This window comes from Ovis aries, chromosome 24, assembly GCF_016772045.2.
Source record: "Ovis aries strain OAR_USU_Benz2616 breed Rambouillet chromosome 24, ARS-UI_Ramb_v3.0, whole genome shotgun sequence".
In the NCBI taxonomy this organism is placed as follows: Eukaryota; Metazoa; Chordata; class Mammalia; order Artiodactyla; family Bovidae; genus Ovis; species Ovis aries.
Window position 1 is genome coordinate 8,034,681 of NC_056077.1, and position 282,992 is coordinate 8,317,672.

At 50.7% G+C, this 282,992-nt stretch overlaps 7 protein-coding genes and 1 non-coding gene across 26 annotated transcripts in view; 4 read left to right on the forward strand and 4 right to left on the reverse strand.

Moving 5' to 3' along the window:
- The first annotated feature begins 31,099 nt into the window (after positions 1–31,099).
- METTL22 (methyltransferase 22, Kin17 lysine) lies at positions 31,100–59,634 on the forward strand. 12 transcript variants are annotated; one of them, XM_060406068.1, is made up of 13 exons: positions 31,100–31,185; positions 33,796–33,857; positions 34,362–34,419; positions 35,476–35,642; positions 37,183–37,527; positions 41,045–41,085; positions 41,175–41,319; positions 45,082–45,153; positions 46,542–46,835; positions 47,217–47,297; positions 47,482–47,584; positions 48,684–48,852; positions 50,011–50,121. In XM_060406068.1, the coding sequence occupies exons 4-13, from the start codon at positions 35,537–35,539 to the stop codon at positions 50,086–50,088; spliced, it is 1,434 nt and encodes a 477-aa protein (XP_060262051.1). In that variant the 5' UTR covers positions 31,100–31,185; positions 33,796–33,857; positions 34,362–34,419; positions 35,476–35,536; the 3' UTR covers positions 50,089–50,121. The 12 variants fall into 12 exon arrangements, with proteins under 12 accessions (XP_060262051.1, XP_060262050.1, XP_060262052.1 ...); XM_060406067.1 differs by lacking the exon at positions 33,796–33,857 and adding an exon at positions 33,911–33,982; XM_060406069.1 differs by lacking the exons at positions 33,796–33,857; positions 34,362–34,419 and adding an exon at positions 33,911–33,982.
- On the reverse strand, positions 38,974–39,045 carry TRNAC-ACA (transfer RNA cysteine (anticodon ACA)). The gene has a single exon. It is a non-coding gene; the product is annotated as a tRNA-Cys (tRNA).
- Positions 59,635–66,093: 6,459 nt separating the features above from the next.
- On the forward strand, positions 66,094–151,812 carry ABAT (4-aminobutyrate aminotransferase). 2 transcript variants are annotated; one of them, XM_004020759.6, is made up of 16 exons: positions 66,094–66,217; positions 111,872–111,986; positions 118,886–118,983; positions 121,213–121,242; positions 123,484–123,601; positions 126,571–126,620; positions 133,788–133,868; positions 134,479–134,571; positions 135,073–135,135; positions 136,117–136,180; positions 137,187–137,335; positions 139,868–140,005; positions 141,492–141,659; positions 143,118–143,264; positions 146,734–146,845; positions 148,656–151,812. In XM_004020759.6, exons 2-16 carry the CDS (start codon positions 111,917–111,919, stop codon positions 148,775–148,777), a joined length of 1,503 nt encoding a protein of 500 aa, XP_004020808.1. In that variant the 5' UTR covers positions 66,094–66,217; positions 111,872–111,916; the 3' UTR covers positions 148,778–151,812. The 2 variants fall into 2 exon arrangements, with proteins under 2 accessions (XP_004020808.1, XP_042095835.1); XM_042239901.1 differs by lacking the exon at positions 66,094–66,217 and adding an exon at positions 94,510–95,280.
- A 6,932-nt stretch (positions 151,813–158,744) lies between these two features.
- On the reverse strand, positions 158,745–165,056 carry TMEM186 (transmembrane protein 186). The gene is made up of 2 exons (XM_027961455.3): positions 165,029–165,056; positions 158,745–163,831 (listed from the first exon to the last, which is right to left on the reverse strand). The coding sequence occupies exons 1-2, from the start codon at positions 165,029–165,031 to the stop codon at positions 163,196–163,198; spliced, it is 639 nt and encodes a 212-aa protein (XP_027817256.2). The 5' UTR covers positions 165,032–165,056; the 3' UTR covers positions 158,745–163,195.
- Positions 165,057–165,231: 175 nt separating this feature from the next.
- On the forward strand, positions 165,232–190,781 carry PMM2 (phosphomannomutase 2). Of its 6 annotated transcripts, none has more exons than XM_004020760.5 (8): positions 165,232–165,361; positions 171,047–171,158; positions 173,564–173,640; positions 174,311–174,402; positions 177,543–177,642; positions 177,755–177,830; positions 179,901–180,016; positions 189,389–190,781. In XM_004020760.5, exons 1-8 carry the CDS (start codon positions 165,296–165,298, stop codon positions 189,488–189,490), a joined length of 741 nt encoding a protein of 246 aa, XP_004020809.1. In that variant the 5' UTR covers positions 165,232–165,295; the 3' UTR covers positions 189,491–190,781. The 6 variants fall into 6 exon arrangements, with proteins under 6 accessions (XP_004020809.1, XP_027817648.1, XP_060262056.1 ...); XM_027961847.3 differs by lacking the exon at positions 189,389–190,781 and adding an exon at positions 185,025–185,737; XM_060406073.1 differs by lacking the exons at positions 179,901–180,016; positions 189,389–190,781 and adding exons at positions 167,156–167,183; positions 170,532–170,616 and having other exon boundaries at positions 177,755–179,540.
- Positions 190,782–192,755: 1,974 nt separating this feature from the next.
- On the reverse strand, positions 192,756–205,895 carry CARHSP1 (calcium regulated heat stable protein 1). Its single transcript, XM_004020761.5, has 4 exons — positions 205,857–205,895; positions 197,762–197,926; positions 196,984–197,106; positions 192,756–194,927 (listed from the first exon to the last, which is right to left on the reverse strand). The coding sequence occupies exons 2-4, from the start codon at positions 197,917–197,919 to the stop codon at positions 194,765–194,767; spliced, it is 444 nt and encodes a 147-aa protein (XP_004020810.1). The 5' UTR covers positions 197,920–197,926; positions 205,857–205,895; the 3' UTR covers positions 192,756–194,764.
- Positions 205,896–217,650: 11,755 nt separating this feature from the next.
- Positions 217,651–221,677, forward strand: LITAFD (LITAF domain containing). The gene is made up of 4 exons (XM_027961961.1): positions 217,651–217,782; positions 218,012–218,093; positions 221,225–221,366; positions 221,569–221,677. The coding sequence occupies exons 1-4, from the start codon at positions 217,651–217,653 to the stop codon at positions 221,675–221,677; spliced, it is 465 nt and encodes a 154-aa protein (XP_027817762.1).
- Positions 221,678–230,198: 8,521 nt separating this feature from the next.
- Positions 230,199–282,992, reverse strand: part of USP7 (ubiquitin specific peptidase 7) — a 54,289-nt gene continuing 1,495 nt past the window's right edge. The window contains exons 2-31 of one of the 2 annotated variants that reach the window (XM_027961774.3): positions 258,018–258,122; positions 252,983–253,181; positions 251,441–251,579; positions 250,687–250,775; positions 248,743–248,851; positions 247,808–247,938; positions 247,320–247,374; positions 246,381–246,461; positions 246,189–246,279; positions 243,921–244,003; positions 242,123–242,232; positions 240,554–240,710; positions 239,692–239,836; positions 239,338–239,468; positions 238,554–238,688; positions 238,187–238,288; positions 237,948–238,053; positions 237,112–237,204; positions 236,955–237,022; positions 236,564–236,664; positions 235,539–235,692; positions 234,929–234,996; positions 234,374–234,482; positions 234,209–234,286; positions 233,162–233,262; positions 232,281–232,380; positions 231,518–231,637; positions 231,319–231,390; positions 231,099–231,189; positions 230,199–230,773 (exon numbers count right to left, since the gene is read on the reverse strand). In XM_027961774.3, coding sequence (XP_027817575.1) covers positions 230,667–230,773; positions 231,099–231,189; positions 231,319–231,390; positions 231,518–231,637; positions 232,281–232,380; positions 233,162–233,262; positions 234,209–234,286; positions 234,374–234,482; positions 234,929–234,996; positions 235,539–235,692; positions 236,564–236,664; positions 236,955–237,022; positions 237,112–237,204; positions 237,948–238,053; positions 238,187–238,288; positions 238,554–238,688; positions 239,338–239,468; positions 239,692–239,836; positions 240,554–240,710; positions 242,123–242,232; positions 243,921–244,003; positions 246,189–246,279; positions 246,381–246,461; positions 247,320–247,374; positions 247,808–247,938; positions 248,743–248,851; positions 250,687–250,775; positions 251,441–251,579; positions 252,983–253,181; positions 258,018–258,122 — 3,230 coding nt within the window. In that variant the 3' untranslated portion in view covers positions 230,199–230,666. Of the gene's footprint in view, positions 231,190–231,318; positions 231,391–231,517; positions 231,638–232,280; positions 232,381–233,161; positions 233,263–234,208; positions 234,287–234,373; positions 234,483–234,928; positions 234,997–235,538; positions 235,693–236,563; positions 236,665–236,954; positions 237,023–237,111; positions 237,205–237,947; positions 238,054–238,186; positions 238,289–238,553; positions 238,689–239,337; positions 239,469–239,691; positions 239,837–240,553; positions 240,711–242,122; positions 242,233–243,920; positions 244,004–246,188; positions 246,280–246,380; positions 246,462–247,319; positions 247,375–247,807; positions 247,939–248,742; positions 248,852–250,686; positions 250,776–251,440; positions 251,580–252,982; positions 253,182–258,017; positions 258,123–282,992 lie in introns of both variants that reach the window. The other variant, XM_060405742.1, reaches the window with a different exon arrangement.

Here is a 282,992-nt window from a genome sequence, read left to right on the forward strand (position 1 = left end):
CACAGCAACGAAGACGCAGCGAAGCCACTAATTAATTATTTAAGAAAGAAAATAAAACTGTTGTTGCTGTTTAATCTGAAGTTCAAACTTTACTGAGTATCCTGTCTTTTCTCTGGCAAATGTAGCTGACTCCCCAGGGGACAGTGAAAATCACTCAGTCGTGTCCAACTCTTTGCGACCCCATGGACTACACAGTCCATGGAATTCTCCAAGCCAGAATACTGGAGTGTCCCCAAAGGACAACCAAGGCACTATGACCTCAGCCAGGAGAAGGGGCGGTGGCAGGGTGGATGAGACCCCCTCCACCCGGTACAGGCACTTTCCTTCACTGGGTCCCATGTCCCTCGTCTCCATAAGGAGAACTTCTTCCACGCCTCATTGCAAAGGCAGCCTTGTAGGCTTTGATCATTCTATTTTTTCCTGAGGATTTTGATAGAATCTACCTGAATCATGCTCAGTCACTGTAAAATGAACAGAAAGTAATGTTTTTCAATGACGCTGGGGCCGGGGGAGGGGGAGGTGCACATCAAACCCGGGATGCTCTGACTACTCAGCCGGTCAACTGAAGACGCAGGATAAAATCGGAAGGCTTCCAAGGCAGGAACCAAACAAAGCGCCACCTCTAGGAGTAAAGCCACATGCTGAACCCCAAGCTGGTAGAGAAGGGCTTTGCACAGGGGTTCAGGAGGCTGGTCTTGAGTCTTAAATCAGCATCTGTGTGAGCCCTGAGAAGCTGCCTCTCTGAGCTTCAGTTTTGTTTTTTTCTTTCCCAGCTGCAAAAAGTGGGTAATCGTACCCACCAGTCCCAGCAGGGCACTATAAGGGTATCACACTATAAGGTGTGAAAATACTCTGTGACCAGGTTTCCAGTTAAGAATCTGCCTGCCAACTCAGGGGACACAGGTTCAATGCCTGGTCTGGGAAGATCTCACCTGCCTTGGGGCAACTAACACAACTACTAGAGCCCGTGCTCCCTAGAGCCCGTGCTCCCTAGAGGCCATGCTCCTCAATGAGAGAAGCCACAGCAATGAAAAGCATGCACACCGCAGCTAGAGGGTAGCCCCCCCCACCGCAACTAGAGAAAGCCCACGAAGCAACGAAAACCCAGTGTGGCCAGAAGTGAATGAGCGAGAGAAAGAAAGTCTGTTTAAAAAAAAAAAAAAGTACTTGTGACTTAGGCAGAGTCATACCAATATTATTACTAGAAGATGTGAGAGACACTTTGAGAAGCGGGGAGGAGTGCATTTCAGAGATGCAAGGAACAAATATTTGAAAGAAAGAGAAGGGCAGAAGGGAAGGAGGGAGAAGTCAGGATGCTGGAAAGAAGGGTTTCCTTTCATTATGAAGCGTCGAGTGTCATGGGAAAGCCGATATTTTTTAAATCAGTAAGCTCTGGATTTGTGTGCGTGTGTAGCCCTGAGGCCCTGCCAGCCTCGCCAGCCTCACACACCTGGACCTCGAACACATGAAGTTCGTTGCTGCCTCTGAGGCTTTGCACATGCTGTTCCCTTTAACTGAAATACTCTTATCCCCAATTTTTTAAAAATATCTCAACTTAAAAATTACCTCTTTGGAAGTGAAAGTGTTAGTCGCTCAGCTGTGTCCAACTCTTTGCCACCCCATGGATTGTAGCCCGCCAGGCTTCTCTGTCCATGGAAATCCCCAGGCAAGAGTACTGGAGTGCACTGCCGTTCCCTTCTCCAGGGGATCTTCCCGACCCAGGGACTGAACCCAAGTCTCCTGCATTGCAGGCAGATTCTTTACCATCTGAGCCACGGGGGAAAACTCCTCTTTGGAAAGGGCTTACCTAATCCCCAACTTCGGTTAAAAGCTCTCGGGATATGATGATTTATGATGATTCAGGTAGAGTTAATGCCCATCATAGCTCCTTAGGCTCCCAACCACTTAGTGCATTTCTGCAGCATCCACTACACACACCTGTGTCTTTCCATGTATGGACTCCTCTCCCCAGGTGAGAAGGCTCCCAGAACACCAAGCGTGAAATAAGTTGGAGGATAAACATTCTCAGCTATCTCCCTCCTTCAGGGAGGGAAAAGCTCTGAGGCCTGTTCTACTCCATCCCCCAGAGTTTCCCAGTGGGAGTGAACCCCAGCCGCCCACAGCAGCGAACTCTTCAACTGATAGCCTTCCTTCTTCATTTTAATTTCCTACTCTTGTACCACTGTGTCCTAGGATCACCCGCCCCAGTAAAATCGCTAGTCTTAAATCCTTATCTCAGAGTCTACTTCCAAAGAAACCCACACTAAAACACAGGATATCTTGGCAACCACACTGTCCCCATAGTAATTAACGGTTTTTGAGCAATGAAGTTGTTTTCTACCGTCTGCTCCTTTGGACATTCAGGCAGGATGGTACATACTAGAGGATGGTTCATCCAACAGCAATCTCCCCCCTCACTTTTGAAGGTACCTTTTAGCCAGTGGTGGCCACGTGACAGACATAATCCTAACCAATGACTTAGAAGCAGAGTCTGTTGGGAAACAAACAAACAAAAAAAGACCAGGCCCTGGGAGAAGAAGGCTTTTGATCCACTGGGGATAAAGACAAAATGTCTGGAATCACAACAGCCATCTTGCAACCATGAGGCTAAACCTCCTGCTGCTAAGTCACTTCAGTCATGTCAGACTCTCTGCAACCCCATAGATGGCAGCCCACCAGGCTCCCCCATCCCTGGAATTCTCCAGGCAAGAACACCGGAGTGGGTTGCCATTTCCTTCTCCAACACGTGAAGGTGAAAAGTGAAAGTGAAGTTGCTCAGTCGTGTCCAACTCTTAGCAACCCCATGGACTGCAGCCCACCAGGTTCCTCCGTCCATGGGATTTTCCAGGCGAGAGTACTGGAGTGGAGTGCCATCGTCTTCTCAGAAACCTCCTAGTGAGTGGCAAAAACAAAAGATACAGAGTCTGAGGCTCTGATAGCATCACTGAACAGCTGCCCCATCCTTGAATTGCCTACCTCAGGAATTCTTTTTAGAAGATAAAACTAAGCCCCCATTTGTTTAAGCCACCCTCTCAGGATTGTCTGTGTTTGCAGATGAATTCCTTGTGAACCTCTGCAGACACAGACTGTGTTGGTCCTATCCCAAGTACATCACTGGCTTTTAGGTCCTATCCCAAGTACATCACTGGCTTTTAGGTTAGTGCATGATACACAGTAGATGTGTAATAAAGATTTGTGGATTCAATAAATGAAAAGTCTTCCCAAAAGTCTCTTCTTGCAAGCACAGAGCTTATTTTGTGTGGCAAACTCATAAGGAACCAACTCAAAGTTATAGACATATAGCCAAGATATTGGTACGGTTATTAAGATCACCACACTAGAAGGAAATGGCCTCTGTCTATTAAGTCTCATGAGGTCATGATGTTGTTAGGAGTCATTTGACGCCATGGACCTGACCTGTGCATAACCGTTTAAGTGTAAAGCCTCCATCTGTCCACTAGAAACTTCTGGAGGGGCTCACTGCCACTCTTCAAATCCTATATGATGTAATTAACTTTGAATGAAAAGGGATCGGTAATGCACTGGTCTAACTTTCCCATCACATGTCTGCCAAGAGATGAAGGCTAAGCAGCCCTTTTTTCATTTCAGGGAATCTCTTCCCAAATTGGAATAAAAATCCCTCAGCCAGAGAGAAACCACTTCTGGGAGCAACATGGTAGGGAAAGAGCTAGGACCATAAGCCAGTGCACCTGGATTCCAGCACCACCACGAGCCTGCTGAGAGATCTGGACTAGTTGCTTGCCCTCTCTGAGCCTCAGTTTCCTCATCTGTAAAAGGGGCTAGCACAAGCGCTATTCTGGGAATCTATTCCTGCAACAGTTTATATGCTGCATTGCTACAGTGTGGAAGGCATCACCGTGCACCCAGGCATGTTTTGCGCTTGCTCAGTCATGTCTGACTCTTCGCAACCCCATGGACTGTAGCCTACCAGGCTCCTCTGTCCATGAGACTTCCCAGGCAAGAATACTAGAGTGGGTTAACATTTCCTTCTCCAGGGGACCTTCCTGACCCGGGGACCGAACCCACATCCCTTGCATCTTCTGCACTGGCAAGTGGATTATTTACCATTGTGCTACCTGGGAAGCCTACGTATATAAGCAACCTTCTCCAGTATTCTTGCTGGGAAATCCCATGGACAGAGAAGCCTGACAGGTTATAATCCATGGGGCTGCAAAGAGTTAGGCATGACTTAGCAACTAAACCACAAGTAGATATACAAATTTGTAAAAGCCTAGGCCGGACTCGCCCAGGCTTGAACAAAAGGAATTTTCCAGGCAATAATACATTTTAGGCATTCTAAGGCTGAACTGCAGGACACCTGGCTTTACTTTCCACCCTGTTCCCCAGACCAACACCTACACATGTGACGTGGGGAGAAGAAACTGGGTAACTGATGTCCACAGGCACACCAGGCCACTTGCCCCTGCAGTTCCTCATCACTGAGACAGAAATAGTAGGTTAGCTAGAAGCTTCAACAGTTCAACTGATGGGACTTCCCTAGCAGCCCAGGACTTTGCCATCCAATGCAGGGGGCGCACGTCCCGATTCCCTGGTCCAGAAGCTAAGATTCCCACGTGCCTCGTGGCCAAAAAAAACCTCAAACCATAAAACAGAAGCAATATTGTAACAAATTCAATAAAGACTTGACTGAAGATCCTGTGTGACTCAACTAAGACCCAGTGCAACCTAATAAACAACTATTTCCAAAAAGAAAGGAAGCAGGAGACGTCCCTGGTGGTAACTCAGCTGGTAAAGAATCCACCTATTCAATAAAGACAATGATCCACACACAAAAAAAAAATCTTAAAAAAAATAATAATAATAAAGTGAGCACATTCAGAGACTTCCCTGGTGGTCCATCGGCTAAGACTCCACATTCCCAATACAGGGTTACATCCCTGTTCAGACGACTAGACCTTACATGCTGTGACGAAGACCGAAGATCCCATGTGACTCAACTAAGACCAGTGCAACCTAATAAATAAATATTTCAAAAAAAAAAAAAAAAAAGTAAGCAGGGGTCTTCCCTGGTGGTAGCTCAGCTGGTAAAGAATCCACTTGCAATGCAGGAGACCCCAGTTCGATTCCTGGGCCAGGAAGAGCCACTGGAGAAGGGATAGGCTACCCACTCCAGTATTCTTGGGCTTCCCTTGTGGCTCAGCTGGTAAAGAATCTGCCTGCAATGCGGGAGATCTGGGTTCAATCCCTGGGTTGGGAAGATCCCCTGGAGAAGGGAAAGGCTACCCATTGCAGTGTTCTGGCCTAGAGAATTCCATGGACTGCATACTGAGCGACTTTCACTTTCCCAGGTGGTAGAGTGGATAAGAATCCACCTTGCAATGCCGTGGACACAGGTTTGAGCCCTCATTCGGAAAGATCTCACATGGCACCGAGCAGCTAAAGTCCATGGGCCACAACTACTGAGCCTGCGCTGTAGACAGCCCACCAGCCACAACTACTGGGACCACGTGCTGCCAACTGCTGAAGCCCACGGGCCAAGAGACTGTGTCCTGTGGCAAACGGAGCCCCTGCAATGAGAAGCTGCGCACAGCAAAGAGCAGCCCCCTTGCTCCCCGCAGCTGAAGCAAGTCCGTGCACAGGAATGAAGACCTGGCAGAAACAAAATTAATTTTTTTTTTAGGTAAGCGCAATTCTCTTTTCTCCCTCCCTCCTTCCATTCTTCCCCCTGGCCCTGGGGTTTTGTTCAGAAACACCTTTCCAATGTTAAGAAATCTCTCTTTTCTACAACAACCGAGGGAAATGAGGTGTCTAGACACAGGCCAGACGAGCCTGGCCTTATCCAACCGCAGCCACGACTTAAAGTCTGAATAGAATCCCCCAGAGAATGTGTAGGCAGGGACTCCTGGGATGGGCTGGACCGGGAAGGTGTGGAAATGTTCAATATAAAAACCGTGTGTAACTTTTTTTTCTTCTTGGGGAAAAGGGGGGAAATTAAAATGGTATATTATCCAAGAGCTGGAGAAACCTCTATGAACCTGCCATGTACGTTTCTGATTTTTTTTTTCTATGAATAAAATCATGATAGTAGCATTGATTAAGCTTTCTCCGGGGGCAGGGCCCTGCTCTAAGAGTTTTACATTCTTTGCCCCAGTTGTCACGGAGGTTCTATGAGGTAGGTGCTGTACCATCCACCGTTAACAGACAGGAAAATCCAGACAGAGAGAGGTGAAGCAATAAAATGATAAACAGAGCCAGGATGGTGGACAAAAGCACAAGCTTTCACCGCCAGGAGTTCTTTTCTTTTTCTCTAACTTTATGTATTCTTTGTGCAGGTAACATCGACACAAGTTGTGAAATACACAGGTTTTAAAATGCAAAAGGTATAGGGACTTCCCTGGCGGTCCAGTGGCTAAGACTCCACACTCACAATGCCGGGGGCTTGGGTTCGATCCCTGGTCAGAGAACTAGATCCCACATGCATGCATGCATCCCTAAATTGTGTCTGACTCTCTGCAACCCTACGGACTGTAGCCCGCAAGGCTCCCATCCCTGGCCTGGGATTTTCCAGGCAAGGACACCGAAGTGGGTGGCCATTTCCTTCGCCAGGGGATCTTCCCCACCCAGGGCCGGCAGATTCTTTACCACTGAGCCACCTGGGCTTCCCCTAGTGCCCATAAGCCTCACCTGAGAGTTTGCATGCTGCAACTAAGGATCCCACATGCCACAATGAAGATCAACGATTTGAGTGCCACGGTAAGACCTGGGCAGCTTTTAATTCAAATGTTATAGAATGCCATATGCGAAAAATCTCCTTCCCTCTCCTCATTCCAATCACCAGGTTCCCTTCCCCGGAGGGAACCACACTTAGCAATTTCTTCGTATGTTCCCAGAGATGTACTGTGCAAGCAAATACGGTTTTGAACACATGTTTACATGTGTGTGTCTCTGCACGCCATTTCATTTTGCACAAACTGGCAGTCTTCGCTATACCTTGCTTTGTCAGTTTAACCAGTTATCTCACAGGTCATGCATCAGTCAAGGGTGGGTTCTGACTTAATCCATGCATAGCTCTGAGAAGATATTTAACTAGTTCTCCCTGAAACAACACAGGTAAAAACATTTAGCTGGAGCCTTACCCATAGTAAGCACTCATGACATGTGAGATCTAATTATTGGACTTTTAATCATGCTACGTGCAGAGTTTTCTCTTCAACTGTCATTACACCATTCAGTTGGACATCATTTGCAAACATAAAGCTCAATCTGCACCCTGCACTAGATAGAAAAATTAATTCCAAAGGGCTCACAGGCCTGAGTGCAAAAACTAAAGCTATGAAACTACTGGGGGCTTCCCTGGTGGTCCAGTGGTTGAGAATCCACCTTCCAATGCAGGGGAGGTGGGTTTGACCCCTGGTTGGGGAACTAAGATCTCACACGCCACAGGGCAACTACTGAACCCAGGTCCTGCGACGAGGGTCTTGAGTGCTGCAACTGAGCCCCGACACAGCCAAAAATAAATAAATATTTAAAAAAAAAATAGGGGAGGACATAGGAAGAAATCCTGTGGCCTTGGAATCAGAAAGATTTCCTAGGCAAACACAAAGAACACAATTCACAAAAGAAAGAAGTGATGGTCCCCAGTGAGCCCACCTTCATGTAATTCCCCTCTTTGTGACTGTGAGTGAGACATGGGACTTGTGTCTAACCAGCAGAATGCAGCAAAGGCGGCAGGATGTCATTTCTGTGGTTATGAGAGACTGTGATGATCTTGCTGGCATGCTTTCTGCGTTTGCCTTCTCAACCTACACTTGATGTTGCAAAGGCCAGCATGGCCAGCAGCTATACATGGCCCTCCAGCTAGTGAGGAAATGAGACCCTTAGCAAACAGCTCTGGAGGAATTCAGTCCTGCCAACAACCCGAGTGAGCTTGGAATCAGATCCTATCTCAGTGGAGCTTTCAAATAAGACCCCAGCCGCAGCCAATAGCTTGACTGTAGGCTTACGAAAGACTGAAGCAGGACTTCCCTGGTGGTCCAGTGGTTGAGAAGCCACCTGTCAATGCAGCGGACACGGGTTTGAACCCTGGCCTGGGAAGATGCCACATGCCACAGGGCAACTAAACCCATGCATGACATTTACTGAGCCCAAGCTCCAGAGCCCATGTGCCCTGGAACCCTGAACGAAGAGGAGCCAGCGCAATAAGAAGCCTGCACCCTGCAGCTAGAGAGCAGCCCTCACTCTGCAACTAGAGCAAGCCCGAGTGCAGCAGCAAAGACCTAGCACAGCTAAAATAAATTAGAATAAATTTTTTTAAAAAGACTAAAGCAGAGGCCCTAACCTATCTACACCTGGGCTCCTGATCCACAGAAATGGTAAGCTAATAGAGATGTGCTCTTTAAGCCACTAAATTGGTGGTGATTTGTTACATGGCAACAGATAACTAATACAATTGGCATGTTTCTGAAGAGCAGTCAGGGGCTGCGTGTTGAGGACCTTAACAAGGGCACACTCTTGATCCTGAAATTCCACTTTGAGAAACAGAGAAGCAATTGCTCAGAAAGGTACATTCAAAGATGCTCATCACAGAGTTCCCTAGTCTGAGAAAAGTATCTGATGTCTCATGAGGACCTGCTGTTACAGAGTCCAGGCTCGCTCTGCTTGCCACATGACAGGCCAGTTAACCAAGAGACAAGGTGTTGAGGCAAGGAAAACGACTTTATTCGGAAAGCCTGCTGACCAAGAAGATGGAAGACTAATGTCTCAAAATAACCATCTTACAGGGGCTGGATGCCATTAATCTTGCAAATGTCTCCTAGAATGGCCAGTCTCAGGGAGGGGATGTGTTCATTTCTTCCTTCCTGTAGCCATCCACAGATGGACAGGGTCCCAAACAAAGGCATTTTGGTTTAACCTTCAGGCAGAAGGGCAGGGATCCCTGAGGCAGGCTGTTATGTATGGACAGTATACTTTTAGTGAACTGAAGCAAAGGTTAAAGTAAGAGAGACAGATCCAACATGGAGTCAGTTCTTCCCTGTAACACTACTACGATATGCCAGGTGCTCTGTATGTTTTACTTACTTAAGTCTCCCAACAATCTTATTCTTACAACATTACGCCTACTTTGAAAGTGAAAGTGTTAGTCACTCAGTTGTGTCCGACTCTTTGTGACCCCATGGACTGTAGCCTGTCAGGCTCCTCTGTCCATGGAATTCTCCAGGCAAGACTACTGGAGTGGGTAGCCATTCCCTTCTCCAGAAGATCTTCCCAACCTAAGGATCAAACCTGGGTCTCCTGCACTGCAGGCAGATTCCTTACTGTCTGAGTCACCAAGTCAGAACACACCTACTTTACATACTAGCAAATGAAGTACTCGCCGGAAACGAATTAGATAATGTTCATCAAACTCTTAGCACTGTGTCTGGCCAAAGGGTAAGTGCTCAATAAATCCCACACTGTTTATCCTCATTTAGTTTCAAGTTGCAGAAACCTATCTCAAAGGAGTCTAAGCTCAGGGACTTTCCTGGTGGTCCAGTGGCTAAGACTCCAAGCTCCCAATGCAGGGGAACTGGGTGTAACCCCTGGTTGGGGAACTAAATCCCATTTGCTGCAACTAAGACCTGGCACAGCCAAATTAATTAAAATAAATCTTAAAAAATATTTTTTTAAAATAAGAGTCTAAGCTCAAAAGAGCTCATATAATTGGGGAGGTCTGGGTGGTTGGCTCCAGGCATGGTTGTATCCAGGAGCTGGAAGGATCTCTATCAGCAGGACCCTGTCTTTACCAATCTATGAGCTCTGCTTGCTTCTGTTTTTCAGGCTCTGCCCACATGCTTCCTCCTGGCCTAGCAACCCTAGGAGAACAAAAGCATCCATCTCCCCAAATCCACAGGCTAATCTGAAAGGAGAATCTGATTGGCCTGATTACATCACCAGGAGGTTGGCACTTTATGACTGGCCATCCGGGGTCACATGACCATCTTCCAGGCATGGGAGTGTCATGATTAACAGTTCCAACCCAGAACCCAGGTCCACGGAGTGATTTAAGGAAGGCATGTTGGGGACAGAGTGAGCATAGCTACTTCCATTTAGCAATTATGACTCCGGCATGGACATTGAGGGAAGATGGGTCAGAACACCACCACCCTGCTTTGGGCCTCACGTTCTTTCCATTATGTACACCTCATCTCCCACCTCCCCACTTTAACCTTTTCACACTTCACACTGTCAGCTGGCCTGAAAAACACCTCCTCTGCCTGACAGTGTGCAGCGAAGAAGCGGCTCATAAAAGAGCCTTGCTGAAGAGAAGTTGACTGGACACAAAGGTCAGATGGGGTTGACTTGCCCACTGGTCCTTGCACATCGGGGCTCCAGGGCTACCAGCACTGTCAGCGAGCTCAGGAGAGGGTCTCTAGAAGGGTCTTCTCCGTGTCCCTGCTGTTATTGTTTAGTCACTGCGACCACATGGACAGCAGCCCCACAGGCTGCTCTCTCCCTGGGATTTTCCAGGCAAGAATACTGGAGTTGGTAGCCATTTCCTTCTCCAGGGGATCTTCCAGACCCAGGGATCAAACTCAAGTCTTTTGGGTCTCCTGCATTGGCAGATAGATTATTGACTGTTGAGCCACCAGAGAAGCCGTTTCCATGTCCCTACCCAGATGATTTACAAAACTATCACAAATCAGCAAACATTTACTGAGTGCTTGCTGTGTCCTTGGCCCTGTGAGAAATACTGTACCCACACTGACTCCATCCTCGCAAAAACCCTATGAGGAACATGCTAGCATTATTTCCACTTTACAGATAGAGAAACTGAGGCACACAGAGGAAGCGATGTAATTTGCCCAGAACCAACACTCCTAACCCTTCAATCCTGATGCAAAGAGAAGTGAGGTGTCCAGAGCCCACTAGAAAGACCACCATATCCCCCGGAAAGCTCTACTTTAAGTCAGGAATATTTTCATAGGCATTACCAATGATGCCCTTTTCTGACTCATGATGGGGGGCCAAGGGGAGGGGGTTCCCTGTCTGACCCTGGACACCATGTCCTAACACATGATTGTAGGTAAGGAAGATGCTGAATGGGATGCTTACTCCTTGGAAGAAAAGCTATGACAAACCAAGACCGTGAATTAAAATGCAGAAACATCACTTTGCTGACAAAAGCCTGCACAGTCAAAGCCATGGTTTTTCCAGTAATATGGATGTGAGAGTTGGACCATAAAGAAGGCTGAGCACCGAAGGACTGATGCTTTCGAATTGGAGTGTTGGGAAAGGCTCTTGAGAGTCCCTTGGACAGCAAGGAGATCAGACCACTCAATCCTGAAGGAAATCAGCTCTGAATATTCACCGGAAGGACTGATGCTGATGCTGAAGCTCTGGCCACCTGATGTGGAAAGACAACTCAATGGAAAATATCCTGACATTGGAAAAGATTGAGGGCAGGAGGAGAAGGGGGCAACAGAGAATGGGATGATTGGATGGCATCACCAACTCAACAGACATGAGTTTGAGCAAACTCTGGGAGATAGTGAAGGACAGGGAAGCCTGGCGTGCATCCATGGGGTCGCAAAAAGTCAGACACGACTGAGCAACTGAGCAACAAAATCTGCACTAAACTCAAAGGCACCCTGCTCTCTGCTCGCCAAGACGCTTCACAGCAGAAGGGCTTCTGGGGCCGTGACGAGAGTTCCTTGGTGGAGATCTGGATGAGAACGTTGTAGAAAAAAACAGAAACGAGTGAACAGCCTTTGGCATATGCCAGCCAAACAGGCCTGCACAAGCTAAACACCGTTGCTGCTGCTGCTGCTCAGTGGGTTCAGTCGTGTAGTCTTTAGCTATCACTACTAATGAACGCTTACAGCTAGACTTGTCCTTCACAAAGCTAAACAAAGCTAATTACTCTCAGACACCGTGTGAATTGTACTCTGCACCTGGCATTGTTCACCTCCTACACTCTCTGGTAGCAGTCTGCCTTTCAAAAAGAAGGTCAAGGGCCGATAACTTCAGGGACACTGGACCCAGCTGCTCAGCCACCTGATGCCAGCTTTGGCAGTACATTTGCAGAAGAAAAGAAATGCAAGGCCTTCACTTCCCGAAGCCCCGGATAAAAAACCTCTCCCTGCTTCCCACAGAGAGAGGCACAGTTCTTGAGGCACTAGCCTCTAGTCCCTCTGCCTGGCAAAGAATAAAGCTACTCTTTGCTCGTTCCCCTGAACCTCTGCCTCCCTTTTGCTTTCGGGCATCAGTGCACAGTGAGCCAAGATTTTGGCAGCAAAGCCTGCTATTGTTGTATCATGTGAGAAGCCACAAACGTAAACGAGCGGGCCTGGCTGTTTGCCAATAAAACGTTATTCACAAAAGCCAGGCTGGATTTGGCCTGAGACCAGAGTTCTGTGTGAACTGTTCAGGGACTGCAGAGAGACAAGTGTATTGATTGAGCAAACGTTATAAACCATGGACCAAACTGGGCTGTTCCCTTTAGTCCCTGGAACCATTCTGTCATGTGGGGGCGCTACTTAACCCCATTTTACAGATGGAAGAAACTGAGGCTCTCAGACATCAATAACTTGCCCACATTCACATAGCTTGTTACCAAAAGAGGACTTGAACCCAAGACTTCAAAGCCTAGGCCTGGGGTCCACGTGGCACTGCCTCCCCTGGGGATGGCTGTTGATTCTGAAACCATGCACAAACCCCTGTGTCCTTGTCTTTTGAAGTGAAATGCTGACTCGAGAGGTAATGACTGGGAAACGTGAAGAGGTAAGAAACGAGGACTAGCTGTTGGGGCTGGAGAACTGGCAACAATTTAGACTATAATGCTGCCCCTTAGCTGAATCACAGAACCCCCAGTTCCCTGGAAGCTACAGATAAAGGCCTGACACGCTTTCCTGAGTTGCTTTTGCAGGAAGCCGACCCCCTCCAGACGGAACTGCTGACCACAAGAACACAGACCCTAGCGTGGTTGCAACCAGAAGGCCAGTGATGCTTGAAGCTTCACCTCGATGCCAACCAGTCTGAGAAATGTCCACAGGCTGATCACGCCCTGCTCCTTGAATGCTATAAAACTCCTCACTCCCCACTCCAGGGTAGGTCACTCAGTCTTCAGTGCATCAGCCCACTGTGGCCCCCTTTGCCAGCCAAACCAATGAAAGCTACTCTTTCTACTACATCCAAAATTCTTGTCTCCACATTTATTTTTTTTTAACTATTGTTTATTTCTGACTGTGCTGGGTCTTCATTGCTGCGTATGAGCTTTCTCTAGTTGCAGTGAATGAGGGCTACTTTTCATTGCAACGCACAGGCTTCTCACTGCGGTGACTTCCCTTGTTGTGGAGCATGGGCTCTGGGGCACGCGGACTCTTGAGGCTGTTAGGATTTATATCATGGGCTCTGCAGTTGTGGCTTAGGGGCTCAGCTGCCCCAAAGTATGTGGAACCTTCCCGGACCAGGAATCGAACCCTTGTCTCCTGCACTGGCAGGTGAATTCTTTACCACTGAGCCACCAGGAAAGTCCCTGTCTCCGAGTTTCTATTTGGCACCAGGGAACAGAGGCCAAGTTTGGGCAACAGTTCCCATACCCAGTTCCAGGTCCCTTGTGGGTGCCCCCCTTCCCACAGCATCCCAGCCTCTGGATCCAACTTAATCCCAGACAATATGAAGCACCTCCTGCTTGCCTTCCTGCCAGCCCACCTTCCCAGAACCGCCCCCGCCTCCCTGACTCTCTTGTTCTTTCCTTCTCCACAGAGCTCACTGCTGCCCTGAACTGCAACACATTTTCCCAACTGGGAACGAAGAAATCGAAATTTTCGTTTTTGCACAGAAGCTGCCCTTTTCAACCGTGGCTAAAATTCCCCCACAGAACAGGAAGAATAGACACGGTCACACCAAACATCAATACTTATTGAGTTGGCACCACAGCCAGAAGCTGGCTGGAGAGAGGAGGGGCAGACCACAGCGCAGCCACCTCCAGGAGCTGCCAGAAGGAAGCCCAGGGCCCCCTGCGGGAGCACAGAGTCCCCTTAACTCAGCCCGGCTAGGGGATGGGGAGGGATGGAGAGCTCCAAGGATGAGGAGGTACTATTTAACGGCCAAGGCACAAGGGAAGGCGTTCTGGGTACCCAGAGTAAGAGCGTGGTCTTTGCAAAACCACCAGCACCCTGATATGCCTGGCACACCTGGAGTGGAAAGGGACTCTAGGTGGGCATCTGGGGTTTACAGCTGCCCAGCACCCTTCTCCTTCAGGCAATGGTATCCTAGTTTTTCTTAGGGGAACTAACTGCTCCGTTGCGCAGTCTTAGGGGACTGCCAAATAAGGTCCCCTGTTCACTCATGGCAAGGTAGACCAATTAGATGCTCCTGTTTCCGAAATCTGCATTGTGAAAAGAGAACTCGATGAAGGAAAGTGCTTGAGGCTACAATTACCCCATTTCTAATGTAACACCTTGAGCCAGGACCCTTTTCTTCAGTTCTAAATTTCCCAAGCTCTCTGGATCCTGTCCCTCTGAAGGGCTGGCTTTCCCAGCTTTTCCATTTGTTTGATGCTAGAGTCCCCAAGCACATGGTCACACTTTTTAGTGTATTTTTGTCATTGCTGGTTTCCAGGGCTTCCAATCAAGCCATCAAAAGTGGTATAGGGCTGGGACTTCCCTGGTGGTCCAGAGGTTAAGACTCCATGCTTCCAATGCAGGAGGGTTGGGGGGGTATGGGTATGATCCTTGTTCAGGGAATTGGGATTTCCCATTCTGTGTGGCACAGCCCAAAATTTTAAAAATAAAAAAGAAGAGGTACAGGAATATGGGCTTCCCAAGTGGCTCAGTGGTAAAGAATCCGCCTGTCAAGGCAGGAGATGCGGGTTTGATCCCTAGGTTGGGAAGATCCCTTGGGGAAGGAAATGGCAACCCACTCCAATATTCTTGCCTGGAGGATCCCATGGACAAAAGAGCCTGGTGGGCAAGAGTCCACGGGGCTGCAAAGAGTCGCACATAACCAAGCACATGCACACACGCGCAAGGCTGTGCAGGGTCAGATGCTCTAGGAAAGCAGCAGAGTGGATTAGACATTAGAGGAGTGAGTCTGTCGTCAGAAGATCATCTTGGATTATCTCTTAGGGCCCTAGATCCAAAGGTTCTTATAAGAAGAAGAGAAGATATAGACACAGTAGAGATGGCCACGCAAAGATGGAGGCAGGGACTGGAGTCTACAAGGCAAGGAACGCCCAGGGCTGTCAGCTGGAAGACAAGCTTGGGGTAGACCTTTCCCAGCGGCCTTCAGCAGGAGCCTGGCCCTGCCAACACCTTGCTTCTGGACTTCTAGCCTTTGGAACTGAGAAAGAGAGAGACAGAGCGTGTGTATGTGTGTATATGTGTGTGCATGTGTTTAGCTAATAAGTCATGTATGACTCTTGCAACCCCATGGACTATAGCCCACCAGGCTCCTCTGTCCATGGGATTTCCCAGGCAAGAATACTAGAGTGGGTTGACATTTCCTCCTCCAGGGGATCTTCCTGACCCAGGGATCGAACCCGGGTCTCCTTCATTGACAGGCGGGTTCTTTACTGCTGACCCACTGGGGAAGCCCAGTCATGAGAGAAACTCCTGTTGTTCTAAGCCACCTAGTCTGTGCTCCTTTCTTACAACGGCCCTAGGAAACTCCTGCGGAGAAGGCAATGGCAGCCCACTCCAGTACTCTTGCCTGGCAAATCCCATGGACAGAGGAGCTGGGTGGGCTGCAGTCCATGGGGTCGCTAGGAGTCGGACATGACTGAGCGACTTCACTTTCACTTTTCACTTTCAGGCATTGGAGAAGGAAATGGCAACCCACTCCAGTGTTCTTGCCTGGAGAATCCCAGGGACGGGGGAGCCTGGTGGGCTGCCGTGTCTGGGGTCACACAGAGTCAGACACGACTGAAGCGGCGTAGCAGCAGCAGCAATGCAGAAAACTCCTGCACTTGCCTCAAGGCGAGAGAAAGACTGTGCCGCGACCTCTGCCCTATGGCTCCCTGTGGGATGGGGCTGAGGCTGGCCTTCCGCCTGACCTTTCTCTCCTGCTGGTATTCTCGCCTTCCCTGTCCTGGCTCCCTCACTCCCTTCCCAGTTTCTCCCGGAAACACTTCCTTGATAAATCTCTTGCCCGTGAATTCTCATCTCTGGGGCTGCTTCTGGGAGAACCAGATCTAAGAGGGGGAGGAGGGGCAAGGACAAGATTGCCCTGCGGCTGCCTGACTCCAGAAAGTTGGAAGCACATCTTAGAAGATTCCCTTGACTTTTCCAAACCACTTTTCAGGGTCAGACTGAAATGGAGCAGGACCCTCTGGTCCTTGCCCCGCCCCCTCCCATACCATGCCCTCTGCCTGCCTTCTGTCTGTGGAAAAACTTCAATCAAAGAATAAGTTTAATCAGAGAAGTAAGAAATGCAGAAAAAAGGGAAACAATCAAAATAAAAAAAGGAAACCAAATAATAATGATATAGTCATTAAACATAGTCAAAGACCTTTAGTTCTTTCTCAAGGGCTATTGATAATATTCTGAGCCACATTCTGCGAGCTGTCTTATAGATACTAAAACACCAGGTGGAGAAGTTAGCAACACGGAGACCAGACTGTACCCAGGACATGAAATGCCACAATTCCGAGAACTGACCGCAAAGAAATGCGAACAAATGGACTCTGGAACTGAAGATTAACTGTACCTAAAACAACCAAGATGATGCCGGTCAGATCACCGATGACCAGTCTGAAGATGACTGTCAGATTCTGCATGTAGTCCCCCAGCGCCGACTTCTGTCTATAAAAGCTCATGCCCCGCTGGTTTCCAGGGGAGGGAAAGTCAGCCTGTGGACAGATGTCCACCACCCTCGGCACCCTCAACCGATGGCCGGCATCTGAAATAAAGCCTTTCCACCAACCTGGCCTGTTTATTGGCTTTTGAACGGTAAGCAGCCAGACTCCACACACTTTTCGGTAATAAGACACATCTGGGCCAGCCCCCTAGGAATTCAGTGACTGTGCATCTCTGAGCCTCAGTTTGCTGGTCTGCAAAATGGGGCCAGTCTTGGTGTCTCCCTCTTAAGGCAGCTTGGAGAATAGGAGATGACCCGTGTAAGCATGGAGCAAGCCTCCGAGCCAGGGTGCTGTGTTCTGCACTGCTTCGTGGGTCCAGGGTGGGTGCAGCCAGCCGAGCGTGAGTTCCCAGGTGAGGGCACCACCATCCGAGGCAGGGCTTTTGAAGGAGGCCCTGGAAGACGTGGACCTTCCACGAGCCGTCTGCCACTCTGTATTGATTAGATCTGGTTTGCCAAATGTTTCTGAGATAAAAGAATCTGATGATGGTGAGCCATATGATCAAAGCAGCTCTGTGAGATCTAAAGGCTCACGGAGTGTCATCAGCTGAAAAAGAGAAATTTCGAGTTGGAGAAAGGTGGGGAGGGGGGGGGAGATGACAAAGGCTGGGAACAGAATCAAAGGGGCCCATCTGCAACCTGACTCTCCAACAACTCTCCACTCCTATTCTGGGGGCAGGGGTGCTTATGTGAGGGTGGCGGGGGGGAGCACTGCAGGGGAGAAGGCATTACATCAGCCTGTTCTGGTCCACCCAGAAGGAAGCCAACGCTCAGGGTGGTCACCCGAATTCTCACAGGTGGGGGCCAAAGTCTCATAGGTCTACTAGAGTCCAGAGCCCAGAATCTCAACCCCTGCCTCCCTTAAGCTGCCTGAGACCCCTCCTGACCCCAATTCTGTGCTTTTCCTCCTCCCCCAGCCTATTCCCTATCCTCCAAGTCCAGCATTTCAAACCACAACATATTCTAGGAAGTCGTTACTCAATACAGCTACAACCCCCAGAGGACTCTCAGACAAGAGAGATTTCCCTGGTGGTCCAGTGAGTAAGACTTCGCCTTCCAATGCAGGAGGTGCTTGTTCAATACCAGGTTAGGAGTCTAAGAACTCACATGCCTCCAGGCCAAAAAACCAAAATGTAACACAAAAGTAACATTGCTACAAATTCAATAAAGACTTTTAAATGGTCCACTTTAAAAAAAAAATTTTTTTTTAAAACAAACAAAGAAGAGAGCCTCGCTATGAGAGGAGTCATGGGCATCCATCAAAGTTACCTGAATGTTGAGACCATGACTGCCCACCTGTGCGTCAGATTTCAAGGCACTGGGAGAAAAAGGAGCTACAGCTCAGATGGAGAGGTCCCTGGGGCTATGGACTGGGGGTAGAGGGAGCAGTTTGCAGGGGACACATTGAAGCTAAATCTCTGTAACTTTCCATTCAATTTTGCTGTGAACTGCTCCCCAAAAAATAACATTTATTAATATTCTTCATGTTTTAAGAAAAGAAGGATGGAAAGGAGGGGAAAATAAGGAAAGGAATGGATGCTAGGCCCATGACTTAACCCCTCTGACCTCTTTGTTAAATGGAAACAATACTTCTCTCATAGAGCTGTTGTGAGAATTAAAAGCAATTAAAAAAAAAAAAAGTGAGATGCCTGGCACAGCCTCTGTTGGTTCGGGAATTACTAACCAGAACACGGCTTCGAGTTCCAGATTTGCTGCCCCTAACACAGCTAGCAAAGATCAATTCCTGCCCAAACTTGAAGGAAATAGATATATGTAAAATAAGGTGAAATAGGTACCAGAGAGGACACCCACCAAAAGAGGCTGTTGGGGCAGAGACAGTTGAAAAGCAGCTCTAGGGTCTCCCTGGTGGTCCAGCGGTTAAGAGTCCACCTGCCAGTGCAGGGGACACAGGTTTGATCCCTAGCCCGGCAAGATCCCACGAGCCGTGCAGCAACTAAGCCTGTGTGCCCTAACTGCTGAGCCTGAGCTCCAAGAGCCTGCGCTCTAAAACAAGAGAAGCTACTGCGAGGAGAAGCGCGATTACCAGAACAAGAAAGTAGCCCCCCGTGCGCTGCAGCTCGAGAAAGCCCACGTGCAGCAATGAAGACCCAGTGCAGATGAAAATGAGTAAATAAAATGTTAAAATTATAAGAAAAAGAAAAGCAGCTACAAGATAACTTTTTTAAAGGGAGGAAGGAAGAAAGGAAAGAAAGAAGTTAATCCTTCCCTGGGTGGGGGGATGGTACATTAGTTTCCCCCATCCCCCAATACTGCCCCCGCTTTTCGGAGGATGTACCCCACTAACTAGACACTACTGATTCCACTGCTTTGCTACCTACAATAAGGGCCAAGATACAGCGAACAGATACCTTGTGAGGAGATGGCCATAATCAGAAGAGGGAGGGAGCCTTGCAGGGAAGAGAAGGTGCCATTCAGGGTCTTCCCCCAACATCCTGGGTCCTGGGGTAATCTGGGGAAAAAAGGAAACAGAGCAGGCGCATGACACTTGGAAGTATTCATTACTCTTAAAAATATTCATTACTCTCCCGAAGCCAGACACGGGAAGAGAACAGGGTGCCTTCTTAAGCTGATCTCAAAAAGAGAACATTTTGATCCACTCCGACCGGGATTTTCTTTTCCCTGCCACGCACAGAGTCACTGGGGTGTCAGAGGGCAGCTTCTCTGAAGCTACATCCTCCCCATGACACGCGGGTGCAACAGAGCCTCCAGAGGCGCTCCGAAGGTCTCCAGCCTCTCCTTCATCCTGCAAAGAGCCCCTTATTGCACCCCAGGTGCTCAGGATAAGAGTGAGGCAGGCAAGCCTGGCCCTGCTGTCTCGCATCTTACATTCTAGTGCAAGAGACAGATGACAAACAAGAAGAAATTAAACAGCAGGTCATTCTGGAGCGCCACAGGCTTAGGGAGAAAATAAAACAGGTGTGCAATAGAGATACTTGAGTGGATGGTTGGTGGCGTTTAGCTGCTCAGTCGTGTCCAACTCTTTGCAACCCCATGGACTCTAGCCCACCAGGGCTGTCAGAGGACCCCACGGCTGTCCTCTGTCCATGGGATTTCCCAGGCAAGAATACTGGAGTGGGTTGCCATTTCCTCCTCCAGAGGATCTTCCTGACCCAGCGACTGAGCCCACATCTCCTGAGTCTCTTGCATCGGCAGGTGGATTCCTTCCTACTGAGCCACCTGGGAATACAGAACTGAAGGTTAATTATACTTAAAACGATCGAGATGATGCTGGTCAGACCACCACAGAACCAATTTCAAGATGACTGTCAGAGCTCACTGCTGTTTCTACAAGCACCCCCTCCTCTGTCTATAAAAGCTCTTGCCCACTGGTTGTTGGGGGTGTTGTGGCGGGGGCGGGGGGGGAGTCAGCCTTTGGACAGGTGTCTGCCCTCCTCCCGGTTGCTGCTGCTGCTGCTAAGTCACTTCAGTCGTGTCCAACTCTGTGCGACCCCATAGACGGCAGCCCACCAGGCTCCCACGTCCCTGGGATTCTCCAGGCAAGGGTACTGGAGTGGGGTGCCATCGCCTTCTCCCAGTTGCTAGTATCCAAAATAAAGCAAACTTTCCTTTCCACCAACCTGGCCTCTTTATTAGCTGTTGAGTGGCGAGCCGCCAGCCCCCACTTTTGGTTACAGGAGGGCACTGATGGGCTCAGGGTTTGTTTGAGGGTGATGATCCTATTCTGGAATTAGACAGTGGTGCTGGCTGTGCAATGTGAACGTGAATACACAAAGTCCACCCATTTTTACACTTTAAAATAGTGACTTTGATGGTATATAAGTTATCTCTTGGGCTTCCCAGGTGACTCAGCGGTAAAGAATCTGCCTGCCAACCAAGCAGGAGACACAGGTTCAATCCCCAGGTCGGGAAGATTCCCTGGAGCAGGAGGTGGCAACCCACTCCAATACTCTTGCCTGGAGAATTGATGGACAGAAGAGCCTGTTGGGCTACGGTCCATGGGGTCACAGAGCTGGACACGACTGAGCGACTGAGCAGCAGAAGCAGCAGGCTGTTATATCCTGGTTCATTCCAGCTGCGATCACAGCACACTTCAGCCTGGGCAGCTTATAAACAACAGGAATTTCCTCCTCACTGCTCTGGAGGCTGCAAGTCTGAGATCAGGTCAGCGTGGACTGCGTGTCTATCTTATCTCTCAACTGTCTTTTCCCCAAGAGAACATCCACTGATGGCCCTCCTCTGGATCAGTCATGATGAAGGTGACTTTTAAGAGTGATTTTCCATCACTATTCACCCTTCCGTCCAGTTTCTCGCTGAAGCTTTCCATCCATGCCTTCCCTCTTAAAAAGTCTTTGAGGTAATCATATGGCTTTTATTTTTCAATTTGTTAATGTGGTGAATTACATTGATTGATTTGCGGATATTGAAGAATCCTTGCATCCCTAGGATAAAGCCCACTTGGTCATGGTGTATGATCTTTTTAATGTGTTGTTGGATTCTGATTGCTAGAATTTTGTTAAGGATTTTTGCATCTATATTCATCAGTGATATTGGCCTGTAGTTTTCTTTTTTTGTGGCACCTTTGTCAGGTTTTGGTATTAGGGTGATGGTGGCCGCATAGAATGAGTTTGGAAGTTTACCTTCCTCTGCAATTTCTGGAAGAGTTTGAGTAGGATAGGTGTTAGCTCATCTCTTTAACAAGTGGTGCTGGGAAAACTGGTCAACCAGAATAAAACTAGAACACTTTCTAACACCGCACACAAAAATAAACTCAAAATGGATTAAAGATCTAAATGTAAGACCAGAAACTATAAAACTCCTAGAGGAGAACATAGGCAAAACACTCTCCGACATAAATCACAGCAGGATCCTCTATGACCCACCTCCCAGAATGCTGGAAATAAAAGCAAAAATAAACAAATGGGATATAGTTAAAATTAAAAGCCTCTGCACAACAAAGGAAACTATAAGCAAGGTGAAAAGACGGCATTCAGAATGGGAGAAAATAATAGCAAATGAAGCAACTGACAAACAACTAATCTCAAAAATATACAAGCAACTCATGCAGCTCAATTCCAGAAAAATAAATGACCCAATCAAAAAAATGGGCCCAAGAACTAAATAGACATTTCTCCAAAGAAGACACACAGATGGCTAACAAACACATGAAAAGATGCTCAACATCACTCATTATCAGAGAAATGCAAATCAAGACCACAATGAGGTACCACTTCACACCAGTCAGAATGGCTGCGATCCAAAAGTCTACAAGCAATAAATGCTGGAGAGGGTGTGGAGAAAAGGGAACCCTCTCACACTGTTGGTGGGAATGCAAACTAGTACAGCCACTATGAAGAACAATGTGGAGATTCCTTAAAAACTGGAAACAGAACTGCCATATGACCCAGCAATCCCACTGTTGGGCATACACACTGAGGAAACCAGAATGTAAAGAGACATGTGTACCCCAAAGTTCATCGCAGCACTGTTTATAATAGCCAGGACATGGAAGCAACTTAGATGTCCATCGGCAGACAAATGGATAAGCAAGCTGTGGTACATATACACAATGGAGTATTACTCAGCCATTAAAAAGAATACATTTGATGAAACTGGAGCCGATTATACAGAGTGAAGTAAGCCAAAAAGAAAAATACCAATACAGTATACTAACACATATGTATGGAATTTAGAAAGATGGTAACGATAACCTTGTATGCGAGACAGCAAAAGAGACATAGATGTATAGAACAGATTTTGGACCCTGTGGGAGAGGGAGAGGGTGGGATGATTTGGGAGAATGGCATTGAAACATGTATAATATCATATAAGAAACAAATTGCCAGTCTAGGTTTGATGCAGGATACAGGATGCTTGGGGCTAGTGCACTGGGATGACCCAGAGAGATGGTATGGGGAGGGAGGTGGGAGGGGGGTTCAGGATTGGGAACACGTGTACATCTGTGGCGGATTCATGTTGATCTATGGAAAAACCAATGCAGTATTGTAAAGTAAAATAAAGTAAAATTTTTTTAAAAAAAAAAGAGAGAGAGATAAAAAGGAAAAAAAAAGTCTTTGAGGACTTCCCTGGTGGCTCAGAGGGTAAAGCGTCTGCCTTCAATATGGGAGACCTGGGTTCGATCCCTGGGTGGGGAAGATCTCCTGGAGAAGGAAATGGCAACCCACTCCAGTACTCTTGCCTGGAAAACCCCATGGATGGAGAAGCCTGGTGAGCTACAGTCCATGGAGTCATAAAGAGTCGGACACGACTGAGCAACTTCACTTTAGCTATTTATTGTATAGTATCCAGGTTTTAAAAATAATAATAATAAATTTTTTAAAATAAAATGTCTTTTAGTTTCATTATGAATTTGTGGATTTTTAAAAATATTTATTTATTTTGGTTGTGCTGGGTCCTAATTGTGGCATGCAGGATCTTTAGTTGCAGCACAAGGGATCTTTTTTCTTTTTTTTTTCAGTTTCAGCATACAAACTCTCAGTTGTGACATGTGGAAACTAGTTTCCTGACCAGGGATAAAACCTGGGCCCCCTGCATTGGGATCAAGGAGTCTTAGCCACTGGACCACTAGGGAAGTTCATTCATGGATTCTTTTTTTTTTACTAAAGTAAAACTCATATAAAATACATCATTCTAAAATGTACAGTTTAGGGACTTATCTGAACCCTGGCCCAGTGATTTAAGGATCTGCTTTGCAATGCAGGGGACGAAAGTTTGATCCCTGCTCCAGGAACTGACATCCCACGTGCCTCGGAGTTACTACGCCGGAGAGCCACCACTACTGAGACCGCATGCTACAACTAGCAAGTCTGTGCCCCAACAACAAAAGATCGCACGTGCCGCAACTAAGACCTGAGGCAGCCAAATAAATTTAAAAAAAAATAAAGTGTACAGTTCAGTGCCATTTTGTACACCTACAATGTTGTACAGTCACTCTGCCTGGTTTCAAGCCATTTTCAGCACTCCCAAAGGAGTGACCCTTCAAGCAGTCTCTCTCCACTTTTTCCCGCTCCCCTGTCCCTGGTGGCCACCAGTCTGCCTCTTGTCTCTGCGGATTTGCCTTTTCTGGATGTTTCATTACACTGGAATTGTACAGTGTGTGTGCCGTCTTTTGTGTCTGCCACAGTTCACTGAGGGTCACCGTCCATCCACATCATAACACGTATCAACACTTCCACTTTCAGGCTGGATAATTCCCCACTATCAGGAGAGACCACATTTTATTTTTCCATTTTTCAGTCGATGGACACGTAGGTTGTTTCTTTTTGCTACTATGAATAGCGACTTACCAACACTTGTGTCCAAGCATTGGCCAAAATGTATCACACCAGGAGGGCCTTCACCACAATCATGCTGGCACCCTGATCTCAGACTGCCAGCCTCCAGAGTGGCCATTGTTTATACACCACCCAGTGTATGGTCTGCTGTTATGCAGTTTCAACAGACTGAGACACATTTGTTTGAGTACCTATTTACATGGATTGCTTTTATTCAGTGCGTCATATTTTTTTCTCACCAACATATATTCAGAGGCTCCCATGGTCGGTCGCTTAGTCGTGTCTGTTTCCACGTTCTATTTCACTCCTTCTCACAGCAGTGCTTCAAGGTAAGTGGTATTATCATCAGACTTAAGAACTTAGAAACTTAAGTTTCAACGAAGTAACTTCCCTGAGTGCCTAGCATGTGCAAAGCTCTCCACCATCAGGCATCAGATGAGTGTCTAGGATTACTCAGTGGCCCAGCTGGGATTTGAATCCAGCTCATTGCACACCAAGGTCAGCTAGGTGCCTCTCTACACAGAGCCAGGAACCAGAGAGGCATTCACTGTGCCTGTGTAGCAACTGCTGCCAGAAGCTGGTGGGAGGTGGAGTGGGGTTGGGGACAGAATTATAATCACCTGTTCTCAGCAGATCCAGGGGAAGAGCTGTCTCTCCAGGAGGACAAAATCTAGGGCGGAAATGCATCAAGCGTTTGGTAAATGCATGACCTCTGCAAACGTGGCGACTCTGAATACCCAGGCTAATAATGATCACCTAATAGCGATTTCCTGCAAGCTGGTTTCTTTCCACATATCTGGCAGTCAGTCCGCTTTCCTCCGTTGCATACATGATCTGTCATTAGCCAAGGCAGCGCGGGTGATGTGCGCTCCAGGATAAGGGAGCACAGTAACCCTTGCATCGCCAAGCCTAGAGGAGCCTCTCAAAGGAAAAGACGTGCCTGGGAAAGGAAAAGCCCAGAAAGGGCTTTTCACTCTAAGGCTCCACCCAACAGACTCACAGGCTTGTTTCGAAGACCTGAGTCTGCACCCCAGCTCTGCCATTCAGTGACCGGCACTTTGAGCAAGGCACCTCACCTGTCCGAGCTTCAGAGGTGTTTGTTTGTGTAACTGAGACTCAGGTGCCTGGGGGGCCACCTCTCCCTAACCTGCAAAGCTCTATAAAGAAGGGCAGTGTTTCCTTCCCCTCTGTTCTGAGCATCTGTGGTTGTGTTACAAGTGAAAGTAAAAGTGTTAGTCGCTCAGTGATGTCTGACTCTTTGCTCTCGTATGAACTGTAGCCCACCAGGCTCCTCTGTCCATGGGATTTTCCAGGCAAGAATACTGGAGTGGGTTGCCGGTCTCTTCTCCAGTGGATCTTTCCAACCCAGGGACTGAACCCCAGTCTCCTGCATTACTGGCAGATTCTTTACCATCTGAGCCAAGGGAAGTGTTATGTTGCAAACTACCCCCAAATATAGTGGCATGATGCCACCAGGGGTCCCCAACCTCTGGGATCTAATCCCTGACACTCTGAGATGGAGTTGATATAATAATAATAGACATAAATTCATAATAAATATCATGTGCTTGAATCATCCCAAAACCATCCTCCCAGTCCATGGGAAAATTCTCTTCCATGAAACCAGTCCCTGGTGCCAAAAACGTTAAGGACCACACAGACCATAAGAACATTTCTGCTATGTTTACGGATTCTGTGGGTCAGGATTTGGACAGAGCAACATGGGGCTGGCTTTTCCCTGCCCTGCGATGTCTAGCAAGAGGATCCTGGTAGCTGAGGTGACTCACAGCTGGGAGCTGAAAAACAAGGTCTTCAAGCATCCTTTCTAAGACATTTCCCACTGGGAGTCAAATTATGTCCCCCCTGCTCAAAGATATGTTCAAGTCCTAGCCCCAAACCTGTGAATGTGATCATATTTGTTAATAGGGTCTTTGAAAGGTGAGCAAGTAATTATGAGGTCATACTGAATTTCGTTGTTGTTGTTGTTTAGTTGCTCAGGCCTGTCGGACTCTTTGTGACCCCATGGATGGTAGCCCGCCAGGCTCCTCTATCCATGGGATTCTCCAGGCAGGAATAGTGGAGTGGGTTGCCATTTCCTTCTCCAGGGGATCGTCCCTACCCAGAGACTGAACCCATGTCTCCTGCATTGATAGGCAGGTTCTTTGCCACAGAGCCACCAGGGAAGCCCCGTAATGAATTAGGAGGCCCTGATCCAACAAGTGGTGTCCTCAGAGAAGAGACGTGGAACAGACACATGGGGAATATGGCCATGTGAAGATGAAAGAAACTGTGTCATTGAATCTAGAAGTCAGAGGTCACCAGAGTCACCAGAAGCTGGGAGAGAGGCAAGAAAGGCATTATGGACTAAATGGGTCCCCACAGATTCATATGTGGAAGCCCTAACCCCCAATGTGGCTATATTTGGAGATGGGGCCTCTAAGGAGGTAATTAAGGGTAAATGAGGTCATAAGGATGGGCCCTGATTTCATAGGATTGGTGTTCTTATAAGAAGAGATAGCAGGGCTTCCCCGGTGGTCCACTGGTGAAGACGTCACCTTCCAAAGCATGGGGTGGTGGGTTCGATCCTCGGTTTGGGAGCTGAGATAACACATGCCTTGCAGCCAAAAACCCCAAACAAAACAGATAAAAATGGCCCACATCAGAGGAAAAAAAAAAAAACAGAAGAAGAGAGATACCAGGGAGCATTCTCCCTTTCTCTCTCCTCACACACTCAAGAGAAGAAGTCACAAGAGGACACGGTGGGCTGTCTGCAGCCCAAGGGGAGATTCCGCACCAGAACCCAGCCATGCTGGCACCTTCATCCTGGACTTCCAGCCTCCAGAGCTGTTAGGAAACAGATTTCTGTTGTTTAAGCCACTCAGTCTATGGCATTTTGTTACTGCAGTTCAAGCTGATACAGGAGGATTCTTCCCGAAAGCCTTCAGGGAGAACTCAGCCCTAATGACACCTTGATTTTGGACTTCTGGCCCCCAGGACTGTGAGAAAATAAACGCATTTTGTTTTAAGCCATGAAATTGGTGAAAATTTGTTACAGCAGCCATAAATATTAATACATTTCCATTTGCAGGGCCTGGCCGGATGGTGAACAATCAATCAAGCTGAACCTATTCACCAAACGGTCTCACCCGCCCCTCTAACATGTCTGGTGTTAGGCAGAATGAACTACATACATATAAGAACTAATATAGTAGACCTTCGAACAATGCAGGGGTTGGGGGGGCACCGATTCTCTGCACAATCAAAAATTCAAATATAACTTTACAGTCTGCAGATTCAAACAACCATAGATTGTGTCATACCACAGTACTTATTTAGTGAAAAAAAAAATGCTTCTATAAGTTGACATATGATGCCCAGTTCAAACCCATGTTCAAGGATCAACTGTAATAGTCTAAAAGTACTGTGGCTATATCTTGAGTGCTCATAGCGTGCAAAGGACGATGTTAACTGTTTTACAAGCATCATCCAATTTTTCCCTTGCAGATATGGACAAATTTGGTATGAGCTGCTGATGAAAACTAGCAGCTGCTCCTGCCTCCAAGGCACTCACAACCTGGTAGAGGAGTCACAAGCACTCTGATGGGGAGAGCGGAGAGGACTGGGCAGGCCCACAGACCCATCAACATGAACTGGCAGAGGAGGAATCAGGGAAGGCTGCCAGAAAGAGGTGACCCGCAAGCAGGGTTGCCACTCTGCCAAAACTTAGTGTAGGGAGGGCCCTCAGGGCAGATCTGTTTTGGGCTTCAAGAATGAGGACGGGACAAAGTATCAGGGATCAAGGACTCCCCAGCCTCCTTCTCAAGAAGGGGTCCCAGAAACTTCTCTATAACACTCCTCTTACATTCCACTGCCTTAATCCCATTCGTTTAACCCCATGACTTCACTCTACTGCAAGGGAGGCTGGGAAATAGTTTTTAATTTAGAGGACTTTCCTGGTGGTGCTAGTGGTTAAGACTCCATGTTTCCACTGCAAGGGGCACAGGTTCAATCCCTGGTTGGGGGACTAAGGTTCCACATGTGGCCTGGTGTGGTCAAAAAAAAAAAAAAAAAAAAAAGGATGAGAAGAAAAAAATATCACAACAAAAAAAAACTGAGGGAGAGGCATGTGCCCAGCAAAATATTATACAACTATGGGAAAAGATGAGAATGGATACTGTCCATGCCTCAGGGAACAAAGGTTAACGGGGTCCAGATAGAAGAGTTTGAACTTGACCCTGAGGATTGTTAGGAATCCTGCAATGACGGGAATTCCCTCAACATCACAGTGAGGGACCCAGACCCCCAGTGGGTCTCCAGCTCCCTAACACATCCCATCCCTCTCTCTTTCCCTCTTTCATTCGACAAATTGAACTTTCTGAGCAGTTCCCATGTACCAAGAGTGCCTGGGTGGGGAGAGACAATTATTTTAAATAGGATGGTCAGGGAAGATCTCTCTGAGAAGAGGATGCCTGATCACAAGCCCAAAGGAGGTGAGGGAATGGGGCAGGGCAGATGGGTGTCCTGGGGAGATGTACCCTCAGTGAGCAGAACAGTCAGTGCAAAGCACGTGAAGGGGAACACAACTGATCAGGGTGGCTGGAAGGGAGCAGAGTTGGGTGTGAGATGGGAATCGGATGCCTTCGAGAACCCTGGCTTCCCTTTCTGCCCAAGGTAGGGATTTGAACAGAGGACAGATGTGATCTGACTTTTGTTTTTAGAAGATGACTCTGCCTGCTTAGGGGGCTTCCTGGTGACTCAGGCGGTAAAGAATCTACCTGCAATGCAGGAGACCCGGGTTCAATCCCTCAGTCAGGAAGATCCCCTGAAGAAGGCAATAGCAACCCACTCCAGCTTTCTTGCCTGGAGAATCCCCATGGACAGAGAAGTCTGGTAGGCTACACAGTCCACGGGGTCACACAGAGTGAACACGACTGAGTGGCTAACACTTCCACTTTCTGCCTGCTCTATTCTCACAAGTTTTTAAATAAAACAACTCCAGAGGTGTCTATGCCATCTTCCCCAATGACCTTCCCTCTTTGATTCAGCAAATTGAACTTTTTGAGCAGCTCCGATGTGCCAGGAGTGCCTGAGTGCCTTCCACTCAGACACTGCCTGAGAACAACCCAATCAAGACTAGAATGAGGTCTCAAGATACACAGACAACTCTCCGTGTACTGTTCTGGGCAGTTCAGGAAACAATCTGTTTCCTTTGAGAATATTTATGTTGTTTGGTCACCCTATTAACGCCGCGCCAGTTTCATCCATAAAACTTACGTTAATGCTCCGTAAGTGAAGTAAAACTGTTAGTCGCTCAGTCGTGTCTGACTCTTTGCAACTGCATGGACTGTAGCCCGCCAGACTCCTCTCTCCGTGGGATTTCCCAAGCAAGAATACTGGGGTGGGTTGCCATGCCCTGTTTCAGGAGATCTTCCCCACCAGGGATGGAACCCAGGTCTCCTGCATTGCAGGCAGATTCTTTACCGTCTGAGACATGGGGGAAGCCCAAGAATTACACATGCATGCACTCTTTACATCTGTGGTCCTATGTGTTTGGAAATTTACTCAATGTGCAACAGCTGTATCGGATTTCATTTCCTACTAGATGCCAATTAACACGGAGGTTCTTCATTCATCATGTTGGAGACTTGATGAGTGGATGAATGAATGAAGCAAGTACCAGCTATTATATTAACGAGTACTAAGAGCAAGATGACACCACACTTAGTGCACAAAGCAAAGAAGAACTAAAGAGCCTCCTGATGAAAGTGAAAAAGGAGAGTGAAAAAGTTGGCTGAAAACTCAACATTCAGAAAACTAAGATCACGGCATCCAGTCCCATCACTTCATGGCAAATAGATGGGGAAACAGTGGCAAGCAATTTTGGGGGGCTCCAAAATCACTGCAGATGGTGACTGCAGCCATGCAAGTAAAAGACACTAGCTCCTTGGAAGAAAAGTTATGACCAACCTAGCCAGCATATTAAAAAGCAGAGACATTACTTTGCCAACAAAGGGCCGTCTAGTCAGGGCTATGGTTTTTCCAGTAGTCATGTATGGATGTGAAAGTTGGACTATAAAGAAAGCTGAGCGCCAAAGAATTGATGCTTTTGAACTGCAGTGTTGGAGAAGACTCTAGAGTCCCTTGGACTGCAAGGAGATCTAACTAGTCCATCCTAAAGGAAACCAGTTCTAAATATTCATTGGAAGGACTGATGCTGAAGCTGAAGGTCCAATACTTTGGCCACCTGATGCGAAGAACTGACTCATTGGAAAAGACCCTGATGCTGGCAAAGATCGAAGGCGGGAGAAGGGGGGATGACAGAGGATGAGATGGTTGGATGGCATCACCGACTCAACAGGCATGAGTTTGAGTAAACTCCGGGAGTTGGTGATGGATAGGGAGACCTGGGGTGCTGCAGTCCATGGGGTCGCAAAGAGTCGGGCACGACTGAGCGACTTCACTTTCACTTTTCACTTTAATGCGTTGGAGAAGGAAATGGCAACCCACTTCAGTGTTCTTGCCTGGAGAATCCCAGGGACGGCGGAGCCTGGTGGGCTGCCGTCTATGGGATCGCACAGAGTCGGACACGACTGAAGTGACTTAGCAGCAGCAGCAGGGAGACCCGGGGTGCTGCAGTCCGTGGGGTCGCAAAGAGTCGGACACGACTGAGCGACTGAACTGAACTGAACAGCAAGGATAACAATAATTAACAAATATCTAGCACAGCGCAGGCTCTAGAGCCGTATTAGCCGGTTCGAATCCCAGCCTCGCCACTTAGCTGGGTGACCTAGAGCGAGTTATGTAACGGCTCCCGCACTCGCAGGTCCATCCCACCCAGGAAAGCCACTCCCGCCAAACCTGGGCAGGTGAGAGCGAACCTGCGCAGGTGAGAAACGAGCTTCTTCCGGGCTGCCCCTGACGGCAACGCTGGCGCGCACGCGCGATTCGGCAGGTGGGCGTGGCCACGAAGCGACGCACGGAAGACGGGTGCGCGGGGGTGGGGCCGCGCCTGCGCAGGCCGCTCCGCCATGGCGGCCGCCTGAGCGCCGTGGTGAGAGGCTCGGGTGTGACTTCTGGCTGCGGTCGGCGGCGGGTAAGCCCTTTGGAGGAGCGGCGGCACGGGGAAGGATGCAGGGGACCTCTTGGCACCGAACCTGGCCTTGAAGCGCGGGCTTCCCCACGGACTTGAAGCCTGGGTCCCGGGTCAGCCTCAGTTTGCATAAGCGCGCATGTCGGGGGGCGGGGGTGGAGCCCATGCCTGCCTGTGGGTTTCCGTCTGGGGTCCAGGCAGCCCCTGGGTTTTGGATTAGGAAGAGACGACGATGCTGGAGCTGTGACTCTTGATTGAGAGGGCATGCGTAGCCCGCCGGCTGGAGTCCTCGGAAGCGGCATGACAGAGGGAACGAAGAGTCCTAAGGACCGAGGACCCTGGAGCCCCCGACTCTGACCCGCGCCGTGGCCGGGGCCAAGTCTCAGGCTCCAGCCCTGGGTCTCGGCTCCGGAATTGCGCCCAGTTCCCGGCGACTTCACTTTGACTTTTCACTTTCATGCATTGGAGAAGGAACTGGCAACCCACTCCAGTGTTCTTGCCTGGAGAATCCCAGGGACGGGGGAGCCTGGTGGGCTGCTGTCTCCGGGGTCGCACAGAGTCGGACACGACTGAAGCGACGCAGCAGCAGCCCGGTCATTGATAACCCTGTGACACCTGGCAGAGAGAGAGCCTGGGAGGCAGGCAGGTGGTTCAACCCCCTAGATCCCGGCAAACTGCTTTTAGCGGGCAGCCCTGGCAGGGTTAGGATGACAGCGTCGGCGTCAGGCCCCCATAGCCTAGCAGAACCAAAGACACTTGTCAGCAACTCCTGTGAGATGAATCTGCAGCACGAAGGAGGGGGCGGAGGTCCCATCTGCATTTGGGGTGTCCTTTCCCTCCTCCCCAGTCAGGAGAGGGGACTGAAGCCCATCCAGCCTCAGATTCCCAGACCGACTGTGAGTCAGCTGTTCCTAAGTAGAGAAACTGATTATTGCCTTTTCCCATCTTCCAGCACATCCTTTAATAATTACTCTTATCAATGCTATAATGATGAAAGTGAAAGTGTGAGTCACTCAGTCGTGTCTGACTCTTTGCAACCCCGTGGACTGTAGCCCCACCAGGTTCCTCTGTCCATAGATTTCTCCAGGCAAGAATACTGGAGTGGGTAGCCATTCCCTTCTCCAGGGGATCTTCCCGACCCAGGGATCAAACCCTCTTCTCTTCTCTCTCCTGCACTGGCAGGCAAGTTCTTTACCAGCTGAGGCACAGGGGAAGTTGAGCACTTACTATGTATTGAACCCTGAAAGTGATCATTGTCTCATTTAATGCTCACGTAGACCCTGAGACGGAATTCCCAGAAATCTGGTTCTAGGAAAAGCCCCTTAAAGGGAATCCCCTTTACCTAGTACTTACTCCATTGTAGAGTGTTTCCTAGAAGGCTGGGGCATGTTGGATTTCAAAACAGAAATTTCAGGGAATCTAGATCATACCACCTGAACGCACCCGATCTCATCTGATCTCAGAAGCTAAGCAGGGTCGGGCCTGTTTGGCACTTGGACGGGAGAAATTTCAACTGCAGATTAAGAAGGGAGCCTATTTTTTTGTCTATATTTAAAAGTATTGGTGTATAACTGCAATGTATACACCAATACATCTTTCAGTCCTCAGGGAGCCAAATATGCCTTTAAAACGCATGGTTGGCCTACACTGTGTTTAGACTGGATCCTCTTTGTGGATCCATCCTAATTTTTCAGGTCCTCATTGTTTGAGGTCTTTTGCTTATGAGGCAGCAACTCTCCCCACCCACCCACCCCCCAGCATTTCTCCTCCATCACTTTCATTGACACCATGAAATCTTGCATCCGTTTATCAGATTCACCTCACAACCCACTTACTTTGTGCTGGCTTATCACGTCAGATAGAAAGGCCAGCATGGAGTGACTCTTCTATAGAAAAGGTTTGTGTTGGTGCTTTTGCTTGCCCGTGGCAAGTGCTTAAATGTAGGAACTCCAGTTATGTGGATTCAGATTATAGACTGTGGCTTATGACGATCCCATTTTCCAATTGAAGGAATGGAGGCTCAAGAGGTTTCATGACATTCGTGGGGCACACCGCTAGTGCACACATCTACCCAGATATGTCGGCGAGGGCGGTCAGACGGGGGTCAGGGATTGTGGCGAGTTTGTGTCACAAACACCTGAAACCAACCCCATGACAAGAAAATTGTGGGGTTTATTAACAGTTGCTGTGCACCAAGGACTCTGCTCAGTGCTTAACCCACAGCCTCCACATCCTACTGCCCCCCAACCCTGCAAGCTGAGAATATAGCTGAAGAAACTGATCCAGAGAGGTGAAATAATTTTCTCAGGGTCACCCATGAGGTTGGAGACCAGATTTAGCACCCGCTCCGCCCAGCATCACAGCCCTAGGCTCTGTCCACATGCTGCTGCTGTTTGATGGTTTTTGATGAGGTGGAACATTTGGATGGAGGAAGAGCCTTCCTGTTTTTCTTTTTTTTTTTTTTTTTTGGCCATGCCTAAAGGAATGTGGGATCTTAGTTCCCTGACCAGGGATCAAACTCACCCCCTGCATTAGAAGTGCAGAGTCTTAACCTCTGGACTGCCAGGGAAGTCTCAAACCTTTCTGTTTTGTTTTGTTTTTCCCACATTTTAGAAGAGTTTACTTTTGTGTGTGTATGTTGCTTTCTGCCAAACATCAGCATGAATAAGCCACAGGTATGTTTATGTCCCCTCCCTCTTGACGCTCCCTCCCCATCCCACCCCTCTAGGTTGTTACAGAGCCCCAGTTTGAGTTCCCTGAGTCATACAGCAAATTCCACTGGCTGTCTATTTTACATATGGTAATATCACCCTTTCCTTCCTCCCCTACCCCCTCCCCGCGCCCACCCCCTCCCTGCCACCGTAACCATAAGTCTGTTCTCTATGTCTCCATTGCTGCCCTGCAAATAATTTCATCAGTACCAGCTTTCAGTCGTGCCCGGACTCTGCGACCCCATGGACTGTAGCCTACCAGGCTCTTCCGTCCATGGGATTTTCCAGGCAAGAGTATTGGAGTGGGTTGCCATTTCCTTCTCCACCATATATATGCATTAGTATATAATATTTTTTTTCTGACTTACTTTGTATAATAGGCCCTAGGTTCATCCACCTCATTAGAACTGACTCAAATGTGTTTACTTTTATGGCTGAGTAGTATTCCATTGGCTCTGTGCACCACAGCTTCTCTGTCCGTTCGTCTGTCGCTGGCCATCTAGGTTGCTTCCCTGCTCTAGCTATTGTAAGTAGTATTGCAGTGAACGTTGGGGTGCATGTGTCCTTTTCAGTTTTGGTTTCCTCAGGGTGTATGCCTCGGGGTGGGATTGCTAGGTCATGTGGTGGTTTTATCCTAGTTTTTTAAGGAATCTCCAAACTGTCTTCCATAGTCCAAGCCTTCCTGTTTTTAACCACTTTGCCTCCAGCATGAGTTTCCAAATTTTAGTTACTGCTGGGTCACCTTCATAATTTTTCAAAACCTATATATCACCTGTACAATGATTCCTTTAGTTGATTTTGCTTTAAATCCACTAACTATTTTTAAAGTTTAAAAAGAAAATTTTAAAACAAATGATATGTTGGCAGCTGGCGTCAATTTCTAGGAAGAAAAACGATTATAGGGAAAAACTACTAAATATAATGTGTAAATTGTGATTAAATACTGCTTTAGGAAAAGCTAGCTGCCAGAGACATTTGACTAATGGAGAAAACTGATCGTGAACTGGGTTTTAAATGATATAAAGGAATTCTTAGTTATCTTAGGTCTGCTAATGGTCTTTTGGTTATGTAGGAGCATGTTCTTATGAGACAGACATGTTGAATTATTTAGAATTAAAATGTCATGATGTCTGGAAGGTGCTCAGTTCAGGGGAGGAAAAAAACCTAGATAGATTGATTGATCACATATGACAGTGTGAATGATCACTGAATCTAAGCAGTGGATATGTGGCTGTTTATTACACTGTGCCCTCAACTTGCTAGTATTTGAAATTCTTCATAATGAAAAGGTTGGAAAAAATAGAAAGGGTAGGAAAACTGTTTTCAGTATAAATGGAAATGTGGACCCCTTGCCATAAATAAAAGGTCACTATGAAAGTCAGCACAGTGTGAAACAGAGTGGCAGTTCTGTGTATCATCTTGCCAGGGCCCTGAGACTCTCCTGCAGGATTATGAGAGGACTCGAAAGGGAAGCCTTTCTTCCAGGGTGACCGGGAGCGCTCTGCCCCCGGGGTGGGTCGTTCACACCGCTCCCCGCCCCACCCCAGGAGCTGCTGTTTAAGGACTTGCTCTCGCCCCTCAGGTGCTGCTGTCCATGGTCACCGTGGAGCCCGGGCCCATGGTCACCGGCTCCCGCGCCGGCCATGGACGAGATCACCTTCAGAAGCGACACCGTGCTGTCAGACGTCCACCTGTACACCCCGAACCAGAGGCACCTCATGGTGCGGCTGAACGGCATGGGGCAGCCTGGTAAGGAGCCCACTGTGTTTCCTGCGTCCTCACAGAAAGGACGGGGGGGACTGGCTTGTCTGACTTACCCTCGCACCACTTCTTAGGAGCCCCTGTCTCACGGAGCAAGCCCCTGAGCTTTCCCGAGCACCTGCCGTGTGCCAGGCCTGATGCGATGCTGGGAAAGTGGAAGGAATGGGCAGAACTCTGCCCTCCGGAGCCCACGGACCAGTCGGGGAGAGCTGGCCTCTACCAGGCTGGCGCCGCCCACCAGGGCTCCCTGGTTTTCTTCCCACACACCCTCCCCCACTCCTCTAGCCCAAGGGATCTTTTCTTCCTTTCTTTTTAATATTTACTTTTACTTAATTATTTGGCTGCGCCAGGTCTAAGTTGCAGCACACAGGTTCTTTGCTCTTCTTTGCCACATGTGGGATCTAGTTCCCTGACCAGGGATCGAACTGGGACCCTCTGCACTCAGAGTGCAGAATCTTAGCCACTGGATCACCAAGGAAGTGCCCCAGGGGATCTTTTGAAAAATGCAGATCACACCACCGCCCAGATTCAGACCCTCCGGTGGCTTCCCGTGCTCTCAGAATGAAACCAGAGTCCTTACCTTGGCCTTTGAGGCCCGGCCCGGCCCCTGCCCGAGTGCCCACACCGCTCTCTCCCCCCATCAATGCCCAGCAGCCACTTCCAGGTCCTTCTGTCCCTCACAGCAGGCACACACCTTCCTCTCTGAGCACCTTTGCGCCTGCTCTTCCTGTACCCGGAACATTCCCCCTCCCGGGACCTCCCTGGCCGCCTTCCCCAGCTCCTGTCACCCTGTGTTTGCTTATTGCTCTGTCACAGTTGGTCACTCTCCCTTTCCCTCGTGTCCCCGTTTGGATTCCAGGATTCAGGGAACTGGCTCGGGACAGATGAGCTACTTGCCCCGGGGGGTCAGACAGCAGAGGCGGGGAGGACTCTGGCCCAGGACTGCCCACTCAAATCCTGGCACCTCCTCCCTCCAGCCTGGCACCGTACTCTTACCAAAACCTGTCCCAGTGACTCTGTGGGCCCCAGGTGGTGAGGGCCTGGCATCCATGTCCCAGCCTGCAGACCTCAAGGCAGGATGGTACAGCAAGGAGGGCAGTAGCCCAGGGGTCGGGGAGACTGGATTTGGATCCTGCCTCAGCCATACCCACAGCTGTGTGACCGTGGTTGGCTCATGTAACCTCTGAGCCTCAGTTTCCTCGTCTGTAAGATGGAGCACCACTGTTGTGTTCACGGCCGCTGTGCGGCGTCAATGAGAGCACGTGAGCTGAGTGCCTGCAGCGTAGGCAGAGCGCAGCTGCTCTGAAGGCCGCAGCTTCACGGCCGAGTCACACGGGCCTTCTCTGCTGCCATCACGACGTCCCCACCTGGCGTGAACAGAGCTCCCTCTGCTGTGCAGTAGGACCTTATTTGTCTCCTCCCCTCTCCGCTGGCCCAGCCTTTAAAACTCTTTCCAGATGGAAATTGAGGAAAGGAAATACAAAAGGAGACAGTGTAGAAATACTCTACTTGTGTGTTTCGTTTTCAGTCTTCCTGTCCCAGTTCAAGCTTCTGTGGGACCGAGACTCTCAGACTGACTCAGGGGCCAAGGGTGGTGACCACACAGAGGGGACCCCTCCCACTGGCGCCGTCTGCAGCCGCATGGGGGCCTCCCTCCAGGCGGGGGCCGGCACCATCACCCCAGAGGGGTTGGAGGCTCAGCTGGACGAGGATGGGGACTTGGACGTCGTGAGAAGACCCCGGGCTGCCTCCGCCTCCGAGCCACTGGGGCCTCCGAGAGACAAGGTACATCCCACGATTCTAACACAGGAGGAAGACGACGTCCTGGGAGACGAAGCCCCGGAGAGCAGCCCCTACAATGTCATCAAAATAGGTAAAGGGCCACTCACCTGCCGCCAGGGCAGCGCCACAGTGGGTCAGGGCACACAGCCCCCTGAGCGCAGCCCAGTCCAGCCATCGCAGGGCAGGCCGGGTCAGCGGGACCCGAGCGCGGACACTGGAGCCCACCGGGAAGCGCGCCAAAAGGTGGTCTGATCCCCCTTCTCCTCCAGCCTCCTCAGTGGCTCCCATTGCCCTCAGGACACAGTCCGTGTGCTCAGCTCAGCTTTGCCCGCCTCCCCAGCCTCAGTTCCCACCACCGCCCACCCTCTCACTTTCCTTGCGCTTCCTCACCTGCACGCCTCTGCTCAAGTGAACCGCCGTCCCGGAGGGCCTGCCCCTGCCCTGATTCCCTGGCTGACAAGTTCCCGGTTGTCGTAGTCCGAGTCCCAGCTAGGCAGTCAGTTGTTCCAGAAGCCTGCTGCCGCCGCTGCCACCTGCATCAACATTCTGAGCCCATGCAGCCGCCCGGCTGTGGGTCGGGGTTATCGGTGGACGACTGGGCCAGCAGGGGCGGGCAGCAGGGAGACCTGGCAGATTGCAGAGCCAGATTGGGGCAGAGGAAGACGAAGAGGGAAGTAGATCCGTAGTCAACCTGGAGGAGCGGGTGGGCCGATCAGATGGCCGTGGGAGTGGGAGCTAGAAGCTGGGGGGGCAGGGCAGACACAGCGGCGGGAGAGGCGGGGCGGAAGGGGGTCTCAGCAGGCCCTCAGGCAGGGCCCAGAGCGTCCATACTGCCCGGGGTCAGGGCAGAGGGTGTTGGCCGAGCAGGGATTTTGATCTCTGGAAATGTCAAGAGTGGAAAGCGGCCAGGACAGGAAGTCAGCCGGTAGTGATGAGGCACCTGTTGTGTTTTGATGAATCACCTCACGTGGTCTTCACAGCCCCTCTAGGGCGTGGTTCAGATGAGGAGGTAACAGGCTCGAGGCCCTGCAGTATGGGGCCAGTAAGGGAGGCTCTGAACCCATGTGGACCGTCTCCACAGGCAGGGCTCCGGCCACCCCAGCCCTGCTCGTCTGCGGGGAGGAGCTCTGATTTGAATCTGTTCACTGAGATCCAGAGTCCAGGTGGTGCCTGGGGTCCCAGGTAAAGGCCTCCCTCGATACTGGCCCAGGTCGGGGGCTTGGGGTCCACTGAACTCTCTCAAAAACCCTAATAGAACAGCCACGCTGATGGCAGCCCGGTCAGCAGCCCAGCGGACAGTGACCGAGCGCCTGCAGGTTTCCGGCCAGCTGGGTCTGGATCCCTCGGTGGGGACCCTTCTCTGTCTTCTGTGGATTGTCTCTAGTCCCTGTGGCCTTCCCAGGGATGAAAGTGAAGTCGCTCAGTCATGTCCGACTCTTTGCAACCCCATGGACTGCAGCCTACAACGCTCCTCCATCCATGAGATTTTCCGGGCAAGACTACAGGAGTGGGTTGCCATTTCCTTCTCCAGAGGATCTTCCCAACCCAGGGATCGAACCTGGGTCTCCCGCATTGTAGGCAGATGCTTTACCATCTGAGCCACCAGGGAAGTCCAAGGGATGAGATTCCCATTTCACAGAGGAGGGAGCTTGCCCAGGTCACACAGCTAGTCAGCAGCAGAGCCTTCACTCACACCAGGTGTGTCCGACACCACCGCCCATGTTCCCTACCCACGTCGTGTGATCAGAACATTGGAAAGTTCTGTTGTCAAAAATCTAACATTACTCGTGGACCAGCTAGGAATTCACAGACACAAGGTTCTAAGTAAATTATGAGCATTTCCCCCACTTTATAGATAAAGAACTGGGACCCAAAGAGAAAGCAGAAGAGGCAGGGCTGGAGCTTGGGCTGTTGGATCTCAAGCCACTTGCCTTTTCCATTGGCCTGTGACTCAGGCAAGTACTGTAACATCAGAGTTCAGTTTCCTCTTCTGTGAAATGGGTATAATCTCCCCTGGTTGTAAGAAACAGAGGGAGCTGGCCCACATAGAGCTCTTAGCACAGTGCCTGGCGCATAGTAGGTGCTCAATAAACATGAGCTGCCATCAGGTTTCATTCCTGAGGATCAATCTGAGTGCGGAGGAGGGAGATAGCTGAGGAGGAGAGTCTGGGTTCCCACAGGTCTGGAGACTGTCCTGCCGGCCGGGCACCCCTCAGACACTGAGACTATTTGCCTCGCCCCCTTTGCTAACGCTGGGGTTTCTCATGGAGCTTCCCAGGTGGCTCAGTGGTAAAGAATCTGCCTGCCAATGCAGGAGATTTGGGTTTGATCCCTGGGTCAGGAAGATGCCCTGGAGGAGGAAATGGCAACCCATTTCATTATTCTTACCTGAAAAATCCCCTGGACAGAGGAGCTTGGCGGGCAGCAGTCCATGGGGTCACAAAGATTTGGACACAACTGAGCGACTGAGTACGCATGAAAAGTTCCTTGGGCTGGGCTTTTATGCTCTCATGAGGCCACTGGGATTAAGTATAAACTGGCTTTCCCGTGAATCAGGAGCTCCCCACCCTTGACCCTGGTTAGGGAGGCCTTTGAGCCCACGAATGAGGTGATATTATTTCTGCATCTTGTGAAGGAGCAAACCATGGCTCTGGTCCTGAGAAGGTCAGTGACTCATGCCACCAGCCAGATCCGTGACTGAGCCTGGGTCACCCTCAGGTCTGTGAGTTCAGTCCACGTTCTCGCTCAAGGGAAGCCAAGCACCCCTTCAATGCAGCCGAAGGCAAAACTTAAGTCCACGGGACCTCTGGGAGAAAAGACCAGGCTCAGACTACTGAGATCCCCATGGAAGGGTGCCCCTGGCTTGGCCAGGCAGACTGGAAGGAGGCAAAGAAAGATGGGATGAGGCCCCTCTCGGGGGACCCAAGTCACAGCAGGGACAGTGGGTCAGGGGCCGTGCAGGGGCCACAGAGACTGGGAGGAGGTGGGGTGGGGTCTTGGGACTGAAGGTCCAAGGCAACTGGAGAAGAGAGTCCCCCGGGAAGGCCCCTTCTCACACACACACTCAGACACGCGCGCACCGCTTCAGCCTCGCTGTCTCTTCTCTCACGCTTGCTCCCTGCTCCTGGTTTGGTGGGGGTCGAGCTGCCCTGCTGTGCGTGTGTCCTGGCATTTGATTTGCTGGCCGTCACCATCTCGCTTCAAGACGCAAGGGCCGGCTCTCCTCTAACAGGAAGAATGTTCGCCGTCACTCTTTCTCCTTGATCTCGTAGTTCTGTCCGCCATCCCGACCCCAGCAACCGACACTAGATTGTGTTCTGTGTTTGAGCATACTTTGAGTGGAGTGTGGGGTATGTGTTCGTGGTTAAGTCGGGCCAAGTCCTCTTGTGACTGGTGTGTGCAGGCTTCAGTGATCTGAAGGAGAGGAATGCTCATCCCACCCTGGAGGCTGGTGGAGGGCCGCGTGGCCTGTGTTTCAGCTGCTGTTTGGAACGCCCGCCTCCAGCCCCCGTCCCACCGTGTCGGCCACCTCCCCCGCACCCCATCTGTGTTCTGTCCAGCCCTGTTTTCATGGTGGCCCTTTCTCTCTTGGTTTCCGCCCCCTCCAGAGCACACCATGGCCACCCCCCTGGAGGATGTTGGCAAGCAGGTGGGTAGGTCCCGTCCACTCCCCGTGGCCCTGCAGGGTCTCTTGATTGCCTCCGGTCACCCGCCGTTCCTGCCCCCTCTCCCCTCCAGGTATGGCGGGGTGCCCTACTCCTGGCAGACTACATCCTGTTCCAGCGAGACCTCTTCCAGGGTCGCACGGTGTTGGAGCTTGGGGCGGGCACCGGGCTGGCCAGCATCATTGCAGCCACCGTGGCGCAGACTGTGTACTGTACAGGTAATGCCCCGCCATCCCAGGCTGGGGGGAGCATTCTCTCCACAAAGGGTGTGCTGACTGGATAAAAAACGGAGGGAGGGAGACTGGGAATCTGACCTTGGCAGCTCTTGATTCAGCCCTCCTCCTTGGCTGGTTTTCTCCACCCTCTGCTGTTTTCCCAGCAATCCTAGGGTGCAGGACCAGCAGCTTGACTGGTACCTGTGCTCACACCCCCTCAAGAGAGTAAACATCTCAGGAAATCAGGAAGAATGTGCCTCTAATAAGGCTTAAAGATGGGTTTCCCAGATAGCATTAGTGGTAAAGAACCCCCCTGCCAACACAGGAGACATGAGAGACACAGGTTCAGTCCCTGGGTCGGGAAGATCCCCTGGAGGAGAGACTGGCAATCCACTCCAGTATTCTTGCCTAGAGAATCCCCATGGACAGAGGAGCCTGGTGGGCTACAGTTGCAGAGCTGGACATGACTGAAGTGACTTAATATAAGGCTTCAGTTCAGTCACTCAGTCGTGTCTGACTCTTTGAGACCCCAGGAACCATAGCACACCAGGCCTCCCTGTCCATCACCAACTCCCGGAGTTCACTCAAACTCATGTCCATTGAGTCGGTGATGCCATCCAGCCATCTCATCCTCTGTCGTCCCCTTCTCCTCCTGCCCTCAATCTTTCCCAGCATCAGGGTCTTTTCAAATGAGTCAGCTCTTTGCACCAGGTAGCCAAAGTATTGGAGTTTCAGCTTTAGCATCAGTCCTTCCAATGAACCCTCAGGACTGATCTCCTTTAGGATGGACTGATCTCCTTTAGGATGGACTGGTTGGATCTCCTTGCAGTCCAAGGGACTCTCAAGTCTCCTGCAGCACCACAGGCTTAAAGACTGTTTGTTTGTTTTTTTTCCTGATTATGGAAATCTTGCCTACGCTCTGTGGAAAATTTGTAGAACAGCAAATAAATTTCGTCATAATTTCACAAGCCCCAGATAGTGTCAACAGTGTGCAGGTCACTGCATGCCAGACATGGGAAACCTGGGGTGAATGAAGCAGATGAAGTCGCTGTACGCGGGAGGCTTCGGAGTCTATTTTTTAACTGTGTAAATTATTTTTTACAGCCTTTTCCTTTGTGTGTACATGTTCCCAAATAACTTAGATCAAACTATATATATTCAGTGCCTTATCCTGTCAAAAATGTCAGAAAATAGAAAGCACATTTTCCGTTGTCATTAAAAGTTACTTATAAATAACTTTTAATGGCTGATTCATGTCAGTATATGGCCAAAACTACTATAATATTAAAAAGAAATTAGCCTCCAATTAAAATAAATTAATTTTTAAGAATTAACTTTTAATGATCAAGCTGTATTTCATCTCCCTTTTTTTTTTTTAACCATTCTCCTATTGCTAGACATTTGGTTGTTTTCATTTGGTATGGTTGTTGTTGGGTTTTTTTTTTTTTTGCTTTTCCTTTGTACTGCAACCAATACCTTTTTGCATCTTCGGTTGATAATCCTTAAAGCAGATTCCTGGGAGTGAGTGGGACCTTTCTTAAGCTTTGATGTAAGTGTGTTAGTCACTCAGTCGTGTCTTACTCTGCCACCCCATGGACTATAGCCTACCAGGCTTCTCTGTCCATGGAATTCTCTAGACAAGAATACTGGAGTGGGTTGCCGTGCCCTCTTCCAGGGGATCTTCCCAACCCAGGGATCAAACCTAGGTCTCTTGCATTGCAAGCAGATTCTTTACCATCTGAGCCACCAGGGAAGCCTGTATTTAATGTACTTAATAATTGCTTTTTAAAAGTTCTATTTTGAAATAATGTTAGATTCACACAGAAGTTGCTAGAATAGTACAGAAAGTGCCATGCACCCTCCGCCCAACTCCCACCATGATAACATCAGGGATCACACCCACAAACTGACCCAGGGCAGTACTACCAGCTGCGCTCCAGACTTGGCCAGCATGCTTTCTCAGGGACAGTCTGCCAGTTTATAAGAAAGTAGGATCTCAGCAGGCTATTATTATTAATGTTACTATTTTTTAAATCTTTAGTAGCCGCTAGGCAGAAAGTGGTGTCTGCTGACGTGCTTTGCATTTCATCAGATTTTTAGTTTATGTTTCTGTGGCGCCCATCTTTTGCATCTGAGCTGAGAAAGGGGAAGCCTGGGAGGCAGGCGTCCTGCTCAGATACCCTGCGTCAGCCACTGGTCAGGAGTCTGCAGTGAGGCCCCTCTGTGGCTCCTTGGCAATTGGGTATAAATGGCCGGTGAACTTCACAGAGTCAAGCCACCAAGCAGCGCCCAAGGGCTGTGCTCACACCTGGAGCCTGACAGCGGCATCTCATCTCTTAGTGATTATCTTCCCCTTGAGAGGGTATGCATGCAGGCAGCATATTACAGTTAGTAAGGCCTTTTCGTGAGCGCCAGCACCTGCAAGCTCACAGCGACCCCAGGCAGCCTGTCACCATCCCCTCTTTCCAAGCGGGAGGTGTTGAGGTCAGGTGGCTGGCCCACAGTCACCCGGGGAGCCCCCTCGGGGCCGACTGAGGGGTGGAGGGTGGAGGCAGCCCCAGGGCTCTGGGTCTCCCTCCCCCACTCAGCCAGCACTGCTCCTCTCGAATCTGCTTGGCACGTTAGAATCGCACACGAGAATCCCACACGAGATGTTCTGACAGAAGTACCATAAAGGCGTAAAAAGTGCTGACCCAGTCCTGTGCTGCCAGGCACATCCCTCAGTGTTCTCTGCTCCTAGAGCCCCGGAAGCAGGGACAGGGCTTCCCACACCCCCACCACCCCCAGGCCCCGCACTGTTCCTGGGGTGAGATAGTGGTCCAGGCCCAGGGAGGTCTGGGGTGGGGGACAGCAAGGAGTGCTCTATGGCTGCAGGGAGCCCAGGAGAAATAGTCACAAGGCTTCCGGTGCCCTCCACATGCTCACTCTCCTGATTGAAGGTTAATTTGAGCAAAGCACTGCCCTGGCCCGCTTCCAGGGCTCACTGAGCTACAGCTCAGTTCTGCTCAAGTGGCGGGAAGCCCTGCCTGGTCAGAGCCAGCAGGCGGGTGGGGAGATGCGATGGTGGCGACAGTGAGTCGGGCCCTGGGGCGTGGCCGTCAGCCCACTGACTTTGCTGTGTCCCCACCAGTCACATCCAGACGCCCTCCTGGCTCATCCGTCTTCCGGGGCATGAAAGAGCGAGCCTTGATTTGGAGTCAGAGACACTTGGGTTCAGGCTTTCGTGATGGTCTAAGGATCCGCTAAGGATCCTGCCAATGCAGGGGACACAGGTTCAATCCCTGGTCCGGGAAGATCCCACATGCCGCAGAGCAGGTTAAGCCCCGGGCACCACAGCTACTGAGCCCATGCTCTAGAGATACTTGGGTTCTACTCCCAGCCATGGCTCCACCCAACCACATGACTCTGCTCCAGCCACTTTGTCTGTGATGAGGGACCGTGACACCAGCTCAGGGTCATTAGATCAAGGGTAGACTCGGGGAGCGTGTGTGTTTCATGAGCTCTGAAGATGCTGGAAGCTCTCATTTCTCCTCTCTGGAGTACAGAGTCTGCCCCACAAGGACAATCTTCTCTAAGGAAGAGATCATAAGAAGGAGCCTTAAGGTGAGCATACTTCATTTTGGCATAAAACACACGGGAGGAGCGTTGGTTTCCATTTTGCACGTCTCTGCCGCTGGGCTGTGGACAGGAGCTCTCTGCAAGCCAGAGCACGGAGGTGAAGGGCCATCGCGGCTGGCACTTCATGGCTGCCCTCTCTCTCCCCAGATGTCGGTGCAGACCTCTTGGCTATGTGCCAGCGAAACATCGCCCTCAACAGCCATCTGCTCGCCTCTGGAGGTGAGGCCTGGTGGGTCCCTGCCCCGGGGAGGGGCTCCTCTGGCAGGTGGGGCAGACACCCAGAACTGGGGCACCGGGAGGCGGGGTTCTGCCCACACCCGTGGACGCTCCAGACAGTGGAGGGAGCGGAGGTCCTGGCCTCGTGTCCCTGCAGGTGCGCCGTGGCTCTGTCCTTCGTCCTCTCTGCCCCCGCCTCCGCTCTCTCCTCCCCGCAGGCCACGAGGCCCCTGCCGGGGCTCCCCAGCTCCTTGTCTGACCGCGTCCCTCCCCGCTGAGCATCTTTCAGGGGCAAAGTCTGAGCTCCTCCTCTGGCTCCAGACTCCCTGCTCTGGCCCAGCCAACTCCTGCCCCCTCTCCTGACAGCCGCACCGTCCAGCCCTCCGCCCAGTGAGCCACAGACTCACCTCACACGCCCTTCTTTCTGCCTGGGGTGCCCCCCTGCCCCATCGGCCTGACCACCCGAAAGAAGAAGCTGCTGATGGAGGCACACCCCTCCCTCACACAGCCGGGGGGATTTCCCAGACTCGGACAGGGTCAGCCGGTCCTACAGGCTTCAGACCCTTCAGAGATTGCCCGTCGTTCTTGGAGCAGAGACGCGGCTCCTTTGCTCGTCTGTGGGGTCTGGTCCCTGCCCACTGGCAGTCCCTATCCTACCTCCACTCCAGACATCCTGGCCTGGCTGGAGACTTGGTGCCCTCGGGGCCTTTGTTTGGCTCTTTCCTCCTGTCTGTTTCCCTTCCCTCTGCCTCCTGTCGGTTCCTAATCGGGCTCAGGCCTCCAGCAAGGTCACAGTCCCCTCACAGACTCCCCTTTTCACCCTGAGCCATTGTGTTTGGACATCTGTCCGTGTGACTAGTTGATAGGGATCTGCCATTCCACTAGAGCTCCCGCCCCTGAGGGCAGGGCCCCGTCTGTGGTGGGCCCTGTGTGTCGTGTTTGCTGAGCACCCAGGACAGAGCAGGCCTGGAAGGGAGGAGCATGCATAAAACACCTCTTTCTGGAAGGCCTCCCTGACACCCCATCCACACGAGAGCCGCTCTCCTCCCTTGCACCTGGTACGTCCTTTTCATATCAGCGTCTGCTGCCTGCTGGTCTCCTGGAACAGGGACGTGCCCCACAAGACTGCTCCCTGGGCCAGCACCAGGCCTGACGGTTAACGTGAAAAGGGTGGGGTGGGGGACTTCCCTGATGGTCCAGTGGTTACTACTCCATGCTTCCACCGCTGGGGCCCCAAGTTCAGTCCTCGGTCAGGAAACCAAAGTCCCACAAGCCACACAGCATAACCAAAGAAAAATAGTGGGACGGGTGGACCGTGAGGTGAGATGTGAGGCTCATCTTCCCTAACTGTGCTCAGAGTTTGGGGGATTCCACTTGCGCTTGTTTTGCAGGCGGTGTGGTTAAGGTCAAGGAGCTGGACTGGCTGAGAGACGACCTCTGCACGGGTGCGTGGCCTCCTCGCTCGGGCCCCCGTTCGTGGCTCCTCGCGCCGCCTCGAGGCCATCTGCTGTGTGGCCTTGACTGGCCAGCAGGGTCCTGTGTCCACTGGCTGATGAGCAGCAGCTGCCCACCTGGCTGCCGCACGCCAGGCGGCCCACACTCGTTCTGTCGTTCGGACTCACAGCATCACCGTCCCGTCTGTCCCGTAGTCCCTGGGTCACGGGGGAACACGGGTGCTCAGCAAGGTGCGGCGCCTGCCCAGGGTCACAGGCACCGGCCAGGCAGGGTGCGAACCCAAGTCTGTGACCTTGGGGACTGAGACCATTTGCCTCCAGGAGTCAGGGTCACACAGCGAGTCCACGGGGCCAGGAGTGCCACGGATGGAGGGGCAGCCCCTGTTCTGTTCAGGCTGCCGGCCGAGGCAACAGGTCAGGCCCCTCGTGGCTGAGGCAGGCCCGGCAGAACCTCCTGCTGGGACTCAGGGCAGGGCTTCCCCGGGGGTGCCCACTGCACCCAGCCTCACCCACTCCGGTTTCTTCTCATAAAGCTTACTTCAGTCCATCTTGGTGAGAACTGGTGGCCCACAGAGCAAGAGCTGAGCCCACGGTGTCCTTCCATTTCCACAGACCCCGAGGTCCCCTTCAGCTGGTCCAAGGAGGACATCTCCCACCTGTACAGCCACACCACCATCCTGCTGGCGGCCGAAGGTGAGGGCGCCTCTGCCTCTCTGCACGTGGTCCTCGGGGGGTGGTCCTTGGGTGGTTCCACCACGCTCCTGCTGCTTCCCTTCTGAGCTGCGACTGTTCACATCCATACAGATTCCATCCAGGGGTCCTTGGGATGCGCTTAGGGATCCTCCTCCCTGACGTTTGCCTGTTTTCTTCCTCTCAGTGTTTTACGACGATGACCTAACTGATGCTGTGTTTAAAACCCTTTCCCGACTGGCCCACAAGCTCAAGAATGCCTGCACTGCCATCCTCTCGGTGGAGAAGAGGTAAGCTCCGTGCGGGCCAGGCCCCCCTCGCCTCCCAGATGCATCCATCCGTGTTGTCCTCCCTTTCTCATCCAGCGCCTGCTGTCCCTGACGTGCGCAGCCGCGTGTGACCCCTCACTCAGCAGCGTGTGTGCGGCTCTACCACCCCCATCGCACAGCCACAGCGGGGGGGCTGAGATCTCAGGCTGGAGCTCCGAGGACCCGTCCAGGCCCCACCGGGCAGTGGGCATCCGGGAGCCTGGATGCATGGCCTCTGCGCTCGCCGAGACGCTGCCCGTCTGTGCCCTGGGCCCCTGTCCGCGCTGGCTGCACTCACAGCCCCTCCAGGGCGTTTCCCCCGGGACGTCCTGACACACTAGGGCTCCCGTTGCGGGAGTGACTCTCACGGTGGATGCAGCACGGGGCCCGCTACACACATTTTCCTCTAATTCATAAGCTGCTGCTGCTGCTGCTAAGTCGCTTCAGTTGTGTCCGACTCTGTGCGACCCCATCCCTGGGATTCTCCAGGCAAGAACACTGGAGTGGGTTGCCATTTCCTTCTCCAATGCATGAAAGTGAAGTTGCTCAGTTGTGTCCAACTCTTAGCGACCCCATGGACTGCATCCCACCAAGCTCCTCTGTCCATGGGGTTTTCCAGGCAAGAGTACTGGAGTGGGGTGCCATTGCCTTCTCCTAATTCATAAGCTAGCCCCCAGCTATCCTGAAGGCAGTTTAGAATCGATAGCAGAAGTCAAAACCGAGCAGACTGACTGACCCCGTAGTTCAGCTTCTAGAACTGGCCCTGTGGCAGCAATCGCAGCCAGGCACAGAGCCATCCAGTTGGGTATGGCTGCTCCAGCAGCTTTTACACGATGAGGCCCAGGACTCCCTCCTGCTTGGTCCCCATGACCTGTGGCACCTCGTGGACCCGATTACTTGGTTTGAACGTGGACATCTGCCCCTCCCCTCTGAGCCCCGTCCTTCGTGGATGAGTGGAGGTGGTCGCTAACCCTTCTCCCTGGCTTCCTGCTCAGCACGCAGCCCCGCTCGATTAAAGTCCAGCGGGACGAGAGGGACTGAAAGCGCCAGGGGTGACAGCTCGCTCTCCGGTTGTGCACAGGCTGAACTTCACACTGAGGCACCTGGATGTCACGTGCGAGGCCTACGACCACTTCCGCGCGTGGCTGCAGCGTCTGGAGGGGCTGGCCGGCGGGCGCCTGCGCTTCGCAGTGGAGCCGGTGGACGCCACGTTCCCGCAGCTCCTGGTGTACGAGCGCATCCAGCAGCTGGTAGGTGCGCATGCCAGCGCCGGGCCGCCGGCTCTGGGTGAGGCTGTGGGTTGCGGGCACGGGAGGCGATGAGCCAGCATCCGGATCAGGCCCAGCCCGAGCTCTCCTGGCTGATCGCTGCCATGGGCCCTCCTGGTCTGGCGAGGACCCTCTGGGTGAATGGTCACCCGGCTTTAGGGCACATCGTTTCCCTGTGGGCTGTGCGGACTCCAGGGGAAGCCGGCAGGCAGGGGAGGGGGTGCTTGGCTGGGCTGAAGACGAGAGTTGACGGCCACTCTTCACTGTGAAAGTGTGTGGCCTTCTAACTGTGGCAGGCGGGGTCCTCTCAGGGGGCCTCTGAGCTGTCACCCTGATGACAGGGCCAGGTGCTGGCTGGGTCCCCGCCTGGGCAAGGTGAGTTCCCGTGGGAAATGGCAGCTGGGTGTCCTCGGTCCCTCAGTCGTGTCCGACTCTGTGTGACCCCATGGACTATAACCCACCAGGCTCCTCTGTCCTTGGGATTCTCCAGGCGAGAATATTGGAGTGGACAGCCTCTCCCTTCTCCAGCAGATCTCCCTGACCCAGCGATTAAACCCAGGTCTCCCGCATGGCAGGCAGATTCTTTCCCAGGGAAGCCCGGGTTAACCCTACAGACACGTTGCTTCCTATGATGGTTTTAAAATCAGCACTGGGGGAACATTTGGAAAGTGTAAAATCCCCGTAAAAATCCCTTAAAATGCCCAGGAGCTGAATTCGTAGAAGTCCCAAGGGCTTTCGTTCCCTTGGCCCCTCGTCTGCAGCCGCCCTTTCTCTGGGCCTGTGAAGACCAGGCCTGGCTCCCAGGAGGAGGGGTCCTGCTCGGCTCCCCCTCGGCCTGTCCCACCAGCAAGCACAGCACTGGGCACGCTGCCCCCAGAAGCAGGAGCTGTGTGACCTGCTGCCGTCCTGGCCCCTTAGACCAGGGGCAGCCTCAGCCTCTCAGATCCGTGTCAGGACTCGGCATGCATCTCCTCCATGGAAGAGCCCAGAGCCGTCAGAGGGGGCGCCTGCTCTCCCAGTAGCTTCAACGCTGCCCAGTGTTCGCATCTTGTTGGGCCTTCTCTTTTGCCAATTTACAGCCCTTTGTGAAACTAAAGTCTCGTTTGCTCACCTGGGAATCCGTCCCTCCGTTTGCTGCAGGAACTCTGGAAGATCTTTGTGGAACCAGTAACGGACCCCACCGTGTCTGTAGACACAGCTTCTCAACCATTCTCATGACATTTCTAATAAAATTGAAAGCTCACAAAGTCATGTGCTTGAGAATTTTATCATTGATTTTTTATCATTTAAAAACTACAGTAAATGGATCTTCTATGACGCAATACAGTTTAAACTCTTCATAACCCAAATTGGAGCAGATGTAAAAGCCGCGCCTGGCTGCCCAGGGTCCGGGCCCCCACAACCATCTGCCGCGTGGGCGTCTCCCTTCCTCAGCCTGGGCTGGCCCCCCCTTCTCTCCACTGTGTGTCCCCTGCGCAGGTGCCTGTCTCTGTGGTCTTTAACCCGCTTCCCTGAGCCTCTGCTGCATCTCACCCCTCACCCTGTCATCCCCGCTCCTCCCACCCCCGCTCTCCCTCCTTCTCTCTCCTGCTTTCCAGTTTGAGTCCCACCTTCCCTCCCCGCGGTCCTCTCCCCCCATCCCTTCGACACTCCTGCACACTGTCCACACCCCGCCCCGGGTGAGCACGGCCCCATCCTGATGCCCTTCCAGCTCCAGCCCAGCCTCCCCCGCCCATGTCACTGCCCCCCAAGCACAGGTCCCATTTCTGTCCTGACACGGTGAGCCAGGCTTCTCAGGTCTTGATTCCTTTCATTTTCCCAACCACTCTACTCTAGTAAGTCAGCAGCCTGGTTAGACCGACCCATTTAATGGTTAAGAAGACTAAGGCTGTTGAAGGGGAAAAGTCTCCGTGAAATCAGAGACTTGTTTGTCTTACACACCAATACATTGTTACTGTCTGACCCTGGCCCAAAGCAGGGGCTCAGTGCACTTTATGGAATTAATTGTTCAGAGAAATTGTTGCTTAGGATGGTGTTTTTCACTTGCGGGTGCTCTTGCTTCCAGGGGCACTTGGCTAAGTTTGGAAACATTTTGGGTTGTCACACCGCGGGGAGATGGGTGCCCCCGGCCAAGGAGGCTGCTAAACATCCCATACCACAGGACAGTCCCCGCAGCAAAGAACAGTCTAGCCCAAAAATGGTAGTGGTGCCAAGGTGGAGAAACCGTGGCCTGGAAGAAGAGCATCAGCTACTTTAGGAAAGAAAAACGGGCCTCGGTTGAACCTGCCATGAAGGCGACGCAGAAGAATGAGTCTCAGCCCTTCCCACAGGGAGTGGAAGGAGATGTACACGCACCATCTCTAAGTCTTACCAAGACCTTGAGAGACAGAAGGATCCCTGTTTTAAATGTGAGAAATCTGAAGTTCAGAGAGGTTAAGCAACTTGCCCACCACCACACTGCTACCATGTGGCAGAGTCAGGCTCCCAGCAGGCCCGTGCTCGCCCCTCATCCCCAGTGTGGTGCCCAGACCAGCAGCCCTGGCAGTGCCATCTCCTGGGAGCCTGTTAGACATATAGCAGCAAGCCCAGCCCAGACCCGAGTCAGACCTGCATTGACAAGACCCCGGGCAATTTGTGAACACAGAGGTTTGAGAAGCCTAGCCTTTGAGATTTTACCCTTTTCCAAGTTCCTATACACAAAAAAACTTCTCTGATTATTAATCAGCTATACCCCAATACAAAATGTTTTCAATATTAAAAAAATTAAATTTTTAAAAATAAATTTAAAATTGTGAAAAAAGAAAAAACTTCCCTGATTGACTTGCCATAATCAAGCAGAGTAGCAGATCAAGATAGGATTCATTTATATTTTGATATGGATTTCTGATATAATTCCACAGTGATAAGAGAACAGACTCTGTATAATTTCAATACCTTTAGACCATGAAGTTTTTGCACCTTGTTTTATGTCCCTGGATATGTTCCAGTGTCTCCTGGTTTGTAGTCTATGGGAACTTGAATTTGTGTCTTACTGTTGTGTGAAAATTGTATAAATCTTAATTATGTGGAATTGGTTCATGGTGCTTTTCAGGTCTACTATATCCTACTTTTCTGTCTATTCTAATAGTTTTTGAGAGTTTGATATTGAAACTCCAACTAAAAATCTTAATTTATCTACTTAAATAATTGTAATATATAATGGAACTATATGTAACTTGAAGAGGAAATAACCTCTTGATGAAAGTGAAAGAGGAGAGTGAAAAGGCCAGCTTAAAACTCAGTCTTTAAAAACTAAGATCATGGCATCCAGTCCCATCAACTCATGGTGAATAGAAGGGGAAAAGGTGGAAGCAGTGATGGATTATCTCTTCTTGGGCTCTAAAATCACTGCAGATGGTGACTGCAGCCATGAAATCAGAAGACAACTGCTGCTTGAAAGAAGAGCTATGGCAAACCTAAAAAGCAAAGACATCACTTATCTGACAAAGGTCCATGGTCCTTTCCAGTTAGTCATGCATGGATGTGAGAGTTGGACCACAAAGAAGGCAGATCACTGAAGAATTGATGCTTTGAAATTGTCGTGCTGGAGAAGACTCCTGAGAGTCCCTTGGACTGCAAGGAGATCCAACCAGTCCATCCTAAAGGAAATCAACAATGACTATTCATTGGAAGGACTGATGCTGAAGCTGAAACTCCAATCCGTCAGCCACCTGATGCAAAGAACTGACTCATTGGAAAAGACTTTGATGCTGGGAAAGATTGAGGGCTGAAGAGAGTGACAGAGGATGAGATGGTTGGATGGCATCACCAATTCAATGGACATAAACTTGGGCAAACTCCGGGAGATGGTGAGGGATAGGGAGGCCTGACATGCTGCCGTCCATGGCGTCGGAAAGAGTCAGACACAAATTGGTGACAGAACAATGACTTTCATCATTTAAAAAAGAGAAAAGGGGAGAAAAAAAGACAGGATTTATTAGTAATAAGTGTTCAAAACAGAGCACCACCGGTGACTTTCCCAGCACTCCTGGGGACAAGCCTATCAAGGTAACTGACACCAAGTGATAGAGTTTTCATGCCTTTCACCTGGTGCATCAGGGGACATGCTTTTATATGCAAACCACTCGGCCTGAAAGCTTCCTCTAAGTGGAGCCTGGAATTAATCTTGATTCACTATAATTCAAAGCATCATCAGATTTTCACTCGGAGTCTAAATGCACCCTTATCACCGTGTTTTACAGCTTTGTTTGAGCTTCTGGAAGTGCCTGTTTGGCAGTGATAGTTCAGAATCATCAGACCTTCAAGATGGTATATTAGGGTAGGGAATTAATCCAGGCCATTGGACTCAATTTTTTTTTTTTTTTTTGGACATATTCTAACATTTTCAGAAGATATACAGCCCAGGGAGGGGACTTGATGGTTCAGGCCTGCCTGGGAAATATTTGGTAAAACCAACAAACAGGAATGATATGGGCCCAACACTTCTCATTCTATGCATGGGAATCACCCAGGGTTTTGACAGACATAGTTTCTCAGTCCCAGGTGGGGCTCCATGCTGCAATTTAGCAGGCTCCCAGGTGACGCTGGTGCTTCTGGTCAAGGGACCACAGGTCATGCCTTCTTGAGAGCACAGACTCAGGGGTTGGGCAGATCTGGGTTCAGTCCTAGCTCTGCCATGGACCAGCCAGGTGACCTTGGACAAACGACCTAGTCTGTCTGAGCCTCAGCTTCCTCATCTGTTAAATGGTAAGACTCCCCGTCCTCATGGAGCTACTGCAAAGATAATAGTAGATAAGCTGAGGAAGACGCACCAGAAGACTTCCTGGTGGTCCAGTGGCTGAGAATTCTCCTTGCAGTGCAGGGGACACACGTTCCATCTCTGGTCAGGGAACTAAGATCCCGCGTGTCCTGGAGCAGCTAAGCCCAGATGCCACAACTGCTGAGCCTGAGCACCACAACTAGAGTTGTTCCCATCTGATTCAATTCCACATGCCACAGCTGAGACCTGACACAGTTGAATAATTAGTTAAATATATATTTTTTAAATTTTTTAAAAAAGATGAACCGGGGAAGTTTTCACTAGATGGCAGGTATTGGCCCAATGCAGGCTTGTTGAGGTGGGAGCATTTTCAGTTTGTACACTGTGGCCTGCATGGTTTGGTCTGATTGTCCTCTTCTCTTGCTGGATGGAATCACCGAGAGCCATCTCTTCCTATCTGTGTCAGTAAAAGAGGTCCTGGGAATTCCTGGGTAGCCCAGTTGTTAGGACTCCATGCTTTCACTGCCATGACCCGGGTTCAGTCCCTGGTGGGAGAATGAAGATCCTGAAAACCAAGCTGTGCGACCAGAAAAAAATCCAGACACAATAGCTGGACATAGAGCAAATCTGAAAAGTCACATTATACAGACCTGCCTAAAATCCCAGGCTCCACATTACACACAAAAGTCACTTTGGAGGACTTGGGTGGCCTTTAGAGGAGGAACAGGCAAGTCACCCTCGACGCTGCTGGTAGGGGAACCTGCTTTCTGGGGAAACGATCTTGGGGTTCAGGTATCTCATACAGTAGCAGTGGCCCCCGAACTTTTGGCACCAGGGTTGGGTTTCATGGAACAAAATTTTTCCACAGACTGAGGTAGTGGGCAAGGGGTGGGGGCTTAGATGGTTTGGGGAGGAATCAAGTACGTGACATTTGTTGTGCACTTCATTTTTCTATTATGATTACATCAGCTCCCCCTGAGATCATCAGGCGTCAGTGCCCGGAGGTCAGGGACCCCCGTCACACAGGGTGGAGCTGAAGTGGGATGTCGTGTCTGCCCACCCGTGGTGAGACCCTCATGTGTGGGGCTGACCGTGCACCAGCAGGCCGATCCTGGCTCTCTGTGACTGGCATAAAGCTCCTTACAGGAGCCCCAGCTCACTGGTCTCTGTCAAGGTGATCCTTAGGCATCTGGGCGCTCAAGTGCAGCAGCCGTCCAGGGCGCCCCAGCACTGATCTCCTGAGGAGATGACGGTGCTGTGCGTGCTGGGTTCCCTGCCCCGCAGCCTTCTAGAAAGCCACACAAGAGTGGTATTAGATCTCAGGAGCGTGACTGCAGGGTCAAACCCCACCTCAGCCACTAGACCAGCACACGGGCTCAGGTGCTGAGCAGGCGGTCACCCCACAGATGAGGGAAGAAGGCAGCAGTTCACCCCTGGTCCCAGCAAGAACCTGGGAGAGGCCCCACATTCGGGGCCGTTTCCCGTCTGGCATGGTGGTGCAGTGCCCCAAAGTTGGTATCTGTCAGGACTTGCAGACCTGACCCTGATTAGTGATTCTGCCCCGAAACACTGGATGGTTTTGAAGTCTGTGAACTTTCAAATGATGTTATGGTCTCCTTCTCTGTCTCTGTCCCTCTCTCTCTCTGGCTTCCCGGGTGGCTCAGCGATAAAAAATCCACCTGCAATGCAGGAGACACGGCTTCGATTCCTGGCATGGGAAGATCACCTGGAGGAGGGCATAGCAACCTGTCGGGGTCTAGCCCCAGTAGGATCTAGGGGAACCTGAAGGAAAAACAGTGTCGGCGGATGATTTAGAGAGAGAAGGAAAGAGTATTGTAGATAAGAAAATAGAGAGAAAGAGGCTGATATTCTTTGGTTTACACAGAAAGCTAATAAAGTCTTAGAAGCTCAGGCAGATAAGTGAATGCAGGGAGCCTCTATGCTCCAAGGGATCAGCCTGAAAAAGAGAGGGAAAGGAGAGAGAGAGAGGGAGAGAGAGAGAGAATGATTGACGTGGGGAGACCAAGCTGCTTCAGTGAGCGAGGCCCATTTTTTTTTTAATTTTTAAAAGGGTCTTTTATACCTTTACTTGTACATAGAGGGAAATGAAAGATGCAAAGTCATACAGAGTCAGCCCAAACATTACATCTGTTTGGTCTTTATCGAAACCAGGATTTTTTCTGCAAAACTTTCCCATAGACAATGTTGTGTACATTATCTTCTGGCTTTGGAGGCCTGTGGACATTTTATGACCCTCTTTTGATAAAGGCTGTTCAACCAGAAAACTTATTTTTCCTTGAAATGTTTTTTCTTTATATTTCTAATCTATGTCAACCTTAGAAAGTATTAAACAAGTTACATTTTTCACAGAGCAAAGGTGCAATGAGTTACAAGAAAGAACCAATTAGCTCAAAAGTCTGATGTGGTTAATTTCAAGGCTACACTTGTTTTTCTTACTTTCCAACTATGTTAACTAATGCACTGCCAGGTGCACCGTGGATAAGAGATACGGGAACTTAGCAACAAGCATTGGCCCAATAATGAAATCCTACACCAGCACTACTCTAATAACTTTTAACTCTTTAAAAGGCTCTATGTTTTAAGCTTTCCGTGCCTCTCACAGTTATGAGGCTGTAAATAATCATATGTGTAGCTGCAAGAGTCTGGATATACCTGCCAAGCAAGCTAGAATGCTAACAGAGGGGGTTTGATTTGAAATATTTTTCTCATGTCCAAGAGACTTATTAGCTATAGCCCTAAGTTGATTTTCTCCAGAGAAAGGTGGTCAGGGATTAGCCCCCTGTTAATGTCAGAGGAGTTGGTGAAAGTCATTAAATGGTAAAACAGACAGATTCTGGTTTTGGGGTAGATGCTCCAGAAAGCCTAGGGAGCCCATTGGGTCCTGAAGTCTTGCTTAACAGTTTTCTTCCACATGACCTTGCCATGGGTGGGATCTCCCATGATGGCTCCCGACAGCAACCCACTCCAGACTTCTTGCCTGGAGAATCCCATGGACAGAGCAGCCTGGTGGGCTACATACAGTCCAAAGGGTTGCAAAGAGTCGGACACAACTGAACAACTAGGCATGCACCCAGGCAAGGTCTCTCTACCAGCAGACTGAGAAATCAGCCTGCTGGCTTTGTGCATTTTAACCCTCAGTTAAAACCACAGATTTCCCTGGTGGTCCGGTGGCTAAGACTTGGAACTCCCAATGCTGGGGTGGGGCGGGATGAGGCGGGGGCAGGTTTGATCCCTGGTCAGGGAGCTAGATCCCACATGCCACAACTAAGGGCCTGCATGCCATAACTAAAGATTTAGCATGCTGCAACAAAGACCCAGCACAGCCAAATAAAATATTTCTAAAAAAAATAAAACCGCAAAGGGCGAGGGCAGCCCTTCAGACCAAAAAGAGACCTGTGGGCTTGGGTGATGGAAGCAGCCCTAAATGCTCAGTCCTCTGTCCCCTCACAGGCACTCTTCTCATCAAAACAGTCTGGTACCCGGGGACTGTGATTTCTGTGCTGATCAGAAAATATTGATGGATGATTGGAAAGAGCATAGGAATCAGAGAAACAATCCCACCATTGATGATCTCACCCATAGGAATAAACCAGTGAAGTGCAGTGGACAAATGAATTAATGGAATAAATCAGTCTCTGTTGATTGATAGATGCCTGATCCAAATGGGTCTTGAGTTTGTTTCCCATAGGGAAAGCTTGCTGGTTTTAAGCAGCAGAGTTATAATGATTAAAATCTAACTTTATTCTTAAGCTGCCCTCTGTATTATGTGTGCGCGTGTGTGTTAGTCACTCAGTCATGTCTGACTCTTCAAGACCCCCATGAACTGTAGCTCACCAGGCTCCTCTGTCCATGAAATTCTCCAGGCAAGAATACTGGAGTGGGTTGCCATTCCCTTCTGCAGGGGATCTTCCCAACCCAGAGATGCAGTCCAGGTCTCCCACATGGCAGACAGATTCTTTACGATCTGAGCCACCAGGGAAGCCTGTCCCACGTTGTAAAACCTTAATTAATTAGAACTCAACCCACTAAACATGCTTCCCCATCACTTCCAAGGCTCAAGCCACTGGGGACATTATTAAGCATATGCTTATTATTATTATATGCCTATGCTTATTATTAAGCATAATATGGGGACTTGAAAAAAGTTCATAGCACAGAAGTCCCTAAACACCTGGGGAGTGAGGAGCCACCTAAAAAGATGGTGACCTCAGAGCCTGAGAAAGCCTGAGACAGGACTTCCCTGGTGGACCAGTGGTAAAGACTCCCTCTTCCAGTGCAGGGGGCACAGGTTCAAGCCCTGGTAAGGGAATTAAGATCCCACATGCTGCAAGGTGCAGCCAAAATAAATAAAGAGAACTCTTTAAGTTAAAAAAAAAAAAAGTGAAGGTTGTCTTTAAAAAAGAACATGCTTTAGATAGATCGGGAGTTTAGGATTGACATGTACACGCTGCTATATTTATAATAGATGACAAGGACCTACTATATATAGCACAGAGAAAGCTGCTCAATATTCTGTAACAACCTAAATGGGAAAAAGAAATTGAAAAATAATAGATATACGTATATGTATAACTGAATCACTTTGCTCTACACCTAAAACTAACACAACATTGTTTTTCTTAATACATTTTGAAAAGTAATTAACACATACTGTTAAGAGGATGAGATGCGACAGAGAATGGGATGGTTGGATGGCATCATCGATTCAACAGACTTGAGTTTGAGCAAACTCTGGGAGATGGTGAGGGGAAGCCTGGTGTGCTGCAGTTCACGCGGTTGCAGAGAGTCAGATGAGACAGAGCAAGTGACCAACAACAACACATATTGTTAATAAGCTGTGCTCCAATATTATAAAGAAAAAAGACCTGAGTAGACTGCTCCTCTGGGAGATTCAGATGAGCGAATGAACTGCCGGGGAACCAGGGCTCCCGGGCCTCCCTGCTCGGCCCCAACCCGAGGTGACAAAGGAGTTCTGAAAGCTCCTTTTCTCCTCCCGCCTCGCCTCTGAGCAGGCCCCTGAAGGCCTTTCGCCGCGGGGTGGCGCCCCAGCCTCATGAATCGACTGCGGTGAGGCCTCCAGGACACAGTCGTCTCTCCCCTTGGCCACTGGCAGCCTCTCCCAAGCGGACCCCAAGAGTCACGGGGGGACTCTCCACCCAACCCATGCCACATTATTCGATGGCACATGAGTTCCGAGAGCAGCCAGAACCCAGCTGACCCCATACCCTAATTCAGATAAAGCCTGGCTTGCTGGTGGCTCAGATGGTAAAGAATCCGCTGACAATGTAGGAGACCCAGGTTTGATCCCTGGGTCAGGAAGATCCCTTCTGGAGAAAGAAATGGCTACCCCTCGTCTTCATGCCTGCACAAAGGAGCCTGACAAGCTAGTCTTTGGGGCCGCAAAGACTCAGACATGACTGAGCAACTAACACACCATGGCTCTCATTTATCAGCCCACCAACCCTGAACCCGTTTTAGAGGTAGGTAAGCTGAGGCTCAAAGAGCACACACAGGCTGAGGTCACACTACTCTGAAGTAATAGGAGTGGAATCTAAGCCCAGGTCTGCCTGGCTCTGTAGCCAGCATTCTTCCAATTACCCTCTTGCCCAAGGTGAGGACTGTTTTTCTGAAGGCAAGCAGGAATCCTGTGGATCAGAGACTATGTTATGATGTTGTGCTGGGATAGAGCCAAGGGTCTGAAGGCCCGGACTGAGACATGATTCTGCCTCAGGCCTTAGGAAACAGTGGACATGTGAGCCACACAGGACCATTCCTCTGGGGCCAGAGTGTCTGGACCAAGTAGTCAAGCTCAGAAATGGGTCCTGTGGGCAGATCAAGGCATTTCCAGCTTCCAACTTAACACAAAGAAAGCCTGAAGCTGATGGTTTGGGTGCAGGGGTCAGGGACAAAAGGAACTGAGCCTTCTTCCCCCTACCCTCCTCCACTGGCGGCTCCTGAAAGGCAATAAAGATTGGTGGCTAGAGGATGGCGCCTGGCGTCTGAACTAGGCTCAAGGCAGCCCAACACTCATTTCTCTGAGCCTCGATATTTGTGTCTCTTAAAGATGGTGCTTGATACATGTAAAGCATGTGGCCCACCGCCTGCTTCAGGAGAGGCACAAGAGCGGCGGCCGTCATTTTCAGCTTCATCACCACTGCCACCACCATCACCAGCATCACTCTTATTAAGTGTCCACTGTCCCATCTCGATTGACCGCCTGTCTCAGTGGGGGTTGGAAACTCCCCAAGCAGCTCATGATGTAAAACCATTTTGCCTAAGTGTTGTTTGACTGACAGGATGGGTTATTTTGGGGAGGAAAAAAAAAATCACTCGAGCTCTTGAGTGCACCATCCCTGAAAGGTTTCCACGACAACGCACCCCTGGATGTTCCAGGGGGAAGGCAGCCACGTGGGGGAAGAGCGAGAATGAAAATCAAGAGATGGGGGGGGTCCCCCCTACTCCGCCTATTTTTCTGGCTGCATTTGTGCAGCAGGATGCTTTACACAGGTTCTCTCTTTTACACCTCATCAGGACCTTCCGGGCTAAGCACTATTACATTTTCCAGATGAAGAAACTGCAATTCAAAGAGATTAAAACTTGCCCAGGGGGTGCTTTCCTGGCCATCTGGCGGTTAGGACTCTGAGATTCCACTGCAAGGGACACAGTTCGATCCCTGGTCTGGGAACTAAGATCCCACATGCTACGCAGTGTGGCAAAAAAAAAAAAAAAAAACATATATAATGTTTCCCTGGTAGCTCAATGGTAAAGAATCCGCCTGCCGATGCGGGAGACTTAAGTTTATCCCTGATTCAGGAAGATCACATGCCACGGAAGAACTAAACCCATGCACCACAACCACTGAGCCTGTGCTCTAGAGCCCAGAATCTGCAACGCCTGAAGCCCAAGTACCCAGAGCCTGTGTTCCTCCAGAGATGCTCACTGCAGTGAGCAGCCCAGCCCTGTAACTAGAGAGCAGCCTCTGCTCACCACAACTAGAGGAATGCCCTTGCAGCAACGAAGACCCAGCAAAGTCAAAAAAAAAAAAAAAAAACCACGCACACACAAGAGACTTGCCGTTTGGGGCCAGATAGCTCTTTGTTGGAGCCCGTTCGGTGCACTATGGGTACTGAGCAGCATCTCAGGCCTTTTGCACTAGCTTGCACTAGCTTCCAGCAGCACCTCCCTCCTCCCCTGCTCATGACAACCCAAACCCGCTCCAGACAGAGCCAGGCATCCCAGTTGCTGACCCTGGGCTAGGTTAATAGTCTTTCCGTACACGTGTAGGACACACTCCATCGGTAAAGCTCTGTCAGAGGACCTGCCTCCTGGGATCCCATGCAATCGTGTGACTTTGCAGTCTTTTAACGGCGAGGATCCTGGGAACTGGGGGTGAGCCCAGTGCCTGAGCCAGCAGACAGACACGGGAAATCAAGGGGAAACTCAACCGTCTAACCTCCTTGCTGGGCAGACACATCTTGCTGGGCAGTACCACCTCTTCTTATGGGCAAGGAAACAGAAATCAGGGTTTCCCAGGTGTCTCTGCAGGAAGGAATCCACCTGCCAATGCCGGAGACGCGGGTTCGATCCCTGGGTTGGGAAGATCCACTGGAGAAGGAAATGGCAACCCACTCCAGTATTCTTGCCTGGAGAATTCCATGGACAGAGGAGCCTGGCAGGCCATGGGGTCACAAAGAGTCAGACATGACTGAGCAGCTAAACAAAAAACAACAGCAAAACTGAGTCAGGGAGGAGGAGCGGCCCCCGGGGGTCCCTGGGCCTGTGAGCGGCGGGGCTGCGTGGGCACCCAGTGAGTGGGCTCCACTGTAGCCTCTAAGGGCTCCAGACCTCAAAGATCACGTTGGTTCACATGGACCCACCCAGCTCCACTTGCTGTGTGGTATCACAGACTGGAGGGTGGGCCGAGGCAGGCGAGGGTCACAGGCATTCTGCTCAGGACCCAGTGTGATAGATGTCAGGCCCTTGGTGACACATAGGACCATGGCGTAGGGGGGAGGGCTGTCACCTGCCTGTGGCTACAGAGGAGAGTGGAGGATATTTAAATGTTACATGCTGCAACAAAGATGGAAGGTCCCTCCTGCCACAACCTAGAGACCTGGTGCAGCCAAATATCTTGAAGAAAAAAAAAGATATTAAGGAGTTCCCATCCTGGGTCTCAAAAGACACTTGCTCCTTGGAAGAATAGCTATGACAACGTAGACAGTGTATTAAAAAGCAGCGTCATTACTTTGTTGACAAAGGTCTATATGGTCAAAGCCATGGTTTTTCCATTAGCCATGTACAGATGTGAGAGTTGGACTATAAAGTCTGAGCGCTGAAGAATTGATGCTTTGAAACTGTGGTGTTGGAGAAGACTCTTGAGAGTCCCTTGGACTGCAAGGAGATCAAACCAGTCAATCCTAAAGGAAATCAACCCTGAATATTCACTGGAAGGACTGATGCCAAAGCTCCAATACTTTGGCCACCTGAAGGGAAGAGCTGACTCATTGGAAAAGATGCTGGGAAAGATTGAAGGCAGGCGAAGGGGGCGACAGAGGATGAGATGGTTGGATGGCATCACCGATTCAATGGTGATGGAAGTTGGTGATGGACAGGGAAGCCTGGTGTGCTACAGTCCATAGGGTCGCAAGGAGTCAGACACGACTTGGAGACTGAACAACAAATCCTGGGTCTCAGTCAGTCTCTGGAAGACACCTGGAACCCCAGGCGGCCCCACAGGAAAATGGTGGGGCTGTGGGAAATGCAAACAAAGCTGAGGTGAGCAGGGCTTTCTCCACCTGCCAACAGTTTTCTTCACAAGAGTCACAATGAAGCTATTGGAGAACCAGCTTGCGAAGCACTTGGCTCTGAAAATCCTTCTCACAGGCTCCTCCAAGCAGAAACAAGGCAGTGCCTCCTGAATGTCCTATGCCAGGCCCTAACCCGCAGTGATGCTCCATACGTAGATGAATGAATGAGTGAACAGATGAATGGAGACGCCGCCGCCCACTTTGTCTCCCCTGATTGCCTTAGACCAGGGCTTGGCAAACTTTTCCTGAAAACGCCAGATGGTAGATATTTTTGGCTTTGCAGGCTGTATGGTCTCTGTCGCAACTGCTCCTCGGCTCTGCCGGGGTAGCACAAAGACAGCCACAGACATCCAGAAGTGGGTGGTGCGGCTATGTTCCAGTAGAACCTCGTGCACAGTGAAATGTGAATTTTATGCGATTTTCTTGCGATACAAAATATTCTTCTTTTCATTTTTTTTTCTACCATTTACAGTGTAAACCCCATTTTATAGCCCAGATTGCAGGTCATGTAAACGGATGGTGGGTTGCATTTGACTACACTTTTGCTTTTTGTTTTTCATGTTAACTATTTGTTCTTAGTACAAAAGCAATGTGTGTATATATATATATATATATATGACACAAGAAACATGCAGATAAAATAAAATTATAGTCATCCACAATTTGAACATGCAGAGATAACTACTTCTGCTCTACTAGTGGGCATTTATTTTTTTTTCAGTTATCGATCTATGCATCATCTTTATTGGTGATGTCCAGTGTGATAGACAGGAGCTTCCCTGGTGGCTCAGAGGTAAAAGAATCCACCTGCAATGAGGGAGACATGAACTCGATCCCTCGGTAGGGAAGATCCCCTGGAGGAGGAAATGGCAACCCACTCCAGTATTCTTGCCTGGGAAATTCCATGGACAGAGGAGCCGTGTGGGCTACATCCATGGGGTCATGAGCGTTGGACACAATTTAAGGACTAAATCACCACCACCACCAATGTGTAACTATTTAACTTAAAACAAAAGTTAGATAATATTTTAAAATTCCATTTCACAATCAACTAATGACATGTGAAGTGTTCCATACCTACCTTGGCTGGTGGCTACCATATTGAACAGCACATTTCCACCATCATGGAAGGTTCTATTAGACAGTATTGATTTATTGATATCTATTTATTTAGATTTACCAAAAATAGAACACCAAATAAGCTTTTTTTGGCAAATATCTTTTACCCACTTAATATTTTGAGTAAACCATTCAATATTCAATACCTATGTTTTATTTAATTCCATACCATTCAATATTCAACATCTATGCTGTATTGGAGGCATCTAATTTCATGCAACAGATGTCCTTTCTGAGTCCCTGTTGTACTCAACTTATAAGTACTTATAAGTTGTTTCTAGATTTTTGCTACAAGAAACAAAATGACAGTAAACCACTTTATTACTAAACTTTAGCACCTTTCATTGTTTTAGGATAAATTCATAGAGGTTTAACTGCTAGATCAAAGGGTAAGCTTATTTTTCAGATTTTTTGAATAGGAATACTCAGTTTCTTCCCAGAAAGGCTTTGCACATTGATATTCCCTACAGCAATTTATGAAATTGTCCACTTCCTTGAAACTTCCACAAATAATCCTAATTATAATAATAAAAACAAGGCCATTTTGGTAGATGAAAATTTCCATCTCTTTAACTTGCCTTTCTTTGGCAAACCTTCCTTCCTTCCATATTTACTGACCATTTTATTTCTTTGGACAGTAAAAGGGATTATCTGCATGGCTTGGGTTTTAAGGAAAAATTTATAACCCAGGCCTCATAAAGTTCTGCAAGGTGACAGCATTAACATACCAAAGGGACTGGCAAAGCTCTCGGTTTTAGCAGAACCGTGGTTTGGTGGTACGTTCTATCTATTCCTTTGTAGTATTCTTCGTTTGGGGCTGCACTGGGTCTTCGTTGCTGCGCTCAGGTTTTCTTGAGCTGCAGTGAGCTGGGGCTACTCTCTAGTAGTGGTGCAGCGGCTTCTCACTGCAGTGTCTTCTCTAATTCTGGAGCACAGGCCCTAGAGCTCGCAGCCTTCAGTATTTGTAGCCCACAGGGTTAGTAGCCTCTCGGCATGTGGGATCTTCCCAGAGCAGGGATTAAACCCATGTCCTCTGCATTGGCAGGCAGCTTCTTAACCACTGGACCACCAGGGAAGCCCTCCTTTGTACTATTCTCATTTATTGTTTCTTTTGGTCCCTGTAGTCACAGACCACACTAGACGGCAGGTGGTTTGTTCGGCAGTTTTTAAATGTATTCATTCGCTTTGGCGTGCTCAGTTGCTTTAGTCATGTCCGACTCTGTCACCCCATGGACTGTAGCCCGCCAGGCTCTTTTGTCCATGGGATTATCCAGGCAAGAATACTGGAGTGGGTTGCCATGCCCTCTTCCAGAGGATCTCCCCAACCCAAGGATCGAACCTGAGTCTCCTGTGTCTCCTACATTACAGGTGAATTCTTTACCCACTGAGCCACCTGGGAAGCAAACCCCCGCCCCACAACTTTTTTTTTTTCTTAATATTTATCTTAATTCCAAGGACTATAGTCCTGCTCGCCTAATCGGATATAGGGCAGCCTGGATTCATGGAAGGCAGGAAGGAAGGACCTCAGGGTTTTGCAAGATGCAAACAAAGAAAATAGTTACCTGATCAGGCTGAGTGGGGAAACCCAAGCTGTATTCTTTCTTGGCATTTTTAATTCTGTAACAGCTATTCATCAGGAGCACTTCGTGAGCTCTTGTTGTTTTCTGATGGGTAGTTTCCTGTGTCTTTGATTTTACCATTGAACCAATGCATCCTCTTTCCAAATACCTGTAGAAAGCTACTGGGCTGGCAGTTATTCACACTTTAGTATTAGCTAGTCTTCATACAGCACTTTAAGTTTTGTAAAGGCAGCTTCATCACATCTACCCTCTCACTTGTGCTCATGAAGGAGGCGTTAGTGCCCGAGGAACCATGGGCTCCTAGTCCAGTGATTTTTGCACTGCCCCAAGGATGCACTAGCTGGGAGGTGTTAAATGAATGGCAGCTCAGAGAGCTGAGAGCGAGAAGACCCTGAGCACTTGCCCGGAGGGAGGGTGTGCGTGGGCGGGGTGGTGGTGGTGGGTGGAAGGGGACTCTATGCTCTTTTGCCCTCCCTTTCTTACGGAACCTTGTCTAACTCTGAATCTAGGCTTCCCGGAGCCCGAGATCTAAGGCTCATGGTGCAGAGGGGGCAGCTACACACGTCTGCAGCCCCCAGTATCCAGAAAAGGGGCAGGGGGCAATTAAGGTCTAGGTTAAACCAGCCTATAGAGCCTCTCCCCCCCCCCCGCCCCCCATTTCAGAGACTGGCTCCCCACACCCCAGCTCGGCTGGGGCTCCTCGCCGCCGCGGTCACAATCCGGCTCCTCCATCCCGGCCCTCGCGGCCCCTCCTCCGGGCCCCCGGCTCCTCCGGGCCCCCGGCTCCTCCGCCCCCGGGAGGCCGGACTCTGCCCCCGGCCCGCCTTCCCCCGCCCTCCCGGGGGCGGTGGCCCGTGGCGGGCGCGCTCATTGGCGGTGGCGCGCGCGAGGGCCGGGACCCGCAGCGCTGATTGGCCAGCGCGGCTCGGCGGAGCCCAGAAGCCCGGCGAGTCGCTGGGGGAAGCGAGGCAGAGACCGGCCGCCGCCGGAGCGCAGGACGCCGATCGCTCAAGTCGCAGCCGGGCGGATTGGAGTCCGCACATTGGAGCAGAGGCCTGGAGGTAAGGACCTGGCGCCGGGTCGCTTGAGGCGAGCCCTTTCGCGCTAGCTGAGATGGAATCCTTCGGCCCTGCCCCCTAGGGAGCAAAAACGGGGCATCTTCTCTTAAGAGACCGAGCCCTCATCTTTCCGAGACGCGGGTCCCTCTGTCCCGAAAAGAGACAGCCGTCCACCGTCCAGAGAGCAAAATAGTTTCCTTTTCCCTTCGGACATGGGCCCCCCAGCTCTAGAAATAAGATTGCTCTCCCCACATTCCCCCTTGGAATGGAACGTGCTTCCCTCCGCCCCCAAAGTGGGTTCCAGCCTCCCCGGGTTTCTAGGGCCCATCATTTCTTGGGAGACGCATGCCTCTACCCCGTCCCTAAAAAACTAAGTTTGGATTCTTCTCCCCACCCTCCCTTCTCAGCTCGGAGATAACGGGGTGCTTCCCCCCAGGAGGGAAAATAAGCCCCTCCCTAAAAGAAGGATATCGCTGGCCAGAGACGCTGCATATAACCCTCAAATGCAATCAGACCTCCGTGTAACCCCACCCCCCCAACTCAGAAACTGGACTCAATTCCCTGTCTCCCCCCGCGCCAACCCCTCTTCATCCATCAGAGAGAGAAGATTGATTGCCTTGAACACCTTTACATTTAAGGCATTTGGGAGATTACTCCTCTTTCTCAAGATGCAAGAGGAGGGGTTTTCACATTCAGAAACAGGGCAAGGCTCCGGTCACTCGTCTGGACCAAGCCACACACCTCACCCCACCCCTTTAACGCTTTTGCGTTAAATCCCATCCCATTAACCACCACCCCTACCCTGTCCCATCCCTCCCACCTCTCTACTCCACCTAATCCCATCTCCTTTCCTCTCCCACGATTGCCAGAGATAAGAGCAGAGGTTGAGGTTTAGTAAGAAGTTTAGAAGACTGAAACCCTTAGAACTGGGCTCCTCAGCCTAGAGATCATACCGGAGCCGCCAAACTGCCAGCAGAGATGGCCTCTGAGGCAGCAGGACCAGTGAGGACCACCGCCCCCCCCCGCCAAAACACACACACATACACAAAGGACTGTGTTCCAAATAAACTCCCCTGAGACGGACCAACCCCTCTCCTGGAGAAGAGGGTGTCCATGCAGAGAGAAGGGCCCCCATTTGCCTCCTGGGGCTCCCCCTTCCTAGCTCCTGTGGACATTGCCCTGTGGAATTCCCTAGGCCCTTAGCCAAGAGAGATGCTTGCAGGAGCCATCCATCGGACTGGCTTCAGTGAAGCTGGACTGAGGGACAGGTTGATGGTGACCTGATGGGGGCAGGGAACCGCTTTGATCCGGTGGGTCAGAGTCAGGGGTGGCAGCAGAGGAGAAAAAGCAAGGAGCTTTGCTTTGGAGCTGCAGCTGAGAGGTGGAGAAAGGAGAAGTGTGTGTCCCAGATGCCCAAAGAGGTCAGCCCCGAAAAGAGAGAAATGGCGCTACCTGGAGACCTTAGACCTCCCAGGGACTTGAGACCAAAGATCTTGCTCCTTCATTTGACACTTGAACAAGCAGAGGCACCGAGATGGGAAGAGACTTGCTCAAGGTCACCCAGCCAGAGAGTGGCGAAGCTGGTCACAGCCTCTCTGGGACTCGTGGACCGGCAGGGTCCGGAATACTACCTCCTGTCCTCACATTTAGAACCAAGGTGGTTGGGCACCAGGCTCCCCACTTGTCAGAGGTGGTGCAGAGGCTTCGCCAATGTCACGCAGCTAGGAGGGGACACAGCTGGAACTCGGTGCCGCCCCCCAGCAGGCCGCTGTGTAGAATCCATTCCCAGGCCCCTGCACTTCCCCCCTCAGCCCGTGGCATCTTTTTTATTGAGCCAACTGCCAAATCTAGGGTTGCCAGAATCCGAATGGACTCAGGATGGCAAGTGAGATCAGTTGTATTAGTCTGGAGCTGCTGCTGCTGCTGGAGTATCTGTTGCAGGCGAGGCTTGCTCCAGGCTCTTTGGACAGCACCCCACCCCCACCCCCACCCCCGCAATGGAAGTCACAGCCCCTCCCTCCAGGGCCCCCTCCCTATCCATCCCTGCCTTTTCCCTGTGACCCCAAGTTCTCTGCTGCTATGTGCCACCCTAGCTCAGAGCCTGCTTCTTTTCCTGAGGCATTGAACCCCCACAGAGCAGCAGTAACCAGGTCCCTACAGATGGGAGGGTCTTGAGGTGGGGACTGCCCCCTGCCTCCAGCTGAGGGCTTGGCCGTGCTCCAAGTTGGAGCAGGGATCCAAGTTCAAGGTGCCAAGGTGAAAGTTCACAGTATGAGGGAGAAGCTCAGTGCAGTGGGGGTCGAGGGATCCATCTCTGGCCCCTCTATTCAGGGTCAGAGCCCAGATTTGCTACTTAGTATGTGTCTTGGTGGAATGACTAACCTCTCTGCAGCTAATTCCCTTAGTGTCCTTATTAGGGTAAAATGAGTTCGTCCTGGTAAAGTACATAGCATATGGCGAGTGACGGGAAGCAGTGATTATGACAAGTCATAAAACCTCTAAACCTGGGTAGGGAGCTTATGCTTTTAGGTAAGACTTATGACTCCCAATGTAGATCATCTGTCAGGCAGCGAGCAGTCAGCTCTTGCTTGGAGGCTAGGATGGTGTCTTCCCAGAGAGATGGTACGGGATGTGGAATGCACCCCAGGCCCTAAAGTCAGATGGAGCCGGGGATCTACTGGTACCGCTGGCTGGGCAACGTTGGGCAGGTCATCACCTCTCTGAGCCTCAGTTTCCCCATCTTCAAATTGGGCTTGTTGGTGGGGGGAGAGGCTAGGCATCAGATAAAAGATAGGTCTAGAGCAGGGTTTTCTTTTTTTTAAATCATCAACAGTGTTGCCATTTGGGGCCGGATCATTCTGTGTTGCCAGGGGCGGGGAAAGGGGGCTGTCCCATGCATTGTAGGGTGTGGAGCCGCATCCTTACCCTCTACCCAGTTAAAGCCAGTTGCTACCATTTCTAGTGATGGCAACTAAAATCATCTCCAAGCATGTCCTCTGGGGGGCAAAATCCCCCTCCCCGCATTGAGAACTGCTGGTCTAATGTAGATTCTCCACTCATAGTGGATGATTGACGTTAGGAGAGCATCCTTCTTACTCAGGCTCCTCGTTCCACTTTGTGCATCATAGAGGTCATGTGTCAACTGCTGAGCCTCCTAATGTTGAGGGCAAAATTAACCCCTCACATTTCAACAGGAAAATCCAGAGCACCTCCATGTGCATTACTGTAAGCTTCCCATTTTACAGGTGAGCAAACTGAGGCCCATGGAGGTTAAAGGACTCTGCTAACAGCATTACCCCCATCCCTGCTAGAAGTCAAAGCAACTGTCCCTGCTGGAAGTCAAAGACAGTTTTAGAAATAACCTAGTTCTGGAGCCATCTCAGTTCCTTTAGCAGTCTCAGAATTTTAACTGCATGCTCTGGGGCCCAGCCATCCCATGGCTAAGAAAAAATCTCCTGTAGAAATGCTAGGCCAAGAAAGAATCTCCTGTAGAAATGCTGGCCAATGCAAGAATGTTCACCCAAGGGCTTGGCAATCCAAGATGGGAAGGGGTTACATTATGTGGAAAAATGAGCTGTCTTTTTAGGAGAATGGGGTGGAACTATGCTGCTGACCTGGAGAGATCTCTAAGACATCATTTAGTGAAAATGATAGTCACAGGATCGGTATATAGGTATTTTAGTAAGTATGTGTACATACATACAGGGAAGCGAGAAACATGAAAGAGGCCTCTGTGTGTGTGTGTGTGTGTGTGTGTGTGTGTGTGTGTGTGTGTGTGTGAATGTCTGTCCATGGGGGAGGAAGAGGAAACAGGATTCTTTAGCCAGCTTACCGTGCATTAAAGGTGAGCCAGACACAGCCCCCAGAGGTTGAGACTTGCTCGAAGTCCTTTAGCCACGAAGATGGCAGGGGATGACTGCGTCCCGAGTTCTGCACACCAGGCTGGGGCTCTTTCAGCTGCCTGGCCCCCAGGAAAGAGGCAGGCAGGGTCTGAGGACTGGATGTTCCTGCACACCCACTCCCTCTTTCCTGGAACGTGGTCATGCCAGAAGCTGCCAGTGACCGGAACTCAGGCCTTTGAGCTTCCTAAGAGTTCTGGAGCCAGAAGACAGAGATCTGAGGCCTCATGTCCACAGGCTGAGCCTCCGTCCTGCCCACAGGGGGTTTTTGTCACCAGCATCCTGGTGGGGCCTGAGGTCACACTGACCAGAGCTGAACTGGGCTTCCACCAGCATGAGGGGGGCTTCCCTGGTGGCTCAGATGGTAAAGAATCCACCTGCAATGTGAGAGACCTGGGTTCAATCCCTGGGTGGGCAAGATCCCCGGAGAAGGGAATGGTTACCAACTCCAGTGTTCTTGCCTGGAGAATCCCATGGACAGAGGAGGCTGGCAGGGCTGCAGTCTGTGGGGTCATAGAGTCAGACCCGACTGAGCCACTAACACTTCCACTTCCCATTTTTCCTCGCATCATGACAGCCTAGGCTGTGGCCATTCTGTCTGTCAGTGTTTTCCATCTTTAGAAGGTGAAAGAAAGGAAAGAAGGAAGGCATAAAGGAAGAAAAGAAAGAAAGGGAGAAAGGGGGGAAGGTAGACGGAGGTGCAATGGGAGAACGCAGCTCTGGGTTACTGTGAGGACTGGCTGAAACCCTTGTTCAAGCACCTGGTACCTAGCCCCTCTTCAGTAGTGTGAGCCCTGCTCTCCCCATCTCTCTCTCCTTGTCTGCCCTCCTTGCCAGGAAGCCCGGGACAAAAGCATTGTGGGTGACAGCTGGGGGGCCTGAGGGCTTCCAGAACGCCCGGCTGGCTGAATCACCACCCGCTCCCCACTGCATCCCTGCAGAAGGCCCAGGAGGTGGTTCTGAGCTGTGTGTCCTCCTTTGTCTCCACCACGTCTGACTAGCCTCGCTTTCCTAGAGGCACCAGGCATTTTAAACTGTCTTACCCATCCCAGGAATGGCATCGCCTGATACAGCCTCTAATCACACACTCTCTCTGTCTTGGGGTCGACTTCCCAAGGACAAATTGCACTCCTCCTTCAAAAGCTGTCTCCGTGACCCTTCCCGCCTCCAGCCTCCCCCCAGCGAGGATCCGTTTATCCTCAGAACTGAGCGCTTAAACATCTGAGGCTTCCTTGGGTCTGTGACTGTTGACTGGGTTTCCTCCCCATCTGTATCCCTGGCACACAGTAGACACTGGATGAGCGTTTACTGCGCAGTGTGTGCAAGCGAGTGCTTGTGTGCTCATTCGTGTCTGACTCTTTGCAACCCCATGCACTGTAGCCCACCAGGCTCCCCCTGTCCATGGGATTCTCCAGGCAAGAATACTGGAGTGGTTTGCCATTTCCTTCTCCAGGGGGCCTTCCTGACCCAGGGTTTAAGCCAGCATCTCTTGCATCTCCCCCATTGACAGGCGAATTCTTTATTACTGCACCACCTGGAAAGCCCCAGGTGATTAACAAAATGTGTATGGAATCTTAGTTCCCTAACCAGGGATCAAACGCATGTCCCCTGCATTAGGGGTGGAGAATCTTAACCACTGGACTGCCGGGTAAATCCCTTAATAATTTTAAAAGGTACAATGCAGTGACATTAAGTACTTTCACAGTGTCGTGCAACTATCACCTCTCTCTGGTTCCAGAACTCTTTCATCATACCGAAAGGAAACCTGGTCCCCATGAAGCAGTCACCCTCCCTTCCCCCAGCCCCTGCCAACCATTTGTCTGCTTTCTGATTCGATAGATTTGCCTGGTCTGACTGCTTCATATAAATGGCATCATCCAACATGTAGCATATTGGTCTGACTTCTCTGCGGTAGCATATATCAATACATTGCTCCTTTTCATGGCTAAATAATATTCTATTGCATGGATTATAGGCCAGTTGGTTTATCCGTCTGTCAGTTGAGGGACATTTGGGCTTCCGACTTTTGACGGCTATGAATGATGCAGCTGTGGACATATGTGGACAAATTTCAGCTTGAAGATCTGCTTTCTGTTCTTTGGGGAGTGGAACTGCTGGGTCCCATAGTAGCTCTTTGCTTAACCTTTTGAGGAACCGCCATGCCAGACTCCACCATTTTATAAGCCCACCAGCAATGTGCAAGGGTTCCAATGTTTTCCACATTTTTGTCAACATTTGTCATTTTCCGATTACTAGTATTACAATGTATTACCTTATTCTAGTGCATATGAAGCGGTATGTGATTGTGGGGGGGTTTTAATCTTTTTTTCTCACTTTTTCTCACTGTGGTTTTGGTTTACGTTTCCCTAATGATTAGTGATGTTGAACATCTTTTCATGTGCTAATCGGCCTTTTATGTATCTTCTTTGGGGAAAGGTCCATTTAAGTCCTTTGCCCATTTTTGAATTGGGATGTTTGTCTTTTTGTTGCTGTTGTTGTTGTAAGAATTCTTTATATACCTAAGTACATCTTTGTCTTGCTATTTCCTCTAGCATTTAAATATTCACTTAGCTCCTGGGGGTCAGGCCCTGTCTCCTGACTTTGGGATGTCAAAGTGACTACAGTACAGTTCCTGCCCTCAAGGGGTTCCTAGTTTAGAGCAAAGTTTCTTTCTTTTTTCTTTTTTTTTTGCCTCACTTTGCAACTTGTAGAATCTTCATTCCCCAACCAGGAACTGAACACAGGCTCCAGCATTGAAAACACCAAGTCCTAACCACTCAACCACCAGGGAATTCCCAGAACAAAGCTTTTTTTACGACACTATTGCCACAGCTGGGGTGGGGTGGGCATGGAGGCGGGTGGGGTGTCCTGCGTACTATGGGATGTTCAGCAGCATTTCTGGGTTTTATCCCACTCAATGCCAGTAGCACACTTACCTCCCAGTTGTGACAAGCAATAATGTCCCCAGACATTGCTAGATATCCCCTGGCTGAGCATCAGTGGTTTAGAAGCTTAGACAGGCATGTCTAGCTACAACTTCTTGTGCCTAACAGGATGCCTAGTGGGCATTCACAACTTATCTGTTGGATGTTGGATGGGTGGGTAGATGGATAGATAGGTGAAATAATGCATGCAATTTACAGGGTCTGGACATGTGCCTGAAAGTCGACTACGTGAAACAAAACATTGTTCTTCCGACTGGAATATTGTACCCCTTTCTGCCTAGCACAGTAATTCTCAGACTTGCACATCAGAATTCCCTGAAGGATGTATTAAAACAGAGATCAACAGGTCCCACCACCAGAATTATCACTCTGTTGAGTCACTGGCCTGGCAGAATTCTCCCAACCTGGTTTCCATGCCTCTTGGGAACCCTGCACCCAACTACCCCGTCTCACCAACCTGTCCATCCTCAGAGTCTCAGAGTCTTAACTGTCAGCCTCTCCCACTTGGGGCACTAACATTTATTACTTTGAACGATCAGCAACCAGGGCTTCCCCAGTGGCTCAGCGGTAAAGAATCTGCCTGCAATGCAGGAGATACAGGAGACGAGGGTTCGATCTCTGGGTCAGGAAGATTCTCTGCAGGAGAGAATGGCAGCCCATGCCAGTAATCTTGCAGGGAAAATCCCATGGATAAAGGAGCCTGGCAGGGTACAGTCCTTGGAGTCACAGAGTCGGACACGGCTGAAGCAACTGAACACACATCAGCCACCTATTGGTTATCTGTCTTTCAGCCACTGCTCGGAGAGTTCCTGCAAAGCTGGGACTCACTCTGTCCTGGCATCTTGCTGCTCAAAGGTGGTCCAGCGCCCAGTGGCATGACATCGCTGGGGAGCTGGGGGGAAAATGCGGGCGCTTGGGCCCCACCCAGCATCCTACAAAATGCAGTCTGCTGTTTAACACTATCCTGGTGGGACGAGGGGCTTCATGTGCACCTTCAGGTCGTTTGGGAAGCTTGTCCTTGGCCATCTCTGTGACCTCACAACTCAGAGCTAACCCCTGTAGCTTCGCTGATGTGTTACCTTGACAGCAGCTGTTATACTGTAAATGGTGCCTGAGCCGGAACATCATTAGGGTGTTACTGGCCATCCATATCTCCGCTTGATGTATTTTATCTCTTGGAATGCCTGAACTGACCTTGCTTCACCCATTGGAAAGCCAGAGGGGCGGCGTCTTGCTCAAGGTCGGGCGATGACCATAAAGCAGAACGGAGAGATGGCCATCTGTTCCCTAGAGGGGAGCAGTTGAAACGCCACGGTTACAACACATGAAAATACAGGGCGGAAGGGTAGCGTTTGGAGGCTGCTGGGGTGCTTTTCACACGTGGAGAGCTGGGAGATGATTTAAAAGTGGGCCAAAAACAGGAACTGAAATGGTATTTTTTAATTAATTAATCTGTTTTGGCTGTGCTGGGTCTTCGTTGCTGTGTGGGTTCTCTATAGGTGCAGTGTCCGGGCGTCTCATTGCGGTGGCTTCTCTTGTTTCAGAGCAAAGGCTCCAGGGCGCATGTGGGCTCAGGACTTGCGGCTCTGAGACTGGGCTCACAGGCTCAGGAGTTGTGGCTCACGGGCTTAGTTGCCCCGTGGCATGCAGAGTCTTCCTGGACCAGGGATCGAACTCATGTCCCCTGCATTGGCAGACGGATTCTTAGCCACTGGACCACCAGGGAAGTCCTGAAATGGGTTTTTTTTTTCTTCTTCATTTATTCAGCCAGTGTTTGTTGAGCACTTTGTAGATGTCAGACATTGGCCTCCCATGCATGGTATTAACAAGGGAAACAAGGTCTCCCTCTTAGTGGCTTCTGTCTAGGTGGGCAGTCGAGCAACCTGCATTCATTCATTCCTAAGTGAACATGCCCGCTTGTTGCACAACTCCCGCTTGTCTTATACACTAATGGTAGGGTGTGTGTGTGCATGGTAACAAGAGACAAACACCCAGCTTCCACGCCAGAGGATCTTCTAGGCCAGCTGTCAGGATGTGCTGTGTGCGCTAAGTCACTTCAGTCGTGTCCGACTCTTTGTGACGCTATGGACCATAGGCCACCAGGGCCCTCTGTCCAGGGGATTCTCCAGGCAAGAATACTGGAGTGGGTTGCCATGCCCTTCTTCAGGGGAGCTTCCCAACCCAGGAATCGAACCAGAGTCTCTTATGTCTCCTGCATTAGCAGGCGGATTCTTTCCCACAAGTGCCACCTGGGAAGCCCAGCTATCAGGGAACAGGCCCATAAACAACCAATCAGAGAGAAGAGTAGCAGGAAGGTGGGAGTAGATAGAGAAGGAAGAGGTTCTCTGTCTCTGTACCTTGGCATGCTGGGAAAGAAATTTCTGGAGGAAAAGGCAGAAAAGACAGGAAAGATATTCTCAACAGATAGTGCACAAACAGGGGCTCACAGACTTCCTGGAAAACTCTTACAATCTTCAGGAAAAAGTAAAAAGAGGGGTAGTGATAAAACATTGACTCCCTTAGAGATACAAAGATGAACACTTAATGATTCTGTGAAGCTCATTCAATGAAAGAACCAAGCAGATTTTGGAAGAGGTTCAAAGGAAAAGTCAAATAAAGCACAGTTGTCTATGGAGTAAAGGAATGGTGAAATGCATTGCAAATGGAGGCAAAAAAATGACTGGACAAGACAGAACTGGCTCCTCTGTGAGATTCCTGGGCTTCCCAGGTGACTCACTGGTAAAGAATCCACCTGCCAATGCAGGAGACGTGGGTTCCATCCCTGGGTTGGGAAGATTCCCCTGGAGGAGGAAATGGCAACCCATTCCAATATTCTTGCCTGGAAAATCCCGTGGACAGAGGAGGCTGGCAGGCTACAGTCCATAGGGTTGCAATGAGTTGGACCGACTAAGCAGCTGAGCATGCTCACACACATCAGATTCCTACAACTTAGAAAGAGTTCGAAAAAAAAAAAAAGCTTGAAGATAATGTAACGAATAAGGCTAGAATCAGATATCTTAAAAGTTTGTGTGGTATGTAAACAATGCATGGTTTTCCATTGAGATGGCTTTTTTAATAAAAAAAAAAACAGTGTGCAGAGGATGGGGGAGGTGTTTGGCAGAGGCTCCCCAGGGTGGATGGCTAAGAAGAGGGGAGCTGTGAGAAGGCCAGATCATAAACAGCCTGGTGACCCTTGATGCTGAGTTTAGACTTGACCCAGAGACCCCTGGGGAACCTGGAAGGGTTTTAAGTAAGGAGGTGACCTGATTTGATTAGCACTTGAGAAATACTCTTCAGGAAGCTTCATGGAGAGTGGACTGACTGTAGGAGGAGCCTGTTTGTTAGAAGATGAGATGGTGGGGGCTTCACATAGAGTCGGGCTCAGCAGATTTTGTTTTTTTAAGGGGCAGATAGTAAATATTTGAGGCTTTGTGGGCCATGCAGCTATAGTCACAACCACTCGACTGTACCGTAAAATGTAAATGAATGGATGTGTTTGTGCGCTAATAAAACTTTATTTACACAAACAGGCTGGGGGGCGGAGGTCTCCCGCCTCCCAACCAGTTTGTCAATCCCTGACCTAGAGCGGCTAGAGCTGTCCATGGTTTTGACAGGCCTCCTGTATCCCTTTCTCTAGATGTTTAGAGTCTACCGGCAGCTATTGGTCAGGCTTCCCTGATGGCTCAGCCCCTGTTAGTGGGAGCAGGGACACCGGTCCCCAAACTTTGCGTGTGGGTTCCCTGAGGGAATCAGACAATCGCGGGGGCGGATCCCTGGCCTTTCAGCAAAAGCTTTCAGGACCTCGAAGCTCCTTCAGGGCGAGACTGGCTGAACAGCCTCTCAGAGCAGCCAAAAGAGGAAGCCACCACCACCACCTCGGCAGGGCCATTCCCATGCGAGATCAGAGCCTGCCTCCCTTCTCCTTGCCCAGAGCTGTAAATAGCTCTCTGCTGGCTTTGCAAGCCGAGCGCCGTTCTGGGGACAGGCTGGAAATGAGCACACCGAGGAGCATTTGTGCAAATTACTGCCTGCATGCGGATTTGCACGGCTGGCGTTCTGCCCCAGCCATAAGTGCACAGTCCTCCCAGAGGCTGAAAACGGGACTCAAAGAAGAGCCACCCACAGAAGAGCATGGACGCCACGACCTAGGGTCAGGGTCCCAGAGGCATCCAGGGCTGGGCTGCGAGGGTGATGATCAGCTTCAGGGACAAGAGGAAACATTCAGAGGACCCTGGACAGACTTTCAACTTAGGCTCTGTCCATCCTATTGCAATGGCCCATAAACACTGGCAGCTCATATTTGCCTAGCATTCAGCGGGTGCTAGGGCTGTTCTGAAGGTGTATTTGCTTATCTCATTGCTCGTAACAACCTAAAGAGGAAAGACTGATCAGGTTTCAGAGGTGGGAAATGCAGGCTCAGAATAGATGATTGACTTCAGGCGCTCATAATAAAAACATCAAGTCTAGAGAGAAACCCAGGCATACAGACCATCTGCTAATACTAAGCCCCATGGATGCCGCTGTTCTCTCTGGCCTCAGTTTACTCATCCGTCCATGGGAATAATCTTGACTTATCCTTTGATGTTCACAACAGAGTTTGCGAAGACCAGCTGCGATGGCAAATGAGAAAGCAGTGTTCGAAAGTCCAAAATCCTGAATGAAGCTAGGGGTGAGTGGGTTCAAAGTTCAAAGCGCTTCCAGAGGCAGCCAACAACTTGGATCATTTGCAGTAATTGATCAGGTTCAAACCTGTGCAGCCCCTTGACATCCTGCTATGGGCTTAGGTTGGAGTCCGTTGCTTAGATGTTCCTTTGGTGTCAAGGAAGAAGTCCTATGTTTGGAAAGCAGCTGTGTATCTGGCCTCCTGAGCTCCCTGGAGGTTGTGACTTCTGGGTCTCAGTTTCCTCATCTGTAAAATGGCAACAATACTGCCTTTTGAAATAGCATATTGGTGGTTATTAGGGCTTCCCTGGTGGCTCAGTGGTAAAGAATTTGCCTGCCAATGTAGGAAACTCGGGTTCAGTTCCTGGTCTGGGAAGATCCCTTGGAGAAGGAAATGGCAACCCACTCCAATATTCTTGCCTGGAAAATCCCATGGACAGAGAAGCCTGGCAGGCTACAGTTCATGGGATCGCAAAAGAGTCAGACACAACTGCGCTCACACACACACACACACACACACACACACACACAGAGAGATTAGATGGTAAGAGTGAGTGGTCGGATGCTTTCTACCTGCCAGGCACTGGGTTCTGTTTGGATTATCTCATTTAAAGCTTTCAATAATCCAGGTGGGAATGACCTTCTTTGTGGACGTGGAAACAGAATCAGAGAATTTTAAGTTTCTTGGCCAAGATCACAGACGAAAGAAGGGCCAGAAACTGGACACGTGAAACATAATCCAGTCCATAGCAAGACTATTATGGCAACAAACTGGTTGCCCCATTTAGACTCCGCCAACTGTGTGTATGAGGAGTCCCCTTCCTCCATACCCTCTCCAGCTCCAGCACCTCAACTTGCTATTATATTTCAGCCATTCCAGGAGTTGTGTATTTTTTTCTAACATTTCTCTACTAACTGAATTCATCACCTTTTCTAGGCTATGTATGTTGACTTCCTGGAATTCCTGTTTAAGAAGTGCCTATTAAGATCGAATTCCTGTTTAAGAAGTGCCTATTAAGATTGCGTGTCCATTTTTCTTTGCATTTGTCTATTTTTCTTTTTCTTCTAGATTTTTTAAGAGTTTTCTTAATCTTTCTGGATAAAGACCCTCTGCCAGTTATGTGTTATTGATCTTCCTCTACTCTGTGGCATGCATTTACTTTTCAGTGGTGACTTTGGGTTATTGGGACTTTAATTTTTAGATGAGCTCATACTCATCTTTTTTGTGTGGTTTTGTGTGCTAGTTCAGGAATTTAAAGTCATTCATGTTGCCCCTCTGTTTTCTAGAAGCTTTCACATTTAGTTTTTCATATTTATCTCTAACATCTGCCTGGGGTTGATTTTTAGGTATTGAATGAGGTAAGATCATGCTAAATTTTTCTTTCTGTATGAATAATCCCACTGAGCCAACATCACAGACTCTTTAATTAATTTATTTATTTATGGCTGTGCTGGGTCTTGCTGCTGTTCGCAGATTTTCTCTAGTTGTGGCGAGCGGGGGCTACTCTTCATTTCGGTGGCTTCTCTTGTTGCAGAGCAGGAGCTCTAGAGCGCAGGCTCAGTAGTTGCAGTACACGGGCTTAGTTTCTCCGAGGCACGTGGGATCTTCCCGGCCCACGGACTGAACCCATGTCCCCTGCATTGGCAGGCGGATTCTTATCCCCTGGGCCACCAGGGAAGTCCTCGGATTGCTTCTGTGCTGGGGAATCTGTTACCTCTGTAGTAACACATGGGTCCTGTGGCCTCATCCCACAGTTCCTGGCTCTGAGCATCTTTGTTTTGCCGGCAGTGGAAGCAACAGTTTTTCCTCGCAGGCAGCCCAGGTTTCGCTGGCGATAGCATCTGCCAGGCTCGACATCAGGTCTGGAACCCTTCCGTCCCCGCCAGCGAGCATGTCCTGCCTGCTGGGCATTTGCAGGACGTGTCTGATGCAGGCCCTGCGCCATGGACTTGAGCCAGGGCTCTTCATTCATTGTCCTCTCTGCTCATCACCCCACGGATGAGCAAACAGCAGCCCAGAGCACTCAAGCCACTGGCCTAAGACCACACAGCTTCCAAGGGGCAAACGTGACGGTTTTCTTTCTTATTTAAAATGATGTTTATTTCTTATTTTAGTTTTGGCTGTGCTGGGTCTTTGCTGCTTTGCACAGGATTTCTCTGGCTGTGGTGTGTGGGGGCCACTCTCCAGCTGCGTCATGCGGGCTTCTCACTGAGGTGGCTTCTCTTGCTGTGGAGCACAGTCTCTAGGCTCGCCGGCTTCAGTAGCTGCGGCTGTAGATGCAGACCCCATAGCCGTGGTGCACGAGCTTAGCTGCTCTGTAGTGTGTGGGATCCTCCCGGACCAGGGATCAAACCCGAGTCCCCTGCAATGGAACGCGGATTCCTATCCACTATGCCTCCAGGGAAGTCCATGACGGGTTTCAGCTTGCTACGAATTTTATTTTCTAAACTTGAATAGTACTTTTTTTCCCCCTCTTCCAAATGGTGGATCCTATTCTTCAGTAATTTCACCTGAAGAATTCCAATTTTGTTTAGAGTCTGGATTCTAAAATATTCCCAAATCTCTGCCTAAGACCCCTCATTTTGCCTTTGGCACTGCTTTTTCAATTTTGTGCCCAGCATGAGGTTTCGTTTCTTTCTGCACCACGTAGAATAATTAAGAAGATTTTAATGTGTCAAGATACATGTCTGCTGGTTTTTTACAGAACTGGAGGCGGGGGGAGAGAGCTCTGTCTATGCCAGCACTCAAAATCTCATTAAATGGATCCATCCCTGTTTGGGGAGGGCTTCCCTGGTGGCGCTAGCAGTAAAGAGCAATGTAGGAGATGTAAGAGACTTGAGTTCAGTCCCTGGGTCGGGAAGATCCCCTGGAGGAGGAAATGGCAATCCACTCCAGTACTCCTGCTTGGAGAATCCCATAGACAGAGGAGCCTGGTGGGCTACAGTCCACCGGCTTGCAGAGAGTCAGACATGACTGAAGTGACTTAATACGCACTGTTTGGGGATGGGAAATCCAGACAGAGCTGACAAGATTGATGATGTTTTCATGAAACTGGGCATCTGTTGTGTTCCTTGTGGGTTCTTATTGCAGGAATTTTCTGGCGAGAGGACAAAGAAGCAGAAACTTTAGAGTCTGGAGAGATGGTATAGTTTTGGAATAAGGATCCGCTTCCCCCTCCACAGTGGGATGCGTGGGGGGTGGAGATGACTACCCTTCCGATTACAGATTTCCATTAGTCCCTCCATTTGCAAACTGTGCTTCCCATACTGGCTCCCTCTTCTGTTTTCTGAGCACCTACTCTGCATGGTGGTGTGCTGGGTGCTCCAGTTACCCTCGCCTTATAGTTGTTGTTTAGTCGCTAAGTCATGTCCAACTCTTTGCGACCCCATGGACTGCAGCCCACCAGGCTCCTCTGTCCATGGGATTCTCCTGGCAAGGACACCGGAGTTCCCTTCTCCAGGGGATCTTCCTGACCCAGGGATCAAACCCACATCTCCCTCATTGCAGGCGGATTCTTTACCACTGAGCCACAAGGGAAGGTCACCTCAAAGAGAAATAAAGCAACTATACTCTAATAAAATTAATTAAGAAAGCAAGCTGGCCTTGGGCCACATCTGGGCTAGTGCTCACCGACAGAGAAGGAGAAAGAAACTCTGGAGGCCACCGCATCCTAACACCAGAGTTCCAACTGGGGACCCTCAGGGGGTGAGTTCACACAGCTCTGTGCCCCATTCTCCACCCACACAGCGCACATCCCCGACCTCCTCCCCGTCCCCCACCTAAGACCATGCTCTGGGAGCCGCTGAGCTAGTACTGGGAATGCTGGCATCCACCTGTGTCTACCCCGAGTTCATATCCAGGAGAACTTTTTCCCCACCTCTCTTCAACTCTGTGGAATGAACAGTCCCAGGTTTGCTTGGGGACATCCTTTGGAAAGAAGTGGCATGTCAATGCCACATGGTGATCGGGGAAAGCTGCTGAGTCTGCTAGGCTGGCAATGGGAGCGAGAACTCCTCGGAGACGTCTGTGAAAAGACAGGAATGAGAAGCAGATGGTTCCTAGTGGCTGCGATAAGAGGCCAGTGACTTGGTGTACTTCTCATTTTCTGCAGGAGCCAAATGATGGTAGAGATTATGTTTCTCCACGAGCATAGTATCACCCCACAGCACCGTGCTCGTGATTCTGCAGAAAAGCAGGCCCCATTGTCACTTATTCAATAGAGCAGGGGCGGTTGGGGGCAGGGGGGTGAGACTTACTTAACCTTCTGTGGGTCTCAGTGTCCCCATCTGCAAAAAAGCTTTGCCTTTGCCTCACAGGATGTTTACAAACATCATTGATCAGAGAACAGAGAACACCAAGGGGCACTTCAGCTTCCTTGGCCTTGGCTTTCTCATCCACTGAATGGGAAGAAGTCTTCCTTGTGGAGCAATTCTGTTTCCTGTGCTGGGCCCTCGTTGCTGTGCACTCCCTTCTCTAGTTGTGGCGAGCGGGGGCTACTCTCTCGTTGCGGTGCACGTGCCTCTCACTGCGGTGGCTTCTCTTGTCGTAGAGCACAGGCTCTAGGGCTCAGCAGTTTCAACACTCGGGCTTAGTTGCCCTGAAACATGTGGGGTCTTCCCAGAACAGGGATGGACCCCGTGTACCCTGCATTGGCAGGTGGGTTCTTAACCACTGAGCCTGGTGCCCCAGCCCCAGAGGTGTCCACATCCCAAGGACTGAGCAACACTCAACACGTAAGTTATATTTTGCGTCAACAATAAGAGAGAGGTGAAGGGGAGCTTGCATCCTGGGGCAGGGAGACAGATGTATCCATGAACAAATGGAAAACGGCGAAGGGCCTCAATGAAAATCAAATTCCGTTACTTGAATTAATGGGAGTCAGCAAAGCCATGTAAGAGTCAGACCATAAAGAAGGCTGAGCTCCAAAGAATTGATTCTTTCAAACTGCTCTGCTAAAGAAGACACTTGAGAGTCCCTTGGACTATAAGGAACTCAAACCAGTCAATCCTAAAGGAAATCAACCCTGAATACTCATTGGAAGGATTGATACTCCAATACTTTGGCCACCTGATGCGAAGAGCCAACTCATTGGAAAAGACCCTGATGCTGGGAAAGACTGAGAGCAAGAGAAGGGGGTGACAGAGGATGAGATGGCTGAATCGCATCCCTGGCTCAATGGCCATGAGTTTAAGCAAACTCCAGTAGATACTGAAGGACAGGGAAGCCTGGCGTTCTGCAGTCCATGAGGTGGCAAAGAGTCAGACATGACTGAGCAACTGAAGAAAGAAAGAGAGGCCTCTCTGACTGGGTGGTTTCTGAGCTCTGAAAGATGCCAGTCGTTCAGAGACAGGGAAGCATGTTCCCAGGTTGGGGGCTAGGCTCTGCACAGCAGGCACACGCAGGACCCAGTCCAAGGACTTTGAGGTTATAGTGAGAAGGTGGGGTTTTATCCTCTTTGCAATCAGACACCGTTGGTAGGTTATTAACCACGGAGTGACGTGATCTGCTTCACTTTAAAGCAATCGCTCTGGGTTCAGCCCTCGCTACAAAACTGGTCCCTGCTGCCGGAGAGGTTGGGGACCACTGCTCTACAGTGACCTACAGCATTTACAGCAAATAATACCGCTTTCAGACACTAGAGTGATGTACAGGTTTTCACTTAAAATTTTTTCTGGTCAAAAAGCAAGATGGGGGCTTCCCTGGTGGTTCAGTAGTAAGGAATCCACCTGCCAATGCAGGAGACATGGGTTCGATCGCTGGTCCAGGAAGATCCCACAAGCCACGGAGCAGCTAAGCCGGTGCGCCACAAGTACTGAGCCTGTGCTCCAGAGCCCATGAGCTGCAGCTATGGAAGCCCGAGTGCCCTAGGTCCCCGGCTCAGTAACAAGAGAAGCCGCTGCAACAAGAAGCCCACTCACCGCAGCTAGAGAGCAGCCCCACCTTGCCGCAACTAGAGAAAAAGCCTGCTCAGCAACGAAGACCGAGCACAGCCAGAAATAAATAAACAACTTTTTTTAAAAAAGCAAGATAGGATGTCCCTGGCGGTCCATTGGTTAAGACGCCACACTTCCGTTGCAGGGGACTCCGGTTAGATCCCTGATCAGGGAACCAAGATCCCACAGGCCACACGGAGCAGCCAAAAACTAGGGAAACAAAAAAAGCAAGATCACGTCAAGGTGGGTGTGGGGGAGTCTTGTAAATGTTGGTAAAGACAGAGAAATGGGGCAGACAGCAAATGCTGGCTCCGGAGGAGCACACACCTCCAGCGCTGCCGGTGTGTTAGCAGGAAAAAGAACCCGTGCGTGCTGCAGCCGGTGGCATGGCCAAACCCGCGCAGCGCGCTTTCTCTACAGACTGAACTCTGAACCTGGAGACGCGTGCGTCACTGCTGCGTCCTAAGGAAGATAGGATCGATCTGTGGTTTCAAAGCTTGGAAAGCTTGCATCAGTGTCGGCTAACTTTTTCTGGAAGGGCCAGATGGCCAGTGTTTTCCGCAGTGCGGCTACATGCTTTCCGTCGCAGCCACAGAAACGAACAAGCAGGGATGAGTCTTCATTTGCAAAAATCACGCAGCTGGCCACAGTGTGCAGACTCATAGCCTAGAATTTGAATCCCCGGGCTGCCAGGCCATAGCACATGCTCTTGCCTGGCCTTCCAGGAACCCCAGGTTTCCTTTCCCAAGCTCCCCTTTCCTTCTGTGTCTTGGGATGAGTCTAGAAGTTTCGAGTTGTGGCGACAAGACGTGCGCTGCGCTCCCTGACCCTGCTGACCTACTTTCAACTTTCAAGTATTTTACACCTGGGATCAGAATCCAGTTTGACCTGGTTCAGTGCCAGAGAACAAATGCCCTCTTTGGAGTCTATCTGAGAGCTCATCTCTTCCCACACCTTCGGAAACCAAACTGAGCACAGATCAATGTCCCAGTGCCTGTGAGGCTCTCTGTGAATGCCAATAATGTCAAGTTATCCAGTACTTATTTTCTTGCGATTAGCTGTCTAGACACATTGCGCTGCCATCAACACAAGGCTGCCCGTGTTATAGTTTCTTTCTGTGTATTATTAGAGAAAGAGAGAGGCTGCTTTCAGGTCATTAGAGAGGATTCAGAAAATACCAAGAGGTGGAAAACAGTAGGCTTCGCCATAGTTCCATATCCAAGGCAAAACGGTGTTGAACAGAAATTTCATTTCTTTCCAGCCTTTTTTTTCCCGTATTGGTTTATGGGCTTGTTTTTGCGTCTATATGAAATTCTAGCCAGACTGCATATAAAATTTTATGGTCTTTTCTCTCTCATTTATATCACTTCAAAAATCGTTCCCCTGCCATTTTACATGGTTTTCAGTAAATAATTGTCATATCACAACTTATTTGAGCAGTCCTTTGCTGTTGCTTGTTTACATCGTTTTTAGTGGTCCACTCTTCTAAAATACACTGTTCTGAACAACAGAGCCTGGAACTATTACTTTATTTAAGATTGATCGCATTAGCTATGTTTCTGGGGGTGGAATTATTTGGGATTCAAATATTTAATATCTCTTGACTCTTTGGGGCTCCATTGTTTTCTAAAAGTGTTGAACCCAGATACCGTACATCACAATCTGTTTGGAGAGAGAGCGGGCATGATGTTCTGACTCTCAGATTGGAAATGCAAATAACATAACTCCCAGATGCTTGCTTGCTTGGTTAGTCCTACCTTCTGGGTCTCATTTCAAAGAGAGGGAATTGACTCCATAGTTAACACACACCCTTAATTTCACAGGTGCTATTTCTTGAGTTTAACTGTTTGCTAGCAAATTGGCCACATTTCTAGAACTTCTATACTTGTTGGATTAGGACTTTGCACACAAGAGGATGTCATTCATTTTTTTTCTTTTGCCTTTTAGTTAACTATAAGGTGTTGAATATAGTTCCCTGTGCTGTACATTAAGACCTTGTTGTTTATTTTATATAAAGTAGTTTGTATCTGCTAATCGCAAACTCCTTATTTATCCCTCCCCGCCTCCCTTTCCACTTTCGTAACCATACATTTGTCTTCTATGTCTGTGGGCCTCTTTTGGTTTTGTAAAGTTCATTAGTATCATTTTTTTAGATCCATATGTAAGTGCTATCATATGATGGATATCAATAATTTTGTAATATAGTTGTGTCATTTTGGAGAAGTTTATTTTCTTCCAAGTCCTGAGCTCTCTCATCTATAAAATGGGAATAGTAAGAGGTCCACTCAGGTCAGGAAGCAACAGTTAGAACTGGACATGGAACAACAGACTGGTTCCAAATAGGAAAAGGAGTACGTCAAGGCTGTATATTGTCACCCTGCTTATTTAACTTACATACAGAGTACCTCATGAGAAATGCTGGGCTGGAAGAAGCATAAGCTGGAATCAAAATTGCCAGGAGAAATATCAATAACCTCAGATATGTAGATGACACTACCCTTATGGCAGAAAGTGAAGAGGAACTAAAAGCCTCTTGATGAAAGTGAAAGAGGAGAGTGAAAAAGTTGGCTTAAAGCTCAACATTCAGAAAACTAAGATCATGGCATCTGGTCCCATCACTTCATGGGAAATAGATGGGAAAACAATGAAAACAGTGTCAGACTTTATTTTGGGGGGCTCCAAAATCACTGCAGATGGTGACTGCAGCCATGAAATTAAAAGACGCTTACTCCTTGGAAGGAAAGTTATTACCAACCTAGACAGTATATTCAAAAGCAGAGACATTACTTTGCCAACAAAGGTCCATCTAGTCAAGGCTATGGTTTTTCCAGTGGTCATGTATGGATGTGAAAGTTTGACTGTGAAGAAAGCTGAGTGCCAAAGAATTGATGCTTTTGAATTGTGGTGTTGGAGAAGACTCCTGAGAGTCCCTTGGACTGCAAGGAGATCCAACCAGTCCATTCTAAAGGAGATCAACCCTGGGATTTCTTTGGGAGGACTGATGCTAAAGTGGAAACTCCAATACTTTGGCCACCTCATGCAAAGAGTTGACACACTGGAAAAGACTCTGATGCTGGGAGGGATTGGGGGCAGGAGGAGAAGGGGACGACAGAGGATGAGATGGCTGGATGGCATCACTGACTCGATGGACATGAGTTTGGGTGAACTCCGGGAGTTGGTGATCGACAGGGAGGCCTGGTGTGCTGCGATTCATGGGGTCACAAAGAGTCGGACACGACTGAGCAACTGAACTGAACTGAACTGAACTGACTCAATACATAGTGCTCTCGTGCCGGGCACTGTGCTGGGGACCGACCCCTTCTCTGGGGAATGGGGAATGGCCTGGAAGACACAGATTAGGTAAATACACAGGGCTTCCCCAGTGGTCCAGCAGTTAAGATTCCAGCTGCCAGTGCAGGGAACACTGGTTCAATCCCTGGTCTGGGACGATTCCAAATGCCACAGGGCAGCTAAACCCATTCAGCACAATTGCTGAAGCCCACGCCCTCCAGAGCCCATGCTCCGCAACAAGAGAGGCCACCACAGTGGGAAGCCTGTGCACAGCAGCAAAGACCCAGCACAGCCCCAAATAAATAAACAACAAAAATTGTGAAAAAGGAAGATATACAAATAAATGTAGATCTGCAATCTGTGATAAATGTGAAGGAATAATAACACAGGGAGCAGTGAGAAATTCCAGCAGGATAAGCATATTTCCATGAGGTTATAAAAAAAACAAGCTTCTCTAAGGACATAACATGTGATGTTGGAGACCTGTGTGTGTGTGTGTGTGTGAGCTCAGTTGTATCCAACTATTTTCAACCCCCTGGACTACAGCCCACCAGGCTCCTCTGTCCATAGGGTTATCCCAGGCAAGAATACTGGAGTGGGTTGCCATTTCCTTCTCCACAACTCCAGTATTCTGGCCTGGGATAACCCTATGGACCGAGGAGCCTGGTGGGCTGTAGTCCACAGGGTTGCAAAAGAGTCAGACTCGACTTAGCAACTAAACAAAAACAACATTATATATAACCTTAAAAAAACTGGAATTATTGTATCAGCTCTCTAAAGAAGATGATGCTGTCATCACACCACGTTTCATAAATATCCTTCCATACTGAAATCCCCCCAAAACAACGGGATTTACCTCATTGTCATTAAAGGATAAGAAAGAGAATACAAAAAAAAAAAAAAAAAAAAACTGGAGTGGGTTGCCATTTCCTTCTCCAAAGGGTCTTCCTGACCCAGGGATGGAACCTGTGTCCCCTGAATTGCAGGCAGATTGTTTACAGTCTCAGCCACCAGGGAAGCCCCAAATAGGACATACAACTAACTTTAAAATTTCATCTCTTTCCCTTTTTTGGTAACATATTCAGTAAGGAGGAGGGGGGGTTTAACAGGGATATTCAGTCATTTCAGAATGGCTCAGGTCTTTTTTTTTTTCTTTAATTTTTATTGGAGTACAGTTGATTTACAATAGCTAAGTGAATCAGTTATACATATATCAGCTCTGGTCTTTATCATGTCCTATTTTAGATGTTAGGTGATCTATGAATTTCCCAATGATTTATATCTTTTTATTTAATTTAAAAATTTTTTAAATTATAGTTGATTTAATAGATTTTAAATTACATACCTGACTCGCATTTAGAATTGACCCTTGACCAACAGATTGAACTGCACAGATTGTTTTCAATAAATATAGAACCTAGAGACTTCCCTGGCAGGCCAGTGCTTAAAGACTTTGCCTTCCAGCGCAGGGGATGTGATTCAGTCCCTTGTGGGGGAGTTAAGATCCCACATGCCTTGTGGCCAAAAAATCAAAATATAAAACAGAAGCGATATTGTAACAAATTCAACAATGACTTTAAAATAATGATCCACATCAAAAATATCTTTTGAAAAGTACAGTACCTGTATTATCACCTTAGAGGTCTTTGAACTAACCGTGGTGGAGAGTTTGTGCAGGATTAGAGCTCACAGTATGTGGAAAACAAAAAAACTAAGATTTGCATCCTGATTCTGCCCACATATGTCAGCTTCCCGCCCCTGGGTGAGTCGTTTATCAGTTCTTTTGTTTTTGAGGCAGAGAGAGCGCGACGCAGATTTTGGACTGTGGGGGTCGGTGCCCATGATCCCCATGTTGTTCGAGGGTCAGGTGTCTATTTTTAACTGCATTGATCTAAATGGGGCTCCCCAGGTGGCACAGTGGTAGAGAATCCACCTTCAATGCAGACGACACAAGAGATGCAGGTTTGATCCCTGGGTCGGGAAGATCCCCTGGAGAAGGAAATGACAAGCTGCTCCAGTATTCTTGCCTGGAGAATCCCATGGACAGAAGAGCTTGGTGGGCTACAGTCCCTGGGGTAGCAAAGAGTCGGACACGACCAAGTGACTGAGCATGCACACACACAAAGTTCTGGTTTAAGAAGCAGGAATGATTAAGGAATGAGAAAATCGTGGACTCGGCAGCCAGAAAGATTGGGGGTACCCGCGTAGCACCCTTCTGTATGTTATCGGGGAAGCTTATTAACCTCTCTATGTCTCTTTCACATCTGCAAAATAGGAGGAAAAATCCCTAACAGAAAGGAGTTGTTTTGAGGCTTAAAAGAGATTATATAGGAAACGTGCTTATCTCAGTCCTAGACACAAAATAGGTGCTCAGACAGAAGCGACAGGTACAGCTTTTGTTCCAGGTGCTTAGGGGTGTTTGGCATTCAAAAGTGCCTGAGCACGCTATGGAGAACAGTATGAAGGTTCCTTAAAAAACTCAGCATTCAGAAAACTAAGTTCATGGCATCCGGTCCCATCACTTCATGGCAAAAAGATGAGGAAACAATGGAAACAGTGAGAGACTTTATTTGTGGGGGGGGGGGCTCCAAAATTACTGCAGATGGTGACTGCAGCCATGAAATTAAAAGATGCTTGCTTCTTGGAAGAAAAGCTGTGACCAACCTAGACAACATGTTACAAACCAGAGACATTACTTTGCCAACAAAGGTTCATCTAATCAAAGCTATGGTTTTTCCAGTAGTCATGTATGGATATGAGACTTGGACTATAAAGAAAGCTGAGCACCAAAGAACTGATGCTTTTGAACTGTGGTGTTGGAGAAGACTCTTGAGAGTCCCTTGGACTCCAAGGAGATCCACCCAGTCCATCCTAAAGGAAATCAGTCCTGAATATTCATTGAAAGGACTGAGGCTGAAGCTGAAGCTCCAATACTTTGGCCACCTGATGCGAAGAACTGACTCACTGGGAAAGACCCTGATGCTGGGAAAGATTGAAGGCAGGAGGAGAAGGGGACGACAGAGGATGAGATGGTTGGATGGCATCACTGACTCAATGGACATGAGTCTGAGCAAGCTCTGGGAGTTGGTGAAGGATAGGGAAGCCTGGCGTGCTGCAGTCCATGGGGTCTCAAAGAGTCGGACATGACTGAGCGACTGAACCAAAAAAACCCCTAAAACTAGAGTTACCACGTGATCCAGCAATCCCACTCCTATGCATCCCAGTGTTCACAGCAGCACTGTTCACAATAGCTGAGACAGGGAAGCAACCTAAAGGCCCATCAACAGGTGAATGGATCAAGAAGATGTGGTCCATGGACACAACGGAACACTACTCAGCCACGAGGAAGAATGAAATCATGCCGTTTGTAACAACATGCATGGAGCTAGAGATTATCATGATGAGCAAAGTCAGAAAGAGAAAGACAAATATCGTATAATACCCCTTAAACGCAGAATCTAAAATGCAACACAAAGGAACGTATTTGTGATACAGAAACAGACTCAGACACATAGAGAACAGATGTGCTTGCCAAGGAAGAGGGGCGTGAGGAGGGGGGGAAGGATTGGGAGTTTAGGATCAGCAGATGTAAACCATTATTTATAGGATGGATAAACAACAAGCTCCTACTGTATAGCACAGGGAACTATATTCAGTATCCTGTGATAAACTATAATGGAAAAGAATATTTTAAAAGAATATACATATACACACGCATATAGGTGTGATTGAATCACTTTAGTGTTCGACAGAAATTAACACAACACTGTAAATCAACTATAATTTAAAAAGAAGTGGGCTGGGGCTTCCCTGGTGGCTCAGTGGTAAAGAACCCGCCTGTCAATGCAGGAGACAGTCTGGTCTGGGAAGATCCCACATGCTGCGAGGCAGCTAAGACCCGGCAGCACAGTTACTGAGCCTGTGCTCTCGAGCCCAGAGCCACGACTACTGAAGCGCCCACACCCTAGAGCCCATACGCTCCGCAGAAGAGAAGCTACTGCAGTGAGAAGCCCACACCCTGCAACTAGAGAGCAGCCCACACAGCAACAAAGACCCAACACAACCATAAATAAATAATTTTACAGCAGCTAAAAATAATACAAAGTGGGCTGAGTAGATCTGAAGGTAACTCCCTGGGCGTAGCAAGATGGCTTCGGGATAAGCTTTTCACCTCTATCACCACCTTTGATCTTGAGAACCACCCTGCAAGGTATAGTCAGCCCCTTGCAGAGCTGGGGAAACTGAGGCACAGAGGCCCTGCAAGGTCCGAATGTGACATCAGACCAGGTGTCCTCCTGTCAACCCCGCTGTGCTCCCTTGAAATTTGCCACACCTCCGAAGTGTGTTCCAGTTTTTGCTTCACCGTCTGGTTATGTATGGCGCTAGAGGGGGCAACCTGGTGGGCTGCCTTCTATGGGGTCGCACAGAGTCGGACACGACTGAAGTGACTTAGCAATAGCAGCAGTGGTGAAAGAACCCGCCTGTCAATGCAGGAGACTCAAGAGATAAGGAAATGGCAACTCACTCTAGTATTCTGGCCTGGAGAATCCCATGGACAGAGGAGCCTGGTGGGCTACAGGCCATGGGGTCGCAAAGGGTCGGGCACAACTGGGCAACTAACACACACTCTGCCGTCCTCCTGAAACCGGGAAGAAGAGCCTCGTCGAGTACCGACCAGCCCCTGCAGGGCTGACCTTCCCTGAGGGTGCAGTGGGGGTGCTCTGTGTTTTCTGGGGAGGCTCACAAAGCAAGGAGACATTTCTCATGAAGAGCTAGTGCTGACACTTGTAACTGCTCATAAAACCATGTTCCCCAGACCCACTGGTCCACTTAAGTCTCAAACCAATGTGATATCCAAGTTTAAGAGCTGCTGGGGACTCAAGGGACATTGTCCCATTCTGCTCCTTTGCAACTTCTTTGGCTTAGATTTTGATCAGTTGCTCTCCCAGGTATTTATAGAAATGTGTGCCCCCACCAGCACGAACAGATAGTTCATGATGATCAGTCAGTGTGGAGAAAGCGGAGGGAGAGTGAGATGGCAGTCAGGAGGCTGGGGCAGCCATCCACCTAAGCCACGATGGGGACCACAACTGGGACAGGAGAAAGAGGAGAGCATGGAGGCTGGAGCTGGTGTGGAGGGGAAATGCCAGGGCGCAGTACTGAGTGAAGGGGGGTAGGGAGGGATCAAGGCTGTGTCTCGGGTTTCCGGCTTGAATAACTGGGTAGACAGTGGTTCTACTTGCTGCTATGCTGAACACAGGGAATGGAATAGAAGCGGTGAAGGGGAAAATATGATGGTGTTTAGCTGGAAATGTATCGAGCTTAATGTGCAGGACTCCAGTTGAAACAAGGAGGAAGATTCAGGGATGGGGAGTCATGTGTGGAAACCATGAGCGCACATGAGCACTCCCAGGGATGCATGGATGGATGGATGGATGGATGGATGGGTGGGTGGACGAGGGGGAGACTGGGTGGGTGGATAGATGGAAGAAAAGATAGGTGGACGGATGGATGTTTAGGTAGATTAGTGGGAGACTGAGTGGGTGAATGAATGTAAGAAAAGATAGGTGGACAGATGGATGGGTGTATAGGTAGATTAGTGGGAGACTGGGTGGGTGGATGGGTGAAGGCAACTGGAAGTATGTAGAAAATCTGATTTGTGTAATGATCTTATATAATTTGAATATTTTTTTCAAAATCAATACTGTGATACTAGTTTTGAGTTGAGGCTCATATATATCTAAATCTGAATATTGTCTTTCTATTTCCTTTTCCTGTGAAACTTGTTGATTATGTATTATACAAATAGTTTTCTCCTAGATGGACCTCGAAAGCATGTTGCTAAGTGAATAAGTCAAACAGAGAATCATAAATACTGTATGATCTCACTTATATGTGGAATCTAAAACAAAAATACCCACAAAACTCATAGGAAAAAAGGTCAGACTTGTGGTTGCCAGAGGTATGGGCTACAGGAAGGGAAAATTGAAAGAAGGCAGCTGAAAGTTATGAACTTCCAGTTATAAGAGAAATAAATACTAGGGATGAAATGTATAAGGATGACGATAGTTTACACTGCTGTGTAATATACAGGAAAGTTGTTCAGATAGCAGACCCCAAGAGTTCTCATCCTAAGGAAAATTTTTATTGTATCTATGTGAGATGATAGATGATAACTAAACTTACTAGGTGATTAGTTTACAGTATATGTAAATCAAACCATCATGCTGTATACCTTAAACTTAGTGATATATGTCAGTTATTTCTCAATAAAACTTTGAAACCTTTAAAAAAAAAAGATAGATGGGTGACTAGATGGATGGATGAATGAGTGGGAGACTGGGTGGGTGGACGGATGGAAGAATAGATAGATGGGTGAATAGATGTTTAGACAGATGGGTGAATAGATGGATGGATGGATGGATGGATGAGTGGGAGACTGAGTGGGTGGATGGATGAATAGATGAGTGAGAGACTGGATGGATGGATGGATGGATGAATGAATAGATAGATGGGTGAATAGATGTTTAGACAGATGGGTGAATAGATGGATGGATGGATGGATGGATGGATGGATGGATGAGTGGGAGACTGAGTGGGTGGATGGATGAATAGATAGATGGGTGAATAGATGGATGATGGGTGGGAGGATGGATGGATAAATGAGTGGATGGATGGATGAATAGAAGGATGAGTGGGAGACTGGGTGGGTGGATGGATGGAAGAAAAGATAGATAGGTGGATGGATGGATGGACACCTAGATGACAGACAGAAATCTAGGTTTTATTCTATTTAGATTGAATCAGGTGGAATTGCTGTTTTGGTTGTTAAAAATGATCAAATATTTAATTTTTTGCAGGCTGAAGCACTTGAGGGGGAAGGGTACTGATGTCTGCAATTTACTTTGAAATGCATCAACAAATCAGAAGGGTTAATGGATGGAGAGAGGGGTAGATGCTGTGATGAAGTGATTATGGTAAAAACGTTAACAGCAGAAGCTAGGCTGTGGGTGGACAGGTATTCAGTGTCAAATTCATCTTTGCTGTATGTTGGGAATTTCCATAATAAATTCAGGGAAAATGTTTTCCAGTGGTCAGATGTTGACATTTTCGTGTCGTTTCACCGAGTGTTTATTCCTCATTTCGCCAAAAGATCCTTCCAGGTTTCCTTTCTGTGTCATCAACAGATCTGCCTTGCTGAGACTCCTCTGGCCTTATTCTTCCCAGAATTGGGGGCTGGGGGCGGGGGTTATTGTCCCCCACGCCACCCCCAAAGTTCAGGTTGAATTGCCCCAACGTGCTGATTACCGCCCCAAGTTCACCGGTATCTGGCTTGTAATAATTATAGATTTCCTCTGCGATTTGATCGCATTGGTTGCCACGGCAACGGCGTAATAGCTCAACTGAAGCGCTGTCACGGTGATTTAGAACCAACCCGTCTCTCTTGCATCCTCCGGTCTGGGCGACCCCACCTCCTTGCCGTCGTCATGGCAACTGATGAGCAGCATGTGATGGAAAGCTCTGGGCTCCCCCCACTCAACCTCCCCATCTTGTGACCATTGCCACGCCCTCTTCTGGGCCCCGCTGTGGACAGGCACTGACCCCAGCTTGGGCTGTAATGGGGAGGCTAGAGTAATCCCTCAGACCCCCTCCCACAGAGGGGGGTCAGATGGACTGTAAGGACCAGGGCAGCCGCCCCTCCCCCTGGCCCCGGAGGTCTTGGAGATGACCTGGCACCCCTCAGAGCCCCTCAGGGCTGTGACACAGGCTGGTTCTGCCACCACCGTCCAGGGGAAGCCATTTAGTCTTCCGCAGCCTTGGGTCTGTGCTTTGTAGGCTCAGGAATTCCTGAGCTGGCTAGAGAAAAATCAAGAGAGAGGCTCCTGGAAGGGGTCAAGGGGACAAAAACAGCCTATTTCAGAAAGTCCCAGAGCAGGTGGTTCCTGTGGCTCTTTTCCTTTCTGCTTCTGTCCGGAAATCTTTCTCTCTGTCTCTCTGAATCCATCTTTCCACCTCACGCTCTCTCTCCCTTCCCTCCTCCTCACCTTCTCCCCATCTCTCTCCTCTAAGCACTTGCTAGGAGCCAGCTGAGTGCATCCTTTTCCAAAGCTGCTTTGCTTCGGAGGAGCCCTGTTCCCCCTCCAGTATCTGAGCCAATGTTCTGGGGACAGCCTGGGAGTCTAGAGCATCCTCCCAAGGGGGGAACTGGTACCCGGCGGCGCCTCTTAGGACGAACCAGCTGGCCGCGTCCCTGAAACTCTGCAGGATGGCATAGAGGAGACATTGTAAGCAGGCAAGAGCTGGGCTTGCTGCAGGACCCTGACGACCGGGCACTGTGAGTGCAGACGTGTGTGTGTGTGTGTGTGCGCATGTATTTGCACGTATTGCACGTATCTGCTGACATATGGAGGTGTGTCACTGTTATTTGTGGTAGCGGGTGTGTAAGTGTGTACCCCGCGGCACATGTGCAAGTGTCCCTGTGGGTGACTTTCTATGTGAAGGACACACAAACCTGCATGACAGATTTTTTAAGGATATTTTGCCAAGAGAACACGGCAGGATGAGCCCTCCTATTTTAATTTTTTATTGAAGTTTAGTTGATTTTTTTTTTTTTTTGATGTATGAGCTCCTTTCAAATGATAACAAGATAAACAAAGATGGATGTTAAAATGCTAAGTAAGGAATTGAATTTGCATCAGTAGGTTGGCAGAACCACTTCTGAATGCATCTGCCTTCTGGCCCTAGAAAATGAAGTGAGGGTCACCTTGAAAGGGCATTTTTGCTCAAGCCCCCAAAGAGATCCTTGCCTTTTGTCATAAGGGCTAAAACAGCACATAGGCACACATACACATACATACACGTACACACCCACACAACTTCCTCTCTGAAACTCGAAGGCTCAGGGGGTCCCTTCAGGGTACATTTCGCTTTCTTCCTCCACAAGACAGGAGGGATTTGCTTGACATATGGGGGGCTTATGACAAGGAGATGTAGGAAACTTTGGCTGGAACATGCTCACAGTGTTTATTTCTGTGGTCGATTAGAAGTTCCTTTTGTATTTTTTGACTGAAGCAGCCCAGGCCTCAAGAGGCAAGCAGGTTGAGAAAGGGAGATTTGATTTCCAGGGCAAGATGTGGAAACCCTGGCAACTTGCCGTTTAAGATCGAGCAGTTGGTGCGTGAGGGCAGGAGGCCACGTCACTCCCTGGAAGGGAATTCTTTGTGCTTCTCTATTCCTAAATGTTTGGGAGGCTTGGCGGCTGGTATCTGCGGTGAACGCTGCTGGTGGGCTGGGCAGTGCCCTTGGCATTTTGAAGGAAAGAACAGATCCAAAGACAAGGACCAGCCTCAGGAAGGTTCCAGTTCACGTAGGCGTGGACCCTGCTTATTCAGCACCTCGCCCTCGAGACTTCGCTGCTATTTGTGATTCTAAGTCGCTGCCCTCATTCTCCTACGCTGCAGCCTCTGTCTGCAGAGGCCCTGCCACCCTGGCCCACCTGCCAAAGTTCTAATCACCTTTAAACATCCTCCGTTACTGCTTCTGGGAACCTCTTAGACCCAGGTAGACCGGATGCCCTACGTCTTCCTCTGCAGGCCCCCAAGTCCCCTGCATCTCTGGCATCAGGTACCCTGTAGACTGCTTTCTGCATTTACCCATGAGCTAAAGTTAACTTTACAAGGAGTCAGAAAAATATGAACACATTCAAAGTGACCCGTCTGGACTCTTAAAATATCAGTGGCATGAAAGGCAAAATGGCTGAGAAATGGTCCCAGGTTAAAAAGAGATGAAAAGAAAGAAAAAAATGAGAGAGAGAGAGATGAAAGAGCCTTGCACATGAGTGTAGTGATGAGTGGTTCCCAGGGGGAGTCTGAAAAACAGAAAGAGCCACCAGACATGTTTTGGGGACAAATGGGGAAATTTGAATACAGAAAATATTTGATACTATTATGTAAAGAATCCACCTGCCAGTTCAGGAGACACAGGTTCTATCCCTGGATTGGGAAGGTCCCCTGGAGAAGAAAATGACAACCTGCTCCAGAATTCTTGTCTGGGAAATCCCATGGACAGAGGAGCCTGGCGGGCTGCAGTCCATGGGGTTGTGAAAGAGTTGGACACGACTTAGCGACTAAACAGCAACAAATTAAGTCAATGGTGAATTTCCTGAAGGTGGCATATGTCGTGTCTCAGATCATTTGTACTGAAGTTCTAGGAGACAAGGTCTCGTTTTCAGAATGTACAGGCTGGAGGATTCAGGGATGAAATATCACAGAGTCTGCAAGTACCTCTCAAAGAATTCAGAAGAGAGAGAATCAGTACATTGATTGATAGATGGGATAGGTACATATGTGGCTCAGTGCTAACGGCTGGTGATTCTGCGATTATAGTTGGTTGGTGAGCAACTTGCAACTTTTCTGTAGGTTTGAGACAGTTTGAAGCCCCACCACGTGCTGGACATTCTGCCTAGCTCAGTCCGTGGACGGCCTGAGAACCCCTGGGAACCACTCATCACTACACTCATGTAGTTGGACGGCCTTACTTAATGCTCAGAGAAGCCCCAGGTTGGGGGAGTTCGGTCATACCCATTTTCCAGTTGAGAAAACAGAGACAAAGCCAGATTCCGGCCCCAGCCCAAATCCGCACAGTGCCACTGCTCTACCGCCTCCCTTCTGGGGAAATTACGAAAGGAAGTCTTGCCCACTTCCAGTCTGAATCTGAGTGAGTTCACATCTTCACTCTGGTGTAGAGGTTAAGAGCACTGGATCAAGAGCCAGCCTGGGCTTGTAGCCTGGCTCATCTACTTAGTGGTTCTGTGTTTTGGGGCAAGTCACTTAACCTCTCTGTGCTCCCATTTCTTTTTTGGTAAGAGAGTATGATAACTGTAACTGCTACAGAGAGCCATTCTAAAAATTAAAAGCCCTAGTATATGTAACGGAGAAGGCGATGGCACCCCACTCCAGTAGTCTTGCCTGGAAAATCCCATGGATGGAGGAGCCTGGAAGGCTGCAGTCCATGGGGTCGCTGAGGGTTGGACACGACTGAGCGACTTCACTTTCACTTTTCACTTTCATGCATTGGAGAAGGAAATGGCAACCCACTTGAGTGGCTCAGATGGTAAAGAATCTGCCTGCAGTGCAGGAGACCTGGGTTTGATCCCTGGGTTGAGAAGATCCCCTGGAGAATAGAATAGCAACCCACTCCAGTATTCTTGCCTGGAGAGTCCCATGGACAGAAGAGCCTGGCCGGTTACTGTCCATGGGGTCACAAAGAGTCAGACACGACTGAGCAACTAACACACACACACACACACACACACACACACACACACAAGTGATCTCTAAATATTGTTGTTGCTCTTCCTATTACTCTTGTAAACCTGGCGTCCTTGCCTCAGCCAGTAATGGATAATCCTAGAGGGGTCTTTCTCTTCCACACCCAGGCCTGGCTTGCTTTCTAGACCCTGGCAGTCTCTACAGAGATATCAGGCTGGGGTTGGGGGGTGTGGTGAGAGACCGTCTTACCCCACCTCTCCCCAGCAGAGCTGCCCTCCACAACTCACCTGCGAACCAGTTTCTCAGGTATGCTGTGAAAACCTCCAGGGAAATACACACCAGTTTAGTCAGAGCTCGTAAGCCCATGAGCTCCCCGGAGCCTTCAAAGTCCGTCCCCAAGGCTGGAAGCAGGCGCCTGTGTTTCGTCTGTTGGGTGTCGCTCTCACCGCTTGACGTTTTAGGGGCAGCTCCACAGGGTGATCAAGAAAGAATCTCGACCGGGAGTGTTCATCCCTCGTGGCCTTTTGGTTTTGTGAACCGGATGCTTGCACACCTGAAAAGTCATCCTAGGAGTGGACTGTGGGGGCCGGGGGGCGGGGGTCGTGTCTCAGTCCTGAGCAGCTGGGGTGGTCCTCGGTCACCCTGGTCCCCCTCCACCTCCCCCTTTTGAGAGGTGGGAAAGGAAAGGACTGTCACCATGGTGATCACAGAACCCAGGCTGCCTCGGCAGGACCCTGTGCTTGGAACATCCCGCGTGTGAGGTGCTGCTCGGTGCTGGAGGTGATGGGCTGAATGAACAGGCCACTCTCTGTCAAGGGATGCCAGTGACTCTCATCACATTGGGAAATTATCTTCTTTGTTTATTTATTTATTGTCTGTCTCTTCGGCCGGAACAGAGGGCCAGGACTCTGCTGTCTGGTCCCACCACCTCCGCCTAGGTCGTTGGGATTTACTGTTGTGTGTTTAGGTGACAGGCGGTCAGGAAATAGCAGAGCCTGATGGCAGACCTGTGAATGAATGAATGAGTGAATACATGCATTTCACAGGCTAAAGGCAGAGACAGGGATTGTGAACAGATTGTCACAGTACAGGTGAACATTCGTAAGAATATGTGTGTAAATCTGTGGCTAATCTAATCATGACAGATACTGACAGTTGGAACAAGGTGATAGGTAGAGCTGAGTTCGTCTTGGGTGTTTGCTTTTTTTTTTTTGCACGGGGTGGGGGGCCACCGTTCAGATTGCAGAATCTTTGTTCCCGATCAGGGATCGAACTTAGGTCCCCTCCAGTGGAAGCTCAGAGTCCTAACCACTAGACCTCCAGGGAATCCCCCTGAACTTTTTTATTAAAAAAAAAAGAAAAGAATGATTGCTGAGATTTCCCTGGTGCTCCAGTGGGAAGCAGGGGGCATGGGTTCCATCACCAGCTGAGGAACAAAATTCCACATCCCTCAAGGTGCGGCCAAAAGAAAAAAAAGAATGATTACTGGAGAAATACAGATGAGTGGTGTATAACCCTGAACTGAGTGCCAGGAAGGCTTCTTGGAGTTGGTGGCCAGAAATGGCCACTCTGAAAAAGCACCCAAGATTCAGGGAATACCCACAGGAGGAGGGGGCAGAGAGGACAATCCAGCAGACAGGATCTCGTGAGAGGTGACCTGGAGGAAGCAAAGAGCAGAGTGTAGGTGAGTCAGCGCCCAGGGGACAGGGGGAGGGGCGGGACATACAGGTTGCAGGCGGTGGGGGGGGTGGGGGTGGGGGGTACCCAGATAAGCATCTGGGCTTTATCCTGGGGGTAGCAGGGAGCCAGGGAATGTTGGGGCCCCCATGTAAACTAAGATGATTTCAATATAAAGCTTTTAATTCCTTCCTACAACCCTTACCTTTTTGCCTGGAGGATGGCTGGGGGTTTTGTACCTGTCTCAAGGAGTATCCTTCCCTGGTGGTTCAGTGGTAAAGAACCCGCCTGCCAATTCAGAAGATGCAAGAGACTTGGGTTCGATCCCTGGGTTGAGAAGATCCCTTGGAGGAAGAGGAAATGGCACCCACTCCAATATTCTTGCTTAAAAGAGAATCCCATGGACAGAGGAGCCTGGCGGGCTATCCATGGGATGGCAAAAGAGTGGGACACGACCGAGTGACTGAACAGAAGCAAGGAGTATCATTTTAGAGATGTGCTTTTTTTACTTAGCAAGCCTGTTTTCCTAAAATTGTCTAAACGCATAAAATGGAGGCATTTTTCTCAGCGGGAGGTAAGGCAGAAGTAAGGCAGAGAATGACTGCTGATGACAGAAACCAAGGGGGGTTTGGACCCCTGGGTGGGTTTCTCCTCCAGGGAGCATGCCAACCAGGATAAATTCCATCCCAGGTTTTGTTGTTGTTGTTGTTGTTGGCAGCGGGGGGAGGTGGGGGAGCTGTGCCACGAGGTATACAAGGCTACCTCAGTGGCTCAGCAGTAAAGAATCCACCTGCAATGCAGGAGTTGTAGGAGACTCAGGTTCAATCCCTGCGTCAGGAAGGTCCCCTAGAGGAGGGCATGGCAACCCACTCCAGTCTTTTTGCTTAGAGAATCCCATGGACAGAGGAGCCTGGTGGGCTACAGTCCATGGGGTCGCAGAGTCAGACACGACTGAGCGACTGAGCGCGCACGCATGCAGCATCCGGAATCTTAGTTCCCCAGCCAGGATAGAGCCTAGGCCCCCTGCAGTGGACGCCCACAGTCTTAACCACCGGACCAGCAAGCAAGTCCCCATCCCAGTTTTATTTACTCTGAATATCTGGCTCTATGTGGACAAAAGACAGGAGAGGCGATTGATGTTTTGCACTTCCTTGACACTCTGCTTTGCACACTGATAATCACCAGCAGCTGGGACCAGCCTTCCTCCTCAGGTTCAGGTCCCAGCCCTTTCTTTGGCGCTCTATTGTGTCCTCGGGGCCCCACTCCTTTCGATAAAAAAGCTAAACAAGGCATTGCAAGCTGTAGGGTTAAGAGCTTCAGCCACCTGCCCTCTGGTACCTTGGGAAGCCTCCCTAAACAGACAGGCTACATTTGATGTCTCAGATGCTGCCAGACTGCAAGGGGGATGGGGGGAGGTGGATAAGACTGGCATGAGGATCTTGGAAATCAACACACATGTGTCATCCAGAAGGCCCCAGGTTTTGGCCAGGGTCACGTGATTGACGGCCATTGTGCCAGTCAACAGCTCGATTGGTTCAGAAGACGATGCATCAGGGGCTTTTTCATGACTCTGTCCTTGGATCTCCCCTCCTCTTCACTGTCTCTCCTGCACCAAAATTTTAAAAGCATAGGCTAGAAGAATTGGGAAGCAAGAAAAGGTAGGCAAACTTGGTCATATATTGATTTTTTTTTAATTTTATCTTTTGGCCATTCCACATGGCATGCGGGATCTTAAGTCTCCAGACCAAGGATTGAACCCACACCCCCTGCATTGGCAGCATGAAGTCTTAACCACTGGAGCACCAGGGAAATCCCTCATATACTGATGTTTGAAATGTGCAGGCAGCACTCTCTGTTACCTGGAGCGGTCCTGAGTGCTGTAGAGTCACAGAGATGTTGCTTCATGCACACCAAGGACCTTACGTGCCTTAGGGTAGGATAGAGTGCCTCGTGGAATTCAGACCTCTGCACCCTGAAAGGGAAGGTGGGATAAGAACTGGGATGTAGGGAAAGTGCCAAGTGTGGGCTGAGGTTGGAAATGAGTGTGAGGCCAAAAGATGAAGACTTTCTTGGGACTTCCCTGGCAGTCCAGTGGTTAAGACTCCATGCTTCCAATGCCAGGGGTGTGGGTTCGATCCCTGGTCAGGGAACTAAGTGTCCTCATGCTGCAGCCAAAAAAAAAAAAAAAAAAAATGCACAAACAAAAAAGATGAAGATCTTCAGGAAGACTGCAAACAGTGACAGCTGTTAGGTATTTTTGTCCCTGTAAAGGAACTGTTTGTTGGTCTCCGTTGATTGATGAGGTTTCTGGGTAAGGACCACAACCACCAATCTGGTAATATTCCCCGATCTTGGTCTTCAAGCCCAGAGGGCCCTGGTTCCAACCCAGCTCCACGATCTCTGGCTGTGTGTCCTTGTGCAACTGTCTGAACCTCTCTGAGCCTGTCCCCTCACCTGAAAAATGGGAAGAGTAGACTTTGCATTTGGGGAGTAGATGAGATGGTGTGGGTCACGTTTGGCACAGCAGGCATTTGTTTGCTGAATCATAGCAGACCCTCCATCAGATCCTTTGAATTTCTGAAGCTAAGGCATTTCCAGGGGATTGTAGGAATACTGTCAGGCGTAGGTGGTAACTCCTATCACCAAAAGAGTGTTTCCAAGTTGCCCTCGGTGCAGACTGGGGAGAAAATAAATGGCTCGTTTGTAACACGCTGTGGTATTTGCACCCTCAGCAGTTCCTGGAGTCCTTAAAACGATCTGGTTTCTCTGAACAGGAAACGTGTCTCTTCTCATCACGCAGGCCTTATCTGCTGGTTTTTCCTGTCCACCCCCCCCCCAACTCCTCCACCTCTCGCAGGAACGCTGGGTCCCCAGGGCAGAGCAGAGCCTGTGTTCACTGGATCGACACCTGGTAAACATTCATGAAACTGAGCAAACAGACTCCAGCCCGCTGGCCCAAGTTAGCTTGTTCAGCGTTGGCACAGCATCTTTCCCAACCCAGATTCTGTTCTCTCACTCCCGCTCCCTTGTGGGGTCAGAAATCCGGAACTCACCCAGCACTTCCAGGACGTGTCTTTCTGCTTATGTCCTGCCTCCAGAACGAAGCCTCTGCCTCTCCCATTCAGGGCTTGGATTCAAAGCCTTGTCTGTTCTTTTCTCCTGTATTCTAGAGACGCCATGTCCATGCTGCCTACATGAGAGATTTAAGTTTACCTTATTCTTCCTGACGGGGCTTCCCAGGAGGCTCCATGGTGAAGAATCCGCCTGCCAGTGCAGGAGACACGGTTTGATCCCTGGATCGGGAAGATCCCCTGGAGGAGGGCATGGCAACCCACTCCAGTATGCTTACCGAGAAAATTCCATGGACAGAGGAGCCTGATGGGCTACAGTCCATGTGGTCGCAAAGAGCCGGACAGGACTTTGTGACTGAGCACGCACACACACATTCTTCCCGATAGAGCCTAGGGGGCTGGGGCAGTGTGGGCAGGTGAACTGGGAGACAGAAACCTAAGGATGGAGAGTTTGAGGCAGACAAGCTTCTGTCTCGTGGAAGCTAGATCTTCAGGCTCGAGCAGGGCCACAGATTTGCACGTGCAAATGGTCCCTCCCAGGACGTTAGACTGTAGAAGAAATGCCTTCCGTACAAGGTGGAGGTTTCTTTGGAAACAGAACGTGGCCTGCGAGGAGCAGTCTCTTCTACATCCTGTGTGCAGGCTTCAGTTGGCCAAATTCTGTGCCTCGTGACTGTGTGGGTAGGTCTAATTCTTCCCATTTCACAGATGAGGAAACTGAGGCCCTGGTGAGCTGAGCAACCTTTTTTTTTTTTCGGCCATGCCATACAGCTTGTGGAATCTTCGTTCCCCAACAAGGGATTGAATCTGGGCCCTTACCTGGGCCCTTGGCAGGGAGAGTGCGGACCTCTAAGGAATTACTGAACTGAGCAACTTGCCCAGTCATCGAGCTACTAGGTGGCACATTTGAGCCCAGTTTCTGGCTGACGTTACTTTCTCAACTGCACCCTCGGTCTGTCTTAGGAGTCAATACTTGCCCATTTCTAACAGTATTCCTCTCCCCTTATACAAGTCAGTGATGATTGTATGGTGTTCCATCAGCAGGTTATAGGAAATCATGAATTCATGAAAGCAGGGAGGAAGGGCCGGGGTCTGTTTTGCAGAGAAAGCTGGGGTGGGGAGGGGGCCTAGAGGAGGGAAGCCAGGTCCGAGATAAAACCTTCTGTCCCAAGGCCATCATCACAGGCCCTTGAATGGGGCCCTGTTAGCCATCTGCAAAGGCCAGGCCTCTGGCTTTATTGGTTGCCATGGCGACCCCTGGCCTTGACAATGGAGGCCCACTTAGCTTGAGCCCGTCATTGTGTCCCACTGAGTCTGCAGAAAAGCCGACAGTTGGGGCTGCAGACAGGGAAAGGAATGTCCCCAGCCTCTGCCAGCGTTTCTGTCTCCGTTCCAAGAGCAGATAGAAGAATGAGAGAGAGTATCTGGGGGGGCCTCAGAGAAGTCCAGAGGTTCCATCTCCAGCCAGTGACACATGCGAATGGTAGAGAGATGAGTCCGTCTTCATCGGATGGTTTTGGAGCGTTTAGCATGTATTCAATGATGGTTTGCAGCGCGGCACTGGGGCTGGGGATAGCTGTTCACCCACAGCCAGGCCATGAGTCAGGTGCAATTGCGGTTGTCCCCATTTTACAGAGGAGGAAGCTGAAACCCAGAGAGGTTACTTAAGATGCTCAAGGTCACACAGCAGGCGAAAGAGGCTGGTTTCACATCAGGCACTCCAGCTCCCCAAAGGGCCACCTTGGTCTTCATTTTTTTCTCTTCTTTTTCATCTTTGGAATGTTTAACTTTCAAAGCCATTTCCAAGGACCTGGGGACAGTGCAGACCTGGGTCAAGTGCAGGGCCCACCGTCTACCCCTTAGGAAGGTGGTTGTAACCCTGCCTCGGGAGCGTTGCCAATCCCAGGTCACACTCATGGGTGTCCCCGGAGGGAGGGGGTGTCATAGATGGAGGGCTCCCCTGATTCTCACCAGCAGCAAGGGTAAGAATCACTGGCTTTTGAGCCCCAAGACCGTGGGGGGTCATTCACCCCTGAGCCTGTCACCGGAGGCAGACACAAGATGTCACACAGAAGGTACAATGCACACAGTAGGTGAGCCATAAGCGGCAAGCAACACTGTGATTGATTGTTGTCGTTCAGTTGCTAAGTCAAACTCTTTGCAGCCCCATGCAGCATGCCTGTCTTCCCTGTCCTTCACTGTCTCCCAGAGTTGGCTCAAACTCATGTCCGTTGACTCAATGATGCCATCCACACAACTCATCCTCTGTCCCCCTCCCCACCAGCTTCTCCTCCTGCCCTCAATCTTTCCCAGCATCTGTGTCTGTCTGTTTATTCTCTATGACTTTTTATTCATAGAAAAAAATCAGAAGCTTTTTTTTTTTTCTGCCCTTTCACCTGAATTCCTCTCGCCCTATTGATTTAAACATTGCTTCTGCCCAGCCCACCCTCCAAATGCACCAGGAAGATAAGAGGCAGCAGAGGGAACTAATTAGCATTTTAATTAAAGGAACCGGGATAGGGAGCGGTGGGTGGAAACCCAAGGACTCCTGTATCTGGTGAGACCAGGGTTTCAACTTGTTTTGACTGAAACCGCACACTGAGAAACAGATTCTTTGCAGGGGCTCCACGTGTCTGAAACAAAGGTCACCCCCCACCTACCGTGTGCTCTGATGGTTCCTATTCTCTTTAGTTTATTGATTGATTGAAATTTCTCTTTTGGTTCTCATCATGGCAAGGAGAAAAGTTCCTGTCTGATGCTAGCCTGCTTTTAACACCTGTCTGAGAGCTGCTCGTCTCCATCTTAGCAAGAAGATGGGACCCTCTGCAGAAGATGGGGCCCAGCAGAGGCTGGAAACCTTGGGCAGTCAACCGCATCCAGCTTTTAATTTCACAACCTGCCTTGATTTTATTACGTTCTTTCCCTGATCACTTTTATTTGCAGCAAATGAAAGTTTGAGGGAAGGATGCTGGGCAGTGATTAGTAGGGGCTGTTGTTGATCAGTCGTTCAGTTCTGTCCGACTCTGTGTGACCCCATGGACTGCAGCTTGCCAGGCTTCCCGGTCCTTCATTATCTCCCGGAGTTGGCTCAGACTCATGTCTATTGAGTCAGTGATACCATCCAACCATCCCATCCTCTGTCACCCCCTTCTCCTGCCCTTTATCTTTCCCAGCATCAGGGTCTTTTGCAATGAGTCGGCTCTTGGCATCAGATGGCCAAAGTATTGGAGCTTCAGCATCAGTCCTCCCAATGAATATTCATGGTTGATTTCCTTTAGGATTGAATGTTTGATCTCCTTGCAGTCCAAGGGACTCTCAAGAGTCTTCTCCACCACCAGCTATAGGAAAGTAATTTTAAATAGGAAAGTTTAAAAAGCAAGTTGATCTCAAGAAGTACATTAAGTGGGGACTTCCCTGGCGGCCCAGAGGTTGAGACTCTGTGTTTCCACTTCACAGGGCGTGGGTTCAATCCCTGGTCAGGGAGCTGAGATCCCACATGCCGCATGGTGGGGCCAAAAAGACAAGGATTTCAGGGGCCAGGGGTGCCTGGCAAGCAGCCTGTTTTCCATTCAGAGTCAGGATTTCTCCAGCCCTGCCTTGATCCCAAGCCTCAGGGTGGGCTGGTGCTCAGAAAGCTCCCCCTCCAGCCCTGGATTCCTCGGGCCACCCCATCCCTTTTCCAGATGTGCAGCAGATTGCAGGGGGGGCGGGGTGGGGGGGGTGGGGGGGGCCCGGTGGAGGGGAGGCTAGTGCCACTGCTGGGGCAGGAGTGGGGGCCAGGAGCAGCGCTGCAAGGAATTCTCCATAAACTGTGCCCCAGATGCTTCTCAGGGTCAGAAGAGGCCTTAGAAACGACATGATCCTACACCCGCGTTTTACACACAAGGAAACGGAGGCCGGAAGTGGGATGTGTCTTCGATTCCAGAGCCAAACAAGGGCTGTGGTGGACAGGCAGAGACTCAGTGACTTCAGAGTTAGGGGAGGGGAGTACTATTATTAAATTGCCCTTTTAACACGAATTTCACTAATTTTATTTTTTTATTATTATTTTTGTTTTTAGCTGAGCAGGGTCTTCATTGCTTTGCACCAGCTTTTTCTCTAGTCACGGAGTGTGGGGACTACTCCCTAGTTGCTGGGTGGAGGCTTCTCATTTCAGCGACTTCTCTTGTTGTGGAGCATGGGTTCAATAGTTGTGGCTCAAGGGCTTAGTTGCTCCTCAGTTGTTCTGTAGGATCTTCCCGGACAGGGGACGGAACTCGTGTCCCCGGCATCGACAGGCAGGTTCTTAACTACTGGACCACCAGGGACATCCTTGGATTTACATATCCTCGAAGTTTCAGACATAAACAGAATCTTACAATAGGAGACCCTTTATGTCTGGATTCCTGCACTTACGATGTCTTTAAGATTCACACATGCTGTATCAGCGCCTCTTTCTTTCCTTTTCATGGTGAATAATAATCCATGGCATAGACAGACCACATGGTGCTCATCTGCTCATCCATCGGTGCCCGCTGGGTTGTTTCCACCTTTTGGTGATTGTGAATGGTGCTACTGTGAACATGTGTGTTCATGTTTTTCTTCAAGTTGCTATTTTCAGTTCTTTTGGGTGTATATTTAGAAGTGGAATTGCTGGACCATATGGTAATTCTGTGTGTAACATTTTGAGGGACCCATAATTCTCAAACCACCCACTCTAAGGCTGGGGGTTTAGGAGCTGGTCCCTGGCTTCTTCCTTGCCGTCAGCTCCCACCCCACTTGATGTTCTCCACTCAGCTCATCCTAGCAAGTCCCTCCCCCCAGCTCATCAGTGACCCCAGCATCTCATTAACATCCTGAGTACCTATTCCCTCCTTGCCCTCTGGGACTTGGCTGAAGAGGTTCCTTCTGGATAAGACAAGAGCAACTGGCACCTTCCTTCCTTCGGAGGGTCTCTAGTGGGTTCCATCTGGCAATTAGAAGATTTTTTTTTTTTTAATATTTGTTTACTTGGCTGCGCTGGGTCTGTTGTAGCATGCGGAATCTTTAATCTCTATTGAAGCATGTGGGATGTTATTGTTGCTGCTTCCGGGGCTAGTTCCCTGACCAGGGATAGAACCTGGGCCCCGTGCATTGTGAGCATGGAGTCTTAGCCACTGGACCACTGGGGAAGTCCCGTGACCTAATTCTGTGCATCTTCCATTTCACCGCTCTGAGATATCATGCTTGAGTCCATGGACATTCCACATCCTTTCATGCCTTTGAGCATTAGCTCAGCTTCGCAGGTGGCCCTAGTGGTAAAGAACTCACCTGCCAATGCAGGAGACATAAGCGATGTGGGTTCAACCCCTGGGTCAAGAAGATCCCCTGGCGGAGGGCGTGGCAACCCACTCCAGTATTCTTGCCTGAAGAATCCCATGGACAGAGGAGCCTGGCACAATATGGTTCATAGAGTTGCAAAGAGCTGGACACGACTGAAGCAACTTAGCATTCATTTCTTCATTCATTACCTCCCCTTTCTTTCTATGGCTTCTGGAACCTTGCCGCTTTTCAAGAGGCAGCACCGCCACACACATACACTTAGAATTAATTCCTCTGTTCCCCTGGCAGCTTGTTTATACCAACAAAGGTAAAGATTCCATTCTGTCTTATGCAGAATTAGCTGTTGACAGTGAACTGGGCATTTCTTTATCTACATACCCTGCCAGGTTATTTTAAGGATTTATTGACATGATGGGTAAAGCAGTTACTACATTAAATTCTCCTGTTTTCTCCCCCTCGTTCCTCTGACACTAAATTATGAGCTTTAGAAAGAGAGCAGCATTTTATTCATCTTCGCTTTCTCCTGTGTCTAGATAATGCAGTGCCTTTCGTGAAACAGGTACCTGATTAATTTTGTTGATTGGATTAGGGGGCCAGAGAAAGTGAATGAATGACATCAGCTCTTCTGATTGTTGGAAATATATTGTGCTGAGAACTAACCTCTGATAGAGATCAGGTTTCGTTATAAGGTCAGTTTCAACTGCGGGCCACTGAAATGTCACCGAGATATGTTTCCCAATGTGACATTTTGTAATTGAAAGTGTACGGGTGTGACTTTCACTTTTGCAGAGCTTTCAAATGTTAATATTCGCGTTCTCCGAGATTCTCGCATTGTCAAACACATATCTAATGGAAATTGAATAGTGTGGAGTCCTTAGTGCTCCCATTTGAGACGAATAGTCTTCAAAGAGAGAGAGCAATCGCTCTTTCTGCCTAGTTGTGTTGTTGCGGTTAGTCGATCAGTTGTGTCTGACTCTCTGCAACCCCATGGACTGCAGCCCGCCAGGCTCCATGGGATTTCCCAGGCAAGAACACCGGAGTGGGTTGCCATTCCCTTCTCCAGGGAATCTTGCCAACTCAAGGACTGACCCTTAGTCTCCTGCGTCTCCTGCACTGGCAGGCAGGCCGTCACAACTAGCACTACCTAGTTACCAGGCTGCTAAATTAACAGGGTTGCGTTGAGTTGCCTGTTCTGGAATAGACCAAAAAACCCATAGAGTTATCACAGAAAGAGTCTGGTTTCTCAGTTAATTTATGGTCACACTTTCCAAGACCATGCTTTCCTCAATATTTTCTCAGGTGAAAGGCAGCAAGATTTCCTCTCTTAACAGGAACATTTGTATTCATCAAGCCCCTTGCTTCTATAGTTAGGTGTTTTGCTAGTCACTGAATTAATCCATGTTGTCAAGAGCAAGGGTTTGGGGTTAGGCAGCCCCAAGCAATCCTATCATCAGGCCAAATACCATGACCTCTCTGAACTTCTATCTCCTCATATCAGAAATGGGGAGGTACCCTACTCCCTGGATGGTTGAGCAAATTGAGGGGGATCAAATACCCTTCAAAACAGTCACTTCTTGGAGGAGGAAATGGCACCCCACTCCACTATTCTTGCCTAGAGAATCCCATGGACAGAAGAGCCTCGCAGGCTACAGTCCATGGGAGTCGCAAAGAGTCGGATGTGACTGAGCAAGCTCACACATTAATTAAACGCATCAATGTTTTTAGAGAGGGATATGATCAATTAGTTTGAGAAGCACTGCCCTGGGGGTCCTCTGGTCTCATTTCTTTCCCACACCTAGAGTTGCTAATATTTCCCACCCTATCTCTTTTGACTTTTTTTTTTTTTTTGGTGGCAAAGGGAAATAATAACATTTCAGCAAAAGATGGAAAATTTCAAAATCACTCCTATTCTAAGCTTCCAGATAATAGTGGTTTCCACTGTGTGTCTATGTGTTCCCTTCTAATCTTTGTCCACATGCAAGATATATTTTTTTCATAAAAGCCTTCTGTTACAACACTGAAAAAAAAAAAAAGCAGTCACTTCCATCCTGGAGGATTCTGGTGGCTTATACGGTAAAGAATCCATCTGACGTGCAGGAGACCCAGGTTCAATCCCTGGGTTGGGAAGATCCCCTGGAGAAGGGAATGGCTACCCTCTCCAGTATTCTTGCCTAGAAAATCCCATGCACAGGGGAGCCTGGTGGGCTACAGTCCACGGGGTCACAAAGAGTCAGACACGACTAATCACATACATGCCACACCACAGCAGAAACCAATGCAGCATTGTAAGATTACTATACTCCAATAAAAATGAATGAATTAATCCATATACAGTGAGAATCAGAAACATAATAAGATAAATGAAGGCATCCCATATTCATGTGATTGCCATTTTGTGAATAAAAATTATATTTAAAAAAAAAGCAAAACCTGAAAATTCCACATCCTGGAACCCTCTTGGTCCAGAACACACTCGGGATGGTTGGTTGTGCTGGAGAAGTCCACCCCTCAAAATGGGCCCCGGCGACTGTTCTGGATCTGCAGGGTTCCCAGCGACCCAGCCACCAACATTCTGGGTGTGGACAGGGCGGGGGGCCTCCTGGCCTCCCCCACTGAGCGGTCACCAGGACACCTGCTCTAGAGTTTCCTCCATCTGAGTTTTTCCATCATGTAGGACGCAGGCTGCTTTGCTTATCCAGATGGACGAGGCCCTCTCACCAGCTTGCCCACAGAGGGTCCTCCAGCCAACTCTGTCCTCTCTCTTTGTTTTTCCATCTGGAATGTGGGTGTAATAATCCTACCTAGATACAAGGTCAAGAAAAACACAACATGGGGAACTTCCCTTCCAATGGCTGAGACTCCAGCTCCCAATGCAGGGGCCTCAGGTTCGATCCCTGGTCAGGGAACTAGATCCCACATGTCACAGCTAAGAGTTCACCCGCGTGCTGCAACTAAGACTCAGTGCAGCAAAATAAACTAAGAAAATATTAAAAAAAAAAAACAACACAAGGTGAACAGGCTTTGATTTAAAGTGTATATACTCTGGAGACCTCCCTGGCAATCCAATGGTTAGAATTCTGTGTGTTCACTGCCATGGCCTGGGTTCAATCCCTGGTTGGGGAACTAAGCTTGCGCAAACCAGGCAGTCAAAAAAATTTTTTTAAATAAAGTGTAGGACTTCCCTGATGGTCCAGTGGTTAAGAATCTGCCTGCCAATACAGGGGATACTGGTTCAATCCCTGTCTGGGGAGATCCCACGTGCCAGGGAGCAACTAGGTCCAAGTGCCACAGCTCCTCAAGCCTGCGCTCCTCGACAAGGGAAGCCACTGCAGTGAGAAGCCTGCCCACCGCAACTGGAGAATAGCCCCGATGGCCTCCACTAGAGAAAGCCCTTTAGTTGCACAGCAGGGAAGACCCAGCAAAGCTAAAAAAAAAATTATAATTTTTTTGAATCATAAAAAATAGAGTGTACCTTCTGCATGAAAGCAAAGGCTCTGATATTAGCAGAACCTTCTCTACCATGTGGGGAAATGGTGGGGAGTGGGATGCTTGGCCATCAAGGGCATGGCCTCTGTTGGCCTGACTCTGAGTTTCTGGTTTCTTTCAGGGTCAGAGCGTGTGACAGGGGTCTCTGTTCCCAGCGGAGGGGACCATGGCCTCCATGTTGCTCACCCAGCGGCTGGTCTGCAGCTTCCAGCACAACTACCGCCTGTTGGTGCCGGGTAAGCCCTGGGGGATCTTGGCAAGGACTGGTCCTAATGGAAGATGCAATCCAGCCCAGAGACTTAGGGGTCCAGAAGAGTGCTTGGGGACAAAGGGAACTGCTGTCCCACCCACCCCCAAGAAACTGTCCCCTTGGCCTCCCCTCCCACCTCCAGCATGTGCTCCTGTGCCCGGGAGGACAGCTCAGCCATGGGCAGGGAGCTGATTTGCCCTGGAGCCGCTCTGCTTGCCAGAAGGGGCCAAACCATCCCCACGGGGACCGTTGGGGGAAATACAGAGCTAGGTTTGCTGCCAAGAAACAAGGAAACTACAAAAACCCTTGTAATTCACCTAAGAGCTTCAAGGACACTAGAGAGTGGGCCCTATCCAAGGAATGGCCACCCTGCCCCTCCCTCTCCCTTACCTCCACTCACCCTGCACCCAAATGGCCAGCAGCTCATGCAGTCACCGCAGCCCCTCTCAGTTCAGTTCAGTCGCTCAGTCGTCTCCAACTCTTTACAACCCCATGGACTGCAGCACACCAGGCTTCCCTGTCCATCACCAACTCCGGGACTTTACTCAGACTCATAGAGTCGGTGATGCCATCCAACCATCTCATCTTCTGTTGTCCCCTTCTCCACCTACCTTCAGTCTTTCCCAGCATGAGGGTCTTTTCCAGTGAATCAGTTCTTGCATTTGGTGGCCAAAGTATTGGAATTTCAGCATCAGTCCTTCCAATGAGTATTCAGGACTGATTTCCTTTAGGACTGACTGGTTTCATCTCCTTGTAGTCCAAGGGACTCTCAAGAGCCTTCTCCAACACCACAGTTCAAAAGCATCAGTTCTTCGGTGCTCACCTTTCTTTATGGTCCAACTCTCACATGCATACCTGACTACTGGAAAAACCATAGCCTTGACTAACAGACCTTTGTCAGTACAGTAATGTCTCTGCTGTTATATGCAGTCCGTCTCAGATGCTTCCGTTTTTCTCTGCCTCACTGAGTTCAGGCAGCATAGCCCAATGAGCACCCTGCCTGTATGATCTCAGGAGACCTCCCTCCATAGGTCCCACACGGACGGAAAGGCTGAATCCCAGTTTACAGATGAGAAAACTGAGGCTCAGAGAAGCCAAGTCACACAGCCCCTTGAATGCAAGTCAGATGTGGGAAATAGAGCCCACCGACCCAAACCCAAGGAATGGACTTGGAGACACCAGGTACAGCGAGAAGCAAGGCTTTAATGATGATGTTGCAAGATCAGGCGTCTGGGGGGCAAGTTACAGTGGGGTTTTTATCCTCTCGGCACCCAAGTCCCTCATTGGTTGTGTACTACGGGGTTAACAATCTTCCTGAGAAAGTCACCTGGATTTATTACTCCGACTTTGTCTGGATTTTCCTGCGCAAATATCCTAACGGCTGTTACATCAGCAAGCTGTCCCTCTAGGCTAGTTGTCCTTGAAAATGGACCACTTTAAGTTTTTCTTACGTCAGTCCAGCTCCAAACACTGGATTATTATCCACCCCCTCAATGTGCCTCCTGGGCTCTCTGGGGGCTCTGTGGTAAAGAACCTGCCTGCCGATGCAGGAGACGTGGGTTTGATCCCTGGATGGGAAAGATTCCCCTGGAGAAGGAAACGGCAACCCACTCCAGTATTCTTGCCTGGGCAATCCCACGGAGCCTGGCGGGCTGCAGTCCATGGGGTTGCAGAGAGTCAGGCATGACTTGGCGACCGAGCATGCATGCAGCTTGCCTCCCAGCAGCTCTGGGAGGAGGAAGCTTGTGGTAGCCTGCTTCGGATGCTTGCCCCTCCACGTTGCCCCCAGTTCTCAGAGCTCCATGCTTGCCACCACGATGTCCCCTTCTTATTGTGTGTCCCGTCTGCCTTCTGAAGACAAATTGTCAGTGGAGTCCTTGGTCTCCTTGTTGAATGCGGCAGGCGTTTCTATCTTGAGTGTGATAAAAAGCAGGAGTGTTCTCTCCTCTCCCACAGGCTTTATTTTTAAATATTTTAGATGTGCAGAGAAATTGCAAAGACAAAGAGATCCCACATGCTATTCACCCAGTTTTCCCCAGTCTTATCATCTTACATCACCAGGATGTATTTGTCATTGCTGAGGAACTGACCTTAGTACTTTGATCTGAACCAAACTCTAGACTTGGGTGTGAATTTCGGCAACTTTTTCTCGGGGCCTCCTTCTGCTCCAGGGTCCAATCCAGTTTCATTGTCTCCTCTGGTCTATGAGTTTTCTCCATTTTTCCTCTTTTTTTTTTAAAACCTTGATAGCCTTGAGAAGTTATTAGTGGGTTTTGAGGGTTTGTTTTATTTCGTTAGAAGATAAGCATATTAATGCTTACCCCTAATTATATAACAAATAAACTCCAATGATGCAGGTCTGTTGTGTTCCAAGTAGAAGGGAGAGTCATTAGCACGGAAGATTCATCAGATCTTAGCTGCAGCTCATGACTACCTACCTAGCACAGGCTTAGTTGCCCCACGGCTTGTGGGATCTTAGTTCCCCTGACCAGGGATTGAACCTGCATTCCCCACATTGGAAGGCAGATTCTTAACCACCAGACCAGCAGAGGAGTCCCAGGTGTTTTGTTTTAAACGAAAGCAGAGCAAATAACTCCAGTTGAACTTAATCTTGATTTTGGCTAGGCTCACATAGAGAACCCTTGCTGTTCGAGAAAATGGCATTTATTTATTGCTCTCAGAAGAAGATCTAGAGGACATTAAAAACATCGGATGGCAGCTTTTACAGTTTGGAGTTAAAAACTGACTCTCTGGATTGCACAGTCATGGAGGGTAGTGAGCATCATTATCAGACCCAGAGGATTGGGTTGAATTCACCCACCCTGCCTGGTCTTGCCTGTCAGGGCACGCCCCTGCCCTCTGGGTGTGCTATTTTATTCATGAATGAAAATGTTGGATCATTCAGTGTTGATTCAAACTTCTTCCTCCTTTTGGTAGTAATTTGCCTTTGGGAGAAGTGAGTTGTTTTGCTGCGAATGTTTCATTTCAAAAATCCACACTAGATGAGATGGACTATACACCCATGATGCTCACAGCATCTGGGAAAGGAGAGGTCCAGTGGACAGACTGCCAGCTTTACCACTTTCCATCTCTGTGATTCTGGGCAAATTAATTGACCTTTCTGAGCATAGTGTCTCCATTAACATAAGACTCACAATAACATTTACCTCCGATGGGGTTGTGAGGATTACGCGAGGTAATCCATGGAAATAACTCAGAATAATGTCCAGTATGTTCACCGTGAGTGCTCAATAAATGGACATCTGCTCACACAGCTGGATAGAAGGGGTCCTGGAAAAGGCTTTCTTGGTCATTCAAATCTTGTTCTTTTTTCTTGTGGTTTATGGCACTACATGTCTTCATTAAGTGTTGTGTTGGCATTTGGTTATTTTCCTCTACAAAAAGTCACAATTGAGATATAGTAAGAAAAGCACAAGTTTTCTGGACTCAAGTTCTGGCCTTGCAAACTCACTAGCTACGTGACCTCAGGAAACTTGCTTAACCTCTCTGACCCTCATCTGTGAAATGGGGACAGTATCTTCTCACAAGAAGGTTGTGGATTAATCAAAACAATAGGTGAGGGGCTTCCCTGGCGTTCCAGCGGTTATGACCTCACCTTCCCGTGCAGGGGGTTCAGGTTCGATCCTTGGTCTGCGATCTGAGACCCCACAGGCCTAGGGGCCAGAAACACCAAAACATAAAACAGAAGCGATATTGTAGCAAACTCAATAAAAACTTCAAAAGTGGTCCACATCAAAATAAAAAGTCTTTAAAAAAAGAATAAAATAATAGGTGAGCGTTTTCCTGAATACAGGTGAGCTTCTCCATCTTCCTTTTTCCAATAGCACATCTGCAAAAAAAAGAAAAAAAACTCACCAGACTCCGATTTTCAGGATTTCTGCCCAGCATTTTTGCCCTCTCCCATCCACACCTAGAAAGACTTGGAACACGGTAGGAACCAGTGCGGTTCCTGACCCAGGTGCACCTGCCTCACACCTGGCCTTGGCATCCCTGTCTCATGCCCCATCCATCTCCGCTGTGTCTCCCAGGTCCTACCCCACCCCGCCTCCCAGCCCTGTTTACTTATGGTCCCGGCATCCTCGTAACCACAGCTCCGCGGGACCTTACACGCTCCGCCTCAAGGTCCTTTCAGCTGCAGGTCCCACTGCCGACTGCCTCCACCCCTGGTATTCCTGCTTTCCAACCCCCATGAAATTGCTACAATGTGATGTCAAGACATTTTCTGGAGAAAGGAAGAGAGGACTTGTGTGTCCTCATGAGAGAGTGACTTAGAGAATGACTTACTGCTTATAGATTTCCCACTTTCCCCCTTCTCTGGAAACAAAGGAAGATCAGCAGGTTAAGAGCCCTATTTATCCAAATAGACCTGTTGAATGCAGGTCTGGTTGGAATCAGTCTTGACCAGTAATGCTGAGTTCAGGCCAAGGAAGCGAGAAACAGTTGAGTGTGTATGCGTTGGCTTTTTTTTTTAAGTCATCAGTATGGTCCGTGATTTTTAACTCTGCTGTTGGAATAAGATCTTTAGGAATTCCTTTTTCGTTGTAAGATCAAACAAAAGATAATAAAAGCTGGTATCTTCATGCCTGAAAATAAGGGTGGTATTGGATTTTAACTGGATTTTGTGTTCAAAGGGCTCCACTTCATTGCATAATTAATTCAGAAACCTTCTTTGATATTCCAAGCAATTATGAAACATTAAGAATTTATGTTTTCTAATATCATGGCTTTTTATAGATTGGCAGGTCGTGTGTGTGTGTGTGCATGTGTGTGTATGACAGACACTAGCGTGTTTTAGTATTTGTTTCCCCTCCTGTGTAGTGCAATAAATAGCAACTATCCCTCAGGGTTGTGTAAAGATGAAATAAGATCACATACATGATTTGTTTTTCTTTTTTTAAAAAAAAAATATTTATTTATTTTAATTGGAGGCTAATTACGTTACAATACTGTGGTGGTTTTTGCCATACATCAACATGAATCAGCCACGGTGTACATATGTCTGTCCATCCTGAACCCCCCCACCTCCCTCCCCACCCCATCCCTCTGGGTTGTCCTAGAGCACCGGCTTTGAGTGCCCTGCTTCATGCATTGAACTTGCACTGCTTGTCTGTCTTACATATGGTGATACACACGTTTCAGTGCTCTTCTCTCCAGTCATCCCACCCTCGCCTTCTCTCGTGTAGTCCAAAAGTCTGTTCTTTACATCTGTGTCTCTTTTGCTGTCTTGCATACAGGGTCGTTGTTACCATCTTTCTAAATTCCTTGTATATGCGTTAGTATACTGTATTGGTATTTTTCTTTCTGGCTTACTTCACTCTGTATAATAGGCTCCAGTTTCATCCACCTCATTAGAACTGATTCAAATGCATTCTTCTTAATAGCTGAGTAATACTCCATTGTGTATATGTACCACAGCTTTCTTATCCATTCATCTGCTGATCGACATCTAGGTTGCTTCCATGTCCTGGCTATTATAAACAGTGCTGTGATGAACACTGGGGTACATGTGTCTCTTTCAATTCTGGTTTCCTCAGTGTGTATGCCCAGCAGTGGGATTGCTGGGCCATAAGGCAGTTCTATTTCCAGTTTTGTAAGGAATCTCCTCACTGTTCTCCATAGTGGCTGTACTAGTTTGCATTCCCACCAACAGTGTAAGAGGGTTCCCTTTACACCCTCTCCAGCATTTATTGTTTGTAGACTTTTTGATGGCAGCCATTCTGACGGGTGAAGATCACATACACGATTTATGTGAAACATCTTATTGTTTAGTCACTAAGTCATGTCCGACTCTTTCTGACCCTAGGCACTGTAGCTCCCGCTGTCCATGGGATTCTCCAGGCAAGAACAATGGAGTGGGCATGCCACACCACTTTCAGGATCTTAGCTCCCCAGCCAGGGATTGAACCCTGGCCAGGGCAGGGAAAGCATCAGAGTCCTAACCGCTGGACTGCCAGGGAATTCCCATCTCCTGGATGATCTTTAATTGACACAACTTGGAGCACAACTCGAGGAGATGCCTCTGACCTCTAGTGGCTGGAGGCCAGGGATGCAGCTAAACATCCGATAGCACCCAGGGCAACCTCCCACAGCAAAGAGCCATCCAGCCCACAATGCCAGCAGTTCCAGGGCTGACAAATTTGAGTCTATATATACATATGAAGGAGACACAGGTTTGATCCCTGGGTTGGGAAGATCCCCTGGAAAAGGAAACGGCAACCCGCTCCAGTATTCTTGCCTGGAAAATTCCATGGACAGAGGAGCCTGGCAGGCTACAGTCCGTGGTGTCCCAAAAGAGTCAGACATGACTGAGCGTGCACACACAATACATATAGATATAGATTAATTTTTTTTACAAAATTTGGATAATTCTTATTATGGATACATAATATTCCCAGTATTCTACTGTCCATGAAAATGGTGGGACATGGCACATTCTATTTACTGACCCTCCTTTGTTGGATATTTAGGCTGTTTCCTCTCTGTTGTTGTTAGAAATAATGCTATGGTGAATATTTTTAATCTACATCTTTTTGCACTGGTCCAGTTATTTCCCGGATGGATCCTGAAAACTGAGATTGCTCAGTCAAAAAGACTAGGAAGTCGGCATCACCTTAGCCTCACGACAGTGGGATGTGAGCATGCCTGCTTGCCTACAGCATCACGGGCAGCAGGCTTACCCACTTCTTGAACTCCTCAGGGTGCTTGTGGAACCCGTGTCTGACCAAACTCAGAGTTCTGGGATCGTCAGGCTGGCGTGGGTCTCAGGCTCTGGCACTGCCTCTGTTGGGCACTCCCAGCGTTGTAAGGGCAGGATTCTCGTATCCTCTGTGCTCAGGGTTTTCTCACCACCTCTGTTTACTGCAGGTTCCAGACACATCAGTCAGGCTGCGGCCAAAGTCGACGTTGAATTTGACTATGATGGACCTTTGATGAAGACGGAAGTCCCAGGGCCTAGATCTCGGGTGAGTTGAGCACACTTGAGTGGTGTGTTTCAGAAAAGAGCGAAAAGGGCCCATGGGGCAAAAACACAGCCATGCTGAGGGCCCTGTATCCTTAGCTGCTTTCAGAGAGTTCACCGTTAGAGATCCAGAACTTTAAACCAGGCCATCCTTCCATAAGAAGTCAAAGAAGTCTTTTTAGAGGATATGTTCGGTTCAGTCCAGTTCAGTCGCTCAGTCGTGTCCAACTCTTTGCGACCCCATGAATCACAGCACGCCAGGCCTCCCTGTCCATCACCAACTCCCGGAGTTCACTCAGACTCACATCCATCGAGTCCGTGATGCCATCCAGCCATCTCATCCTCTGTCGTCCCCTTCTCCTCCTGCCCCCAATCCCTCCCAGCATCATAGTCTTTTCCAGTGAGTCAACTCTTTGCATGAGGTGGCCAAAGTAAGTTATCAATTGCTGTAATAGTGCTGCATAACAAACAGTCCCAAAACCTCATGTTTTGCCATACATCAACATGAATCAGCCACGGTGTACATGTGTCTGTCCATCCTGAACCCCCCCTCCCACCTCCCTCCCCACCCCATCCCCCTGGGTTGTCCCAGAGCACCGGCTTTGAGTGCCCTGCTTCATGCATTGAACTTGCGCTGCTCGTCTGTCTTACATATGGTGATACACACGTTTCAGTGCTCTTCTCTCCAGTCATCCCACCCTCGCCAAGTTGCTCATGCATCCATGGTTAACTGGCAGTTGGGTAGGCAGCTGTGTTGGGCTCATCTGTGTGCCTGAGGGATGACTGTCCACCAGCTGATCTAGGTTAGGCTAGTCTTGGGTCGCTGTGGTAATGTGGCTCCGCTTCATGGGTCTCTCATATTCCAGCCAGGCAGCCTGGGCTTGTTCTCACGGTGATGGAAAGGAGTGCTTGCCCTGTGTCTCTTGAGCCAGGCTCCCCACTGACCTACCATTACTTCCACCTTGTTCTGTTGGCCAAAGCAAGTTACATGGCTTGTTTCTGAGTCCAGAGTCAGGGGCTGGGGCAGAGCAACCCACCAACAGTGAAAGAACCTGACTGTGTGATGTGGCACAGGGCATGTATGGCAGATGCCTCTCTGAGCTTGACCTTAAAGGGCCACAGGGAGCAACTGGCAGGAGTGTGTTCCGTTCTGGGTGAGGGGAATGGTGACAAGCCCGCAGGGGGACAGTGCATGGTGTGCGAGAGACTTTGGGCAGCTCAGAATCCCTGGAGTAGATGTTAGAGACACAGACAAATGTGGCGAGGGGTGTTGCGGCTTCTCCCCAGAGAAGCTACAGAATCTGCATACACCACACTGTGCAGGTCTGGTTAGCCTTGATTCTGGGTCCTGAGTCCAATACTGTTTCTAATGTTTCATCTAAAACATAACAGTGTAAACCTTTGTCATACAAATTTATTTTTTCTCTGCATATTTTGCAGGTTTTATCCACACACAGTGTCTTTGTTTTTTAAAAGTCAAAAGATGTTTCTTTTGACATTGAAACTATTTAATTAACTAGAAGTCTTTGTGCTCATGTAAATGATTGTAGCTATTTTGCATGGTCTTTTGCTAACAAAAGAAGACTTTTTTCATGCATATCTCTATTGATGAAGGGTGAATTTTAATTTAATAATAGTAAAATAGCTGGAATAAATTTCATATTCTTATCATGAATATTATTCTGTATTTTTACATGGAAATATATGATGTTATGACACTAATTGCTAAAGTTTACTTTCTGTGACTTCTTTTCAGAAATGAAATCCTTGTAGTAGTAAAACCCCTAGTTTATAATTCCCAGCTGCTATGTACAATTGTACAAGTGATTCATGGAATGTTCAGATTATAATTATAAATGGTGCAGATTTCTGTTTCCCTAATGGTGTGTTAGAGCTTTTTTTTCCCCTAAGTAAAAAAAGAACCCATGCTTTTCTGGACGTTAGATAAATATCTTTAGCTCCATTTTTTGTGGTTAAATATTTTAGTTTACTTGATTGTTATCTTTGAAGTGTCCGACCCTCCAGCCTGTCTGTTGTACTGGTAATTGAACTGGCAAGAATCATTTCCCACCAACTATTTCTCTTAAGGATTTTAAAAAATATGTATAAGATTGTTGACTAACTATTAAGTTACTGACATGAAGGGGGAAAAGCCCCAAGACTGGGAAAAAGATGAAAGATTTTAAGCAAGTGTATGTCCTTGCTATGATGCTTTTTTTCTTCTCTTCTGCAGGAGCTAATGAAACAGTTGAATATAATTCAGGTGAGTGGGGATGAAATAGCCATCCTACCTTTGCTTCTTGGTTACAACTTAATCTGTGCTGATTCTTTTTATAAAACATGCTTTTGTTCTAAACGTTCTTTTTCCCTAATTTCATCTGTTATTTCTTCTTTGACTCATTGGGTTTTTTAAAAATATTTATTTAATTTTTTATTTGGCTAAGCTGGGTCTTAGTTTCAGTACGCAGGATCTTAGATCTTTGCAGCGTGGGGGATCTTTAGTTGTGGCATGTGGGATATAGTTCCCTGACCAGGGATTGAATCTGAGCCCCCTGCCTTGGGAACATGGCGTCAGCCACTGGACCACCAATGAGTGGTGTCCCCCATTGGTTATTTATATAGTGTAATTCGCACATTGTGGTGAACTTCCCAAACTTCTGAGATTTCTAATCTCCTTCAACTGGGGTTGGAAAACTTATTTTGAATGATTTCAATCCTTGGAAATTTATTGACCCTTTTTTATGGCCTGGCATGTGGTCTATTCCAGAAAATGTTCTGTATGCGCTTGAGAGGGACGTATATCCTGCTGTTGTTGGGTGGGGTGTTCCACACGTGTTTGTGAGATCTGCTGATTTGAGTGTTGTTCGCATCTCTTTCCTCGTTAGTCCTCTGCCTGGTTGTCCTATCCGTTAGTGAAAGCCAGGGACTGAAGTGTCTAGTCTTATAGAATTATCGTTTCCCTTCAGTTCTGGCAGGTTTTGCTTCATGTATTTGGGGCTGTATGTTAGGTTTCCCAAGTGGCTCAGCGGTAAAGAATCTGCCTGCAATGCCGGAGACATGGGTTCGATCCCTGGGTCAGGAAGACTCCTGGAGGAGGGCATGGCTACCCACTCCAGTACTTTTGCCTGGAGAATCCCATGGGCGGAGGAGCCTGGTGGGCTGCAGTCCATGGGGTCGCAAAGAGCCAGACGTGGCTGAGCAACTAAACAACATCAGCTGCTTACATGTTTGTGGGCTTCTTTGTGGATGGACCCTTCTGTCATCATAAAATGCCTGTCTTTACCTTTAAGAACGTTTTGTTTGTTTAACCGTTTCATCTGATATTAGCATAAAACATCCAGCTTCCTTATGATTACTATGAGAATCATGTATCTTTTCCTATCTTCTTACTCTCAACCTAATTTGTATTCTAGAATCTAAAATATATCTCATGTAGATGACATATCACTGAATCTTTTAATCCAGTCAGACAGTTTCTGATTTTTTTTTTTGACTTGCCTAATCCATGCACAATTAATGTTACTATTGATGTAGTTGTATTTACAGGTTCAGTTTTATTTTCTGGTTTTTTAAATGTATAACATTTGTTTATTTGGCTGCACTGGGGCAGTGACATGTGGGATCTAGTTCCCTGACCAGGGACTGAGCCCAGGCCCCTTGCAGAGGGAGCAAGGAGTCAGCCACTGAACCACCAGGGAAGTCCCCGGTTTTATTTTTTGTTCTCTTTCTCTTGTCCTTTTTTGTTCCTCACCTTATTTTCTACTATTTTTTTGGTACATAATGTGAAAATCTTCTAGTATACCATTTGCATTTCTTTCACTATATAATATATATATTATATTATCAATATATAATCACTATCATTTTTTAGTTTTCTTAGGCCCTAAGACTTACCATATACATCTTAACTTTCCAGAATTTTCTTCAGATTTATTTTTCAATCTTTTCTGTTGGGATAAATAAAACACATACAGAAAAAAAAATCATCAAATACAAATCCACAGCATCATAAACGATTTTAAAGCAAATCACCTATGTACTGATAATTACCTGCAGGGCAAAAAATCCTGCACTGTCAACAACCACAGACACCATCCATGTGTCTTTAAATGGTCAGGACATGGTTTGCACCCAGGTCTCCTGCACTGCAGGGGCTTCCCAGGTGGCGCTAATGGTAAAGAACCCACCTGCCAGTGAGGGAGACATAAGAGACACGGGTTTGATCCCTGGGTCAGGAAGATCTCCTGGAGGAGGGTGTGATAACCCACTCCATTATTCTTGCCTGGAGAATCCCATGGACAGAGGAGCCTGGTGGGCTACAGTCCATGGGGTCACAAAGAGTCGGACACAACTGAAGTGTCTTAGCAGGCATACTCCTGCATTGCAGGCAGATTCTTTACTGTCTGAGCCATCAGGGAGGCCCTTTACTTCAGCAGTTCAAGCTTAGTCCTGAAAGACTGAGGGTCTAGGGAATTTCAGTGATCCAGTCTCTTCTTTCCCCAAGAATGCAGAGGCTGTGCACTTTTTCTGCAATTATGAAGAAAGTCGAGGCAATTACCTGGTGGATGTGGACGGCAACCGGATGTTGGATCTTTATTCCCAGATCTCCTCTGTCCCTATAGGTAAGAGCTGGAAAATAAATCCTTGGATGGAGCTTCTCTCTCCATGCTTATCTGGATTTCAGTCACTCCTTCCAAGAGACACATCCTTGTGTTCGTGGCCAGATACTTCCCTCAAGGGCAGAGAAAAAGAACAAGTCATTTGCAGAGGGTATATTACAAAAATAACTTTACATGTCTTTTCTCATATACTCCTCCCCCAAAACCCGACAAGTATGGGTCTGGGTGAATATGCCTGTTTTGTAGGTAGATAAGCAGAGCTTGGAGAGGAAGCACAGGTAGGCTGTGATGTCCAACATCAGCAGTCTTAGGACTCCTGGAAGAAGGTCGGAGGTGGGGATTCAGTGACAGTGGTTCATTAAGGGAGAGCTGGAGCGGGTGGAGGGTTGGCGCGGAGATGGGGGAAACGGGAGGGAGAGAAACAGCAGAGAGCAGAGGGCAGGTGAAGAAGGATGAGGTCTCAGCCAGAGACCAGCCACAGCCTGATTCCATGGGGCGGAGGGGGTGGGGGCTCTGGAATGTGAATTACACCCCAAAGTCAATCCCAGACCAAAGTGAAGAGGCTGATCTGTTGGTTCCCCTGGGCCAGTCGGGTCATTGCGCATCAGCTGCCAGAGGGAAGGATGTGTCATCTTTCAGGCAAGGCGGCTTCCATTCATCAGGGGCAATTTGCCGGAGGAGGTGGCTGGAGCCACTCTCAGTGTCCCCCTCCCCCCAGCATACAGGCACACGGAGCAGCTGGGAGAGGGGCGGCCAGCCCAAGAGAGTGTCTCTCTCAGCAGGCTCGCCTCCTGGCCATCCAGAGCAAGGCTGTCCTACTGCAGAAGGGGGAGGCAGGGCTGATGGGCACATGCTGTTTGTGGCTTGGCTGGTCCATGTTTCTTTGGCCGATGGAGTCCTCACGGCATCCGCCGGTCTGTAGGCTGAGTATCTGTGAAGCCTGTCCGTTCGTGGATAATCCTGGAGCATTCACAGCTCCCCACCCGCCTCCAGCCCCCTCCGCTCACCCACTTAGGGTCTTTCCGCAGAGATCCACCCCTCCATTAGGTTTTTTTGCCAAGTTGGGTCCCTCAAACCTATTTATTTCCCTTGAAGATGAGATCCAACAACAGGCAGATAGATGACTCATTGTTTCTGCTAAGTTCATCATTCAGAGATGCCTTGGCCTCTGATGGCGACTTGGAGTCTGAGATTTACGAATCTGTCTCTCCACATCCTACCAGAGTGAAAGGGTAAAATCTCGCATTATCCTGAAGCCATGGGCCCGTCTCTTCCTGGCTAACCCCTACATCCTCCCCAGCACCACTCAGGGCTCCTTCAGGTCAAGTCCCCAGCAACCAGCTTCTCTGTGGGGCTAGATGAATTGGGCTGATCAGACTGGCAGCAGTTGTTAAAAGACCAGAAGTTCTAGGAGTTCTAGAAGTCCCCGGGGGCTCAGTGGTAAAAAATCCACCTACCAATACAGGAGACACAGGTTCGATCCCTGACCCAGGAAGATCCCACACGCCCTAGAGCAACTAAGCCCGTGTGCCCCAGCTTGTGAACCCAAGCTCTGGAGCCTGTGCCCCGCAACGAGGGAAGCCACCGCAAGGAGAAGCCCATGCGTCACAACTGGAGAATAGCCCCAGCGCTCCCAAACTAAAGAAAAGCCTACACAGCCACGGAAACCCGGAGCAACCCAAAATAAATACATAAATAGGATTATTTTTTATAAAGACCAGAGGTTCTGAAAGTTCTCTTTCTGGCCACCTTTATTCCTATATCTGTAATTATTGAAATAATTTTTTTAAACTAATAATTATTGAAAATTTCCTGTCTGGCATAGTGTCTTCCAAGGGCTTCCCAGGTGGCCCTAGTGGCAAAGAACCTGCCTGCCTGTGCAGGAGCTGTAGGAGACTCGGGTTGGATCCCTGGGTCGAGAATATCCCCTGGAGAAGGGAATGGCAACCCACTCCAGTGCTCGTGCCTAGAGAATCTCATGGACAGAGGAGCCTGGCAGGCTACAGTCCATGGGGTTGCAAAGAGGCTGCTGAAGCAACCTAGCCCACATGCATAATGTCTTCCATGTTCTCTCATTTAATCCCTACAACCATCCTATAATGTCAGATCTTTTAATATCACCTCAGGCCCATCAATAGGGAGTCAGGTTTCAAGCAGTTTCAGGGTTCCCCCGGCCGTTTCCAAGGAGGCTGAAGGTTTGCACCAATGACTCTGCCTCCTAAGCTTACTTCTATAATAGCAGCCTCCAGACAGCTGCCCCTGCCCTGCAGTGTGGGCAGGGGAGGGAGGGGGCCCATGATATCAAAGACTTGGGTGTGCAGGGACTTCCCTGAGGGTCCAGTGGCTAAGACTCTGCGCTTCCACCACAGAGGGCACAGGTTCAGTCCCTGGTCCAGAACTAAGATTCCATCTGCTGCTCGGTGTGGTTAAAAAAAAAAAAAAAAAATCCAGGCGTAGGATTTCCTGATCGGAGGGGCTAGCTCTGCTCTCATCTTTCTTTCTGAAGCCAGTAAGAAAAGTTGCATCTGTGACTTAATGTGATTCCCTGACACTGCCTTTATCTACTGAGGCAGAAAAGTCATCAACATCCAGGCAGCATGGTAAGAGTCAGAGCCGAAAGACCTCTGGCCACAGGTCAGTTGGAAAACCCCCCAGAGTGTTCCTTCCTTGGGAAACAAGCAATTCCCAACCTTGGTCCCGGCACCCCTGGGCATGGGGTGGGTGGTGGAGAGACTGAGGAAGAGTGTTAATCTCTCTCTCCCCTGGTCCTCACACCACTGCCCCAATCTACACCCTCTACCTTCCACAGAGTGAAGTTATAGGGCTTTTCCCAGGCAGGGCCCCAGGAATGGGCCTTTGTGTGTGAAAAGGGTTGCAGGGTTGGAAGGGAAGGCAGGGAGCAGGCGATGGAGTGAGGGGCAGGGGACCCCCGGATACGATGCTGGTCTCTAACGGTATCTTCCTCTCCCCAGGTTACAACCATCCTGCTCTCATGAAACTTGTCCAACAGCCTCAAAATATGGTGAGTGCCCGGGGTTGTGTTCATGGAGATTCAGAGGGTGACTAGGGCAGCCTTTGGAAATGGTCCATCCATTCAGTCCTCCCTGAAATATTTGTTGAGTCCATACTGTGTGCTAAGCCCTTGGAGCGCCTCGCCAACACGGCGCCCTGCTCCCACAGAGGCACAGTTAACCACACACATAAGCAGAGAATCACAGCCATACGAAGCGCTCCCGAGCGAGGCAATCAGTGCTGTGTGGGCACAAGACAATGATCGTGATATTAATGAGCAATAATTAAGAGTATAATACGTATAAACACTGTGGCCGGCACAGATCGAATATTGCCAAGTCTCTGAGGCGGCTACTGTTGTTATCCCTGCTTTACAGATGAGGGAGCTGAGCACAGAGAGGTTACGTATTTGTCCAGAGTCACACAGCCAGAAGAGGTGCTGGAGATAAAGAACCCAAGGGAGCTGGGCTTTTTAGGGATGGACGGGCTGGGGGTTGGGGAAGAGTGGTCCCTGTAGGGAGTGGAGGGTGGGAGGGAGAGGTGCGAGGAGCTTCAAGAACAAAAGAGCCAGGCAGGGTCCAAGAGTGATGGGGGGGCAGGCAGGGGCCGCGGGCAGCTCCTCATCCCGGGCATTGCTGCCGTCTGGAGCTGGATTCTGCTCGGTGGCGGGGGCCGTTGACTGATGACGCTGGCCGTAACACACGCAGGGAGGTGTGCACACACACTAACAGCACTGTGTGTGTGTGTTTAGCCGCTCAGTCGTGTCTGACTCTTTGCGACCCCAAGGACCGTAGCCACCAGGCTCCTCTGTCCACGGGGTTCTCCAGGCAAGAATATTGGCGTGGGTTGCCATGCCCTCCTCCAGGGGATCTTCCTGACCCAGGGATAGAACTGAAGTCTCCTGCATCGCGGGCAGGTTCTTTACCATCTGAACCACCAGGGAAGCGTACTACTGAATGAATTTTCCCCTGTAACCCAGTGTTTCTCAACTTTTTCTTCCTATTATCACTCGCTTTTTTTCCCTTTTTTGGCTGCACCATTCTGCATGTGGGATCTTAGTTCCCCAACCAGGAATTGAACCCACAGCCCCTGTGGTAGAAGCACAGAGTCTTAATCACTGGAACACCAGGGAAGTCTCTCCAGAGGCTTTTTAGACATTATTTTCCTAACTGTCCTCCCCAACCATGAAACTTTAATACCACCCTGTTTTAATTTCCTGTTGCTGGCATCACAAACTACCACCAGCCTTAGGGATTTAAGACAACAGCCATTTGGGGTCTCACAGATCTTGTGGGTCTAGAATCCAGTGAGCAAAGCTGAATGCTCTGCCTAGCAGCTCACAAAGCTGAGGTCAGCTCTTAGCTGGAGGCTCCAGGGGAAGATCTGCTTTGGGGCTCATTCAGGTCGTTGGCAGAGTTCGTTTCACGTGGTCCCTCCACCATCAAGCTAGCAGTGTATGATCCAGCTCTCTTTGTATCCCTTCTCCGCCTCTGCCCGAGGTCGCAAAGGGCTCATGTGGTTGCAGTTAGCCCACCCAGAAAATCTAGGACTGTCTCCTTTCTGAGCTGAATAGGAAGCTTAATAACATCTGCAAAGCCCTCTCTGCTGTGTAACATATTCACAGTTGTGGGGATGGGATAAGAGTAGGGTATCTTCTTGGAAGCCATAATGGTGCCCACAACACATCTATGATACATGGTGTGTATATACGTATGAAGAAGTGTGAAGCATTAGTCACTCAGTCGTGTCCGACTCTTTGCGACCCCATGGACTGTAGCCCGGCAGGCTCCTCTGTCCATGGAATTCTCCAGGCAAGAATACTGGAGTGGGTTGCCATTTCCCTCTCCAGGGGATCTTCCTGACCCCGGGATCGAGCCTGCATCTGCTGCATTGCAGGCAGATTCTTTACCGCTGAGCCACCATGGAAGCCTCCCCTTACTTCTAACAGCACATGGACAGAATCGTACTGCGTGTGCCCGTTATCACGTCTGGCTTATTTCACTCAAAATCCATCTGGAGATGTGTCCTTGGTAGCCAAAGGGCATCCATCCTCCCGGCTTTAATCGTTCCACTGTGTGAACGCGCTGTAATTAGCATCCTACCTACCTCGGATGAGCATCTGAGTCACCGCCCACAAAGGCCACTGCTGTGGACCTTCCAGTGTGTCTGTTGGTGACACAGTCATGCATCCCACGATACAAGGTGTAGATAAAGGCAGTCCACCTCTGCAGAAGTGTGCACACATGGTCAGCCTCTGCAGATCCCCAGATCCCCGGACAGTTCTCCCTCTGGCCACTCCCCAACCCAACCCCCACCCCGAGCGCCACGTGTCATTAGAGCGTCCATTTTTCTCAGAGTGTGACATCATGTCCACACATAAGGGGTGTGATTCCCAAAAAGAAATCAAAGAAAGACAGGACTGAAAGCCTGACCCCGGCAGGAACCAACTCCTATTGGTTTATAGTATTTGTATACTTGACTGTCTCGGGTCTCAGCTGCAGCCCATGGATCTTTGTGCGTCATGCAGGATCTTTGGTTGCAGTGCATGGACTTCCTGGGCTTCCCCCGCCCACCCATGGTTCGGTGGGTAAAGAATCTGCCTGCCAGTGCAGGAGCTGCAGGTTCGATCCCTGGGTTGGGAAGATCCCCTGGAGGAGGGCATGGCAACCCACTGCAGCATTCTTGCCTGGAGAATCCCGTGGACAGAGGAGCCTAGCGGACTACAGTCCATGGGGTCACAAAGAGTCAGACACGACTGAGCACGCACATACTCTAGTTCAGCGCGCAGGCTCTTCAGCACAGGCTCAGTAGTTGGGGCAAAGCTCCACGTCATGTGGGGTCTTAGTTATCCAGTGAGGAATCGAACCCATGTCCCTGCACTGTAAGGAGGATTCTTAACCACTGGACCAGCAGGGAAGTCCCCTCTCCAGCCATAAAGAAGCAGCAGAAGATAACAGGAAAGAACTCAGCTCCTCTTTACCTGTGGGCCGGTGTACCTGCCTGGGAGGGACCTGGGGATGGTTCTCACCTTCGATGGGTTGACAAGTTCCGGGGCTGCTCTGGCAGAAGCCTCGTCCCCCCCACCCCCCAAACCCAGGGTGTCTGGCGAGGCCTGTTGGTGTCTCCAAGCGTGTGTTTACATTCAGAGCCCGGCTTTGTTTCGAAACGTTCTGCGGATCCCAGATGCCTCAGCAGTTGGTGCTAAAAAACTCTGTCAACAAACACGCCAGACACATTTGCCATGTCAGCTGCCTCCGGAGGCAGAGTGGCCCCAACAGCATGTGATTTCCAGGCCCAGGGATTCTGATTTGCGGGGGCAGGGGGGTGGGGAGTGCCCTGTGTCCACTTATCCCTGCCAAGAACCTGGACACCACCCCTCATCCTCCCTTCCCCCACCCAGGCGGGGACCAGTCCTAGCTCCCCCTCTTCCAGTTGGAGTTTCCCATCAGCACCTCTCCATCACTCCCTCCCACCTCCATGTCTATTCTCACCTCCTCCAAACCATCCTCCAAACTGCTCTGTGCCTGGAACCCTCTCCTGGTACCCACTGCCTTCAGGATGCCTCCCAGCTCCTCCTCCTCACGTGCAAAGCCCTTTGTGATCTGGCTCCTGCTTCTTCAGCTTCATTTCTTTCTCTTTTTTTTAAAATTAATTATGTCGTTCTTGCAGAGGACTGGGTGTGGGGCAGGGAGACTGGCACAGCCTTAGAGAAGTGACCGTTGACCACCACAAGCTCAGCAGAGTACATCTGAGGCGTCAGACGGGACGACCTTGATTGACGTCTTCCAGACTCTTAGCAACAGATGTGCTCAGGTGGTGGTCATGGTGTTTTACCTGTCCTGGGCAGGCTATTGCCAAGTCATTGAAGTCCTGAGATGGTGCTTATCAACCCTTTCGTACCCCAACCACATCATCTGTAATTCATGTGCCGGATCACCTGGATCTAACCAGTTGCAGTGAGAACTTCTTATGTCCCCGGGGCGGCCTCATCACACTGCTCACGGGCTGTACAATAATCACTGGTCATTGCCTGTGCCTGGTCACTGCAATGAATGATGAATGCTGACTGGCATCCGTGGTACTTTGGCTGGGCTGGCCGTAGGGCAGCTGACCTTGTCAGCTAAGGCATCAATGTGACCGCCAGGCCTTTCCACCTGCGTGATTCTGTCCTTTAGGACTAGCTCCTGCCTCATTCGTAGGCTGTGTCCTCTCACTGGCTCCTGACCAGCACCCAGGAGGGCATCCTCATTTTCTCAAATAAGGACCAGAGAGGTTACATGACTTGCCCCAGGTTGCACAGCCACGTAAACCAAAGCCCATTCTCCTCCTTCTGCACTTTACAGCTGCTGAGTCTGATGGCAAGGATTCTAGAAACCTGTCCTCATTGATTCTGCTACCCAGAGTCCCACATACCTTTTGTTCTTAATGAATGTCACGCTTTGCCGAACAAGAACATCACCCCCACGTCTTGCCTGGGCCCAGAGGGGCAGTCAGCCTGGCCATCTCCTCTGCGAGCCGCTTCCCCCACTACCTGTGCTCGAAATTCACCTCCTCCCTGAGCTCATGCTGTGTTTGATTTCCTCGGAGGCACATTGACTGTGTGTGTGTGTGCTTAGTTGCTCAATCGTGTCTGACTCTTTGTGACCCTATGGACTGTACCAGCCAGGCTCCTCTGTGTATAGGATCCTCCAGGCAAGAATACTGGAGTGGGTTGCCATTTCCTTCTCCAGGGGACACAATGAATGTCCTGAAGCCAAAACAAAAGGCCACTCAGCGACTCCCACAGGCCACCCAAGGTCTCCGGTCTCTGCCAAGCCTGCTTACCAAGAGCATCTATAGTTTCAGGTGGAGGCTGCCTGCAGTACCAGCAGAGGCTGGGATCGGAAGTCAGCCAACCTGGGTTTGACTCATGGTTCTGCCTTTCTGTCTGTGTGACTTGAGGCAGGTTGCTTGACCTCTCTGGTCCTCCATTTCCCCGGCTCTGCAATGAAAAGGGTTAACTCCCCCCATTGCTTATTAGACCTAGCCAGCTAGTCACAAAGAAGAAAAACCAACAGAGACACAAGACTACCACAAAGTCTAGCGGGCCACACCGAATCGCAGTGCCACAGGAGGATAGGTACTGGGGCCCGCCTGTCCTTGAGTTTCCTCCTGTTTGGATTTGTGCTGAGTTTATTTACACAGCTGAGTCTGAGAGAGAGGGGTGCCTGAGAATTTCCAGGCTCAGTCAATCCTTCCTTCCTTTTTAACTTGACTCCCAGGATCTTAGTTCCTGGACCAGGCATTGAACCTGGGCCCCTTGCACTGAAGGGCTTCCCTGGTGGCTCAGATGGCAGAGAATCTGCTTGCAATGCAGGAGATGTGAGTTCGATCCCTAGGTCAGGAAGATCCCCTAGAGGAGGGAATGGCAACCCTCTCCAGTATTCTTGCCTGCAGAATCCCATGGGGTTGCAAACAGTCAGACATGACTGAGCAGATAACACTTTCACTTGCTTTGAAACCGGAGTCTTAACCACTGGACCGTCAGGGAAAATCCCCCAGTCCACTTCTTGATGGCCTCTTTGCTTATCTGCTATGCAGACCCCACTCAGACTCTTGACTTCCTTCAGGGGGCACTGGCTGCACCTGGAAAGACAGATCAGCTCTGTCCTTATCCCCATTTGCATTTCCATTTGCATCTTTTCCATAAGGGTGGACACATGTTGATACATTTATCAACACCCACAGAAGGTACACCACTCAGAGAACCTAACATACGACTGTGACCTTTGCACCTGCCATGTTACCAGCAATACGACATTATCGTCAGTGAATGCACCTGCATTTGCTTAACCTAATTTTGGTGTTTAGCGTGGTTCTCCTTTTTGTTGAGTGATGCTTCCTCATTTCCAGAGTTTCAGAAGCGAGTGTCTATGTAGCGTCCAGTGTGCACTGCTGATTTCCTTACAGAGGAACTCCTTCTCTAGACCTACATCTATCAAAAAAAGAGTTTTCTAACACTACTTCTCTTCATCGGCAGCTCTTTCATTAGCCAGCTTCTTCATCAGATTGCTCTCCTACGCCTCACTCTCTTTAAAATTTAGAATTACTGAGACCTCTTCCCCCGTGGTTTTTTTAATTAAAATATAATTCACATGAGGTGAGATCCATCCTTTGCCATATACAATTCTATGGGTTTCAACAAACGCATAAACTGGGAATTCCCTGGTGGTCCAGCATGGTTCCACGATAGGGAGCATGGGTTTGATCCCTGGTCAGGGAACTATGATCCTACAAGCCACCTAGTGGGGCCAAAAAATAAACACAACTTAAAATGTTTTTTTCAAATTTATTTGAAAATTTTTCAATAATTTTATTTATCATCTATTTTTTTTTGGCTGTGCTGGGTCTTCATTGCTCTGCAGGCTTTTCTCTAGTTGCAGGGAGCAGGGGCAACTCTGTAGCTGCAGCGGACGGGCTTCTCATTGTGGCAGCTTCTTCTGGTGCAGAGCACAGGCTCCGAGGTGTGCTGGGAATCTTTGGAAAAGCAGGCGGGCAGTTTGTCAACGTGAGGCTGCCGTCAAGGCGTCCTTCTTAAATAAAACATTTTGGTGTTGTTCAGTCGCCAAGTCATGTCTACTCTTAGCAACCCCATGGACTAGTATGCCAGGCTTCCCTGTCCTTCACTACTCCCAGAGTTTGCTCAAATTCATGCCCATTGAGTCAGTGATGCTCTCTAATCATCTCATCCTCTGCTGCCCCCTTCTCCTCCCTCCTTCAATCTTTCCCAGCATCAGGGTCTTTTCCAGTGAGTCGGCTCTTTGCATCAGGTGGCCAAAGTACTGAAGCTTCAGCTTCAGCATCAGTCCTTCCAGTGAATTTTCAGGGTTGATTTTGTTTAGGATTGACTGGTTTGATTTCTTTGCTGTCCATGGGACTCTTAGGAGTCTTCTCTAGCACCACAGTTCAAAAATGTCAATCCTTCAGCACCAATTCTTTCTTTATAGTGATAGTGCCATTGCCCAGCCAAGAAACTAACACCGTTTTTAACCGAGAGCCATCCTAGTGGATTTCTCTAAAAGTGCAGGAAAATCTTCATTCCTGGAAGTGTGAAACACATCCAGTCTGAAAAGCATCGCCGGTGGGCGGGACCTGGGTCAGGCAAGAAATCACTGCCGGCATCCTGGCTTTCTTGCAGAGCACATTCATCAACAGACCTGCCCTCGGAATCCTTCCTCCGGAGAACTTTGTGGAGAAGCTCCGGGAGTCCCTGCTCTCGGTGAGTGACTCCATGGGGACAGACCGCAACACGAGGGCCCACCTCCGCCCTCCCCACCCTGGCCCTTGGCTCTGATCTCCAGGAAGCCAGAGTAGCTGGGAAGGAAAGGGTTGGCATCCATAGCAGTTAAGGATGGGGTGTTTCTGCATCAGTCTCACTCTTCCTGCTCTTTCTTTCAGGATGAGTCTTTTTTAATTTTTCCTTGCAAGAAAAGCTGGGATCCTTTGCATGCTGGGGGGTGGGGTAGGGGGAAAGGGAACCCAGGGGAACTTAAATTAGCATGGATCCCACAACTGGAGCTTTGCCTGTGTCCTTCAGTCCTCCCTGACTTTGGGTTTCAGTGGCCACAACGATCAGCATCCTTTGGAATCCTGACTTCCCACCTGTAAAATGTACAGGCAGTGGTGGGCAGGGCCATCAGGAGGGACCTATAGGCTTCATTCACCATTTTTCCTCTCTGGCCTCCAGCCCCCAGGCCTTTCTGGGCTTCTTGCTCACCTTCCTGGTCTGGCTGCGTCCAGGACTCCATACCTGGTTCCCTGCCCGCATGTATCGGCCCAGCTGAAGGGAGCGGGGAGTGGGGAGCCCACGACTGTTTCCCTCTTGACAGGTGGCTCCCAAAGGGATGTCCCAGCTCATCACGATGGCCTGCGGCTCCTGCTCCAACGAGAACGCCTTCAAGACCATCTTCATGTGGTACAGGGTGAGGTTTGGGGCATGCATACGTGCGCGCGCGCACGCACACACACACACACACACACACACACACACACACACACAGGCTCCTCAGCCCCCAGCCGCACAATCAGCCCTTGTCCAATTATCCACCCCAGTTGGCCAGAATATTGGACATCAGTGACCATGTCCAAAATCCAGGGAGGGCCACTGGCTAGTCAAGCCTTTCGAAATATCCCAGCAGAGAATGGTACAAAACCTCCCCAGTGTGCTATGCTAGTTTACCTGGAATAACGTACCATCTCACAAATCTTCACCGTTGCCAATAGAACAGGGATGAACCTTATCCGTCCATCTGTTTCATTTCGAGCACTGTGAACAATCTCGTGCCTCCGTCCATACATGTAACATTGACATGTGTGAGCAGTTCTTGAGAAAGCACCCCCTCGTGGCCTAGATGTGGGGGCAAAGCGGCAGCTCTCCCTGCCCCAGAGCATCTCTGAAAATCTTTTCTGTTCCATTTTGTCAGAGCAAGGAAAGGGGCCAGTCGAGTTTCTCCAAAGAGGAGTTGGAGACGTGCATGGTCAACCAGGTGAGCCCAGCACCCCCTCTGCCCAGGTCCTGGGGCCTGGGGTGTGTGGGGTCCTGTCCTCCTCAAGTTGGAGTGTGTCTCAGTTTGTACAAAAAGAAAAAGAAACACAACATCTGTGAAGTGCGGTAAAACAAGCTGCATCTCATATCACATTTAGAGATGAACAAAGGAAAATGACCAGAGGGTATTCTGGAGTTTGTGGGAGAAGGTCCTGGAGTTTTTCCTGGGAGTCTTGGGGTCCTAATGGAGTTGAGCCAGGTCAACCTCCCAGAGACTCAGGAGCCCCCAGGGTGGCCTCTGCAATGTCCCCAGCAGCTCTTCCTGAGTCGCCTGGAGGCAGGTCTGATTTCCTTGCCGAGTGGAGGGTCAGAAGGCAGTGCTGCTGTGCCGTTCGCTTAGGGCCAGGAGAGGCCTGGGCATTCGTGAATTCCTCCTGCTCCCAGGGACAGCCCTGGAGGGCCAGGGAAAGCTGGTGTTCCTCCCCTCCTGCTGGTCCAAAGCCTGGGCGTGGCCTGTGAGGGGCCCAGCTCAGCATCAGGTCATGGGCGGCAGGTACCACCCCCACACCTGGCCCACCTTGGGCTGTGGGAGTCAGAGCCACCAAAGCAGGGAAAGGAGAGGGGCTGGGAGGAACTTGAAGGCCCGTCGACAGCCGGGGTGGTGATGGCAAGGAGAAAGGAGGTGGGGGGGCCCTGGGGCAGCACGCCCACCCATCTTCAGGCTTGACAGGAAAGATGGGCGCCCGTGATGCAGAACTTGCGAGAAGACAGAGGTTCAGAAATGTATCTCATGGAACCTCTTGATTTAAAAAAGAGAAAAAAATCCATGGGCTGGATTTTGACCTCTGGTGTCCAGTTTGTAACTTCTACCTGTGAGGGGACCCCTGGGTCCTCTGAGATTTCATGCTCCTTGAGGTTCATGGGAGCAGCCACTTAGGTCCCTAGTTCACAATCCTGACCGATGGTTGTTTCCTGGTTCCAGGCCCCTGGGTGCCCTGACTACAGCATCCTCTCCTTCATGGGTGCTTTCCACGGGAGGACCATGGGTAAGGAGGGCCGTGGGATCCGGAGGTGGCAGGTAGAGTGATAATAACAATAGCAATAGCTGCCTCTGATCGGGCATGGCGGCTTCTACTTAGTGTCTCCTTGATTACACACCATTCCATGAAGACTAGGGGTGGCTGTTCCCACTTTGCAGATGTGGAAACTGAGGCTCAGCAAGGGAAGGAACATTCAAGGCCATTCAGTGGCAGAGCTAGGATTTAAACCCTTGCTGCTCTGCCTTCAAAGAGTTAGTCTGTGATAAATCAGAAAGCCACAACACATAGACACACACACAAAGACACAGGCGTGCCCTTCAGCTTCAGGATGTTCCCAGAACTGGGGTTCTGCAGGCACCGGGTCTCCCCAGGCTGCCCCATATCATTCTCAAAAACAGTCTGGCAGAAACCAACACAATATTGTAAAGCAATTTTACTCCAACTAAAAAGTAAATTTAAAAATAAATAAAAAGCGTTTGCTGTGGTCCTGCTTTATTGAAGGTACCATTCACTAAAGACACAGTAGTTCTGAAATGAGAAAAGTACAATCTTTGCCTTAAAAAAATCTAATAATTAGATAAAGACTTTGGGAATTAAGAGTGTATCTTGACCTGCCCTAAAGTTTTTATAACTACTGTGAGTAAAACCAGGCATTCCTGAAGGTTTAGAAAGACCATGTAATGGATTTGTTGTTGTTGTTCAGTCGCTAAGTGGTATCTGACTCTTTGCAACCCCATGGACTTCAGCACACCAGGCTTCACTACCTCCCAGAGTTTGCTCAAATTCATGTCCATTGAGTCGGTCCCATAATGATGTAGTGAGTCGATGATGTAATGATGTAATGGATACAGGGGTTAATTCTGTTTATGAGAAGTCCAATCTTCATTTTCTGTGATCCAAAACATAAAATTTAATAAATTCACAAACTTTGAAATTCTTAAAAAAAAAAAAAAAAAACGGTCCACCCTCCTTCCCCGAGCCAACCTCTGCTTTTCTGTTCTGCTGGGCTTAGGTTGCTTAGCAACCACACACTCCAAAGCCATTCACAAGATCGACATCCCCTCCTTCGACTGGCCCATCGCACCGTTCCCACGGCTGAAATATCCTCTGGAAGAGTTTGTGAAAGAGAACCAACAAGAGGAGGCCCGCTGTCTAGAAGAGGTAACACCCGGACCCTCCCAGTCCTCTCCTCATCACCCCGTCCTGACCCTCAGCACCCCAAGAATTAGCCCAGATAAGAGGAATACACACAGAGTGTCTGGGGATCCATGTGGCACTCCCTGGGTGGGACAGAGGGACAGGGAGCCACGTGTCCCGATGGTCCATGTTAGGAAAGGTAATGAGACACTGATCTTGCCACCCAGCCTCCATCACTCGGCTTCTGGTACCAACTTCTGTATCATTTAAGTTTCTTTGGGGACAAGCTTCACTGACTCCAGAATAAGAGAAAATGAACTGATGGAAAGAATATGGTACAGCTTATACGAAAACTGATTCCAAGGGATCCTCTAGTCCCCTGTGTGTCAGTCCTCGCCAGAATCCTGGGGCTTTTGAGGGAGTCCTGGCGGTTGCAGGGGTGGGGGCGGGGCTGAGGATGGGCAACCCTGGTCACCACGCCTTCACTTCAACCAACAGCCCGTCTTGATCTGTCCCAGATATTAGGATTCCATGTAAGACGTTGAAAGGATTCTGTTGTTTGAGGGGGCAGGTGGGGAGTGGCTGTCACTCTTCAGATTTGGATTTGAGCTCAAATAAGGCTGGTTTGCTTCTTACCCACCTCTTTTTTTTGAGTTAATAGGTTTCAAGCTGAGTGCTAGGTATTTCGTTGTTGCCGTGGTTTAGTCACTGAGTCGTATCCGACTCTTTTGCAATCCCTATGGACTGTAGCCTGCCTGGCTCCTCTGTCCATGAGATTTTCCAGACAAAAATATTGGAGTGCGATGTCATTTCCTGATTCAGGGGATCTTCCCAATCCAGGGATTGAACCCACATCTCCTGCATTGCAGGCAAATTCTTTATCGTTGAGCCACCTGGCTATTTAGTGGTAAATAAAGGAAGCAAGATGATGGAGTCCAAGCAAAATAAGGCCAGCCACATGTCCCCACAGCCTTTCTGGTCATATTTTTTAAAAGTAAAAAGACCTGGGAGAATAATTTTAATCACATTTTATTGAACCCAGTGTATCTCAAAATATTACTATGTCAACATGTTATTGATATTTTTAAATTATTGATGAGATATTTATATATATATTTTTTGTTAAACCTTTGAACTTCTGGGTGTATTTTAGACGTAAAGCACATTTCAGTTTGGACCAGCTGCATTCCAAATGCTGGATAGACATGTGTCTCTTCTGCATCCTATCAGAAAGTGCAGACTAGTGAGAAACACAGCACTGGACAAATAAATGGGAAAATAGCCATGCAATGACAAATTGCAAATGACACTCAAAGCAAAAAAAAAGCATCTGACAGCTTCCTTGGGGCCATTGGCGAGGCAAAGACCAAAATTACGTCATTCACACAGATGATTTTTCTTTAATTCTGCATAACAGAGAAAGATTGCACTTGGTTGCTCTATCTGGGTATGTGGTTTGAGTTTTTTGAATTAAGTATAATTATTAAATTATTAATAAAGTATCACAATTACTATTCCTTAATTATTTATAAGATGATGCCTGTTTTAGAACAAGACTCCAAGAAATATAACCACTTGGGGAAAATCAGATGCTTTTCTTACTACTCCATCACTGTTAACAGTTAAAAACCTTTTTTTCTTGTAATGACCTATAGGGAATGAGAATCTGAAAAAGAATATGTGTGTGTATGTAACTTAGTTTGCTTTATACCAGCAACTAACACAACACTGTAAATTAACTATACTTCAATGTGTTTTTAATGATTTTAATGTAGAAGGGTGCCCATTTCTCCACATCCTCTCCAGCATTTATTATTTGTACACTTTCGATGGTGGCTATTCTGACTGGTGTGAGGTTGTAACTTACTATACTTTCGATTTGCATTTCTCTAATAATTAGTGATGCTGAGCATCTTTTTATGTGCCTGTTGGCCATCTGTATGCCTTCTTTGGAGAAATGTCTATTTAGGCCTCCTGACCATTTTTTGATTGGGTCATTCGGTTTTTGTGTTACTGAGTTATATGAGCTGTTCGTATATTTTAGAAATTGAGCCCTCGTCTGTCCCATCATTTGCAAGCACTTCCTCCCAGTTCATTGGCTGTCTTTTTGTTTTGCTTACGGTTCTTTCACTATACAAAAGCTTATACATTTGATTAGGTCCCGTTTCTTTATTTTTGCTTTTATTTCTGTTGCCTGGGAGACTGATCTGAGAAAACGTTGCTAAAATTTATGTCAGGGAATGTCGCGCCTGTGTTCTGTCCTAGGAGTTTTGTGGTGTCGTGTCTATATGTAAGTCTTTAAGCCGTTCTGAGTTTGCTTTGTGTATGGCCTGAGGGTGTGTTCTGACTTCACTGACTGCCATGCAGCTGTCCAGGTTTCCCAGCACCACTTGCTAAAGAGAAACTGTCTTTTCTCCACTGCATAGTCTAATGATAAGACACCATGACATCGTCAGCATAACTTCCAGGGGTCCACAGCACCCCCCAAGCCTATCCTCCTTGGGGGCTGCCCAAGAGCCCCCACAAGCCCTTGTCCCATCCCCCTTTGGAATCCAGGTGGAGGACCTGATCGTGAAATACCGGAAGAAGAAGAGGACGGTGGCCGGCATCATTGTGGAACCCATCCAGTCTGAGGGTGGAGACAACCACGCGTCGGATGACTTCTTCCGGAAGCTGAGAGACATCTCCAGGAAGGTCAGTGCACAGGGCCAGTTAGTTGGTTTTCCAGAGCAAAGGGTGAGCCTAGACTCCTTGTAAACTTCCAGAAGTTCAGAGGCCACCTGTGGGCCTTGTGGGTAGAAAACTTGGGGCTGACGGCAGGACAGGGAATTCTTCCCTAAAATCCTCTTCCAAAGTCAGCCTCCAACCTGCCATCTTAGGTGGTGGTGGTGGTTTAGTTGCTAAGTCCGACTCTTTGCAACCCCATGGATGGTAGCCCTCCAGGCTCCTCTGTCCATGGGATTCTCCAGGCAAGGATACTGGAGTGAGTTGCCATTTCCTTCTCCAGGGGATCTTCCCAACCCAGAGATCAAACCCAGGTCTCCCGCTTTGCAGGCAGTTTCCATCTTAGGGACATTCCCAAACAAGAGAATGTCCCAGGGAAAGCCTCAGCCCCCTCGTCCCTTTTCTTTCTAGGGATCCCATGTCATCTTTCGGCCCATTATGGTTCACTCTCCACAGAAACCAAATGAACAAACTTAAATATCATATCTATTTTGGGCTTCCCAGATGACCCTGTGGGCTTCCTCTGTGGCTCAGCTGGTAAAGAACCTGCCTGCAATGCGGGAGACCTCGGTTTGATCCCTGGGTTGGGAAGATCTTAAGCGACTTTCACTTTTAGATGACGCTAGTGGTAAAGAACCTGCCTGCCAACGCAGGAGACATAAGAGATGTCGGTTTGATCCCTGGGTTGGGAAGATCCCCTGGAGAAGGGAATGACAGAATTCTTGCCTGGAGAATCCCATGGACAGAGGATTCTGGCGGGCTACAGTCCACAGGGTTGCAAAGAGTCGGACATGACTGAAGCATTTAGCACGCCTGCATATCTATTTTAATGTTTCTTGCATGTATACCTGGCCCATCCAAGCAGTCAGTTTACGGATAAAGGTGATAAAAATTGACTTAAACACAGATGCTAAGTAGATAATAGTCCAGGTGGACTTCCCTTGTGGTCTACTGGTTAGGACTCTGCGATTCCACTGAAGGGCCAGGGGTTCAATCCCTGCTCTGGGAACTAAGATCCTGCCTATAGCATGGTGTGGCCAAAATTTAAAAAAAGAAAAAAATTAAGACCAATAATAACAATAGTCTGGGTGCTGAGCAGAGCTGGCAAACATGGCACCTGAAGTTTGGGAAACAGGGCTGCCTTAGGATCGGGACACGCCTCCTTCTGAGCACGTTGACCGGCTCAGGGACCAAAGCGAGTGGGTTCAAGGAGCCTTTGATGTTCCGATTTTGTTCCAGCTGGGCAGTGGGAGGCCACACGCAGACACAGCCCTGCAGGAACAGCCCTCCTAAGCCTTCGTTTGGTTTTGCACAACCTGAGAACACGGGCTGGGTGTGAGGTTCAGAAAGCAGTGGCTCTTGGGCTGGATTCGGGGATCCGAGGTCCAAGGTGGGCGGGTCCAAGGTGGGCGAGGTGCGCGCGGTCTTCATCTCTGCCTCACCTCGCCTGCGCCAGCATGGCTGTGCCTTCTTGGTGGACGAGGTCCAGACTGGAGGAGGCTGCACCGGCAAGTTCTGGGCCCACGAGCACTGGGGCTTGGATGACCCGGCAGACGTGATGACCTTCAGCAAGAAGATGATGACCGGGGGCTTCTTCCACAAGGAGGAGTTGCGGCCCAACGCTGTGAGTGGAGACCCCATCTGCCTGCCCCCCCCCCCACCTCTGCTTTCCAGGGCAGGGGGCGTTGCTTTCTCTTAACTGCTTCTTTCTCATCAACAAGGCACTCAGTAAATACCTAAATGTCTCACAGAAGTTTCTGAAGCCTTATTTCTTATCAACCTAATTTAAAGGCAATGGTTACAATCACCCCAGCTCTCTCTGCAGGGTTGACTTTATAGCAGTCTATCTTCAGGCTTCTAATTTTTCTCTCTGTGCACAAGCAAAAATATTGTCAATAGCTGCTGCCGTGAACAGCACCTTTGTCTCTGACCCAGTTCTATATACTCTGCTTGTACTTTTAATCCTTAAACCTCTAGCCAAGTAAATGTTATTTTTCTCTCCCATTTTGCTAATGAGGAATCAGGCACAAGTAAGTTGTTTAAGGTCACACAGCCGGTTAAGTGACCAAGTCAAGATATAAACCCAGAGCTCATGCTCTTAACCACTTTACTGGAATGCCATATGTACGCACAGATTCTCTCTCTCTTTCTCTCTCTCTCACACACAGAGTCATCAAGGGCCCAGGGTTGCTACTTCCATCATTCCTTCATATAGCTCCTACCCTCAAGGTCACCTCATGATCCAAAACGGCTGCTTGGGCTCCAGCCCTCAAATTTCAATTCGAGGCAGTAGGAAGGAAAAAGGAGGCAAGGACAAAGTGGCCCACTTCTCGTCCTTAAGCAGCCTTCCCAGAAATCCCACAACGTTTCTGTTCCTCCCGCTTTTGCCTAAGATCTGCTCATGTTGATCGCAAGAGAGGCTGGGCAGTGTGTTTCAGCTGGGCTGCACTGATGCCTGAGAGAGGAGTGAAGTGCCTGGCCTTTAAGGGCCAGGCTGCCATCAGTCCACTCCTGACTCCACCAAAGTGCTGTATTTTCACAGAGAAATCGCTTCACCTCTCAGAACCCCTGCTCATCCTTTATAAAAATAAGAATTGTGGTAATGAGGAGCCAACTGTCTCAGTTTCTCCAGGACTAAGGGATTTTCCAGGGCCTGGATGAGTTGGTGTCCCTAATAGTAGTAACTAGAAGACCCACAGGGCTTCCCCAGCGGCTCAGCTATAAAGAATCCGCCTGCAATACAGGAGACGCAGGCTCAATCCCTGGGTCGGGAAGATCCCCTGGAGGAGGGCATAGCAACCCACTCCAGCTTTCTAGTCTGGAGAATCCCGTGGACAGAGGCGCCTGAAAGGCTACAGTCTGAAGGGTCGCAAAGAGTCGAACACAACTGAAGGGACTTTAGCACACATGTGTAAGACCTACAAGGTTGCTGTGATGTACAGAATTTGGTGAGACCGTGTGTTATCCTCCCAGCCCGTAGCAACTGCTTGCTGATTAATCTCTCTCTTAAACGAGGAGAAGTGTGTCTGAGGCTATGTCTGGAACCTTTCTGATACCCCGTGATATCTGATTCCGATTCCAGCCTTACCGGATCTTCAACACGTGGCTGGGAGACCCGTCCAAGAACCTGCTGCTGGCCGAGGTCATCAACGTCATCAAGCGAGAGGACCTGCTGAACAACGCAGCCCATGCTGGGAAGGTCCTGCTCACGGGACTGCTCGACCTCCAGGTACTCTGCCACCCCGGCCCCATCCCAACCCTCCAAGACCCCCACCCATGGCTCCCCACGGCCCCTGGGGCAACAGCTGAACCCTTCAGGGTGGCACCGCACCCACTGCCCCAGCGATTCTGAGTGAGCTGTGCCATTTCTGTAGGGAGCGCCTTCCTACCCCTCATTTCCAACCTTGTTCCCGGTTCCTGAGCTCCTAGTTTTCTGCTAACATCCTCCTCTGAGTTCAGACATCCCTCCTTTGAAAAACCTCCCCAACACTCCTCTCTCCTTCCCACCCGTGTGCCGCCCGTTCCCTCCCCTGGACCATCTTCTACACCCTGATCACTCCGTAGCAGTGCTCTCCAGGGGGACAGATTGCAAGCTCTTGTCATTGTTCAGTCATGTCCGACTCTTTGCGACCCCATGGACTGCAGCACGCCAGGTTTCCCTGTCCTTCACTATCTCCTGGAGTTCGCTCAAACTCAAGTCCATTGAGTCGGTGATGCCATCCAACCATCTTATTCTCTGTTGCCCCCTTGTCCTCCTGCCCTCAGTCACTTAGGGTACACTCCAATTTGAACTCACATTTCAACAGCCACATGTGGCCCCCTCATTGGACAGTAGAGCTCTCTATTATAATTATTCTAATTATTTGCCTTTGTTGTGTCTATTCCCTGCATGACACACTCTCCTAGATTTTGGGGTGGGGGATGTTGCTGGGAGGAACCACAGTGTCTCCAGGACTGGCCAGTCCAGCCCAGGAGTTAGGAGGAGAGCTGACCCTCCCCAGATGGCTGGACAGAAAGAGCCCTTCCTTCCTCCGGGAGCTTGAAGCATCCAGTCCCTGGTGAGCTCAGCTGAACCGCCGATGATGATGGTGACGCTGACAATGCTATTGACGTTGAAGGGAGGAGGGACGGTAGTGAGAACAGCGTCCTCTGATTGAGAGGCTGCTCCCACCGAGTCCTCTAACAAGGAGCCTTGTGCATTCCTGTTTAAGTCCAACAGTCATGCCAGTGATGGAGACACCACTATTGTCCCCATTTTACAGATGAGGAAACGGAGGGGGAGAGAGTTATTAACTTGTCCAAAGTTACACAGCTTCTACTGTACTTCTTTTTCTTTCTTTCTTTTTAAAATGTACTTATTTCTTTGGCTGCTCCGACCCTCAACTGCAGCACACAGGATCTTTAGCTGCAGCAAGTGGGATCTCGTTCCTCGACCAGGGGTGGAACCCAGGCCCCCAGCACTGGCAGTATGGAGTCTTGGCCTCTGGACCACCAAGGAGGACTTCCCCTGGGGTTTGAACCTGATTTTGGTGACCTTCAAAATCCGTGTTCTTTGCCAGTGTTCACCCCTCTGACATGATCAAAGACGTCATCCTTTTTAAAATTATTTTTCCATCAATTGAAAATTTGCTCTGTGCCAAGCATTGTGTTAAGTGCATTATCTCATTTAATCCTCAGAATAGGATTCCTGCATTTTAAGGGAAAATAAAGTTAGGATCCCCCAGTTACATTTAAATTTCACAAGTCCAAAGCCCAGGGGAGAAAGGCAGGTACTAGACTTGGTTCCCATCACAGGGAAGAGGCAGGAGCTTCAGGGACCAACTTCTTCCTCCCCAGATGGGGATGTAAGAGTTAGCAAATTACAAGACTTTTAGTTAAATTTAAAAGATGAGAATTATTATTTTTTTTTTAGCACAAATATATCCCATGCAACGTTTGGGACATACTTACACTGAAAAATTAGAAGTTGCTTGCCTGGAGCTTCCTTGGTGGGTCAGTGGTAAAGAATCTGCCAGCCAGTTCAGGAGACTCGGGTCCCATCCCTGATCTGAGAAGATCCCACATGTCGGAGCAGCTAAGCCCATGCGCCACAGCTATTGAGCCTGTGCTCTAGAGTCCTGGAGCCACAACTGCTGAAGCCTCGCTGCCTACAGCCCATGTTCCAGAACAGGAGTCAGTTCAGTCGCTTAGTCGTGTCCGACTCTTTGGGACCCCATGGACTGCAGCACACCAGACTTCCCTGCCCATCACCAACTCCCAGAGTGTGCTCAAACTCATGTCCATCGAGTCAGTGATGCCATCCAACCATCTCATCCTCTGTCGTCCCCTTTCATCCTGCCTTCAATCTTTCCCAGCATCAGGGTCTTTTCAAATGAGTCAGTTCTTTGCATCAGGTGGCCAAAGTATTGGGGTTTCAGCTTCAGCATCAGTCTTTCCAATGAAGGAAATGGCGACCCACTCTAGTACCCTTGCCTGGAAAATCCCATGGACAGAGGAGCCTGGTAGCCTACAGTCAGTCCATGGGGTCGAAAGAGTCAGACACAGCTGAGCGACTTCACTTTCCTTTTTCCTTTCCTGGTACATGCTCTAGAGATATCTGTTCTTTACAATCTCAGATCGGGGATAAAGATATACAATGCACAGTCCTCAGTGTCAAACCTTCAGGCCTTTCTTGACTCTGTTTAGCGCTTCAGCTAGTGACGCCCTTTCTCAGCAACTCCCTCAAGGCTCTGGGAACAGTCACTAATGGTTTTCCATCAGTCACATCAGTATTTCAACATCTTGTTTTCAAGATGTTTTTCCACGATGTACTTTTTACTGCTCCCAACCCTTCGCCTGGGGGTGATGAGAAAGTCATTCTTATTTTTCAAAGAAGCTCTGTTAATTATAGTACAGGCCTGTGCAAAGCATATTCCCTACAGTACTCCTCATTATCTGGATGGGAATGGGGAGCTTTAAACTCAGGTCTGCCTGATTGCAGACGCTGAAGGGGTTAAGTGTGGCTGCTGAGACAGCTGAGCCCCTCCAACTGATTGGCATGTAGCTCGAAGGGGGATTTCTTTTTTCTTTTCTTGGACTGGATTTGCATTTAGACTGAGGCTGGGCTGGAGCAGGTGCTAGAAAAAGCCTCTGGGAAGGATGGAAGCAGAAGGACCTTCCCTCCTGCCGCCTGTTCCCTCCCCCGTTGCCAGGGTGGCAGGGGAAATGTCGGACACTTCTGTGTCCCCTGGGGGGACAGCTGGGCCCCAGTTGCAGTTGTCGGTGCCGGAGTGTGGACGTGCCGGGGCTGGCCGGGCTCTGCAAGGATCCTGTTGTTCCGAGGCTGTTCCTACCCTGAGCCGAATGGCCACAAGGTCCACGTGGACTGATGGCTGCCTTGGCTCTTTTCCCTTTTACTGCACTGGGTCTTCGTTGCTGCGTGGGCTTTCCCTAGTTGCAGTGAGCAGGGGCTAACCTCTAGTTGCAACGTGCAGGCTTCTTGTTGCGGTGGCTTCTCTTGCTGCCGAGCACCAGCTCTAGGATGCGGGCCTCAGTCATTGTGATGCACGGGGCCTAGCTGCCCCGCAGGACATGGGATCTTCCCGGACCAGGGATGGAGCCCACGTCCCCTGCATTGGCAGGCGGATTCTTAACCCCTGGACCACCAGAGAAGTCTTGCCTTCCTTTGCACTGATGCCAGCCTTGTCTCCCAACTGTAGGCCCGGTTTCCCCAGCTCATCAGCAGAGTCAGAGGGCGAGGCACCTTCTGCTCCTTCGACACTCCAGATGAATCCGTGCGGAATAAACTCATTTCAATAGCCAGAAACAAAGGTAAAACACCTTGGCCAGGAGGGGAAGTGACCACAGTTCCAGGTCAGGGGCCCAGTTGGGGCACAGAAGGTGAACCTTCAAGGGACTAAAAATAGGCTGAATCTCCTTTCTTAAGAGAAAGTTACCAGGGAGATTTCTTTATATGTTGATTCATGCGGCAGTATTCCCCGAATAGGTGAGTGGTGCCCACGCTGGAGAGGATCAGGAAACCTTCCTTCAAGGAGCTTTCAGTCTAGCAGGAAGGGGTGACATCAAAGAGAATATTTCAGAAACAATCTATTACAGTTTTAAGTCCTAGGATGGAAGGAAAGGAGCTAGAGAGAAAATAGCTGGGGAAAATGTCCAGGAAATCAGGGAAGGCTTCCTGGAGGAAGCAGCGTTTTGCTGGATGAATAGTGGTTGGCCAGGTGAAGAAGGTGAGAAGGAGCATTTTGGGCAGAGGGAGGGAGGTGTTCCTTTAGCTGGGTGAGATGGGGCTTAGAGTGTGACAAGGGACAGAGGCAGTGGTGGGTGAATCAGGTTCAGGTGGATGATGTTCAAGATTCCAGACTTTCTCCTGAGAGCTATGGGAGCCCTAGAAGTTTTAAGTGGGGGAGATCAGAGTGCCTGCTGGGTGTCTAAGCCGGTGTCTTTCACGTGGACCATCTTAGAGGATCCCAGGCGCAACCCTGAACGGCAGGGTAATTCATCTCCTCTTGAGAATGGAAAAAAAAAAGTCTCAGAGACACTGTGCAACCCAGGCAAGGACCCCAATCTAGTCAAAGGTGAAGTTGCCCTTTAAAATAAGTACATTCTAGGTGGTCCCTGATGGTCCAGTGGTTAAGACTCTGCGCTTCCCCTGCAGGGGGCACAGGTTCTGTCCCTGGTCCAGGACACTAAGATTCCCGCAGGCCATAAATAAATAGATTTTTAAAATAAAATAAGCAGATTCCAGGAATTCACTGGTCGTCCAGTGGTTAAGACTCTGCACTTCCACTGCGTGGGGCATGAGTTCAAACCCTGGTCCGGGAAACTAAGATTCCCACAGGCCATAAACAGATTTTAAAAATAAATTCCAGGAACTCCCTAGCGTCCAGTGGTTAAGACTCGGCACTTTTACTGCTGGGACCACAGGTTCCCTCCCTGGTTGGGGAACTAAGATCCCGTATGCTAAAAAGTAATAGTAATAAGCAGATTCCGTCTCTTGGACATGCTGCTGACCTGCCCACACTTTTGTAATTTACTTCTTTTTTTCATAATTGTATTTATGCAGTTACTTTTGGCTGCACCCAGGCTTTCTCTAGTTGCAGGGAGCAGGGGCGTGGCGTGCGGGCTTCTCATTGTGGTGGCTTCTCTCGTGGCGGAGCACGGGCTCTAGGGCACGTGTGGCACACGGGCTTAGCTGATCCTTGGCATGTGGGATCTTCCTGGACCAGGGATCGAACCCGTGTCCCCTGCACTGGCAGGCTGATTCTTAACCGCTGGACCACCAAGAAGTGCTGTAATTTAGTTCTTTACTTATTTTCTCTCCCTGCCGCACCATGAGTTCCTGGAAGGCAGGGACTTGGACTCAGGGTTTCTCCATCAGCAGGGCTAGTTTGGGGCAACAGAGCTGGCATTTGCAGTTGGAAGGGAGGGAGGGAAGAGAGAAGGGTGGGTGAGCTGGGCGATGGGAGAGAACGAGAAGGAAGGCTGGATGGGTGGCTAGGGGAAGGATGAAACAGTCCAGATGGATGGTAGCACCCCTGTGTGACCGCCCCCCCGGCGGACCCCCAGCAGGTGACTCTGAGCCCGAGCCCCTAACCCACCCACCCCTTGTTTCTCCTTCCAGGCCTGATGCTGGGGGGCTGCGGCGACAAGTCCATCCGCTTCCGTCCCACTCTGGTCTTCCGAGATCACCACGCACACCTGTTCCTCAACGTCTTTAGTGACATCCTAGCTGACTTCAAGTAAAGAAGCCCTCTCCTCCATGCTCTGAGGACGGCCCGACCTCAACCGTTGTCCAATTGATTAGTTTGCCTAATTCATGTTTTCACTCAAAGTTTCAGAGGTGAAGGCATAAACTGGAGGGTTACTCGTGAAGAGGAGGGGATGTCTGTGGTGGCTTGGGGGCAGGGAGGGGCTGGTTGGGGTCTCCGTCTCCAAGGAGCCGATGGCGCACATTGGTTTTCAGCTCAGAGATTCTGCTTGAGCCCTGGACTGTCTTAGGATGGTCCCCGGGGGTCCTGGCCACGTAACTGCCCTCCGGGGACCCCCCAATACCTTTGGAAGCCAGTCAAGGGAATGACACCTGCTGCTGGGCCTGATGGCTGGGACTCCTGGGTTCCGTTCCACTCGAGGGACACATTCAGAGAGGGGAGGATGCTGGTTCTCCCTCCCCCATCCTATGCAAACAGACTCGCGTCCCCCTCATCCCCCCTGAGAATGTCCCATGGGCAGTGCAGTGATGGGCAGGACACAGCATGGGAAGGCAGGATGGCAGGGACACAGGACTGAGCTTCGGGCTGTGGGAAGGGGGGAGCTGTGGGAAGGGGGTCTTGTAGCCACTCCCCCAGTGCATCTGGGGATTCCTCTCCAAACTGTGAATTCTCTCCTTGAGGGGGCTTCGTCCTGGGAGAATCTCTGGGCGGCATCACCAACAGGTCTTAGCCCCACTCTCATTCCCCAAGTTCCCTCCCTCCTGTTAGGCATCAGCGCAGACCTCCCTCCTGGGAAGGAAAGCTGTAGCCCATCACCCTGGGACACACTCCCGGGAGTGTCAGCCCAAGCCGGGGACAGCAGAGACCCCCCCTCTTCCTGTCCCCCCCAGCTTCTAGGGTCTGACTTTGAACCCCTGGTCTGGGGGGATCCCTTTCTCTAGCTTCTCTAGCTCTGCTCCACATGTGAGCAGCGCCCCAGGAACGGCTTTTCCGCTCCGTCAGAGGGAATTGGTTACAGGACCAGGTTTCTTCTTGAGGGAGGCGTCACGCATTAAACGCACAGAGCTCCAGGCAGGAAAATGCAGCTTGTCAGAGCGCCGCGATTCCCTTATTGTTATTGCTCTGAGTCAGAGATTTTCCCGCCACGCATGAGTGTAAGAGAACCAGGCAGGAGATGCTTAGAGGCTTCACTAGAGGATGGCTGAGGTTCAGGGGGTCTCTCCTGGAGGTGAGACAATTTTGCAACTGATTGATTTGACTTCATATGCTTCTAAAACAGAGCAGCAGGTCATCCTAGAGCAATGAGGTGTGGTTTAGCAGGTAGATGAAGGAAGTCTGTCCAAAAGGAAGCCACTGGGGTCTCCCCATGCCTTGGTCGACTGTTTTGGGGAGCCAGACAGATCAAGAATCTCAATTCAGCACTTTTCTCTTTTAATAACTAATCATCCAAAGATCTCAAAGTGCTTTGGTTTTTTCTTCCCGCTTCCACTGTTCAGCAGATTTGGTCATCAACCTATCTTTGCCGAGAGTCAAAGGCAAACTCACATGTTTAACAAGAACGTGGACAGATCCATGAATCCTGGTTCACCCCACATCCTGCACTCAGTGCCAGTCTGTTGCTTTTAAGGAGCTCTGCTGTGTCCGAGGGCATGTGCACTGCCAGCTAAATGGAGTTCCCTCTCTCTACAACTTTCACTCACTTGTAGAGTCATTCATTTATCCAGTCATTCATTCATGAAACTTGCATTAAATATCTGCTCTGTCCCAGGCCCAGTGCTAAGCACTAGAAATCCAAAGGTGAAATGAAACCTAGTCCCTGTTCTCAAGGGACTCACCCTCCCATTGGGAACCACAGACTCTTAAACCAACAATCAATGCAGAATGGCAAGTGCCGTAACAGCAGTATGTGTGGGAACATCAGGAAATCAGAGGGAGTGACCTGATCCATCTAAGGGTCAGAGGAGGGTCCAAGGAGAAAGTGACATTTAAGCAGGGTTTTGCAGGATGCCTAAGAGTTCACCTAGCAGACAAGGCAAGGAAGTGTTGCAGAAAGGGAACAGCATATGCGAAGACACACCCATTCACAGCCTCACACCTTTCACAGGGGATCCAGATTCCACAGGCAATATCCCAAGATTCAAGGCCTTATTTAACAAACAAGCAAAATGCAAACCAAACCATACTTCACATATGCTTTCTCTGGAGAAACTTAGCATTGGATCCAAGCATACAGTGAGGTTCCTGGAGTCCAAAAGGTTTTTAAGCCAGTGCACAACCAGAAACATGGCTCTCTTTGGTGGAGAGAGTGGCTCCAATATTTTGTTCTCTCCCCATAGGGCATGGACAGATAAATGAAATCTTTTTTTTTTTTTTTTTTTTAAATCTGGAGAGTCAGGACCAGACTTATTCACTCCTTACCAAGGGAAGTTACTTCTTAGAAAACTTTTTAAGCTATTTTATCTCATTGACTCAGGACTGAGTGAGTTCCTGAGACATCCTCTTTTGGGGGTGGGGGGAAAGGTAAAGAGTCTCAGCAGTGTTCAAGAAACTGTCAGAGGTTAGTGGAACACAAGGAGAGCAGAAGACAGGTGCAGAAGAGTTTTTGTGACCTATGGCCTGGAAATGAATCCATCCCACATTAGTGCCATGGAGTTTAGTACGTGTCGCTAGGAAATCTCATCCCTTTTACAGAAAAACGAGGTCCAGTAATAGCAAATCTTAGCACATCCTCACTTTTACTATAAATGGGTGTTTTTTTTTTATAATTTTTACTGACACTCAGTAACCATGCAAAGTTGCGCACAACATTCATCTGTCTATATATCTATACATGTCTATATCTATCTATATATCAACTCATGGTAGAAAACCATAGCTAGGGAACCTCGCCAACTTACCTGCATACAAAGTGATCTTGTCTACAGTATTCTGTTGACAGTGCCAATAAATGATAAAGAAATTAACACGTCACAATGTAATGGATGACCCTATGCCCAATTCCATGAATTCAATCTGTTTCCTGTGTCCATCAGTATTCTTAAATTAAAAACAAAATGTTTATAATGGAAACATCTGCGTATAAGTGGTCTTTTTGGTTAGAAATGGTTTTGGTAAGGACTCATTTGACAGGTTCTTGTTAAGCACGTAACTCTTCAGGATGTCTTGGGGGAATTCTGTGCCTGTGTTAATTCTGCCTCAGGAAGCCTGCTGAGGCCATTCAGTTCATCAGAGTTCATCCAAGGTATACCACGTGTCAGGGGTGGACAAGGTGTGGCCCTCGGCTCACCTGCCACGGGCCCGCATAAGGGCCAGGATACAGGAGGACGCTGTTTGTGAAAAAAGGACAGGCCCAAGGCAGGGTGGAAGTCAGGCCCCTGAATTTCAAGCTCATGGTTGAGTGAGAACTGCTCCAATGACTCAGAGGAGGGGTAGAAGGCGTTCCAGACCAAGAGAATAGCTAGCTGAAGGCTGGGTGAGGAAGGCAGGTCTGTGGTGTTCAGCATGACTATATCACAAAGACGGGGAGATGGAAAGAGCCTGGAGACCAGGCCAAAGAAAAAGGCAGGGCACAGATCCAGAGGGTCTTCTGAGCCAGGCTGGGCCTGCCACACAGTGATGGAGCCACCAAAGGTCTGGGCTAAGGTGGTAATCCACGTGCATTCTTGAAAGAATATCCTGAGTGCCCACTGTGAACAACAGAGCGCCTGGACCACCAGGTGGGAATCTGTGGCCTCGAGATGACTGGGTGGCCCGACCATGACAACAGGAATGGGCTGGATGGGGAGAGGATGAACACAGAACCCACAGAGCCCAGGACACTGACAGTCCTCACTAGGTACCTTGTGTGGCTTCATTTTTTAAAATTTTTTAATTTATTTGGCTGCCCCAGGTCTCCATTGCAGCACGGGAGATCTTTTTTTTTTTTTTTTTTTCAGTTGTGCCATGTGGGATCTAGTTCCCTGACCAGGTATTGAACCCAGGCCCCCTGCCTTGGCAGTGTGCAGTCTTAGCCATTGGGAAATCCCAACACTGGACGCACTTTGTAGTCGCCCTAAAGAGCTTTGTAAAACTCTTGTGCCCTACCCCAAACCAATTCAACTGCATTCTTTTTGCCACCGCTTGAGGTGGTTAAGTTGAGGACCAGCTAGAATCAGCCCGCAGGCAGGTGCAGCATGGGAAAGCGGGGAAGAGATGCTGAGTCAGCACCTGCGGGGGTTGTGGGGGCGGGGAAACAGTCTGCCTCTTCGGTCCTCCTGGTGTCTGACCTGGAACCACGCAGGGGTCATGCACTGCTGACTCGCTTCTGCACCCAGCTGTCTCCGTACCCCTACAAAGCCTTTATTTTTCTCACGTGGAAAATGTATGGTTTGGATCACAAGACTTCCAATGTTCCTTCTGGCTGGGACACCCAACACATCTATGAAATAATTGCACTTAGAAAGTAATCAGTTCAGTTCAGTTCAGTTGCTCAGTCATGTCCGACTCTTTGCGACCCCATGAATCGCAGCACGCCAGGCCTCCCTGTCCATGACCAACTCCCGGAGTTCACTCAGACTCACATCCATCGAGTCAGTGATGCCATCCAGCCATCTCATCCTCGGTCGTCTCCTTCTCCTCCTGCCCCCAATCCCTCCCAGCATCAGGTGGCCAAAGTACTGGAGTTTCAGCTTTAGCATCATTCCTTCCAAAGAAATCCCAGGGTTGATCTCCTTCAGAATGGACTGGTTGGATCTCCTTGCAGTCCAAGGGACTCTCAAGAGTCTTCTCCAACACCACAGTTCAAAAGCATCAATTCTTCGGCGCTCAGCCTTCTTCACAGTCCAACTCTCACATCCATACATGACCACAGGAAAAACCATAGCCTTGACTAGACAGACCTTAGTCGGCAAAGTAATGTCTCTGCTTTTGAATATGCTATCTAGGTTGGTCATAACTTTTCTTCCAAGGAGTAAACGTCCTTTAATTTCATGGCTGCAGTCACCATCTGCAGTGATTTTGGAGCCCAAAAAAATAAAGTCTGACACTGTTTCCACTGTTCCGCCGTCTATTTCCCATGAAATGATGGGACCGGATGCCATGATCTTCGTTTTCTGAATGTTGAGCTTTAGGCCAACTTTTTCGCTCTCCTCTTTCACTTTCATCAAGAGGCTTTTAGCTCCTCTTCACTTTCTGCCATCAGGGTGGTGTCATCTGCATATCTGAGGTTATTGATATTTCTCCTGGCAATCTTGATTCCAGCTTGTGTTTCTTCCAGTCCAGCGTTTCTCATGATGTACTCTGCATAGAAGTTAAATAAGCAGGGTGACAATATACAGCCTTGACGTACTCCTTTTCCGATTTGGAACCAGTCTGTTGTTCCATGTCCAGTTCTAACTGTTGCTTCCTGACCTGCATACAGATTTCTCAAGAGGCAGGTCAGGTGGTCTGTATTCTCATCTCTTTCAGAATTTTCCACAGTTTATTGTGATCCACACAGTCAACGGTTTTGGCATAGTCAATAAAGCAGAAATAGATGTTTTTCTGGAACTCTCTTGCTTTTTCCATGATCCAGCAGATGTTGGCAATTTGATCTCTGGTTCCTCTGCCTTTTCTAAAACCAGCTTGAACGTCAGGGAGTTCACTGTTCACATATTGCTGAAGCCTGGCTTGGAGAATTTTGAGCATTACTTTACTAGCATGTGAGATGAGTGCAATTGTGCAGTAGTTTGAGCATTCTTTGGCATTGCCTTTCTTTGGAATTGTAATGAAAACTGACCTTTTCCAGTCCTGCGGCCACTGCTGAGTTTTCCAAATTTGCTGGCATATTGAGTGCAGCACTTTCACAGCATCATCTTTCAGGATTTGAAACAGCTCAATTGGAATTCCATCACCTCCACTAGCTTTGTTCGTAGTGATGCTAATGCCCACTTGACTTCACATTCCAAGATGTCTGGTTCTAGATTAGTGATCACATCATCATGACTATCTGGGTTGTGAAGATCTTTTTGTACAGTTCTTCCATGTATTCTTGCCACCTCTTCTTAATATCTTCTGCTTCTGTTAGGTCCATACCATTTCTGTCCTTTATCGAGCCCATCTTTGCATGAAATGTTCCCTTGGTATCTCATTTTCTTGAAGAAATCTCTAGTCTTTCCCAATCTGTTGTTTTCCTCTATTTCTTTGCATTGATCCCTGAAGAAGGCTTTCTTATCTCTTCTTGCTAGTCTTTGGAACTCTGCATTTAGATGCCTATATCTTTCCTTTTCTCCTTTGCTTTTCGCCTCTCTTCTTTTCACAGCTATTTGTAAGGCCTCCCCAGACAGCCATTTTGCTTTTTTGCATTTCTTTTCCATGGGGATGGTCTTGATCCCTGTCTCCTGCACAATGTCACGAACTTCATTCCATAGTTCATCAGGCACTCTATCGATCAGATCTAGGCCCTTAGATCTATTTCTCACTTCCACTGTATAATCATAAGGGATTTGATTTAGGTCATACCTGAATGATCTAGCGGTTTTCCCTACTTTCTTCAATTTAAGTCTGAATTTGGTAGTAAGGAGTTCCTGATCTGAGCCACAGTCAGCTCCTGGTCTTGTTTTTGTTGACTGTATAAAGCTTCTCCATCTTTGGCTGCAAAGAATAGAATCAATCTGATTTCGGTGTTGACCATCTCATGATGTCCATGTGTAGAGTCTTCTCTTGTGTTGTTGGAAGAGGGTGTTTGCTATGACCAGTGCATTTTCTTGGCAAAACTCTATTAGTCTTTGCCCTGCTTCATTCTACATTCCAAGGCCAAATTTGCCTGTTACTCCAGGTGTTTCTTGACTTCCTACTTTTGCATTCCAGTCCCCTATAATGAAAAGGACATCTTTTTTGGGTGTTAGTTCTAAAAGGTCTTGTAGGTCTTCATAAAACTGTTCAACTTCAGCTTCTTCAGCATTACTGGTTGGGGCATAGACTTGGATAACTGTGATATTGAACGGTTTGCCTTGGAGACGAACAGAGATCATTCTGTCATTTTCGAGATTGCATCCAAGTACTGCATTTTGGACTCTTTTGTTGACCATGATGCCTACTCCATTTCTTCTGAGGGATTCCTGCCCACAGTAGTAGATGTAATGGTCATCTGAGTTAAATTCACCCATTCCAGTCCATTTTAGTTTGCTGATTCCTAGAATGTCGATGTTCACCCTTGCCATCTCTTGTTTGACCACTTCAAATTTACCTTGATTCATGGACCTGACATTCCAGGTTCCTATGCAATATTGCTCTTTACAGCATCGGATCTTGCTTCTATCACCAGTCACATCCACAACTGGGTATTGTTTTTGCTTTGGTGCCATCCCTTCATTCTTTCTGTAGTTATTTCTCTTCTGATCTCCAGTAGCATATTGGGCACCTAATGACCTCGGGAGTTCCTCTTTTGGTATCCTATCATATTGCCTTTTCATACTGTTCATGGGGTTCTCAAGGCAAGAATACTGAAGTGGCTTGCCATTCCCTTCTCCAGTGGACCACGTTCTGTCAGACCTCTCCACCATGACCCGCCCCTCTTGGGTTGCCCCACAGGCATGGCTTGGTTTCATTGAGTTAGACAAGGCTGTGGTCCTAGTGTGATTAGACTGACTAGTTCTCTGTGAGTATGGTTTCAGTGTGTCTGCCCTCTGATGCCCTCTTGCAACACCTACCATCTTACTTGGGTTTCTCTTACCTTGGACGTGGGGGTATCTCTTCATGGCTGCTCCAGCAAAGCACAGCCGCTGCTCCTTACCTTGGATGAGGGGTATCTCCTTACCGCCACCGTTCCTGACCTTCAACGTGGGATAGCTCCTCTAAAATGTGCTTTTAAGAATAATCACAGGTAATGATATTTATCATTTGTTTGAGCATCTGCTACATGTAAGCATATTCTGAAAGTGTGAGCCGCTCAGTCATTTCCAACTCTTTGCAACCCCATGGACTATAGACTGCCAGGCTCCTCTGTCTATGGGATTCTCCAGGCAAGAATACTGGAGTGGGTTGCCATTCCCTTCTCCAGGGGATCTTCCCTACCCAGGGATGCAACCCAGGTCTTCTGCATGGCAGGCAGATTCTGAGGTACCATCTGAGCTACCAGCGGAGCCCATATTCTGCTGGGGCTTTGTAACTGTCACAAGACGCCTAGGCATGTGGCGCCTGTTTGTAAAATGAGAAGCCTGATGCTGAGAGAGGCTGGAGACCCTGCCTAGCATCATACAGCCTGGAGGCAGGGCTTTGAGACACGGTGGGGTGTGCATGCGCATACTCCGTCAGCATGGGGTTGCTTGAGGAGCGACCACTCAGGACACTTCTCTCTGCCATTCTGGCCACTGGCCAAAGAAAGCGGACTTGAACGGGCCAGCATTAGTGTAAGCTCCTGCATGTATGTCCCTGAGGCAGGTAGGTGGAAGGTGCCAGGACTTCTGTTAAAAACAGTTACTGTTTCCATTTTTCTGTCCTGCTTCCCGCATGCCCCCAGGAGCAGGCAGGACCAGGCAGGAGAATGATCAGCTGCTTTCTAGCTGGGCGACCTTGAGCAAGTCCCTTCACTTCCCTGAGCATCACCCGCAGAGTAAGACTGATCATGGTAATGCTGCTGACACTTAGTGAGGGCTTTCCTGGACCAAGCGCTATTTTAAGTGCTTTTCGTGTAGGAAGTCAGTCCCTTCAACCACCTTCGGTGGGTGCTTTTAGTGTCATCAATTCACAAAGGAAGAAACCAAGGCGCAGAGAGCGATTATATGACTGGCCCAAACTCACAGCCCAGGAGTGACAGGGCTGGGGTTCCAACCAGCTAGAAGTCTTGCTTCCAAACATGGTACTTTTCATACTCGTGCAACTTCTGGCTCTCCAACTCCAGCCATTGCAGGGGGCGGGGGAGGGGGGTGATTCAAGAAAAGCACATAATCATCGCCTGACACATAACAGGTGCTGAATACATGCTGGTTCCTTCGGCCACTTGATCTTCAAGCATGGCGTTCACACATAGCTCTAAATACAAAATCTACTTCCCAACAAGGACACAAGTCCCACCAGATCCCAGGGTAGATTACAACAGTTAACCAGTAACATGGATGCTTTGTCTCTAGGGTTGGTACAGACACGGCCAGATGGTATTGGCCCTGCCTGATTAACCCTCATCAGGCAAGAATTTACAGTTGAATGAATGCTGCACGATCAAAACAAGGCCATACAAGTTGGGATTCTGCCCAGGTTTCAAAAGGACCCTGTGGCTTTCCATTTAGGACTCAGGAGTCCTGAATTCTTAAAGCAGCCTAGGGCAAGCGCCTAGTTATTTGGGTAACTTGCCCCAGGCTGGCCTCCTGCAAGCAGCTAAGCCCATCAGATCTGTTTGGGGGATTGCATTAAATGTGCCTGTTTATGACGGGATGGGGGTGGACTACCTGGGCCTATAACAAGGTGAAGCTCAGTTTCGATAACCAGGAGAGGAAGGACAGGGCTTCCCAGGCGGAGCTAGTGGTAAAGAACCCGCCTGCCAAAGGAAATGTAAGAGATGGGTTTGATCCCTGGGCGGGGAAGATCCCCCAGAGGAGGGCTTAGCAACACACTCCAGTGTTCTTGCCTGGAGAATCTTCATGGACAGAGGAGCCTGGTGGCCTACGGCCCATAGGGTCACACAGAGTTGGACACACCTGAAGCCACTTAGCACGCACGCATCCATAGTAAGGACAGTAGTCCCCAGCTCTGCACACTGTGAATGCCTCTGGCTGCAGCTGACCTCACCACAGGCTAGAGGACCCCGTCTTAGCTCAGGCTGTTCAAACAGGATACCATAGGCAGGGACTTCCCTGGTTATCCAGTGGTTAAGACTCGGGCTTCTAATGCAAGGGGCATGGGTTCCATCCCTGGTTGGGGAACTAAGATCCTAAGATCTCACATGCCACACAGCACAGCCAAAAAATATAAAGTAACAATAAGAATAATAAAATAACTTTAAAAAGTAAATACTAACAAAAATAAATTTTAAAAAAAAGAATACCATAGACAGGGCAGCATAAACAGCCAACATTTATTTCTCACGAGTCTGGAGGCTGGAAGTTCATGGTTGGGTCCTTGGTGAGGGTCTCTTCCTACTTGTCCTCACATGGCACTGATTCCATCATGAGGGCCCCACCCCCATGACCTCATCCAACAAGAATCACCTCCCAGAGGCCCCACCTCTAAACACCATCACACGGCGACGGGGCGGGGGGCTATGGTTTCAACATACGAATTTTAGGAGGGGACACAGTCCATAACAACTACCACGTGAAAGCACGTTACAAGTCACCCCATTTCCTGTTGGCTTTGCTGTTGCTAATCTGGGGCATGGGGACAGCTCCTGGGTGCTGCCCTGCTGGTGCACTGCAGAGGCCCTAACCCATTTCTGTTGCCAAAGGGTGACCCGGGGTTTTGGGGGGCTGCGGGGGGGGGGGCAGCAGGAAATGAAGGGGTGGAAAGATGCATTTGCTCTGTGCGCCCTCTGCTGGTACTGTGAGCAAACCACACGTCATGGAAGTGGACTGAAGTGAAAGCTACTCACTCAGTCGTGTCTGACTCTTTGCGACTATATGGTCCATGGAATTCTCCAGACCAGAATACTGGAGTGGGTAGCCTTTCCCTTCTCCAGAGATTGGACGAACCCAGGGATCGAACCCAGGTCTCCGGCATTGCAGGTGGATTCTTTACCAGTTGAGCCACAAGGAAAGCCCAAGAATACTGGAGAGGGTAGAGGTGACTCTTCCTGCCAAAACTGGTGCGAATCTAGGCTCTCATCCCCCACTGCGCTGACACTTCTGGGCTGTGACTGTCAACCTAGACAACGATGGGAATCATCATCACCTAAGGAAGCTGGGCGTGGGCCTGGGCGTGCGGGTCTGCTCAGTCATGTCCGGCTCTTTGCGACCCCCTGAACTGTAACCCACCAGGCTCCTCTGTCCAAAGGACTTCCCAGGCAAGAATACTCGGCAATGGTGTTTTTTTAAAGATCTCCAGGTGATTCTACATGTGGAGCCCGGGTTGAGAACCTAGATCATCTATTTCAGAAATTCCCAGCCTGGCTGCATTGCAGAATTAGCCTCAAGCTTGACAAAAAGACTGGGGACCCAACCCTGGACATAATCAGAAACTCCAGGGCTGAAGCTTGCTCAGGGAAGTGCTTACAAGTATCCCAAAAGGCCTATTTGAGTTCATTTGGGGTTTTAATAAGTCAAGGTCAAACCATTAATCCTTAAGACATTTTACAGGAACAGACTATCAAATAGTCAGCCTTGGGAAAACAGGCTCACAGGCGTTGAAGGCACCTGATGAGCAGGTGAGGGAAGGGTAGAACCAGGCACCGACAGTTCTAGATAATTATATAATTAAGTCTTCTGTATAACTGAATCCTCAGTATAAACTTTTAAGTCTTTTCTTGATGTGGACCATTTTTTGTCTTTATTGAATTTGTTACAATATTGTTTCTGTTTTTTGCTTGTTTTGGCTTTTTGGCTACAAAGCTTGTGGGATCTTAGTTCCTGAACCAGGGATCAAACCCAGGCCCCTTGCATTGGATGGCAAAGTCTTAACCACTGGACCACCAGGGAAGTCTCCACACTATAACTTCTTGAGAGTAAAGACAGGAAGAAACTGAAAAGGAGAGACTTCTATGTAGGTATCTGGGGAGAAAAGCTTCCAGGCAGAGGAACTGTGTCATTACAAAGGCCCTGAGGCTGGAGGGTGCTTGACTATTGGAGGAGGAGCAAGGGAAATACTGCCAAGTGAAGTGATCAGCGCAGAGCTGTGGATGAGGCAAGGAAGCTGGGGGAAGGGTCCAGGCCATGCTCCAGGCGGGACCTATAGACCACAGTAAGAATTTCAACTTCTATAGGAGTGATGCAATCCTCTTTTTTCAAAGGATCACTTTGGCTGCTGTGAGAACAGGCTCTAGCAGGGTAAGGACGGAAGCAGAAAGCTGCAATAATCCAGAGGCTACAAGGGCAGCTTGGATCAAGGTGGCGGGGCTGGCGGAGGTGAGAGCAGTCAGGTTCTGGCTGTTTTTAAAGTCGGTATAAAACAGTCTGTCAACAGAACCACATGCCATTTACCCTGAAGAGCCGGCACTTCTGAGTGGGTCTGAAGCCCTCCAGGACCCTCCAGGCCCACCACCAGGCTCTGGGTCACGCCTTCCACTGCACACACAGCCCCTCTACCTAGGGAATTCAGACACACCGTGGCTGACAATGGGGGTGAGGGGAAGGCTGGACAGCATTCCCAAACATCTGAGACACACAATCACAGCCACACCCCCGCAGACCATGGCCTCTGACTGGCAGAATTTAATACAGAGGAAGAAACTGAAAAAGGAGAGACTTTTATGTAGATACCTAGGGAGAAAATTAACAGAGGAAACAACAAACCCATGATAAGCCTAGTCCTATCACTTGCATCATTAACTAAAGACAAATACAAATTAAAGCCGCTTCCTCTTGTTCCTAAGTGCTCCCATGCTTTCAGAGTTCTCCTCTTTTTCTCTGACCATCAAAGCTTCCCCACAGTGATGTGGATCCAAATCAGAGTCCTCTCTGAGCAAGGGTGTCCGTCCCGCTCCTGTCCAGGGCAGGACAGTCTAGCTGCTCCTGCGGCCCACCTCCTCCCCACACCTGGGCTGCCCGTCAAGGTCCGGGCCCCAGGCCATCTGCACCCCACTCCCCAACTCGCCCCCTGCTGCTGTGCTGCTTTGGACCACCCTACTCTTCTCTTGCCTTGCATATTTCCCCGTCTCTACCACACAGACACTTAGCATCCGGCCTCCCTCCCCACCGACAGTCGGCCCCACATCCCCTCCTTTTCTGAACTACATACGACGCCTTACACCCAGCATAAGAGGTCTGGGATGACTGGCTGACTTGGAAGCCTGCGGTAACAAACTGTGTGGTTTTTTTTTTTAATTTTTATTTTTCCTAGCTGTGCTGAGTCTTCGAAGCTATATAGGCTTTTCTCTCGTTGCAGAGTGGGGGTTACTCTCCAGCTGCGCTTCTCACTGTGGTGGTTACCCTTATTGCAGAGCAGTTGCTCCAGGACACGCGGGCTTTGGTAAATGTGGTTCCCAGGCTCCAGAGCACAGGCTCAGCAGCTGTGGCGCATGGGCAAAGAGGCTATACAGCACGTGCGATCTTCCTGTACCAGGAATCAAATCGAGCCTGAATCTTCTGCCCTGGCAGGCGGACTCCACCACTGAGGCCCCAGGTAAGCCCCAAACCATCTTGAATTATATGCTTTACTTGCTTCTGTGAAATGCAGTAGATTAAGATCTAACTCGGTGCAGTGGTAGAGAATCTACCTGCTAATGCAGAAGACCCAGGTTCGATCCCTGGGTCAGGAAGATCACCTGGAGGAGGAAATGGCAACCCACTCCAGTATTCTTGCCTGGAAAATCCCATGGACAGAAGAGCCTAGTGGGTGGGTTATAGCCCATGAGATCACAAACAGTGGGACTCAACTGAGCATGCACATGCAAAAAAAAAAAAAAAAAAAGTGTTTCATGTTATCTTGATGATAAAGTCATCTTTCTCAAAATGCCATTTTTCAGTCTACACAGAGGAAGGAAACCTCTCCAAATATTTGATATTTATCACATTCTTTACAGCAATGGAAAATGGAAATCATTTAAAAGGACAAGCTACATCCACTCAGTGGAATATTCTGCAATTACTGATTTTCTTTTTTTGCATAAAAAGTATTTTTTTTTTCATAAAAAGTATTTAAAAGAATCAAATAATCTAGGCCTTTTGTTTTTATGTATTTGTAAGTATACTCCCCATTTTTTCTAATTTTGAGATCTAATTGGCATATAGCATTGTATTATTTAACATATACAATATGATTTATATATATAGTAAAATTATAGTAAGTTAACATCCAGCACCTCGCACAGTTAACAAAATTTTTCCCTTGTGGCTATTCTAAATGATCAACCCCTCCAGGCACTAGGTGTGAAATCCCTCCCCGTTGCCTGAGAGCCCTTCAACAAGCCACCAGCTCTGCATCAGCAGTGACATCCAACCATCCCAGGAGACCAGGAGGATTTTTTTCCACTTTACAGACGTGAAAACTAAGGTTCTGAGAGACTTCATAACCTGGCCCAGGCGTGGGCTTTGAGAACTAACAGAACCCAAGTCCCCCACACCTGTCCGATTTCACAGCAGAGGGTGGTTCGAGCAAACCTGTCATTGCTTCCTCCGAGAACCTACCAGAAAATTCTGGCCATTATCTCGATGCCACACGCAAGTGCAGTAAAGAATCGGCACTCAGGGCCTCTTTCCTAAACCCGGCTACTAATGTCTATCTTGTTAGTTTTCTCACCTCAGGGGCTGCGGCAGAAGTTTCCCAGCAGCGCAACCCCGTCCTTCAGCCCCGCCCACACCCTCTGCCTTCCTGCGGGAGCCTCCCAGCATCCACTTGGGCTCCAGGCCATTCACTTGAGCGTGTGCAGCATCCCGAACACCTGCGTGAACCGCTCTTGGTCCAGGACGCGCCCGTAGCGCAGGGTGAGGTAGAAGGTCTGTTTCCCGCTGTACTGCTGGATCCGCACGAACAGCTCCTGGGGCCAATCCGGGCTCTCCGTCATGGGGATCACGTCAGCCACAGGGCAGTAGGTGTCCTGTCGCCGGCCCCAGAAGGTCAGGTGGGCCACCCGCAGCACGGTGCCCGCCTCGTTCACGTACAGGATGCCCACCAGCCTCCGGAAGAAATGGCTCATCCAGCACAACATGGCCAGGGCGAAGCCGGCGATGCCGCCCGCCATGCACAAGGAGCTGAAGGGCATGAGGCCCTGGGAGTAGCAGTAGAGGCCCGGCGGCAGGGCGGCCACCGTCAGGGCCGTCTGTGCCACCTTCAGCCGAGACAGGTACCCGAAGGCCTTGATGGCGTCGAAGCGGTACACCATCTGAAACTTCTCCGTCTCTGGGCCCGGTGGCTTCTCCCTGGAGGGGGGCGGCCAGCTTCCCACCCACCTCCTGGGATCCTGCCCACCGCAGCAGCACAGCCGGTGGAGCCGCCTGCCCCAGGCGGCTGGCCCTGGCGACGGCGCCACAGCTCGGAGGAAGGCAGCCTGGAAGGGAGACAAGGAGACCATTTCTCTCAGGGAACTCAACCGTGTGGACCACTCAAGGGACAAGCGCAAACCCCTCACACAGAGGCCAGTCCTGTGAGATCGGCATTACTGCCAGAGATGTTAAGAAAGGTAAAGCCAGTGGCTTTGTTTGCTGTTGTTCAGTTGCTAAGTCGTGTCTGACTCTCTGCGACCCCATGGTCTGCAGCCCATCAGGCTCCTCTGTTGCTTTACCTCACAGATCTTCAGGAAAGCTGTGCACCACAGGAACCACTACTTCTACTCTACCATGGAGGAAACTAAGCCCAGAGAAGGCAAGCAGTGTACCCAAAGACTCACAGCCAGTCAGTGGGGCAGAGACTTTTTTTTGGGGGGGGGGGGGGGAGCAGAGTCTTATTTTTTAAAGTGGTCCTCTTTCCTCCAGGTAGTTCAAGTAAATATGGGAAAGGAGGCACAACCCAACAGTTATCCTGCGAAAGGACAGCTCTACGCTGCCATTGAATAATCCATAGCTTGTATGACATTTCCTCAGGCAGGAAATGCCAGCAGTGTCCTAGGGGGGAACAAACCAGGGAGACAGTCATCGCAATAACTTCCCAATCCTCGGTTAGATTAAAGCGTCTTCTTAAAAAAAATAAATAAATAAATAAAGCGTCTTCTTGGGGTCTGAAATGAAACGCTATTTCTTGGCCTAGACTGAGAAGAGGTTGAACGAAGGAGGAGGGAGGGATGGGGGCATCAACCCGCTGCGCTAGGGTTACATGAGGCGCAGTTTCAAATCTCGAATAGTGCAGTGAAAGATACTTTGGGCGGTGGAGTCAGATCTGGGTTCCAATCCCGACTCCTACAGTCACCAGCTGCGGATCCTTGGGCAAATTACTCCGTCTCTCTGGGCCTCAGTTTCTTCATCTTTCAAAACGGGGATCCCGAATATACTGAATGTGATGATGGTCTGAAAGATTTCAAAACGCACTTGATGCGCTCCAAGTGCTCAGAGAGTTTTAGTTATTGCCAGCTGTAGGTCCACGTGACCGGAGGGCAAAGTAAGGCGGGAAGCAGCAAATTAAAACCCACGCGGGATGTCCCTCTGGCAGATTCTCCGAATGAGAACCCCTGGCGTCTGCATACTTGCCCCAGGCCTGCCCTTGACCCCCAAAGCACTTCACCTCCCTCGCTCCCCGCCACTCGCTTTCTTACCATGGTATCACTGCCCGGTGCCGGAAGTGAATCCACCTGCTCCCGGAACCGCTAAGAGCGCGTGCTGGGCCCAAATAAGACATAGAGGCGTGTTGCATTCTGGGATCTGTAGTCCAGAGCACAGCCCAGAGCCGCTAGTCGCCGGCATTGTGGGAGTGGATTCTCCTCCTCCCGGCGTGCCCTACGGCACGGGGGCCGGACCCGGAAGTTCCGGGCAGAGTTCCAAGTGCCAGCGAGTCCTATTAGGTGCGCGTGGAAACTAGGGTCATGGCTGCCCCCGGCCCAGCGCTCTGCCTCTTCGACGTGGACGGGACCCTGACGGCCCCGCGGCAGGTAAGAGGCGCCCGGCAGTAGCCGGCGCAGAGCCCCCAACTGCTCCCAGACGGGGCTAACGACCGCCCAGGTAGGCAATCTGGGGCGGCTAGGGACCGCCCACCTCCCTTGGAGAGACTGAACTCTACTCTGTGTTCCCTGGAGGGCTGAGACGGAAGCCCTAACCAGATCTTCAAGACCTCAGGGTGCTCGGAGAGATGGGACAGGCCGAAAAACTCTAAGAGAGCAAGGAACTTGTGTTGGCTTGGAAAACGCAATTCTGGACTTTCACCGTCAGCCCTGGCTGTGAAACCCAGCTCAGCCCCTTTACCAGCTTGTGTGCCCTTCTCAGATGTAACACTGTGGTCTGTGCCTGTAGCTTGATGTGAAAGACAGGTTTCCAAGTCAGACAGATCTAGTAGAGTCTCAGTTTTACCTCCTGACAACTGTGTGACCTTGAGCAAGTCACTTAACCTCAGTATCTATGGCTTTAAGTGGGGAGGTGACCTGTTCCTTGAGGTGTTTGTGGAGGTCGAATGAAATCATATAAGTTCATGAAAGTATCTTGCAGGCGGTAGGCTGGGTTCAATAATACTCAATTAGTATTAGCCACCACCACCGCTGCCTTCTCCAGCCCTGCAGTGGAGTGGGGTGATGGATAAGACCTAGATTGCTACAGGCTGCCTGTTGAGAGTCTCCCGGGACTCCTGGAAACTTCTCTTTTCCAGATTTTGTTGCCATGGGCTCAGATTTTGTGATGACGCTCACTTTGACCTCCCCCTTGCATGAATCAGTCACTGAACAGCAGCCATTCAAACTTGGGACTGGTTCCAAGTGGCCTCGCTGTCTTCAAGTTCTGTCTCTACCCTGCTTGGTTCGGGCTGGATGGTAGCAGCGGTGGGTGCGCTCTGGAATTCACACGGAATGTATGTGACCTTAGCTGCATCACTGTACCTCTCTGAGCCACAAGTGCTATGTATCTAACGATGGTACTCAATTGCAAGTTCTCCAAAGGCCCTTTTTGACTCTGAGAGTCCACGATCCACACACACTTGTAAGTTGTTAAAAACCCATAGTGGTTCAGAGCCAGGGTCAGTAATTCATTGTTTGTAAAGGGCCAGGTAGCAAATACTTTTGTGTTTGCCCACCATATGGTCAGTACTAACTGCTCGACTTTAATGCAAAAGCAGCCATCGACCATACGTAGGCACTCTAGCTGTGTTCCGGTAAAACTGCTGCTCAGTTTGGCTCTTTGGTTGTGATGATCTTGGGTTTACATTCCAAGGCTTCTTACACAATATCATTAGAGCCTCTTAACCTTTCTCCCTTTTTCATCCCAAGTAGGGTAGTTATTTTCATTTTAAATTAGGAAACAGACACAGTAAAACCATCACCTTGGTTTCCATACAAGATCTGACAAAAATCTCTGGGCCTCAGGGTATTGTTATTTGCTAAGTTTGCCATTTTCTGCCAAAGCTTCAAGGTGGAGGCTGTTTCGGTTGCTAGGTGTGCCATTCAGGAACATGCTTCTGATTCCCAGAAGGAATCAGGACATATAAGCACGAAGTATGAAATAGCAGCAAAACCAGGCAACCTGCAGTGTATTCCCTTGAAACATTTCTTTGCTGAACATGATTTTTACACTTAAAAAAAAATCTAAGTTTTATGCACTGGGTGCTCCAGGTAAAAAATAAAGCTAATTTAGCAACAGATCTGCGTTATACAACCTTTCCCTTCCTCAATAAACAACATTCGCAAACACTGATAAGCACAAGGCAATCCGAAAGCAATCAAATGGATTATCTTTTCTTGCAGCTGCTGAAACAGGATATGACCTAATCAGGTAAAATCTAGCCAGTGGTGTCAGAGCTTTGCGCATTTCAATGTGCTGGTAAAACATTGCTGTTCTGAGTGCTTTCCTAAGAAATGCCATTGCATCTAAAAGCAGTTGAGACTTAGAAGCCTGCAAAGAGAAGCAGGGCATAAACCTGGGTGGACTGTTTTCCAGCTTTCTCTCATGAAAAGCTTCAAATGTACAGAATCGCTGGGGGGAAAAAACAGTACCCAGAAGAACCATATTCACATCACTTAGATTCAGCAATGATTGGGTTTTGTTTTGTTTTAATTATTGGTTTATTTTTGGCCACGTTGGGTCTTTGTTGCTGCCCTCAGGCTCTCTCTAGTTGCTGCAAGCAGGGGCTACTTTTTCTTGGGGCACACTGACTTTTTGTGGCGGCTTTTTGCAGAGCACAGGCTCTGGGTGCATGGGCTTCGGCAGTTGCAGCGTGTGGGCTTAGTGGTTGGAGTGCACGGGCTCCGTTGCCCCACAGCATGAGGTATCTTCCCAGATCAGGGGTCAAATCCGTGTCTCCTGCAGGTGGACTCTTACCCACTCTACCACCAGGGAAGTCCTCGCTCTCTTTTTTAATCTTTGCTGCATCACTTCCGAAGCTGTAGTCGTAATGGTACTTCAACCCCTGAATATTTACACCTGCAGCTCTTGACAGGGACCTCTGTTGTAACCACAACTTTGTGATCACACCTAAGGAAATGATCAGCAGTGCCCTAAAGTGATTTTATACAGGAGTCAGCAAACTTGACTCTATAAAAAGCTGCTTGTGACCACGATCGAGCATCTAGCCTCCCCCAGCCCCACCACAGGAGGTGGGAAATGGTTGAGGCTCGCGCAGCTGCTCACCCATGTGTAGTCATGGCTGCAGACACCACAGAGATGAATGGATATGACTGTGTTGCAGTCACTGTACAGAAACAAGCAGAGAGTTGGTTCTGGCCCACAGACCTGGTTTTCTGACTCTTCTGCTCCTTAATTTTCCTTAATTATCCCTAGGAAGTCTTCTATATATTTTTTTTTTTTCACATTAATTCCAAGTTTTGGGCTCCTTGCATTTGGTTTTGTCTGGGATGACTTATAAAGAATTCCTTGAATTTATCACAAGAGTTATTTAGAAACATGACTCAATCAAAAATTGGGCAGAAGACTTAAACAGATATTTCTCCAGAGAAGACAGACAGATGGCCAGTAAACACATGAAAAGATGCTCAACATCACTCATTATTAGAGAAATCCAAATCAAAACTACAATAAGGTATTGCCTCACACCAGTCAGAATGGCCATCATCAAAAAATCTGCAAACAATAAATGCTGGAGAGAGTGTGGAGAGAAGGGAACCCTCCTACTCTGTGAGGGCTTCCCTGGTAGCTCAGCTGGTAGAGACTCCGCCTGCAATGCAGGAGACCCTGGTTCGATTCCTCGGTCAGGAAGATTCACTGGAGAAGGGATAGCCTACCCACTCTGGTATTCTTGGGCTTCCCTGGTGGCTCAGCTGGTAAAGCATCTGCCTGCAATACAGGAGACCTGGGTTCAATCCCTGGCTTGAGAAGATACCCCAGAGAAGGGAACATCTACCCAGTCCAGTATTCTGGCCTGGAGAATTCCATGGGCTGGATGTGTATAGTCTACGTGGTCAGAAAGACTCAAACACGACTGAGTGACTTTCACTTCACTTTCACTTCCTACACTGTTAGCGGAAGTATAAACTAATACAGCCATTATGGAGACCAGTATGAAGATAAAACTAGAAATAAATCTACCATATGACCCAGCAACCCTACTCCTGGGCATATACCCTGAGAAAACCATAATCAAAAAACACGTATGTGTCCCAGTGTTCATCGCAGCACTGTTTACAACAGCCAGGACATGGAAGCAACCTAGATGTCCATCGATAAATGAATGGATAAAGAAGCTGAGATACATATATACAAAGGAGTATTAGTCATAAAAAAAAAAGAACGAATTTGAGTCAGTTGTAGTGAGGTGGATGAACCTAGAACCTGTTATACAGAGTGAAGTAAGGCAGAAAGAGAAAAACAAATATTTTAATGTGTCTATACGGAACCTAAAAAAGTGGTATTGATGAACCTATTTGCAAGGAAGGAATGAAGACGCAGCTATCACAGAGAGTGGACTTGTGAACACGGGGGAGGGAGAGCGTGGGATGAATGGAGAAAGTAGCAACAGCATATAAACAAGATGGATAGCTGGTGAGAAGCTGACACTGATGACCTGGAGGGGAGGGAGGGGGTGGATGTGTGATTATGGCTGACTTGCACTGTATGGTAGAAATCAGCACAACGTTGTAAAAACATTTTAAAAATATATTTAAATAAATGGGAAAAGGCCTCTCCGGGGTGCGCCCCCCTCCAAAAAAGAAGCCTTGTGACAGTTTTGCTGTGTGGCTACTTTACTCCATATCTCTGTATCTCTCTTCTGCGGTGGGGGGTAGTTGAGATGCTCGATTGTGGTCAGAAGCAGCTGGGTCTTATTTCCTGTCGAAAAAAATTTGCTGCCACCTGGAAGGGGGAAGGTGCCTCTCTGACCCATGCATGTTGAGCATGTCTCCTGGCTGACCTGCCAGACCATTCAGCTGATCAGTGCTCACAAGGGTCCAGATAAAAATAAATGGTACCCTTTGGCTTCTGTGTGAAGGTGTAAGTGTTGTGTTTGTTGTTAGTGTTGCGTTTTTAATGTTCTGCAATCACAGGACTCTTCCCCACTTCCTCCCATTCTGACCTCATGTCTTCAGTCACTGACTCAGAGGCCACTAGACTGTCCACTAGGTCAAGATCTCACCGGAAGATGTGGAAAAGATTGCACTCTCTTAGAAGCCCTTCTGCACAGTTTTATTAACCATATGCATGTACTACTCTTAAAATAATGCTTTTTAAAGAAAAAGAGAAGATTGAACTGTAGATGTTTTTGTACTGAAGTTAAGTGGATTTTTTTGCTTTTAGTCTCTGGTAGCTTTATTTGTGAAGATAAGTGTACAATCACAGCTTTATTTATGAAGATATGTCCATGTAAGTGTACCATTAAGACTGCCAGCAGCAGTGAAACAAGGGTTTAAAAGATACTTTGTGGTTTGCCTAACACAGGGATGTCACTTCATCTCAGTTTAAAATTTATTTCGAATTAGCACATGGGTTGGAATTAGCCACAGCTTGAATCCATAAATGCAGTACAGTGTAGCATTTGAAAGGAATGGATCTATGTGCATTCTGGAAAAATCAGCACAACTTAATACTGAGAAAGCAAGTCATTGTGCAAGACAGACAATGAGTCCAACTGGTGTTTCAAAAAGTAGAACATTTTTATATGTGTGCCTACAGAGAAGTGTATAAATGCACAGGAAGAAAAACAAGCTGGAGCAAACCACAACAGCAGTTACTGTATTGTTTGCGTGTTTTAAGCCAGGTAAAAATTTTAATTTAACAAGTTTTGGGGGGTTTTTTTCCTGATACCTTGATGTCCCTAAGTGAAAAGCGAAAGTGAAGTCACTCAGTTGTGTCTAACTCTTTGCAACCCCATGGACTGTAGCCCACCAGGCTCCTCCATCCATGGGATTTTCCAGGCAAGAATACTGGAGTGGGTAGCCATTTCCTTCTGCAGGGGATCTTCCCAACCCAGGGATAGAACTCTGGTCTCCTGCATTGCATACGCTTTACCATCTGAGCCACAGGGACTCCCTCAGTGTCCCCAAAGCACAAACCAAACAGTTGGTCTTACCTGTAGATGTAGAAGCAGATAGACAAGTGTGAGAGTAAAGGTTGCGTTACTCTTGGGGGTCTTAATCTCCCGATTCCTGCATGTCTCCTGACTGTTTATTTTCCTTTTTGAAATGCAGAAAATTACCAAAGACATGGATTGCTTTCTGCAAAAACTGAGGCAGAAGATCAAAATTGGCGTTGTCGGTGGGTCGGACTTTGAGAAAGTACAGGAGCAACTGGGAGATGACGGTAGGCTCTGCGTTGCTTGTTATGTTTTGGTGAAACAGTAACTTCTTGTAAGGTTATCGGGACCCATCGCCACTTAGTGTCGTGGTTACAGCCCTGAACCCTCCTGCCTGTGGGGCAGCCTTCCTGCTTCCTTGATGGGGGAACATTTTCTCTACCCTTAGTTTTTCTGTTTGTTTTTTTTTTATCCTATAAATACATTTCTGGAGTTGCTGGTGAAGCAGTTGGTACTCAGACACATGGACAGATGGACCTAGAAACGTGGGTGTCTGTGTCTCAGCCTGGAATCCTTCTTGCTGATATCCATTAACTGCTTTCCTGGCCTCAGTTTGGGCACCATCCAGACAACCTGCTCACCTCGGTATTGAGGGGCCCTGTGAGTCTTCACGCCCACCTCTGTTGTCCTATCGCTCAGTGTTTCCCAGAGTCTCCCAAGGCTCCTCCCCCACCTAGGGAACCAGAATCCAGACCCCCAGGGCCCCAGGAAGCTAGAGACTGACTCAGTGGGTCCGCGGGGCCTGGGAATCGTACTTCAGCAACTGCCTTCAGGAGATTCTAGGGCTGCTTGTGTAGCACTGAGTTTTGGAGACTGTCTGCTTCTGTCTGTCTTGAAGACTGGGACTACGGATTATTCATCTTCATGGCCCCAGGGGCGCTGGGGTGCCTGAGATGGGGGCCTGTGAGAACAGTGGGTGGAGACCTCAAGGGCCTGAGCTTTCTCTTTGGCACCATTGACGTCTGGGGCCAAGAACTCTCATTGTCCGGTGCACTGGACGCTGTTGAGCAGCATCCATGGCCTCTGCTCACTTGATGCCAGCAGCGGCCCCTCACCCAGGGTGACAACCACACGTGCCTCCAGACGCCAGAGATGTCCCCTGGGGCAGCGTCACCCCCAGCTGAAAACCACTCCTCGAGTTGTAATACCTTCCAGTGGAAATCTGTGTGGGCTGTATGTGTCGGACCGGTTACTGAAAGAGTAATCTATGGGGGCCTTTAAAACCCTCTGTTCTGGGCTTCCCGGATGGTCCCAGTGGTTCAGACTCACGCTTCCGCTGCAGGGGTCATGGGTTCGAGTCCCTGGTCGGGGAACTAAAATCCCGCATGTCTTGGGGTGCAGCTGAAAACAAAGCTCTCTTTTCCTCTTTCACTAATTGTCCTTGTAGGTGCTCTGTTTAGAAACGCCATAAACAACATGTTGTTGTTTGTTATTTAATTTACTCACTCAGTCATGTCTGACTCTTTGCAACCCTGTGGACTGTAGCCCGCCAAGCTACTCTGTCCGTGGGATTTCCTAGGTAAGAATACCCGTGTGGGTTGCCATTTCCTACTCTAGGGGATCTTCCCGAACCAGGGATCAACCCTGAGTCTCCTGCATTGGCAGGCAGATTCTATACCACTGAGCCCACCTGGGAAGCCCGTATAAACAACATAATGGGGCACATTAAGACCCTGTTACCAGGTCCTGATTGCCCTTTCTGCCTCTGATCATGTATTTAACCACAGGCTCAGAGAGGTTTTGTTAGCGTAGGACAGTGTCTTACCTTTCAGAGTGTGAGTGGAAACACCAGATTCACAACAGTCACGAGCCAGAAGAAAGTGAAAGACCCACCTATATGAGAATCACCTGGGACCTCATTCAAATGCAGAGCTTGGCCCCCACCCAACACGCCGTGCCTGGGAACCTGCACTGTAACAAGCGCCTGAAGGTTGAGACCACCCAGATGGATATGGGCTTCCCCTGTGGCTCAGCGGTAAAGAATCTGCCTCCAGTGAAGGGAATGTGGGTTCGATTCCTGGGTCAGGAAGATCTCCTGGAGGAGGGAATGGCAACCCACTGTAGTGTTCTTGCCTGGAGAATCCCTGTGGACAGAGCAGCCTGGTGGGCTACAGACCATGGGGTCACATAGAGTCGGACACGGCTGAAATGACTTAGGATGAACGCAGGCAAGATTGATGTGGGTGGTCTTAAGGGTCACTTGAAGAGCTTTTTAAAAAAAAAAAAAATCATCTGATTCTTAACCCGGCCCCTGCAGGTTCTGATTCAGAAACTCCGGGAGCGTAGCCTCAAATTCGGCAGATTTTCCTCACTGTCCAGATGACGCAGGTTACGGTGGGGTTTGGGAGCCATCGGTGGTTTCCACTTGGCCTTTACAAATAAACAGGCGGAAGGCAGAGACACGCAGTGACCCACCACCAACTCTCCAGTCTGCAGCCTAGTCGTCATCTGTTAAATTGATAACAAAGCATCTTTTAAAAAAAATTTTTAAGGAGCTTTATTCCACCCTCCCAATCTGTTAAGATAGGTCAGTGCTGGAGTTTAGCAGTTTTGTTGGCCATGTGTTAATGAAGAAATAGAAACACAGGGTTCAATTCATTGCATTCTAAAGTTTCTTTTGTTTTGTTGGCAGTTATTAAAAAATATGATTACGTGTTTCCAGAAAATGGCTTGGTAGCATACAGAGATGGGAAACTCTTGTGTAAACAGGTAGGTTTGTAAGTATCCAGACTATGACAGACTACTAGTCAAATGTTTTCTGGAAAGATACTTGAGTGCCTCCGGGGGCTGAGTGGTAATGAATTTTCACCCTCGTTTTTCACATTTTGGATGTTGAACCATGTGACAATGGTTCCAAATTGCTAACTTACACATTCCAAATTGCTAACTTAATTTTTATAATTGCTTTTTAAGGGTACTTAATATTTCTGTTATGGTAGCAGAGACCAGTGCAGGCTGCTTTGCTACAGACATTTTTATGCAGTCCTGTGTAGCTCTTATTACCATTAAGATCATTCTGTTCAGACAGAAGAGGAAACTGAAGTGAAACAAATATGTTTTCTATCCGTGTCTGCAGATATTTTAATGGAATAAAAGCAGCAACGAATAAACTCTTCGGGGGCTTCCAGGAAGTACTTAGGGAGATAATGAACATAAAAATCCTGAGTAATGAAGCAGGAAATGGTTCTGACTGAAGCCCTTTCTAGTTTGCCCAATGTTTTCAGCAAATAAGAAAGAGAGAGGAGGAAGGCAGTGAGGGTGTCACCCAGCCCCACCAGGTGACCTTCAGCCCGAGGTGGCTAAAGACCTGGCTTGGCTGGAAAGCCATTTGAAAACATCTCCCACTGTGTCAAGTAACATCAGCATTTTCTTTATCTAGAATATTCAAGGTCACCTAGGTGAAGCCCTAATCCAGGATTTAATCAACTACTGTCTGAGCTACATCGCGAAAATCAAGCTCCCGAAGAAGAGGTGGGTTTGCTCTTAGTGACGAGGCGCTGCTGGAATATGGCGTCATGTCATCTGGTGGGTTGGGGCTCAGTTAACTCCACAGTGCAGTGCTTACAAGGGGCCACCGGAAGCCTTCTGCGGGGCCTGCAGGGGATGAAGGGAAGTGAAAGGGGAATCCTCAGTCATGTCCGACTCTTTGCGACCCCATGGACTGTAGCCTACCAGGCTCTTCTGTCCATGGGATTTTCCAGGCAATAGCACTGGAGTGGATTGCCATTTCCTTCTCCAGTGGATCTTCCGGACTCAGGGATCAAATCCTGGTCTCTGCATTGTAGACAGACGAGTTACCGTCTGAGCCACCAGGGAACGCCTGGCAGTGGACGAATGATGATATAAATGATGGCATGTCCGCATGACAGGAATTGAAAGTTCGATGCTTTCAAGCCCCCTGCCCGTGACACAGCAGCGTGGGAAACGCATCGCCCTCAGCTATGGGGTCAAAACTAGAGGCCCCCAGGCCAAATCCCCCCCAGAGCCAAGTTCACTTGGGCCCCGCTGTTCAATACAATCTAAATTAAGTGCTGTCGTTTTCTAATTGTTATCCATTCATGCATTCGTTTATTTTTGGCTGTGCTGGGTCTTTGCTGCAATGCACGGGCTTTTTTCTAGTTGTGGCGAGCGGGGCCTACCCCAGTTGCGGTGTGGTGGCATCTTGTTGCAAAGCTCTGGACTCTGTTTGCGGCTCGAGGGCTCTTGAGTTCCCGGCTTAGTTGCCCCAGAGCATGTGGAATCTTCCCAGACTAGGGATCGAACTGTGTCCCCTGCCTTGGCAGGTGGGTTCTTAACCACTGGACCACCGGGTTAGTCCCAGTGCTGTCATTTGAAAGTCTGATTTTAAATATCCAGGCTTCCAGTTTCTGTTGCATCTGAAGACCCAATAGTTCAGTGCCCGCCCTCAGCATGGCAGCAGCTGGAGAGGGGCACAGGCACAGTGCTGCGCCCCTGCCCGCCACCACCATCTCCAGCCTTTCACAGGCTGTTTGTCTCATTTTTCTGGCCTCTCTAGACATTGATTTGTGAACCTACCTCTTGTTCCAAACACTTATCATCTCAATTCCCATTTTAAAATAATAACAGTAACATGCACACATGCCCACAATTAAAAGATTGGCAGGAAATGGACCGGATGCTAACGGTGGCTATTTCTGGGTAATGAGGTCACAGGTGGTTTCTTTGAAATACTTTTCATTTTCTTCTGTTTTCTGCACTTAATGTGCGACACCCTAGTGATTAGGAGGTGAAACGATTCTTAAGCGGCAGTTAAATTTCAAGAGATGCTGTGCTTTGAAGACTGAGTTCCTGAATCAGGTGGCCCTGCTCGGCTCCTCCTCTCAGAGGGCGGGGCTTTTGGTTTTCTCCTCTTTTCTCCTCTGTCCCAGGAAGCGGGGTGGATGAGGTGGGCGGGCCCTCAGATCTATTTTTGTTGGAACCGGGAAGTGACCTATGAGCGTTGGTTACGCTGTGGTGTTGACATTTGCGTAAATTAGAAATTCTCCGTTATAGAAAGTATCCCAGGTCAGTTCAGTCTTTACTTTGGGCTAAGCGTTAAGGGAAAATAAAAAGAAGGTAAGATCCACTCCTGTTCTCAGAGAGGATGTCGTCTCGTGAGAGACCAGCGTGCAGAGTTGCGACTGAATTAGCCCAAGGTTCCCGGTGGATTCAGCAGGCAGAGCTGAAACCCTCTTTGAGCAGCGTTTGCCCACGTTTCTCGTGGGCCTCACTTTGTGCCCCACACAGGTCGGGCAAGTGCAGTGAGATGTCAGATAGTTCAGATCTTCAGGGGGGAAGTGAATACTTGATCAGTCGCCTTAGTCCTGCTGTTAGAAGCCTTTCAACAATGCGTCAGCTGCCCTGCCTTTCTTGGGAATGAGAGTAATAATGTGTCCTTGAGCTGGGGAAACAATTGAGCTCTTTTTCGGACAGTTTAGGACCCACAGGCCTAGGATCCCTGCCCCCGAATGATAACCATTGCCCCCCCACCCCCATGTACATGTAGATGGCGTGGGGAACCGGCCGGGCTGTACAGAGTCCAGGACAGCTGGGCGGGGGGTTGGGATAGTATCTCCAGTGTACATACGTTTGCCTCTTTCTCTGCAAGTGGAGCACAGCAGGGGAGGGTCCAGTGAGGGAGACTTTGCTGTTTTTACTTTACCTGATTGAGTCTTCATTGCTACTCAATTAGCAAAGTACTTTTACATAAAGATTTCAGGAGCTCCTTCGGGGGTTTAAGGCGAGTGCCCTTAGCCCTTTCTGAGGTTCAGAGCGGTGCCCAAGCTCACCTGGTAAACTGTGGCCTGCCTTGGCCTGGAATCTGGTCCCAGCCCCATGCCTGGTGCTCATCCTCACAGTATTGTTACTGAGCTCACCTGGGATCCTCAGCAGCTTTTCCTGTGTCTCTTTGCCTGGTGAAAAGCAGCATTTCACTAAATCACTGGCCACGATGTCTGGATAGATACTTTCAGATTCCTCAGGAGCGTGAAGAGCTAGTAATTGTTTCCATAGCTGTTTGCTCGCTGTAACATTCTCTGCCCAACAGCAGCACTGTCCAGCTGAAATGTAATATATTTTTTGAGTTTTCTGTGGTCCTGGGTTTTTTGGTTTTTAGGAAAGAAAGGAACAAGTGAAATTCATTTTAATATGGTTTATTTAACCAAATATATCCAAAATACAGTCATGTCAAATATAGTCATTGTAAAGCATTATCAGGACCTCCCTGGTGGTCCAGTGGCTAAGACTCCACACACCCAATGCAGGGGGCCCACGTTCGATCCCTGGTCAGGGAACTAGGTCCCTCATGCTGCAACTAAAACCCAGCTCAGCCAAATAAGTAAATATTTTAAAAAATACGTAAAGCCTTATTAGTGAGGATTACACTTTTTCACATGAAGTCTCTAAACACTCGTCTCTGATCAGATCAGCCACAGTTCAGGGCTCACGGGCCACGTGGGGCTGGTGACAGCCCACGGCCCAGCACAGCTCCTCCACATGTTGATCGCACCCGCTTCTGCCTATGGAATTGCCTGCCTCTTAGCCCATCTGTCCTTCTGCCATGTTGCTCAAATGTGTCTCCAGGACCCCTCTCCCCTTCCACTCCCACCCAGGGGCACTTTCATAGAGTTCCGTAACGGGATGCTGAACGTGTCGCCGATCGGAAGAAGCTGCAGCCAGGAAGAACGCATTGAGTTCTACGAGCTTGATCGGGTGAGTCTTCCTGAAATAGCCCAGGCATGTGGACACGTGGTGTGCCTCTCTGTGGCCGAGAAAGCCTGCGGTCTACTGCACTAGATTCTCGGTATCTTTTTGTCTTCCTCAGAAAGAAAACATAAGACAAAAGTTCGTGGAGGATCTGCGAAAAGAGTTTGCTGGGAAAGGCCTCACGTTTTCCATAGGTACCATATGTCCAAGGGGTTCGTGCTGGGAGGTGGCTGTGGGCCTGTGTGCTCTTGGACTTGGACTCAGTTCAAGTTCAGGGCTCATGAGCCACGTGGGGTTGGTGATGGCCACACGGCCCAGTCCAAGTTCAGCTCTTGGACTCAGTGCTCAGTTTGCTGATGGGCAGCAGGATTTTACGGGTGGCCCGTCCATAAGAGGGAAAACACTCGCCTGCGACTTCCCTGGCAGTCCAGTGGTTGAGATGCTGCACTCCCAAAATGGGGACATGGGTTCGATCCCTGGTCGGGGAACTAATCCTGCGGGTCACACAGCATAGCCTAAAATAAATTTTTGAAAAATAAAAACCACTGTCCTGCAGAATTAGCCATAGCAGCGACTTGCCAGATTAGGAGATGAATTCCAGGCTGCTGGTTCTGAATCCTCACCCAGCAGGATCTTTCCTCCCAGTGCTTCTCCTGCTCAAAAACGAGAGCATCTTGCTTGATGAACTGTGTGTGATGACGGGGCTTCCCAGGTGGCACTCGTGGTAAAGAATCCACCTGCCAACACAGGAGATGCAAGACACTCAGGTTCGATCCCTGGGTCAGGAAGCTCTCCTGGAGAAGGGAATGGCTACCTACTCCAGTATTCCTGCCTGGAGAACCCTGTGAACAGAGGAGCCTGGAGAGCCACAGGCCATGACTGAACACACACACACGTGCACGCACACACGTGCACCTTTGGGCAGAGGACAGCATGTGGGTGACTCCGTAGAAGAGAGATGGGACAAGGCAGGGGTTGGAGGGGCCCTATTAGGTCAAGTAACTCGAATGTGTCTGAAATCTTGTAACGTGTGACCAGCAGAAAACCTTAGAAGTCACTTGGGCTGATTTTACAAATGAAGAAACGGGGCCCAGAAAGGAACAGGCGCTCGTCTAGGTTCCCAGAGCTTCTGCCGACAGTGACTGGCCAGCACGGCCGTTTCTGTGTCTGATGCAGAGCCCCTCTTGCAGCGCCGGGCGTCTCCGTCCCGCATTCAGGTGAAACATGCCCAGCTTTAAGCAGACGGGTTTCTACTGTCAGTGCTGGTGAGCCATTCCTTAAAGCCCTCTCCTTTCACCAGCTCTAATAAGCCAGCGTACACTTGCCAGAAAACTAGAGCTGCAGCGGGACTCTGTGTAAAAGATGAATGGGTGGGCTGTTAAGTGTCCCAACAAAGCCTTGAAAGGGTTTTTTGTTGCCCATGAAAGCTGTGTGGAAAATTGCCATGCGTGGGATTTTCATTTTCCTGCACAACAAGCTGTGTGCATCCTGCCATTGGGAGGAGGCACCGAGAGCATGGTGTGGCTGGAGGTGAGCAGGGCTGCAGCAGGCCGTTGGCAGCTTGCATGCTGGCCTGCTTCAGGGTCTAACCCTGCCCTGCAGAGGCAGGCGTGGTTCTCACTGTGAGTCAGCATGCCGTGTCTCTTTTTCAGACTTCAGATTTTTAGATTTTAAGTGAAATGATGTTGGGGGCAGGGGAAGCATAATGCCAAAATTAATTTCTAGGGACTTCCCTGGTGGTCCAGTGGTTAGGACTTCGTCTTCGAATACAGGGGTGGCAGGTTCTATCGCTGGTCAGGGACCTAAGATCCCGCAGGCCTCCAGGCCAAAAAAACGAAATGTAAAACAGAAGCAGCATTGTAACAAGTTCAGTAAAGACTTCAAAAATGAGCTACATCAAAAAATATATGTATATTTCCATACCTTAACTAAAAATAAAACAACCACAGCAACAATTATTTAGGGAAAAAAAAATTCCTAGAAGCTGCCTCTACTGCTACTGCTGCTAAGTCATTCCAGTCATGTCTGACTCTGCGACCCCGCAGACGGCAGCCCACCAGGCTCCCCTGTCCCTGGGATTCTCCAGGCAAGAACACTGGAGTGGGTGAAGTTACCCCTAAAGTATGGTAATTAGCAAGCCAGGGTAATAAAAATCAACCTTGGGGCTCCAGTTACAGACTAGCTTGAAGGACACATTTTTTTCAGTGACATATCATTAACCTCCTTTGCATCTCTGGCTTGTGTGTCTCTCTCCCCCTCGGCAGGAGGCCAGATCAGCTTCGACGTCTTCCCCGACGGCTGGGACAAGAGGTACTGCCTGGGACACGTGGAGAAGGACGGCTATAAGACCATCTATTTCTTCGGCGACAAAACCATGCCAGTGAGTATGGAAGTGTGTTAGCAGCCGTGTTGTTCAGTTTGGGTTGGGGGAAAGGACAGACAGAGGGGCTTTCTCCCCCTACCACACACACTTCGCCCGGCAGCCTGGCTAACACTGGGTGGTGGCTTCTTTCCTGCGGGGTGGGGGTGATGGAGCCCCCTCTTCTCTGCGCTCAGACACCTGCCGCCTCTGGAGATAAGGATAGAGCCTTTCAGTGTGGCGTTGAGTGTCGCCCACCTGAGCACCTTCCAGAACAAGACTCGGAGCTGTCATCATACCCTCTTTGCGTTTCGAAGCCCTTGTCCTTTTTATTTTTCACCATATTTTTCCCAGAGGCATTCATCTTGATTAGACGCGAGGAGCCCTGAAAGGTAGAACGGGAATCTCGTGGGTCTGACATTCAGGAGAGATGAGAGGCATAGGATCAGATCTGGGCATCACTCACGTTGGTAGGGGGCTGTCCCAGGGGCACGGTCAGGAACCCCCAGTCCAGGACTGGATCTGAACTGGGGGCTGAGAGCAAAGCCCGGTGTGGAGAGGCCAGCGCCAGCCGAAGGGATTTCCCCGAAGCCTTGGGGCTCTCCTGAGGACAGGCGGGTCTCCTCAGGCCGGACTGAGAGGCGTGACCGCCATCGAGGCCCCGAGGGGGTGCACCCTGATGGCTGCTGCCCAGCCCAGGGCCGCCTCCCTTCACCATCGCTCACCTCGCGTCCCTCTGCTTCCCCACGGGCCACCCGGGGTGGTAGCTCCCTGCTGTCGGGCTCCTGTCTCAGGCTTTGTGGCTGAACTGCAGCAGCCAGTGCTGCAGAAAGACTGCTTGGACAGAGTCTTCAATTCCTCCAGCAAAAAGCCCAGGGTTTGTGCTGTTGCTAAAGCCTGTTCCACGTGGAGGGCTACGAAGGTAGTGCTAGTGGTGAAGAATCCACCTGCCAGCGCAAGAGACCTAAGAGATGGAGGTTAGACCCCTGGGTCGGGAAGATCCCCTGGAGGAGGAAATGGCAGCCCACTCCAGTATTCTTGCCTGGAGAATCCCACAGACAGAAGAGTCTGGCGGGCTACAGTCCATGGTGTTGGAAAGAGTCGGACATGACTGGGCAACTTAGCACACACGTTCTACATGGACCTGCCTCTTTCAGTAAGATCGCCATGTGCTAGTCTTCCTGCAGGAAAGGGACTTCCAGATAGTATAGTCTCAAGGCCTGCTTTCCGAATTACAAAACTGGGGGACTTGCCTGGCGGTCCAGCGGTTGGAACTCCAAGCTTCCACTGCCGCGGGCCTGGGTTCAATTCCTGGGCGGGGAACTAAGATCCCACAAACTGAGTGGCATGGCCGGAAAAAAAAAATTGTAAACCTGGGTCTCAGCGAGGTTAACCTTCCCAAGGTCACACAGCTAATGATAGAGCTGGTGACCCCAGAGCCAGCTCCCCACTTTTTCAATGAGTATACTTACCAGTCCACAGACCATCTCTCCAGTGGGCAAGGTACTGTCTCGTTCCCCAGCGAACACCATGCTTCTCAGGAGCTGTATCAGTGAGCCTCTCTCTCAATGATGGAGGGAAATGGTTTATAACCACCTCCTTTTGTTGAAATGCTTTGAGGCAGAAGTGCTTTTGAATTCAGGCCTTGAGGGAAGAAAGTCACTGTCTGAGGCAAAGCGAGCGAATGACATTACCCCCAGGATCTAAGGGACAGCTGGAGACTCCCCCCTTCCCCCAGCTTTGAGCCAGTCCTTGTAGTCTGAGAAGCAGGCTGTTCAGACGGGCCAAGACAGAATATTCTGTGACGATGGCCTTCTTGCTCTGCGAAAACAGCCATCTGAGGCCTTAGTTGGGGCTTTGCAGAGTGGAATGCACTCCTTGAGGTAATCAATAAACAACTTCTTTGGGGAATTTTTCATGTAGGAATTAGAGAGTTTTCTGTTGAGCCACTGCCGTAGCACACACCAGTCTGTTTTGCTGCTTGTTATTGTTGTTTTAACTTTTGCTGGGGTATGTGCTGTGCTGGGCTTAGTCACTCAGCCATGTCCGACTCTTTGCGACCCCATGGACCATAGCCCGCCGGGCTCCTCTGTCCACAGGGACCCTGCAGAACGAGAATACCGGAGGGGGTTGCCATCCCCTCCCCCCGAGGATCTTCTCAACCCAGAAATTGAACCGGGGTCTCCTGCATTGCAGGCGGATTCTTTACCAGCTGAGCTACCAGGAAAGCCCTTACTGGGGTATAGTCACTTTTTAATGTTCTGTTACTTTCTGCAGTACAGCGGTGAACCAGCTGTGTGTACACACCTCCCCTCTTGTTTGGATCTCCTTCCCACTTGTGTCACCACAGAGCATTGAGCAGAGTTCCCTGTGCTGTGCAGCTGGTGCGTGCTCAGTCACGGAGTCGGGTCTGTCTCTTTGTGAACCTGTGGGCTGTCGCCCCCCAGACCCCTCTGTCCATGGGATTTCCCAGGCAAGAACGCTGGAGTGCATTGCCGTTTCCTCCTCAGGGGATTTTCTCAACCCAGGGACTGAAAAATCCCTGTGTCTCCTGCTTTGGCGGGAGGATTCTTTACCGCTGACCTCGTTTACGCATAGTACTGTATCAGTTATCTTCTTTTTTAATCTTACATGCCTTTAAAAAACGGGTACTGTGAGATGGAGGCTCCCCCCCACCCCCCCGACCCAATTCTTAATTAATAGGCATTCATTGTAGAAAATTAGGAACGGCATGAGAAGGAAAGTAGAAGGCGCTTTTGAGTCACAGCTGACACGCTGCCCAGCCCTTCTGTCCGTTTGCACATGACCCCAGCTGTGGGACCTGGCACGTTCACTCGTTTCTTTTCTGCTTTTGTTCTCAACATACTTCATGCCCGCCCCTGTGTTAGGGAATATTTTTTGAAGACAAACGTTTGAGGGCCGTATAACATTCTAGCGTTTAGGCACAGTCTGTTGACCCATTTCCCTAGTAGAGGCCGTTTTGGGTTGTGGCTCTTTGCTCTCATAACGAACACTGTGGTGAACCCTTCTTGCGTCATCCTTGGCCCTCTTCTCTGATCTTCTCTGTCAGTGGTTTGCCCGGAAATGGGAGTTAGCAGCCCAGCCATCTAGTTCTTTTAACGTCCTGACACACAGAGCAGTTCAGGCGCTAGCTTTACGCTTCTTTTCATATTCGGTGACAGACATTCTGTAAGCTGTTTTTTTCCCTTTGTGCCAGGCAAATGTTTTTGCTGGCTTCCAGGGAGGCGGCACCTGAGCTGAGTACTGGGTGAAAAACCATTTCCCTGTCAAGTTCAGCAGACTCAGTTTCCCTCCGATGGGATCTGGATCTGACGTTGTATGGGGTCCCCCGTGTCTTCCCGACCCCCAGCCCACCCTGAGTACCTCCAGAGAGCAGAGGGGAGAAGTAAGAGGCTGGCCTTTGCTTTTCTAAACTCTTGTCAGTGCTGGAAACCCCCTTATCCTCACCAGCAGTCACAACAACCAGTGTCCTTCTAAACCCAGCTCCGAGTTCAGGTTAAAGGCCCTGGGTCCAGCCTTGGGGGCGTCCGTTTGCTGTGGGGAGGAAGACAGCCAGGGCTTGGGAAGATGATCCAGACCACTCTGCCTGGCTCTCTGGGGGGCTGCCAAATCACCCCCAGCCTTCCTGAATTCCCAGGCAACAGTGCTTCTGCTTGTTTAATGCTTTTTGTAAAAAACATTTTGGCTTTAAGTCGCTGCAGCCTGAAAACACATCTGAACCCTTCGTGAGCGTTACCCACTGATGGACTCTGACTCTGCAGTTCTGCTCTGGTTAATTCAGCTCACAGTTCTCTCCTCTGAGTGTGGAAAGGGCTTCAGAGAGGGGCCGGCCCAGCTAGGACCCCACCCTTTGCAGGAGGAGATGGAGTAAGCCGCGTAATGCCAGGTAGCCTGAAACAGCTAGAGTGGGGTAACAGGCTGCGTGACTGTCTAAAGACAGAGAAGTCCTCTCTCCTCACATTTGCGCGTCCAGACACACAGGGAGTCTGAAAAGATACCCCGGAAACAAATTCCAGAGTTAACTGTGGGGGTAAGGGTGAGGAGGGGAGAGAGACTTCCCGCTGTGACCAGATCCTATTCTTTACATTTCTGAACTACCTGAAGGTGCTATCTATTGAAAAATCAAACTTTAAACTGTCTAATTGAAAAAGGGAAGAAGACAAAACTTTTCAAGTACTTCTTCAGCCCCAGACCCTGTGCTGGACACTTCCATGGGGTCTGTCTGCCCCGTCCCAACCGCAGCTGGGGAAGGCGGGGGCCCCACAGAGGGTCAGCCCCTAAGTGGGCTCTGGAAGCCCCTCCCTTGTCATTCTCTCCCCTCACTTCCAAAGCACTGCTATCACTCTCCCTAAAACCCACGTGGTGGAGAGGGGCAATGGGCTTGAGAGCCCCCAGGACCCCGGCGCGATGACCACAGGCGAGTCTGTCTCCTCCTGGGCCTCGGTGCCCTGGGCCGTCCACTGGGGACACGGGTCCCCTCCCGAAGGCTCGAGAACACGGTGAGGTCTTAACAGGGCAGGCAGCAGGGCGAGCCTGGCCTGCACCCAGAGCCACTGCCTCTGAGGAAGTTGGGATAAGGCTCGCCTGGGGCTGAGGGCGCCATGTGAGGTTGGGGCCCACGGGGCGGATGACACGTCACCATTGTGAGTGGTACCCAGCCACCCTCAAGATGCTCGTAGGTCTTTAGCCGCAGTTAGGACTTCCTTGCTGTGCCCAGCGTCTCAAGGCATCTCCAGGGTCCCCAGTGAAAGCACTGTGTCCTGGGGTCAGACTCGCTTCACTCACTACTCCTTTCTCTGGTGAAATCTAAGGACCAGGTCTCAGGTGGCTGGTGGCAGGCTTTGTTAGTGGGATGAGGGGAGCCCCCTGGAGGAGGTTGGACCAGATTAGAAGGTCTCAGCCCAGCCACGAAGACTCCTGTGCCCCCTCTGAGAGGAGCAGAAGCTAGAATGGGGTGCAGAGGTGCCACAGGTTCCAGGTGTCCACCGGGGGCCCACCTTCCTTCCAGACACGACAATCCATGGCCTCCCAGGTCCAGAGGACAGGACGGTGGCTGACTGGACCAGGCCCAAGGCAGGAGTGGCGCCCCGCCACCCCAGCATTCCTGCTCAGGGAGAGCGGGCCCCCAGGGGGCACTGGTGTTCACAGCATCAGCTTCCTGAGCCAGGACCACTCACAGCTCTGAACCCCGTTTTATGGATCAGAGGTAGGATATGCCAGAGCCATCAGCAGACCGGAAGTGTCGGTCATCCAGGACTTCAGTCCAGCAGCCAGCTTGCTTTCCGCCACCCCTGGCCGGGTCATCTGGTGTGTGCCTGTTCTGTTGCTCAGTCACGTCCGACTCTGTGACCCCATGCACTGTAGCCCACCAGGCTCCTCTGTCCATGGGATTTTCCAGGCAGGAACACTGGAGTAAGTTGCCATTTCCTCCTCCAGAGGGCCTTCCCGATGCAGGGATCAAACCCACGTGTCTTGCATCTTCTGTGTTGGCAGGTGGGTTCTTTACCACTGAGCCACCTGGTCATCACTAGATCTGAAACCACTGGTTCTCCGCCCTGGAGGCACATTGGAGTCACCTGGTTCCTTTCAAAACCTCATGTCCCTGGTGCCAGGCTCTTTTTATTTTTTACCCTGTTTACTTCTTTCTAGGAAAAAAAAAATCAGTACTATTCTCTAAGGGCATTCATTTTCAAACATTAAAGTTGTTTGAGATTGTGGTCAGATCAGTTCAGTCGCTCAGTTGTGTCCAACTCTTTGTGACCCATGGACTGCAGCACACCAGGCTTCCCTGTCCATCTGCAACTCCTGGAGCTTGCTCAGATTTCAAGTCGGTGATGCCATCCAACCATCTCATCCTCTGTCATCCCCTTCTCCTCCCGCCTTCAATCTTTCCCAGCATCAGGGTGTTTTCCAATAAGTCAGTTCTTCGCATCAGGAGCCATAGTGTTGGGAGTTACAGCTTCAGCCTCAGTCCTTCCAGTGAATATTCAGGACTGATTTCCTTTAGGATTGACTGGTTGGATCTCCTTGGAGTCCAAGGGACTCTCAACAGTCTTCTCCAACACTACAGTTCAAAAGCATCAATTCTTCGGAACTCAGCTTTCTTTATAGTCCAGCTCTCATATCCATATATGACTACTAGAAAAACCATAGCCTTGACTAGACGGGCCTTTGTTGGCAAAGTGAGATTGTTCTCACCCGCAGCTAGTCCTCACACCGGGAGAACAGCACACGTGGCAGTCAGGTGGGGAGCCCCCAGACCCACGACCTGCTGCCCAAGCCCCGGGCGCCTGGCCCTCAGGTGTCTGGAGATACCCTGAGGTGGGAGCTCTCAGAGTTGCCCAGGCCTCTGGCCCCCCATCTTTTGTTCTTTCCCAGTTTTACTGATGAATTTTTTTAGCTCCTGCAGTGATTGTCACCTGCCACCAGGGGGTGAATCCCTGCTCTGGGCCGAGCCCTGGTCTTGGGAGGCCTTTGTACCCCTAACAAGTAGAGATTTGCCAAGCGCCTGTTGGACTCCCCGGGGTAAACATCCTCGTGCAGCCGCAGAACCTGGCTATGCGGTGGGCGGGTGTCCACGGAACCCAGACCCCCTGGAAGTCATGTCTAGTCTGACTTGCAGGAACCTGGGTCGGGGACACTGAGCCCTGCTCCCTATCTTTGTCTCCAGCGTCGGCATAATCAGGTTTCACTGGAACCCTCTCCCCTGCAGCCCAGACCTTGGCCTCTCTGGAATTAAATATTAATGGGCGGCCTGGGCTGAGCCGGGGCCTCTCCTTCGGGCCGGCCAGGTTCACCCCAACGGAAACATGACCGCTTATTCATCCTTCCGCCCCCTCCCTCTTCTCCCAGGAAACCAGAGCTTTGTTCTGGAGCTTGGGGAAGGCTGAGTCGGTGCATATGTAAATCCAGTTTTGAAATTTCCACCATTTCCTGTCCTCCAAAGCGTTACTACCGAAGCCGTATTTTTCTCAAGGGCGGTGCTCTCACTAGCTCAGTGTTTGGGTTCTGCTTTTCCCGACCTTCCGAGTCTGGCTGGCGAGGTCTGTGCCGCCCAGGAGGAGCCTGCTGCGCTCTGAGGCCAGGTCCCCGGCGGGAGAGGCCTGCGGGCGGTTCCGCTTTCACAGATGATCTGAATCTCTGGACCTTGGCTCGATACCCAGTCAGCCAGTGGCTGACTCAGGTCCAGAGACAGCTCCCCTACCTGCCCACACCCCTGCCATCGGGGCTGGAGGATGCTCATGCTAAGTGAGGCTGTGGTGGGCACCCAGCTGTCCCCGCACGGGACGCCCTCCCCAAGGGAGCGGGCGTGGCGGCTCTGAGCCTGGTTGCCCCAGAGGTCCTGCTCCCCAGGCGGTGTCTTCTGTCCGCGGCAGGCGCCTCCTCTGCTCCCCCTTTGGAGTCCTCACTGCCCCCCCACAACCCGTTCTCCAGAAGGACCCTCTTGTGACGGGAACCTGACAGTGTGAAGCCTGGCTCCCCGGAGGCTTGGCGTGGATCCCCGTCCTCCCCGCGGGTTCTCAGGGGCGGCCTTTCCCGGATGGGCGGTCACTGTCTTCTCCGTCACCTCCCTTCCTTTGGCCCCTCCCTGCATTCTTTACAGCCTCCACCGGAGCCTCTGGGTCGGTCTCAGAGACCAGCTCAGAAGGCAGCCTGTCGGTGGCCTTTGCCACTGTCCCTCCAGCTTCCGAGCCCAGGCCAGGTGGGTAGTGGGCACTGCCCGCAGTTTGATGGTTTACCCGTGAAAACCCACCGCTCCCTCCAGGGTCCGTGAGTGCCGCAGCAGTGAGAGCACCGGGGGGCGCTGGGTGTCTGCACGGAGCAGGGCTCAGATGCCGTCCCGCACCCGGGCGGCCCTAAGAGAAATCTTTAGTTTCATCGTAAGAATTGGTTTCACACGTACTTGATTTGTTGTTGTTTTAATGTTTATTCGTCTATTTATTTGGCTGCGCCAGGTCTTAGTTGCGACACTCAGCATCCCTAGTTGAGGCCTGTAGGATCTAGTTCCCTGACCGGGGATCGAACCCCGGGCCCCCTGCTTTGGGAGCGCGGGCTCTCTGCCACTGGACCACCAGGGAAGTCCCAAACACGTATTTGTTTAGGAGACACTGGCCATGAAGTGGGAGCTGGCTGAATGACCAGAGTCCTTTCATGGGACATAAATTTGTGAGGCCCACGCAAGGCCTGGCCAGCTCCTGGGAACACATCTGCCCAGGCACGGCTCCAAGGTCATGGCTCCCAAAGCAGCTCTACCCAGCTCACCTGGGCCCCGGCAGCTGACTCTTCTGGGTCTGTGAACCTCGCCACCTCCGCCTTCTGCTTGGGGGTGGTTGGTTCTTACAAAGATGAGAGCAGCTGTAATTTCAGGTGTCAGTCGTTTAAAAGGTTGTCAGGTTCTTTTTTATAAGATTTTTGAGTTAGGGTGCTTATCCATTTTTATAAGGAAAGTGTAGGAATTTCCATGAGAAGGAAAGCAGGGGCAGGGCCGGGGGAGTGGGAGCATCATTTCCCTGAGACAGGTGTGCCTGGGGAGGGGGTTTCGGCACTGGCTCTGGGGGGGACCCACAGTCACGGACCCCCTCGTCCCAGCATGCCCAGGTCCTCCAGATACATGCCCTCAACTCCTGGGGGTGCAGTGGGCAAGGGAAGCTAGAAAGCAGGGCCCCCGCGCTGGCTGAGCCCCAGGGGCTGCCCCAGGACCACTCGTCCACCGGTGGCCTCCACGCCTCTGGCACGGTTCCGCCACGATCCCCCCTTCACAGACAGGGAGCCGCCCACAGCGCCCCCGTCGCCGGTGCTGGAACCAGGATCTGAGCCCAGGTCAGCAGGCTCGGGCTGTAGGCACGTGGACCTGTTGAAGCTTAATAAATCACACGCAGCCACACATGTGGCCAGTCATGCATCTCTCAGGCCAGCCTCACGCATGGCCCACGTCAGCTCAGAGATGGACCATGTCTGTGGTCCCAGGAAGTTCAAGGGCAGCGCAACTCTGGCCTGTCTGCCCTCCCCTGTGACCTGTTAGGGACATACGGGTGCGGTTAAAGCAAATCAGTGGCAGTGAGACTCCTGTCACCCACTGTGCCTGCTTTCTCGATAGAAAAATAAACCTTAGACAGGTCTTTGGGAACATTGTGATTTCTTCCACAGGCATAATTACATGTTCCTAGCTGAAGGCAGTTCAAGGGAAGGTGAAAAACCCATTCTCGATAGCAACTGTACCAGGTGGTTCCTCTCCTGGAATGGTAGCTGCAGAGAGATGCTCCCAGTAAAACGCGGGGTCCTCGTTTCTCTGGTGGTCCCAGGCCGTGGGTGGCAGGGGCCAAGGCCCAGGACAAACCAGGTGGCGCCTGCATCCACTTCGTGTCTTCACAGGGCGGGAATGACCACGAGATCTTCACAGACCCCAGGACGGTGGGCTACACGGTGGCGGCGCCCGAGGACACGCGCAGGATCTGCGAGGAGCTCTTCTACTGACCAGCCCGCACCCCGTGGGAGGGGGTCGCTCCCCGTGGGAGGGGTCCTCCCAGCCCACCCTGCAGTCCTCGCTATGGTCCCCGCTCGGCAGGGGAATGGCCCTCCATCTCCAGGGCCAGAGGAAAAGGCTTGTCAAGAACGGTTCCCAGGACTGCCTCCAGCAGAGTTACATCCCCACCCGAGTCTCCGACCACCCCCACTCCACCCCATTTGTGCAGTCACGGTGCCCCGGGGGTTTTGTTTTTAAACTTCCTCATCATCCTGGAATGGTCCGGAGAGAATGAAATGAGTGAGCCTGGACCCTCCCTCTTCATGGGTCTCATGGCAAATGTAACAGATGTTCATGCCGGGACCCCCTGCATCAACACTGGAAGGGGGCTCTTGATGAGAAAGGACAGGACATTTATGATGAGCCGACCCCAGCACAGACGGTTAAGACATTTCCAGAAATGAAGCCCATGAATGTCTGCGCCAGCCCAGTGACCACTGACCCCTGGGACTTTGCACATCTCTGGCTGAGGACTCGGGGTAGCTCCGTATCCACTACACATTGGTTCCGGGACATGGACAGTGGAACCAACAGCCCCACCGAGAACTGGCCCGCAGGCTGGCCCAAGATGCTGCTCTGAGCCCTGGCCCCGCGAGTGCCGAGGCCATCACACTTCACTCCTCAGGGATCAGGGAAGGGCCTGAGCTGCTAACAGATCTGGAGCCCGGTCTTTGAATAATAAGCCCTCCACCCCACCCCACCCCCACCCAGACTTTGACCCCGGGGCTGGAGCAGCTGTCAGGCCTCTGACCCTCTCTCTTCTCCTCCCTCCCGCCTCCCACAAGTTCCTGTGTGGCTGGAAGGACGGCAGCTCGGGCGTCATCCAGAGCACGGACGCGAGCTTTCCAAGAAACGGTTCACACATCACTTTTCAGCTTTGGTCCCTCCAGACCAGGGTAGGGTCAGTCCAGGCATGACCTCTGCTGGGGACTCTCAGACTTGAACCTGAATCTGGGGGTGGGGGAACTGGAGAGGGGTGTTCTGGTACCCTACAGTTGGTCCCCACCAGGTGCCTTCATCATAGAGGGACCTGGTTTCCCCCAGCCTCTCCTGAGCCCGGCTCGTCTTAGCCTGGAAGCAAGAAGCAGCCCCAGGCTGGAGGTCGGCCCCCACTGGCTGACGGTCACATGCTAGGGTGACCGTTCTCAGCGGTCCTGGGGCATCTTTCCTGGCTGGATTTTACAAATGATACTGTAATGATTTTTCAAAATGAAAAGTAGCAAATTAAAGTGATTTTATTGATTCCTGTTTCCCATTCTGATTCCTGTTTTGTCCTTGGGTGGTTCAGTGAGCTGGGGCCTACTCAGATTCTAGGGGAAGAGCTCAGCCCTTTGGGACCCTAGAGTCGCTCTTTTCCATGCAGCAGTTTCCACGATGTTGCGGGATGGTACCTGCAGCTGGCGCAGAGCCTTCCTCCACGCTTCTCTTGTCTTCTGGGTTAGTATCCAGTGCGCCCTGCAAGTCTCCGTAACTTCTTATGTCGAAAAACTGTTGAGTCTTACTCAGACTGTCCCAACCCTTATTATGATGTGGAGGGCGTGCTGTTTCCCCGCCCTGATTGGAGCTCCCCTGGGCAGGTCCCCAAGGCCGGCCCCGGCCCAACCCCCACCCCGTACTGTCCGGATTCCCTCAACCTGCTTCCCATTCTCCAGATGACTTCAGACCTCCCGCCATCCTTCTCGTGCTTCTGTAGTCTTATACCAGGTCCAGCCCAGCCCAAGCTCCCCCAGTCATGTAGTCCATCTGTTCTTCAGACATTCTCCCAGGTGGCTCAGACGGTAGAGAATCTGCCTGCAATACAGGAGACCCAGGTTCTATCCCTGGGTCTGGAGGATTCCCTGGACAAGGGAATGGCTACTCATTCTAGTACTCTTGCTGGGAGAATCCCAGGGACAGAGGAGCCTGGCGGGCTACGGTGCAAAGGACACGACTCAGCACGGACGCTCAGGTGGGATTATAGTCCCCACCACACACGCAACAGAGCTGACCTTTCAGGGGAGCACTTGGAAGAGTGGGAGCCGCCGCTCACTTCATCATCCCCAGAAAACCCTGAGGCAGGACTGACAGGCGAGGGGGTCCCTCCCTGCCTTCGAGGACGGTAGACACTGTCGCAAGAAATGTAAACACAGTAGCTCAGTGTTGAGCAAGAGGGAAGCAGAGAGGTCACCCCAGGTCAGCCTGGGGCTGTTAAGAAAGCTTCCTGCCTCCCTCTTTCCCTTCCCCAGGCCCCACCCCACCCCCACCCCCACCCCCAGCACTCTGGAAGCTGACCTGGGCTCGAGGGCTTAGGGGAACCTCAGGGGAAAGACCATACCAGCAGCTACCGGCTCCAGCAAGGCCCTTATGAACCTCAGCGAGGAGCTTGAACTTGATCCCAAGGGAGGGATCTGTGTGACAGGTCTGTCCAGCTCCCGGGCAGGGAGTGACTGGAGGCCCAGCTGAGGAACCAGTCGGGCAGACCGGGCAGACGTCTGGGCGAGGTGAGGCGCCTAGGCAGTTGGCAGTCGATTCACTTCCTGTCTCCCCAGGCAGGGCCCGCTCGGCGGGGCTCCACATCTGCCCACCCGCCTGCCAAGCCTCCACAAACCCCAAAACCCCTTTGTGCAGCTCCTCCTGTCCCCTGCACCCTGGCTGCCACCGAACCCTCCCTCGTGCTAACTGCCAGCTCCAGCGTCTCTCTGAATGAGTTCGATGGGCTGGTCATAATTTTTCCTAATGTGCTCTGACCATCAGTATGCTCTTACATTACAGATGTTCACCTGCGCACCACCCCAAAGTCATCACTTGCCTCTCGAGGGAGACATTCCCAGCCTCTCCTGCCCCCTGCATTTCCCCCACCCACCCCCATGCCCTTGGAAACCCCAAACCTGGGCCGCCTCCCCTGTCTGCGCATGCTCACACTGGAAACAGGGAAATGCATCAACAGGGCACTTCACAGCTGGCCGGCCAAGTGGCATTTTCTGTTGTCTGGAAGCCACATCCCTTTGCTCAGCTCACCTACATGCGAGGGTGCTGATTAAGGAACAAGGCATGGATGATCCCACTTTCTTACTCATCCCCCCAAAAAAAGACTGAATGACTGTATCAGCCTCCTTTGGGGAGATGCAGCCCCTCTTCCCCACTTTCCCGCCCCCCCACCTGCTGGCTTCAAGGAAGAACTCCTGCAGCCAGATTCCACCCAGATTCCACCTTAACACAGAATGCCAAAGGCCAGACTCTGGCAAAACCATTTATTGAGAAAGGTGCTGGTGAGAGGAAAGACCTGGAGTGAGGAATCCGGATTCTATCCCCAGCTCGGTAGCGAACACCATCCATCCTCCCAGAGCCTCTGGGATAACTGAGATTGTGGTTTCAGTGCGGAGGGGTCCCTTCCAGCCCTCACGACACAAAGTGAGAATGGAGCATTTACAAAGGAGTCTCCCAGAGAGAGGACCCACACGTCACCTGGAGGAGCAGATCCGACTTCCAGCCCACTAGCAGGCTGCTGAGGTCACATGGAAGACCAACCTTGTACCAGGGTGAGGGCAAGGCAGTGGAGTCGCCTGAGGGAGCGGGTGGCAAAGACGCAGGCTCTCAATTTCAAGGATGGGTCTCCAGGCGACTTCATTCAAAGTGTGGTCCATACCCAACAGACAGGGGTCTCTGGGGGCCACCCGGGGACCGCCCAAGACTGGAGGGGAGATAGCCACTGTGGACCAGCAGAAGGCAGAGTGGGGAAGACCCTTCAAGGGGGCACGAAAGGCCGGGAAAAAAGATCAGCTTCCTTAACTGTGACGTTTCACTGCGCACTCGTAACCAACACTTACTAGCCTACTTAAAAACAACTCCGGTAGTCATTTTGTGATGTATGGAAATATCAAATCGCTGTGTTGTGCACGGGGAACTAAGATTGTGTTGTAGATTAGTTATACTTAAAAAAACACACACACAACTCCACTGGTCCTCAGCAAAATAGCTCTGGCCTCTGACCCCCTCGCAGAAATTCAGATACACTGGATGAGGCCCCACTATCTTTCAAGGGCTCGCACCTCCCTGTATTGCCAAATGGACCCTTGACTACATATTTCATGGGTGTGGCCACATATTTCAAGATGTGTGAAACATGTTTTTCCCATATTTCCCAGCTATTTCTATTTTTAAATCACAACTAAAGCTGAACCAAGCCACACCAAAGGAAAGCCTTAAGGATCTGTTTACTGGAAATATCCACAAAGGTCTGCAATGTCAACAGCAAAGTGCAAACAGAACTGGCTCCGGCAAGAGCTTGAGTTCTTAAAGGAAAAAAAAATCCTAAGCAGTTCACACCAGTTTTCTAGAAAACTCCACCAAAGGCCTATTTCTCCTTCAACTGTGACTTCACCAGGCTCCCAGGTAGCAAACCACCTGCTCTTTTCTAGATGGATCCCAAGAAAGATCCCTTTGGAAACAAACACCCTCCCGGTCTCCACACTCCCCACCCCTCCCCGATGGGTGGCTGAGCCAGGATTGCTCAACCACAGACAGACAGACAGGACCAGGCTTCAAAGAGAATGAGGACTCTGAGCACACGGCTGCCACATGGAGGACTCAGGGCTGCCAGACACCCAGTTTCACCTCCTGCTGCAGAGACACGAAGACCCCCGCGCTCCCTGCCCCCAGCCCCTTGGAACAACCAGCTCAGAACCAGAAAAGTCTGCTCTGCCCAGGGCCAAGGAGAGACTCACGCTTGGGGGCGGAGGGCGGGATGGTGCGTACACTTGGGTGAAAATTCTTCCTGGGAAATCACGCAGGGTTCATGTCACTATCCAGAGGACCAATCTGGGGATTCTCAGCCTTCAATCCGGGGCAGGGGGCGGGACCGGGGGGGGGGGCGGGGAGCAGTGGGGGGCGGGGGTTGTGGGAGGGACTGCGGGCCAGGGAAGCCGCCGACCAGGCCCCTGGGCGGGGCTCAGACCCTCCACTCAGCCACCAGGGAGCGCCTCTCCTTTTTCAATGCTTTTAATGTTTTTCAGATGGTGAGGTGTTGGTTGCGGTGGTCGTCGGAGGCTGTGCTGGTGGCCGAGGGCACCCCCGTGCCCGCCCCCGTCTCCAACCCCTTCCTCCAGGAGACACTTGACAGGGACTTCGCTCCCCCCCTTTCCGACGCCCCATCTCAAGCCGCACAGTTGTCCTCTCCCGTCTGGTCCTGCCTCCTCCTGCCCCGGGGCCTCCCGAGAGCCAGGGAGCCAGGGTGCCTCCGGCTGCTCCTAGGAGCTGACGACGTGGCCGGACCAGGTCTCGTGCTTGGTGCCCGGCGCCAGGTGGGTGATGACCACCTCCACGGCCTGCAGCTTCTCGTTCTTGGGCGGGATGGAGCACATCTTATAGGTGACCTCGTCGCCTTCCATGGGGACGTACTCCCCCTCCACGCTGCAGGGCGAGGAGAGACACTCAAGGCTGGCGCTGGGAGAAGCCGGGACTCCGGCCCTGGGGGAGGAGCTGCCCCCCACCCTGGCCCTGTGGGAGGAGCCACCGGGGCCCTTGGGCGTGACCCAATCAGCTCCTTTCCCGGGACCTCGGCCCTGGAGACAGAGATGGAGCCCCGCCCCCAGGGATGCTCACAGGGCAGTTACACGTGGGCGCCCTGGGCCTTATGGATGGAAGAGCCAGGAGAGGCAGTCTTGAGCCTGAGAATCAGAGTTGGGGGATGACCCCGCGGGGGTTTCCTGAGCAGCCGCCACAACCCCCTGCCCGGTCCAGGAGTCCTGGAAACCAGGCTGCACCTCTGCTGTTCAGCTCCTCAGAATCCCACGGAGCTTTCCAGAAAGTCCTTTTCCCTCTTTTTCTACAGGATATGAGTCACCATCTCACCCGGGATGAAGAGGTCCCCATCTTGATGCCCCCTTGGCTTTACCCACCACCCACCACCCCCCAGGAGGAATATCCCCTTCAGATCCTGAAGGCCAAGTCCAGTCAGCTCTCCCCTGGGACTATAATATGGCCTTGACTGAAAAATCACATTGCAAATGGCGCTGCCCTCTTTGCTGTGGCCACCAGGAAGCTCAGGAGTAAAGGTACAGCCCCTTGCTAGCAGTGAAACCAAATGCCATCTTTCTTCTCTGCCCCAACTGCCTGCTTTCCTTACTAATTTTTCTTGGCGCACTGTGTCTATCCTTGTCAACCACTACAACTCCTTCCGGAATAAGAGGCAATATAGATATGTATTTCTACATCCACATATGATTCATATGTATGTCAAAAGGCATTGCTTTAGCAGCATCCTTGTGTCTGCATTGTACAGGGGGTCTATGAAGACCAGGCATGTAGGGATGTTGGAGGAGAGTAAGAAAGGGTAACTTTCCCATCTCAGCAGACATTTGCAAAGGAGCCTAATTTCAAAACATGGTTTCTACATATTGTCAGGCCTGCTGTGTGGGGTACTTTGCCTGCCACTGACAAAAAGATTGGGGGGGTTGCTGAGGTCAAAGATGGGGATGGGGTAGGGGAGGCGATTAGGTCCGCACAAATTTGCAGGCTGTTTAGAAGACCAGAGGTGGAGGCCAGCCTGCAGGGCGCCCTCCAGCCCCAAAGCCAAGGATGTGTGGGCCCCACCCTGGGCACCCCGCGCCCCCCCCCAACCCCGGCCACCTTCTCTCCCCGCCAGGGTTTCCAGACACTCAGGAAGGAAGGACGTCAGTGAGCAAGTGGCAGGAGAGAGGGTCCAGCCCCACACTTCCTTCCTGGAGCACAGTTCAGTCAGCCCCCAGCCTCACCAGGGCAGGGCCCCCGGGGGAGAGCAAGCACCCACGCCCAGGCCAAACACAGGCTCACAGGACTCCCAGGGACACCCAGGCCTGCCCACCAGACACACACAGGCACTCAGACCCACCCCAAGGTGAAAGTCGCTCAGTCGTGTCCGACTCTTTGTGACCCCATGGAATACAGCCCATGGAATTCTCTAGGCCAGAATACTGGAATGGGTAGCCTTTCCCTTCTCCAGGGGATCTTCCTAACCCAGGGATCAAACCCAGGTCTCCCACATTGCAGGCAGATTCTTTACCAGCTGAGCCACCAGGGAAGCCCAAAGGAGGTTCTCACCTCACACACACATACACACAGAGACACGCACACACACAGAAACACACACAGAGACACACACATACAGAGACACATACACACAGACATATGCACAGAGACACACATGCGCGTACACACACAGAGAAACGTGCACAGACATATGCACACACAGAGACACACACATGTGCACCCACAGACACACACACACAGTCGCATCCAGTGTCTCACACGCTGCCACCACCACATACAGGCTCACACCCCCAGCCCTGAACACTGTTCACACAAGCCTGGCCCATACAACCTCATCACACTTGGCACCCACCCAGCAGAGTTCACACACTCCCCCTGCCTCCTCCAGGCCACAGCGCCCACCCTAGCCCCAGAGCACCCGGATCAGCTGCTGACTCACTCGGAGATATGCAGGAAGATGTCGGGGCCGCCGTCAGCCGGGGTGATGAAGCCGTGGCCCTTGGACCGACAGAAGCATTTGCAGACTCCTTTGTAGACCGGGCCCTGGGAGGCCCGCACCGTCCTGACAGAGAGGGGAGAGCATGAGGGTCCCCCAGCAGCCCTCCAGGACAGCCCCTTGCTCTCAGGGGCACACGCAGCTCTTTCCAGTTCCCGCCCACAGCTGTGCCCCAGGGCATTCTGGGCAGGGCCACCATGTACAGTTGTGCAGGTTATGCACTGCACAACTCTGGGAGTTATTCAGAGACCCTGGGGACAGTGAGTCTCAAACTTTTCTCAGGCCCCAGTGTCCCTGTCTGAGTAGAATCCCCTGAGCATCCCTTCAGCATCCCTCCCTCTGAAGGCTAACTTAACAGCAGCCTCCACATGTTGGCCTGAGCTTTGCACCTGCCAGGCGCCATGTGGGTCTCCTGCAGCAGTGGCCAATCTGCTACTGTCCCCGTTTTGCAGCCGATAAGGTCAAGGGCTCCAGGGGAAAAGGGGCTTGTGTGTGGTTAAAGCCCGATGATCTAAGACCCCAGCGATTTCCTATCCCTGGCCACCCTCATCCCTCACCCACAGCTCACGATAGGCTCAAGGAGGGGCCTGGGGGCGGTGCGGTGCGGGGTTTACAAGGTGCCTGCCCAGCTTCCCACCATCAGCCCTTTCCCAATCCACAAGTTTCCCATGTGATAGACAGGGACACGGAGGCGACCCATCTGGGGAAGCCCGAGACTCACGCTGAGTAGGTCCTGGTGCGGCGAGTGGGCAGTGGGCTCGGCACCACATTGCCCCGAAGTGGGGACGGTGAGCGATCCCGGGCCTGTTGGGTGTCCAGCAGCCCAGCCGAGGACTGGTGGGTGGGGGGCTGGGATGGAGGAGGAGGCTCAGATGACATGGCTGACCTGGAGAGAGACGGGGGGCTCTCAGGGGCTCACGCCTTGCTAGGGGGGCTCTCCAGATGCCTCCCCACGCTCACGCTAGACAGTGTGTCATCTGAGACTCGAATATTCCTCTGGCTGTGGAATGCAGGCTCCAGGCTCACTCGGCATGGACGTCACCTGCTCCAGAAATGCACCCGCTCGTCCCAGTCGGGGCAGGTGCCTGGTCTGCGCTCCTGTTGCAGCCATGCACCTCCCTCTATGACAGCTCCACACAGAAATGCCACAGGGACACCACTGGCCCCCTCTTTGTGCCCAGGACCCACAGCACAGGCTCTGGCACACTCGGCATGCATGCGAACTAAGCTGCTTCAGTCGTGCCCGACTCTTTGCAACCCTATGGACTATATAGCCCAGCAGGCTCCTCTGTCCATGGGATTCCCCAGCAAAAATACTGGAGTGGGTAGCTATTCCCTTCGCCAAAGGATCTTCCCGACCCAGGGAACGAACTCAAGTCTCTTAGGTCTCCTGCATCAGAAGGCAGATTCTTCACCACTAGCACCACCCAGGAAGCCCTGGCACACTCAGGCACTTGGTAAATTCTTGTGAAAGGGAGGGAGGGAGGGAGGCAGACAGGACAGGCAGGAAAGCTTCAGTGCCAACCACCTGGATGAGGACTCCGCCACTCATCAAACATTTCCCAACCCCTACTAAGTGCCGGGCACTATGGGGAAGGGGAAGCAAAAAAGGGACCCGCACTCAGCGCTCCTTCAGGAAACTCGGGGACACAAATCAGAAAGGGCTCAGACCCCAAGTCAAGTCCGCATCCAGGAGGAACCCCGGGGGGCAGGGGGAGCAGGCAGGGGCATTTCAAAGGCAGCATCTCCAGCCACCAGGCCCCTGACTCAGATCCAGGCCCTAAAGTTCATTTCCACCCAGCCCGAGTCTTCGATTGCTGCTGAGAAATGGAATTCCCTCTGCGACCCCTAACATGCATCAGAGGCCAGGGGCAGACCCCGCTGGAGAGAGAGGGTCTACATTCCTGTCTTGAGAGCAGCACATGGCAGCTGTACCCAACTTGCTGGTGGCCTTGGCTCAAGGCCATGACGAAAGAGCCAAAGCCCAGGACCCAAGGGCCTTGGCTGAGTCCTTTCTGCTGTCTGGGATCAACTCTGCACATTGGTGCAGCTGGGTGGGCGTCATGCAGCACCTGCTCAGGGTTGGTGTTGGGGGTTCAGGTGGGGCAGGTGCGGGCCCCGTGGCCCCAGGAAGGAGAGGAGCCTGACTAGATATCACCCCCCTTCATTCCCAGAATGTCACGCCCCCATTCACAGGGAGTGGTGGGGCAGGAGCAGCCCCGCTGGGTTCTGAGAGGTTCACACGAGGTTTTCATATTAAAAGCACAAGCTATCTTTTAAACATCCCAGAGGTTTGACCCCCTCCCTCAGGCAACGTTTCCAGCTAGGTTTGAGAAAACTAGCAGCTCTGACAACCAGAGCCTCCAGTCCACCTCCCCACCACCACCCCCATCCCCCGCCACTGCCCTGGCTTTCCTGGTCTGCAGGCATTCATGCGGCCCAGGGCACCAGCTTTCAACCTGTATCGCCCAGCAACACCCCTCTGCCCCCACCCCAAACCGTCTGAGAGCCAGGCCTGATTCTTCCGGGGACAGGCCCACCTCTGCCCCCCAAGAGGACAAACTGGCTCCCTCCACGTGGCCCCGCAGCCCCCTACACACTCCCCTTTCCGGACTCAGCTCCATCTGGCTGAGAGGGGAGACAGCCAGCTGGCTCCCTGGAGGAAGCGACATAGTACCTCCTGACCCTTCTCTCAGCTGCGGCCGCGGCCAGGGAGGACCGCGAGTCCCGGGAGCCCCCACCTCAGAAAGGCCCCAGCGGCTTGGGGTCAAGGCTCCAGCATGACCCACCAGCACAGGTCATAGAGTCCTAGAATGTTCCAATGCCTGGGGTTCTGGGAAGGAGGCAGCTTCAGAAAAAGGGAGGGCCCCACACCCAGGACAGCCAGTGGGAACCACTGAGGCCTGAGAACACCAGGGTGAGGTGGGGAACAGCCCTCCTGACTCCCAATCAAAATCTCCCTCTTTTCCCTGCTGTCAGGAACCTCTGACTTTAAATCCTACCCTTCCAGCTCTGTGATCTTGAGCAAGTTACTTGACCTCTCTGGACCTTGGTTTCTGTATCTGGAACCTGGAGATTTTTTTTAACAGTCCTGACTTTACACCACCGTCAGTAAGTTGAAATGACATAATACATGTTTTAAGCATTCTGCACACCCTCCGCCCAGAACAAGTGAGCATTTAAGGATCAGCTACAATTGTTGTTATAACCGTCATCATAAAATCATTCAACAAACATGTGCCTGATGGCAAGCCCTGTTTTTAGGCAGTAGAAACACAGACAGCGGGGTTTCCCTGGTGGTCCAGTAGTTAAGAATCCACCTGCCAGGGCAGGGGACACAGGTTCAATCCCTGGTCTGGGAAGCTTCCACATGCTGTGGGGCAACTAAGCCCATGAGTCACAACTACTGGGTCCATGCTTTCCAACAAGAAGCCCGTGCACTACAAGGAAGACCCAGCAAAGCCAAAAACAATAAACAAACACACAAACAAACAAGGGTGGGCCATTTGTAAAACAGAGGGAGGTTCTTCCAGTGTGGAAACAGCCTGTGCAAAGTCCCTGAGGTTGGCAGGGGCAGGTGTGACTAAAGGCCAGCAAGAAGACTGGGGGTTGGGGGGTCACTGGGGAAGGAGGGGTGAGAGGCAGGAGATGGGTGGGTGGAGGGACAGGCCAGCTCAGGAATTAGGGCATCATTGTCATCCCCATGGGTCTCCACTCTTCTTGCTCATGTCCATCCATCTGACTGTTCCCCTCTCCCCACCTCCCCGTAAAGCAGGTCTCAGTTGGGGCCCCCTCTGTCTCCTCCCCAGCCCCTTTGACTCTCTCAGGACACCCAGTCCAGCAGAGATTCCAGTGGAAGCCCCCAGCTTGGGGACAGAGCAACCCGAGGGTAACACGGAGTCCCTCCACGTCCTGGGCCCCGACACTGGGGTTGGGACAGAGCAGGGTCCCTCTGACCAGCCTCGGGACCGGGAGCCCCCACTGGCGTTCACGTGCACTGTGAGCCGGGCGCCGGGCACAGCCGTGCTGCAGGTGGGGGCTGCGCGCATGCGCACTTGCCAGTGGGAGAAACTGAGGCACAGAGGGCCGCAGAACCTCCGGGAGAGAGTCGGGGAAGGGAGCAAGGGGCTTCAACCACCACCCTGCCTGCGCCTCCAGAGGGCCATCCGTGCAGAGCACAGCTGAAGCTGGCGTAGACCTGGATGGGAGCCAGCCACCCTCACCCGCCTGCGGGGATGAGGGGCGGGGACAGGGAGGAGTGAAGGGCCTCTGTGTGGGAAGGCCTGGGTTAAAGTCCAGCTGTAAGGCAACCAGCTCGCGGAGGCAGGAGCCGGTCACTCAGGAGCCGGCTCTGGGGTCGGCTGCGGCCACCTCCCGCCCCAAACACAGATGGGGGCGTTGAGTATGCAGCACCCCCCCCCCCCGCCCCCGCCACTCTCACACTTCCAACCAGCAACTGCTCTCCCAGTAACGCCAGGGGGCGGGGCTTGAAGCTGGTCCTGGAGGAGGCAGAGCCCACCCTCTGCCACTAGCCACAGGTCCGAGGCCTCTCGCCTTCCTACAGCTTCATCAACTCTCTACAGCTGCAGGCAGTCTGCAGAGGGTCACCTGAGACTGAGGCTCTGGGCCAGACCTGAGATGGGCTTCAGGCTTGCAGCAAATTCAGACCAGGTGTCATGCCCAAGGCCTGTCACGGCTGCTGAGCTGTGTGCACACATTTCTGCATGAGTGCATGCACATGTGTATATGTGTGTGGCTGTGTGTGTGGTGCACCTGTGTGTGTGGTGCACGTGTATGTGTGCACATGCATGTGTGTGAAGCCAGGCACACAAGTGCGTGCATACATGTGAACACCAATGGACTGGGCAGGGAGGGGTGCAGGGAGCCACCCCGCCCCTGGCACCAGAAAGGCCTTTACCCTGGAAAAGGGCAGGAAGGGGGCCTCAGCCCAAAATAGCCTGGGAATTTCCCACAGGCCCTGTGGGTCCTCCAGGAAGGTTTACAGAGCTCAGCTGGGCATCAGGCTCTGGTCTTCCCAGCCCCTCTTCCACCAACCCACACATCCAGGGACTGGAGACCTACCCAGCCATGCAGAGCCCCTGCCTTCCTGCCCTCTCGGCCTCAAGCCCCACCAGTCATATCAAGGGCAAGTCTGAAGCTTCCCTGGTGGCTCAGTGGATAAGAATCCGCCTGCCAATACAGGAGACACAGGTTCGATCCCTGGTCCAGAGGAGCAACTAAGCCTGTGAGCCAAAACTATTTAGACTGTGCTCTAGAGCCCAGGAGCCAGAACCTCTGAAGCCCCAGTCCCTGAGCGCCTGTGCTCCACAAGAGAAGCTAAGCGATGATGAGAATTCCTAGCACCACAACCAAAGAGTAGCCTCCTCTCACCTCAATGAGAGAAGAGCCCACGCAGCAACAAAGACACAACACAGCCAAAACAAAATAAATAAGACAAGTCTGTCTTAAGTCACGGAACTGGTTGCTGACTCCAGGAAGGGATCCTTGGCAGTGTTGTCGGTCATGACATGTATTTCATGTCAGTGAAATATCTGCAGTTCATTTCACAAGGTTCCTCCATTCTTGGTAGTTTTCAGGCCCTTGATGGCAGGAAGATCGGAGTGGGAGAAAGAACTGAGCTTCTTTCTCAGCCTGGCAGCAAAGCCAGATCTCATCAAGCCTACTCTGAAAACTGGGGTGTGGAGCCTTCCCTGGGTTTCTGGATGGGGGAGGCCAGGGCAGGGTACCATGTTCAGATATCTCCTAGCCAGGGGGCCAGGCCCCTGCTGGCAGGTGGGAATGAGTTCCAGCCCACACAATGGGAACAGGACAGAACACTTTCTTAAGACAGATACAGGGTCCCACATTCTGCATTTCTAAGGAGCTCCCCCCAGCAAGGCAAGATTGACACCAAGTAGTACTGGTTATGGGGTTACTGGCCCGGCCCACCTCTCAGCCAGCATAAGAGGGCCACCAGATGAGTCACAAAGTCACCCTAGTCCACCCAGGTGCTTCACCTATAAACTGAGGCAGAGACGCCGCCCTTCCCCTCTCCACCTCCAGCGCAACTGAGTCCCAACCCCGCAGATTGGGGTCACTTGGGCCAAACGGGTCAGTAGGACAGCGGGGTCCCAGGAAGCAGGAAGAGGTTCACGAAAAGAGCCCCGAGGCGGGCTTGGGCCGCACTGCCCTCCGCTGCGGCCGGGGAGAGCTGGGCTCAGATGGGGGAGGGAAGGGTGGTTGGGAGGGGGAAAGAGAGAAGGGGAGGGGAGGGGCCAGTGGGCGGGGCAAGGCGAGGGGCGGGGCAAGGTGCAGGAAGGGCGTGGCCAGGGATGGGAGGGGCTCGGGAGCAGGGAAAGGGCGGTGCCAGGGAGAGGGGAGAGGCTCGGAGCCAGGAAGGGCGGGGCCAGGGAGAGGGGCAGTGCCTGGAAGAGGGACGAGGAGTTGGAAGGGGGGATCGGAGCCTGGCAGCGGGAGGTGGGAGGGGTCGAGGGGAGTTGAGGCGGTGGAATCAGGGGAGGGGGCGCGAGGGAGAGGCGGCCTGGCTGGAGCTGGCCGCGCCCGCAGCAAAGAGAAATACGAACAAGGCACCGAGGTGCATCTGAGATGCCCGTGCCCGGGGTGGGGGGCAAGCCCAGCTGGGAACTACTCGGCCGCCCCGGAGTGCTGGGAAGAGGCCGGAAACCCGAGAACTAGCGACCGGGAAGCCGAGGCGCCCTCCGGCACAGCCCCGCCGTTAGCGTGCCCGGCCGGCCCGGCCCGGCCCCCGGCCTGGGAGGCGCCCAAGCCCCTGTGGGTAACTCGAGGCCGATTCTGCATCTCCATCCCATCGCCCCCCTCTTCCAGCCTTCCTGTATTCCATCTTCGCCTCCATCCAGGGCTTCGATCAGACCTGAGTCTCAGGCCTAATTGTGTTCTTCGCTCCCTCTGTGACCCCTCTGGCAAGCCACCTCCCCGTTCCCTGCCTCAGTCTCCCCATCTATCAAATGGGACGGTCCTGGTGTAGCCTCCCAGCCCGGCGGACAGAGGGTGTTGTACAGGAGGGTGCCAGATACAACGGCTTCAGGCAACAATAGTCGAGCCGCTAACGGTAGCACTGCCAGGCTCCGGCCGTCTAGAATAATCCCTCCCACGTTCGTCTCTGCTGATAGGACACAAATCGAATGCCCTGAATGCCCTGACTCTGCCGCTCGGTGAGACAAAGACCGTTCCCCTCTCGAGAGGGCCTCCCTCTTCCCCGCCCAGGCCTCAGAGCCCGGCGATGGGCCTGGCCCAGCTCTTCCCGAGCATCTACTCGGGGCCGGGCTTCGCGATACTACAGGCCCTGTTTCTGCTCCGCTGGGGCTCCGGGGAGGGTGATAAAGACCGCAGCATTAAGAAACCGCGGCCATCAAGGCCGCCCGGGAAAGGCGAGCCTAGAGGGGGTTTGGAGAAGGTCCCTGGGCCCGAGGAAGGAGCGCCTGCTTCAAGCCCTACAGGGGCCATGAGGAAGTCATTCCTAGCAGAGGGGTCTGCAGGGGCACAGGTTCAGGGACAAGGAGGGAGGGCGGGTGCCAGAAAGGGGCTGGGACGGTCTGGCTGGGGGAGAGAGATAACAGAAAACTCTGGTGAAGAGTATGGGACTGAAAAGACAACGAGGACATCAATGGGCGATTTTAAGCCCGGGGTTGATTTGAACCTGTTTTTACAAGATCCCCTGCGTGCAGGGTAGAGAAAAATATTGGAGAGGCAAGACTGGGAACGAAGAGACCAAGAAATATATATATATATACATTTTTTTTTTCAAGCAAGTAAAAAATGTAACAGTAGCTAAAGCTCCCCCACCCCAGTCCTAGGTCAGCTATCTCCTTTTATTCTCACACACCCCTTTATGGCAGGGAAACTTACATCCCCAGCCTACAGATGAGGAAACGTAGGCTCAGAGAAGTTTTCTATGTTGCAGTGAGACCCTCCGGCCTGTGGGAACGGAGATCGTGCCTGGAGGGGGCTGAAATCCAGCCCCCCACCCCACTCCCAATAGAAACATCCACTCCAACCCTAGATAAGCTATTGGGGGCTTCCTTTTTAGAAATCAAAACAAAAAACCGTTGCATTTCCGGCCTGAAAACTTGGGCTGCCAATGAGGCCCGCAGGGAGGGAGCCCGTGGGCGCGGGTGAAGTTTCTCTGCACGGCCTCGGGGGGCCCCCCCATCCAGGCGCAAACACCCCGGGTGAGCGGCCGGCAGCTCCTCCTCCCTAGAGGCGGCCAATCGCACGGCGCCAGGATGTCCCCGCTCCCTCCCCAACCTCCTAGCCAGGCCTGGCAGCGGTCCCACCGCCGAGCCCGCAGCTGCCGCGTCCAGGCCTGGCTGGGGGGCTGGCTCCACCTCCCCGAGCGGCGCCCCCGCCCCGCGCGCCTCGCCCCAGCGCCTCGCGAGTCACCCCATCCAGCTCTATCCAGCGAAAGCAAGGGGAGGGTTGGGGGTGGGGGCGCGGGAGGAGAAGAAGAGGGGTTTTTTCCTGCACCAAGAAAACAGGTGGCCAGGCGGGAAATGCAACCAGACGTCCGCCCCAAATCCCTCGGGCTGCTGCCACACCCACCATCCTCCAGGCGGGGATGAGTAACCCGCGCTGCCTAAACAGGCCACTGCCGCCCGAGCATTTCCGAGGGGCCCAGAGACCCAGCCAGCGAGCTGGAAGACCCTCCAGAGTGGGGGTGAATGGGGGGCAGCGGGGGCAGAAGAGGCCGAGGTCCCATGCCGGAGGATCTTGGGCCTCCCTCAAGGCGAGGGCACCCCCACCACGCCCTTTCTGGGGTCCCCAGAGAAGCTCCCTACCTGACTGCTCCGCTCCACCAGGCGCTCAGCTTCAACTGCGGGGAAAAGAGCTGGGGAGGGGGCGTGGTTGGCGGGGCGGGCTCGCCGAGCCCCGCCCCTGACCCCCGCCCCCGGGAGCTCTCGGCCAATGGGGCCGCGGCCTCGAGGAGGGGCGGGGCGGGCGGGACCAGTCCCTACGGGACCTTTGTGTCCGCGCGCGGGACTGGCGGGAGTGCTGGGCGCGTGGCCTGGGGCGAGTGGGTGGGGGGTGGCCCGGGCTCTCGTCTGTGCTGCACACCCCCGGCCGGAAGGCTCCCGTGAAAAAAGGAAAGCATCTGGTCGTCGCGCCCGAGCGAGTCCCTCCCCGAGCCGACGGCGTCGGATTTGATCCCCGACTTGATCTTTGCTCCAGAATCCGGATGGGCCCCGGGCACCTCCTCCGTTTTAGCCGATAGAAAAAGATAAAGGAATGACGGAAAGGGATGAAGAGAGTGGCCGAAGGGAGAAAAAGCAAACCAAAAAAGCGCAAAGAAAGAACAACAACGAAACTGGGAGAACTGCTTTCGTCCCTTTTGTTTTGGTTTTAGTCTCAGCTCCTTGAGTCCTCTGTGTCTGCAGGTAAATGAACTTACTCCCATCTTACAGGAGAGAAAACCGAGGCACAGACAGGTGACCCACCTCCTCACACCCAGCAAGTCAGAGCAGGCCCTGAAAGGAAAGTCAGCCCTGGATGGAGGCTCCGGCTGGTAGTTGAGGGGCAGCATGTGGGGAGGGATACTCTCGTCTGGGACAACAGGGCCCAGGAATTGGGGTGGCACAGGGGTCCTTCCTGGAACCCACCAACTCTCCCTGCCTCTCTTGTACGGTCAGGTTAGGGGCTCTCTGGAGAAGAACACAGGTATGGCTTCCTTGACATAAGAGAAGCCAGTTTTGGCCTAAGCTGTTTTGTAATCTGAAGCCTAGCCACAGTGTTTTAACCGGGCTCGGTAATTAAATGATTTTAAGGGAAGTGAGGGAACGCAGGAACGAGGGGAAAAAACAGTTAAGAAACAAGAGTTCAGCAATGAAACAGGGACCACCTCAAAGGTATGAAGATGTCGACCTTCCTGATGTCTATCAACTAAAACGTGGCCTCTGTTGACCTTTGCCCGAATTTGATACAGTACTCGCCTCTGCTCAAGCCCCTTCTTGAATAGGCATGTACCCTTAGCTTAAAAGTTCCCCAGGACTTCCCAGGTTGTCCAGTGATTACGACTCCCATCTTCCAGAAAGTCAGGAATTAAACAGACAAAAGGACATTCCTGAGAGCCATGAGAACATGTGCAAACGCCCTGAGGTGGGAAGGAGTGTGGTGGGGCTGAGAGAGAGAGAAAAGGGAGCAGGGGGGTCAGAATGCACTAAATTCAAGTGTCTCAATTAGGGATTGATGGCAGCCAGGAGCGAGTTTAAGGCAGGTATGAGTGGAGACTCCTCCCTCCAAAGTGTGCCTCATGTCCGCCCACTTGTACCTATTTCTTCCCCCCATGACTTGAGCCTCTCCCATCTCACCAGGAGCAGCAGCCTCCACCCAGTTGCTCTACTTTCCCCCTAACATCTGTGCCTACGCTCCAATTTTCTTTGCAGCAGGCAGAATGAGCTTTCTAAACCATTTATAAAGCCAACCATTGTTAAAGAAAAGATCACTCATGACACTTGTTAAAACGGTAAGGCAGAATTTGTTCAGGAACTGATTGGGATAAGTTAGGGACCACCGAAAAACAAGGATGGTCTTGGCACAGATTGGGCTCAACTCCAAATGCAACAGGGAAAAGTGGAAAGTTATAGCCAAAGTGGGTTGGAAGCACGATGGATGGAAAACTACTAAGGAGAAAAAAACATCACGGGTCAAGGACGGTTCTGGATGAACTAGCTAGCTAGGACTCGTGCTGAAGGCAGGTCAAGGTGATCAGAAATCACCTCCCCACACACAGCCACATCTCCCCCACTAGCAACATCCACAATAGTAACATTTACTGGTTACAACTGACAACTGACATATCATTATCACCTGCAGCCACAGGAGGGCCCACCAGCTTCACGTGGTCAAATTCAGCCAAACTTTTTTTTTTTTTTTGCTGCTTCTGGGGATTTTGCCCAGCTGATAAGGTTAGACAAATATTCTGTGGCATTTCCTGTTTCCTTCTAATTCTTCCATCATTTTGAAGAGCCACTTTATATCTTCAGGATGTTTTGGTGAGTGGGGCAAGTGACCCCAGCCAGCTGTGCTGGGCTAGGATTGCAGGTTCTGGGGCCACAGATGGTGGGTGAACTTAGCTTCACCAGACTCTAGATCTGGGGACACTCTTTTCCCCTGCATCTTCTCAGGCTGCCTCGCTCTGGTCATTACAGCTCACTGAGGGGACTGTCCACCCACCCTGAACTAAGTGCGTGCCCTCCACCAGTCTGTCCCATCACCCGTGGTTACCATTCACCCTTCACCCCATGTGAATGTTGTCAACTGCAAACTGGCAGCGGCCATCTACCTATCTCATGTCCAACTCAATGGACATGCATTTGAACAAGCTCCGGGAGTTGGTGATAGACAGGGAGGCCTGGCGTGCTGCAGCCCCTGGGGTCACAAAGAGTCGGACGTGACTGAGTGACTGAAACTGAACTGATCTACCTATCTACCTCTGCAATGAGTTAAATCACGTGCTGCTGACCTTCAACACCCCCTGAAAGGAGTTCAGGGTGGAGAGCAGGTGCTCTATGCTCTGGGAAAAACTGGCAGAACAGGTCTTCAAATAGTTAAATATTTTCAGGAGCTGATTTTAGGAGCCCAATACTTGCCATGAAATTAAAAGACGCTTACTCCTTGGAAGAAAAGTTATGACCAACCTAGACAGCATATTAAAGAGCAGAGACATTACTTTGCCGACTAAGGTCTGTCTAGTCAAGGCTATGGTTTTTCCAGTAGTCATGTATGGATGTGAGAGTTGGACTGTGAAGAAGGCTGAGCGCCGAAGAATTGATGCTTTTGAACTGTGGTGTTGGAGAAGACTCCTGAGAGTCCCTTGGACTGCAAGGAGATCCAACCCGTCCATTCTGAAGATCAGCCCTGGGCGTTCTTTGGAAGGAATGATGCTAAAGCTGAAACTCCAGTACTTTGGCCACCTCATGCGAAGAGTTGACTCATTGGAAAAGACTCTGATGCTGGGAGGGATTGGGGGCAGGAGGAGAAGGGAACGACAGAGGATGAGATGGCTGGATGGCATCACTGACTCTATGGACGTGAGTCTGAGTGAACTCCGGGAGTTGGTGATGGACAGGGAGGCCTGGGGCGTGCTGCGATTCATGGGGTTGCAAAGAGTCGGACACGACTGAGTGAACTGAACTGAACTGAATACTTGCATCGCCTTGCATCTAGAAAAGCATTAAAATCCTTTATGATCAGAGAAGGCAATGGCACCCCACTCCAGTACTCTTGCCTGGAAAATCCCATGGATGGAGGAGCCTGGTAGGCAGCAGGCCATGGGGTCGCTGAGAGTTGGACACGACTGAGCAACTTCACTTTCACTTTTCACTTTCATTCATTGGAGAAGGAAATGGCAACCCACTCCAGTGTTCTTGCCTGGAGAATCCCAGGGACGAGGGAGCCTGGTGAGCTGCCGTCTATGGGGTTGCACAGAGTCAGACACGACTGAAGCGACTTAGCAGTGGCAGCAGCAGCAGAATTGTAAAGTTTCCTTTGATGGAAAGAAGCTTCCATGGCTGGTCAAGGATGGCAATTGCCCAGTGAAATGTGTAAATAATGAAATGTACTATAAGAGTTGAGGTGTCTTCTTCATTTAGACCTGACAACTAGTTTTTGCTTTTCCCTAGCTACACATTGACAACAGTGTATTAGGAAAGCAGAATCAGTTTTATGTGATTATTGTGTATGTATCACCCCAGGAATGCCTGAATATCTTACTGGTGAACATAGATCTACTTTCAAATTAGATTGATAGGGTTGCTTATAGAACACATGAGAATATGTAATATTTTTATGGGTCACACAGAATACGTAAATGATATGAAAAAGATTGTGTGGGTATTATTAAAATAATCAAGTCTACAAAAGCCTTAAATCACTGAATATTTATGCTTCTTAAGGTAGTATTTTTGTCCTTGAGGTTTCATTTTTAAGAAACCAGACTAAATAAGAGTCCCTGTTTGGGGTTTGTTTTTTGTTTTTTTTTAAATCCTTTATGGTGATGACTGCTCCTTGTGACTAGCAAAAGCCTCACGAGACCAGTAGAAACCTTTTGGAAACATATATGTTTGACTGCGTGTACTCCCCCTTCACCAAAATCGCATATATACTGACCTTCCCCCCCTACCTCTTTGGAGCAGTTTCTCAGAGCTCTCTCCCAGGCTTCAGTCCTCATTTTGCCCCAAATAAAACTTAACTTACAACTCTCACATTCTGCATTTTTTTAAGTTGACAATGAGGTATTGATGCACACACACACACACCCCACACACAACACCCATATCCGCGCCCCCACACACACACATATCACTCATGCAAACACAGTTAAAAACATGCAAAACCTCACACTCTCCCACCACACAGCTTTCTGGGTTCTCCCCCAAACTCCAGACCCCAAAGGTTTTCTGGATCTAGAGACAGCCCCCCCCTGCCGCCTCCTCCAGGCAGACCTCAGGGTTCAATCTCAGAGTTCTGAGGGCAGAGAATGGAAAGCAGTCAATGGGGAAGAAGTCACCCCTATCTGGGATGCTCACTCTTCAGAGATTCGGCCTCTATTGATGCCCAGGGGACAAGAACTCCCCTCTCTCAACCCCCTGCCCAGGAAGCGATGGAACCTGGAGTGGAGGCACCTACAGTAGCTTCCCGTGTGGCGCCAGTGGTAAAGAGCCTCCCAGGCAATGCAGGAGACATAAGAGATGTGGGTTTGGATCCCTGGGTCAGGAAGATCCCCTGGAGGAGGGACTGACAACCCACTCCAGTATTCTTGCCTGGAGAATCCCACAGACAGAGGAGCCTGGCGAGCTACAGTCCATGGGGTCACAAAGAGTCAGAAGCAGCCCGTCCACTCCCATGCCTCTTGCCCCCAGCCCACCACAGACTGGGAGGAAGAGAAAGCAGACAGAGGCTGGCAGTGCCGCCCAGAGACGTTAGGTGACATCCCAGGATAACCCAGGGCTCCAGGCTCTTCTTGCTGACCGATGACCCCTCTGATGGACAGGAGGACTAGACCAGAGCTTCTCCAGCTGCCCCCCGCCCCCGCCCACACCGCCCAGCCCCTTGGGAACCCAGCCCAGCTTCCATCACTTGCACAATAATTACAGTCACCACTCCTTCCTCCGGATTCCCTCTTCCTTATCTCATCACTTCCCTACAAGAGCCGGACCCTTCTGGGAAGACAATGAGCAGGAAGGAAAAAAACGTCCCATCTCCCTTTCCCCTTGAGCAACCCCGGCTGTCAGAGTCTTCCTTTCTGCAGCGTGCAGAGAGGGTGAGGGAGGTGTCAAGGATCTCAAGCAGGAGAGGACCAGGGCCCCCCAGGAGTCCCGGCTGCCAGAACTCCAGGCTCACTCCATTCCCAGGATGCCCTGTCCACTCCTCCACCCCCGCCTTGGCTTTTGGAACTCTGCTTATTTCATGTATTACTGTCCTGATGGTTGCTGTTCAGTCGCTCAGTCGTGTCTGACTCTTTGCAACTCCATGAACTGCACCACGCCAGGATTCCCTGTCCTTCACCATCTTCCTGAGTTTGCTCAAAGTCATGTCCGTTGAGTTGGTGATGCCATCCAACCATCTCATCCTCTGTTGTCCCTTCTCCTCCTGCCCTCAATCTTTCCCAGCAGCAGGGTCTTTTCCAATGAATCAACTCTTCACATTAGGTGGCCAAAGTAATGGAATAGAAGGTAGGCATGGATGAAGGGTCAGCCAGCAAGGTAAAACTGTCTCCTTGAATCTTCTTAAGACCCTTGTGTGCATGCTAAGTCGCTTCAGTCGTGTCCGACTCTATGCAATCCCATAGACTGTAGCCGGCCAGGCTCCTCTGTCCATGGGATTCTCCAGCAAGAATACTGGAGTGAGTTGCCATGCCCGCCTCTAGAGGATCTTTCCAACCCAGGGATCGAACCCACATCTCCTATGTCTCCTAAATTGGCAGGCGGGCTCTTTACCACCTGGGCCACATGGGAAGCCCTCCTAAGACTCTTAGCAATAAGTAATTATTATGATTACTTTTGATGCTTTTGAACTGTGGTGTTGGAGAAGACTCTTAAGAGTGCCTCAGACTCCAAGGAGCTCAAACTAGTCAGTCCTAAAGGAAATCAGTCCTGAATATTCATTGGAAAGACTGATGCTGAAGCTGAAACTCCAGTCCTTTTGCCACCTGATGGGAACAATTGACTCCTTGGGAAAGACCCTGATGCTGGGAAAGATTGAAGGCAGGAGGAGAAGGGGATGACAGAGGATGAGCTGGGTGGATGGCATCACCAACTCGATGGACATGAATTTGAGTAAGCTCCGGGAGTTGGTGATGGACAGGGAAGTCTGAAGTGCTGTAGTCCATGGGGTTGCAAAGAGTCGGACACAACTGAGCAACTGAACTGAACTGAACTGATACCCATTTTACAGGGGAGGAATCTGAGGCTCAGAGAGGTGAAGACTCCTGCCCTGGGTTACACAGCTGGGGAAGTCGGAACCCACGCTTTAACCATCTTCCTCCTCCTCCTTGCCAGATCTTATATAGGGGATGCAAAGGTGGAAAACAAACAAACAACAACAAAAGGGCTCCTGCAGGAGCCCTGAGCTTGCCCTCACAAAGCTGAAGTTTTCGGGTCAACAATGACCAAGCCAACTAAACAGGAATGGGGCAAGCCCAGGCATAGGTAAATGCTGTCAAAACTGAACCAGGTAGGCTGATGCAGAGTGGCTGGCTGATCACAGAGAACTCATCCTCAGGAAAAAGGCCCAGGAGGAGCCCAGCCAGGCCTCAGGCCCGCCGCACGCCCAGATCTGGGTGCGGAGGGACTGGGGTCCAAGGGGCCGCATGGCCCGGGGCTGGCCTCAAGCCCTCTTGCAGCTTGGCCTGAGGAGGGACGAGGTGGGACGGGAGGCTTCAGCCCCAGGGCAATATGAAGGCGCCAGGCCAGCCTTAAAGGGACTGTGGCAGGGGCGGCTTGGTATCCTGGGCCTCCCTGCGCGGGACGGCGGACCTCTCCGCCCGCTGAGCCCGAGGGAGGAAGCGAGGCTGGCTAGCGCAGCCTGGTGCTGCCCCCTGGTGGCGATGACTGGGATGGCCGGAGACCGAGAGCAAGGCGCATCTTCCTCATTTCCCTCTCAAGAGTGTCCGAGCTCAGACACAGCAGCCGGTGTCCCAACCCTGCGTTATGGGGATCATCGTCCCCAAAATCTCCAGAGAAGGAGGCGATCCCCAACTCCATCCCGAGATATATAACCTCAAGCCTATGCAAAGCCCCCTGCCCCCTGGGCCGTAAAATCGGAAGGATTTTAAGCCAAATGGGGTGGGCAGCTCATTCACTCATTCACACAGTCAATCTGTATTTGTGCAGCGTCTCCTCTATTTGCGAGCTGCGGCATGCAGAGGGCGGAAAGCAGGCATCAAGCCGCAGACCACAATGCACACAGAGATATAACGCGGTCCGAAGGAGACGGGGCGTGGTGGGGGGGCGGGGGTTGGGGGGTTGGGGGCAGGGAGTGGGCAACGCATCACCACGCGGCGGCAGAAAGGACTGAGCAGGCACGCCTCGCTGGCTGTTTCAAGACTCTCGGGTGTGAAACCCATGGAATCGTAAAACAGCTCCAGAGAGAGGGGATGACAGGGCCCCCCGCAGGGGAGACGGAGCGAGAAGAGGCGCTCCAGACCACAGAGGAGATACCTTTTTTCCAGGAAGACAAAATCTCTGTGGGAATCAGGAAAGGGCTTCCTTAAGGCGCTTTTTCTCTACCAGCTGAATAACGTTTGCAACAGTTCACAAATCTAAGGTGTCTGCGATGTATGTGGCTCTGGTACCCCAGGCGCAACTACCTTCACGCCCATATTCTCTGCCTTTGCAGGTGGCACCTCCATGTTTACTGCCTCTCATCTATAGGCTCAGAGGAGACATACTCTCCTGAGTCGGGCTTCTTGTGCTCAGAATCATTTTTTGAGACACAGTCATCTTGCTGAATATACCAATAGTTCATTCCTTTCACTGCTGTGCAGAATTCCTTGGAATAAATACACATGATGTGATGATCCACCCACCTGTTGACAAATATTTGGCTGTTTCTAGATTTGGGGCTATTATGAATCAAGTTACTATGAATTTTCTCAAACAGGCCTTTTTTTTTTTTTTTTTGAACATGCATTTTTATTTCTCCTGGGTAAAAACCTGGGAGTGGAGGGAATTCCCTGGAGGCGGTCCAGTAGGTGGGACTCTGCACTTCCACTGCTGAGGACCAGGGTTCAGTTCCTGGTCAGGGAACTAAGATCACACAAGCCATGCAGCATGGCCAAAAAATAAAAAAAATTAAGACCTAGGGGTGGAATTCCTGGTCCCAGGTGTGCGGATGTTCACCTTCAGGAGAAACTGTTGGTTTTTTCAAAATGATAAAGCACTTTACACTCACCAGCAGCGCAGGAGGGTTCTAGTTATTCTGCATGTTTGTCAACACTTGGGATTGTCTGTTTTTAAAAGTTTAACCAGTGGAGGGACCTCCCTGGTGGTCCAGTGGTCCAGGGGTTAAGACTCTGCGCTTCCACTGCAGGGGGAGCAGGTTCAATCCCCGACAGGGAACTAAGATCCCATATGGTGCACGGCCAAAAATCAATCGATCAATCAGTAACTAAGTGAAAAGACTCCACTTCCCTCCAACTTCTTTATAAATAAAAAATAAATTTTAACCATGGGTAACTCAGCCTTTTAATTTGCATCTCCTAAATGAATAGGGATGCTGAGGATCTTTTAATATGCATGTTGGTCATTTCTGTATCTTCTTTCGTGAAGTGTCTGTTCAGGTCTTTGGCCCACTTTTAATATTGTGAGTTTTTCTTAGTTATTGAGTAGAAGGAGTTCTTTTATACTCTGTTTACTTGTCCTTTGGCCTGTAAATATTTTCTCCTGACCTGTAGCTTGCCTTTTTATTGTATCTATAGATGGTATCTTTTAAGAAGCAGGTGCTTTGATGAACTAGTCTTTCAAGTTTTCCTTATATAGCTCGTGCTTCGTGCCTCGTGCTGTGTAAGAAATCTTGATACATGATCACATTTCAGTCGCTTTCCGTTCTTTGGTGTTGCTTTTTTCTTTTTGATGTACTTCCTTTTTAATTAGTGAAAATAATGATATGGTTCCAAAGTCAAACTCATGAACAAGAGAGAGAGAACTGGCTTCCATTTCCAACATTAACCATTTTAGTTCTTAATTCATCCTCCTTTTATTTCTTCTTGGAAATTATTTATCTCCCTCTCCATTTGCTTATACGAAAGGAGTGTTAAATATAGGGAATTCCCTGGTGGTCCAGTGGTTAGGACCCAACACTTTCACTGCTGTTGCCTTGGTTTAATCCCTGGTTGGGAAACTAAGATCCCACAAGCCATGGCAATGAACAACAACAACAACAACAAAAAAAAAAAAAGAGTACTGTATATACATAAAAACACATATCTTCCTGTTTGTTTTTAGACAAGATATCCTGGAGAGGTTGCTCCATAGTCATATATGAAGATTTTCTTTTCTTTCCTGTCTCTTTTCCCCTTTCTCACCTCCCTCTCTCCCTTTATTTTGGGTAGCTGAAGAGTCCCTATGTGGATGGACATTTGCGGGATTTCTAGTTTTTTGTTGCTACCCTGAAGAGCCTGGCACCTCCCTCACCTGATATTTCCGCTAGTCTATCTTTAGCAGTCCGTTGGGGTCACAGAGAGTCAGACACGACTGAGCAGCTGAACAACAACAACAACAAATCTTTAGGATGGATTTCTAGAAACAGTACTGCCCGATCAAAGGGTCTATTATGTACGTGTGCCCAGTTGCTCAGTTGCTTCCAAAATGTTTGCCACCCCGTGGACGGTGGCCCACAGGCCCCTCTCCCCATGCAGTTCTCCAGGTGAGAGTACTGGGATGAGCAGCCATTCTCTCCTCCAGGGGATCTTCGCAACCCAGAGATCGAACCTGAGTCTCTCATGTCTCTTCTGCTTTGGCAGATGGATTCTTTACCACTGTGCCACCTGGGCATTCTGTTGGATACGACCAATACCACCTTCTAGTTCTTGTATGGGAAAACTTGTTCCCCGCCCCTTCCCATTCACCATAACTTTTGGTTTCTGCCAATCAGCTAGAAGCAGGGCTATCTCAGACTATCTTGGACATTCTGGAGGCGTAATGAGAAGCCGTGGAGTATACAGGTCAAGCACACAGACTGTCAATTCGTGCCTTAAGCCCAGCTACGCGCTTCCTGGCTGTGACCCTAGGTGGAGCTCGGAGCCAGCCCCAGCGTGGAGATTGCCCTCTACAGTCGGGACCATCTCTCCTGGCACCGATGATCTCCCAATAAAAATGCTGGCTTTACTCCCTGCGCCGAACCCATTACCTGGGTTGTGGCATTTGATCCCATAACAACCCTATGAAGTAGCTATCTTACCCCCATTTTACAGATGGGGAAGCCACGGGATGGAGGGTTAGAGAAAGTTAGGATTTTGCTCAAACTCACAGCTAAACAAGCCAGAGAGGTAGCTAGACTACGAGGTGACATATACACTGACACGTTTGTGTGTGCATAATACCTGCGTGTTTATCCACACAACTGTGCCTGCATTCACACACACCTGCACGTGTGGACCTGTGTCTCTGTGTGTGTATATGTGTGTGTGTGTATTCCCAGGTGGCGTTAGTGGTAAAGAACGCGCCTGCCAAGGCAGGAGACTTAAGAAATGCAGGTTTGATCCCTGAGTCGGGAATTTTCCCTGGAGAAGGAAATGGCAACCCACTCCAGCATTCTTGCCTGGAGAATTCCATGGAGAGAGGAGCCTGGCGGGCTACAGTCCATAGGGTTGCAGAGTCGGACACAACTGAAGTGACTCAGCATGCACGCACACACACACACACACACACATATACATATATATATATACACATGTGTACCTGTGTACATATACCTACCAGCATTTCTAAAGAAGATGTGAACATCCTCACAGCTACATCTCTGTGTCCATGGGCTGAAGGAAATAACTGCTCACAACAGAATAACTTGCTCTTTTTTCTTTGGCCGTGCCATGCACCTTCTTAGTTAACAAAGATCACACCTGGCACCCTGCAGTAGAAGCATAAGTCCTAACCACTTGGACCACCAGGGAAGCCCCGGATTCATATATTTTTTAAAAGATTTATTATTTGGCTGCATTGCGGCTTAGTTTTGGCGCATGGGCTCAGAAGTTCCACAACATGTGGGATCTTAGTTCCCCCACCAGGGATTAAACCCACGTCCCCTGCATTAGAAGGCAGATTCTTAATCACTGGACCACCGGGAGAGTCCCCCGGATTCATATTTTTAAGGCTCCCACCCTGCCCTCTGATCCTGGCCAGTTTCCGACGGGCCTGCAGCGTGGGAAGGGGGAGTCATCTGATGTCTAAAGAGTTCTCAAGCTGGGCCCATGGAGACCCTGCCCCTCCCACAGGGAATGGGGACAAAGTCCCCCCAACCCCACCCCTAGCCACTGTGAGGATACACATCACAATGGCTGTTCCACCTGAGCTAGGCCCAGCAAGAGGCACCCGGGTGACCTGCACTCCCACCCCCTGCAGACAGCCAAGCCGCAGGATGGGGGCCTCCCGAGGCCAGCACCGGGCCGCTCCGAACTTGGAACCCAAAGCTGCCTCGACACCATTGCTGGAACAGAACTCCTGGGCCCCAGGAGGGTACTACACCCAGGGTGAGGGTCTCCGCATTCAGGTGACACGCTGACTGCAGGGGCCCCCAGGCAGGAGCAGGGAGGCTACGGGTCCCCTTGCTGAACTGGGTCTGATTCCCGTCTTCACCCCACAAGTCACATTGCTCTCGCCCACCCGGGGACCAAGAGACCTGATGGGGACAAGGTGGGGCCCCCACAGCCTGTACCCTCAAACTGTCCATAGACTGATGACGCCCCCATATCAGGTATGACATGGCCCTCCACCCACAGCCCACCCAGGGGCCAGAGGCAACCTGGAGTGCCCTGGGGGCTGGTGGGGAGGAAGGTCCCGGCCACGCTGCCATGGCCTCAGGTAAGTCCCCGAACCTCTTTTCTCATCTCAGAAAGGGTTGGGAGGGTTCAAAGAGATAATGGATGTAGGGCTGGGCAGTCGGTAACCGGATCTGAGCTCAGAAGGACTTTCCAGCTGGTGGTCCCGGGCCAGGTGGTTTAATTCCTGACCTTTAGTTTGTGCATCTGTAAAATGTGTACAAATTCCAGCCCAGGCAGGGCTGCAGGGACCAAATGGGAGAGAAACCACCCCTGGTCCCACAGAGCCTAGACTGAGCGGTGGGAAGTGGGGAGGGGCTTCCTGTTCTCTGGTTGCCCCTACTATGGGAGGAGGCATGGGTGGGGACAGCCCAGGTGCCCCCCTCAAGCCTTGAGACTCCTTTCCTGAGAGGACCAGGTCTCCACGCAAAGCCCTGGAGAGTTTTCCAGGAAAAACACACAGGGACCCCACCCATCGCCCACACTGGTTAAGATTCGGGGCCTCCCCTCCTCCTCTCCAGACCTCCCTCTGGATACTTGGGATCCCAGAATTTCCTCCTCCAAACAGCCTCACACCTGTTTCCAGGGCCTGGGAGAGGAAGCTTCCCAGGGCCCTGGGGGTGGGTCAAAGGCTGACTCCTGGGAGGCGAGGGACTGAGCCCCCAGTAGAGCAGGAGGGAGACAAGGCTGAAGAAGGAGGCCGGCCGGGGGCCCAGACGGTTCTTGGAAACAGCAAATGGAATGTTGCATCTTCTGGAGCCGTCCTGACCAGAGGCAAGGGACATGGCACTCCCAGGAAGCAGGCCGACTTCAGTTCCATCCTTGACTCTGATGTTTGTGCTGGGTGACGTCAGGCAAGCTGCTTAACCTCTCTGAGCCTAGCTTCCACATCTGCAAAACTGGAATAATGCCACAATCCACCTTATTGGTGTTTTGGTGAGAGTAAACAAAGCAAGGCACGTGAAGTGTTCAGCACAGAGTCCGGCACATAAGGCCTGATTATGAAAGCGTTAGTCACTCAGTCGTGTCTGACTCTTTACAGCCCCCGTGGACTGCAGCCTGCCAAGCTCCTCTGTCCATGGGATTCTCCAGACAAGAATACTGGAGTGGGTTGCCATTTCCTTCTCCAGGGATTACAAAAAGAAGAAAAGAAAGAGAAAGATGGATTATGGGGTCCATGTTACTTATGCAGCCTCAAGCCCCTGGCATTGCCTCCAAGAAGAGCTTGCATCCTAGGACACCCGGAGCACAATGGGGTCAGAAATGTCTGGGTTCAAATCCAAGCTCTTCTATCTGCTGGCTGAAATACTGCTGGCAACTTGATCCATCCCTCCAGGCCTCAGCTTTCTCTCCTGTAAAATGGGTCCCTGCTTCAGACCAGCCAAGTTTTTAGCTCAGCACCTGGCATGCAGTCAGTCTTCCAAGGGTCTAAAGGTGTTTCTCCTTTCCTCCTCCAAGGGCCTCCTCCTCCTTATTCTCCTTCGCCTCCAGGACTTGGAGCGCCTCTGCCTCCTCCCCCGATGTCTGTTTATCCAGGTGAGTGTTCCTCCTGTCCCCACCCCTTCCACGCCCCCTTCCCCAGGCTTCCCTGTCTCACACCCAGCACCGCCCTGACCACCTGCCAAGACTGTCCGAACAGCACCTCCTCTGGAAAGGCGTACGTCCTGCCCCCTGAGTGGTGTGATCCCTCCCTCCGCAGCTGTGACCCCCACACTGCCCACGGCCTGGAGCCCTTGTCTCTGATGTGCCATCATTGGCAGAAGGGGTTGGAACACAGTAGGTGCTCAGGAAATGTCTATGAAAAGAAGCCCTCTTCTCAACTCTGCGAATCCATCGCTCTTGAAATCAAAGAGGAGAGGAATTCAGCCACCACCCACCCACCCACCCAACCTTGTAGGGTCTGGGCTTTGGGGAGATTTTTATTTTTTGGCTCCACTACGCAGCGACTTGTGGAATCTTAGTTCCCCGACCAAGGATCGAACCTGTGCCCCTAGCAATGGAGGCGTGGAGTCCCAACTACTGGACCACCACGGAAATCTGGAGGTGGGGAGGGATTTTTAAATAAAGAAAAAGCTTGAGAGTGGCTGGGCTGGGTTGTCAAGTCTGGTGTGGGAGAGTGAGCTTTAAACCATGGATCACCCCCATCTAGCCAAACGTAGTTCTTTCCCTTGGTTTCCTGCCAAACTAGGGGTGGGGTGGCACCCCCACATTAGAGCCCAGCTCTCTAAACCCCAACATCCTCTCCCCTTGGCCCCTCGGCCTCTCGGGAACCCAAAGTCTGTAACGGTCATAGGCCCCTCCTCATGGCTCGACAGTCCACCCGGACCAGACGCCAAGCCTTCCGTCTAGAGCATGAAAACTCCCTGGAATCCTAGTTTCTTAACAAACTATTCAGCCACCACCAAAGACCTCACCTCTCTGCACACCCAAGACTGTAAAAATGCTCACTGTGTTTAAAAAAGCTAAATACAGATCAACATTTTTTTGTGGAACCCTCACCCCAGAAAAACACTGTGCCCGGGTAAGAAGAAGCAAGAATACCAAACGGAAGTTTTTATAGGGGGTTGTTGTTTTCAAGCTCGGAGAAGGCAATGGCACCCCACTCCAGTACTCTTGCCTGGAAAATCCCATGGGCGAAGGAGCCTGGTAGACCAGTCCATGGCGTCGCGAAGAGTCGGACACGACTGAGCAACTTCACTTTCACTTTTCAGTTTCATGCATTGGAGAAGGAAATGGCAACCCACTCCAGTGTTCTTGCCTGGAGAATCCCAGGGACGGGGGACCCTGGTGGGCTGCCATCTATGGGGTCGCACAGAGTCGGACACGACTGAAGTGACTTAGCAGCAGCAGCACCAGCAGTTTTCAAGCTACTGCTTCCCCAAGGGTGTCACTTAGAGTTATTGCTTAAAAAAAAAAAAAAATTGGAGCTATTCCTCTACAAACCCCTGTGAAATAAATGCGGGAGGTCTTAACTGAGCAAGGGCCCTGAGACCTGGAGGCTGGTGGGTAGGGGGTGGTGAAGGGGGAAGCTGGGCCCATCGGGATGGCCTGGGGGGCTCAGGGGAGCACGGAGAAACTGCAGGTGGGGCAGGCCCCCCCGTGGTGGATACAGGATTGGGGGAACTGGGGTGTGGCGTGGGGTCTGACATGTCCCTCCCCTCCCCCTCCCCCAAGAACTGTTCAGGGTGCCGAGGCTGCTGTCCCCAGATCCGGTACAGTTCACGTGTCCATACTGCATGAACCGGATCGTCACCGTGACCACACCGGTCCCAGGCGTGCTCACCTGGCTCCTGTGCACCGGCATCTTCGTGGCCGGGTGAGTGGTCCCCCCTCGCCTCCATCAGGGCCCTGGGCATCCGTGCTGGGAGCCTGCTGGTTTGGGGGGGTGCTGGCATGGGGTGCGGAGGGAGGGGTGGTTTCCTAGCCCACCTTGCTGGCCGGGCAGCCCCAGGGACGGAGTTGGGGCTGTCAGGCTCGGCTTGGCCCCCGGTGAGTCCCCGCTGCTTCCGAGGCTTCAGGTGCTTCTTGGGCTGCTGCCTCGTCCCCTTCTGTGTGGACAGCTTGATGGACGTGAGGCACACGTGCCCCGTGTGTCGCCAGGAGCTCTTCCTCTACAAACGCCTGTGAAATAAATGCTGACTAAGTGACTGTTGTCTGCGCACATCTGTCGCCGGGGGAGGCCGGTGAGCACTGGCACACAGGAGGCTGCCCTGCACTGACTGACCACTGAGGGGCCGACCGATGGTGTGCATAGCGGCCTTCCCTTCTCAGGCTCCACCCTCTTCTTTCCTTCCCGACTCTTTCCCATCAGACTTCCCTGCTGGCTCAGATGGTAACAAATTCTGCTTGCAATATGGGAGACCTGGGCTTGATCCCTTGGTCGGGAAGAATCCCCGGGAGAAGGGAATGGCGATCTACTCCAGGGTTCTTGCCTAGAGCATTCCATGGACAGAGAAGCCTGGTTCGGGCTACACTCCATGGGGTCACGAAGAGTCGGACACGACTGAGCGACTAACACTTCTTCCATCCGTCAAGCTCCGTCGTCTGTGACAACGTCTCTGCAACTCCAGTCAGGCAACCTGCAGAGCCGCACCTGCCCTTCACGCTGGCAGAGAGCCTGTGAGCTCCCCCAGCTAAATCCCACATCCTCCGGGCACTTTGCTCTCTTCCCTACCTGTCTGGGTAGCCTTGGGGCTCAGAGGTAAACTATCCGCCTACAATATGGGAAACCTGGGTTGGATCCCTGGGTTGGGAAGATCCCCTGGAGAAGAGAAAGGCTACCCACTCCAGTATTCTGGCCTGGAGAGTTCCATGGACTCTATAGTCCATGGGGTCGCAAAGAGCCAGACACAACTGAGCGACTTTGACTTCCCGACCTGCCTGGACCCTCAGCAGCCCGGGCCCTCCCTGCCGCCTCCCCTGTCTGGCACTGATGCTCTGGCCAAGTCTTCTGCATCCTCTCAGCACATCCTGTTGGCCTGCTGTCCCGCCATCCCAGGGTCCTGTCTTGAGCCCTTTCCCTACTCAAGCCACTCCTGAGGTTTCCATTCTCACCTCCTGTACCCCACAGCCCTCCCCGGATGCCCAAAGGCCCCCCCAAACCCATCAGGTCTCCAAGTCACTCCTCTTCCCTCCTCCTCAGGTGCCCCTGGTGGCTGAGGCTGGCATGGCCACCTCTCTGCATCACCTCCTCTTATCCCTCACCCCCTCTCTGCACGAGCCCTGGGTCCTGTCCCCTCTGCCGTGCAATGATTTCTTTACCTCCCCGCTCCCCTACCCATCTCTTCCTTAAAGGAGGCGAGAATCCCTGATGGCAACTCCCAGCTCCCAAGCCTTGACCACGCCTCCCGGTCCTCCCCTGTGGCCGCTGGCTGGCACAGAGTAAGTGCAATGATCAGGGACAAGAGTTAGGACCTTTGGCTCTGACACCACCCAGTTAGTACTCACTACCCTCAAGACCAGGCTTCGTTTTTGCATTTTCGTTTGTTTATGTTTGGCCGGGTCGGGTCTTGGTTGCTGTGTGCCGGCTTTCTCCAGTTGGGATGAATGGGGACTGCTCTTCCTTGCGGTTCACGGGTTTCTCCCTGTGGTGGTTTCTCTTGCGGTGGAGCACAGGCTTCAGTAGTCGTGACCCCGGGACTTGGTGGCTCTGTGGCAGGTGGGATCTTTCTGCACCAGGGATTGAGCCTGTGACCCCTGCACTGGCAGGTGGAGTCTTAACCACTGGACCCAGGGAGGTCCATCCTGGGACCAGACTTTTAACACGAGGCCCCTTTGAGGCCATTTGTGGTTCCTGCTCCCTTGTGCTCCAGCCAGCCAGGACCAAGAGAGCCCAAGTGTTCATCTGAGCGTCCAGACTGTCCCTGGCCTCTCCTGCAACTCCGTGCCTGCCCCCTTCTCTCTCCGCCAATTCCTTCCAGCCCCATCACTGGCTCCTGGGTCTCTGTCACTTCCCCAGACCCCGGTGACCCCAGGCCCTGGCAGGGACAGGTGGGTTTCTGGCAGCCGGGATGAGGGAACCAGTCTTCCCAAATCTCTGCACCCAGTCCCCAACAAGAGATTTAATCCTTTAAATCCCTTAAATTCCCTCAAGGCTACAGTAGAGCAGCTTTTCTGACCTGTGAAGGAAGCTACGCAGGAGGAATCTGGCAAACGCTTAGGATGAAAAAAGGTCCCAGCTTGGCTTCTGAGCGGGACCCCTCCGGGTACCGTGTTGCTGGCCTAGGGGCAAGGCCAAGTGGGGGACGGGCTGAACGTCACAATGACTGGATTCTTTTTTTAAAGAATTTCTGTCTTAGCACAGAAACATGTACGTTGTGCATGCGTGGGTGTCGTCGATTCAGTTGTGTCCAACTGTGCGACCCCACGGACTGCAGCCCGCCAGGTGCATCTGTCCATGGGATTCTTCAGGCAAAAATACTGGAGTGGGCTGCCATGCCCTCCCCCAGGGGATCTTCCTGACCCAGGAATAGATAGCCAGTGGGAAATTGCTATATGACTCAACGAGCTCAAACTGGCACTCTGTGACAATGAAGAGGGGTGGGGTGGGGTGGGAGGTGGGAGGGAGGTTCAAGAGGGAGGGGATGTATATACACCCATGGCCGATTCATGTTGATGTTTGGCAGAAACCAACACAATATTGTAAAGCAATTATCCTTCAATTAAAAATAAATTTTAAAAATAATTTGTATCACAGGGCATCTCCCCTCTGTCTTTATTATTATTCTAATTTTTGGCCACACAGCACAGCTTATGAGATTTTTAATTCCCTAACCAGGGATCGAACCAGGACCTCCGGCACTGAGAGCTCAGAATTCTAAACACTGGGTTGCCAGGGAATCCCCCAAAGGGATATTTTCAGTTTTGCAAAATATAACAAATATTACTCACTCCTCTTTTCAATTAAAAGGGATTTGCTAGAGAAGGGACAGAAGCGGGAGAATTAAGAGGCAGAGGAGGACGAGTAGTCAGGTGGGATGGTCACTGAGCTATGGTTTATTCACCGAAAGGTGGCAGCTGCTTCCGGCCCTGCTCAGCACCGTCTGGGAAGGCAGATGCAGAAGCTGAGGCCGAGAGACGGCCAGTCTGGATCCAGTGACCAGACGGGGAGCCGGAACCTCGGCTCTGCCGGCCCGAGGCTCCTGCACAGGCAGGAGACGGTGGGACGGCCTGTGTGGAGAGTGGAGACGTGGTCGCGGAGCTGGCGTGGAAGCACCATGTAGCCTTCAGGTGGTTGGCGCTGCTGCGATGGCACTGGCGGAGCGTGTCACACCAGCAGGGGGAAAGGACCCGTAGGGGGACAGATTTCCCCGGATCTGGGTGTCAGCCTTCCCAGAGAGGCTGGCGGCAGCCCCTCTGCCCCCTCCCCTCAAGATGCCCCGGAAAACCCGGGAGAGCATGAACTCCGGGGGTGGCACCAGCTGCCAGATGGGAAGCCGGCACCCACATCCAAACAGGGACCCATCTGTTTATGAGCGCATCTCGAGGCATGCAGAACTTCCCTGACCAGGAACCCGTGCCCTCCCCTGCCCTGCAAAGGAAGTACAGAGTCGGATCACCGGGGAAGGCCCTGGGACTTCAGATTTTTAAGGTTAGAAGATGAAGCATCTGGGCTTCCCTGGTGGCTCAGTGGTGAAGAATCCGCCTGCCAGTGCAGGAGACACAGGGGATCCCTGATCCGGGAAGACCCCACGTGCCGAGGAGCAGCTAAGCCCATGCGCCTGCCTCCGCTACTGAGCCTGTGCTCTGAAGTCTGGGGGCCACAACTACTGAGCCCCCGTGCTGCAACTACTAAAGCTCGCTCGCCCTGGAGCCCACGCTCTGCAACAAGAGAAGCCGCTGCGACTAGAGGCCCACACATCCCAGCTGGAGAGTAGCCCTCTGCTCGCTACAAGCAGAGAAAAGCCGGTGCGGCAATGAAGACGCAGTGCAGCCAAAAATAAACAAACAAATAAAAGTGTGTGCGTGTGTGTGTATGTGAAAAGATGAAGATGAAGCATCTGACACAAACTAGGCATCCAGCCCTGGGAAACAACTTCCCATTCGTAATACATCAGGACGGGGGTACCAGTGGACCACCTGTGTGTACTGACCACCAGGGAGGCCAGGCAGGTTCGTGGGCCACCACAACCCTGAGTAAGGAGTGGAGCTGGGACTTGGTCAATCTGTGGTTTGGAGGCCCACAGCCCTGCAGAGGCACCCAGGCCAGGGGGGCCAGAGTCACCGAGCCTGCCTGGCTCTGCCAGAACCAGGCCAGGACACAGACCCGTCTGCAGAGCTCCAGCCGGCCGTCTGATCCTGTGCCCATCAGGCAACCTGCCGGGTTTTGCTCAGATCTCCAGAGAGGTCCACGGGCAGGAGTGTTTGGTCCCACGGCCAACACAGTGCCGGCTGTGGGTAGTGTCCTGGACCCCTCCTTGACTGGCCTGCTTCAGTCACCACGGTCCACCCACGAGGCCCTGCCTAGCTCCCCAGCAGTGGTCCGTGAGCCCAGGGAGCCACTCCAGGCCACTCTGACTCAGACTGCCCAGAGTCAACTTAAAAAAAAAAAAAAATCCAGATTTTTCGGCTTCAAAATCTGTGCATAGCAATGTGTGTGAAAAAAAAAAAAAAAATCTGTGCACAGGTGGGTTCAGCAGGTTTCGGGCTGTCCCCTTGGCCCAGCCCCTGAAGTCCCTGTCATCCCAGAGCCTCCTCACTCGCTGCCTCAGACAACTTGACCTAGAACACCATTCCCACTTCTTAGTCTGTTTATTTTGTTGCTTTAAAAAAAATATTTATTTGGCTATGTTGGGTCTTAGTTGTGGTGTGTGGGCTTAGCTGCTCCAAGGCATGTGGGATCTCTGTCCCCGAACCAGGGATCGAACCTGCATTCTCAGCACTGCCAGGTGGATTCCTAACCACTGGACCACCAGGGAAATCCCACCCCTTGATGTCCGAGGCCTTGGTTCTGGGTCCCCAGACCTCACTGTAGACCCAGGCTGGGGTGCATGGGACCCCATTCTCTCCCTGAGGCTTCCCCAGGCTCCTTCTTCATCTGAACAGACCTCCGGGGCTGGCCAGGAGGGGCCAGGGCTTGGGCTGGGGGAGGTTGGCCCAGCCCCTTTTTCCCAAAGCTCTCATCTTAAAGTGGGGTTCCCCTCCTTCCAGCAGGGAGGCAGCACTCAGAAAGGGGTGGCAAGTGAGTGTGGGTCTCCAGGCCGGCTCTGCACTCAGCAGGCCGAGTGCCCAGCCCGGGGGCTTCACTCCCTCTCTCTGTCCTTGTCACTTGCCTCCTTGCCGGCACATGGTGTGCTCAGTGGTGACGGTCTTTATCAGGACCCTTGCTCTGGTCTTCCCAACCACATGGGCCCCCCGAAACGAGACAAAGAACACCCCACCCCAACACAGGCACAGTGTGGCAGGCACTGGGGACGCCTCCCACGGCTTCCTGCCAGAGGCAGGAGATGCCAGAGGTGCCGCAGGGTCGGGAAAGCCAAGCGCGGCCGCGCTGCCATCCCGTGTATCCACCGCCTGCCCAGCGCGGGGTGGGGTGGAACGAACCAGCCCAATAGCAGCTCCAACCTGTGTGGCGCTGGGTCTGAACAGATGAGGGGCCGCCTCTCTGCTGTGGGGAAGGGACCGGGCGAGGCTCCACGGGGCTCTGAGTGCGGGTTCTCTCCCACAGCATCTCATAACTCCGCATGCAAGCTGACTCGCTTCAGTTATGTCCGACTCTTCGCGACTCTGTGGAGCCCGCCAGGCTCCTTCTGTCCACGGGATTCTCCAGGCAAGGACACTGCAGTGGGCACACGTATCAAATTGGCTCTATCTTGCTGTGAGAGGGGCTTCCCAGGTGGCGCTAGTGGTGAAGAATCTCCCTGCCAATGCAGGAGACCTGAGACGCGGGTTCAACCCCTGGGTTGAGATCTCCTAGAGCAGCAACTCACTCCAGTATTCTTGCCTGGAGAACCCCATGGACAGAGGAGCCTGGAGGGCTACACTCCACAGTGTCAGTGTCGGACATGACTGAGAGACTTAGCATACACACCATCCAGGATCCCTCCACTGATGGTGCCTGCCCGCCCCCTTCCAACCCCGGTGGGTCACTGCCCTCTCAGACCTCTGCTGTAAAGGGACCCTGCCTCTGAACGTGCAGACACCACTCTGATCAGCCTGCTCCCCAGGGTGCCCGGGGCCCTGCTTCCAGCCCTCATTAGAAGTTAACAGAGGGCACGAGGTGCTGAAGGAGGACCTTGGGGGAACTGGGCCCTTATTTGGTTCCCACCCTGCCCCTGGATGCCCCCATGGCTTCCTCTAATGAGGTCAAGAAAACTCTCAGGCACTAACGAGGGCTTTATGTACTAACTCAAGACGGCTCGAGGGAACTCACCATACCACCACCACCACAAAGCGAGGAAAACGTGGTCAGGACGCCTCAGTCACATGTGGCGATTTACAACTAAACAAGGGACTTCCCTGGTGGTCCAGCGGTCAAGAAACTGCCTTGCAGTACCAGGGACTCTGGCCTGAGTGTTCCCTGGTGGGTCAGTGGGTAAAGTATCTGCCTGCAATGCAGAAGACCAAGGTTCAATCTCTGGGTCGGGAAGATCCCCTGGAGAAGGGAATGGCAACCCACTCCTGGCAACCCAACTTCTTGCCTGGGAAATCCCACGGAGAAGAGCCTGGCAATGTACAGTCCATGGGGAAGAGCTGGACACGACTTACCGACTAAATCACCGCCACCACTGGGAAAATAAGCCCATGCCACGTTGAAAGATCCTACATGGCACAGGAAAGACCTGACTCAGCCAAATAAGTAAAAAAAATTACATCAGTGATAAAAATTCACCTCTGCTACTTCAGTCACATTTCAGATACTCAGTAGACACCTGGGGCGTGTAGCTCTCTCCCTGGGCAGGGGACAGAGTATACCCCCCTCCGCCACTACTTAGGTCATTCCACTGGGCATTGAGTGGTCAGAACGCCAAGGCCTAGACTGGCAGAAATGCCAGCACACGCTCAGCGGCTCAAGTCCTGTCCGACTCTTTGCGACCCCATGGGCTGTAGCCTGCCAGGCTCCTCTGTCCATGGAAATTTGCAGGCAAGAATCCTAAAGTTGGTTGCCATTTCCTATTCGAGGAAATGCCAGTATCGCCCACCCCACAGCAGGGATCTGTGGTTTGATCTTGACATTTGAAATGGATGTTTGCAAACAGTTTGCTCCTCTCATCAAGGAGACCCTTTCTCCCACTGGACTGTTTCTGGTAGTAACAGGAACCTCAAGCCCCTCGAGAACAATACACTGTGGTTCCGGGGTCCCCAAGCGAGGAGTTATTTTCAGCACCAGCCCCATCCCCGCTGCCCCCATCGGTTTTATGAACTTGGACTCAGGCTGTGGCTGGGAAGGAATGGAAGAGAATCACAGGCAGTGCGTGCTGACTGCCCACACCGTGAAACGGACTTTGAGAAAAGCCTTTTAAGTTTCAGTGACCCAAGACTCTCATCTACCGTCGGCCAAAACCTAAAAAACAAAAAATCCCGAATAATTTAATAAACGTTCAAAGTCGTGCACCCGGGGAGTGACTTTCTGCAGGAAGACAGCGCTGTCCATGGTCACTGCGGGGACCCGGGCAGGAAGCCCTCCTCCAGGTGGAGAGCAGCCAGTGGACACGCCGTGTCAGGTGGGGGACGCGAGGCCACCTCCCCCTGGACCACGCCTTCGGTCATTCCCGTATTTACAGTCATCTCAGTGTACTCGACTCCTGCCTGGAAAACCTCAATCTCTTCAGCTTCAACAGGAGGAGGAAGAGGAGGCAAGAACCCCCAAAACCTTGCCATGAAGTGATAAAAGGTTCCCCGGGCCTACCTGCAGGGAGAGCTGATGGCTCCCTCAACTTCCACGTCAACTCACTGAATTATCATTTTTATAGAAAATTTTATTCAACATACAACATTTTCCAGCAAAAAGGCAATATACAGGAAGAGTTGGTGTACACTGCTGCTACAGAAACAAACAGAAAAATATTGGAAAAGGATGAAAACTAAGTGTGATCTGCTGATTCTATTTTACTGCACTCAAAACTAGACACGCAGCTGGCGTCAGCTCCAAAGGAGACAGCCGGACCGAAAGAAAACCACACACGATGAATGTGGGCACCCCTGGGGGCCACTCCGTCACCCGACAGAAGCCACCACCTCCTCCCCGTGCTCAACTGTACATGTCCATTCCTTAAATATACAATCTCATTCTGCCTTTTTTTTTGCTTTTTAACTTTTTTTTTTTTTTTAACTTTTTTTATACAAAGTCAACAGCTTGCGAACACCAGTGGGCATACCCTCTTAGCTAAAAGGCCCTCCTTTCTTGGTTCCGTCTGTCCCATTTGAAGCAGACGAGTCCATTTATAATTTTTTCACCTGCTCGAATGAACTCTTGAGATCATTAGGTTTACCCAGAGGCAGCATAGTACACCTTAATTGGATTTGAACAGTGTTGTTTTTTTTTTTTTTCAATTGAATAAAAAGACCCCAAAGTGTCTGGTCAAGCCTGTATTCAGTGCATCTGCTCTGCAAACGGGCTGTGGGACGCAGGGGCTGACGGAAGGGAGACGAGTTTATTAAAAAGACCCAGGCAGCCGGGGAGACCCAGGAAGGGGCAACAGGACACCAGTGAAGGAAAGAGCGCTATTTATTAGGTTGTGAGTTTCTCTGCTTCGCCTTTACAGATGCACAAAAGGTCATTGAAAGTATAACTGAGGGAAAGACGTCAGACGAGCCTAAACAGAAGACTTCCTAACTGCGGGCTGGTGGCCGGGCCCCGGGGAGGGGGTCAGCCGCGCCCGCCCAGCGCCGCGCCCGCCGGCCGCACCCCGATACGCTGACAGCGCCTGGCATTGTGGTCACCGTAAAATAACTCTCATTGGCATCCAAGCTTTATAAAAACACCTTCATTTTTCTCAAAAAGGGCAATCAATAGATACAGAGAAGCCAAACTGAACAGCCTCAACAAAATAAAATTAACACCAGCAGCAAATCCTCTTGCTGAAGACGTGGGGTGGTGCTCACGCACCAGAGTTCTCGGCTGTTGGTAAGGGGCACACCCACCGCGGTCCGCCTCGCCCGCCCGCCGGGGAGGAAGTCAGTTATGGATTTTGATGGCCTTTTCAAGGTATGTGTAGCGACTCCTCTTCGGGGCTTTGTTGAAGTGGTCAAGCCCGAGCCACGGCCGAGGGTGAGACATGTTACCTGGTAGGGAGAGGAGATGGTCAGACCACTGAGCCAGCACTCGGGCCCTGGGGTCAGGAGCAGCCGAGGGGCCTCCTGGGCAGCACGGGCCCCCACACCCCACCAAGGTCACTGGCTCCCCATGTGGCACTGTCAGGCGCTACCCCCCTCGCCATCGTGTGACACCTGCCAAGGTCACCGGAGGCAGGCCACTGTCCCTCCCTGCTCCACAGAGGACGAGAACGAGGCTCACTCCCCAGCCAGGAAAGGGAGGCCTGGTCCTCGAACCCGGGGCCACCTGCCCCCTGGGCCCTGACGGCCTGCGTCTCCACGGGAGGGCTCTTACCAGGCTGAGGTTCAAAGTCTTTCAAGTTTACTTCATACTCATCTTCGTTTATGTACTGATGTCGGCCCATCATCACAATTGCAAATTTAAACTGACAGACAAAAACGGAAAACTCCGTTAATTCCAAAGAGTAGCGAAACTCACACCTCTGGCAAAAAAAGAGTCAAGGCTTTAGCATCCCACCCAACAAATGACTTGCCGGTATCCAAGAAACGTATACCTTTTCAAACTCCTTTTCCTGGATGTCCAGCAGACTCTGAATCCGCTTCATCACCTCTCTGAAATGCTCGCCCTGCAGACGACAAAGGGCGTGTATGCTCACACGGCTCACGCCCACCTGTGCAGCCGCCTGGGGCAGTGTGCCAGGCTGAGTGGGGCAGACCCGGGGCGGCCGGCCAGCCGGCAGAAGGACGCCTCACCTGGTGTATCCTCAGCAAGAATGGGATCCCGAACGTCCCGAACACCTCCTTGTGGAAGTGAGCCACCGTGATGAGCATCTCGTTCTCCTTGTCGATGTCTACCTGGTCCAAAGGTATTTCCTGGGGACACACAGAGTGGGCAGACGTTCGGTTAAGGCCAACACAGCACTGCACGTTTGGATTCCGAACTCTTTGACTCGTTCCTAAAGCAAGGAAGTGAGGGCAGATTTTTGCTACAAGGTCACGTTAGGGGCTCACGAGAATGATGAGGGTTTAAAGTCAGAAGAAAGATCTAAACCTCAAAGAAAACGCCGAGTTTTAAGAGACCAAATGATGAATCACTGCAGCTACTGCGGCAATCTCAGCCGCTTTACAATTATCAGGGCTTGGGTTTCTGATTAGATGTGCTTGGCGATCCACCACTGAAATCAACTTCTAGGGACAAACAAGCGACACATTGTGAGTGGGGGGGTGGGGCGGGGGCCTTGGGGGCAGATGGGCAGCGGTGACAACTGTCCAACAACATGGACGTACTCATGTCACCAAATGAAGCGGACACTTGAAACAGTAGCTTTTAGGTCAGGTCTACTGTATCAACATTTAAAATTTCAAAACCTGGGAGAATTAACCCCAGGGATGGCAGCATGTTCTGGGAGTTGCTGTGTTACCTGAACAAGCCACGGCCCCCACCTCCCACCAGGTCATAGCAACCCCCTCCCAACTCCCCAGCCCCTGCCCCTCGCTGCAGTCAGAGGACACGCACCTCTATTCGAAACGTTCGACTCGTCGCAGGAGATAAACATTCTAATAGTTCATCTTCTTGATGCACACCAATAATTTTGTAGCTTACAATTTCTAGCAGCCTGTGCAAAGCAAGGAAGAAAATCAACTATACAAATTCATGGGGAAAAAGCCAACAAATGGTTTTCTACAAGGGTTTTATTACAAAGTATGGAGATCTGCTTGTCCTTATCAAGATCTAAGTGTCAAAAGCAGGTATCCATGGGGAGCAGACAGAACACTGGCCGGAGGTCCCCTCGGAAAGTGTGGTAAGGCCAGTCTGAAGGGGACCCTTGGGCCAGGGCCTGGGGAGGGACCTGTGCAGGCCTTTCCCACAATGGTTCCAGAGTAAGCAGGGTTGGTGATATTCTTCTCACTCGTTAGATAATAAAGGCCTCATTCTTCTGTTAATTTTGCAAAGAAAACATTCTGGGGACCAATAGCCCGAAGGACTGTTTCATCCTCTGTGCTGCCCGGAAGACAAGGTGGTAAGAAGAGAACCCAACTTTCGGAAAAAAAAACTGATCATCAAATCTGGTGCTTCTTCCCTAGGCCCAAACACGAGAGAAATGGAGGATAAGCAACCCGATTTCCCCGACACAAGCGAGCCCCAAGTTTTCCAGTTTCAGCCGATCATTCTGCTTGAGTTCACTTCCTCTGCTTGGCTTTTTCTGCGTGAATTTCCCTTTGTACTGCTGCTAATTAGTGTCAAGAATCAGGGAGGGAAAAACGGATGAAAAACCACGAAATATTTAAATAAATTGCTGCCAAGGACAGAAAAGCCGAGTACGGTAATGATGCATCAGGGGCAATGGTGGGGTCAGGCTGGGGCCACCCCAACCTCCATCTCCGGGAAATACTCACCTAAGTTTCCCTGATGCCTTCTCGCCGAGCTCCACAGCCTTTTTACATTCCTCTAACAGGTCCCGGACACACCCGTGCTTGTCTGGATATAGTGTTATTTCCTAAGAAATGACAAGATCAAGGCTTTAGGGGAACCATGACACACGCGGGGCCTGTGCACTCAGCTCTGACACCTCCCTGCCGACCTTGACGCAGACCACCCGCCCAGCCTGGGACCCACCCCACAGTGCTGTGCATCTATCAACGGCCAGGTTGAGGCAGAAAGCTCGCGGTTCCCAGGACAGCTCCTCAGGAATTTCTCCCCCAGAACAGTCACGAAGAGCCTGTCCAGTTCTCAACGCTGAGACAGACGAGGAGGCCCAGGGTGGAGCTTGTCTCCTCACCCCGACAGAGTGCACAGGGGGCAACACTGATGGCGTGTGGTCCAGGTCCCTCTCCACCCGGTGGGGCCAGAGAGGCGAACGGCTAGGGGTCTGACTTGCCAGAGGAGTCACCCAACACAGGGCAGGGCGCCTGCGAGGTGCCAGGAGAGGCTGCCGGCCCCAAGGCCAAGCATGCAGGTCCCCGTTGGTGACAACAGTCCCCGACACTGTCACACCGTCACTCCGCTGCAGCCCCTGGGGCGGGGGAGGACAGAGGTCACCCCACCTCCCATCCAGTTCTCAGACGCTGGGGCAGGGTCTCTAACACACGCTGCCGCTTATGACCTTTCTGTGGTTGTTTTAGTTGTCAAGACGCTTCAGTCATGCCCAACTCTTTGTGACCCTACGGACTGTGACCCTACAGACTGTAGCCCACCAGGCTCCTCTGTCCATGGGATTCTCCAGGCAAGAATACCGGAGTGGGGTTGCCATTCCCTTCTCCAGGGCATCTTCCTGACACAGGGATAAAACCCATGTCTCCTGCACTACAGGCAGAGACTTTTCCTGCTGAGCCACCAGGGAAGCCCTTTGACCCTGTTACCAGGAAGTTTTTCAAGGCATAAGGAGAGAGAAACAATAAACAAGCCACAATAAAAATAAAATTTCATACCATGAAAATACTTACCTCTTCCCTAAATTGGCTGTTTAACCATATACACTTAAAACTTCGCCTGTTCTCAAAGTCTGTGATTTTCATCTTAAGCTGTTAAGAAAAAAGAAAGGCATTTTAGACCCATCCCAACAGAAACCCGAGTCTCCTATGACCCAGTCTGTTAACTTGGGCTCGTACCTGCTGATAGTACAGCTTCTTAGGTTGTCTAGGCTTGAAGAACTGTAGCAGATCTCTTAAAGTACCTTCATAATTATGTCTAAGAGGATTACCTGGGCCATCCCTGTAACTACACAAGAGAACGGTACATCAATACAAGGCTTATTTGCCTGAAACACACACCCGTGAGTGAGCATCAAAGCAAGCCTCTGCCCTGCCCCCTCGCCCTGAAATGTGACCCCCATCCCCGGGTCCCCAGTCCTTGCATCTGTCACACGGGAATGTTGTCTGCACGGTACACGGAGTCCTGGCTGGGATGGGCCCAGCCAGAACACGGGAGGGGAGGCGTGTGGTCTCTAGAGTAAGGCTGGCTGGCTTTAGACAAGGCTGCCTGCTATTCTGACACCTTGGAGCAGTGGGGTCAAGATGTAAGTGGTGACAATTCTACGCTGAAACTAGGCAAGGCGAGGTGGCCGGCTGTGAGCTGTGTCCATCAGGGGCTCTAACTAATGGACAGGCTATGGAAAGCAAGCAGTCAGGACTCGACGATGGCGGGCGTCTGCGGGTTCGGCTCACCCTTGAGACTTGAAGAATTGGAGCAGCATCGGGTCGGTGTTGAGCCTCTGGGCGACCGTCTTTGCCACCTGGAGGGGAGCAGAGAGTGAGGCTTCCATCCTCAGAGCAAACTGAGCCTGGCCCGTGCACTTAGCACTGACGAACTGCTTAATGTTCGAACGGGGCATAAGCTGCCGGAGTTTAAATGCCCCAGAAATTTATTATTTAACAGGGATAAACTATATTTCTTAGTATGTCTCCATGGGAACAGCATATCTGAGGAAGAACTTTAAAAGCACTTTTCACTTTTAATGGGGAGGTCTATATTTTCTTTAGGCTATTATTTTAATAGCTCACACTTGGCATATTAAAACAGAAGCAAAGCTGCTGAGGGGTAGGGAGGATCTTGAAGAGAACATGGCCGGGGGCGGGGGAGTCAGGGGGACACTGCTTCTGGTCCCGGGTACCATCAACACCAATCAGCCTGGAGCAGGAACTTCCTCAGACAGTGGATGGTAACCCCTCCCCCAGAACCAAATCCACTACACAGCCTCATCAGCAAGATAGTTTTAATGTAAGAATGTGGTCTTCCTGGTGTGGAATCTGAAGGGAAGAGTGTTTGATCCAATACCTGGAAATAATTCATCCTATTTGACAGTGTCACCACAAACCCAGGATCGTTGGGGATTGTTTTATCACAGAAAATCACATCGACACGGTGGTAGAGGTCTCGGAAGTATTCCTTTGCAGTGGGTAATTCACTATTATCGTTCTCGGGGTCATCCCTGGGGAAGTGGAAGAAACACAGACGATCGAAGTCCAGGCCAAGGTTCACTGTTCGCTTGTTTTAAAAAGGCACCGTCTCCCACGCAACAGTGGCACGAGCGCTGCGGATCTCAACTCGGGCCAGCGTTTCCCAAAGCCGGGAGCCTGCCCGGCCACCAGGAAAACGGGACCGCGGACAGAAGGTGAGCCCTGAGCGGCTGCTTTCCACGCCTGATCTCACTCCCGAGACAGAACGGTGCCCTCTGGACAAGGAGGAGGACTCAGGACGCACGGCGGGGCCCACCCTGCCGGCTGTGCAGGGTCCCTTCCCTGACCGGGGCTTGGTGAGCTGGCACTTTCCTTCGATGGGAGCGGGTCACCACTAAACCTACAATCCTCACTGCCTGGCCCTTAAGGAGAAGTCTGCCGCCCCACTCTTGGCCCCATGTTTGGCGGCCTCCCCGTGGCCAGGGTCCAGGACTGTCCTGCCTAGCCAGAAGGCCTCAGGAGCCTGGCTGTGCCACCAGGCTGCCTTCAGACCACACACCTGCTGGCTCTCGTGAAGACAGACTCAAGCGATTACCCGAGTAGGTGCAGGCTAAGGAATTTCATGTTTTCAGGAAAACACAACACTTTCGCTATTCCATGAAGACCTCTGTCCCCCTGAAAATAGTTATCACGCTCACTGTCACCATTTTTAGGAACTAAAGGCATCCAGTGAGGAAAAAGCTCACCACCCCTAACTCCCAAACTCAAGAGGAGGCCAGCTGCAGTTAAGATGCTGCCAACACCAAACAAAACGTGTCTCAGGGTCTAGAGGTGATCTGTTTTCTGGTTCCAGGACTTCGGATCTTCGTGCAAAGAGAGAAAAGCCCTTCAAAGGGTACGTACTTCTGAAACACTATAATGTCACCATCCATTAGCTCATCGAGGGCTTTGTCAAGAGACACATCATAGTCCTGAATTCTCTCTGTTAAATTCGGTTTAACTTCCTGCAGTGAAAGAAACGGTATGGTTATAACCCAACACCTGTCCAGTGTTTAATATGGCCACACACTCTATGTCCTTTCTCTACACCCAATTCCATTAGCTCTACGTTTTTAATAATAATCATTGACACCCACAGAGGAGACAGTCAGAAGCGGACAGAGAATCCTGACTTGACACCAGCCCACTTGGCTGTGGTCTTCACACCGCAAATTCAGGGGGAGCCACACAGACAGGAGCCGTCCTTCCCAAACCACCACCGACGTGAGAATTACAGAAAAATAAGGATCCAAACCTCATAGAGGATAAGGCTAGTATCCTGGATAAATCCTGCTCTGTCACACATAACCGGGAGCAAGTCACCTAGGTTCAAGGAAAATAAAGAATCCAAGGCTGCGACATGTGGCGGCTTGAGCAAAACCTGCTCAGAAGGCGACTGCAGTCAGACTTACGTATTTTACAGGATATTGGTGTGTAGATATGCCCACAGTAATTCAAGCTCCGTGTTTTGGGATCGTACATCTTCAAAAACAACATCACGTCATCTGCAAGGTCAACAGACAGGCTCTGTGGGATCTTCCAGTCAGTGCCAGGCTGACAAGTGCACACAGTAAGCTTTAGCAACAGCTGAAGTGGCAGGGCGGAGCACTGGCAGCTGCTGCGTGCCATGAGGGCTCCTAGAGGCTGAGCCCAGCGCTGTAGCGCCATTTCAGACATGAAGCCCACGGAAGCGCTGCATCTGAGGCAGCGAAGACGAGAGTGAGTGCAGACAACGTAGGAAACCTAGCTTCGAGACCCGATACTCACTAGCTACCCGGGGATACCTGTTCAGGGTTGCGTCTGCGTTTTTGCCAGGGAAGTGACCACTTGAAGCAGTACAACAGAGCAACTCAGACCCAGCTGCTTTGTAAATAAAGCTGTGCTGCAGCAGGCTCTCTGGCCTAATCTCTGTGGCCACCTGCTTGCTCCAATGGCAGGCAGAGGGTCATGGCCCACAAAGTGCCAAGTACTTACTGCCGGCCCTTGAGAGCGACCCTGCTCCGCCCCCTCTGCACATGCAGAGCAGCACAGCAGGGGACATGACCGGTGGCTGCCACCTTCTCCTCACCTGCCAGATACTACAGCCCACAGTCGGTCTGACTTGACCTGACTGTAGAGATGTTAATGAGTATTCTGGGGACTAGTGAGATTTCTTTGCGAGAAAACGCTTAGCCCTGTGTTTAGCATGATGGTCCAGGACTTAACTCCGCTCTCTGGGGGTGCCAGGCTGGGCGAGGGGGGCACTTACGATCTTTATCAAACTTGGGTAGCGTGGCTCCACTAGCAGCTAGCTCTGGATCAACTGTTTCCAGGAATATCGTCCAGGGGTTTTCATTATCACTGAGCTCAATCATCTATTTCCGAGAGAGAGGCTGGGTTTAGGAGACTTAAACGGCTGAGAGACACTTGAGTAATGACAAGTCCGATCCCGTGCCACGGGACCACAGGCCGCACGGCGGGGCCCGCCCGGCCACTGGCCGCGCTCACCGTCTTGCTGCCGTCGGCCTCGTTGTCCAGCATGGCTGGCCGCTTGGTGCCGTTGCTCCTCGCCTGCATAGGCCACAACCGAATCTGATCTTGTGGGAATCCCTGGAAATATTCATAGTTCAGTTAAGCGAAGCACAGTCAGTTTGTAGTTTAATTTGGTATCAAGGTGACGGTTCTATGATTAGAAGGGGGAGAAGTGATGCTGACACCTCTCCCCATGTGTGGGGCAGCGGTGAGCTGGCGGCAGGGAAGCTGCCGAGGGCACGACCGGGAGGGAGGGAGCCCAGCAGCACCGGCCCCGGGGGTGACCACCCACACCCAGGGGTGGAGGAGGGAGAGCACCGCCCGCAGGGGGACGCGCACTCACCATGGTCTGAGAGAGGTTCTGGACAAACTCCGAAAGCGAGGAGTTCTTCAGCACTTTGAACACAGTGTATCTCACTTTTTCTTCATCGTACATGTCGTTCCCTTGATGGCCACAAAACTGGTCCTCTGCGACGATCTGCCAAGAGGCGCAGAAGCACAGGCCAGGGTTCACACCCAGAAGGCAGAACAGAACCAGGCCACACAGACGGAAGCCAAGGTTCCAATGCTAAGAGCAAGAGTGACCCGTCTTTTGCCTTCTTCAGAAGACCCACGCAGAGAAACCCCAAATGACCAAGCATGAACTCAGACAGTCATTTATTTAGAAAAGACCAAACCGAACATTTCTATGCAGCCAGTCTAAACTCATCCCCAAGCTTCAACTGCAGGTCCACCTGGGTGAGAATCCCCAATTATAAAGCCAGGATGCACACGTACCTTTTACTCAGTCAACTTGTTACAACTGCCTGTTTTCTAACTGCAACTAAATCATGACCCAACAGGAGCCCTTGGCACCCCAACAGCACCCTCCCGGCCCCTGCTCACCTGCTGCTCTCCAGTCCCCTGCCCGATTCATGAACGCTCGCACACCGCTGCCTTCTCTGGCAGCTTGAGTACCTCTCCCATTCATCTAAGCCGCCCCCTGAACCGGAAAGAATACTCTGAACGGTCAGGGGACTAGCCCGAGGGTCTGCTCGGCTGTGTGCTCACAGGGCTCGCTTGCCCTGGCACCTGTACGCGGGAGGAAGACCAGGTCCGTGGAGCGGCCGCGCCGGCCGGAGGCTGACCTGCACTTGCATGTAGAGATGGGCCTCCTGCCGCTCCTTCCGCTTCTGCGCCTCGATCCTCTTCTCCTCCTGCAATCGTTCCACCAACTGCTGAGGGATGTCCTGGTCGGTGACAGCTTGTAAAACCTCACCTGGGGGACAAAGGCACCTGCCTTCACCTCTGTGCATTACAAAAGCCATCCTTTAAGGTAACGCCACTCTCCACCCTCAGTCCACATCCAAACCCACGCCGGCTGCTCCCAGGCAATGCCGGGAGGGCGGGTGGGCTAGCTCCACGCATCTGGACCTGCAGCTCCTAGGCCCGCGGTCAGGAGGGGAGCTGGCCCGGCGAGGGCAGGCGCCCGGAGCACTCACTGAGCTTGGACTCGCGGATGTAGACCAGCATGTAGGCATTGGTGCAGTGCCGCACGGACAGGTCGTCGTCATGGCCCCCATAGTTGTGCTCGATGGCTTCCTCCTTCGTGCACCTGGACACCACGTCGTCATCAAACTTACACCACTGTGATGGGAACAACAGGGGTAAGGCGCACAAAGGAGGAGGTGGCGTTTCCCTGAAACACCTCCTCTGCCGCGGGCGACCTGCAGAAACTCGCCAGCGCTCTCACCTTCCTCGTCCCAAACTCCCGGGAAATTGCTGACGTCCACCCACGGGCACTTTTTATAAGGTGCTCAGATATCAGCCGAGCTTTAGCTCAGGCTCCATCACAGTCCACCGGGCAATAACGCCTATGGCTGCAGGCTCTGCACCTGGCCGTGGGGGTCCCACCATCATGAACCCCCACTGCGTGAACTAGCAGGGCTCAACCTGCTCTGTTCCTTGCGGGGCCTGGACACAGACCCCCAGACCCGCCATCTGCTCCTCCTGGTGAAGGTCACATGATGGGATCCACGTGAACCAGGCAAAGCCAGAGTATTCATTATACATGGCACATGCGGGAACACGCACTGGTTGCCACCCCACCCTCGAGGGCCACAGATGATAAGTGTCAGATGTAAAGGGATCCTGTCAGATCTAATGTCCAATACTAAGACTGTATACATAAAAGACTATCACAACTTAAATACACTTTGAAAGTGTCAGCAGTTAACACAGATCAGAACGTGCAGACACGTCAGAGGCCAAGAAGGAATCCTTGGCCGCCAACGCCAAGTCTGAAGCGAGAGTCACTGAATTCCCACACAGCCTCTTGACCACCTCACCCCGACCCATACTTACTTTGCCATCCCCTTTGGGGTTGAGATAAACCACATAATGTCCACCATGATTATCTCCACTATGAACCAGGACCGCATGAAGAATGTAATTTGCAGGGTCTTTAGGATCAGTTTTTTGCAAAAATTCATCAAGTGGTAACTGTTCAGGGAATTCAAACCTATTTAAAAACAAAAAGAATCATTTAAAGAGAAATCCAGGTTTCACTTCCGGTAAGACACTTCACCTCATTTGCTACCAGGCCCTCTAATTCACTGGCTCCTTGTTATGTGGAGAGGGCAGGGAATTTGACATGCAAGCTTCCCAGAACTCCTTCAGATGAAAAGTTTCCCAGAACTCCTTCAGATGACTCGCACATTGACAAAAATCTGAGGCTTGATTTGAGAAAAATGCCTGCAGAGTACTGATACACCTACCAGAATCCCCCAATTCCAGGATATTGCGACAAAACACGCTGCCTTTTCTAGGAAGCGGCATCTCCTGGAGGACTGAGGTGGGAGGCAGAGCCAGCCCCACACTGCCCTCAGGGACTCGGGGCCGGCATGCCATGTACACAAGTACTCTGCAGGCATTCTTCTCAAGTCAAGCCTCAGATGCCAGAAAACAGGACTCCCATGTGACAGCTCATGACATGAAAAAACGTCAGCAACCGATTCTAATAGAACCAGGAAGAAAACCACGGTGAGGGCCCAGCAAAGCTCCTGGGCAGGTTGGACGTGCCTGCAGGCCACTGGTCTGCGAGCTCCGCCATCTCAGGGCCCACAGTGAGGGGCAAGCAGAGACCAGCAGGCCCGGCCGCTGCAGGCGATGGGGTCGAGCCACGCCCTCCCCTGAGTCTGGGGGTGACTGGCCGCTGTCCAGGAGGCTGGTTACTGTCTGGCTGAACCCTCTGACCAAGGGGCAGAGAGTCACTGCTCCAAGTTCTGTCTGCTGAACCAGACGAAGCTGTGTGGGGGTACCAAACTTTAACAGGTGCGTTAAGGGCCTAGAAAACACATGGGGCGGTGGGGGGAGCACACCCACCCACACCAGCAGCCCTGACAATTCTAGCACATTCTCTAAGTCGATGGGAACCCAGAGACAACAAAACATTGGAGAATCCCGGGTAAAGCGACGGAGGGATATGGAGCCCCACTTCTAAGGCAAGCAGGGCCTGAGCAGCAGAAAGCACCCTCCCCGGGGTGCCATCTGCCTGAGGGCAGACAGAGGGTCTCCCTGGGCAGGAGACACGGCTTCGCAGCCCCTGAAGCCATCCCTTCAAAAGTACAGATCAGACTTCCCTGGCAGCCCAGTGGTTGGGACTCCACACTCCTAATGCAGGGTGCACGGGTTTGCTCCCTGGTCGGGAAGATCCCACGCGCCGTGAGGCTCAGCCTCCCAGTGCACCGCCCCCCTCCACCCCAAAAAAAGTTTGTCCCGAGGTGTCTGTTTCGGGACACCTAGGCAGAGGGGAAACCTAAACAAATGGGAGACGATAGCGAGAATACAAGGACTTTAACAAGGCAGCGAGACTAACCCCCTGCGTCAGGACGCTGGGTAAATCTTAAGTCTCACAAGCCCACTCTAGATTACCTATCATTGATCTTGATGTTTTGGTCCGTCTGAGGATCATACATAAATCGCATCAGCTGCAGATGTAACACTGGTGGCAACGTCAGGAATTTCACTCCTTTTTCTGCCTCCTGAACAGTGAAAAGGAAACGCAGGTTTAGTTCGCCTCTGGTTACTTCTCCCAGCCACCAAAGCATTTCACAGCAGGATGGGAACACACGGGGGAAGTCTGCTGGGGAGACAGGTACAGGGGCCTTTAAATGCTCTACGTGTACGATCTCCTCTCAGTCTGTATCACACTATCTTACTGCCCAGTGACGGGGACGAGGAAGGAAACCAAGGCACAGGCACTTGCTGCCCTAGCAACACAGTCACTGGACTCTGAAATTCTGGAGAAGTGTGAGAAAACCAAATGGAAGAGAGGAAAGCTGCCTGTGGGCACCGTCCCTCCCTGGGGCAGTCAGTGCTGGCCGTTCACTCCCACTTCTGAACACACTCCCTCTTGCTGACAGCAAGGTCCCCTGCCCGCTGGCACGGCCTCTGCCCAGCCCCCGCCTCGCTCCCCCGTCTCCGCTCCACCTCGGCCAGCTCTTTTCTCACTAAAAGCAGCCTTGGCCGAATCCAGGCGCCACCAGGCCATCGGCCATCAGCCCTTCCTTCTGAGCTGTGAACCTTGTGTCCAACAACGGTGAGGAAACGCCCACCTGGAGGAACGGGTGTCCACGAGCAGCCACACCTATGTGGCAATGTTCTCTGATGTACATTCTCATATCTAAAGAACAGGGCAGTTCTGAGAAGAAAACCAAAAACCCAGAAACCCACTGCCATGCAAAGGAATGGCATGGTTTTAGTACCACTCGGGAGAATAACAGAAGGATCCTGTTTCTTGGCCACTGTCTCCAGAGACTCTAATATACATATTGCTCAGCCAGACCCCAAAACATTCAGTGTGGCTAAGGACGGTTCTTGTGACTTGTTTCCTAAGCATATACAGCAGCATGTTCCCTAAGAGACTTCCTGATCTACACCCCAGCACCCCGAGCGGCCTGACCCGGCAGGAGGCCAGCAGGTTTGTGGCGCGCTGCAACATGGGTTCGCTCACGCACACACTGCTTTAGCAAGCTTGGTAGACACGGGGCGGTCTGAAACACTCATGAATTAGCTGAGTCGGTCGGTCGAGATCACAAGGCCGGGTGGTTGGGCCCATGTGGACGCTGCTGATCCACCAAGCAGCCTGAACGGCAGGCTGCACAGGCCACAGGCCACGCAGACTGTGGCTGGGTCGCACCCTCAGCGCCTCGCAGAGTTCCTGCAAGGCCGAGCGGCAAACGGGCGGGGACACCGAGCACTTGGGCAACAAACAGCAGAAACGGGTCCCTCATGCCGGAAGTTAGGATTGTCAGAAAACCAGCAAAAAGGCAAGGCAAAGCACCATCGCCACCAGCCACCAAAACCAGAGTCCAGCAACTGAGCAGGTCTCCCCGTGCCCGGGAGAGACGACAGAGTTCCGAGTTGGAGGACGCAGTGAGTCAGGGGCAGCGTCGGATGGAGAGGGAGGGGCAGGGGAGTCGGGTGATGGTCCCGCCTCTGATCCACAGGAGGCTCAGCCACCTCCTGCCCACGGCCTCCCCAGCTGGGCACCAGCGACACGACCAGCTCTCTGCTGTCACGTCCATGACTGAGAAACACGATGCTTCCACGCGCTGCACACCAGCAGCGCATGGACAGACTCTAGGGGGTCTCCAGCTCGCAGTTAAGCATGGGGTCTGAACACTGAGCGCGAGGACCACAGGGGACAGCGGCCCACAGTCTCAGTTACCTGCAGGCCGTGCTCCCCGGCGTCGTATTTATTGTCGCCATCCAGCTGTTCTACCGCCACGTAGTCCACAAATGATTCAAATACTTTCAGGAGAGAGAGAGAGAGCAAAGTCAGCCAAAGTTATCACTGAAGCTTCGACTATAACACAGCCAACCGCTCAATTCAGGCACCAGAGAGGAACGAAGATAGCAACAACCGCAGCCATGAACACGAACTCCCAGGTCTGCACCTTCACTGACCCAGGGAGAGGTGTACACTCTTAAGCAAACTGAGGGTGCTGCTGAGTTGGCCAGAAAGTTTGTTTGGGTTTTTCGTAATATCTTACAATATTATCTTGTCTTATGATAACATGGAGTGGATGTCTTATTAATAACAACATCAGCAACATTAGAAACAGCCGAGAATGCGGCCACGTGTAACTGAACAGTAGAACCTAAGCGTTCTCACCCCCTAAATCTAAAACATAAACGGTAGTGAAATAATGGACGGGTTCACCGACTACATGGGGGAGTAATTCTCTCACAATATCCACGCACATCAAATCATGATTACTTATTAACCCTTTATGATTGCATCAATTATACCACCAGAAAGCTGAAAAGGAAGAACCCAGAAGTGATCCAAGGATGGTAGCCAATGGACCAGCAGAAGAGTCTAGAAACAGGCCTGCACAGATAAGCAGGGCTCTCCGCTGGCAGAGGGGCAGGCAGAGCACCTCGGGTCCACACTGGCCCCAGGTAGAAAGGAACGGCTCTGGGTGGGTTGGAGAGCAACAGAAGAGATAAAAGAACTGTCTGCTGATGCTTCAGGGAAGGCATTCTTAGGCACAAAAAGCAGAATGAAACACTGGATTTCACAACTATGAAATTATTAAACAAACGGCAAGATGGCAAGAGCAAAAAAAATGAGCCCCAGATGCGGGAAGAGCCCCAAAACCCAACCCAGTGTCCAGAGCCCACGAGGAACCAGCCGCATGGTGGTCACGATGGGGAACAAGCAGTGCGCCCCCTGCGCTGGACTTTAGTACAAGGGCAACAACCATTTTCATACGCTGAGTGATGGCAGTGCAGGACCCCGTGAGCCCTCCAAGGCCCCAGCTCACTGCCTGGAGCAGCACTGTGGAGGAAAACCCCCAGAATCTGAGAGACTGTGGGGATTATAGGGACCTCTGCAAGATGGCGGGCCCAGGGGAGCCCAGGCGATGTGCTCAGGCTTCTCCGAGAGCCTTGCTGAGCACTGACCAGGGAAGGACAGTCCCCATAGCTCACCCTGGCCTGGAACAGCCCTGCTCTCTGGAGCCACAGTGAGAAAGCCCCACAGGGACGGGACCTTGGGCAGAAAACCTGGCAGATACTGCCTCGGTTGTGGGGACAACTGAACCCCACGGCTGCAGCAAGAGACCACACTTAAACAGGCCTCAAAAGCATAAACTATCTCCACATAATTGCAATGCGCCCCAGGACAGAGGTGAAGAACAGCCAACACAAGATAAAAGTCACGACAGCTGACATCTGATGAAAGACGACTGGACCGGCAATGGGGCTGCAACTCACAGCCCGTGATGAAAAACGAGTCGACAGAGACAGATCCAGAAATCATAGGATTAGCAGACACTAGCAGACATGGACATCAAGTTACCGTGGACGACATTCCGCACGTTCCAGGAGATATCCAAATCACCAATGAGCTTTTGAAAAGGCGAACTCTCCCTGACTTCTAGGCAAATGCAAATTAAACCCAAGACAGCCCCATCTTCCACATCCTGATGACCAACTGGATGTGGAACAAATGCTCGCACCTTGCTGGGGGGTGGCAGGGATAAATGGCTGCATCTGCTAAGCTCGAAAAGAATGGTTCCCAAAGTCCTGCGTTATATCCCCAAAGCAGAATACTAAACAGCAATGAAAATGATCAGGTAACTGCTGCCACAAGTGCATGGAGGCAACGTTGAGAAAAGCAAACCGACAATTACAAGACTATGCCCTGCGTTCTCCCGTCCTTGTAAACTAATCCAGCAAAGGATGTTAGAAGCCCAGAGCTCCCCAGGAGGAGAGGCAGGCAGTGGCAGGAAAGGGCCAACGACTTCCTTAATTAGCAAACGTTTTAGTTTCTTGACCTGAGTGGGGTTACCTGTCTGTAATGTATTCACGAGATACATTCGTCATTTGGACCATTTTCTCTACAGTGTATTTCAATAAAAACCGCTCGCGTCAATGAAGCATGACAATGAACTGTGAGAAGGTCGTGCTGTATGTACACAGAACTTACTGTTTTTCTTTCCTTTTATACTTAGCTGGATGTCGTAATAGTCTTCTCTTCTGTCAGATCGGTAGTCCACTTCTTTACACTGGATATACGACTACAAATAAGGAAAACGCGGTGGCTTAGGCATCGAGCGTCAAAACACGGACGCTGAGAAAGTTCTACACGAGACACTCTTTACAACTGGGAATCACATACCACCATCTTGCCTCTGAATAATTTAGGTATGGTGCCTTCTACACACGTGCCTTTCATCTTGTTTTCCACATTATCAAGCAACTGGAAGAGAAAGTTTTGGCTTTCAGGAAATGTTACGCTTAAGCATTATGCAGTAATTTGAAACGTCACTAGGAAATTTCAATGGTCAAAGAAATTCTAGACTATAAATATTATGACCTTTAGCATGCAATTATCAAAAACATACAACATCTTCTTTCTTGGTTGGATATTTACAGAAATAACTACATGCAACAGTTGAGATTAACCCTCTATACAGCCTTTGGAATGAATTAGTAATTTGTAGTGCCTTTAGAAGCATTTTTTTATATTCATTTTTACCTCTGTGGAAAAGCATGTAAATTGAGCACTAAACTTAACTCGTATTGGTCCACACCAAGAGATTAATGAGGTTGAGCCTGTCAACAGGATTGACTGGTTTGTCCATGGATATTTAATGAACTGGATTCAATCCAGCTAGTGCTGCAAAAAAGAAAACACACCTTGCCCAGCCAATCACCTTGAATTGCCATTTCACGTGTGTGTGTCTCGCATCACGACTGGAAGAGTGGGCACCTGCTAGTGACTAGAGGCGGTTGGGGGGAGAATCACCCACACAAAGGTCGGCCTCAACCAGGACTTGTTTCTCGGGCTGCTAACTGGTAGACTACGCCAATTTAACCAACTTAACAGTCCACTGCCTGTACTGGTTCCCCTCACACTTTCCTACCAAATCATTTTCCAGTCTTTCTGGCCTTTAAATGAGATATGTGCCATCTTTTCTTTCTAGCCTAGTCCTGGTCCTGAACAAAGATGGGCATAACTGGAATAACAGTGACTAAAGGTAGGTCTGAGGTTTTGTTTGGTAACAACTTCGAAATATGAAATGTAAGAGGAAAAAAATTACGGCAGGAAACTCACCACTCGACAGAGCTCTTGAACATCGTGTTGCATGAAGCTATCTAACGTTTCCCACCTTAGAAAGATAAAATGAATGTACGTTGAAACTTCTAAATTTCACACAAGAATAAGTTAACAAACTAAACTGTATCACCAGTCATCATTCTTAAACTAATTTAGAGGATTGTTTGGGGGGCTTATAATTCAAAGCCAAGTTGAACTTTATCCGGACACCGAAACGCTCCCAACTGTCTCTTGTTCTAAATGCCTTACTGCACGGGGAGGTCGTGTTTGCAAGTAAACGCACAGAAAGCTTGAAGGCCATTACCTGTCCTTTTCCTGACAGGCAGACCTAAGTGGTGCATTAGTTCTCAAGCAAAATTCTAAGAGCCCCCATTTACAAAGAAGTCAAACAAACAACCCGGGTGAGATGCCCAGACACCACTGTGCGCCTGGGCTCTGCTCTCAGCCCTCTGCGTCCACTCGCTGGAAGGTCCCCCACCACGCACCCGAATGACTTGGTCAGCTTCTTTGTTCCTACGGGCTTATCGCTGTGCTGTAGCTCGTAGAACACTCTCTGCAAGGCTAAAGGGACACTCTTGGATGAGTCGTCGCCCTCTGTCGGCATCATGTACACAGCCTGAAAGAAGCAATCCAGAAGTAAAAATGGAATCTTATGTGAAAGCATCATTTCTACCACAATGACTAAGGTAGATGGGTAGGGCTTCTCACTATCCCCCCAAAGAGTCTGAATATTCTTCCAACACTCATGGACGTCTTTAGAGACAACCTAGAAGTTACAAGACAGTGCAGAAACAATTTTAAACGTTACTCATAGCATACCATCCAATGAGCATCACTTCTATTTCATACTTCTTAGAGCACCATTTTTTAACTCAGCTTGACATGTGAACAAAAGAAGCTGATGAAACCTTCAATGCTACTGAAATTATCCACACTCAGCCTCTGATCTAATCCTATCTAGGTAATTACTGCTTCCTGGAAGACTAGTGCGATGCAAACAGGAGTGCCGGCAGATCCGCCAGCAGGTCTGCACAACCTTCCTAAAGTACAAGTAACTATCCTGTTAGCTTTTACATTTTATCTATAAAAACTGAAAAATCAGATCACTAGCCAGTAGTCTTTCAACTCATCAACCTCCATATAAAACTTTTCATGTCTTGCTACTACTGACTTTCATATTTAAAAAAAAAAAGCTTGATTATTTCCAGCCTAATAAAGTTCGGTTTGCTAGCTGTACCAAGCTTTTCATCACACCACTTGGCTTCACAAGTGTCTGAACAGCAAGGAATGAAGCTACGTGTCAGCATGAGGCAGGGCCCTCCCTGGAGACAAGCCTGGGGCCGGACTGTTCTTGCCCCAGAATCCTGCAGAGAGAAGGCAGGCTGAGGAAGGTGGAAGGGGAGAAACACCATCCATTTACCTTGCGTAGCTGGTTTGTGAAAAATAAAGTCTGCAGCAGGCTGTTCATGTAGCAAGTCGCTCCCTGATTCTTTAAGCCGACGTAGCCCGTGTGCTTCTTTGAGTCCCACCTACAAGACCAGTTTGAGGTTCAGGAAAGGCTGCGCCCCCATGCTTCTGCCACACGTGTGGGCAGCGTGGCTGGGGCCAGCTGCTCTGTGCAACCACCTCCGCCCCCATCCTGACACGGGATGACGTCCGAGCACCCGCCTCCAAGGGAGTAACTCATCGCCAAGCCAGGGGTCCTGCTCACCCGGCTCCCTCCAGCGTCACCCGTGTGGCCCACTCAAGTGCGGACACTAGGGGGAACTCAGTCTCACTGGAGTGGCTGCGTGGCTGTCATGTACCCCGGGCACTGCTCCCACATACAAGCTACACTGCGGTCAGACTGGTTCCCTCGCACGCGCATAACACACACGTGTAGTCGGTGCAAGGCAGAAACCGCTGAAACCCTCTTTTCTGTAGTACCACGTACACGAGTGAGGACAGGTACGCTGACAGGATCAGGCCTCAACTCCCAGAGCCTTTTCTCTTGAGTCCGTTGTATCTCTGGCTGCTTAGGACACTGAACCGTCTGCAGCACCCCCACGACCCCCCACAGTAACAGGAAGCAGAGGAGCCCTCCCTCTCTGCGCAATGTGAACATATGGCCAATGCTAGACGTCTCCTGTGAGGCCAGCGTCGGCAGAGACTCTGACGCTGCGGGTATTAGGTTTTCTTGAGTAAGACAGTTTTGACTGCTAAGTCTGAAAAACCCATTCTGCTGTTTTTGTTAGTTAAAAGACATAAGTATAGGGGAACACAGTTTTAAAACGAGGGCAAAAAACCCCCACAAAAAAACTAGAAATACCACCCTGTTGCCCACCCTTGACCCCAGATACCTGAATATGATTCAAGTGTACAATTCAAGTGTGTGTTTCAAAAAGGAGTCTGATTTCTCTGAAAGTAGCCCAATTAATATGAAAACCAACAAATCTCATTTGTTTTTTAAAATTTCCAGTGCCCCCAAACCACCAGGTCAGTCTATGCGCTCTTGCCAGAGGAGGGCCACGTGGGAAGAGAAACACGCGTGAGCAGACAGGGCACCTGAGCCTGCCTCGCTCCTAGACGGCACCGTGCTGCTTCAGTGCTTGGCCTCGGGACACCCGTTCTGCCCCAACCTGGTCCCAACGCACCAGCTCAGCCTCCGGTGCCCCCTGCAGACTCCCCTGACACCCTGGCCATTCCTCTCCCTTCTTATCCATCAGGGACCCAAAGCTACATATTCTTCAAGGCCAAAACCTTGCTCTTGCACACAGCCCTCCCAGACCTGGGAAAGGAGCCCATCCTCCCAGCTCCCCACCCTCTCCCCATCATCACACATGTCATGGCGCTGCCCAGCCTGCCAACAAAGTAACAAGCGCCTATGCTGCCACAGTTACTGTGATTAACTCCTCTGCCCAACCGGTCCCCAAGTTCTTTGAGGCTGTAAAACTGCAGCTGCCTCATTCACCACAGTTACAGTCCCAGAGCCCAGCAGCGTGTCTGGCTCATGGAACTGTGCTACTCGCTCAGTTGCGTCCGACTCTGACCCCGTGGACTGTAGCCCACCAGAGTCTTCTGTCCGTGGGATTCTCCAGAAAAGAATACTGGAGTGGGTTGCCATGCCCTTCTCCAGGGGAGCTTCTTGACCCAGGGATCGTACCCGGATCTCCTGCATTACAGGTGGATTCTTTACCATCTCAGGCACCAGGGAAGCCCAGGCTCATATAAACTGCTCGATAAAGGTGCCACACAAAGGCACCGACGTGAAGCTGGCACACACGTCTGTGTGCCACGGGGCGAGCACAGAGAGGGTGCGTCTCTGCTGACACAGGCACCTCTGCTCACTCCTTTCACTACAGCACCCAATCAAAGGAAAACTTACGCAACTCCATGGGGGGCATCCGCCTGTACAAAGACTTCAAAAGTAACTTTGTCATCATCAATAAACCCTTTCTCAGGATCAGTCACTTCCTATAAAAAAAAAAAAAAAAAAAAGAATATCCAACTTGCATGAGAACACACAAATGCTCGCTTCATTTCAAACAATAACCCTAGTGCCCGGTACTTAACAGATTAAAATACTGCCTTTTCAAAACACTGAAGTTGTGCTTTCTAGTTTTGCAGTGCTCTGGCCTGTTTTCAACAATGTTGTTCTCCGAATGAAATCAGCCAGAGTCTGGATGCCTCCTGGAGGAGTAGAGGGAGACCACATCTCAGACCTAAGGCCTCCATGTCCACTTAGTAGGCAGGCTCCTGGGAGGCCACCGAGAACACCCTAGAGAGCTGAGCAGGGCGTTCCTACGTCCTACTGGCTTCTGCTCCTGCAAAAGCAGCCCCAAAGCGCTGACGTTAGAATTCAATGGTTACTGGAATCTCCCCACAAAGTGCCTGCCTCAGTATTATTTTTCTTAAAGGAAATCTAGCCTATCCAAAAAGTGCTAGACTACCTTATCTTACAATGTCTGATCGAAACACTGGCTGCTGAAAACCTCAGCCAGGAATCAGGAGGAAACCCGTTTCCAGTTACCTATCCAACTTGCAGAGCAAATGTTTCTGATTCTGAAACGAATGGACAGAGGAACTGAAGAATCAAGGATCAGGGCTCGGATGATTCAGTCTGAGTAACTGCTACTTACGCTCCAGGCCATGAAATTGGAAAATCCCCAGTCGTTCTCTTTATGGAAGAACAAGTGGCTGATGCGCCGGCTGAACGACTTCTCGTCATCCCTGTAGTTGATGATCTTCAGCACCGCCTGCGCGTGACAGGACCAAGACCTGTGCGAGGAGGGCGACCTGAGCCTCAGTCCACAGGCGGACCCACACCGACCCCCTTTTCAAGAGCACACAAAATCGCCCGTATCATTTCCTTCTATTTTTTCTTTTTTTTTAGATGGAATAAAGAGCACATATGTCTATCTTTAATGAAGAAAGAAGTGAAGAGGGTCCCGGGGTGCCCCTGTGTAGTCTGGAGGGATTTCAGTCTACGTTTTATGTCTTTTTGATTTCTAAAAGGTTTCAAGTTTTTTATTGATATCTATAAAACACAAGCGTTTGAACTTCAAACAGTGTCCTGAGATTTGACAAGAGACGATAGCTTTTTGGTCAGATAGCAGTTCTAGTACCAAATACGGTGGGGCTGCTTGAGACACACTGAGGAATGATGAACCTGTTTGGCTGTTAGATGGACAGACCTAAAGCTCCAGGTTCCACAAGTGTCACTCCTGTCCCTCCCCCCCCGAGGCTGCGAGGCTCCCGGGTCGGGCTGTGCAGGGGGCTCCGAGAAGGACTCTGCCACCTGGGAACGACTGCACATTAAATGCTTGAGGCCCAACTCGGAGCTCACAGGACTGCTTCAAATGACCTCTGACATGACCGCAGACTCGTGAGCACAGGGGCAGCGGCTGCTGCCCGCTCGGGCCCCTGTGCGGGCTGTGCCTGAACCACCTGCTGCTCAGGCTCAGGCTGTCTGCCGGACTAAAGAAACCCAGCCCAAGGCTCGTCCGATCAGGTCAGATTGTAATGTGAACTGAACACAGAAGTAAAAACACAGCCGAGGCCCTGACTGCTCCTTAAAACTAGCTTCTGAAACACTCAGGTAAAGAGGAAAAATGAAAGGAGCTGGGTTCCCCCGGGGCCGCGGCAGACAGACATGGACCAAGGAGGCGGCCTTCTCCTGGGTGGGTCAGTGCAGAATGAGGCAAAGAGACAAAGTGAGCTGGGATCCCCTCAAACAATCGCTCAACTGTGCTGCTGAGAAACACTGGGCAGCAAGAGCTTGGTCTTTAACTTTCCAAATAACCCACAGAATCAGTTAACGGACAGTGTGGATGTCTGCCTGGAGAGTTTCCCTTAACTATCGTCTTCCCCTCTGGCAGTTACTGGTAGGATAAGAATTACGGTAGTCCAGAGAGGCCCTAATTCCATGTTCCACAGGCAGGCAGATTCTCACATACACAAAGTTTAGTGTTTTATTTGCACGAAAAATATGCACCTCTTCTAGTTTGGAGATAATACCTACCAGTGAGTTTCTAAAGAGGGAAATGTATTGAATCTAATTGAAAATCAAATTGCTATGTAGAGGCAGCAAGGAAATTCACAGAGAAATCCAAAATTCAAAGAGGCCAATCTGGCTTATAACTAATTGTGGATTTGTAATTGCATCATTTAAACTGTCTTACGTGGAATCAGATTCAGCATTGCACTGGAGAAAGAATCCTACGCTTTTTTGGTGTGGTCTGTCTGGATAAAAGCGTGGCATCACCATAATCTTCCACGGCAGATTTCGCACAAAACACGGAGGGCTAAGGACCGACTCACTCAGTCTGCTGAAGCGCTCGACAGTGAACTGAAAGGTTGCCTCGGAGCGCCAACTCGTGTCTGCAAGAAAACGCTTTGTCAATCACAGGGCCCGGGGACCGTCGGACAACACTGAAGGCAGGACAAACCTGGGATAAACGTTCTCTACAATGGCAATTCAACTGCTAAAGCCTAACCCTCTGGGGAAAGGAGAGCATCATCTCCAATTCAGTATCAATCTAAACTGTGAGATGACATATAGTTTGTGTGAAAGAAACCCCAGACTCAGAGGGCCAGCAACACACACCTGCCTTCCCACCAGACTGGCTCAGTGTGATTAAGAACGTCTACTCTACTCTGTCTTAATTCCCAAGTAATCCGCAGTGAGTGGAGAGGCTGGAGGAAAGCAATGAACTTCTGTCACATCTGTTCAACGACAGGGCTTGAGGAGGGAAAGAAAAGGGCTTGAGACCTGGGCTGAGCGTAGACAAGAGACATGGATTTGCAGGCAAACAGGGCCTTCCGAGGAGTGGGGACAGCCATTCCTAGGAAGCGCAGCGCTGCTTAGAGATAAGACCATTCCTAAGAAGTTAGCTAAAAATAAACGTTAACTTCATCAGTTCACCATTTTGGTGAACTAGCACGCTAGATTCTCTAAGGGGAAATATTTGGGGGAACAACAACCAAAAAAAAAAAAAAAATGAAGAAACTGGTATTCCTTTGGACATGAACAGAATGAACTGTTAAATTTACTCAGCAAGACCGAAGGCCAACTTAAGAAATCAAGGTTTCCTCCAATAAAAAGCAAAGCACTGATGAGAATTAAACTAAAAAGTCACATTTTGAATTCTAGCCTTTTCTGCTGGTGACTACTCATTTCAAGTGACCCCAGGCAGTGATAATTAGCGCCGACAACCCATTAGCCTTCTGCAGCTGTCCAACCCCCCACCACGCCCCAAAAAAACCTGTTTCCGGCCAGCACATAAGAAAACTGCAGCGGGGAGGACAAGTTGCTACACAACTTTCCAAGCAGTTCCCTGCTCTTTATGAGCCTTCTCGTGGCAGGAGGGGACAGCTGACAGGCGCAGGGGCCGAGGGCCACATGTGACCTGCAGAGTAACAGGAGGGCCTTTTCTGGCTGAGCGGCAGGGGCTACTTTGTCACCCCTGAGCCCAGGCACAACTGGGGTTCTCAGGCCTAGGGAGAGCGTGCCGAGAACATGCCCAGGCCCTCCACACTTCACTTCTCTGCACACAGAAACTGCCTCCACTGTGGCTGAGTTTGTTCTTAAGAAAACATGTCCATCAGTCCTCATGAGAGGGTAATATTCTTTACCAAAGAAAGAAAACCCCACAGGATGTGCTAACAGCGCTTTTCCCTCCATTTAAGGCTCTGTCCCCACTTGTTTTACTACCCGTAACCCTGGTTCTTTGCAGAGGCCCTCAAAGGAAGAGCAGCTGAATGGCGTGCGATGCGTTCGGGCCTCTGCAGGGGTCACCTTCATCCGTTCCCGACATAAAGAGTCCATGGAGAAGGCAAAATGCCTGCTGCAGAGAATGCGGTCCAGAACGCTGGGCAGAGAAGCGGGCCGCTCCTCCACAGCCACACATATCTTATTTGAGCAGTGTCCAAACCCCGCAGCCAGGCAAGGCAGGTGTAAGTCAGCTCCCACGTTACAGGTGGGGACACCGGGGCTTGCTGAGGTTAAGGGGCTTATCTCATCCACGGTGTCACAAGGCATCTCAGGACCCAAGATCTGTGGACCCTAAACACAGTGACCACCACCACCTTAAGAGTTTAGGGGACCAAACCCAGAGCCTGATTAAACCAGCCACTATCTGGTGATGACAGGACATGTTAAAGGGACCCAAAGACATGACGTCACAAGCCTCCCTCTACGTGACTTTCAGTTACCAGTAAGGGTTTGTAGGACGAGTTTTATACAAAAAAAAGCCTTTCTGCTCTTCCTCCCCACACGTTAGTCAAACAGGACCACAGGAGCCTGGCGTGGGTCCGGCAGCAAGCCAGCCCTCCAGGGTTCCTGGTGCTGCCCTGGCCCGCCTCCTCGCCTCCCCTCCCCTCCCCTCCCCCACGCAGCTCACACTCGCTGAACTACACACCAGATGTGAGGTGCTGCCTCACGCCCAAGGCACAGGATTAGCTTCCAAAATATGCTAATCAGGAGGTTTGATGTGAGATTTCACGTGAATAAAAATGTCACCACCCCTTCTTCAAGCCCTTCGTACCCGTGGCATTGGTGGCCGAGACCAGAGCACAGCTGCCTGCTGAGCTCCTCCCGCTAACGGAGCAGCTGAGAACCTGTACTAAGTACCAGCAGGTCCAGATAGGCAGGGGTACAGCAGAGCGGCAGGTAGAAAGCCCCTCTCTGTCTGGCGGACAGGGCTGGCCTGGTGACTGTCCTCTGAGGAGTTAGGGGAGAAAATGGGTGGAAGGTACCCAGGACTCCACAAACTATTTATGCAGCTTTCTCTATCTGCAACGGCTTCCAAGTGAAACTCTTTTGGGTAAAAGTGGTACAGTTGGGATTACGACGGCTAGCTCATACCCTGCCGGATTATTGCCTCATCCAAATAGACTCTGACCTGCCTGAGCACCATGGGACACTGACTAACCCACGCCAGTTCTTGTTGGCAAGCCTGTGCCGCCTGTTGCCTTCACACATCCTGGCAGAAAACCTGGTCCCCCAAAAGGCGGGCCTGAGGTTCCCCCAAAGGGCACTCTGGCAGAAGGTGTATCAAACCTCAATTATTCGTTCTAATACAAATCTCTGCACATCCCAGTTAATCACCACCACCCCCCACCAGGAAAAAAAAAACCGTAACTATTGCTTCACGGGCACCAACCACCTGTATCTACAACAGTCACTCTACCTCGACTGGACACTTCTCCCACCACTGCTGCCAGCCACTCAGCTGCTGTGCAAGAGCCTCCCCGCCACGAAGGCTTCTCTGCACGGACTGAGGCTCCTACCCTGCGGTTCCCCACACCGTGTGCCCTCCCTACATTACGCTGCCAAAAGAGACTCGGAAAAAAGAGGTGCTAGCATTTCAGAGGCTTGGGGAATCATCAACAACAAAAGAGGCTTTCGGAGAAAGATGTTAGGAGGCTAATAGCTCACAAGTACTCAGTAAAGAAACGCACTTAACCCGGCACTCCTCTCACTTTCTGCAGATTTCTGAACAATTTCACACGCACATATTCTGCCATTAAATGGTTCAAAATAACTATCACCGTGGCCCCCCGCCCCACAGACACCTTCTTTTCACTCTCCTGCCCCTGGGCCTTTCAGAAGACCAGGAACAAAGGGTACTGAAGACTACTGCTACTTTGCCCTGTAAAGTGCTTTTTCCAGCTGATAATTCGCAGTAGGAGCATTTCTGCTTTTAGGTTCCATAACGCCATCGTTGACTACTAACAATTTAGTACAATTGGCCTCAAAAGGAAGGGGTGTTGTATACACTATGCTCTCCTTACACTGGTTCTCAGGTGAGGCAATCTGGGGCCCCAAGGAGAATTCTAGCCACTTTGAGAGACATTCTGGAGCTGTCACGACTCGGCGGGGAGGAGGGGTAACAAAGCAACCTAAAAAGTACAGGACGGCCCTTTCTGACCAAGAAGGATCCACCAAAAGGCCTTGGAGCCCTCGGAAGCCTGCGTCTGGATCCACATCGGCACCTCCTCCCGAGCCCTCCCACCCCAAGAACACCTGGGGCGACGCCAGGACAAGCCTGCACTGTGGAACCAGCTGAGGACAGGGCTCTGGCCGGCTGGGGCGGCTCCCTGCTCTGGGAGAGGCTACCATCGACCCCTGCCTCAGGCCTTCCCCGCGGCGCTCTCTGAACCACTGCTGGCGTCTCCAGGGTCTGCGATGGAACCAAAGGGCCCTCGCAGCCGGGGGGCCACCCCACACCGTCGCCCTCTTGTCTGCGGTGGAAAGCGCACTCCACAGGTAACAAAGCAGCGGGTCAGACCACGCCTCTTTACCTTCCTCAGATATGGCCTCAGCCCGCTGCCAGGGGTAAAGCGCACTGTGAGAGAACTCTCAACTACGGCTGCAGTTTCTCATGGAGGCTGAACTTTTGGCAGGAGGTCTGAACAGCAGTCCTTCTGGTGGTGCAGCCCGTGACTGACGGTTTCTTTCAACTGCCCCGTTACACCCCTGGGAAGGACACAACCCTCATGAGGATTGATGGACACGCTCTTGACAGAACACGGTTTCATATTACACTGCAAGACTCCGGGGGGCCGCATAAAGTGACTCTTGGCTGCTACCTTCTCGTGGGGTTGACCTGGCAAAGGCACAGGCCACACCCATCTGATAAGGCATAATGAAGAAATAGCCTCGAGAGAAAGTGCTCCCCTAGGCCCAAAATGCCCATGCATGTACAAATGTGTACACTTTGCGCAGAGAAGATAAAAGACCAAAAGTCAGTCTAGGGGAGGAAGCCCAAAGCTCGATTCTGGTTTCGAACCTAACCGGAGTGGGGAGGGGTGATCAGCTACAAACAACTGATACGCTTGCTACAGTAGGAATGCAATGGGAAGCCACGTTCCAGTGTCTAGAAGTATCGTGCTGCAGACGAAAAGGAAAGGACAGTAAGGTACTTGTTCTGAGTACTAGGAGTGGCTGGAAAATTAACTGCAGGCCTGAGCAAATACCCGTCAATTACAGACTTCTGTATTTCAACCTTCTCGCCTAGGCTGGGGAGAATTAACTTACCTTGAAATCTGCAGGCAATCGTGAAATTCAAAACCAAACCAGGCTCCTAAATTTTGCTCAGATACAACTTCCTGAAAACTAGCTACTCTTAAAGAGACTCAGCAGTCCTCACGGAAGAGGTGTCTGCTTCCAACTGCTTTCTGCCCAACACCAGGAGACGAAGCCCGGGTACTCACCGTCCTCCATGTCCTCCTCTGTGTTGCTGTGCCCGTCACTCATGGCCACATTCCCGTTGATAACAGGGTTTTGGGTAATTCTCGGTGGGTCATCTGTATCTCCAGCTTTGAAGGAAACAAAGAAATTCCACTATTTTTACCTTCCTGGCTTGGATCAAGTAAACAAAAACATATCTGTACTTTGGACGATTTCCAGGCACTAATAAGTTCCAACCGAGCCAAATAATTACATTCTTAACCCAAAAGATACTTACTGGTATGTTTGCTAAACAAACTTTTGTTCCTTTCAAAACGCTAAGTGGGATATGAACACACAATAATCTGCTGAATTTGCAATGAAATTTATTTTGAAAAAGGTTTCTACTCATTAAAACTCAATCCTAGAGAGAATATTGTTTGGGGGTGGGGGTTACTAAAACAGCGTACGTTAGAATCTTGCATCACGGATACACGTGCCTTAAAACAGCAGGCTCATTCTCAAACTGTTACTGGACACTTCAATTATATAAAGCGTGAATCCATACCAAAGAACAGGAATGGCATTTTGGGGCGTGGGGAATTTGAAAAGGGGGTCCCTGGGAGGATGGGAATGGAGGAAGATCCTAGAAAGGATCTCGAGACTAGCAAAATGCTTGCTGAAGGCTGGCCTGGAAAACATTTATATAAAATCAGAAGCGAGGATTTAAAACTTTTAACCAAGGACGGACAAACATGAAGTGTAAACTCCAACTGTAACACTCCCATCCCTCTTCATTCATTAAGTACAATCTTCTTCAAGACATAGGGCCAGGGTTTAAAAGAAAAAAATTTTTTGAAACTTCTGGCAGGAATTAGGATTTAAACAGCCTCTACTGGTCAAAATGGCCATACTTCACATTTAAATCCTATCCTTCTGGCATATAGAACAGTTTACTGCAACTAATGATGTTCTGTGTTTCCTTGTACGGTCAGCTTTCCCTGGCAACTCAAACACTCCAAAAGAAATTAAGGATATCAGCTACAAACAGGAGATGTGGTTTTTAAAGTAGCTACGTAGCTGTGTATTTGGACTTCAGTATTTCAGAGCCTTTACACCACTCCAACAAGCAGTGGGTCCGATTCAGCACCATGGACAGCACCCTTCCCTTTCCCCTCTAGGCAGTTCCAAACCCCAACTGTCAGGTTACATTTCTCAAATACTTCCTGAATATAAACCATCCTTTTTTTCTTAAGTATCTCAAAACACACCTTAGAGTTCCTTGGAAGCCAAGAAACAGGTATTACCACCCAAATTTAGACCACTGCCAATCTTGATGTTTTTGTATTATTAAATATCAGTAAACCAGTGAAGTTGCTCAGTTGTATCCGACTCTTTGCAACCCCATGGACTAGAGCCCACCAGGCTCCCTCATCCATGTAATTTTCCAGGCAAGAATACTGGAGTGGGTTGCCAACAAGGATCTCCAGGGGGTCTTCCTGACCCAGGGACTGAACCCAGGTCTCTCCCATTACAGGCAGATACTTTACTGTTTGAGCCACCAGGGAAGCCCCAAAGTGAAAGTAGCTCAGTCATGTCCGACTCTTTGCAACCCATGTATAGTCCATGGAATTCTTCAAGCCAGAATACTGGAGTGGGTAGCCTTTCCCTTCCCGAGGGGATCTTCCCAACCCAGGGATCAAACCCAGGTTTCCCACACTGCAGGCAGATTCTTTACCAGCTGAGCCACTAAATATCAATATATACATTTAATAAGTTTTTGTCAGGGTATCAATAAGAGCTGTTTACGAAAACACAATTTTTAAACTGGCCCTCTCAATCATGACACCCTGACAAAAAAACCGGGGAAAGAAGTAAAGTAGAAATTCCTTTTCCCGATGCTTATCTAGCTTGAACCATATATGCTAAAAATGTACTTTGACTGAAATTTCCACATTTACCCTCCTAAGTTAATTACCTCAAGCCATCAAAAAATATTTTGAGGAAAAATCCTACAAAGGCTACAAAAGCACATTCCACCAACGGAGTATTATACAGCAGTGGTTTTTTTTTTTTTTTAAGGTTCTCGGGGAATTCCCTGGCAGCTCAGTGGTTAAGCACTCACACTTTCACTGCCCAGGACCCAGGTTCAATCCCTGATCAGGGAACGAAAGGTTCTCGGTGTACCTACTATACGAGGTTCTGAGTTTATAATATTAAGTTTTTAAAAATGAAGATGCCATATCCATCATCATGGCTATAAAAGAGAAGAGTTTTGCTGGAGTAAGACTGTATAAATTCTTATTGCCCTTTACACCAATAAACAGACACGGACTGGAACACAAACTAGTACGAGGTTGTGAAGCAGCAGAGTGATTCTTCCCTGCGGACACACACACACGTCACATGAATGCACCAGAAATCTTGAAGCCATCTGCTTGGCATGTGCCTGGCACTTTGACTTTAGTTCCCCGGGTCTGTAGAAGAGCTTTAAAGCATGGTTTAGAGTGCACACATGCGAAAATGACAAGTGTCTCTGCAGTTGGCTCCTAAAGGCAAGGCGGCTAGGGTTCCACAGTCAGAATGAGGTTCTCCTGAGCACCGTCCCATCTTTTACGCATTCCTGCTGGGCTGACCGATTTCCACACTTCACAGGCACGGTGACAGTGGTCCAAGCCGGCGGCTGCCAAACTGCAGAAAAGCCCCCTGGCTGGCCGATGACGTACAGGGGGAAACTGTCAGCAACAGGCCCTCCCAACCACCTGGCACGGGACCCTCGGAGAAAAGGCTGGCAACTCAAGTCTAGCTCCTAAGGGACTGCATCCAGTTAAAATAAGCTCCTCATAAATGAGTTAGTTCAACAAAAGGATTAAAAATTTAATTAAGACACAGTAAATCCCTGGACCAGAATTAAATGATGCAAGTGCCTGATATCACAATCTGAACTAGGCTTCCAAAAATATCCTAAATGATAAGGCTATCTTTATCATCGAGGAAGAAGTGCAAGATTGGCATTTATGTTTATTTATCACCATATAAACTGATCCTGTTCTGAATTTCTTATCTTGCTCAGTTGGAATTTTCCCAGATATGTTAACTCTCATTCGGCCAAATATGAACAATGACACAATGATTAGAAACACCACTGACCATACAGAATGCCTCAAACATACAGACCAAGTCTCTGGGACACTTAGATGTCAGGGAGGGGAAGGGGGTGATTATCATTCTGAAATATACAAATGACGCCCAGAAATACAACAGATCATTTCCATTACTCATGATTAGTAGGCCTTTTGACAACAGCACTGTGATAGGATCAGTGGCAAATTTTAATATAGACATATGGCACAAAATGTGAGTCTGGGTGAACTCCAGGAGTTGGTGATGGACAGGGAGGCCTGCCGTGCTGCGATTCATGGCGTCGCAAAGAGTCAGACATGACTGAGCGACTGAACTGAACTGATGGCACAAAATACCTTTTAAAAAGAGTGACTTTACTAATGCATATATGTGGAATTTAGAAAGATGGTAACGATAACCCTGTATGCGAGACAGCAGATGACACAGATGTACAGAACAGTCTTTTGGACTCTGTAGGAGAGGGTGGGATGATTTGGGAGAATGGCATTGAAACATGTATAATATCATATGTGAAACGAATCACCAGTCCAGGTTCGATGCATGATACTGGATGCTTGGGGCTGGTGCACTGGGACGACCCAGAGGGATGGTACAGGGAGGGAGGAGGGAGGGAGGTTCAGGATGGGGAACACGTGTATACCTGTGGCGAATTGATGTTGATGTATGGCAAAAGCAATACAATATTGTAAGTAATTAACCTCCAATTAAAATAAATAAATTTATATTAAAAAAAATAAAAAGCATCAATGGGATGGTAGTGCTCCCCTGAAGAAATAAAACTCTTTGGTGGCAGCCAGGGCACTGTGGTTGAAGTCTTGCCCCTCCAGCCCCATCTCACGCTCTCTCCCCTTCACCCATCACTCACCCCACCTCCACAGAAAGCAGCCCGAATCCTCCCCACTCCCCTAAAAAAAAAAAAAAAAAAAAAAAGTCACTTTAGAAACACAAAAGGCTCCCCTGTTTAGCTACAAAACCTGTATTTCCTCCTTTTTTACTGGGGCTCCCTGGACCTATCTATATCCAGCTTCACTCTTCTCAGACCTCTGTGATGTCACAACCCAGAGCCAGCCAATTGCTATGGAAATGAGATGGTCCCAATTTAGTGCCTGAATCTCACTCCTGGTGGAGAAAAACAGAAAATTCCACTTTGATGGCCTTGACGCCTTCCATCACTTCATAAACTTCTGCCAAAAAGGTTGGGGAGAGGGGACCAAACAACCCCAATAAAACCTCACGGCCTTCCAACTAAGTCTGTATGCTGCCAACAGGAGCTAAGTCTGTATGCTGCCTCCAGGAGCTAAGTCTGTATGCTGCCTCCAGGAGCTAAGTCTGTATGCTGCCTCCAGGAGCTAAGTCTGTATGCTGCCTCCAGGAGCTAGCTGGGCCACAAGGGTCCAGCCACGCCTCAGAGTCGCTCTCCACTCAGAAACCCCCCTACCCCTGCAAACTTTTCCTCAAAATCCCAACTAGTGATACAACCCTGTGAGCAAAACCCACGACTTGGTTTAAAAAGAGCAGACAGGGTAAGTGGAGGGACACAGACACCACGGCGACCTTGACATGAATGGCTCCTTGAATGGGTCAAGCAGAGCCTTACCAATGCAGCTTAAGCCCCACCCCACCAGTCCACCCCAACTTCCAGGTCAGAGCCCCCAGGCTTCTGCTTGGTCCCCCTCCTCTCCACTCGGAGTCATGAGGCCCCTCTGGGCTCGCAAGTCACCTTGTGGTCCAAGTGCGCAGTTCCCCGCCATGTCTGCATGGCTCTGCAGCAGAATCTGCTAGGGGTGGGGGGAGGGGAGGGCAGGGTTCTCTCAGCCACATCAGAGTGACTGCATAGAACCTCCAGGAGCTCTCGCTCAGCATTCTCTTTTTAAAGCTGCCCACAGTTATCAGGCCCAGACACATAATCAAGCAACCATCAATTGAGATGATCACCTTCAAAAGGCAAAGTGGTCCAGAAATAAGAGTTTTGTACAGGTCCGAACAGAGATGTGCATACATATCCTGTTTCAGCTCCATCACTTCCTCTCAAGAATTCAGATACACTAGATTTCTCAAGGTTCTGATCCACAAAACCCCTGGCTCTGAGCTCAAAGAAGCAACTGCTAACTCAATGGTGAGAGACAGAAGATGAACCACTCCTGCTGAGCCCAGCTGAGAGGCTGGGCTGGTTAGAGGAAGGCATGGTTAGGAGTGAGGATGGGGGCGGGGGGCAGGAAGCAGCTGGGGCCCCACCGCCAGCAGAGGATGGGGAGGAGAGGGTCTGAAAAGGCTTCCACAAAAGCAGGGACCCACAGGTGTCAGCTGCCACATTCCCCAAGAAGCCAGAACTTCCTGGGTGTTGGGGAACAATTCCAGACACCCCTACAAAACCTACAATTCTGTGGGAGAACTCTGCTCGGTGTCAACTCTGGTCCCCCTGGGGGAGTCTCAGGGTGAGCCAGGCCTCACACAGGGAGGGAAGAGGCAGGGGACGCATCCTGGGGCAGAACATGGAGGTCACCGAGGACACAGACATGGGGCGGAATGGCCGTGTGTGAGCTGTCTGCTCTCACGCAGGTCAACCACCCTGGCAACTGCCAGGTGGGAAGGAGCCGGTGCCGACCAGGCAGCAGAGCCCAGAGGCTCTGCCAACAAGCTCACCCTATCCCGGCCCAGTCGGAGGAGGACCACAGGGCCTGTGGGCTGTGAGGAAATGCCCTCCCTCACTGTGAAACCTCCTAGAAAAGGAAAACTTTGACTACACTTCAAAAAAGTCATTCTGAATCCACTATCACACTAGCAGGCTCGCCATCCCCTCAGGGGGTGGACTCCCTTCCTGACACTGGTCTGCACACACAACCCACCTGGGAGGCGAAGCGGGCTGCCCTCCTCTCAGTGGTTAGTCCCTCACTTAGCAAGTGTCGAGATGTGTCGACAACAGGCTGGGCCAGGCAGCAGGGAGAACTGATCAGCAGACCCTGGACACACGGGCTAAGGTGACAGAAGGGCAGACAGACACACACAGGCCGGGACCAGAGACGGGGGGCCGGCCGGGCAGAGGTCCCGAGATGCACCTGCCAGGCTCCACAGTCAACAGGAGCCAGGCAGCCAGCAGGCACGGGGGGAGGTGGGTGGTGAGGCTCGGGCAGAGGGCGGGCAGGGCCTTGAAAACCCCCGAGGACACACAAGCACCCGTCCCAAGAGGAACCACCTGTGGCCCGGAAGCACGTGACACTCGGAACAGGGGGGTCAGGACTGAGAGGTCCCATGTCTGAACCTGGCTGCCAGCCCCAGGCAGCCATCTGACTGAGCCTGTCCAACCACCGCGGGCCCAGGCATCTGTCTGTAGCTGGTTCCTGGGAGGAAGCGGGGATGTGCATGTGTGTGTGTGATAGAGCACTTCTGTGCTCTGGTGTTTGTGTGTGCACGTGTGTGTGAGAGCTTCTGTGCTCTCGTGTGTGAGAGAGCTTCTGTGTGTGTGCGAGTTTCTGTGCTCTCGTGAGTGTGTGTGTGAGAGCTTCTGTGCTCTCGTGTGAGAGAGCGAGCTTCTGTGTGAGTGTGTGCATGTGTGCGAGAGAGAACGCTTCTGTGCTCTCGTGTGTCTGAGTGTGTGTGTGCGTGAGAGAACACTTCTGCGCTCTCGTGTGTGTGAGAGAGAGCTTCTGTGTTCTCGTGTGTGTGTGCGCGTGAGAGCTTCTGTGCTCTCGTGTGAGTGTGTGTGTGAGAGAACGCTTCTGTGCTCTCATGAGTGTGTATGAGTGTGTGCGTGAGAGCTTCTGTGCTCTCGTGTAAGAGAGAGCGAGCGAGCTTCTGTGCTCTCGTGTGAGTGTGTGCGTGAGAGCTTCTGTGCTCTCGTGTGTGTGCGTGTGAGAGAGCGAGCTTCTGTGCTCTCGTGTGTGTGCGTGAGAGAGCGAGCTTCTGTGCTCTTGTGTGAGACTGTGTGTGAGAGAACACTTCTGTGCTCTCGTGCCCCTGGCCTGGGCAGCCTCCAGTGATTCTAGACTTCCTTTGGTCATGTTAAGAGTGAGATCGTGACTTAATCAACACTAAGTTGTGTTAACACATGTTAACACGTGTTCTGGGTTTAATTTTTATACACTCTGACTCCGTGCAGGGAGCTGGAAGCCCACTCGCGGGTGGTGTCCGCCTTGTTAAACTGGGACTTCTCAGCTCCTGCCTTGCAGAGAGCCTGAAAGTTTCAAGCAGAAGCAGTGTGCCAAATCCCAACAGTGGGCTCCATACTCTTAAATAATTCAGATTTACATCATTTATAGGAAAATAAAGCCCCAAGGAAGGCCACAGATAAACTTGTGTTCTTTAAATAAGACTATTTGTCTGGGGCTCTCCGTTTGGCTTCATTATGCAAAAATCGTCTGTTCTCTGGAGGACCGTGCTAACCCGCCATCACGTCTGCCCCACAGACCACGACTGCAGACTGGTGTGGACACTGGCCAGGCTCGGAGAGGGGCGTGCACCCGGCCCAAATGAGGAACTTATAATTACGTCTCAGCTGCTTTCTTACATGTCCGGTCTCATCTGCTCTACTGCGTAGGGCTGTCCGACTGCCGGAGAGAAAAACAAGCCCCAACAAGCCCAGCAGAGGGGGGACGACATGGACGCTCCAGGACGAAGGAAGACTACGACCAGCCTGCAACAGCCGCAGGGTTCACGAGATGCTGAAGTCAAGACAAAACAAGCCAACTGCAGCCAAGGAGCGGTCCCAAAGGAATACAAGTAACAACCCCCCTAATTAACAAGACACCCCTTTCCGTCTAACCACATTAACAGTGAAAAATACTGGCGATGCCCACAGATGCGAAGGATCTCACGTCATAAAATGGGTGCCAAGCGGCTAGAGTCTAAACAGTCAAATCATTCTCCCCAAAGGTGATATTTATGAAAGCCAGAATCTTAACTCAGAATGTCATTTGTAGATATCTATTCTCAGAAAACTAGCATACATGCCCCAAATTGTACACAAGCGTGTTTCTTACACTTCAGCACGCTTCACAGAGAAAACCTTACACAACCCAAGTGCTCATTAATTTTAAGGGCCCTATGTGTTGTGGCTCCATTCGTTCGTATCAGGTGTCCAGCAGAGTGATTTCCACAGAGTTAGAAGGCAGACCAGTGGGTGCCCAGAGCGGGGAGGGAGACCGGAAGGGTGACGGCGGAGGGGCACAGGGGTTCCTCTCAGGCATCACAGACCGACTGCAGTGATGGGTGAATACGTTTATTAAAAACTGCTGAGTTGCAGGATATACGGAATATCTCAATAAAGCTGCACTGTTTGGGGGGGGAGGGGACAAGAACTGAATAGAAACAGGCCATTCTGCATGGGGACAAACCAGTTTCAGAGAGCAGAGCCGTCTCGAGGGCTCTGCCTGGAACTGCTATGTGCATTGAACGCCTGAAAGTGAAGGTCACATCCGCCTCTGCGCGACCCCACAGACTATACAGTCCGTGGAATTCTCCAGGGCAGAACACGGGAGTGGGTAGCTGTTCCCTTCTCCAGGGGATCTTCCCAACCCAGGGATCCGACGCAGGTCTCCCGCATTGCAGGCGGATTCTTTACCAGCTGAGCCACAAGGGAAGCCTGTCCCGTCTCCAGTGGATCTTCCCGACCCAGGACTTGATCTGGGGTCTCCTGCACTGCAGGCGGATTCTTTCCCAACTGAAACTGAACACCTGAGGCAGATGTAAATGCTCTACTTTCTGCACTCTTTCTCTAGGAATAAAGATTCTGGGGCCTCCATGGAGGTGCAGAGGTAAAGAATCTACCTGCCAACGCAGGAGACTTGGGTTCCATCTCTGGTTGGGGAAACCCCGCATGCTGGGGAGCAACTACGCCCGTGCGCCTCAACTACTGAGCCCACGAGCCTGGGAGCTCTGCAACGAGAGAGGCCGCCACAGTGAGAAGCCGGTGGCCGCAGCCAGCGAGCAGCCCCTGTCCACCACAGCTAGAGAAAAGCCCGCACAGCGACAAAGACCCAGTACAGCCACAAATTAAAAAAAAAAATCCATTGTGCTGTTTGAAAGACCCATTTATCTATAAAATTTATTTGTGTGTATGAATTCACCCCACATTCGTGTAGTTTTAAAGAAAGCAAGACTATTAAGGGAGAATGTCCACCCAGAGAGGACTCAGTGAGCAGGAAGCCCTTGGGGAAGAAAGCAGTGCGTGTGGGCAGGGCAACGGCCCTGGTGCATCAGTACCCAGTGTTCACCCCTTGGATGGAGCCTTCTTGCCCTCCCATCGCCTCAGCAAGTACACACGCCTTTACAGTTCATTTGGTTGCTCGTCTTGTCCAGGACTCTCTGCAACCCCACAGTGCAGAGAAAAGGCACGAGCAGAACACAGCCTGCAGCCTGAGCGCACCCGCCAGGCCGCAGCAGGGCAGCAAGGGGTGCGGGGCTGCCCCCCTGGGCAGAGGCGGCGGGGCTCCCCCAGCAGACCCACACAGAGGGGCTGCCCCGGTTACCCGTGTCCATGGCGGTCGGCCCTGCACACCTGGGCAGACAGCAACACCCACCCTTAAACGCCTGCATTTTCTACTCAGAGAGACGAGGAAATCCGGGGACTGAAGAATGGGGTCAGAAGCAGAGGAGAGATTTTAAAATACATACTCTGACTGTGCTAATTAAAACTTTAACAAACCAGTCAAGCACAGCCCATGTCAGGGGAGTTCCTTTATTTGTATAAAGCCACAAACAGAACAGTCTGGGACAGAGGACCAAGCCGTTTCTGGTTGTTCTTTTTCTCCCCACATTGGTGCCACTGGACTATCACTCAGGCCTGACCCTCCTTTTTGGGGGGCCCACCCAGACTATCAAGGAACACTCACATCCAAGACCTTCTGAAAACACTAGTGTCAACAGAAAGTGGGAGGAAGACTGGTTTCCCAGGTAAAGTCACCAGAGCAGGAGACGGACCACGTTCAAGGGCTTGGAGGGCGGGGTGAAGACCTCAGATCTCCCCAAATCAGTTGCTATGTTGATACACGATTCCAGTCAAATTCCCAGCACAGTAAGGGAAACAATTCTGAAAGGAGTAGTTGAGCTGCTCCAGCAGCTGAGATGGAGCTGTGTTAGCAAAGGGGTGGACACAGAGCAGAACAGGAGTCCACAAAAACACCCACGTCAACGTTACTGCCTGATTCTTGACAAAGGTGCAAGTAACTCAGAGGGAAAGAGACAGTCTTTTCAACAAACAGTAAAGAAACAGTTGGACGTTCATAGGCTAAAATAAATAAACTGCAACCTCCCACCTTCAAATACTAACTCATAATGGACCTTAGGTGGACAAACATTTAAACTTTAAAAAGTAATCATGTGATACCCAGCAAAGAATTGTTAGACATACCACCAAGAGGCAAGATCAATAAGAGAATGTTGATAAAATGGACTTTTCTGTAAAGACACCATTAAGGGGAAAAACAGGCTACAGGCTGGGAGGAAACATCTGCAGATCACCTGGCAAAGGACTCACCCTGAATACTTACAGAGCTCTCCAACCTGACGACAGCAGTGAGAACTTTAGAAAGCCCAATACTTAAGCAGATGGGTGAGAGAAAGCACAAGGATGGCAAATAACAAACAAAAAGATGTGTGCCTGAGCTATCAGACACCTGTGAATTAAAACGACCGCCACCTATAAGACAACTGAGATGAAACCACTGGCGAGGCTGAGGAGGCGGTACAGAGGACCCAGGCACACGGACAGCAAGCAGGTGGGCAGTTCCCCACAGAGCACGCCTCACCCAACAACTCGACACCTTCCTCTAGAGAAATGAAGACTCATGTTCACACAAAAGCCTGAACATGGGTATTTATAGTGGCTTCATTTGTAACTGCCAAAAACTGGAGACAACCCAGATGTCCCTCCGTGGAATAGAGCCCAGCAATAAAAAGCAACGAACTACTGATCAGGTTACAAGCTGTACAATTCTGCAAGATGACAAGACTGCACCAAGACACACGGGCAGCTCGGCGTGAGGGGCTGCTCCGGGCCTCACCGGGCCAGGGGGCACACACAGACCTGCCCCCAGGCTGCAATGCCAAGCCGCTGAGCAGCCGCCAACTTCACTATATGTAAAACCAAAGGAAAAGCACCTGTAGGGAAAGGAGAAGAATGTGATTTACCAACTCTCTAAACACCGCCTTGGGTTATGAGTTCAGAACTTTATCCACAGGGGAAAAGAAAACAGAGCATAAAAGATGCAGGTCTGAGTCTTTCTACCCAGGACCTGCGGGCGGTCGTGTGCACAGATGACTGCAGCACAGCTCACTCTCTCTGGGGGGAGAGGGCGTCGAGAACGTCCAGAAGCCAGGAAAACGGGAGGGCAGATAGTGAACTCGGGTACATAAATAAGGTGTGCTGTTTCAAAAGCTATGTTTAAATTCAGAGTTCCTCCAACTGTTCCACACAAGCCACTGGAAAATGGAGAAAGTGAGGGGAAAGACCCAAAGAGAACAGGAAGTGAATGCTGGCCATGAGGAAAGAGCAGGAAGCAAAATACTCAAAATCACTAATTATTTCTACTTAACTGTCCTCTCCTTGAATTCTGACAGAATATCTGTTCATCTTAATGGAGCCTATACATTTTTAGGTATCCATAAAAATACATTCTATATATTTTTAAGTGTGTGTGTGGGACCACAGGACAACTTCCCATTGCGGGGACCACCCTACACTGCCTGAACCTGGAATTAGCTGCTGTGGACAACTTGGCTGCCAGTTGCTAATTATCATCCAACCATCTTCACTGGGCGGGCTTCCTCGTGGCTCATCTGAGAAAGAAACCAACTGAAATGCAGGACACCCCGGTTCGATTCCTGGGTCAGGAAGATCCCCTGGAGAAGGGAGAGGCTACCCACTCCAGGATTCTTGAGCTTCCCTGGTGGCTCAGCCGGTAAAGAATCTGCCTGCAATGCGGAAGACCTGGGTTCGATACCTGGGTTGGGAAGATCCCCTGGAGGGGGGAACAGCTACCAACTCCCATGTTCTGGCCTGGAGAATTCCATGGACTGTACGACAGTCCATGGGGTCCCGAACAGTTGAACATGACTGAGTGACTTTCATATTCACCTGCCAGGTAGCGGTGACTCTAACATATAGATCGGAAGTCACCACTCTCTTTGTGCCATGAGCTTTCTGGAGATTTAACTACAACCCTGTTCCCAATTAGGTAACACCGGTGGGCTGAATGAAAATGTGATGTTTTAAGGACTTTTTAATGTAACTGCACAATGAAATACACCAACATTTAAAATGTCTGCAAACTGTGAATCGGAATTTTCAAATGACCAATGAATGGTATTAGAAATGCAGCATTCAAAGGTCAAGACAAACCAGTAAGTTTTAATGTAATAGAGCATGCAAAGTTAACTCATAGTTTTCAAACGGCATGCTGCAACGAACCTAAGCTGCTACCGAACTGTACTGCAGTGTGAACGAACGGCCACAATTACCTGACAAGGCTGTCCCTCTGTAAGTATAGACCTCTGTGAGACGGGGTTTCTTTATATCTCCAGTTAAATTTACTTTGCAGCTGTCAGCAAAAGCAGATATGAAAACCCAGCTGACTCCTATCAAGTCTGACAATGAATCTGCAAAATGCATGTACAAGGCCATTCCTCATCAAACTTTTGTTTTGGAAAGCATCTCCTGCGCGTGTGGGTGTCCCCCGGCAAGCCGGTGGCTAGGACTCTGTGCTCTCACTGCCGGAGGCTCTGGTCGGGGCACTGATACCCCGCGCTGCGCTGCATGGCCAACCCCACTGCATTAAATGCGCTACCGCGTGCTGACTTATTACTTCTAAATGAATAACTGATGTTTCGTTTCTAACCTGAAATAACGATAGATACACCCCACCTACCCAGCAGCTCTCCGGGGTTCTCAGCAGTGATAGCCCCGAGACCAGGCCGCCTGGTGGATGTGAGCCACCTGAGCGACCCTGCAACCCAGGCCCCTCCCCGCGGAGCTCCAGCAACGAGGAGGGTGCAGCAAAAGAGCCCCGCGCTGCCCAGTGCCCGGGAGTTTGTCCTCCTGGCCCCTTCGCTTTGTGAGGACAGCACCAGCAGGCGGGGAGAAGCCCACAGGGGTGCGTTCCAGCCTCACTCACCCACCTGCCACCGTCTTCCTTCGAAGCCCACCGGCCAGGTGGCCTCCCGTGCCAGCGCCAGTGGACTGTCAGCAACTCGCAGAGCTGGGCGCAGGAGAAACCTCGCAAGTGCCTCCATGCGGCTCTACAGCTGCTGACAACCCTCCATTGACTCTGATACACCCTCACCCCGCACCACCCAGCTGATTAGATTTGGCGGTGAATCACATCCTCAACAAAGTTCCAAGTCCCTTTTAAAAACACTGAATAAAACCTCTTATAGACGACAGAATCGTGAGAGCCTGCACATCTTCTGATCCCATACAAATCATGGCGAGGCTCCACAGGACGGAGCACTATCGAGCAATAAAAAGGGACAGCGTGCTGATCCTTCCCTCTCATGCTACCGAAAGGAGCCAGAAGCCACACGAAGTGTGAGGCGGCTACACAGTGTCCACAACAGGCAGGGAGAGGGTAGACTGGGGGCTGCCTGGGGCTGAACACAGGACTTCTTTAGGGGGTAACAAAAAAGTTCAAAATTTGCGCTGATGGTCACAATAAATTGGATGCTTTAAATGGGTGGTTTAAATTGTGATGGATGGGAATCATCAATATAACTCGCTATTTTAAAATTTTTGGTGACTACTGACATTTTTTCAGAGACTTGCAGACAGGCAGATGCAAATCTAACCTTTATAATAGCTACCGAAGCAGGTAAAATGAAGGTTAACTTGCACTGCAAACGGTGCCCTTTCCCGGCCTACTGGAACTAAAATATAAAAATGCAGTGCGTTCAGTTATCTGGTAGAAACGGCTGCTCATGGTGGAGAGAAGGGAATGTCACTGGCCTCAGAGACTAACGGGGGGGAGAGCAGAGAGACACAGCTTGGGTTTGACTGCGATCCACGTGCCCAGGCAGCAAGCCAAGAGGGCTCTGCCTCCATCTACCCAAAGCCAGACCTCTGCCACTCTCGCGTCGAGTCCCCGGAACTCACATCCTAGCCCCGCCCCCCGCTCAGAGCCCTGGCTCTGCACCTCTGTGGCGGCCATCCCTCTCTCTCCGCATTAACTGCGTGTTCCCATTAACTGCGTGTTCCCGGGCCGGGGCCGTCTAGATCCCGCCGACTCCCCTCCGGCTGACACACGATCCCCTCTTCCTGTGTGTCAAGCACCCGGGCCAGCGCCTGAAGCAGAGATCTGAGGTGAAGGGCGAGCAGGCGCTCGGGGGAGTCAGTCTGCAGATGCCTCTTCCTGGGTTTTCTACAGAAAAAATGCTTGGTTTTCTGTTACTCTGAGCAATCTGCTTCAAGGCAGTCTCCCAAAACCAGCTCACAGGCTGGATGTGGAGCAGCGACTGGCCACTAGAACTGTCTGTGACGATGGAGACCATCTACCGCTGAAAAGCGGCGAGCCAGGGGTGCTACGTGCCTCTGAACAGATCTGGTGAGACTGGGGCGCTGAGAATTTACTTCAATCACTTCACCCTCCCAGAGACTTGGGTCTCTTGGCCTCTAGAGTAAGGGGTGTAATAATCACAGTCTGCTCTAAAACAAAACCACATGACCACGAACTCTCCAACAACACAGCCACAATGAAAGCAATATTTTAAGAACAGCCCTTAAAAAGTATAGGACTGAACTTCCATCAAAAGAGAAATTAAGATTTTAAATAATAATCTCTGATTCCCAAGAAAATACTGGCTATCACAGAAAACTCTCAGGTCTGTGATTCTCACTCCTTCCCCGAGCCCTCAGGGTCAGCAGTGACCACCTGGAGAATTCTGAGGACTGTTAACAGCTCCCGGAGACCCTGCCTGTAACATCACCATGTCCATGACCTGGGCGTCCGGCAGGAGTCCACGGCCACCACCAATCCGGACCCCGAGGGGCAGTGTCTGGGTCACTGCCTGCCGCACACCTTGAAGCAGAACAAGTCACCTCAACAGATCATTTGTGTTCTGGGTCTTAACGAGGATGCCCCTGAGTCACCTCGCTTACCTCCATCTTCTCCAGACAACCCCCAAACCATGTGCTTACCTCCATCTTCTCCAGACAACCCCCAAACCATGTGCTTGAAGGTCGCAATTTGGCCAACCCAGCGGTCAACATATTAGCAGTATGTATCTATCTATCTTGTGTTTTAAACCTTTAAAACTGTCAGGAAGAGAGGCCCAGGAGGAGGACATTCAGGATACGCCCCCACGCTGCTAGTTGGATGTCAGGAGTGAGGGGACTGGCTGGCCTCTCAGCCCCTGCCGGCTGAGGAACCCGGCTCTGGCCCTTCCAACCCTGTCTTCTTTCCACCTGGTGAAAGCTGCTGCCTTAAGAAACAGATGGTTCAGGCGGCACTGAGGAGATGAATGCAGGTGGCTGCGGCTTAGAGACAGAGCGGGGGGACAGCCAGGCTGGTGCCATCTGCGTGGCTGGAGGAGCCTTGTCTGCTCAAGAGCAGAGGCAGGGCTGTGTGGGTGAGCTGACCAGAGGACCGGGGTGGACGAGCGGCCTCAGGGGCTCCAATCTGTGGCTCCGCAGAGCCGGGGTTTTCGCCCTGAACCCTGGCGGACAAGGCTCCCCCGCCTTCTCAAGTTTAAATCTCTCCAGACACCCAGAGCCCTGAATGGTTTGTTTGGGGTGATGCACTTCGGCTCAGGCTCACATTACTGAGGACCTGATTCAGTGAGGAAAGCAGGTATCTACCTTCAGAAACACCTCGAGTCACCCTCTGCCACCCACCACGTCCACGTGCTCGAGCAGAAGGCGGTCCGGGCTGACTCTGCAGTGAGCTGCCTTCCACATTCAAAGCATGTGGTGAACCACACAAAAGCCTTCCGACTAAGGAGCCCACCTGCAGCCTGCCACTTTGGGCGGGAGACAGGAACCGTTGGAGAGGGCAGCAGGGGGGGGACCACGACGTCACAACCAAGTGCCTGCTGAATGTGACGAGACGCAATTTCTGTGCCGCTGACTGGCCTGATTTAAAGCCTGCCACTGCCACCGAGCCCTGGTAGGCTGTGGAGCGTGCTCAGCACCTCTGTTTTGCTCAGGGGTGAAATGGGGATGCTGCTGCCTCTACACCAGAGCTGTGGGAAGGAGCCAACGAGCAGACGTGGGCACAGCCCTGGTGTCCAGCAGCCTGGCCCTGGGAGGGGCGGCCACGCTCTCCCAGCCTCTGTGCAGGTTCCCGGACGCCTGCCTGCCGCATCTCATCCACTCCCTGGACCCTGACCCGTTTCCCGGCAGCTCAACACATCACTACAGTCTCACTGGCTTAAACACCACACATTTATCCTTTCAGCTTTGGAGGTCAGAAGTCCACAACGGGCCACCCTGGGCTCCAATCAATGTGTCCACAGGGCAGGGTTCCTTCTGGAGGCGGGACCTGCTTCCTGGTCATCTCCTGGGTTCCTCATCCATCCTCAAGCTAGCAGCGGCCTCTCACATCATGTCACATCGAGCCTCTTTCTCAGGGGAAGGAGGGCCCTGAGATTACGCTGGGGCCACCTAGATAACCCTGGATCACCTCCCCACCCAGTCAACACCAAAGAAAATCAACCCTGACTATTCACTGGAAGGGCTGAAGCAGAAGCTCCAATGCTTTGGCCACCTGATGCGAAGAATCAACTCCTTGGAAAAAACCCTGATGCCAGGAAAGAAACACGGCAGCAGGAGAAGGGGGCGACAGAGGGTGAGACGGTTGGATGGCCTCATGGACTCAATGGACATGAGTCTGCGCAAACTCCGAGAGATGGTGGACAGGCAGGCCTGGCGTGCTGCAGTCCACGGGGTGGCAAAGAGTCGGACACAACTCAGTGACTGAACAACGTCTCCCCATGCAGGGATCCTGAACTTAACCACACCTGCGAAGCACCCTGTCAGGCAGTAGTGGTCACAGCTTCCAGGGGGTCAGGACAGACCTCTGTGGGGCACGATTCTGGGGCCACAGATCCTCTCCTGCTAGGTCCCAAGGCCATGGTGCTGTTCGCCACCTCCCGCCTCTGAGCACAACACCCTCACGCTTCCACTGACCCACCCCTTTAGGCCAGCCCTCCCTGCACATGTTCACCAGGAGCCCTCACTAAGCGCAGGGAGCGGCCAGCACAGCACCGCCAGTTGGGAGGGTCTTCTATCTGAGGACAGAAGCCCTGCAGCAGGCTCAGGGTGCCGCGGAGTCAGGAGCAGGCCTGGTGCTCAGAGAAACCCAGCAAAAAACAGGGTGGGGAGGACCAAGGGCGCCTCTGCAGGAGCCTGCGGGCTGGTGCCGTCTTCGGGCCTCACCGAAACGAGGAGCAAGGGAGGAGACTTATCAGCGACTTGAGTTTCCTGCCACATCCGAGCACGGGCCAGTTTACCCGCCGTCAAACTGGAGTGTGGAGTCATGTGTCCTACATGGCTCCCAATGCACACCTTTGCAGCCCTGGACTCACGTGCATACTATTTACTGCTGGTAAAACAGATACCGAGATGGCCGGAATCAACATGCTCCACGAGGAGCAAGGACGTCCCCCAAGCAAACAGGACCAATATTACTTGTTACTTTGAAAGCTAGTCAGTGGGCTTCCCTGGTGGTTCAACGGTAAAGAATCCGCCTGCCAACGCAGGAGACACAGGTTCTATCCCTGGACCAGGAAGATCCCACACGTGGAGGAGCAACTAAGTCCGTGCGCCCCAACTATCCAGCCTGTGCTCTGGAGCCTGCAAGTCCCAACTGAGCCCACGTGCTGCAACTACTGAAGGCCAAGCGCCCTAGACCTGCGCTCACCAAGAGAAGCTACCACAGTGAGAATCCCGAAAACCTGCAACTAGAGAGCAGGCCCCACACGCCACAGCCAGAGAAAAGCCCGTACAGCAAGGCAGACGAAGACCCAGCAAGGCAGACGAAGACCCAGCACGGCCAAAATTGTCAGAACAAAACACACACACAAAAAAGACCAGTTGTATATGTGGCATTCCTCCCAAGTGTGCAAGGAAGCTTCTACTATGGGGAACTGCTATTTCACACAAAACTGTTTAGGTACCAGAGGGGCATGACAAAGTCACAGGGGCACAGCACAGCTCCACATACTAATGGCCTCTACACACTTTCAGCGAACATGTATAACTTCTGCCAGTCTTTCTTCCTATGCGTTTGTTCTAAGTGGTAACTGCTGAAATGTGACTTTAATGTAGTAATAACGTGGGGTATGCATTCTGTATGTGGGTTTTTATTTCATTTCTTAAATAATTTGTTTACCCTGTATTGCTTACAAAACACAGAAAGAAACTGTCCACAAGTGGACTAGAAATTTAAAAAAGACAAACACGATCTTCACCACAAATACCCGAAGAAAGCCTGCTCTGTAGCATTTGCCCAGGAACTATTTATTCACTCACTTTCATTTAGCTTTTCCAGGACACACTGCATCTTTCCAACACTCAGCGTGACACTAATGCCACCAGAAACACCACTAGCTAAGGTTCCAGCCAGACTGTTTAGGTGAGCTCTGGCCACGAACGCTTTCTGCACGACGGACACACGCTGCGCCTGCTCTCACAGGCGGCAACTGAACCCCTGCAGCGTGGCTGGTCAGTTAAGGACTGCAACTGCCACCGTGTGGCCAGTGGCCACCTTACTGCACAGTGCAGGTGACACCCTGAGCATCCTCTCTCCTGCTCCCAAGACCCCGAGGGGCCTTCTCCAGCAGTACGGGTCTTGGGAGGAAAACAGGTTTAATCTGTCCTCATCAGTAGCAGCAGGAGACTTGGAGTGCTTCAGAAAGAGGAGGAGCCCTCTGGCTAGCGCGGGCTGGACATCACAGAGAGCTGTGTGAGGAGGGGGACTGCCCAAAGCATGGGGCTCAGCTCAACAACTTCACTCACCAGCTTCTTGAGGGACATCCTGCGGGCCAGGCACGCCAGCCCCATCTGCTCTGCCTCTGCCTGCACAAGCTAAAAACAGGAGGGCAAGGCTGAGATTCGCGGGGAAAAACTCTTACTGGTCCATCTATGATGGTGATAGAAGAGGAAATGAGGTTAGGAATTGAGGAATGTCTTTAACCAATTCACACCCAATTTGTTTGACTGAATAATTTCTCCTCCAAGCTGACAAACTACCAACTCTAAGAAGCAAGCACTCCCAAATTACCTACTACCAACTACACTTCAATTAGAAAAAGAAAACTACCTGCCCTTCGCTATTTCAGAGGAGGAGCTGAAGATCTAACCATGTAAACAGGCTGAAGAGTATTACAGGTGCTTGTTTGAAAACCGCAATTGCACCGGGTCAATTAAGAGACTTGAAACGTAATTTATTCCCCAAAGTCATATTGATGAAATGTACTTGCAATTCTAGGTGCATAAGCCTAGTTTGCTCAGCCTATATACCCTAGAGAAAGGCCCCCTCAAGTCCTTCTGAAAGCACCATAAAGGGGGTGGTGGGAGGGAGCCAAGAGGTCAGACTGCCACCCAGACACCTGGAGTCACGCCCTGGATGTGATCATGCTCTGCGTCACCGATCACCCCAACAATCTCACACAACCCCCCTCCAAAGCTCAGGCCAGTTTAACAACTCACTGCTCAAGTCAGACCTTCCCCTGGTCGATATTCCGGGGCTGGCACCTTGCATGGGACGCTGCCGTCCCGGCAGCAGGGCCTCAGGGAAACCAGTCACTGGCATTCCCTGCCCAGGGAGGGCGGGCCGGCCTGGGTTTCGAATATCCCATGCCAGGCGGGAGAAGCACGCGCAACCGTCGTGGTCGCACAAGGAAGGGAGCTTCCCTCTTATCATCTCAGCTCCCAGCTCAGTCGCTCAGGCGTGTCCGACTCTTTGCGACCCCATGAACCGCAGCACGCCAGGCCTCCCTGTCCATCACCAACTCCCGGAGTCCACCCAAACCCCGCAAATGACACAAAAAGAAGGGCAAACCACCCACCACCCTGAGACTCAGACATGGTGCTCACTCACATTTGGTAAGATAAAGCCCGGGTCAATCGGATGACCTGCACTCCCTGGAAGGACACCAGGCATCTCCGTGAACATTAACAGCTGTGCCCACACTAACAGGTCCCAGCCGAAGGGGCAGCAATGCAGTGCCAGCCCCCGCCAGCGCATGCAGGCAGTGCGTCCTCCAGTCGGCGGTCTTCTCTGCCCAACCCCAATGACAATGACTCTCCTCCCCAAGGTGTGACCCCGTGGAGGCCCCTTCCCCTCATCCCCACACCCTGGCTCTTTCTAGTTCACACCAGCATCTTAAGTTCTGGAAGCACTCACTCTTATCCAGGTCGGTGTATTTCCCTACCCAACAAACTTTGCAGTTACCTCCACTGCCAGCTTCCAGGTCTACACCACCAGCGCTCAGAAGCAGGCCTGCTTCTCTTCAAGAGGGTTTCAACACATGTGCCTTCTCATTAGCCGAGTCGTGTGTTAACTTACTACCAAAATGGCATAACTGACTTTCTTGCCTACGCCTGACACTTAAAAATCCTGCTTCCTCCAACTTTCCTAAGTCCAAATTAGTTCAGAACAAGAAGTCTGTGAAGCAGGTGACATTTTAACATTTAACTGTCATAGTACATGTCAAGAAATGCCGTGTTACAACTCCAGTCTCCAAAGTTCCTTTGCCTTGGAAATCAAGAAGCAGCCAGGCTACGAACTACTCAGGCAAAAAACCAGAAACAATAACAAACTCAAAAATATTCAAAAGGAAACATCATTAAGGTTCACTGATGCCCTGTGTGTGGAAAAGGACCTTTTCCTGGCAAAAGGATCAAAAATGCCAATCGAAGCAACTGAACGTTAAAAGCAATAAAACTGAATTAGCAGCTATCAAAGCGAAATTGGTTTATGGCTTCGGCATTCTCTTTCACATCGACTTGGCCAGCCAGCCACCTCCGGTACTACTGTTTTGCCTTTGGGTTGCCGTTTCCTGAATGAGTGTCTCCCACAGAAACACTTAACAGAAAAGGAACGGTCCCGGGGTGGGGAAGATGAGGATACAGTGGCAAGCCCACAGGTCAAAGACACAGCTCTTACGCAAGGCTAGTGCCTGAGACCACCAGACAAGTTTGAGAAAATGAATGAAGGGCTTCTGAGCCTCTCTCCTGGGGTCTCTGTGCTGTGTGCAGTCAAGGAGAGGCAGACACTACCCATGCAAGAGTAGGGCCTGAAAGCCATGGCTGAACCCTGTGCCGCGCAGGTGTGTGCGCGTGCTCGGAGCCTGAAGCACAAACCGGGTCAGGGATCCATCAGGTAGGCCTGGACAACTAGCCATCTACCTGCATGAGGAAGGGGACCAGGCAGTCGTGTGGGGAGGAGAGGAAGCAGGGAACATTAAGAGGCCTATTGCAAAGTCCCCGCATGAGGCAACAGGGGCCTGGCGGGTGGAACACCAAAAGGGCTTGGTAATAGGATGTGGGATTTAGAGACAAGAATTCAGGGCCAACTCCCAGGTTGGGACACTCCTGTGACCTGGCCTCCCTGCGACAAACCTGATTGGCAACCATGTCAATTTTGGATACTGGATAATCGTCAAGTAACACCCTCAGCAGAAGGCCCCCAGGCTGACCAGGCGCCACCAGCAGTGCCCCACCGCACCAAATCCACCATCCTCTCTCCTCCTGAGCTCCCTGCACTTTTCTTAAAATATTCTATCATTAACCTTAAATATCTACTTAGGAACATCAAGCCCATTCATAAACAATGCTGCTTGGACTGAGGCTGGTCAGTTTGCTTCCTAATCCACGCTAGGATATAATTACTGCAGAACCACGAATGCCAACCAGCCCCACCTGTGTGCGGCAGCACGCCTGATTAACCTGCGCCCGTCCCTGGCCCAGGTGCGACCCTGTTGCCATCAGCACACCGTGACTGAACGCCACAGCACCCCACTCCGTGCCCAGCACTGCGCTCATGCTTTATGTCTCCACCCGCACGACCACCCTGCAGGGTCCCACCAACCTCCTTTTCCAGGATGCAACAACTGAGAGCTTAAGCAACGTGCTGAGGTCACACAACAATTAAATGGCAAAGTCCACGCTCAGACACGGGCCTGGCACTAAGCCTATACTCAGTCTCACTCCACTTGCCTTCCTTGAGTTAACTCAACAGCTTCTTTCTCCCTTTCCACAAAACTGACTGCGCTCCCACCCCCAAAAAAGCCAAGATGCAGGTATACATTTCTTTCCCAATATGTCTGATAAAACTTGATCAATCTTTTGTTTATCTTAAGTCAGCAGTCTGGAAGAATCAGGAGGGTAAATGCCTGTGGGGAGTAACTTCCAAACCCATCAAAACTTGACAGGCTCACATCAGAGTCAGATGTTTCTAGGTCTGGCCTAAATTCTTCCATTTTTTTCCCCCCTGGATTCTCCAAGTTGATGCTCACTTCGTAGAGTTCTTTTACCAACCGAAGCTACTGTGAGAGAATAACCTATATTCTCATATTATTTGACTTCTGCCTTGTGACGGTGCTATTTGAAAAGGAAACATGCTTTAGACAGACTAAAATGCCCAGGTGTAGTCTACTTGGATCCACGTATACAAGACAACTCACTTTCTATTCCTAAACCTGCTTCAGCAGAAAAGTAACTTGAAACTCTGTGAAATCTACCCACACAGGTTTGAAAGAAAAACAAATCCACCACTGGGGCACCCCAAACAAAAAGACACAGAAGTCAGTGACGAGTTCTTTTCAGAAATGGCAGACCACACTCTTCATTTGCTCCCACCTTGGTGTCCTGATAGCAATGGTCTGAGCCGTTGTACAAAAGTACAAAATGAAACTGTCTGTCCCCATTAGTCTCAAAGATGACACTCAGACTGCTCACATGGGCAGCAGAATCACACCAGGGAACAGACATGGAGGTACTGACTCTGGTGCCAGCCAGCCCAGAGCAGCAGAAGGGAGGCCTCCGGGAAACTTCCTGTTGACTCCGAGGGGGCATGAACAGCCCTCATTATTACTTCTCAAGTACTCCAGGGGGCACTGGCCAGTACGGGGGCCCTCCCGCAGCCCCCTGGCCTGCACTGCCTCTGAGTTGGAGGGTAAATAAACTGCCGAGCAAATTCATTCCTGGCCAGGCCCCGACGGAGGCTACACCTCAACGATGCTATTTGCCTCCCAACCTGAAAACGCGCACAGGCCTCACAGGAAGGAAGCATGTGGTCTCAACCCCAATGAACTGCCACCATACCCGCCCCATCTTTTCCCTCGCTGCCCTTCCGAACTTTCCCAACTGCTCAAAACAAGACATTTTAAAAATAACCTGGCCTGAGCAGTTTTTCTCCAGCAGACATACAAAGGCTGTGCAGAGTCAGTGAACAGCAGAGCAGAAGGAGAGCCCATTAACCTGTTGATAGGGGGAAAGCGCCCATCTAACCAGCCTCTCCGGCTCCTTTGAAACCACCCTGCCTAGGAGCAGTGGGAAGCAATGCTCCTCAAGGGCAGAGCTCCTCAAGCTGATCAGAGCCCTGACAGCTTTCAGCTGCTGAGTCTATGGGAACCAAGGCGAACACCAAACAGGTGCGAGTCATTTGCAGAGCCTGGCTTATGAAGCCACGCACAGTGGATCACCACAACCCCACCCTTCTCCCTTTTTAATAGGAAGGATTGTTTAGCTCTTACTGACCCTAAAGTACAATATATAAACCAAGCACAACACTTGAGGAGTGGGAAGGCTTAAGAAAGGCTGACAGAGATTGCCTGAGATAGGGGAGACTGTCTCACCTGTAGGTGCTCACAGGGGGTCAACAGCGATAAGCCTACCAGGACAAGGTGTCGACCATAAGCCCTATAAAGACAAGGTATCTTCTGGAAAATAAACCCAGGACAGAGACCCACTTAAAAGAAACAAGACTTTTAAGTTTATGGAAGGAGTAGTAATAAACTACAACCTCTGCAATCCAGTTTGAAATGGCAGTAAATTTGCAGATTAGTGATTATATGGGCGACTTTCCCAACGCAAACTTGGATATGAGAACCAAAAACACCTTGAGAAAATAAAGTCGTCTTAAAAGCAGGCATGACTTCTGACAATTCTTCCCCCACTCACTCTCTGGTCTTAGAGAAAAGCCCTTGAAACTTGTGGACATGACTACTTCCCCAGAGACGCAGTTCTACACCAGAAACCTGCTCTGCAGTGGGGGCCATGCTGATCAGCTCTCGTTCCTGTTCAAAACACTTTAAAAAGTGCTAAGACAACATAACTACTGGGTTTTTGTCTTGACTGGATGATACTTAAAAAGGACACTAAAAAACACCTCTTTTTTAATATTCAAAATCCTCCCGGGCAATGTACTCCTCTGGCTAGTTGGCTTAATGACACACGACAAAAGCTCTATGAAGTTATTGCCTTGCTGGGGTCAGAAGATACAGCACCAGCCTGGCCATGGATGGGCTGCCCTGTCCCGCATTAGTGGCCACTGAAATCCCGGTGGGAAATGCTTTCTGCCGGAATCCGCACCACTTTGCCTTCTGCCATCCTGTAGGCCAATTTTTTTCAGGGCACATTCAATTGCTGGGCCGCCCCTTGTTATTCACAGGAGAGTACCAGTCACGGTGAGAGTTCCCACCAACCAGGGTGCAGCACCCCACTGTAGGAACGCTTCCTTACCGACCCTGTTCATTTCCGCAGCTCAAAATCTCTGGCTAAAAGCAACGTAAGTACAGCTCATTCAATACCCCCTTCATTCAGAAGCCCTCTTTTTGACTCCTGCCTGTCTGTCCCCCTCTCGAAACAGCTAAGGACCCTCTCTGAATACTTCTTACACTTTGCCCTTTCAAGCACTTAGGCCACGAGCCTTCGAACCACCAGCACT

Excerpts from the sequence above, each read along its gene's own strand:
- LITAFD (XM_027961961.1), top strand. The coding sequence starts at position 217,651 with ATGGGGGCCTCCCGAGGCCAGCACCGGGCCGCTCCGAACTTGGAACCC. Across the intron at positions 217,783-218,011 it reads GTGAGGGTCTCCGCATTCAG|CCCACCCAGGGGCCAGAGGC; the intron begins GTGACACGCTGA and ends CTCCACCCACAG. Across the intron at positions 218,094-221,224 it reads CCACGCTGCCATGGCCTCAG|AACTGTTCAGGGTGCCGAGG; the intron begins GTAAGTCCCCGA and ends CCCTCCCCCAAG.
- ABAT (XM_004020759.6), top strand. The coding sequence starts at position 111,917 with ATGGCCTCCATGTTGCTCACCCAGCGGCTGGTCTGCAGCTTCCAGCAC. Across the intron at positions 133,869-134,478 it reads TCCGGGAGTCCCTGCTCTCG|GTGGCTCCCAAAGGGATGTC; the intron begins GTGAGTGACTCC and ends CCCTCTTGACAG. Across the intron at positions 136,181-137,186 it reads TTTCCACGGGAGGACCATGG|GTTGCTTAGCAACCACACAC; the intron begins GTAAGGAGGGCC and ends TGCTGGGCTTAG.
- PMM2 (XM_060406071.1), top strand. The coding sequence starts at position 165,296 with ATGGCTGCCCCCGGCCCAGCGCTCTGCCTCTTCGACGTGGACGGGACC. Across the intron at positions 165,362-171,046 it reads CCCTGACGGCCCCGCGGCAG|AAAATTACCAAAGACATGGA; the intron begins GTAAGAGGCGCC and ends TTTGAAATGCAG. Across the intron at positions 174,403-177,542 it reads ATCAAGCTCCCGAAGAAGAG|GGGCACTTTCATAGAGTTCC; the intron begins GTGGGTTTGCTC and ends ACTCCCACCCAG.
- METTL22 (XM_042239906.1), top strand. The coding sequence starts at position 35,537 with ATGGACGAGATCACCTTCAGAAGCGACACCGTGCTGTCAGACGTCCAC. Across the intron at positions 35,643-37,182 it reads GAACGGCATGGGGCAGCCTG|TCTTCCTGTCCCAGTTCAAG; the intron begins GTAAGGAGCCCA and ends TTTCGTTTTCAG. Across the intron at positions 37,528-41,044 it reads CTACAATGTCATCAAAATAG|AGCACACCATGGCCACCCCC; the intron begins GTAAAGGGCCAC and ends CGCCCCCTCCAG.
- CARHSP1 (XM_004020761.5), bottom strand. The coding sequence starts at position 197,919 with ATGTCATCTGAGCCTCCTCCTCCATCCCAGCCCCCCACCCACCAGTCC. Across the intron at positions 197,107-197,761 it reads CGCACCAGGACCTACTCAGC|GACGGTGCGGGCCTCCCAGG; the intron begins GTGAGTCTCGGG and ends CCTCTCTGTCAG. Across the intron at positions 194,928-196,983 it reads ATCTTCCTGCATATCTCCGA|CGTGGAGGGGGAGTACGTCC; the intron begins GTGAGTCAGCAG and ends CTCGCCCTGCAG.